General features: G+C 37.1%; 19 protein-coding genes, 1 long non-coding RNA gene and 1 pseudogene across 41 annotated transcripts in view; 9 read left to right on the top strand and 12 right to left on the bottom strand.

Annotated features, from left to right (window-relative positions):
- Nucleotides 1-151, top strand: part of vps54 (VPS54 subunit of GARP complex) — an 18,174-nt gene extending 18,023 nt beyond the window's left edge. For 3 of the 4 annotated variants that reach the window (XM_067404044.1, XM_067404043.1, XM_067404041.1), the window contains one exon: nt 1-150. This exon is cut by the window's left edge and continues 1,618 nt beyond it. The gene's annotated coding sequence lies outside the window, so the exon portion shown is untranslated. The other variant, XM_067404042.1, reaches the window with a different exon arrangement.
- Nucleotides 152-593: 442 nt separating this feature from the next.
- Nucleotides 594-1,305, top strand: c12h19orf53 (chromosome 12 C19orf53 homolog). Its single transcript, XM_067403570.1, has 3 exons — nt 594-723; nt 876-931; nt 1,009-1,305. Exons 1-3 carry the CDS (start codon nt 639-641, stop codon nt 1,156-1,158), a joined length of 291 nt encoding a protein of 96 aa, XP_067259671.1. The 5' UTR covers nt 594-638; the 3' UTR covers nt 1,159-1,305.
- A 130-nt stretch (nt 1,306-1,435) lies between these two features.
- On the bottom strand, nt 1,436-5,219 carry si:ch211-196h16.12 (regulator of G-protein signaling 5). Its single transcript, XM_067403569.1, has 5 exons — nt 5,087-5,219; nt 4,943-5,008; nt 3,355-3,407; nt 3,072-3,235; nt 1,436-2,774 (listed from the first exon to the last, which is right to left on the bottom strand). Exons 1-5 carry the CDS (start codon nt 5,128-5,130, stop codon nt 2,607-2,609), a joined length of 495 nt encoding a protein of 164 aa, XP_067259670.1. The 5' UTR covers nt 5,131-5,219; the 3' UTR covers nt 1,436-2,606.
- A 2,833-nt stretch (nt 5,220-8,052) lies between these two features.
- slc25a23a (solute carrier family 25 member 23a) lies at nt 8,053-24,765 on the top strand. 6 transcript variants are annotated; one of them, XM_067402682.1, is made up of 12 exons: nt 8,053-8,735; nt 14,379-14,505; nt 14,878-14,965; nt 15,052-15,163; nt 15,250-15,408; nt 19,017-19,169; nt 19,253-19,366; nt 19,822-19,989; nt 20,060-20,210; nt 21,767-21,924; nt 22,186-22,199; nt 22,815-24,765. In XM_067402682.1, the coding sequence occupies exons 1-12, from the start codon at nt 8,544-8,546 to the stop codon at nt 22,816-22,818; spliced, it is 1,440 nt and encodes a 479-aa protein (XP_067258783.1). In that variant the 5' UTR covers nt 8,053-8,543; the 3' UTR covers nt 22,819-24,765. The 6 variants fall into 6 exon arrangements, 5 of the variants coding, with proteins under 5 accessions (XP_067258783.1, XP_067258779.1, XP_067258780.1 ...); XM_067402678.1 differs by having other exon boundaries at nt 22,186-24,765; XM_067402679.1 differs by having other exon boundaries at nt 8,054-8,735; nt 14,382-14,505; nt 22,186-24,765.
- A 1,729-nt stretch (nt 24,766-26,494) lies between these two features.
- Nucleotides 26,495-39,025, top strand: khsrp (KH-type splicing regulatory protein). Of its 3 annotated transcripts, none has more exons than XM_067402468.1 (18): nt 26,495-26,720; nt 28,335-28,440; nt 28,524-28,577; nt 28,659-28,695; nt 29,099-29,157; nt 33,156-33,227; nt 33,370-33,427; nt 33,530-33,695; nt 35,066-35,164; nt 35,285-35,398; nt 35,473-35,575; nt 35,651-35,772; nt 36,693-36,992; nt 37,070-37,179; nt 37,284-37,357; nt 37,444-37,644; nt 37,768-37,946; nt 38,883-39,025. In XM_067402468.1, the coding sequence occupies exons 1-18, from the start codon at nt 26,616-26,618 to the stop codon at nt 38,889-38,891; spliced, it is 1,968 nt and encodes a 655-aa protein (XP_067258569.1). In that variant the 5' UTR covers nt 26,495-26,615; the 3' UTR covers nt 38,892-39,025. The 3 variants fall into 3 exon arrangements, with proteins under 3 accessions (XP_067258569.1, XP_067258568.1, XP_067258570.1); XM_067402467.1 differs by having other exon boundaries at nt 26,496-26,720; nt 35,651-35,793; XM_067402469.1 differs by lacking the exon at nt 33,156-33,227 and having other exon boundaries at nt 26,497-26,720; nt 35,651-35,793.
- Nucleotides 39,026-41,680: 2,655 nt separating this feature from the next.
- Nucleotides 41,681-47,719, bottom strand: r3hcc1l (R3H domain and coiled-coil containing 1-like). Its single transcript, XM_067402472.1, has 8 exons — nt 47,613-47,719; nt 46,655-47,098; nt 45,436-45,611; nt 44,341-44,411; nt 43,074-43,169; nt 42,825-42,965; nt 42,668-42,728; nt 41,681-42,570 (listed from the first exon to the last, which is right to left on the bottom strand). The coding sequence occupies exons 2-7, from the start codon at nt 47,090-47,092 to the stop codon at nt 42,676-42,678; spliced, it is 975 nt and encodes a 324-aa protein (XP_067258573.1). The 5' UTR covers nt 47,093-47,098; nt 47,613-47,719; the 3' UTR covers nt 41,681-42,570; nt 42,668-42,675.
- Nucleotides 47,720-48,161: 442 nt separating this feature from the next.
- crtac1a (cartilage acidic protein 1a) lies at nt 48,162-56,210 on the top strand. 2 transcript variants are annotated; one of them, XM_067402471.1, is made up of 14 exons: nt 48,162-48,284; nt 48,616-48,809; nt 50,425-50,621; nt 50,700-50,836; nt 50,919-51,075; nt 53,058-53,192; nt 53,270-53,406; nt 53,654-53,790; nt 53,875-53,957; nt 54,065-54,165; nt 54,421-54,589; nt 55,010-55,155; nt 55,340-55,382; nt 55,924-56,210. In XM_067402471.1, exons 2-14 carry the CDS (start codon nt 48,622-48,624, stop codon nt 55,932-55,934), a joined length of 1,641 nt encoding a protein of 546 aa, XP_067258572.1. In that variant the 5' UTR covers nt 48,162-48,284; nt 48,616-48,621; the 3' UTR covers nt 55,935-56,210. The 2 variants fall into 2 exon arrangements, with proteins under 2 accessions (XP_067258572.1, XP_067258571.1); XM_067402470.1 differs by having other exon boundaries at nt 55,010-55,209.
- A 301-nt stretch (nt 56,211-56,511) lies between these two features.
- golga7ba (golgin A7 family, member Ba) lies at nt 56,512-69,131 on the bottom strand. The gene is made up of 5 exons (XM_067404141.1): nt 69,030-69,131; nt 61,134-61,259; nt 60,522-60,674; nt 60,242-60,370; nt 56,512-56,712 (listed from the first exon to the last, which is right to left on the bottom strand). The coding sequence occupies exons 1-5, from the start codon at nt 69,087-69,089 to the stop codon at nt 56,512-56,514; spliced, it is 669 nt and encodes a 222-aa protein (XP_067260242.1). The 5' UTR covers nt 69,090-69,131.
- A 1,345-nt stretch (nt 69,132-70,476) lies between these two features.
- Nucleotides 70,477-80,572, bottom strand: zfyve27 (zinc finger, FYVE domain containing 27). Of its 4 annotated transcripts, XM_067403985.1 has the most exons (15): nt 80,406-80,572; nt 79,805-80,017; nt 79,563-79,633; nt 78,776-78,962; nt 78,597-78,692; nt 76,230-76,342; nt 75,968-76,089; nt 75,771-75,842; nt 75,446-75,466; nt 75,210-75,230; nt 74,509-74,562; nt 72,002-72,143; nt 71,867-71,913; nt 71,693-71,774; nt 70,477-71,605 (listed from the first exon to the last, which is right to left on the bottom strand). In XM_067403985.1, the coding sequence occupies exons 2-15, from the start codon at nt 80,014-80,016 to the stop codon at nt 71,538-71,540; spliced, it is 1,308 nt and encodes a 435-aa protein (XP_067260086.1). In that variant the 5' UTR covers nt 80,017; nt 80,406-80,572; the 3' UTR covers nt 70,477-71,537. The 4 variants fall into 4 exon arrangements, with proteins under 4 accessions (XP_067260086.1, XP_067260087.1, XP_067260088.1 ...); XM_067403986.1 differs by lacking the exon at nt 74,509-74,562; XM_067403987.1 differs by lacking the exons at nt 74,509-74,562; nt 75,210-75,230.
- A 2,731-nt stretch (nt 80,573-83,303) lies between these two features.
- Nucleotides 83,304-107,688, bottom strand: LOC137032104 (NACHT, LRR and PYD domains-containing protein 12-like). Of its 5 annotated transcripts, XR_010896657.1 has the most exons (18): nt 107,606-107,688; nt 107,455-107,519; nt 107,298-107,363; nt 105,312-105,416; nt 104,345-104,458; nt 104,027-104,122; nt 103,659-103,754; nt 97,071-97,166; nt 92,884-94,680; nt 91,641-91,811; nt 91,246-91,416; nt 90,836-91,006; nt 89,887-90,057; nt 89,486-89,656; nt 87,816-87,989; nt 83,676-83,846; nt 83,503-83,559; nt 83,304-83,395 (listed from the first exon to the last, which is right to left on the bottom strand). XR_010896657.1 is itself a non-coding variant. In XM_067403643.1 (17 exons), exons 3-17 carry the CDS (start codon nt 107,357-107,359, stop codon nt 83,553-83,555), a joined length of 3,573 nt encoding a protein of 1,190 aa, XP_067259744.1. In that variant the 5' UTR covers nt 107,360-107,363; nt 107,455-107,519; nt 107,606-107,688; the 3' UTR covers nt 83,464-83,552. The 5 variants fall into 5 exon arrangements, 4 of the variants coding, with proteins under 4 accessions (XP_067259744.1, XP_067259745.1, XP_067259748.1 ...); XM_067403643.1 differs by lacking the exon at nt 83,304-83,395 and having other exon boundaries at nt 83,464-83,559; XM_067403644.1 differs by lacking the exon at nt 83,304-83,395 and having other exon boundaries at nt 83,464-83,559; nt 107,473-107,519; nt 107,606-107,684.
- A 3,581-nt stretch (nt 107,689-111,269) lies between these two features.
- LOC137032384 (NACHT, LRR and PYD domains-containing protein 3-like) lies at nt 111,270-123,343 on the bottom strand (annotated as a pseudogene).
- A 4,834-nt stretch (nt 123,344-128,177) lies between these two features.
- Nucleotides 128,178-130,209, bottom strand: LOC137032160 (uncharacterized). Its single transcript, XR_010896661.1, has 3 exons — nt 129,373-130,209; nt 128,401-128,498; nt 128,178-128,271 (listed from the first exon to the last, which is right to left on the bottom strand). It is a non-coding gene; the product is annotated as an uncharacterized lncRNA (long non-coding RNA).
- Nucleotides 129,121-135,191, top strand: avpi1 (arginine vasopressin induced 1). The gene is made up of 3 exons (XM_067403768.1): nt 129,121-129,286; nt 131,907-132,304; nt 134,928-135,191. The coding sequence occupies exons 2-3, from the start codon at nt 131,907-131,909 to the stop codon at nt 135,187-135,189; spliced, it is 660 nt and encodes a 219-aa protein (XP_067259869.1). The 5' UTR covers nt 129,121-129,286; the 3' UTR covers nt 135,190-135,191.
- Nucleotides 135,192-138,459: 3,268 nt separating this feature from the next.
- On the bottom strand, nt 138,460-150,836 carry pi4k2a (phosphatidylinositol 4-kinase type 2 alpha). 2 transcript variants are annotated; one of them, XR_010896660.1, is made up of 10 exons: nt 150,013-150,836; nt 145,022-145,222; nt 144,614-144,745; nt 140,615-140,768; nt 140,445-140,506; nt 140,242-140,341; nt 139,931-140,064; nt 139,757-139,816; nt 139,057-139,154; nt 138,499-138,630 (listed from the first exon to the last, which is right to left on the bottom strand). XR_010896660.1 is itself a non-coding variant. In XM_067403767.1 (9 exons), exons 1-9 carry the CDS (start codon nt 150,349-150,351, stop codon nt 138,469-138,471), a joined length of 1,344 nt encoding a protein of 447 aa, XP_067259868.1. In that variant the 5' UTR covers nt 150,352-150,835; the 3' UTR covers nt 138,460-138,468. The 2 variants fall into 2 exon arrangements, 1 of the variants encoding a protein (XP_067259868.1); XM_067403767.1 differs by lacking the exon at nt 139,057-139,154 and having other exon boundaries at nt 138,460-138,630; nt 150,013-150,835.
- A 1,101-nt stretch (nt 150,837-151,937) lies between these two features.
- Nucleotides 151,938-159,523, top strand: cdc25d (cell division cycle 25 homolog d). 2 transcript variants are annotated; one of them, XM_067404736.1, is made up of 13 exons: nt 151,938-152,024; nt 152,182-152,500; nt 153,296-153,393; nt 153,791-153,818; nt 153,907-153,937; nt 154,022-154,084; nt 155,505-155,642; nt 155,819-155,923; nt 157,133-157,195; nt 157,415-157,513; nt 157,604-157,824; nt 157,898-158,015; nt 159,287-159,523. In XM_067404736.1, exons 2-13 carry the CDS (start codon nt 152,397-152,399, stop codon nt 159,422-159,424), a joined length of 1,206 nt encoding a protein of 401 aa, XP_067260837.1. In that variant the 5' UTR covers nt 151,938-152,024; nt 152,182-152,396; the 3' UTR covers nt 159,425-159,523. The 2 variants fall into 2 exon arrangements, with proteins under 2 accessions (XP_067260837.1, XP_067260838.1); XM_067404737.1 differs by lacking the exon at nt 151,938-152,024 and having other exon boundaries at nt 152,367-152,500; nt 153,301-153,393.
- Nucleotides 159,524-160,103: 580 nt separating this feature from the next.
- On the top strand, nt 160,104-170,859 carry pgam1b (phosphoglycerate mutase 1b). Of its 2 annotated transcripts, XM_067404305.1 has the most exons (5): nt 160,104-160,189; nt 165,478-165,725; nt 166,697-166,971; nt 167,103-167,283; nt 169,858-170,859. In XM_067404305.1, exons 2-5 carry the CDS (start codon nt 165,587-165,589, stop codon nt 170,025-170,027), a joined length of 765 nt encoding a protein of 254 aa, XP_067260406.1. In that variant the 5' UTR covers nt 160,104-160,189; nt 165,478-165,586; the 3' UTR covers nt 170,028-170,859. The 2 variants fall into 2 exon arrangements, with proteins under 2 accessions (XP_067260406.1, XP_067260405.1); XM_067404304.1 differs by lacking the exon at nt 160,104-160,189 and having other exon boundaries at nt 165,453-165,725.
- A 1,087-nt stretch (nt 170,860-171,946) lies between these two features.
- On the top strand, nt 171,947-176,339 carry exosc1 (exosome component 1). The gene is made up of 8 exons (XM_067403258.1): nt 171,947-171,998; nt 174,327-174,442; nt 174,553-174,627; nt 175,339-175,427; nt 175,572-175,605; nt 175,901-175,951; nt 176,028-176,112; nt 176,199-176,339. The coding sequence occupies exons 1-8, from the start codon at nt 171,971-171,973 to the stop codon at nt 176,303-176,305; spliced, it is 585 nt and encodes a 194-aa protein (XP_067259359.1). The 5' UTR covers nt 171,947-171,970; the 3' UTR covers nt 176,306-176,339.
- A 4,276-nt stretch (nt 176,340-180,615) lies between these two features.
- knop1 (lysine-rich nucleolar protein 1) lies at nt 180,616-184,504 on the bottom strand. The gene is made up of 5 exons (XM_067403257.1): nt 184,406-184,504; nt 182,985-184,028; nt 181,166-181,222; nt 181,033-181,086; nt 180,616-180,921 (listed from the first exon to the last, which is right to left on the bottom strand). Exons 2-5 carry the CDS (start codon nt 183,888-183,890, stop codon nt 180,616-180,618), a joined length of 1,323 nt encoding a protein of 440 aa, XP_067259358.1. The 5' UTR covers nt 183,891-184,028; nt 184,406-184,504.
- A 3,614-nt stretch (nt 184,505-188,118) lies between these two features.
- Nucleotides 188,119-190,225, bottom strand: gprc5bb (G protein-coupled receptor, class C, group 5, member Bb). Its single transcript, XM_067405070.1, has 3 exons — nt 189,157-190,225; nt 188,252-188,358; nt 188,119-188,163 (listed from the first exon to the last, which is right to left on the bottom strand). Exons 1-3 carry the CDS (start codon nt 190,223-190,225, stop codon nt 188,119-188,121), a joined length of 1,221 nt encoding a protein of 406 aa, XP_067261171.1.
- A 13,033-nt stretch (nt 190,226-203,258) lies between these two features.
- LOC137032383 (lipopolysaccharide-induced tumor necrosis factor-alpha factor homolog) lies at nt 203,259-212,827 on the bottom strand. The gene is made up of 6 exons (XM_067404140.1): nt 212,681-212,827; nt 212,435-212,496; nt 206,029-206,138; nt 205,857-205,943; nt 203,559-203,633; nt 203,259-203,437 (listed from the first exon to the last, which is right to left on the bottom strand). Exons 1-6 carry the CDS (start codon nt 212,825-212,827, stop codon nt 203,292-203,294), a joined length of 627 nt encoding a protein of 208 aa, XP_067260241.1. The 3' UTR covers nt 203,259-203,291.
- A 26,839-nt stretch (nt 212,828-239,666) lies between these two features.
- LOC137033046 (lipopolysaccharide-induced tumor necrosis factor-alpha factor homolog) overlaps nt 239,667-251,504 on the bottom strand; it is a 14,523-nt gene continuing 2,685 nt past the window's right edge. The window contains exons 2-6 of the mRNA XM_067405114.1: nt 245,832-245,944; nt 245,686-245,745; nt 242,985-243,032; nt 241,623-241,761; nt 239,667-240,195 (exon numbers count right to left, since the gene is read on the bottom strand). Of these exons, the coding sequence (XP_067261215.1) occupies nt 240,090-240,195; nt 241,623-241,761; nt 242,985-243,032; nt 245,686-245,745; nt 245,832-245,934 (456 nt within the window). The 5' untranslated portion in view covers nt 245,935-245,944 and the 3' untranslated portion in view covers nt 239,667-240,089. The remainder of the gene's footprint in view (nt 240,196-241,622; nt 241,762-242,984; nt 243,033-245,685; nt 245,746-245,831; nt 245,945-251,504) is intronic.

Raw genomic sequence — 251,504 nt, 5'->3', positions numbered from 1 at the left:
AAAAAGTTTTTGGGATCACAGACATGCTTGAATATGTCATATCATATGATCAAATGTTAAAGTCCTAACAATAGTTAGCAATTTTAATCAATTGGTACATTGTAAAGTATGCAAATTTTCTGTATTCATAGGAAAACTCCTATCTACTAGACTAAATGTGAATTATGCAATGTTCTCTTCCTTCCAATGTAAAGAATGAACTTAAAATATAAAACATGATTCCTATTTTGCCTTCATTTAATCATGTTGTCAAAACGTTTTTACTTAAAATATGATTATATACTTGATATTCAGAATTCATAATATCATAACTGATATTCTATGCATTTTTAGGCCGCATACGTCGTCGAAGATGTCTTATTTAAGAGCGTTAACTGTAATAAAATTGAATGTTTTTCCTTATGAGGCATAAAATACTAAATAATTTCTTCCTTTGCAATCTAACGTTTTTTTTTTTTTTAAATGAGAGCACGTCGATGACGTGCAGCCTTCAAATGCGACCTCCGGAGGACGCAGCCTTCGAAATGAGACGCCGCTTATGTTTGTTGTTCAGAAGAGACTTTTATTTTAAATTTCACCCTTTTATTCTACTTCGTGTCTTACGTCTTTCTGTTTCCGGTTGCGATCAGGCTGTAAAAATGGCTCAAGGCAAACAGAAATTTAAGGCGCAGCGACCCGGAGGAGCTAAAAAGCAACAAAAACCGAAAGGACTCAAGAAAGGAGGTAAAAATATTTTTTTCTTGAGGAGACCGTGTCCTTCTGAACGTAAAAGCGCTCAAACGAGACTTCTTATTAGCAGCATGCTAAGCGAACGCATTTGCTTATGTACAGTCGCGCATGCGCACTTGTGTTCAGTACCCTGTTTACTGTTTCAGGAAGGATCATCGCACCCAAAAAAGCACAAGTGGTCCAACAGCAGAAGCTGAAGAAGGTAAATACTTGGTTCAGTCCTCATTTAAACCCCGTCTGTGTCAAATGATAGTGGTTTAATTGATGTTTGTGATGCAGGGTTTGGAGGTGGCCATCAGGAACAGGATTGAACACGAAGTCACACAGAAGGCCAGCACGTCTCTTCATAAGAAACTGAGTGTGCTGAAAACTCCCGCAGGGAAAAGCGGGACAGCCGGACCCTCAAAACCAGCTGGTTCATCCAAATGACACAACTGATGCCATCTGCTGTACAGCCGCTAGGTGGCGCTCACCGCCATATAAAAACACAACTTTACATTGACTGATAGTGTACAGGCCATGATCATTGGGACTTGTGACTGTTATTTTTATAGAATAAAATGATAAATGATTGTGAGCTTTCATAATATATTCATTTGAACACATTTTGCCTGGTGATTTTATGGTCTTACTCAATTTTATGATCAGCCCTCTTTCCCTTCTTTGTGTGTTTATCTCATAAACCAGAGCCACATTTTCCACTGTTAAGCAACCGCACACACTTTATTAGTCTGTGAGTGTAAATCCCTGAAGGTTTTTCCGCTGTCGTCAAGGACGTGCCGCTCGTTGCCGGCTTCATTTTCTTTGTTCAGCCTCAGCTGTCTGGTGACCTTCTTCGGCTTCCTCTAATTGGCTCTCAATGTGATTGACAGCTTGCCTTCATTGCACAACACTCCCGTTTTGATCCAAGTTACTTTATTAAATCGTCAGGTTTAAATATATAAAGGCAGAGTGAGCAATTACACGTTTTGAAATAGCTAAAGAGTTCACGTCCTACTAAACTATGTCCTACCTGACCGTGACTCGTGTATCTCTACAGACAACTGATTAAAGGATTAGTTCACTTTCAAATGAAAATTAGCCCAAGTTTTACTCACCCTTGAGTCATCCTAGGTGTATATGACTTTCTTCTTTCTGATGAACACAATAGAAGATATATTAATAAATATCCCGATGCATCCGAGCTTTATAATGGCAGTGAACGGGACCAATGAGTATGAGCTGTAGAAAGTGTGTCCATCCACATCCATTATCATAAACATACTCCACATGGCTCCGGGGGGTAAATAAAGGACTTCAGAAGCGATACGTTTGTGTACAAAAAATATATTTAAAGTTATGAAGTAAAATATCTAGCTTCCGCCAGACCGCCTTCCGTATTCAACTTATGAAGAAAGTGTAAAACTCTCGCAGTTCAAAAAGCTTACGCTACATCCTACACCTTCCCCATTTAACTTGCGGAAAAAGGGAAGGCATAGCGTGAGCATTTTAAACTGTGAGAGGCGTTACACTTTCTTCATAAGTTGAATATAGAAGGCGGTCTGGTGGAAGCTCGATATTTTACTTCATAACTTGTTAAATATGGATATTGTTCTTACACAAATGCATCGCTTTGCTTCAGAAGGTCTTTATTATCCCCCCAGAGCCGTGTGGAGTGCGTTTATGATGGATGGATGCACTTTTTCAAGCTTGAAACATGTTCAATGCCGATATAAAGCTTGCGAGCATTAGGGTGATTCCAATGATGTTCATCAGAAAGATGAAAGTCATATACACCTAGGCTTGAGAGTGAGTAAATCATGGGGTAATTTTCATTTTAAAGTGAACTAATCCTTTAACTAAACGACTAAACAGTGGGTTTGATAGCATGATGCGTCTCACAGGACTCTGATAGGCTGTTGGCCGTAAGAGGAGCGCAGGAAGCGCGGGAATGAGTCTTTGGCCATCAGGGAGAAGATGCGGTGCTGAGCCTCATCAAACGTGTCCGTCGTGGGCTCCTGCATCAGCCCCATCAACGCCTCACGCGTCTCGCTGTCCAGATTCACCTGAGAAACATTTCATATGAGCTCAGTGAATATCATCAAACATGTCAAGAACATGCCTGGGTTATATTTTACTTCAAAATCAGAATAATGACATAATCACACTTTAGAAAAACCTATTTTTAGGTCAATTAATATTTTGCATATAACATTTTACAGTTACAGTAAGCACATTTCCCGCCAAAATCTTGTGCGATGCAAAAATAAACATCATTTGAAGTAAAACTATTTATATAAATATATCATACAGATTTTTTTTTTTTTTTAAATACATGAATTCGAGCTGCTTTGGTGTCTCACCTCATGAGGAGCGTCAGGGTTGATGAACTGGTGGTAGATGTTCTGGGCTTTTCCCGCCAGTTTGGATTCTGGCGAGTTCTTGTATTCTTCACACGCCAGCCAGAACTCCAGGTTCTCCTCGCTGAACTCCGAGCGCAGGAACCAGCGGAAAGCCTGAATGCCCACTGAGGAGAGAGCGATTAAAGGTTAATAGCACGTTGAGCTTCAGTTTTAAAAACAGAAGCGAAAGTCGCAAGCTGACGTTTAACAGTGTAAAGTTAAACCACTGGACGCGTCCTCTCACGTTTGCTGTTGAGCAGAGACTCCAAGTCCTGAGGCAGCTTTTCCTCATTCGCTCTGAAGAAAAAAATAGATGATTTGTTGAGCTTGTTTATGTCTTAAATTAATAATTAGGGTTCTGTACAAGTTAACTTCAATCGATAGTATTTCTAGCATAATGTTCATTACCACAAAAATGACCTCGACGCGCACCTTGTTTTCTTATTAGAAAAATAGAAATATGGTTATGGTTACGCACTTACAATATTTTAAAATGTTTTAAAAGTAGAAACGAGAAGCTTATATTAAAAACCACACATTTTACATTAAATCTGTTAATTTGTACTATTTCAGCTGTAAAGGTGCGGTATGATTAACGGTTGTTTAACCATGTGATCCTTGTGTGGCGGTCAAAAATTAACCACATTTTTTTTAAATGAAATGAATGTACTAGGCCTATATTTTAGTGCGATATATATAATATATAATATATATATTATGTATTTTTAGGGGATTTTATGGTACTAAATTATATGTATGCAGTAGCTAAAGGATTAGTTCACTTCAGAAAAAAATAATTTACTCACCCATGTCATCCAAGATGTTTATGTTTGTCTTTCTTCGGTCGAAAAGAAATTAAGAGCATTTGTGGTTAAAAAGTAGCCTACATTTTTTATTTTTTTGGAAAATGACCGGTCGTTTTGCTAAGACACTTATCCCTCGTCTGGGATCGTGTAGAGCTCTTTGAAGCTGAAGAAATTTGGACCTTCAACCTTTTGGTAACTGTTGAAGTCCACTATATGGAGAAAACGTATATAACGTTCCTGGAACGTTTTCCTCAAAAAACCTTAATTTCTTTTCGACTAAAGAAAGAAAGACATAAACATCTTGGATGACATGGGGGTGAGTAAATTATTAGGAAATTTTAAGTTAACTAATCCTTTAATACATTTAGGATTAATACATTCACAACTTTTTGAGCATAGACCTGAAAATGAAATTTATAACTTAAATTGTCATAAATCTTGAATGTTGTGGAGCACAGACTTAAGTTTGTTTTCTTTTTTAAGACACTTGGCAGATTATTGCTGGAGTGAAAAGCTGAAAATTGGACTGAAAACATGTTTTACTCTAAAACTGTGGGAAAGCCATAAATCAAGTTGTGTTCCAAATTTGAGGTTGATACCTCCAAAAATTAGCCTTCAGTAAAATTTTGTTTGGGGCGCAGTACCGAAAGCTTCCACTAATTTGAATCCCATTCATCTAATTTTTGACCACAAATAATACGTGACTATCATTTAAGCTTTTCGTATCATGTCCATGTTTTTTTTGTGTGTGTTCACATAGCAAGTGCCAAAACCTTTACCAAGTTTCGTTACCAAGTATAACTGCGATCACACGAGCTTATAATAAACAAAACGTTATCGTTCTAACGCTAATATTGTTATTGTTATATTTATCGTTCTTAGTGTGAACTTAGTGTTTCTTTTTAAAAAGGAGGGAAAAGTGGATACTTTTGTAGTAATCAACATTATGCCACAAATGTATATGACTGAGCTTAATATACTGAACCCAGAAAATGACTTGAAATGAGAGCAATGCAGTTGTGTTACCTGTGTTTGTAAACCCATTCCTGCTTTTCGGCCAGGTGGGATAGCTTGACCCTCATGCCCTTCGCCCTGAAACATCAAGACAGTTACACATCCATAAACAATTTTATACTGCAATACAATCTGTCCACAAACGCAGATACTCACTTCTCCAGGCATGAGGAGGGGATGGCAGACAACCCCTTACACATCACACAACCTGAGAATGGACCTCAAAGAAATGATCAGATGTCTCCAACGCGGTTTGTCTCTGTCTGTCTCTGTGTCCTGCTCTTATATAGTGACATTAATCTGATCCTGAGATCGTGAAACAACACCGACAGCTGCTGGGTGAGAACACAATGACTGTATCTCAGACTAATCACTCGAGTTCAGTGGTTAGTGTGCTTAGTGTTGACATTTGTACAGTTGGTGTGAACAGCAGCTGACAGCGGTTCTGTTCAGAGAGTGTATATCTGTGTGTGAATCACCTGTATTTGTGTCGGGAAAGGGGAGTGAAGGAACAGGTGTGCTGTAGGCTATCTGTGCTGATCTTAGCATGAATTAATGGAATAGCTTGTTTCCAGTCATTGACATTTCGTAGCATTTAAGAAGAAGTGATTGCGAATTCATTTAAAATGAACATTATTGTTCACATGTTGCATAATTTTCCCTGCTGGAAAACAGAGAACAAACAAAAGGGATGGTTTCAGCAAAAAACGACATGCTTCTCGCGTGACGGTCAAAAATTACCAATATTTTTATTTTTTATTATTTCATTGAAATGAATGAACTATATTTTAGATCTGTAATGTTTTTTATTTAATATTTTGTATTTTTAGGGGATTTGATAACTTGCAGGACAAGAAATACAAGGTGTGGCGTTTAAAACTGGTTGAAATGTGTCTCACGGTGAATGTGTGAGACTTGAGACCCCTGAATTATGTTGAAATAAAGAGTTATTATGTTGAAATAAGGACTTGTGTCAAAATAACGACTTAATAACTCAAAATATCAAGTTATTGTCGAAATGACGAGATATTATGTCAAAATAACTTAATATCTCGAAATAATGACTTTATCGAAATAAGATATTATGTTGAAATAACAAGATATTATGTTGAAAAACAAGTTGTCGAAAAAACGAGATATGTTGAAATAATGAGTTATGTTGAAATAAGGACTTATGTCAAAATAACGACTTAACTCAAAATAGCAAGTTATTGTCAAAATGATGAGATATTATGTTGAAATAACTTAATATCTCGAAATGACGAGTTATGTCTAAATAATGAGATATGTCGAAATAACGACTTAACTCAAAATAGCAAGTTATTGTCAAAATGATGAGATATTATGTTGAAATAACTTAATATCTCGAAATGACGAGTTATGTCTAAATAATGAGATATGTCGAAATAACGAGATATGTTGAAATAACCTGTTATGTTGAAATAATGAGATATGTCAAAATAACGAGATATCATGTTGAAATAACGTGTTATGTTGACATAAGTACTTATGTCAAAATAATGACTTAACTCAAAATAGCAAGTTATTGTCAAAATGATGAGATATTATGTTGAAATAACTTAATATCTCGAAATGACAAGTTATGTCTAAATAATGAGATATGTCGAAATAACGAGATATGTTGAAATAACGTGTTATGTTGACATAAGTACTTATGTCAAAATAATGACTTAACTCAAAATAGCAAGTTATTGTCAAAATTATGAGATATTATGTTGAAATAACTTAATATCTCGAAATAATGAGTTATGTCGAAATAATGAGATATGTCGAAATAACGAGATATCATGTTGAAATAACGTGTTATGTTGACATAAGTACTTGTCAAAATAATGATTTAACTCAAAATAGCAAGTTATTGTCAAAATGATGAGATATTATGTTAAAATAACAAAGTAATACCTCGAAATAACAAGTTATGTCAAAATAAGATATTATGTTGAAATAATGAGATATTATGTTGACATATCGAGATATTATGTCGAAATAACAAGTTATGTTGAAATAACGAGATATTATGTTGAAATAACGAGATATTATGTTGAAATAAAGAGTTGTTATGTCGAAATAACGATAAGTTTTCTTTTCCCCCACCCCACCATGCGGTTTAGGGCTTCTGTACAAAAATATTATTTTAAATTTTTATATTAAATATATATTTTCCAAAAAACATTTTACTCTAAAACTGTAAAACTGAGTAATTCAAAGCCATTAATTTAAACACGTTGTGTTCCAAATTTGAGGTTGATATCTCAAAAAGTTATCTTTCAGAAAGATTTTGTTTGTGCGCAGTACTTAATGCTTCCACTAGAAGATTTTCCCCCCATTTGGTTCTGCGAACAGTACAAGTGTGACTCATTTTTTTTCAGGACCATTTAACCTTTTCGAATCATGATGTCCATGATTTTTTTTTTTTTTTTTTAAATAGCATGTGTCAATACGTTTCATACCATTCCAAAGTGAAAAGAAAAAAAAAAACGTAAATTTTTTGGGTTATTAATGACCGAAGAGTACCAGAGGGTATTTGAGGATGTTCCTCACATAAATCTATCAAATGACTTCATTTTTTAAAGCTTGATATCATTCATCCTCATTCATTTATTGATTTTTTTTATATAATAATGACTTTTTTAAATAATAATTTCTTCTTTGTGTTTCATGAAAGACAGAAAGTAATATGCATTCAGAATGACATGAAGGCGAGTAAATATTGCCAGAATGTTTGGGTGAACTATCCACCCTTTGAGGTGGTCAAACTGGTTTTTGCCACATAGTAGCTGTTTTTTTGGATGTCTGCTAGGTCTAACAAACTTACCAAGATGGTCTACTTCTACCAGATCAAAAACTGGCTAGCCGTTTATCTGATCTAGACCGGCTTATGATCATAAACAAACAGTCTGGACCATCTAACCATGCAAAACCAGCTATTTTTTTCATATTAGATGTGTTTGTCTACTCTCAATCGTTTGACTAACTTAGCTTGACTATATGTTCTCCTTATCACACGCTGTGCTTTTACAGTGAGGTCTGATAAAGCTAGTGCATGTCATTTATCTGCAGAGTCATTGGTGATTGACTCAGAGAAGCTGCTGCATTTAATTAGACCTGATTTAACACTGTTTCTCTCTTAATACTTCAGGTTGGGATATTTGGGGCCATATCTGCTTAAATCACTCATGTGTTGGCAAAAGGAAGCCCCTCCTGAGGGTGTAATCTGAAGCCGCTGTTGTATCGGTGAGTTGCGGCGGCATTAAGTCACTGCAGTCCTCGACACGCGTTTCTTACGCGTTCATCATGTTTTGACGCATGAAAACAGCGCGGTACTTTCAGCTCGTTTTAAAATATCGCAGTGCTGCTTATGGATACAAACAGGTAGCGCGTGGATTTCTTGGACGTACTGTACTGTATTCATGATTGTGAAAGCTTCCTGGTTCTCGCGCAATAAACAGCTGTTTGACACCATCTGCAAAGCGCGAGCTTCGCGAGGGGGTTTAATTCGCTAACAGCTCCTTTTTTGGACGCACGCACAACGCGTCTTCCGTCTTTGACCGAGCCGATGTGTCTCCGCGGGTGACCGTGCGCGGATATCATCATGTGGCAGCGCGGATGCCGCTCGGGCTGGACGAGGGCGCGATGCCAGGACAGCGGGGTCGACCCCGAGCGCGAGCGGCTCTGGGCCGAGCTCTTCGAGCAGCTGGATCTGAACAAGGACGGGCGGATCGATGTGAACGAACTGCGGATCGGACTCGCCGCCCGCGGGATGTCGTGGAGCTCGGTGGAGGAGGTACGGAAGAAACCCAATAACGTTACGGAACGGAAGGGTATTTATAGAACAGGATAAGAATAGACAGGTTTATGATTTATTGTGATTCAAGTGATCCTTAGCGTAATTTTGTCTAAACACTGAAAGTGAAAATGCTGCAGTACGCGATACAATCGCAGCCAATCATATCATTGTTGATATTTAATATTCAATAATGCAGAGCGAGATTCGGACCAATGAGATTTAGTAGTGGGCGGGGCGAGTCTAAAGATAAAAGTTGCGTCCCAAATCATGTACTGCACATTGTGTGCTTGCTCTGTCCACCCTATTTTTAAACGTTAAATTAAGCTATTTCCTGTGAATGTGCGAGACTTCCGGTTAGCCGGTATAAGCAATTAGAAGAATACCAAAGTGTGCAGTAAATTGTATTTGTGCTACAAACTATTGTGTTTGTGATTACATACGTTAAAATACATTAAAATAAAATAATAAATACCAGTTTGCAACATTAAGCTGCATTACAGTTCTTGTGTGATGCCTTGAACATTCAAGTTAAAAATGAACACGCTCCCTCTCACATTAAAAATATGGTGGATTAGGCTACAATAAGCACATAACAAATCAATTTTATAAGGGTAGTTTCATCTAAAATGGAACAATTTCCAAACATTTTTCATTTGAAGGGAATTATGTTTCAAGTGCACTACTCGCACTATTACATTACAAACCGTAATCACTCTTACTTTAAAAATATGGTGGATTAGGCCACAATAAATACATAACAAATCAAATTTTTTTTTTTTTTTTTTGGCGTTTTTGCCTTTATTATGATAGGACAGTTACTAGACAGGAAGAGAAGTGGGAGAGAGAGGGGGGTATGGAATCGGGGAAAGGACCACGAGCCGGGACTCGAACTTGCGTCGCCTGAAGTGCACCGGCGCTACATGTCAGTTTTATAAGGGAAGTTTCATCTAAAATGGAAAAAATTCCAAACATTTTTCATTTGAAGGGAATTATGTTTCCAGTGCACTACTCGCACTTTTACATTACAAACCGGTGTAGAATAGTGCAGAAGTACACAAAATAGGACGCACCTGTAGAAACCATGATATTTAATATACGTTTACGCAGTGCCATGGGAGCAGAAAGCAAGCAACAAAAAGTCATTTGTTGCTGGTTGGGACACAGAAAGCGTCTGATGTTCAGCTCAGATTAGACAGATGTGCTGGAGCCATTAGTGAGAGTATAACCCGTTATTCAGCTGCTTACCAACATGCTTAGTTCTTCATATGATAAAAGAAAGACTACAAAGCAGGATTCTTGTTTCCAGTGCCTCCAGGTCAGGGTCACGAACGGGGCAGATAAGAGTACTGTGCTGCAGCACTAATGAACCAGTTTATGAGCTTAATAGTTAATGATCTCAAGGTCAGTGGCAGGAACAGAGGAAGGGCAACATCACCTGCTGGCGCTAAATCAGCATCACCTGCCATCCGAAATAATCCGGCAGACTTGTGTGAAGTGTCTACTCACATCACCAGCGGTGCATGATCTGAAGGATAAGAAATAATGGGGTTTAAAGTCAAGCATCACTCTTTTTTGTTCACACTTTGATCACTAAGTTCTATGTTTCTAGCTATGATATAATGCCAGAGGTCAAACCCAGTGCCGGCTTAGTTATGATCAAACAGACACACGCAGGAATTAAATCACTGGGTTATCTAATCTCTCCACGGCATGCTGAATGCTGTTTATATACCAACATACTGCACTTTAAACCTGTAGTTTATAGTTCAGCATCAGTGATTGGGTTATTGATCTGTTTGCCTGCGAGCATCTTGTGTCATATTGATTTTTTGACCTGTAGTTGATGATTTTGTAGTGTGATATTGTGCTTGTTAAAGCTGACACGTGTGCATGTGTTTATATATTTGCATTATGCATAACGATGAATGTATATTGAGACAAAAGTGTTAAACTTCACACACTTGCTCTCAGAAATACACACGTAGGCTGGAGAGTGTGCGAAAGGTCAGTGTCTTGGAGTCGATCCATGTGAGAGTAAATATCATGTGATGGCTGGCTCACATAAACACAATAACACACAAATGGGGATTGTGTAGATGTCTATAACCACTGAGGAGGCAAAGCTAGTTAAATGGGTGAAATTACTGGCATATTTTCTCTTACAGGGCGATTTGCTCTATAACATACCAGAGGTTGTGGGAATAATGGTCTGGAATGAGTTTGCCAGTGCCAGTTATCCTGAGTCATTTATTATTTTAGTCACCGTGGGTCAGTTTTGTTCACAATGTCCTCACCATAAAACAGCATAATTAATTCAGCTGATTTTAAAACCCAAGAGCCCAGAGACTAGCAGCAAAATGCCTCTAATCCTCCACGTTTGTGCAGCTCAGAGAAACACGTTCAGACATGCTGCACGGGGAACTGAATGTCATGAGGCGACACTCTGAAAAAAACATGCATTTGTAGTTTCTATTGTAACATTTTGTAATTTGTAATTCACAGCCAGATGCATGATTATTTCCACAACTCTTTCAAAGCACAGAAATTCTGGATAGAGTCACATCAGAAAGATTTATGCTGCCTTCACATGCTATCAGTCTTATCACAAGTTTCCTAGTTAAAAACTGAACACTGAAGTCGTATTTACTACTGGGAAACTCAGAGATAATTGTGATACCCAAATTCCTGAGTTGGGCGGGCCTTAAACTTTAAACACAGTTAAACACTTCCACAACAGCCACATCTTGTTGTTAAAGTAGTACATATTTACATATATGAATAACTATATTGTGTGTTTTATACACAGCGAAAATTGCTTGTATGACTGAAATTCCTGAATCGTCAGAATTAGGGCTGGGTATTGACACAATTTTCACGATTCGATTCAATTACTATTCACATGCTTTTGATTCAATTCCATTTCGATTATTTTACGTAGTATTTCAGTTACTGTACATGGCAGTACAGTAGGAGAAAATCTAACTAATGCTGTAAACTACACATGGGAGTCATTTGGTACTACTATAATAATACTGAAGGTTAAATTAACTTATTTATATACAAACACTTAAAGCTGCAGTCCGCAACTTTTTTTGTGTTAAAGAGTTACAAAGATTATATAATGAGAATATACAACAAGAATCCATTTTCCAAACCGTGTTTTTGTCTTATCCTGAATCATTTTGGTACACTTATAATAAGTGTTTATATTCAGACTATTTCAGACCGGACTGGTAGGACTCGCCGCAGAGTATCACAGTAACTCCATGACTCGCCATAGACATACACGGAGAAAAGTAGCTCCGGCTACAATGTTCCTCTGCAAGACGCGTGCAGTTCTGTTTATTAACCGCTAGAGGGCCAAAAATTGCGGACAGCAGCTTTAAATTACACTCCATGGGTCTCATTCATGAAACAAGAGCAGAACGAATTTTTGTGTAAATCGTGTGTAAAGTGGTTCTGGCGTAAATTTTCGGATTCATTAAAATGTTCGTATTTTCCAAATGTTAGTAGGTACGAAAGAAATCTACACCTGCTCCCAGCCACGCGTAAATAGTGCGTTTAACATCTGAACGTTTTGCTCATTAATAAGGCTGCATTTTAATTCACCTTAATAAGGTACATATTTACACAGCATTTTGAAAAAATATTATATATAGTAATTACGTAAGTTTTTTCTTTTTACTTTTATTGTGAGAGCCAGTAATAGCATCTGCAAACGGTAAATGATTTCAATAGGGCTGGGCAAACTAATGGCCCTAAATGGTCAAAATCCTTTGTTTAGTGTCATAATATGATGCCCATATATAGTTGTCAGTCGGATTTAATGGGCGGGATTTATGGTAATTGAGAATGAGTGTGCACGTGCGTCCCATTTACGACTGATTGGAATTCATTAACACACACACACATTTCACTATCACTTCTGACGTTTACGAAGTATTTGCGAATCAGGAGAAGAGTTTTCGGGAAGGTCTCTTTACGCGCAAATAACTCACATATTTACTCGTATATTTACAAATGTTTCATGAATGAGACCCATTGATGTTTTTATTATAAGTAAAGTTTAGAAAATCACATAATCATATTTCTACTCCAATTCGTTTTTTTTTAATATAAACATTTAAATCGCGCATTAAAATTATAATGAATATGTAACGGTGCATAGCTATATTTATCAGAATGCTGCTTTCTAGAGTTCACTTTTCTGACTAATGAGTTTATGGTCACTGAATATGTTTTTCTGAGGTAAATATGACATTACGTGTCATTGTTTACAAGCTGTTTTATTGACGATTACACGAGACATGATACGGATTTATGTAAGATGTACTGTATATTTTAACATACCTTCAGATGTTTATTCATGTTTATTTCATGCTGTAACTGGTATTATAGCGGTGGAGAGGATGATCACATGCTTTTCTTTAACTGAGGCGCTAAAGTGATCTGTCACGCCACATTAAACTGCGCCAAAACTTTATTTTTTGAATCTCATAATAAGATGGACGGCATTTGAAATCTGAGACTTTGCTTCATATCAAAAGTAACAAAGCACAAAGATTATTGTGATTTATTGGATGGGAGGCGCTACATATTCTGCTTATTCATCAACTGAAAACAGACTAGACTAATTGATTCTTGGGATTTCAGAATTGATAGTCCGTAAAAATGTGAATCGATCAAAATCGAGAAATCGATACTTTTTTACCCTAGTCAGAAAGCTGACTGTCTAGATGTGCAGTCATTGTTGATATTGTCAATGAATGGGATGCTACATTTTATTCAAAATTAAATATCTTCAATACACTTTGGCTTTAATAAGATTTCCCCAAGAAATAGGCAAGAATAAACCCAATGTCCTCCATGATTCTTGTTCTTTCCGACAACAAAGCTCTTGAATGTGTCAAGCTCATAATCATGACATGGGAAGTAGGAAATTTCTGATAGCATGTGAAGGCAGCATTAAACATCAATTATTTAGCCGGTTTTTCTATTGATCTTGGATTTAAACACTAATATAGTAATTAATAAATTGCTTAAAGGCTTATTTCACATATAAATGAGCATCTGTCATCATTATTCACCCTCAAGTTGTTCCAAACCTGTATGAATTTATTTATTCTCCTGAACACAAAAAGAATATGGTTAACCAAACAGTTTCGGGTCCCCATTGACTTCTATAGAATAGAGAACAGCAAAAATACTATGAAAGTCAATGGGGACCATCAGCTGTTTGGTTAAAACATTCTTCAAAATATCATCTTTTGTGTTTAACAGAAGAAAGAAACTCATACAGGTTTGGAACGACATGAGGGTGAGTAAATAATGACAGAATGCTCATTTTTGGGTGAACCATCCCTTCAAGCACATTGTCAGGCTACTGTTTTGTGCGCTTGGCTTTCTCTCATTTGATGACTATGTTTAGATTCAGTGATTAATGTCAGAAAACTAACCGTCTGAGCTCTGATTGCTCATGTTTCATGTTGCTGGTGTGGGCTGGTGGCTTTGCATACTTGTAATGTGCTTTTCTCCTTCATTTGTACCCCCATCCCACCTCTCTTAATGGTTCCCGGCATCCCTCTTTCCTCCATTTCTCTCTCTCCCCCCTCTATCTCTCTCTGTATGCCCTACATTCAGCAGGTTGTACGAGCAGGAGACATCAATCATGACGGTCAGCTGGATTTCGAAGAGTTCACAGAGTATCTGCGTTCACATGAGAAACGGCTCAAGCTCATGTTTCGCAGCTTGGACCGCAACAACGACGGTTTGTTTCTGTCGACTTCACATTACTGCCAGAATCTCTCTTATTTTAGTATTATTTATATTAGATTATAAATAGTATTTATTAATATTTTGAATTAGCTTTTATTTTTATATTTGTTTATTAATTTTATTTGTTTTTTTATATTTATATTTAGCTTCAATTGATTTTTATTTTAGTTCTAGCAATTTTAGTATTTATATTATATATAACTATTATAATTTAACTATTTTATTTCAGTGAGTTGCCAAGGCAACTTTTCTTATTTTTCCGTCAAGTAGTGTCTATAGCCTCATATCATTAGTGTCTATACTATTGTATTACTACATTGTAGAGCAATAACGCATTGTTTGTGCACATCTGTGTGTTTTGTAGGTGAAGTAGATGCGGAGGAGATCCAGCAGTCGTTACACAATCTCGGCGTGGACATCTCGTTGGAACTGGCTGCCAAAATACTGCAAAGGTGCGTGTGTTTGTGTTTAGCTTGTATGTAAAATGCTTTCAAGTGCCTTTATGTGATCCTGTGACTTGTGAAATGTGTTCATACAGTATGGACAAAGACCATTCCATGACTATCGACTGGTTCGAGTGGCGAGATCACTTCCTGTTTAACCCTTTGCACAACATGGAGGAAATCGCTCAGTACTGGAAACACTCGGTGGTATGTAGCAAAACGCACACAGCTGAGACGATGAGGTTTATGACTATAAAACAAGCCTCTTTAACTGTGGTTGTGCATTGGTGTAGATGTTGGACATCGGAGAGCATTTGACGGTTCCGGATGAGTTCTCGGAGAAGGAGAAGCAGTCAGGTTTCGTGTGGCGGCAGCTGATGGCAGGTGCCGTGGCGGGATCGGTGTCCAGAACAGGAACTGCGCCGCTCGACAGACTCAAGGTCTTCCTGCAGGTGAGACAATACATCAAGAAATTAAACTGATCTGTACAATTGTATCTTTGCAGTGCAAATATCATGCCAGTTTCCCATTTGGAGATTCAAGTTTGCTTTCAAAATGCTAGCAAAGTAGCTCCGTCAATACATGAGAACCACGCTTTGTTTTGTTTCAAACAGAGATCACAATTCTGAACTAAATAAAATAACGTAATTTACTCTGACAAATGTTAATTGCTGCAGACTATTTTAAATTTTTAATGAATCTGAATGAATTCTTAAAAAAACTTGGGTTGAATGAATGATTCAATGACAAATACATTTTTAATAGTCACTTGTCGCCACCTACTGGTGTGACAGTGTAACAAATTGTTATTTAAAGGTGCAATATATTTTTTGCAGTAAAATATAAAAAAGAAAACTAGGCTACAGTTATATATTTTGTTCACTTGAGTACTTACAATACCCCAAATGTTTGCAACTATGTGTAAATCATGAGAAAATTGCAATTTTATCCAAGGCTCCGGGACGTGTGAGGAGTCGCCTGTCAATTGCGTCATACCCGTGTTACCCTCGGTTTCCGGTTTTATTTTGTAGAAACCATGGAAACACCAAAGACGTTTTAATATTTACATGTTTTAATAGACAAGGAATAACTGTTTTGATATATTGTTTGGATATATTTATGGACAGAAAACTAATTATTGTTATATAGCTCAACACTTTTAGTCTTATTGTTTAAATCTAATTTTCTTGATTTTTTGTGAGTACCATGTTTTACCATGCCTCAGAGAAAAACAATATTTTGTGAAGTAGCTAACATAGCATAATCAGATGCAGCTTTATTTTTATTTTTAGTAACAGTAATACAGCATTTTCTCCATCATACAATACGTTCTAAAATTAATTGCATGCCATTTATCAACACAAGCCATGCAGCATTTATTCTTACTGCAGTGTGTAACAGTGTCTCACAGCAGCCGCCGAGCAAATGCACAGAGTAACATTATAATATAATTTTCAACACTCTCAAATGTATCTAATATGATAAACAGAGCTGCATTACCTCATACTCATGACCAGGAAAGCAGAAGCGGCGACTGTGTCATAATAAAAGTCCCGCTGCTCGTGAGGCGCGTGTTGATCAATCGCTCCAGCTCCTCGTTCAGCTCCAACAACACTCGGCTCTGCTCTGCTTCATACTACAGTAACGTTAATAATCGCATCCACGAACATGATTTCTTCTCGAGTCCTATCCCTGTTCTTTTCCACCGGCCGTTGAAGTGGAGACCACATGTCCCAATATTCCGCTCTCAAACTTGCCATCATCAAGCTACGCCTTCGTTTTGAATAGGCCTCTAGAGACCTCTAGCAGACTAAAAATATTACATATTGCACCTCTAAAGCAGCAAGTTACTATTAAATGGTTAGTTCACACAAAAATGAAATTTCTGTCATTCATTACTCACCCTCATGTCGTTCCAAACCTTTGTTCATCTTTAGAACACAAATTATTTTGATGAAATCCGAGAGGATTTTTATCCTCCATTGAAAGCAACGACATTATCATCATTCAAGGTTCAGACAAGTAGTAAAAATATTGTTAAAATAGTACATGTGACTACAGCGGTTCAACCTTAATATCATGAAGCGACGAGAATATTTTTGTGCACAAAAACAAAACGAAAATAACAACAAATTTATTCAACAAATTCGTCTCTCCCCTGTCATTCTGCTACGTTATACATAATATATGAATATTTGTAACACTGAAACAACCAGGGGCGTAGCAGCCATTTTAAAAGCTGGGGGGACAGATGTCAAGTGATGTGACCCTCAAAGGCAAACAAATTATGTACATAATGTACAAAGTAAGTACATTAATGTTCATAAAATAAATTCTAGATAGAATACCAATTGGCGTTTCAGAGCACCCTAGTGGCAATTTTGGGAACATGCCATGATAGCTTACAGGAACCTATTTTTGTGATATCATACTCAAATTTGAAAAGTAACTGCAGGACTTGGGACTTTGAGACCACTGTGGACATCTATACTTTATTTTTATGAAAAATATATTTTTTGCACAATATTTTAATTACACTACACTTGAACAATAACTTTTATCTTAATTCTTAAAAGTTGGAAAAGACAAAAAAGACATCAAATGTATTTAAAGCTTAAAGGGTACAGGAACTACAAACAATTTAGTGTGGGCATTTCAATTTTAATGGTTTGTGCTGAAAACAACTGCTTTATTGGGAAATGATAATTCTACTTTAAAGGGATAGTTCACCCAAAAATGAAAATTTGATGTTTATCTGCTTACCCCCAGGGCATCCAAGATGTAGGTGACATTTTTTCTTCAGTCGAACGCAAATTATGATTTTTAACTGCAACCGCTGCCGTCTGTCAGTCAAATAATAGCAGTGATTGGGAACTTGAACAATAAGAGTCAAAAAAACTTCCATAGACAAATCCAAATTAAACCCTGCGGCTCGTGACGGCACATTGATGTCCTAAGACACTAAACGATCGGTTTGTGCGAGAAACCGAACATTATTTATATAATTTTTCCCTTTAATACACCACTATGTCCAACTTCATTCAGCTTCCTGTTAGTGAGGTCAAAAAACGCATTGGAAGTGATCTCTCGCCCATATACTTCAATGAGCGCGAGACATCACTTCCGTTGTCAGAGCGCGATCTGACCTCACTAACAGGAAGCTGAACGAAGTTGGACATAGTGGTGTATTAGAGGTAAAAATTATATATATAAATAATGTTTGGTTTCTCGTACAAACCGATCGTTTCGTGTCTTAGGACATCAATGTGTCGTCACGAGCCGCAGGGTTTAATTTGGATTTGTCTATGGAAGTTTTTTTGACTCTTATTGTTCAAGTTCCCAATCACTGCTATTATTTGACTGACAGACGGCAGCGGTTGCAGTTAAAAATCATAATTTGCGTTCGACTGAAGAAAAAATGTCACCTACATCTTGGATGCACTGGGGGTAAGCAGATAAACATCAAATTTTCATTTTTGGGTGAACTATCCCTTTAAGACGCATTTAACACACTACATTAACACAATGTAGCATTTAACACACACTGGATCTGGCACGATTGTCTTTTGTCACATCACATGATCGCATCATTCGCATTCAGTGTAGAATTGGCTGAATGTTAGTTCACTCAAATCTAAGTAACAAATCAGAAAAAAGTGTTTCTAACAGTGCGGGGGATGCGTCTACGCCCCTGGAAACAACAATACTATGACTGTTTGTGAAGCTGTTTCATACCTACACACATGATTACTGCTCTCTGGAAGCAGCAACACAGATTTGAATGTTCGCTGTGATTTTGTCAAAGGTTTAATGGACACAGGAGAATTGTCATTTAGAAATAAGAAGGGTGTTTAAATCGAAATTGCAATCTTTTAACAATTAAACATGCAGCTCTACAATTTAGCAAAAGCCCAGGTTTATGTGAATATATTATATCCAGCACCACACTGACCCCTGGAGGTTATACATGACTGCAACAGTTTTTAGTTATTAAGTCCAGGTGTTTTTGGTTTATTCTAATCTAGTTGGACTGAAGCATATGTATTTTCTGAATGTGTAGGTGCACGGCCAGACCTCTGATAAGGGGAACGTGTGGCGTGGGCTCCGTGCGATGGTGAAGGAAGGCGGTCTCGCTGCGCTGTGGAGGGGGAACGGCATCAACGTGCTGAAGATCGCGCCCGAGACAGCCATCAAATTCCTGGCCTATGAACAGGTACAGCTCTGTCTTTCTACACTCAGCTGTGTGGACACGAGTCAAAGCTCACTTTCTCTGTGTGTGTGTGTGTGTGTCTGTAGATTAAGCGCTTGATGAGAGGCAGTAAAGAAGGAGTAACTCTGAAAGTTCAGGAGAGATTCGTCGCTGGATCACTGGCGGGAGCTACAGCTCAAACTATCATATACCCAATGGAGGTAAACACACACCTCACACACACATATATGGCAGCTGGTTCCTGCACACACTAAACATCAAGGTCACTCTGTATTTTGAGGCCTCAGTGTCAAAACAAACTCGGTCACATGTCTGCTCACATTACCAAAGGCCTCATGTACAGTTCAAGCACACTAAGCTCTGCATTCACTGGCCTATTTGCATGGTGACGTTTCTGAAGTTTCATTAAGTTATGTTTACCACAGACCTTATTTCACTCAGAAATTGAAAACCCCATAGGGAAATCTTGAGGGAACCAGCAGTGAATTAGACTTCTGGGTTTTGACGTCAACCCTTCAGCACTCTATATCAGATCACACCGCCCACTCCAGCCTCACGCAGTCATCTGACTTCACTAGACTGACCTATATTGTTTTTGTGTTGATTCTACATTGATTTACTCACTCTGTTCCTTTCTGTCTCTGTCGTTCTGCAGGTGCTAAAGACTCGTCTAACTCTTCGTAAAACAGGGCAGTATTCGAGCATGGCGGACTGCGCCAAGCAGATCCTGCAGAAGGAGGGTGTTCTGGCGTTTTATAAAGGATACCTGCCCAACATGCTGGGCATCATCCCGTATGCAGGCATAGACCTCGCCGTCTATGAGGTGTGTGTGTGTGTGTATTCAGAATAATTCCTTCATTAAGGCTCTTTCTCATGCTGTCTTCCTCTCTCAGACGCTAAAGAACGCCTGGCTGCAGCGGCACACGGAGGGCTCGCCCGACCCGGGCGTCATGGTGCTGGTGGGCTGCGGCACGGTGTCCAGCACCTGCGGACAGCTGGCGTCCTACCCGCTCGCCCTCATCCGAACACGCATGCAGGCTCAGGGTGAGACGCAGAACCAGACAAGCTGTGAATTTTACTTTTGCATAAAACATTTGCGAATAAACCACCATTTCTATCCATGTGTTCAATTGAGCACATACATTTTTTAATGTGCATTTTAAGATTTTATGCATTTCCATCCAGTATTTTTAACATAAAAATACTTTGGAAACATAGCTAATGATCAAGAGGGAAGGAAGGATTGTTTTTTAGTAATTCAAAACGGCGTTATTATGATTAACTAATACTGAAACTGACACAATGTTATTTGAAATAAAACAAACATTAATTAAAATAAAATATAAAAAACTTGATCTTATTTTTTTTTTCAGATTGCTGCCAAAGCAACATTTATCATTTTCATAGTTTAACTTGTAGTAGTAAAATTACTCAATTAAAATTAATAAAAACTATATAAACTAATAAAAATGACAAAGCACAACAAAATGACTAACAATGTAACTAAAATAAAAAAGAAAATACAAAACATAAAAATAAAAACTAATACAAAATACAAACTAGATAAAAAAAAGTTTGTCAAGACAAACTTTGATGTTGGCTTGAGAAAGCATGACCAGAAAGTGTGAAGTTTGAAGGTTTTGAAGGCAATACAGTCTATCAGAAAACAGATAGATAGACAGACAGACAGACAGATAGATAGATAGATAGATAGATAGATAGATAGATAGATAGATAGATAGATAGATAGATAGATAGATAGATAGATAGATAGATAGATATGGTGTTGTAACATAGTTTAACACGTTGCTAGCATGTTTTAACATATTGCTAGCATGTTTCTAACATCAGTTAGCACATACAAGGTTTTAGCATGTTGTTAGCATGAATTAACACATTGTTACCATGCTTTAGTATGTTGCTAGCATGATTTATGACATTACTACCATGTTTTAACATTTTGCTTACATGATTTAGCATTTTTCCAACATGAATTAGCACATTGCTAGCATGTTTTAGCAATTGCTAGCATGTTTTACATTGCTGTCCTAGGCTAGAAGTTAAATACTCTATAATAGTTAGTTATTGTATAAAAGTTTTGACCCCCTCAATGGGAATTTGGGGTTGTTCGGAAATCAGTCGGATCAGTGCGTCCCAATTCACGTACTTATTCACTATTCTATGTTTTTAAGTATAAATAGTGTGCAAAAAGAAAAAGTGCACTTTAAATACCCGGATGATGCAATAAATTAACGGAAAAAACAAAGTGTGGATTGTTGGACTCTTCACGCACTCAACTTTTGCAGCTTTAATTACATAGCGGAGGGGAATAGGCTGTCAGACTCCAATGTTAAATGACAAAATAACCTTATACAATTAACGCACTACACTGATGAGTACATAGTGCATAAGTACATAGTGTATAGTGCGTCATTTGGGACGCAGCTATAGTAATGTAAGTTAGAACAGTCTAAAGGTCTCACTCGAGTTTGGTAGTTGAAAGTTAATAGTATATTATTGATGCTAAAATAACCCTGATTCTGAAAATGATTTGGCATCAGCAGACGTTTGACACACTGTTTCCTCTGTTCGCTCCTCAGCGTCAGTGAAGGGGGCTCCTCAGCTGTCCATGTTGACCCTGTTCAGGAATATCGTGGCCCAGGAAGGTGTGGTGGGACTCTACCGAGGCATCGCTCCAAACTTCCTCAAGGTCATCCCTGCGGTCAGCATCTCCTACGTCGTCTACGAACACATGAGGAAAGTACTGGGAGTGGGAACCTGAGAGAGAGAGAGTCAGGTCATGAGAAAAAACAGACTCCAATTAAACCTGACAGAATGATAAGACTAGTTTATTTAAGCCTACAATATATAAGATCACTGGAGTGATGTTCACCAAAAACAGCACATGTGAGGATGAACGATGAACTGATTGAAAACACTGAAATATGCAGAATCTAAGTGCTGTCCTGATCCATTCCTGAATTACTGAGGTTCATGATGTGCTCTTCATGTCAACAGGGCCCTGATATTCAGGTATACAGGGTACACTCCTCTGGACGCGGTAAAATGAACGCTTGTGTGTATGTGTCTGTGTGAGCATGTGCTATACTGTGTGTGTGTGTGTGTGTTTAACCCAGTGCACACACTACTGAACACCAAATGGGAATGGACAATAAACTAACTTCCTTCTTTTGAACTCATAGTATGATTAAAAGTGCCTCTGTTTCGAGAAACATGTATGTTTAATCAGCTGTGCTCCAGTAGTTCGCCTCTTCTACTGTACTGAAACCCCCAGAATCATCATCCCAGTGAGGCGAGAGTTCTGGAATTCTCAACTGAAGATTCCGGAACTCAAGTTTAACGGATTCTAAAATCCTGCACTACATCCCAGTTTGCAAACTATCTACATCCATAGTGTCAAAACACAAGGTCTCACTCCTGAAACACACATTTAAATTATCTTCTGAACATCGATTTGCACGGAAATTCATTGTGCTTGTGTTTCATGAATAATGCCCTCAAAATGGCATACTTCTTTCAGTGGATTTTCTTCGAAGCATGAGTTCATGCATGTTTTTTTTCGGCTAATATTGCCCCCCAACCCTGTACAAGATAACTTTTGTGATTGATCTCTTTCAACTTTTTCAGATGAAGAAAAGTATCGAGGAATGCAAGGCTGAAACTGCAACAGCAGTTTTTGAATGCATATGATTTTAACAAAAGTAGATGTTAAAGGGTTAGTTCACCCAAAAATGAAAATAATGTAATTTATTACTCACCCTTATGTTGTTCTACCCCTGTAAGACCTTTGTTCATTTTTAGAACACAAATTAAGATATTTTTGATGAAATCCGATGTCTCAGTGAGGCCTCTATTGAGAGCAATGCCATTAAAACTCTCAAGATCCATAAAGGTACTAAAAACAAAAGTTGATGTGAGTTCAGTGGTTCTATCTTAATATTATAAAGAGACGAGAATACCTTTTGTGCACCAAAAAAAAAAACAAAATAACGACTTTTCAACAATATCTCATGATGGCCGATTTCAAAACACTGCTTGCGAATCGAATCAGGGATTCGGATCTCCTATCAAACGGCTAAACTGCTGAAATCATGTGACTTTGGTGCTCCGAACCACTGATTCGATTCATAAACCTCAGAAGCTTCATGAATCAGTGTTTTGAAATCGGCCATCACTAAATATTGTTGAAAAGTTGTTATTTTGCTTTTTTTTTTTTTTTTTTTTGGTGCACAAATGGTATTCTTATTGCTTTATAATATTAATACTGAACCACTGAACTCACATCAACTGTTTCAAATATGAAATATATCTGAAGATGAACGAAGGCCTTACGGGTGTAGAACAACATGAAGGCGAGTAATAAATTACATTATTTTCATTTTTGGGTGAACTAACCCTTTAATGCTAACAAACAAACAGTAATTCTGTGATATCAGAACACAGTTAATGGCATACTGTCTTACTACATACTCAGAAGTACATACTTTCCCATCACCAGTGAAGTATGTACTTCAGTTTGTAGTCTAATGCTGCGTCCCAATTCGCATACTATGCATCCTAAATAGTATTCGAAAAAAGAATTAGTATGTCCTAAATCGTAGTATGTTGAAATGAGTACTCCAAAGATACCCGGATGGTGTACTTTTTCCGGTTAGAATTCGAAGTGCAGATCCGTGCACACTTCTAACGGCTAATATTGCCCATAACACATTGCGCTGTGGACGAGGATTCGATTAGAACTACAAATACGAATAAAAAGTGTTTAAAAACTACAAACATGACGGACGTGCGAGGTACGACGGTTAAGATAAAGTGGCTTGAATGATTAATAAGCAGTGTCTAACCTGACAAAAAGATATTTATTAAATGTTATCCACATTATATTTCATCTGCAACAGCATTGTGAACTTTTATAACGATGTGTTTGGTCATTAACTTTTAAATGCATCATTATGCAAAGATGAGGAGAGTTCTCTGCATGAAAGACCCATGACTGGCAGATCAACGTGCGACTACATTTCTCTCCGAGACGGATGTGGAGGATTTTAACTGTGACATGATGATTGACACGGTAGTTTAAACAGTTACAGGTTGAGTAACTAAGCAACAGAACGTCCGTTAAAGACGCAGTTATGACGAGGTAGTATGTCCCAAAACTTGCATACTCTTCTACTACACACTCAAAAGTATGTACTTTTTCTTTACAAAAAGAGTACACACTTTTAGGACGTAGTATAAGTAGGCGAATTGGGACGCAGCATAAGTATATGAATTGGGATGCATCCTTGGAGTTGTGTTTAAATAACTGTTACCCTCAATGCATGAGGTACTGTTGCCTACAATTTGGAGCAGAAAGCCTTATGGACTCACGAATGGGAGAGAGTGAGTGTGTGTGTGTTCGTTTCTTGATTTTTGACCCTTCAGGAGAAATAGAAAAAAAGCAAAAAATACTTTTCTTGGATCACTTCTAGGTCAATGTGCGCTGTACTTTATCACCTCTTTCAGCAGATGTATTCTGATAGACTGTTTGGATGTATTAAGACGAAATCTGCACCCTCATGTTTACACAGAATTCAAACACCTTTCATTCACAAAATTCCACTCGCATTTCAAGTCTCGAATTGAATTTAGTTTCTTTTAGTCGGTCCATTAGCATATCCATATCCAACAGTTAAAGGGTTAGTTCACCCAAAAATGAAAATAATGTCATTTATTACTCACCCTTATGTCGTTCCACACCTGTAAGACCTTCATTCATCTTCAGAACACAAATAAAGATATTCTTGATGAAATCTGATGGCTCAATGAGGCCTCTAGAGCAAAGCCATTGAAACTCTCAAGACCCATCAAGGTACTAAAAACATATTTGAATCAATTCAAGTGATTTCAGTGGTTCTATCTTAATATAATAAAGCGGCGAGAATACTTTTTGTGTGCCAAAAAAACAAAATAATGACTTTTCAACAATATCTATATGGGCTGAGTTCAAAACGCTGCTTCAGAGCTTTACGAATCGAATTAGCCAAAGTCACGTGATTTCAGCAGTTTAGCCATTTGATAGGAGATCTGAATCACTGATTCGATACAGATTCATAACCTCAGAATCAGTGATTTGAAATCGGCCCATCACTAAATATTGTTGAAAGTCATTATTTCGGGGTTTTTTTTGGCACACAAAAAATATTCTCGTCGCTTTATAATATTAATATTGAACGACTGTACTCACATGAACTGATATAAATATGTTTTTAGTACCTTAATGGATCTTGAGGGAGTAAATGTCATTGCTGTCTATGCAGGCCTCACTAAGCCATCAGATTTTATAAAAATATCTTAATTTGTGTTCTGAAGATTAACAAAGGTCTTATGGGTGTGGAACGACATGAGGGTGAGTAATAAATGACAGAATTTTCATTTTCGGGTGAACTAACCCTTTAACTTCGCAGATATACACGTTTGAATTTTCTAGTCTTTCTCTCCTGAGAAAAACGGACCAACAGTATTGATGACATCATCCTGCACTCACAGGTGTGTCCAGTCTAGAATGAGAAAGCCCCGCCCCCTAATTAAGCTGTGACATAAATAAAACACTACTGGCTAGTTTAAAATAACAACAATAATTAGCTAAAATAATTCTGCTTCCAATAAAATCTAGTTTATTTCACCATACTTACACCCATTTCTCAAAAGTTTGTGTGGAAACAAACAAAGTTTGCAGATTTCGTTTGTCCCAAATGATTTTGTGTATTCAGACACTGATTACTGAACTTATTTCGATGTAAACAAAACCCTTGTATTGTGATTATGTATTTTTTTTAATGTTCTGCCGTGTATTTTTCTTTGAAAGTCTATAACTGAATGCATGCAAGAGAATGTATGTAAATTCAATTAAATTAAACTAAACTAAACAATCATTGACAGTTTTTATCATCATTTTATCTCTGCTTTATGGAAACTTCTCTACCGTATAATAAAAATACCAAGAAAAAGCACTGAGCAGAAAACTATAACCACCAAGGTTACACGGTCCTAAAGTCCCTATACGCTAATCTAAACGTCCATCATTGTCAATCAGCGTTTCCTTCAACTTCATTGGTCTATTTTAGAATCTCCAGGCCGCTGATTGGCTCCCTCTCACAGCGGCAGTCTCTATGCGTTGCGTTTGTCCAGCCCTCCTAACGTCTCCTTTCGACACAACTCATTGGGACAATGGCGCAATGCTCACGCTACTCCCGCCTCCAGCTGCTCTCTGATTGGCCATCGCAACCGCCACTCATTAAGAACGCCTATAGGAGCGCGCTTTCAGACCTGCAGGCCTTTTGTCCCTCCCATGCGTTTGTCTCGCTTGTCTTCCCGCGTCTGCGCACCTCCGCCCGGCCTAGACCTCCCCGCCGTATCCCGCACACTTCACCCCTCCGCACGGACAACATGTCTGAATACAGCGCGGTGCCGCCGCCCGGGCCCGGAGCGGCTCTAGGAGCCGGTGGACTCAAGAAAGACGCGTTCGCCGATGCGGTACAGCGCGCTCGACAGGTGAGTGATCCGCAGTGCGGGAGCGAGCGGGCCGCGTTTGTGGGTCAGCAGCGCGTAGGGCCGCACGCACATGAGCCGGTGTGCGCGACAATTATCTGTTAGCATGAGCTGTGATCGCGTTTAATTGAGCAATACGAATATCTAGGTCATATTTACCTTTACTAACGAGTGCTGTGAACCGTAATGGCAGCACATGGTAACGCTGAGATGCTTTAATGGACAGCGTGGTACTGAATGACTGCCATATTCACGTACCATCATGGTACGTACACGATAGTCTAAGCAGTAACGTGGAACTACCATGGTAAATGTCCAAAACATCGTTTTATCGTGTTTCATGTAGGTTTTATAAACGTACCATGGTATTACCATGGTTTTGGACTCAAACAATGCTAGTATCATGGTGTTGTTGTGTACATGTCCTGTAAAACATCCTAGCGTCATAGTAGCATTTACAAAAAACAAGTTTTGTTTACTCAAAATGTGAATTACTATAGTATGGCTGTAGTTTTAAATGAACATACTATGGTATTTTCATATACCTTTTCACTGATAGATTGCAGTATTTATTTACCATGTTTTTTTTTACCACCTTTTGTCACCCCACTTTTTTTTAGGCATGAAAATGCAATATCCAAACTTAAATGGTTGTAATTCAAGAATACTTTGGAATATACACATAAGGCTTGTCTTGTTTTAAAAATGACATTTGGTAGATTATTGTAGAAGTTAAATAACTTATGTAAGTGAAACAGAATAAAGTTGTAGAAGGTTAAGTTTATGAAAATGTAAAAAAATATAATATAAAATATGTATTTTACAAAACAAGTTTTAGCCTAAAACTGCAAGGAAATCAATGCCAAAAATGTGAACAAGTTGTTTGAAATTTCAAGTTGATATCTCAAAAAATGAGCTTTCAGTAAGATTTTGTTTGGGCGCAGTACCACACTTTTTCACTAGATTACAACCAAGCTCCATTACTGACCATATAAAGGCGCCTCCATTTCTACATATGGTTTGAGTGATCTGGACCATATATTTCCGTTATTTTCATGCTACTTATGAAGTAGACATCCTATATAGAAGTAGTATGGGAAGTTTGGCAGAATTTGATATGAATTCAGCCTCTAATAAACATAAAAACATATGTGGGTTACTGATCGCCGCCACAATCATAAATGTATTTTTTTTTTTTCTTTCTATTAAAATTTTCAGACCTTTTTTCCTTCTCAAAAAAAACTCTTGGCATGAAAACAAACCAATTTGATTTTTCATGTTCGAGATTTGTCTGAACATGCCTTATGAGTATGAAAATATGCTTGTTGCAAATTGATAAATTACTGCTCCTGTGTAATTTATTTTGAAAATCGGTCACCAAATATGTACACGAGAGATTGTAAGTTTTCAAATGATATATAGTTTGTCAAGATTAGTTTAGGTTTAGTATAGAATATTACTGTTTTAAATATGTAATGGCTGCAGTTAAAGAGTACAATGAGGAAACAATAGTGTATGTCCAGAAAACATAGTGTTTAATAATATAAGAAGCCCTAAGATCTATAGTACTCCTAGTACGTAATTTGAGCATGCTGATTTTTAACTTGTGTTTTCCAGATCGCAGCAAAGATCGGCGGAGACGTTACGGGTCCCCCTATGAGCAATAACGGAGGAGCAGAGAGTTATCCCTTCGCGGCACAGAAACGATCGCTGGAGGACGGAGGTACGGCGGCAGTGAGACGCGCTCTGAATCGGTCCCGCTCGCCTGAGTTTGTTTTTGAACTCTTCTTGTGTGTTTTCCCTCAGATCAGCCTGAAAGTAAGAAGATGGCATCCGACAGGGACAACGCTGCAGCCTTGTGTACGAGCTCCTTTACTTTCTTCTCAAAGCAAATGTGTGTGTATTTTTAGAGCAATGATTTTATCCCTGTCTCATCCACAGCTATCGGAGCCCAGCTGGCTGCCCTTTCCCAGCAGAGGTAAGAGTGCGCTCGGATCAGAGCGGTTACTAACGTTCGCTTCATCTGAGTCATAAATACTGATTGCAGATCTGACCCTTTGAGACGGCCAGAATAACTACTCAGACCTGTATATTTAGGCTGGTTTCGAGTTCCACTGACTCGATCAGATGTTGAGCAAAATACAGGCACTCTTTTGAAAGTTAAGACTATTTTTATCATAACATGGCATCTTTTATACATAACGGGCACTCAAAAAGCACTAAGATGTGGTGCAGCGACTAAAGATGTCTGTCTGAATGTGCATCATTTAAGAAACTTTTCTAAAAGGAGTTTTGTTCCCGACTATAAGTTACTGAGAACTTGCTGCATTTGTCTGCTGAGCTTTTCATGACTGTTGTGCTTGTTCTTTGTCTTTCTGTAGTGTACGTCCCTCGTCAATGACAGAAGAGTACAGAGTCCCTGACGGCATGGTTGGGCTCAGTAAGTTCACATTACCCATCATGCATTGCTCAATACTGAACGTTCTTTGGTGAATTGCAGTCAGGCTCATATTAAATTATATTTTTAGGTGTGTATATATACATATATATGTACATATACACACAAGGGGTTTGGACAATGAAACTGAAACCTGGTTTTAGACCACAATAATTTAGTAGTATGGTGTAGGGCGTCTTTTTGCGGCCAATACAGCATCAGTTCCTCTTGGAAGTGACATAAACGTCAGAGGCCACTTCCAGAACGGTGTCGAGGTCACTTTTTGATGTTGGGCAATGAACGTTTTCTTACTCGCTCCTCCAAAACACCCCAAAGTGGCTCAATAATATTCAGATCTGGTGACTGTGCTGATCATGAGAGATGATCGATGGAAAAACAGACTGCATCCGCTGTTAACACTGTGCAGCGCTGCCGACGACTTCCGTAACGCGAACGAAGCACTTTGATGTGTGGCACTTGCTCTCGCTCTGCTGGATGTTTGCGTGCGCTCTTCTGGGAGAAGTGACTATACAAAGAATTCCTTTGTCATACAGCGCCATACTCGAAAAAGACTTTCCAAAACTTATACGAACCCTGAAGGAGTGTATTTGGCAGAGAAATACTTCATACGTCTAACTTGTGTTTTGAAACTTTGGCCATGTTTAGCATGAGAATCCAACTCTTTTTAACAAAGTCAGAATGCATGAAATGGCATTTGACGTCCCCTTTAACATACTTTTAGTTGTCAAAATAAATGCAACAGTTGCATATCGAAGTTGAACTCGATACAAAGGAAATTGTGTTCTCTTTGAATCCTCATGCGCAAGAATGTCAATGTGGCGAGGGCAGAATCTGGCAACACGAACGTCAGGATGTAAAATTAGTTATATTATGCATTTTAAATGTCATTTGTATTTGTAATTTTGTATTGTACTTTACAGAATAACACAATTTGTGCCTATTTGCTTGTACAAATGCACAGCACATGCATTTATTTTTCACTAAATGAGGTATTTACTTTAAAATACAGAAGAAACATAAATTTGTGCTTTGTATTGTGGTCTCGCATAACAGTTTTTGCATACTTTTGAGATGTTGTTAAATGTGATTTTCTATAATGAGTGAGTACATGCATGCATGAACAGTTTTGATTCTGCTTTAATCGGCTCCATATTTTATAGGGGTGAATCTTTTGGAATCGCCATTTGATTAAAATTTGATTCTTATTTTGAATCATTTCGATTTGTCTATATGCACAGATTTGATTCTAAACTTAGTTTTGAATCATTTAATTTATTGTCCTTTAAGCCCCCCTCCTTTATATATGAGAGAAACTGTGCTGCCAAAATGTGCTCAAAGGTGTAATTAAGTTTTTGTAATTAAGTTTTGTTTAATTATATTTCAATGTCATGTTAGTTTTACTTAAATCAATTTATAATGGTTCAATATAAACTATTTGGATATCTTATTCATGATTTCCAGGCTTTTTAATGTATTAATATTGTTTATATTTGTTCTCCTGGTACAATTTTGCCACGTCTGTTTGTTATATTATGTTTGTAGGGGGCCTGTTTTGCTTTTTTGTGATTTCTGGCCACCCTTCACATGTAGCTTTAAAGAAGAGTAGAAGGGGAGCAGCTACTATTAGTGGAGTTATTTAATAAGGTAGTTATCAGGTTTGTGTAACACAATAATGTGGTTGCAAGGTGTGTATAGAGACACTGCCGCTGCTCAGCCTTTCATATTCGACTTTTACATCATGATTATCAGCTTGTTCTGATCAGTGGCCAGTTGTTTGCATTCTCAATATTTAGTGATTTAGCCTTGGATACCCGTTTGCTGTGGTCGTAAAGAGATAGTTCTCCATCTAGTTTTCCTTTTTGTCAAGGAAAAAAGAGAGACTGCATTTGTGAGCAGGGTGACCAAAGGGCTGGTCAAGCTTGTGCCAATGGTGGCCACACCTGTCCACCCCTAGCTCTGTGCCTGTTCAGGGTACAATGTGTGAACCATTAGCTGCACATGGTCCTCCAGAATAATCCTTGGCAGTGATGTGCCCATCAATCACAGCAGGGAATGCCATAATATTGCAGTCCAAACCATCACTGATCCAACGCTGTTAAGCCTCTGTAGGGCTTCTCCACTACACTGTAGCTCAAATGGATGAGGGAAAGACAGTGAAGGTGGATTCATCAGAGAACAATACATGTTTCATATTGTCCACAGCCCAAGATTTGCACTTTTGGCACCAATGAAAGCAACATTTGGCATTGGCATGAGTGATCAAAGGTTTGGCTATAGCAGCCTGACAGCCCAAGTTACTCCTGTTGGATGTGGTTTATCTCTTGTGGTGGTATGGCAACATTATACCGTAGCTCCTGATACACCACAAAGACTTGCTGTCCTGCGGTGTTTCCCGAAAGCATCGTTGGTCAACTATGGTCGTAAGTCCCATTGAACTCTATTGGTAAAGATGGAACTTGTGACCATAGTTTGCTTTGGGAAACACACCCCTGGTCAGAGATGAGCCAGTGAGACGCGCACCAACAGTTTGTCTCCCATTATGTTGTTGATTGCAGTATATTCTATGTACAGTTGTGCTATTGCTCTGCTAATTCATTCTTCACACTGAACTTACTGATGAAACGTAAATTCAGTGAAGATTGGCCAGCAGACTGCACATATAGCTGTGAAACCTCCAACGCTATATTGGCCAGTGTTTCAGATTTATTGTCCAACCCCCTGTGTGTATATATACATGTATGTGTGTATATGCATACAAATATAGAATTAAAGATATGCATGTATTACATGAAAATTGAATTATATACAATATACATTCATTATTATTTACAACATGCATAGTATTTTATATAAAATCATAGTACTTGTGTATATCTTTAAAATTCTATAAAGTATTTTAGGGCTGTCACGATTCCTCAATTAAATCCTCGATTGCATTTTGCTCGCGTTGAGTAACCGGTTAAATGGCACATTCCTTGAGAATCGACGAATCGCATTAAAACCATGTAAAAACTATAAATGTTATAGCATACTGGTTTTAACCATTTTACTATTTAATACTACAGCATAGTGGTATTGTGAATTCACAAAGGCAGCGATTCAGTTAAATATATGCCCGGCGGGTTTAATATACATACGTTTTAATGGTTTTCATGCGTTTAGATTACGTGCGTCTCAGAGCAGCTCCGTTCACTGTAAATTCTGCTCCACGTTAACTTTTTTTTTTATATGCATAGAGCATCTCAAACTCCATATCTGCATATGCTGAGAGTTTGGGTTGCTTATAATGTTCATCTGGGAATACATTGTGTGCCATTTCATCAGATTTGTAAGGTAAATCATTTATAAACCTACACCAACACAGGAGAATACATCCGTATGTTTCTGAATGTGCAAACTGTTCAACACAATTTCAAAATAAGTTTAAACCCTTGCTCTTAGTTTGCATGTTTTGATGTCCACATGTTCTAGATCAAGAAGTTGACAGTGGCTGTAGCATTTCTATCATAAAGGAATTTCCAAATTATTTCACCAATATTAAACAAGGATTTGATCTGCTGTAAAGTGTAACAACAATCACCAGGCTGATGGTGCCCTCTGCAGGCATTTATTATACATTATACATAGCTTATATTATGTACAATGTATTTTAACAGTTTTCATATGATTACTTGCTTTTGATGCTTTTGATACAAATATTGCTTAATTGTTATATGTATTTTAAATCATTTTAAAGGCTTAGGTCTTTGCTTAGATCTATTTTTATTACCACAGAAAATATCAGAATAATCGTCAAAATAGACCAAAATAATCGTTAGTGACAGTCCTAAAGTATTTACAATTAAGTTTTATTATATTGTGTATTATATATTATATAATGTGTATTTGAGGTCTGGATGTTTTTAAAGTTTATATTTTTGAATTTAAAATATTTTTTTTTTTTTACGCGGTCAGTAAATGATGTGTGTGTCTGTTTGTAGTCATTGGTCGCGGTGGAGAGCAGATCAATAAGATCCAGCAGGAGTCTGGCTGTAAAGTTCAGATTGCTCCAGGCGAGTCAAACACGGGTTCACAGGAGTCAAGCGGACACACCTGTTCAAACTCTGTTCACTTCTTTCCTCGGTTTGTTTTTCCTGATATTTGTTGCTTGAATGTACGAGACGTGACGGAGTCTGTTGGTGTTGTGTCTTTTAGACAGCGGTGGTCTTCCAGAGAGGAGCGTGTCTCTCACCGGAGGCCCTGAAGCCATCCAGTACGTTTGGGCTTATTCACATTTTTTTTTTTTTTTTTTTTTTTTTTTTAAATCTGCATTGTGAATCTGTATGGTGTTGACCTTTTAACCTGTCCAATGCAGGAAAGCCAAAATGTTACTGGATGACATTGTCTCTCGGGGGCGGGGCACTCCCCCCTCCTTCCACGAGTCGACCAATGGGAGCGGCAACATGCAAGAAATGATCATTCCAGCAGGGAAAGCTGGTCTCATCATCGGCAAAGGAGGAGAGACCATTAAACAGCTGCAGGTAGAGTTTGTGCTCGTCTGTCTGTACAGAGAGGCTTTAATCTAAGAGGTTTGGAGCGAGTTACTCTAATCTACACTTTTTAGTGAGTTAAAGGGTTGGTTCAACCGTAAATTTAAATTCTGACATTTACTCCCCGTCATGTCATTCCAAATCTATAAGGCCGTTCATCTTCAAAAGATGACGATATATTAATGAAATCTGAGAGATTTCGGTCCCTCCATTATATTTACCAAAAACACTGCTTCTAAACCTTCATAAAGAGATTATAAAATAAATCCATATAAACTGAGTGCTTTGATCCAAGTCTTATGAAGAGACATGATCACTTTAGAAGATTAATAGATTTAATCTAGGCTTTTATTCACACATCTCCACAAAATTTGAAGCAGCTCAACTGTTTTCAACATTGTTTCTTGATCATCAAATCATCAGATTAGAATGATTTCTGAAGGATCATGTGACACTGAAGACTGCCTTGATCACAGGAATAAATTATTTTAAAATAATAAAATAGAAAAGTTCTTTTAAATTGTAGTAATCCACAATATTACTGTTTTTACTGTATCAAATTAAGCTTGATGAGCAGAAGACTCTTTCAAAAACATTTAAAACAAATCTTAACAGCCCCAAACTTATTAATGGTAGTGTAACTAATATAGTAGCTATGTTTCCATCTATATTTTGGGATATCACATAAAGCGCTGGATGGAAACACCAAGATATGCATACATTTATAAAAAAATCATTTAAAAAAAAAAAAATGCATTTAATCAAGGCAGATAAATGTGTCCACCAAAAAAGGAATGTGCATAAACTGTGATGGATACGCAACAAACTCAGTGTGAATTTGCCTAAACACGGTCTGATTGGATAACTGGACTAACCAGTGGACCAGTCACATCACAGCATCTCAAATGTTGGTTTGATTTGAAAGGACAGAGCCAAAGTCTGTCATCAGAATGATTTGGTTTAATTTCCTCCCAGAAGTCTGTGCTCTGTGAGGCACAAGTCATTTATGATGGAGGAAAAATAGCCACAGTTTCTTCCCTGATTGCAGCAACTTCCATTTTTTTTTTTTTTTTTTTTTTTTTTTTTAGATATTTTGTGCCAATTTCTCAGGAACTGATGATTTTGTTCTCTTGTACACATGAAAACATTGCTTTATTTGCAAATGTTTAATACAGTATTCCATTGCAAGTGTCATTGTACATTTTCCAATACAATTATGCAATCAATATTTATGAGTTCATATTAAAGAGCCTCATATCTTGTTTTTACAGCTTCATGTCCATAAATTCTTTTTGGGCTATTTGTTCCCTTAAATGTATAAATTCCTCTTGAACTAGTATTAACATGTTTGTGTGTTTCAGGAGCGAGCTGGTGTGAAGATGATTTTGATTCAGGATGCTTCTCAGGGGCCAAACATGGACAAACCACTGCGCATCATTGGAGATCCTTACAAAGTCCAGGTGTGTCCGCTTTCTCCACTTCTTTCCTCTCACCTGTTTCCGTTCCACGTTTGGTACCTGTTGTACCTCTAACAAGCCTGTCAGGTTTTGATGCTCAGGTTTTGTCTGGTTTCTCTCTAGCAAGCACGTGAAATGGTGCAGGAGATCCTGCGAGAGCGGGATCATCCAGGCTTCGACAGAAATGAGTACGGCTCTCGAATGGGTGGAGGAGGCGGTGGTGGTGGAGGAATCGAGGTGCGTGTTCGATTCAGTAGTTTAAATTGCTTGCATTTAGATACCAGTGTGACAGTCTCATTCTGATTGGACAGGTGCCTGTTCCACGTCACTCTGTGGGCGTTGTGATTGGCCGAAGTGGTGAGATGATCAAGAAGATTCAAAATGATGCTGGTGTGAGGATACAGTTTAAACCAGGTTTGTTTTTGAGCTCTTGTCCAACTCAGTGTTTTATAGTAGGGTAGTGTGTAACGGTTTCTCCCATTTCTGTAGATGACGGTACCGGTCCAGATAAGATCGCTCATGTAATGGGTCCTCCTGACCGCTGCGAACACGCCGCCAGTATCATCAACGACCTCCTGCAGAGCATCAGAGTACGAGAGGAAGGAGGAGGGGTGAGTGATGAAGGAGAGATGGTGAGTGAGGAGGGGGGGTGAGCGAAATATCCAGAGGAATCTCTGCCAACAAGCTTTCAATTGGCAGGGCCTTATGAAATCAGCTTTATTTTTTCTCAAATTCCACTTTTTCTTTCCTTTCTTTATCTTTCTGGGTTCCATTTTTAATGAATAAATGACATTTTATTGATCAAAAGCTTGTCTAATGAATTAAAGTTAGACAGTGCAACAATTTATTAAAAGTTCAATTAAATTAAACTGATTTAATGGGGGCCTAAAAATGCAATTTGTTTTTATTTTTGATTAATTCAATTCATAACTAACAATTTGTATTAAATTTATATTTTTTTTTTAAATAGAGCCCTATGGATTTTTTTTTTTTTTTTTTTTTACATTTTAAAAAATTGTTTATTTCTGGATTTCGTTTAATACAAATGAAGGCATGAAACATTAACAATTGATTCATCTTTAAAAATGTCATCTTAAAAATGGAATGAAAGTGTTATTCCTAAAGGTTGTTGTTGTTGTTGTTGTTATTATTATTATTAACACATTAAACTGTATAATATAACGTTCTTCATTAAAGCAAACTTTTATTTTGTTGAGTTAAGACATTTGTTTATCTAAGTTTTTCTTTAATTGAATGTTGAAATGTTTGTGACTCTCAAAGCTCTAGAGATGTTCATGAACCATCTACAAAATATGTATAATAGACTTAAATATAAATGTTAATGAGTGGAGCAGTTTAGTCTCTTTGCTAATAATCAGATCATATGGACTAGCATTTGTGAATGTACAGCACTACTTTTGGTTTAATCATCCAAAATTTTGGATACAGTAAATTTCACTTATGACTGGATTCCACAAATCGGTCCATGTTTTCCTCATGTGTCTTACATTGGTTAATCTTTGTCTCTCAGGGTCCTCCCGGTCCTCCTGGCACAGGCATGCCACCGGGTGGGCGTGGCAGGGGGCGTGGCCCAGGAAACTGGGGCCCTCCTGGCGGCGAGATGACCTTTTCAATCCCCGCCCACAAATGCGGTCTCGTGATTGGCCGAGGCGGTGAGAACGTGAAAGCGATCAACCAGCAGACCGGCGCCTTCGTGGAGATCTCACGCCAGCCACCGCCCAACGGTGACCCCAACTTCAAACTGTTTACCATCAGAGGCTCACCTCAGCAGATCGACCACGCCAAACAGCTGATCGAGGACAAGATCGAGGTACGATTAAAAATCGCTTTTGTGCTTTTAACTTGACTGGTGTTTGCTGGTTTTAACTTGTTTGTGTCTCCTCATAGGGTCCCCTGTGCCCTGTTGGTCCCGGACCGGGTGGGCCAGGCCCTGCTGGACCCATGGGCCCCTACAACCCAAACCCGTACCAGCCAGGACCCCCTGGTGGACCGCCACAGTCAGTACTGCCTTAATGGCATATTAGCTTCAGTGAAATGGTTAAGATTTCATTTTGCAGGTCTTATTTGCACATTTTCAAGGCTGTTCTCTCTCTCTCTCCAGCGGTGGTCCTCCTGGAGGTCAGTATCCACAGGGTTGGGGAAACGCGTACCAGCAGTGGCAGCCGCATGATCCCAGTGAGTCCTTCTGCACTGATGCTTTTAATAAGTTGATTTGTAGGAATATCTATGTAATGATGTTTTTATTTATCTCTCTCTCTCAGGTAAAGCAGCAACAGATCCTAACGCAGCATGGGCGGCTTATTACGCACAGTACTACCAGCAGCCTGGAGGGGGCGCTATGCCGGGACAGACGCCTGCGGCCCAGCCAGCCGCCGCTGCTCCCGCTGACCAGAGCCAAGCTGCTCCAGGGACTGCCCAGCCCGACTATACCAAGGCCTGGGAGGAGTACTACAAAAAGATGGGTACGGGCTTCATGTTATTGAAAGCTTGTTTTGTAAATATCTGGTGGAAGTGACACTAACCCACCCTAGGCTGCCCATCATTCCAGCTCAGTGTTTTTGATCTCTCTCGTTTGTGTCCATCAGCCGCGGCAGGAGGAGGCGCTGCACCCGCTGCAGGAGGAGCTCAAGCCGCAGGAGCCGCAGCCGCGGGACAGACGGACTACAGCGCCGCGTGGGCTGAGTACTACAGACAGCAGGCTGCTTATTATGGACAGACGGGACAGGCCCCCGGACAGCCCGGTGCAACACCGCAGGGCCAGCAGGTACAATCAGTGATCCCTCTGTTTTTACTATGAGAATTTGCTTTTTCAGTCAGAAGAACCATTTGATCTAAACAGCCATTGTTGGCAAGTATTTTAAATTCAGGTTAAAAGAATACTTCACCCAAAAAAATGATCCCATGATTTGCTCGCTCTCAAGCCATCCTAGACACACATGACATCCTAGTCGTATATGACAATCTTTCAGAGGAACGCCATCGGAGTTAAATTTAAATAAGCTCTTCCCAGCTTTGCAATGGCATTGACTAGTTTTTAAGCACCAAAAAATGCATCAATCCATCATAAAAGTAATCCATACGACTCCAGTGGGTTAGTAAAGGCCTTCTGAAGCAAAGCCATGAGCTTTGTTAGAAAAATATGTTTTATATGAATAAACAATTATAAATGATAAAAATATACAGTACTGTGCTAAAAACAAAGCTGGTGGAGGCCTAAGACTTTTGCAATGTTTTAATGACCGTCCACATTTATTTTCAGTCTCTTTATTATGATACAAACAGAAAATACAGTAAATATGTACATAAAATCAAGCAAAAATCAGTAGAAAGAAACTCTGAGAAACTTCATCAGATTTTGAAAGATTTCTTGGTCTTCCAGAACCTGTTCCTGCTATTGCTCAAGTGTAAGGAGAGGTCACTAAATACTTGCCACTAGCCTATAGAAGCTATCTTATTCTTAAAACTGTTTTTTTAATATTGCATTCAAATGTACTGTTTATATTCTAGTAAGGAAACTGAGAAATGATTGTATATGGTAATTATACCATTGCTAAAACATGTAATTGTGGCCTGAGACTTTTGCGCAGTACTGTATATTAAGTATTGTTTGTTTGTGTGTGTTGAAGGCGTTGTTTAAAGCAGTGTTGCTCAGTTGTTTCTGTATCCAGTGATCTGACAGTGATGTTTCATCTCTCCTCAGGCGCAGTGAAGAGACTGATGCTGAGCTCTCCGTCCGGGTCCTTCCCTCCATCCTCTCGCTCTCCTCTCAGAAAAGGACTTCTGCTCTTCCTGTTTTTTTCCCCTCTTCCTGTGTCCAGCAGAAAAGCTGTGTGACTCTCCTCTGAAGCCAGACATCTGTCTTTATGACCACATAAAGGCTTCTGCAAATCTTTTTTTTTTTTGTCCTCCTCCTCCTGGTCTTTGCTGGATCCACAAACGCTGATGGACTAAAATCAAACTCTGCCTTCCCTTCCTCACGCTTCATCCTTCCTCTTCCTCGCGTCAGTGTGACTCATCGCCAGGGAAACACAAGGGAATGCTTCTTCTAACTTCCTCACATGAGCGTGCACTTCCTGTTTTGCATTAATTTTTTTTTTTCTTTAATTTTAAAAGTCTTTTGAGGAAACTGGTCCATTTAGAGGAAATCTTCAGGTGTTAATAACTACTGTGTTTTTGAACTCGATGAGTAACCATGTTTTTTTTTTTTTTTTTTTTTAAATGCAGTTTTGCTTTTAGTCCTTTTTAATTTGATTTTGAGCTGGAACATTCCCATTGTTTAACGTGTTCAATTTTCTTTATATTCATTCAGTGAGGTTTTTTTATGTGATTTAATTTTGTTTCCTGTGATATCAAATGACGTTTCAGTCTGTGAGTGTTTGTGTGGGTTTCATGTGCGTTTGCTCATGTCCCGTGTGTGTGCGAGTGTGTTCGGTACTGACACTCATGCCGTGTGTGTGTTGCTGCTCACTCTGTGAAGTGAGGGTTTCTTTTTCTTCTTTTTTTTTTTTTTTTTTTTTTTTCCCCCATCCCAAGTTATTGGAAGTCATGATGTTATAAATATATAAATTGTATGCTTTTTTTTTTACTGCTTGTTTTTAAAAACTACAAAATAAACATTACAAAATCCTCATCTGATCACATGACCGCTGTTCAGTCAAATGTTTTATTGTTGTGGTTGATGACCTGAATCTATAAAATGTTTGAGTGCCTCTGAGTTACAATGTACAAAGGGCCAAATTTGGCTTTGTCATTAAGTACTCATCCTCATGTTGACTTTCGTTCATCTTTGGAACACAAATGAAGATCTTTCTGATGAAATCTAGGAGCTTTCAGTCCCTCACTTGACAGTCTACGCAACTACCACTTTCAAGGTCCAGAAAGGTAGTAAATACATCATGATAGTAATCCAGGTGACTCCAGTGGTTTAACCTCAATTTTATGAAGCAATGTGAGTTCTTTGAGATATTTTGTAAAAGTGGTAAATTGTTTTTTGCTCAGATTCGCATTCACACAATTATGTCTGCTCTCGTGCCAACATGATGCGCATGTTGAAGATATTGTTAATAAAGTGGTAAATTGTTGTTTTTGTGATCCTTAAGATTTAATTTGTGCTCCGAAGATGAAAGCCTTACAGGTTTGGAATGACATGAGGGTGAGTAAATAATGAAATTACATTTTTTGGTGAACTAACCCTTTAAAAGTGCTAAATAGGATCTTTTCGTCGACTGAGAATCCAAAGACCGTTAGTGAGTTTTTGAAATGAGCGCATGCGTAAGAACAACCACCCCCCCCCCCCCCTCCTTCACAGCTCATTTCAAAGGAACGCCTCCCAAAACTCGTGCACGAGTGTTTACCACGGGCATTCTCTGTCGTGTTAGTGGATTCATTATGTCGGACTCACCGCAGGTAACTCATAATCTGCAGATGTTACTCCTGTCAAAAAAACATTGCATGTGGCGCCTGTGGAGTGTGGAAAGTTACTGGAGCGCGCACAGCCGCGCTCGTCTCACACGGAACGTCACGGCAGTGATTGACAAGCCAGAGGGCCAATCATTTACGCGATGATCGTGCACAGATGACGTATATTAATATTATTCCTTTCAGTGCACCTGATAAATAGGTTTAAATGTGCTAAAGAGGATGTTTGTTTTATACATTTTTGTAATATTACTTGAAACTGTCTTTACTAACTGATAAAAGACTATGATGGTGTTAAATCAAATCTACTGTACTGCAGAAGGGACATGATCAGACAATTTTTGTCTTGCAATTTTGACTGCATTTGTGTGTTTCTAACCGAAAACCGTTCGTGACAACATATCTTCTCAAGTATCACCAACAGTAGATGATTCATGATAATTTAGCATAAGCCTAAGGATGTTCCCCAAAAACTTAGTAAAGAAGAACACCAGTCAGTCAGTCAGGTTGGTTTTTCAGCACTTGTTCAGCTGTAATGTGTAACAGTTCTTTACAAGAACTTTATCATCCACACCAAATGATAACGTTTTGTTTATTGTAAGCGATTACTGGAGTTTTGTCATCTAACTTATTGCTTTAAATACTCGCGCGCTTTAAAGGCCAGTGGATTCTGATTGGCTGTCAATAGCGGCGTCGCATGCATCGTCAACCATAATAAAATTGTTATCCCTCACGAGATGCAAAATACTATAATTTCATTCTTACTTTGCAATCTAACGGTTATTTTTCTTAAATGAGACCGCGTCGATGAAATATGCAGTCTTTGAAATGAAACGCAGCAAATGTTTTTACCATCAGTTTGAAAAAAAATTTGTTCTCAAAACGATTCCAACTATATTGATTCTCTGTCGTTTTCGTTACCGTTGTGTGGAATTCCCTATTCTTACAGAATTAGAATTTGTATCATCACGTTGTCATCCTTGGTATGAACAGGCCTTAGCTTTTGTTGAAGAATTACGCAGACATACTATGAAAACCGCCAAAATATGAATGATATTCTAGATTAAGATTTGAACATTTTTATTAAGATCACACCTGGGAATTCCAGTGCACCATATCCAGAGAACAACAGACCTGTTAGTCAAAGACTTTGTCAATTTAGCACCTAAACAAAATCTTTTGGTGATAAATGCTAACTGCACAATATTTACACCAGTAATAATGAAATCTAAACAAAAATGTTCTGCGTTAAAAAGTGCTGAAGGTTTACAAGAGGCTTGACTGGCATTAAACAAAATATTCGCAATGGACTTTAGCTTCACATCACATTCTTACAAAAAAAAGAACTTTAAAAAAAAAAATGAAGTCTATTTTTTACAACCATCATGATTCCTTGAGGTCTTTGTAATTCCCAATTGGGATTTACAGTAAATCATTTTTATTTTTTGGCAGGAAAATGCTAAACATTTTAATGATCTTAAATGACTTCATTTTCTTTAAGCAAAACCTTTTTTTCCTTTTTATTTTGAGGTGTGACAGATTTTGTGAGATATAAAGTCCACAAAAAACAACCGACATGAAAGGCATTATCAGCTCTAAGTGTTAACAATATATCTCTACTGAAGCAAAGATTGAAAAGCGAAATAAGAAAACTTGATTCACATTGATGTGATCTAGTTTGTTTTAGTCAAAGAAAAAGAAAACGAAAAAACACATCAAAATGGCTTATTCTAAACTTGAAAACAATCATAAACATTTATGGGGAAAACTTCTCAGTTCAAGACAAATCTCAAGAGGAAAGATATAATGGTACAAAATCTCCCTGTTGAAGTGTCGGTCTCACACTTTGCATGGATGAACCGCGGTTCCCCTGTTCTTGTGGCTTTGGTTGAGTCCGCGCTGGTTTGGCAGTAGTCCTGATCCACTGAGAGGGGGAGGCTTCTCTCAAACCCGTGCGGGAGGTCCGACCCCTTCAGACCCCAAACCCAGAGATAAAAAACTTTAGATGAGACCTGAACCGATGCTTAAAATCCAAACGCTTCAAAGTTCATTCATTTAAACACAAACCTGTATCTTCAATTGCCCTCCCAGGCGTCTTCACGCTGCTTAGCTGCCAAACGCTTTTGCTCTGGTTACAAAACAGATCAAATAAATATTTTTTGAATCTTTCACATATGTATTCATCTCACTCAGCTATTTTTTATCGCTAGCCTGGTAATGTCACCTCTCGCTTGCTTTAGTTTGTTCCTCTCAGCCTCTCGCTCTTCCTTGCTCTGGTTACTCTTCACGCCCAGAGCGCCGATCACCAGCCGTCGCGCCAGAGCCGCACTCGTCTGAGGACGCTCTTTAGCCGGCAGCAGATAATCTACAAAGAGAAAATCAGGTTTGTGGATTCAAGAAACAACAAATTAAATTGTGATTAATGCCGAAAACAGTTTAAACACAAGTAAATGAGAGCGAGGAGGAGGAGTACCGGAGCAGCTGCGCGCTTTGGCTTTAGTGGCGTTTGATGATTTGGAGAGAGGCCTGACCTTCATCATGGGGTTCTTCATCCTCAGAGCATCACGAGCTACACATACACACACACATATGCAATTAAAGGGGAAGGTTTCTCATTTTGAAGGCTTTAAGGAATGTTTTGAACTGTTGTGAGATGCTACTTTTAAGCTCTAGGAAAATAAGCTGGTTAATTATTGAACTTAACACATTAGCTAGAAGTCAATTAAAGATGCAGTAAGCGATTTCTGAGAAACGCTATTGATATTTAAAATCGACACACAAACACACCCCTCCCTTCATTGCTCCACCCCTAAAGTAACAAGCAACAACTAACAGCGCATCAGAAAGCTCGCGCAAGTATGGATGAATCAGCTGTGCTTCAACAACAACAGCAGATCTTGTTCTGTGAAGCAGAAACAACACAAGCTCAGGCCTTCCTGCTTCATCTAACTCACGCTGGAAAGCTTTTCTAATATTACAGCGGGTCCTAAAGCTCTTGTCTGATTATAACCCTTCTTTTTTCAGTGATATTACTTGGACCTTTTTCTCTTTTGTAATGTCTCTCAGCCATCTCTCTTTCTATAGCCTTCTTCCTCTTGCTCTCTCTCTCCTCCATAATGAATGGACACACCCCCTACTGCTGATTGGCTTACTCTCTCTCCTCCCCCATCATGAGTGGACACACCCCCTACTGCTGATTGGCTTACTCTCTCTCCTCCTCCATCATGAGTGGACACACCCCCTACTGCTGATTGGCTTACTCTCTCTCCTCCCCCATCATGAGTGGACACACCCCCTACTGCTGATTGGCTACAAGTGTGTTGTTCCACCCGGGCTAACTGGTCTGAGTGCTTCTCAGAAATCATTTATACACTGATACAATTTCAAGTCCAGTGTTGCCAATTTAGTGATTTTGTCACTAGATTTAGTGACTTCGCCGCCCGTTTTTAGACTTTTTTTTAGCTAACTTCTTAGACAAACCTTATCTATATTCTTATTTTGCCCACTGATCTCTATTCATATAGATCAATGAATTTGCCATTATAATGTCATCTAGTGACATTTAGCTGCCAGTGTTAGCTACTTTCAATTGAAAGCAATTGGTAACACTGTTCAAGTCCCCAAACACATCAAAGAAGTGGAAACCATCATGCCATTTTCCTACAGGACCACCAGTGATTGACTGAGGAGACTTTACAAGCATCATAAAGTGATTTATACCATCAGGAAAACGCACTGACCTGCGATCGGACTGGAGAACAAGCCAAGTACATGTGTGTCGTCAATCCACTTGATGTCAAACCCCTTCTGCCTGAAAACACACACATGATTAATAACAGCAGCAGTTTCTGTAGACAGCAGCTGCATCTGAAATCACATACTTCCCTACTGACAAAAAAGTAGGTCCGAATTCACAGTACTCTTAAAAGAGTAGGTAAAGTTCCCGCATGACCTACTACTTCCTTCTACTTCTGAAGTGTGCATATGATGGACACTTTACTATCCCATAAGGCCATGGAAGAGGATTTGTGAATAACAGTGAAGTGACATAACTGACACTGGCAGGTCACATGATAATGACAGCATGGCAAATGTAGTACGTCTGGATTACATTCATACTACATAGAACATACTTGCAGTCATGCAGTTGTGAATTGATTACTTATTCAAAATGTGCCTACTCAAGAAAGTATGTGATTTAGGACACAGCCCAGGGCTTCCCAATCATTTCTGCCAGCCGAATCCCTTAGGCATAAAATATTTACTTGAAGTACCCCCTGAGATTATAAATTAATTTATCAATAATTTACCAACACATTGACAGTCTCATGTATTTATGTCTTAAAGTGATTCACTTTCAAATGTTAAAACCCTTTTATTTTGGTGGAAAATTGGTGAAACGATGTAAACATCTGTCCACAAAAATGTTGTAAATTATGCAAACGTGAATGTAAATGCAGTGAACCCTAGCGCACATTACGTTCCCAAATGCACGTTAAACTCACAGCTCTTGCAAGGATGGAGATCATGAGAAGCAGCGTTTACAGTGAAGCGAGCCGCTCTGAAAACACTGCTTTATTAGCTGCACTTGTGTAAATGAACACAGTGCCATCCTACACTCTGAAACACGGTCTTATACTCTTAACTAAAATCGCAGCTTCTAATTTGATAGTCATGATTTTATAAGATATAATCTCAATTTCAGTTTTATTTAGATTAATTGTGCTTTTCATCAACCACCAAATCCCCAGCAGTTCCCCCACTAACCCCCGTTTGGGAAACCCTGCTGTAGATGATCTGAAATCAGTGCAATTCATGATCAGAGATTCACGCACTGGAAAGAGCTGAAGGATCTGATCAAGTCCTCCGTCTTGAACTCGGACGGAAAATCGTAAATCTCAACAATGTGTGATAGTTCGTCGTCCCGAAGCTCCACCTCTTCATCATCCTCTGGCGACCAATTATAGTAGTCGAAACGCGCCTCCTGTATGGCTCCCTCCTTAAGAGACATCTGAAACAGGAAGAATCATGCATTAATTATGAAAGTGAAAGTGACATGTGAAGGATGGTATGGTAATCCATCCCAGACAGAAACAACAGTGGCCCAGATCCGACCCACATCTGATACATGTGGATTACACGCGGACCAGATGTGGGCCGGATCTGGGCCGACATTATGGGTGCTTCTCAATTCTTATTTGTGCATCCTCGTTTCCTTTCCTCGCGTCTTAGCTCCACCCCTTCAGGATGTGAGGGAAGGATGCAAGGAAAAGGCTCAAGGACGGTGGAATTGAATCAAGTGAAATGATATATCCTCACTCCCTTTAGCGTCACTAAAGCGTCATCAGCTGCGCTCGAGGGATCTACCCATGTTATTAAAGATTGGTTATTTAAAGAAATATAATATATTAATAAAGCATTCAAACTGTGGACACACACACCCGGAGCAGTGGGCAGCAATTTTGTTGTGGTGTCTGGGGAGAGACTTGGGATTAGGTGCCTTGCTCAAGGGCACCCCAGTCATTTCCTGCCGGTAGTGAGAATCAAACCCACAACCTCCAGGTTACTAGTCTGACTCTCTAACCATTAAGGCAGGAACACACCAAGTCGACGCCGCCGAACTAGTGGCAACGAAAGCAGACTGCGGGGTTGGCTCACATCGGCAGCGTCTGTGTCCAAAGTTGGCCTGACACACCAAACCGACGCTAGACAGTCGATAGCTAAGTTGCACGTCAGTTCTGCGCCTGCGTGAGATGTAATGCCTTTCAGTCCCAGCAGGTGGCAGTATCTGAACAGCCAATCAGAATGATCAGATGGCCCGACGCCGATTCAACATGTCAAATCGGCCGAAAAATGCAGACGAGGACCAACTTCAGCCGACGGTGCAAAACACACTGAGAAAACTTAGTCGGCCGACGAAGAAAAACTGCCCGATGGCTGACCGTCAGCTTGGTGTGTTCCTGCCTTTAGGCCACGACTGCCCCCAGTCATTATCATGTTACACTCAAAAATGTGTTCAGCACAGTGAGGTTGAATCATCTTTGTAACTCTTACCTCATCCATCAAATGCGGATCAAGACAGTCACCATCATCATTAAACAAAGAATCCCAGTTTTCCTCCTCCTCCTCCTCCTCCTCTTTTGGCATCCCTTCATGTTCCAGAGCACTACTGGTGTCCTCTGGTGCGTTCATAGTTCTGGACGTGCTGTCCGTCTCATCTCTGGACTCATCTTTTTCTTGATTTTCTTTATCTCCATCTCCCCGTCCCCCGTTATCCTGTCTTACCTCACCGTTTGGGGTATCTGTTGCTTTGGTTTTATCCTTCTTGTTCTTGCGGGCCTTGTCAGTGTACCGGGGCCTGGGTTTGGACTTGGGTTCCACTTTCTCAGCCTGACGTTTCTTGGGCACGTAGATTTCCATGGCAGGCTTCTTAGTTCGGGCAGGGGGAGCCGTTTTGGACCCCTCCTCTGTCTGGGCTGCTTCGGTCTCCATAGGGATCTGAAAGGAAAGTGAGTTTAGAATAGCTTCCTACTCAAAGTATGTAGAATGCATACTATACATAAATCATCTGCATTTATAGATTATCATACTATATTTGTCAAATCTTGACCTTTTTTATTTCCAGTGTGTTCCAGAAATCGTGATTTTCTATCATAACTTTTATGACTCATTTAAATCTGTCTAAAAGTACGACATTTTTTGGATGAAGTCGGATAAAAAATGCTAAATAACATTAATTTTCCAAGACAACACATAGACAGTATTTCCAATGTAAAATAAAAGATTAAGTGGCATACTAATGTTTAAAATGTTGCATACTGCTTAGTGTTTTACATATTTTAAAATATTAAGCAGTTCATATTCATAACATAAACACACATTTACTGTGCGTAACATCATTCAGAAAACAAATCAACTATTAAGTACTAATAGGAACATCAACATCGAGCAAAATCTTCCAGGATAGTATTTTACGCTTTAGTATTATTAATCGCACTATAATTCTACTTACATCTCAATATTGTTCAGCTCGCCGGAACGTTGAAACCATGACCGGATGTTTGGAAACGTACGGACGTCTTGACGTCAAGATCGGAAAACCTTTAATGGGAGTTGTAGTTTATTAGTGTAGTTTAGGAATGACGCGTGAGCGACGCTCATTTCATATTATACAGTTTATAATTTCGTTCGCAAATTGCGACAATAATCATTGCAATCATGATTAAAGAGTATTATATGTTATCAATACTTTTAATACGTGTTTCAATAGCAAACGCTACATTTTATTAATTCACAGCGAACATCAAAATGATTAATAAACATTATAATTTTTTTTTAGTCAAGTACATATATTTTATTTTGTGAATTTATTATTTTAGTAAAAAAGTGTTTGTTTTTGTTAGGGACGTGAAACATCTGCATGCTGATCGCGAACGCCCTATTTTCTCTTTCTGGTTTGTGATTGGTCAAACCTCCACAGCTATTTAAATACTCGACAGTGATTGGACAGTCGCTTACACAAGCGCTTGTGTAAGGCGGCTGCATTGAAGTTGTGTAAGGACCGAAACAAGACAGCATATAAAACAGAAATCAAACATCATTTCCAAGCGTTTGAGTCAAGCTACTTTTGGGAAACTCTGGGAGCGCAAGTATCCTCTATAATCCAGCACAATCAGCACGACAGGTGGATATGACACGTTATTATCATCATCTGTAAAGCGAATTTAACTCTCTCTCTTTTGGGGTGATGGTGAATGTCAAATGCATGAACAAAGTCTCGTAGATTTGCTTAATTCTGATCTGAAAGTTCATTTGTTTTAATGCAAAATCACATATTTGTGCTGCTGAGTTGCATCCTTTCCTTTATTCTTTCTTTTAGTTTAATTTAAATCAAATTGCAATATGTGGTATGTTTTCATTTTGCAATGTTATAAAGCTTTTAGATACATATTATATGTGATTCATATCGTAAGAATGATGAAATACTGTAAAATTGTCTGCTGTTTGATTGACAGGTGGGGATGAGGATGTTGTGGGCTTGTCTTCTGGGTGTGGGGCTGTCCGCTCTATCTCAAGCTCAGCCCATGTTTTCCGTCAACACGGATACAGTTCTGCCTCCTGATCCTCTTCACAACCCCACCCAGCTGAATTATGGGATGGCGGTGACAGATGTAGATGGAGATGGGGATCTGGAGGTGGTGGTGGCCGGGTAAAGAAACTCCAGCATAACATCAGTAGAAAATAAAACAGGCACACACAAACACACACACACACACACACACACACACACACACACACACACACACACACACACACACATTATTTATATATGTATATTTATACACCAATCAGGCATAACATTATGAGCACCTTCCTAATATTGTGTTGGTCCCCATTTTCTGCCAAACAGCCCTGACCCATCGAGGCATGGACTCCTCTAGACCACTTGTGATAGATACTGACCACTGCAGACCGGGAACACCCCACAAGAGCTGCAGTTTTGGAGATGCTCTGACATAATCCATCACAAATTGTCAAACTCGCTCAAATCCTTACACTTGGCCATTTTTCCTGCTTCTAACATCAACTTTGAGGACAAAATGTTCACTTGCTGCCTAATATATCAGGTGTCGTGATGAAGAGATGATCAGTGTTATTCACTTCACCTGTCAGTGCTCATAATGTTATGCCTGATCCGTGTATATCTATCTATGCAAACTGAAAAGTAGAGGAATGAAAAGGAATATTTACCTCAAAGATAATGACACTTAATTTTAAGATGGTTAAAGGTGCCCTCGAATGAAAAATGTAATTTATCTTGGCATAGTCAAATAACTAGAGTTCAGTACATGGAAATGACATACAGTGAGTCTCAAACTCCTTTGTTTCCTCCTTCTTATATAAATCTCATTTGTTTAAAAGACCTCCGAAGAACAGGCGAATCTCAACATAACACAGATTGTTACGTAACAGTCGGGGTGTACGCCCCTAATATTTGCATATGCCAGCCCATGTTCCCAACATTATAAAAGGCATTAGACAAGGGCAGCCAGTTAACGTCTGGATCTGCACAGCTGAATCATCAGACTAGGTAAGCAAGCAAGAACAACAGCAAAAAATGGCAGATGGAGCAATAATAACTGACATGATCCATGATATCATGATATTTTTAGTGATATTTGTGAATTCTTTTTCTAAATGTTTCGTTAGCATGTTGCTAATGTACTGTTAAATGCAGTTAAAGTTGGCATCATTTCTTACTGTATTCACGGAGACAAGAGACGTCGTTATTTTCATTTTTAAACACTTGCAGTCTGTATAATTCATAAACACAACTTCATTCTTTATAAATCTCTCCAACAGTGTAGCATTAGCCGTTAGCCACGGAGCACTATCCAACTCATTCAGAATCAAATGTAAACAATATAACAGTATACAATACTTACATAATCCGCCGCATGCATGACGAGCACTTTGTAAAGATCCATTTGAGGGTTGTATTAGCTGTGTAAACTTTGTTTATGCACTGTTTAAGGCAAGCGTGAGCTCCGTGGGCGTGGAGCACGAGAATTAAAGGGCCAGTAGCCCTGAATCAGCTCATTTATAATGATGCCCCAAAATAGGCAGTTAAAAAAATTTATTAAAAAAAATCTATGGGGTATTTTGAGCTGAAACATCACAGACACATTCAGGGGACACCTTAGACTTATATTACATCTTTTTTAATAAAGTTCTAGGGCACCTTTAATATTTTTTCTGGACATGGTCTTGATATGTTTCATGAGTGTCACTCATAAAGGCTGTTGTTCTTTGTCCATTATCAGGTATAACGGCCCAAACCTGGTTCTGAAGTATGACCGTACCCAGAACAAACTACTGAACATTGCGGTGGACGATGGCAGTTCTCCTTACTACGCCATGAGAGACCCGCAGGGAAATGCCATCGGAGTGACGGCCTGCGATGTGGACGGAGACGGCAGAGAGGAGATCTACTTCCTCAACACCAACAACGCCTTCTCAGGTATGCAGAAAACTGTGTGTCCCGTACAGACCCTCAAAACAAACACTGACTAATATAGTCAAACTGAACTCTTTGAAGGTCAGGCGACTTATGCAGACAAACTTTTCAAATTCCGTAACGGTCGTTTCGAGGATCTACTCAGCGATGACATCAACGTGCAGAGAGGAGTGGCCAATCGTATGGCAGGACGCTCCGTAGCTTGTGTTGACAGAAAGGTACTTAATTATTTATCTCCTTAATAATTATTGTGCAAATATTAACATTTGTTCTGCATTTAATGAATTCATTCTGCTGCAGGGAACAGGTCGATATTCAATTTACGTGGCGAACTACGCCAGCGGTAACGTTGGGCCGCACGCGCTCATAGAGATGGATGAAGCTGCCAGTGATGTCGAGAAAGGCGTCATCGCTCTGTCTGATGTTGCGCCACAAGCCAACGTCAATAAGTACACAGGTCAGACACACACTGTCATGTTTGTTTATATTATGTGCAAGACTTTATATGTCACATGTTTGACTCTATTTGTATGTTCTAGCCTTAGTCTCTACAGTCACTGTTGAACAAGTTAAAGGATTAGTTCACTTTCAAATAAAATTTCCTGATAATTTACTCACCCCCATGTCATCCAAGATGTTCATGCCTTTCTTTCTTCAGTTGAAAAGAAATGAAGGTTTTTGATGGCAAACATTCCAGGATTATTCTCCATATAGTGGACTTCAATGGAGCCCAAACAGTTGAAGGTCAAAATTACAGTTTCAGTGCAGCTTCAAAGGGCTTTAAATGATACCAGACGAGAAATAAGGGTCTTGTCTAGAGAAACGATCGATCATTTGTTTATATAAAGCATATACATTAGGGCTGTAACGATATGCGATATGAAACCGAAATCGCGATACGCAGGTCCACAAACCTGTATCGCGATGTGAGAAGGCAAAATCGCGACACACCCCTTCCAACTCCCAGAGTTATCCTTCCTGTCCAGATCCAATGCTACCACATTTTTAAATTACTATAAGTATTAGGGGTGTAACGATTTATCGTAGATGGTGTGTCTCAATCAGCTCTCTAGTTCAGTAAGTGTTTCGGGCACACATTGAATCTTGCAAGCAGGTTTAAACGTTTCTCATGTCAGTCTCTTGCATGGTATCGTGAGAAAAGTCGTGGCTTTCTTTCACCGCAGTGCACAGCAACAGCTGTGCTCACAGAAAAGCAAAAGACGCTTGCGATGCTTTGCTTTAAGTTCTGTGGGGCCGTTCACATATTGTGTCTTTTCCGCGTGCAAGTCAGTTATTATTTTCAAATGTAGCCGCGCGGCAGGCGCGCTCATAATGGGATCAACGCGGTCGCGACGCGCATGCAATTCTCAACTTCTCAGAATGCCGCCATCGCACCGCAGGTCGTGTGACAAGAATCAACCGATCAGCTATGGCCTTTCCGTAACAAAACATCAGAAGCTCAGCCGAACAGCTGATCATAGCTGTACATGGTGGTTTTTATCTCTTATCTCCATCAATATATCTCGTAGTAAAACTAATGCAAGGGCTAGAAATCATTTATCCTTTTCAGAAACATCCTGATCCTCTTGGAGAGTTCATGGTTGCATAGCAACGACCGACGCCAAGGGAGCGCAAGCGCTTTGGAAAGAAGGAGAAGCGGTGCGGCCGCGCCTTCCACGCGTTTTTAGACGCGATATGTGAACGGCCCCTATTCATAATTCTAAGTTCATGTTAAATTTAACATTTTTTTTCAGTGACAGACAGACAGCCTTATTCAACTGTTAATTTGAATACAGAAGGTTTTCATTAAAATGTTATATTTATTTATTTTATTGAAATGTGATCTTGTATGTACAACAAGGAAAATTATTGAAATTTGTTCATGTTTTTTTAATAAATCTTGTTTGAATTTCTGTTTTTATTTTGTTCAAAATATCGTGATACGTATCGTATCGTGAACTCCGTATCGAGATACGTATCGTATCGTGACCTGTGCGTATCGTTACACCCCTAATATACATTTAAATTTTTTTTGAAAATCGTTTCTCTAGATAAGACCCTTATTCCTCGTCTGGTATCGTTTAAAGCCCTTTGAAGCTGCACTGAAACAGTAATTTTGACCTTCAACTGTTTGGTGCCCATTGAAGTCCACTATAAGAAGAATAATCCTGGAATGTTTTCATCAAAAACCTTCATTTCTTTTCGACTGAAGAGAGAAAGACATGAACATTTTGGATGACATGGGGGTGAGTAAATTATCAGGAAATGTTTTTTGAAAGTGAACTAATCCTTTAATGCATCCTTGCTGAATGAAAGTAATTATTTATTTAAAAGAAAATCTTACTGACCCCAAACCTTTGGATGGTACAGTAACTTTTTATATCTTGTTATGGAATATTATCATTATAAATGTTAAAAATCAAAATGTTTTGTTATAAGGTGGCCGTGGTGTAGTTGTCGGCCCAATTCTCAGTGACACAAGATCTGACATTTTCTGTGACAATGAAAATGGACCCAACTTCCTGTTCCAGAACAAGGGTGATGGAACCTTCAAAGATGTGGCGGCCGTGGCAGGTGAGACACCTGACTTTGTGCTTACAGAAATGATTTTCAATCCTATGTCAGTCTAATGTCTTCTGTTGTGATGGCAGGGGTTGAAGACAGATATCAGCATGGCCGAGGTGTGGCGCTGGCCGACTTTAACGGCGACGGAAAGACGGATATAGTTTATGGCAACTGGAACGGTCCACACCGCCTGTACCTGCAGGACAGCCAGCAGAGATTCAAGGTGAGAGCAAAAAACCTTTCCTGAGCATTTTTGACTTGTTTTCCAGTTAAAATATCTAAGAAAACAGATATATTTACACAAGAAGCAACACTTTATATAGAATTTAATATATCTTTGATATAATTATATTTTGTCTTATTGTGCTAGCCATTTTTTTTCATTTGTTTAAACATGTTTAAAATCTTATTTACAGTGTGCTGTGTTCACATGATCTGTAAAAATGAATCAGTGTGTTGTGCTGTTGTAGGACGTCGCCACACAGGCCTTCGCCACTCCGTCACCCATTCGCACCGTCATCGCTGCCGACTTTGACAACGATCTTATGCTTGAAGTCTTCTTTAACAACATCGCTTACCGAGGAGACGCCCCCAACAGAATCTTCAGGTACATTAACTAAATCAAAATATTAATAAAAACTATAATAAAATATGAAAAATACTAAAACATCACTGCCTTGTGGTTGTTTAGGGTGTCGAGGAAGCAGGATTCTGACCCTGACATCACCGAGCTGGATGTGGGCGACGCCTCTGAGCCTCAGGGGCGGGGCACAGGTGAGACCACCTGACCAACATCACATGACCAAAGCCACTTCCTGTGTAAATAAACAGCCTCATTTCTATCTTTAACATTTTATAACTTAATAACGTGGTCTTCACAGGTGCCACAGTCACAGACTTTGATGGTGACGGTCTGCTGGATCTATTGGTGGCTCACGGTGAGAGCGCCTCACAGCCCATCTCTGTGTTCAAGGTCAACCAGGTATGCCAGAAAGCACATTTCCAATGTAAAAATCCCTCACTATTCAGAATTTTGGACCTCATTGTATATATATACCCAGACAACAACATAGGGTCAGCCCAGATCCGGCCCACATCTGGCCCGCATTGAATCCACAGGTACCAGATGTGGGCCGGATCTGGGCCGACACTATGTTGCTGTGTGGTTTAAATTGAAATCCTGTGTACATTTGAACATTTTTAGTCATTTCAGCTCTATTTATTGTTCACTCCACAGGGCTCCACCAATAAGTGGCTGCGTGTGGTGCCTCACACACGCTTTGGGGCGTTCGCTCGAGGAGCGAAGGTGGTGATGTTCACGAAACACAGCGGCGCACACACTCGCATCATTGATGGAGGGTCGGGGTATCTGTGCGAGATGGAGCCTGTGGCTCACTTTGGTTTAGGTACAAGCAGTTCATCTACATCTTACACAGTTTCCACAGAAATATGAAGCAGCATGACTGTTTTCAACATTGATAATAATCAGAAATGTTTCTTGAGTGTCAAATCATCATATCAGAATAATTTCTGAAGGATCATGTGGCAATAAAGACTGGAGTAATGATGCTGAAAATTCAGCTTTGATCACAGGAATAAATTCACATAGAAAACATTTTAAATCGTAATAATATTTCACAATATTATTTTACTATATTTTTAATCAAATAAATGCAGCTTTTTTGAGCGAAGAGACATTAAAACACCTTATTCACCCCAAAACTTTGAATGATAGTGAAAGGGTGTTTTATTATGCCTCATTTTATCTCTCTAACACTGTAGTCATTTGCATATGGGATTCATAGTCTCATTTCATTGGTTCTCAGGAACCGATGATGCCACCAGCATTGAAGTCTATTGGCCGGATGGTCGCTCTATCGCTCGGCCGCTCGGGTCTGCTGATATGAACACAGTCATTGAGATCGCATATCCTAATGTAGGGGAGGAGTCAGCCCTCACATCTGACGCACAGGTACGGATGCATGCAAATGAGGAGGAGGAGTCAATGCACAGCTTACACAGTCAGGTATGGTGATATGCAGATCAGGAATAGTGTAGAGATTTAAGAACAAAGCACAAATGTATTTTTCTGATGGTCAGTCCTTGAATAAAATGTTCAGAATCCTAAAGCACAGCTCTGTATTGATGCTTTGCAGTGTGGAGAGGGATTCACAGTGAACACAAACGGCCGCTGTGTTGGTAAGTTCACACTATCAGATGATAATTATCCGTGAATGACATGCTCAATGTCCAAAATTAACATGCATCAAATGGGAGTAAAAATGGCAGAAACAAGCATTTCTGTAAATTCTGTAAATCATACAATTGCTGATATGAGAAGTGCTTTTTGTAGTAATAATAATTATTTAAAAAAATGTTGTAATCATATTGCCATAAGAAAAAAAAATATATTTTTAGTACAATAGTGCAAAATACAATTCATGATTAGAAATAAACGTTTAGGCTCATGGCATTTTCTCAATCACAAAAACAGGAATTTAGTGACAACCTAATTTTAGCCTTTTTTTTGCATATTCATTAATATGTATATTTAACTGCTCTGATTGGCTGATGATAAGGATTTAGATTGACAGCTCAGATCTCTGAAGCAGATTTTCAGTAAAAGAGAAAAGATTTGAAATGTAATGCAAAGGTTATGGGAATTATTCTTAAATGATTTATGCTTGAATAATTGTGAAGCTATGAAATATTTCTGTTCTCTCTCTTGCCCCTCAAACAGTGACAGCCTGAGTATTTCAACCGGACATTACGTGTATCAACATCATCATTAAATCAGTGCCGTCAGATGTCTGATGTCACAGTTTCTGATACTGAACCCCTTCACTTATTCAACCACAGATGCACAGTCTTCTACTGATACTAAACACTGAAAAACTGAAAAACTAGATCTGAAAATAACATTTCTAAGCTAACTAAATCTGAAAATGTTTACATCCAATGGCAAACGTTCCTTTTGTTTTCAGTTTTTTGTTTACTTAATATTGGAATAGTGTGCAATAAATATAAAGCGATTGTGAGCACACCGTCTAAGTGTGATTCTGTCCTCTTACTATGTTTGTTCTCTTCCTGCAAATACACTTCACAAACATTATTAAAGACCAGATAACTTTGAACTAATAGTTTATTAACGTTACTGAAAGAACGTTTGTTCATAACTTTGAGAGAACCTTGCCAGAACGTTCTGAGAACATTCCCTGTTAGCTGGGAAGACATTACCTGAACCTCCACCGGCTCCTACCACACCCAATTCCTCTTTCTTTCCACATTAGAATCACCATCTCTTTTTTCTCATACCTTAACTGTATCGTCAGTCCTCCATCATCATTCTCTCTCTCTCTGTTTCTCCAGCGGTGGCCTTCAGGTACGAGAGCAGCGTCTCTTCCCCTCCTGCCTTTTCTAGTTTTCGTCTTCCTGTGCCTCTCCTGGTCTCTGTTGTCTCTGTGTTACTCAGATGGCAGCGTTGAGTCTTTGTGTTCTGGTCAGTCTCACAGGATCTGTTAGAGTCTCTCTGTCAGCATGATGAAGAGAGACCTCCGAGTGACCAGATGAGTGCCAGTCATTCTTTTGGACCTCAAGAGACAGACTAACTGTCCGAAAAACACAGCGGTGCTGTGAAGTGTTTCTGCATTAATGTTTGTTCACTGAGCATCTTCTCTTTATGGAGACAAACATTCAAGACTGAACTGACCTTACCTGTTGACTTTATACTCTATAAGTGACGCCCAAATCAATATAAACACTCTAAATCAATATAAACATTAAGCATTTTATCATTTTTCAGTTTTAGTCTTATATTTATCTTGAATGCAATGGAAGTTGCTTTGGGTAAAAACTTGTGCTAAATGTATTAATGTTAATTTAATGATGCTGTTACTGTTTTAATAAATGCACAAATCTGAGAAATTATTATTAGTGAGAAGAAATAGATATGAGATATTTTATATAAATTATTATCTAATATAACGTAAAAATAAATATTAAACATATTAAACCTAATATTTATGTTATTTGACATTTAACAAAATCTGTTAAACTGATACTTGTATCAAAAATCACATTATATTGATATCTTGCCAGAAAAAAAAAACAACAATCCTTTTTTTTTTTAACCTAAAAGCATTTCTTTGCCTAAATAAAACCCTGTTCAGAAAAAAACAAAAAACATTTAAATAAAATCTGGATTGAAAAGGAAATGCAGAACTGGCTTGTTTGACCATCATTGTTCATTTATTTTGCTACACAACAGAAAAAGCATTCTCAACTTCTCTTTATCTTTGCATAAATCGGGGCCAAAGGTTCTCAGTAGAAATGGAAGCTCACGATGAAGGATCAGTGAGGAAGCTCTGGCCCTTGGCAGTCACGTCATCAGGACTCGTTTCTGCTCTGACGGCGCATTATGAGTACAAAGCATGAACGATTAGCACACTATGAAATAAAGCATATCATAAATAAAGTCATAAATAGTACCCGTGGAATAAGATGGCAGTGTCTAGGGTCAGATATCTGCCCTGTCCTCTCATGAACAACTGCTGATCCTAGTCAAAAATCTGACTTCAGGTCAATAAATAGAGTAAAAGTGCTCATCTCCAAATACTCAAACAAAAAGTCAAAAATCATGAAAATGGAAGACTCGTGTGCCGATCGGCAGCTACATCACATGGCATTGTGAGTGAGATTGCATATTACAGTGACAGAAGCTTATGTGAGCTTTACCCAGAATGCTACAGCTAGTATGGAAGCTTGTATCTGCGACGGAATAAAAAGGTAAAGAAGGTAATTGTGACTTTTTATCTCACAATTCTGACCTTTTTTAATTCTTAGTTTATCTCGCAATTTTAAACTATTTCATTGGAATTTTGAGTTTACATCTTGTAACTCTGACATTTTCCACTATAAATTCTGAGTTTTCATCTCGCAATTCTAAAACATTTTCTCTTGAATTCTGAATTTATATCTCACAATTCTGACTTTTTTTTTATTGGAATTCTGAGTTTACATCTCGAAATTCTAAAATAATTTCTCTGAATTTTGAGTGTTCATTTTGAAATTCTGACTTTTTCCCTCCAGTTTACATCTCACAAATCTAAAAAAAAATCTGAATTTTGAGATTATATCTTGCAATTCAAAATTTTTTTCTCTGAATTCTGAATTTATATCTCGCAATTCTGACTTTTTTATTGGAATTCTGAGTTTACATCTTGAAATTCTAAAAAAAAATTAGTTGGAATTCTGAGTTTACATTTCGCAATTCTGACATTTTTTATTGGAATTCTGAGTTTACATCTCGCAATTCTAAAAAATTTCTCTGAATTTTGAGTGTTCTTTTTGCAATTCTGATGTTTTTTTTACTTGTAATTTTGACTTTTTCCACTCCAAATTTTGAGTTTACGTCACAATTCTGACTTTTTTTTTTTTTTTTTACATCTTGCAATTCTAAAAAAAAAATTATTGGAATTTTAAGTTTACATTTCGCAATTCAGAATTTTTTTCCTGGAATTTTCATTTTACATCTCGCAATTCTGACTTTTTTTTTTTTTTTTTTTTTACTGCAATTCTGAGTTCTCGCAATTCTAAAAAAATAAATATTCTCTGTATTTTGAGTTTACATCTCGCAATTCTGACTTTCCCCCCTCAGAATTCTTTTTACATCACACAATTCTGACTTTTTTCCCCTCAGAATTTTCAGTTTACATCTCACTATTCTTACTTTTTTCCCTTTAATCTAAGTTTACATTTCGCAATCTCACAATTCAAATTTTTTCCCTCAGAATTGCAAAAAAAAAAAAAAGTCATGATTACCTTTTCTATTTTTTATTCTGTGGGGAAACAAGCTTCCATAGCTAGGGACTCGTATGTGCAACAACTGCAGGTGTGTGAATGTGCTGGAGGGTCGCGGTAACATCTATTCAGATGACTGAGGTAATGACGCGCTGCTTACAGCTGATGTGTCTTGTGGAGGCAGTTCATGTCAGGTGTGTTTCTGTTTGGCAATGCTGAACAGTCTGCGTGTGTGTTCAGTGGGCGACAGAATGAAGGCGTCACACGTGGGCGAGTGAGTGCGTGTGGATGGGTGAATGTTACAGCGTCTGGTGTGTGTGTGTGTGAATCATCGTCCGCTGCTGCTGGTTGTGCTGCTTCCTGAGCTTGAGCCGCTGGAGCCGCGATCCTCATACACACTGATCTCAATCTAACACACACTCGGGTTAAGAGAATAACTCACACAGCATTAAACAACCTTACATGCACAAACTACTAGTGAAAGAAATAACTTTACACATATTCTCATACTAAACTACCTGCCATGTGTATGGACAAAATAGTTTTTTGATTTTAGATTTATTTTTTTGTTTTCTTTTAATTTTAGTAAAAGTTGTATCAATTTTGCTGTGTGTTTTATCATTTTTATTAGTTTTAGTTATTAGGTTTTGTCAATATAATTTTTTATTAAATTTTTAGTCTTAGTTTATTTAGTTTTAGTTATTTTAGTATTTGAACTTAAACTAAATGAAAATGAGAAATGCCTTGACCTTTTTTATATATATATATATATATTAATTTATTTCAAGTAATGAAAGTGTTTTTTTAATTGTTTTAGTTGTAGTGGATGATTATAACCCTTGTCCAATTACAATAAAAGGCACAAAAAATATATTTAATGTACAATAAAAAATATAAATTTAAATATTAAATTAAAATCTTAATTAAAAATGTAATTTGATGAAAAATAACATTTGATATTTATTTGAAAATCAACAATTTGTTGAACTGATATTCAATTTATTGCAAAAAAATATATAAAAATAAATCTTAAATATATGAATATCTTTATTAATAAATTAATTTAATAACAAAGAGCAATATTTATCTTGTCTGACTTGCAACATCTGTTGTATTGATATTCAATTTGTTCTTAATATATAAACTAAAAACATCATTTGACTGCATTCCATATTTTGTTCACTGTATTCCACGAGTGGACTAACATGAGTTTCTGAAGAATAAGCACCTTCTGATCATTTGTTCTCACACAGACACACAGTAGTTTGTAGACTGTGTAAGGATACGACCCTCATGCCTCTCTCTATAGGGTCTGTGATGAGGAGACCTCGCGGAGCATAGATCTTCTCATTCTGCTCCTGAATGTACCGCGAGATCTTCTTCAGCACCTGCACAAACACACATACCCATGCTTTTGACTATCAGCATCATTTTTATTCTGCATATTCTGCAAAAACCATCATGTAAAGTAACCAATGAAAGTTAGCTTTCTTTTGACGTGTCATTTCGGGGTGTGTTTATCTGGAACTGATAATATACCTTCTCATAGCGTGTCTCGATGCACAGGAATATAAGGTAAACCGTGAGGCAGGCCAGACAGCCCTCGAGATAGGACTGGCCTCCTATCTTCTCCGCCTCTGCATAGTAATTATTCAGCGTCTTCACTGTGTCCTCAAACAGAGTCCTCTCAATCTGACCAATGGGATACAAGGACAAGATAAGCAAGCTAATTAGAGAGCACCAGGGAGTTCATTATATGGCAGAAACTAGTGGGTTTGATTCAAAATCTGACTCAGATCAGGTGACGGAAGTTATAAAAACACTTGATTCCATCATAATAAACAGATTGTGAGAATGGCACAGAATGCTTTACATGTTAAACTCTCTCACCCTGCCTTTACTCAGCAAGTCTTTAGTGGCCGTCTGTAACATGATCTTACACCTTTAAACGGCTCTATTATCAGCTCTATTAGCAGCTCATTATGTGTGTGTTGTGTGGAGTTTGCAGGCTCAGCAGTGCTTTTGCTGAAGAGCAGAGTTTCTCTGAGTGAAGAGCCTTGTCGTCTTTTTCTCATCCTCCCCTTTTTACTTGCGTTGTCTTTCTTTTGTTCTGCCACACAAACACACACTCACTCACTCACTCACACTTACCCTGCTGTCTAACTCGGATGGGAACTTGGTCTGGAACTTGCAGATGGTGCCATCAGTGTAGTCTCTCTGAATGAAGACCTTATTGGCTAGAGATGCGCTGTGTCTCAACTCCTGAAGGTTATGGAACTACAGCAGAGAGAGAGAGAGAGAGAGAGAGAGAGTCCGTCTGATCTGATCATAAATTCCATTACCTTGGGCTGCTAGATGTTAAACAATCCATGAAAAATGGCTTCATGAATGTAGTTTTCTGTCCTCTGTTGTAGCAGTTTCCACTGAAAACGGAAGTTTGGGCATGAAAATTAGCCACTAGTATTTAGTTACATCTGCCATGAACTTATTTGCTAGTCAGTGACATTAGATGGTGGTATTAGTCATTTTTGCAGCGTAGTGCAGTGATGTCATCATTAGCTCATCACTGCATTATTTAGAGCTTATGATGACATCACTGCATTACTTTGAACTCACAGAGTAATGGAGTGATGTCATCATCAGCTGAGAGTAATGCAGTGGTGTCACCATCATTAAGTCATAGAGTAATACAGTGATGTTGTCATTATCTCAGTGTAATGCAGTGATGTTGTCATTATCTCAGAGTAATACAGTGATGTCGTCATTATCTCAGAGTAATGCAGTGATGTTGTCATTATCTCAGTGTAATGCAGTGATGTTGTCATTATCTCAGTGTAATGCAGTGATGTTGTCATTATCTCAGAGTAATGCAGTGATGTTGTCATTATCTCTGAGTAATGCAGTGATGTTGTCATTATCTCAGTGTAATGCAGTGATGTTGTCATTATCTCAGAGTAATGCAGTGATGTTGTCATTATCTCAGAGTAATGCAGTGATGTCGTCATTATCTCAGAGTAATGCAGTGATGTCGTCATTATCTCAGAGTAATGCAGTGATGTCGTCATTATCTCAGAGTAATGCAGTGATGTTGTCATTATCTCAGAGTAATACAGTGATGTCGTCATTATCTCAGAGTAATGCAGTGATGTTGTCATTATCTCAGAGTAATGCAGTGATGTTGTCATTATCTCAGAGTAATGCAGTGATGTCGTCATTATCTCAGAGTAATGCAGTGATGTTGTCATTATCTCAGAGTAATACAGTGATGTCGTCATTATCTCAGTAATGCAGTGACGTTGTCATTATCTCAGAGTAATGCAGTGATGTCGTCATTATCTCAGAGTATTGCAGTGATGTCGTCATTATCTCAGTGTAATGCAGTGATGTCGTCATTATCTCAGAGTAATGCAGTGATGTCGTCATTATCTCAGAGTATTGCAGTGATGTCGTCATTATCTCAGTGTAATGCAGTGATGTCGTCATTATCTCAGTAATGCAGTGATGTTGTCATTATCTCAGAGTAATGCAGTGATGTCGTCATTATCTCAGAGTAATGCAGTGATGTCGTCATTATCTCAGAGTATTGCAGTGATGTCGTCATTATCTCAGTGTAATGCAGTGATGTTGTCATTATCTCAGTAATGCAGTGACGTTGTCATTATCTCAGAGTAATGCAGTGATGTCGTCATTATCTCAGAGTATTGCAGTGATGTCGTCATTATCTCTGAGATAATGACAACATCACTGTATTACTCTGAGATAATGACAACATCACTGCATTACACTGAGTAATACAGTGATGTCGTCATTATCTCAGAGTAATGCACTGATGTTGTCATTATCTCAGTAATGCAGTGATGTCGTAATTCTCAGAGTAATGCAGTGATGTCGTCATTATCTCAGTAATGAAGTGATTTCGTCATTATCTCAGTAATGCAGTGATGTCGTCATTATCTCAGTAATGCAGTGATGTCGTCATTATCTCAGTAATGCAGTGATGTCGTCATTATCTCAGTAATGCAGTGATTTCGTCATTATCTCAGTAATGCAGTGATGTTGTCATTATCTCAGTAATGCAGTGATGTTGTCATTATCTCAGTGTAATGCAGTGATATCAGTGATGATGTCATTATCTCAGTGTAATGCAGTGATGTTGTCATTATCTCAGTAATGCAGTGATGTTGTCATTATCTCAGTAATGCAGTGATGTTGTCATTATCTCAGTAATGCAGTGATGTCGTCATTATCTCAGAGTAATGCAGTGATGTCGTCATTATCTCAGTAATGCAGTGATGTTGTCATTATCTCAGTAATGCAGTGATGTTGTCATTATCTCAGAGTAATGCAGTGATGTCGTCATTATCTCAGTAATGCAGTGATGTTGTCATTATCTCAGTAATGCAGTGATGTTGTCATTATCTCAGTAATGCAGTGATGTTGTCATTATCTCAGTGTAATGCAGTGATATCAGTGATGATGTCATTATCTCAGTGTAATGCAGTGATGTTGTCATTATCTCAGTAATGCAGTGATGTTGTCATTATCTCAGTAATGCAGTGATGTTGTCATTATCTCAGAGTAATGCAGTGATGTCGTCATTATCTCAGTAATGCAGTGATGTTGTCATTATCTCAGTAATGCAGTGATGTCGTCATTATCTCAGAGTAATGCAGTGATGTCGTCATTATCTCAGTAATGCAGTGATGTCGTCATTATCTCAGAGTAATGCAGTCATGTTGTCATTATCTCAGAGTAATGCAGTGATGTCGTCATTATCTCAGTAATGCAGTGATGTCGTCATTATCTCAGTAATGCAGTGATGTCGTCATTATCTCAGTAATGCAGTGATGTCGTCATTATCTCAGTAATGCAGTGATTTCGTCATTATCTCAGTAATGCAGTGATGTTGTCATTATCTCAGTAATGCAGTGATGTCGTCATTATCTCAGAGTAATGCAGTGATGTTGTCATTATCTCAGTAATGCAGTGATGTCGTCATTATCTCAGAGTAATGCAGTGATGTCGTCATTATCTCAGAGTAATGCAGTGATGTCATCATTATCTCAGGTGTAATGCAGTGATTTCGTCATTATCTCAGTAATGCAGTGATGTTGTCATTATCTCAGAGTAATGCAGTGATGTTGTCATTATCTCAGAGTAATGCAGTGATGTTGTCATTATCTCAGTAATGCAGTGATGTCGTCATTATCTCAGAGTAATGCAGTGATGTCGTCATTATCTCAGAGTAATGCAGTGATGTCGTCATTATCTCAGTAATGCAGTGATGTCGTCATTATCTCAGTAATGCAGTGATGTCGTCATTATCTCAGTAATGCAGTGATGTCGTCATTATCTCAGTAATGCAGTGATTTCGTCATTATCTCAGTAATGCAGTGATGTTGTCATTATCTCAGTAATGCAGTGATTTCGTCATTATCTCAGTAATGCAGTGATGTTGTCATTATCTCAGTAATGCAGTGATGTCGTCATTATCTCAGTAATGCAGTGATGTCGTCATTATCTCAGTAATGCAGTGATGTCGTCATTATCTCAGTAATGCAGTGATGTCGTCATTATCTCAGTAATGCAGTGATGTCGTCATTATCTCAGTAATGCAGTGATTTCGTCATTATCTCAGTAATGCAGTGATGTTGTCATTATCTCAGTAATGCAGTGATGTCGTCATTATCTCAGAGTAATGCAGTCATGTTGTCATTATCTCAGAGTAATGCAGTGATGTCGTCATTATCTCAGTAATGCAGTGATGTCGTCATTATCTCAGAGTAATGCAGTGATGTTGTCATTATCTCAGAGTAATACAGTGATGTTGTCATTATCTCAGTGTAATGCAGTGATGTCGTCATTATCTCAGTAATGCAGTCATGTTGTCATTATCTCAGAGTAATGCGGTGATGTCGTCATTATCTCAGTAATGCAGTGATGTTGTCATTATCTCAGAGTAATGCGGTGATGTCGTCATTATCTCAGTAATGCAGTGATGTTGTCATTATCTCAGAGTAATGCAGTGATGTTGTCATTATCTCAGAGTAATGCAGTGATGTTGTCATTATCTCAGTAATGCAGTGATGTCGTCATTATCTCAGAGTAATGCAGTGATGTCGTCATTATCTCAGTAATGCAGTGATGTCGTCATTATCTCAGAGTAATGCAGTCATGTTGTCATTATCTCAGTAATGCAGTCATGTTGTCATTATCTCAGTAATGCAGTGATGTTGTCATTATCTCAGAGTAATGCAGTGATGTTGTCATTATCTCAGAGTAATACAGTAATGTTGTCATTATCTCAGTGTAATGCAGTGATGTTGTCATTATCTCAGTAATGCAGTGATGTTGTCATTATATCAGTAATGCAGTGATGTTGTCATTATCTCAGAGTAATGCAGTGATGTTGTCATTATCTCAGAGTAATACAGTGATGTTGTCATTATCTCAGTGTAATGCAGTGATGTTGTCATTATCTCAGTGTAATGCAGTGATGTTGTCATTATCTCAGAGTAATGCAGTGATGTTGTCATTATCTCAGAGTAATGCAGTGATGTTGTCATTATCTCAGTAATGCAGTGATGTCGTCATTATCTCAGTAATGCAGTGATTTCGTCATTATCTCAGAGTAATGCAGTGATGTTGTCATTATCTCAGAGTAATGCAGTGATGTCGTCATTATCTCAGAGTAATGCAGTGATGTTGTCATTATCTCAGTGTAATGCAGTGATATCAGTGATGATGTCATTATCTCAGTGTAATGCAGTGATGTTGTCATTATCTCAGAGTAATGCGGTGATGTCGTCATTATCTCAGTAATGCAGTGATGTTGTCATTATCTCAGAGTAATGCGGTGATGTTGTCATTATCTCAGTAATGCAGTGATGTCGTCATTATCTCAGAGTAATGCAGTGATGTCGTCATTATCTCAGTAATGCAGTGATGTCGTCATTATCTCAGAGTAATGCAGTCATGTTGTCATTATCTCAGTAATGCAGTCATGTTGTCATTATCTCAGTAATGCAGTGATGTTGTCATTATCTCAGAGTAATGCAGTGATGTTGTCATTATCTCAGAGTAATACAGTGATGTTGTCATTATCTCAGTGTAATGCAGTGATGTTGTCATTATCTCAGTAATGCAGTGATGTTGTCATTATCTCAGTAATGCAGTGATGTTGTCATTATCTCAGAGTAATGCAGTGATGTTGTCATTATCTCAGAGTAATACAGTGATGTTGTCATTATCTCAGAGTAATACAGTGATGTTGTCATTATCTCAGTGTAATGCAGTGATGTTGTCATTATCTCAGTGTAATGCAGTGATGTTGTCATTATCTCAGAGTAATGCAGTGATGTTGTCATTATCTCAGAGTAATTCAGTGATGTTGTCATTATCTCAGTAATGCAGTGATGTCGTCATTATCTCAGTAATGCAGTGATTTCGTCATTATCTCAGAGTAATGCAGTGATGTTGTCATTATCTCAGTGTAATGCAGTGATATCAGTGATGATGTCATTATCTCAGTGTAATGCAGTGATGATGTCATTATCTCAGAGTAATGCGGTGATTTCGTCATTATCTCAGAGTAATGCAGTGATGTCGTCATTATCTCAGTAATGCAGTGATGTCGTCATTATCTCAGTAATGCAGTGATGTTGTAATTATCTCAGAGTAATGCAGTGATGTCGTCATTATCTCAGTAATGCAGTGACGTTGTCATTATCTCAGTGTAATGCAGTGATGTTGTCATTATCTCAGAGTAATGCAGTGATGTTGTCATTATCTCAGAGTAATGCAGTGATGTTGTCATTATCTCAGAGTAATGCAGTGATGTTGTCATTATCTCAGTAATGCAGTGATGTCGTCATTATCTCAGTAATGCAGTGATGTCGTCATTATCTCAGTAATGCAGTGATGTCGTCATTATCTCAGTAATGTCGTCATTATCTCAGAGTAATGCAATGATGTCGTCATTATCTCAGTAATGCAGTGATGTTGTCATTATCTCAGTAATGCAGTGATGTCGTCATTATCTCAGTAATGCAGTGATGTTGTCATTATCTCAGTAATGCAGTGATGTCGTCATTATCTCAGTAATGCAGTGATGTTGTCATTATCTCAGTAATGCAGTGATGTCGTCATTATCTCAGTAATGTCGTCATTATCTCAGAGTAATGCAATGATGTCGTCATTATCTCAGTAATGCAGTGATGTTGTCATTATCTCAGTAATGCAGTGATGTCGTCATTATCTCAGAGTAATGCAGTGATTTCGTCATTATCTCAGAGTAATGCAGTGATGTCGTCATTATCTCAGAGTAATACAGTGATGTTGTCATTATCTCAGAGTAATGCAGTGATGTTGTCATTATCTCAGTGTAATGCAGTGATATTTGTCATTATCTTAATGCAATGTTTTTTAACATTAGCTCAGAGTAATGTCATGATCATTAGCTCAGAGTAGTGCAGTGGTGTCATTGTTAGCTCATCACTGCATTTTGTGAGCTAATGATCTTGAAAATAATAATGCAGTCAGTGATGTCATCATTAGTTCAAACAGTAATGCAGTGATGTTGTCATCATCTTATAGATTAATCCAGTGATGACCTTATAATTTAATGGACACTTCATTGCCAGTGTGCATGGACACACACAAACATCAGAGAGACTGGCCATCTGTCACTGCCGACACACACTAACATCAGCATGAGCCATGGGTCCTTCCATCCCCCACACTTTCCCTGCCTTTTCACCTCTTTCTCTTGCAGTACCGATTTGCTGTTTTCACAAACCAGAATGATCAAACCTATAATGATACACTGGAAGACTATAATAAGAAAGCCCATTCAATGACAAACAACAGCACCAAACCACACTAACATTTTGAAGCTCACCGGTCAGTGGGTTCCTGCTATCACACCGACACTTAAAACACAACATATAAAAGGCCATTACAATGTGTTATTCTTTATCTTTGGACATCAAAAGGTCAGATAAAGATTATTCAGACTGCAAGGGACAGTATAATTACATGGGCAGTCCTGACAACCTGTTTATTTAAAAACTGGCTCTGTTTCAGTAGCAGGGCCTGCCAGTTCATGGCTCCTTCTGATATAGTAACAGGCTGAGACAGCACGCACTGATTCAAACACACACACAGAGAAAGAGAGAGAGAGTCTTCTTGACACAATGCTGTGGACGGGGTCAATCTTTGGCACTGAACATTTGCACAGAGCTCAAGAATTTCTGCACTGCTCAGATAAAAGGCATCTCTGGTGTCAAATAAATGCACAACATCACATTTACCTGTTGAACTCCCCGAATTACACTCAGAAGGATCCAGAACTAAAAGATGTTGTGAAAAGACCTAATGAAAGCATGCATGGTGGTCAAGGACCATGTACAACTGGTAAAATTTTGTTGGTAATACTTTTTTATTTTTATGACATATACCATGCATGTTTTGTATGTTATTTGAAGTATTTATAGTTATAAGTAAATAACATGGTACATGAATATGCTAATCATTCAGGCGTTTTACTATATACAACCGATGTACTGTACGACACTTTTGTACGGGTAAACCGAGACTAAATGCTCTGGGCTGTTGTTACTAAATGCTCCATTAATTATGCATGCAAGCCGCTCTCGGTAACTGTCTCAGAAAGAAGAGAGACACTGTTACTGACTCCCGCGAGCACAACCGATCGATCGCGAGGAGACGATCATTTAACACACAAACACCAATGATACCAAAACCATCAAAACACAATCAAACCAACCGGTGTAACCTGTACAGAATGATTATTGATCGGTGCCGTGAGGAGTACGTTTGTTTTCTGCACGCACGAGATTAAACAAAGAGATCTCGCGCTCGAAACACACTATCACGCGCGCGTTCAAGGTTACTCGCCGGGACGGCGGACACACATTTGACTCAGAATAACTTGTGAAATCACATTTAAATCCCAACCACAGGAAATCACCGCATATTGCCAGTTAAATCACTTTTAAAAAAGCGAAATAAAAATAAAACCCTTACAGACTCGTGACAGTACGGGAGTTTTGTTCGGTCCGTCGCTGTCCGCGGTGCTGAAATCATTCCTGAACTGGTCACCGACGACAGAAACTCACAAACACTGTATCTCCTTTCGTCAAAAGAGCTTAACGACCCCGCGGACAGTCGCTTTTATCCTCTTTGATGTCCAGCTGCGCGCTCGGCCACGTCACAACACGCGGTGCTCGCGCTGATTTAAATACGGCACCGGACCCTCCTGACGGTACAGGGTACACACGAGCCTTTGGCATCATGAGTGAACACAATGCTTTAAGAGCACTTTCTTTTACAGGCCTAATCAACAGCATTTCAGACACCCTCTGTCAAGTTATAAACAGGTCTAAATATTTGAGAGCAATTCTGTTTTGCAATCTTGAATGTAACACACCATTACAAAACTGCTTGAATTTCAAAATGTTTGATAACATGAACAAAACCTGATGATCAATGTCAACAATACTTAACTAGTCGCATAGAACAATCTGGGAAATCTGATCGCACCATTTAAAATATTGTAACCCAGTATAGACATTTGACTGGAATATAAACAGTTCATTTACATTATTACTACATAATGATTCTTATCTATCTATCTATCTATCGCCATGCGCGCGTCACTTGTGGCTGCCCATGTCTAGCGTTTAGTTTACACCGTGTATTGTATGTTTAGTTTTAATCATGTGCATTAGGTGTTGAGCAGTAATCATAATCGACCAAGGTTTTAAACAGCGATGCGTGAAAACAGAGGACGCTGTTCGCGTGTGCCTGTAACGTCACGTGATCTCCAACCCAGATTTAAACCATCAAAATGACGCCGATTCAGAAGGTACCTTACAAAAACGGCTCTAATGAACACAGCTGGTGCAGAAATGAGGTTGTGTGAGGGGGTTTCTCACCTCTGTGGCCATGTTGCCATGCGAGGGCGCGATGCCTGTCCCCGGTGCTGAAACGGGTTCACGGGAATAAACGTTTGTGCTCGGGGATAAAGAGGGGGCGGAGCCGGAAACAATCATGCAATGTGGTGACGAGCGGGGGGAGGGGCTGATGCCGCTCAGATTCTATGATTATGGTTCAGTCAAATAATGTTTTAGGGGTATATATTTTAACTGCATCTTCAGAAATCACAAAGATTACTATATAAACTTGTCTCAGTTCACCAACAGAAGATCATGAAGAGAAGTTGCTTTCCCTGAGGAGGTAACCATAGAAACAGTGCTAGAAAGCGCGCTTTTTTTTAGTCGAGGACGGTTAGGAGAACGACAAAAATGACAGTTTAAGTTTATTATAGACTTGCACATTACATTACTTAGTTTTTAATGCCTTTAAATGTCTTTGATAAAAGCAAAACACTGTATTGATTGAGTGAGAAAAACCTCAACGACTTTTAGGAACGGCGCAAAAAATCTTCAACACAGCAAAACTTATATTCAGATTATTTATTACTGTAACAGTAGATTCAAACAAGAAAACAGATGGTGTTATACTATGGATAACTTACCCAACAGATTTGAACTGGTTTAAATAGCAGTAAAAGGACATTCATAGATCTATAACCGTTAACACTCTGGTTTTACATTCAACCATGGCTTAAAGAAAAACACACAAATAAAACAGACACAAACATAGCCCATTCTTTCAATAACCATGTGAACAGGAGAACTCATGAGTTATTTGCTGATAGACTAATATGGGAGCATTATTTTGATTATTATAAATGGTTACTGAGGAGGATGTGCCAAAAACAAACATACATATATAAATTAACATTTTCCAGATAAAAACTACACAAATAAATTACATAATCAACAATCATGGGTTAAAGCAGATAAGCAGCATGCAGAAGGTTTTTGAATTGTAACGGTTGAGTTTAGTCAACAGGATGAGAGGAATAAATCAACTTATTTAATTTATAAACAACTGAGGTCAACTCAACTAATCAGATTTGACAGTACGTGAAGCAATATAAACCTTCTGAAATGCTCAGATCCATTGCATTTGGCATCCAAAGCAATGGTGAAAATGACCAACATCACTTACATGGTCTGGTTCTCCTCTATAGGATGATGTGATGTTATAAATAAACACATAATCAGGGCACTGGACATTAACATGATTCTAGAAAGTGATGAAAGGGTTGATGAAACTACAGCATTTGATATCGCAGCAAGGTGAGGTCCAAGTAAACCAACCAATCTTTATGTATTCAGGTTGACTGGGGTAAGCAGCATATTCCAAGCAAAAGGTCATCATTTAACATAGGAGCTCACGTAATGGGTCACAAATTTTGAACAGACAAAATAAAACTCTGAGGAAGCTCAGGAAGAGTGCTGAAGAAACCGAAAAGGCAACATAAGCTGCAGGATTTTGGTCCTCCATGTGAAATGCTCCACATAGAAACCTCAAAACTCACTGAAGCAGCCATCTTGTGGCCCTAGTTTATTCTACAGGATTGCAATGGTGGAAGGTTTTTTTTTTTTGGGATGATGGCCAATCCTACTTGGTGGTGAGGAAGGTATTGCACATAGAACAAACAAACACGGTCTCTCTTTGGGCTTCGGGAGCTAAAGATTCAGAGAAAGAAAGAGAACAGTGTGTAAAACCATCTTCAATAAAACATTCTTTGCTAAATTCACTCGTACCACTCATACCTGTGGCTCCCATACTGGATTTGAACACTTTATACGAGCAACAGCGGGAACAACAACTGGCGCCACAGTTACTGCAGTTTCTCTAGAAAAATAAAATGATTATCGGTGAAACAACATCATCACACAGTTGAAATGGAGAAGCATGTTCAACAGAACGAGGATCAGAAGCCATACCCTCTTCTTTAAAACAGAAAATGCTGAATTGCACTGGAAACAGTTTCCTGTGGACGGACAAAAAGACAGTATGGTTATGAGGAGATATAATATAGAAGATGGTGAAAAACAAAGTGAAAAGAGATCTGTAGTGACCAGTGGCGTTGGTAGGGACCCGCTTGCGAAGTTTTTCAGTAAGTTTGGACACTTTACTGCGGATGGGTTCGTTTCTGCTCAACAGCCCGTTATCGGAGATGGTGTCAAACTCAGGAACACCAGAAGACACGTCCTCGTCATCCTACGGGAAATAAACACATACACAGAGATAAATAAATCATATTCAACTTCTGTAGAGATGAGAAGTGACAGATCTGAAACCATTAGCTCTTATGTTCTGCTTGACACCAAAAGATCTTCCACTTCACCTTCACATGACAAAACCTGCACACAACCTTTGAAAATCCCACTGACATTTTTTTCCACAAATATATATTTGGGTCAATGACATTCACTTTAACAGACTGATTAGTTCATTAAATGATTAAACAATCACCTGAATGCACATCTTTTACAATGAGCATATTTAAAATTATAATTTTTTTTTGTCATCCTGGAATATGGCCATGATGCATCTTCCTACATGTTTAAGAAATTAAACGCTACACACTTCATCAATTAAGATAAGAAGAACTGTTGCCAAACATATAACATGCTAGAAACATAATAATTATGGCAATAATCATCCAATCATAGACTCTTAAAAGGCCCGTTCACACCAAGAACGATAACTACAAAGATAACGATAAAGGTATATGTCTAAAATTGTTCTAAAAATAAAAGAATAGCACTGTTGAATGATAAAACACTGACAGCCAATCAGAATCCATTCTAATTTTAAACATTTAAAATGGCAGAAGACATTGCGGAGAAGTTAATCGCCGAGGTTCCAGAAAAAGCCACCACTGTGTGACAAAGTATCCATTTTCAAGGATACTTTAAAGAAAATTAATATATGGAAAACAGTCATACCCTCTGAATAAATGGTGAGAAGTTTTAGAGATATATGCCAGGCTAGCAAACAGTGTGAAATAAAATTACCTCAGATATCCAGCTCTAGTTTTGATAACATTGTCTTGCTTCCTTTGAATTTGCAGTGAAAAAGACTAGGTGTTGTTTTTATTCCACTATATTGAGTTTGTCAGCTAAATTCACTGTTCGATTAGATCGATTACACTAGCTATTCACTTAAAACATAGCATGCTGAGGACATCTGCTGGTTAAAGTCGGCATGAAATCAAAATTGACCCTATTTACTTTGTTAGTGCATATTACTAGTCTTGTGGTAAACAATTAATCTGTAAGTTAATACACAGAAAAAAAAATTGCTTGTTGTGGTAATCTTTAATAGAAATCTGAAAAGTTACTTCCGGTCTGGAATGGCGTTCCTTCAGATGATGTCAATTTGACGGCTTGGGTTGAAAACGCTTAAACCACTCCCCTCCAAATCGTTAGTCTGCTATGAGTGAGAGATGAAGAGGAGCGCAAAACTAAAACCCTGCCCTCTATTCATTATTCTGTTTCACTTAGAAATACGTCACAACACTGGAGAAAAGTAGTTTTCAACTTCCGTTTCACGGGGACTTTAAAGCTGTGTAAATGCAACAAGAAAAGCAAAAACATGTACACACTTTGAAACTGCAGCGCATGAGCTTATAATAAACAGACCATTATCTTTTTTTGGTGTGGACACAAATATAGTTATTGTTCTTGGTGTGAACGGGCCTTAGCATTTGTCTGTTTAAATCCAAACTGTGACCTTTTTTTGGCTGGACAGTGTATGTCAGTTAATTTTTATTATTTGCACATCAAATAGCATACCTCAAGAAAACGTGGATTCATGATTCAAATATTCACAATATATTCAAAACAATAATTGAAAATTGTTTTAAAGTTGCGCTTTAAACTAGATTTTCAACTAAACTAGATTTTTAAACCAGATGCGTCATTGACCCACATACATAAATCAGTGCATTTTACTTTTGACGGCTCATTGTCCTCGTGTGAAGATTTTCTCTCGGTGTTAGTTCGGTTCTGTATGTAGAGGGCTCTGGGTTTAGAGATCACATTTACTGAAGTCATTAGAAATAGATGAATCCCTCCGCCTGTAGCGGCACATGTGACGACTTCTGTAAACCTGACCCCATGTTTGTTGCTGCTGAGCTTCACATCCTGCAATCATCCGATGACTGTGAGAAGTCTCAGATTTCTGTGCCGTACAGCACTTAACACCATTATAACACCACAAGCCCTCGAAATACAGCATCCAGTGAAGGTTGGGCACATTTCAGGTCAATTATTCAATTCAGATGCCAAATTGGACATATTTGTAAATGTACATCATAATATGGAGTGCCTCTGAAATGGACAATAAATCAGCCCAACTCATCACTATGATTGTTAGTGGACATTCCCAAACCTTTTCATCATGAGTTTGAACCTCACAAAAGAAAGAGTGTAATTATTAACCATGACCTGAAGAAAGTGTCACCGAGTAGCCATTTCCTGTGACATCACTGTTAATAGAAGCCACCGAAATTAATGCAAGCATTAGGGGGTGTGGTTAGAACACCTAGAGATCATGATTGACAGGTTTGTGTGGGCACCTTACGGGCTGTCCATCTCCGAATCTTTGGTAGCAAATAAGCTACAGGCCCCACCTACATTCAAAACACGGGCCGGACACTTTTACAACAGTCATGCCCCCTTATAACAAAATACACTGCATTATTATTCTTTAAAAAGAATTAGGTCTGGATTTGTCTTGATCCACTGCATGTTTTGACTGAGTTCATGAGTTAAATGAGCATCTGAATTTAAATTCACACCTGAACACATAGACAAGACATACAGGTGAATCTCACAAACACATTTCACCCCATAATCAAAATTAAATAAATTATATTCTGCTTAAAGAAAATTAAGCATACATAAAAAAGATCACATTACAATAAGGAGTAAATGTGCATGATTACCATGATAATAATGTCAAATAAAGTATTGGTCCTATTTTAGTTAAGCAAAATATATTTTTTATTGTTTGATTGTAATTTTAGGTTGAACTATGACATTTCTTGACAGGTTTTGTGAGATGCACCCTACATTGGCAAACTAAAATCTAATAACCGTACACTAATTTCCACATATTACATACATAAACATATGCACATGCATTCAGAGCATTTACATTGATGCAAAAACAAGCACAAACACAAAGACAGTTCAGTCCATGATGTTTTTCTCACTCGGTTAGAGCTACTGAAGATTTAATGAAATATGAAATGCTCTCAGTAACTCTATTACTCACCACTAAAGCCAGAGGAGTTTCCTTGGAGATCAGAGTAGAGGTCAGAGGTCAGACATGTACACATACACACTACACAACTAAATCTGCTTGGATAATGAGAAGGCTGATGATATCTTCACTCATGTTCACACACACACACACACACACACACACACACACACACACACACACACACACACACACACACACGCATGTTAATGCTACAAGTCTCCACACCACTAGATGGAGCTACTTACCGGCAACACAAGCTGAGATTCCTTGAGCAGGGAAACAGCAGAAATGAAAGAGCATGTCAGAATCAGAAAAAAGAGATGTTTTCCTGACCACTATGGCATCTTTAAACTCGTCGTCAGAGAGAGTCAGACAAATGGATAGAACAATAGATAGACAGACAGACAGACAGACAGACAGACAGACAGACAGATAGATAGATAGATAGATAGATAGATAGATAGATAGATAGATAGATAGATAGATAGATAGATAGATAGATAGATAGATAGATAGATAGATAGATAGATAGATAGGTAGAAAGGTAGAAAGGTAGGTTGTTTTACTGACCTCTATGGCGTCTTTAAACTCATCATCAGGCTCCGCCTCCTCTGCCTCTTCAATGTTGCCAGGTGAAAGATCCTGAACACGAAGTATACTCACAGAATAAGCCAATCAGGACATAGCAGCACAGACAGAAAATCATCTGTCCTCTGGATGTGTTTTATAGTTGTAGCAAGTGTGTATGTTTGTTTTAATCCTCTCACCTCCACACTGGTTGGAGTGGGTGTGCGCTCCAGCAGGTTTGCCTGATCTGGGTCACATGGTTCGGTTTCCTCCAGGGGCTGGACCTGACTCGGGTGAACAAACTCCTTCAGCTCCAACAGAACTAGAGGGAGAGAAAGGAAATAAGGTGAAAATGTCTATCTTAATGAAACTGAATAAAAATACTAATGTGTAACGTGTATATATTCATTTATGTTTGACTAAATGTAAAGTTTTGTGTTGACATGCCATGCCTTTACTGACCTCTGCAGAATTCTCTGTTCCACAGAAAGAGGGCACTGTTGAGCACAGACAGACTCAAACCCACAGGGACCGTATACAGCAGGAAAAGCGCAGTCAGGAGAGAACCATAAAACCTACACACACACACACACACACGTGCGCACAACAACATTTATCTTCTCTATCAAATCACAGAAAACACTATAAAAATACTGTATGAAGAACATTACACTTGTATGTAAACTGAAGGTGTCCATCAGGTGTGAAAGTTAGTATTGCTGCGTTCGTCCCTTACAAACGTGTATCATGGTAACCATAATTTCTGACAAGATACCATACAGTGACTCTGTATCAAATCAACCAAATTTAGAATTTCTGTGATTTAATTCATATTTTCCTAAAGAAAGAAAGACATAAATAGGGATTGAAGTCAAAATATTAAATGCCACTGTTTTGTAGAGGGAGGATTTGATTAAAGAATTATTAAAGATATCATCATTTTATTTTATATTCTGGTTCTTAAGGAGTTTTCTTTTGATCTCTTCGTTTTAAAGGCCCAATATGGTTCAATTCCAGAGATGTGAGGATCTCAATGTTGCTCCATCAGTAAATTGTTAAATTATACAAATTTTCAGTGCTCAAAAACAAAATGTAGGCCGTTTTGCATACAGCTGATACATTTTGCATTTTAAAGAGGCATGTCTGAAGAACAAATAATATTTCTTGCACCAGGAAAAAAATAATACATTTTTAACAGGGGACCTTTGTTTGCAAATTGAAACAGTTACATTATTTATTTCTGACTAGAGTTGCTAAATCTTTTCTAACTGACTTACGATTTCTGTTAAATGGATGATCAAAACTACAAAACGTCCCAAAGACTTTCATTAAGGGGGTCAAAACATTTAAGTATTTAAGCTGTCTTTCACTAGCAATGCTTGACGACTATCCCAGGACAACATGATAGTAACATGGTAATTCATTCTAGCAATGTACTAAATCATGATAGCAATCTGATAAATCATGCTAGAAACATGCTAACAATGTGGTAATTCATATTAGCAACATGTTAAATCATGTCAGCAACATGCTAATTCATGTTATCTTTGTGCTAAATCATGATAACAACATGTTAGCATCATGCTAAATATTGTGGGATTACAAATGTAAGAATCTTTTTAAGATCTGCTGATCCTGATCCTGACTTGACATGAAAAACTAAGGTGAACTACACTGAACTGGGCATTCAGTGTGAACATGATGGCATCAGTTTACTGATTAGATACAACAGTTTGGAGGGGGTTTGGCAGTCTTTAATCTTCCTACAGAGAGTCAAAGTGTGTAAATCTTTTAGTTCTAGTGATCAGGTGGTACTTCTACAGAATCTAGGCATGTTGGTGTTCACAAGGCTTTAGGCCATTTGATGAAAATAAGTCTGTTTGATCTCTCTTTTCTCACCTCTGTTTCACTTCTGACTATAAGGCCAATAGAGACTAGGACTGCCCACTGAATGCCTACAAAATACAATGTTTGCCTGCCTGAGTTGGACTGCAGCATTCAACAGCATGTTCTCAATAAAGAATCCTGCTGAAGAAGCATCCAAGTCTCCTGAAATTCCCAACATTATTCAAGCAACATGTTCTTTCTTTCTCTGAGCAAAACCATCAAACTTCAAGCTTTTCAAAGTTATTTTACACTTTCAGACCTGGCTTTGTCAAGCCAACATCAAAGATTGTCATCAAACTTTACGCATCGAAAAAGTCCTTCAAATAGAACTTTTCGAATATTTCATATCATATAATTATCATAATATTATTTAATGTTTTGTGGACAGTGGTAGTTATGCTGCCTTCACGTGTTCTCTGAATTATCGTAAATACGAGTTTCCTTGGCAAAAAATGCCCTCTCATTTCAAAACAAGCATTAATACCAAGTTAGCATCATTTCACTGAAGTAACAAAGTAACCCACATGAAAAAATACTATAAGTAAACTATAGTAAATTGTAGTATACTGTATATATTATAGAATTTACAACACTTTGTTAATGAATGCTACAGCATACTGTAGTATTAACTATAGTGAACTGATAAACTGTAATAAATACTGTAGTATACTTTAGTTTTTACTACAGTAAACTGCAGTGTATTGTAGTATATTATTCCCTCCTATAGTTGTAAAAATCTTAGTACAGTATTGGATAAAGTAATTTGTTTATATTACTACAGTTGTTATATTACCATAGCAACTATATAAATACCACAACAAATTAATTCATGGTTCAAGAACGCTATAGTAAATTACTATAATATTTTGTACAGAAACTCTGATTACCATGGTAAATGTTCACAAAGGAAGATCTATACAGTGTCATTTGTGTGATACTCACATGGAGGACATGGTGTGACTCTCCCAGTGTAACACTTTATACACAGACTCTGCATACACACACGCTCGGGTCAAAAGATCGTCTATTCGCTTCAGCCTGTAACACACACAACCCTTTATCTCTCAGTGTTGATGTCATCACTCAAACTTCTCTCAAACGTCACAGTCCCGTTCACTCACATGCCCTTGACCTCCAGCATGGCCTCCTGTTTGCTCATGTGGACCGTCTGCAGGTCTCGCCGCTGGACCGCATGGTGTTTCTTCTTCTGAACCGCCATCTCGCTGGTCGCGCCCTGGCAACGGTTGCCAAGGTAACCCAGCACAGCGGGAGCAGAGACCGTCAGCAGCAGCAGAGAGACCCACGCGCCTGCAGACAGAGGGACATTTGAGTTTATCTTCTCTTTAGTGAGCATCTCTCTGGATGAATCGATTCTGAATTTAACAAGTGCTAAACTATATAATTGACTTGTCAGCTAATTTCCTACATAGCTCTACTAGTTTCACTTGTCACTCTATGCTCTTGATCTTCTAAGCCAATACAATTTAAACTTAAAACTGTATTTAATGGCCATTTATTTATTGTTTAGGAAAGCAGACGTGCAATAAGCTGGATAACATGCAGTCATATAACCAGTCACAAAAAAACCTTTTCAGATTTGTGTTCTGATCATATACTTTGTTTTTTATGTTTATATTTAATGTATTGTAATGTTATGGAATGAATCAACAGTACATGCACAAATTAACATGTAGGTAAGCAACCAAAGATTAAATGAAATATAAAAGAACCTATAAAAAAGTTTGCATGTTTGTTTTTTGTTGAGTATAATATTTGGCACATCAGGCTTTTATGGGTCATCTAGCCGGATATAGTGAGAGAATATAGAGCAAAAATATGCAGGTGCAAATACTGATATTTATATGGCCAAAAAGACATATAATTTATGCTTATCTACTCGTGTCTCACCTTCACTCAGCGTGAGGAAGAGGATGTTGAGCAGAACGCAGCTTAACAAAGAGCACAGCGGCATCCTCCACCTAAAAACACACAGAGCTGAATCCTGGGACACACAGCAGCATAAATAATGCAGAGATGCTTTTAGTAACTGACTGGAACAAAAACTAAAGCCTTCTCATGAGAGTCACATGATACAGTCACCTGAAATACAGGTGCAGTTGTCAGTGTGATTTTTCAGGGCCGTCTCTCACCCGAGCAGGTACCGCAGCACCTCCAGCGTGTCTGTGACGGGCTCCAGGAAGATGGCCATCCGCTTGAAGCAGATCACCATGTTCAGCAGGTCAAAGGTCAGAGCTCTGGGGCTGCCCAGCTCAGAGGTGCTGTCTATGGAGGACGAGTCCTTGGCGGGGGTCAGTTCGCCCATCTGTGAGTACTCGTGAGGAGAGGAGGCTGTGCACTGCATGCTGGGAGATCAGAGGTCATAGATCAAGACTGTTTATCTCTATACACACGTGAGAGTCAAGAGACTCACATCTGTGAATGACATTAAAAATGATGCCTGACAAAAAAGCTTAATTAAAAAACTTTATTAAAAAAACAGTAACTTATTTATTACTGCGAAGCTGCTTTGAAACTATTTAATATCACAACCAGAATAAACACATCTGATGCTTTCAAACATATGAACAAAAGTAAGAGTCATTTCAATGGATGTTTAACTGATTTTAAAACACCTGAAGACCATGGTTAAAACAATTAACTTCTTAAGATATGACAGTAATAAAATGTGAATATTAATCAACACGTCATATAAACATCAACCAGAAGTAAACACAAGAGACGATGACATACCTTTAAATCCTTCAAACAGTGTCTCCTGCCCGTTACAGAGTCATTAAACAGTCTTTAATGTTAATAAAGACTGATAAATATGAAATGAATCCACTTGCAAATCTATAAAAGCGCCTTTTTTACAGCTTGTCCACTGACTTCTGCTTCCGCGTCTCGCAGGCAGAAGTGTAGATGTTAGAGCGCGATGATTCAATGTCAGGAAGAGGAGGAGAGTGCCGATCACATCGATCGGATTTATTCCCTTTATTTTCTTGTATAGTTATCAAAGAAAATCCAGAATATACTGTCAATAGAGGACACTTTTGCCAGCATCTGCATTTTATCTGGTTATTAAATTCTATTATTTGTGTGTTCTGTGAAACAGGACAATCTCAAATACTAACTCAGAAACTGTCAGTAATGGTGTTCAGTTCGAACCGGAGTTAAACAACGATGTCTACGGAGCCCGTGAATATATGCTGCATGGATATAGTTAGTTTGGTATAGTTTAGTTTAATTACTGTTATAAATTAGATTGTCATCTTGCTTTTATCCACTATTAGTACAAGCCTGTTGTAGCAGACTCTGTCTGATGGCCAAAACTTTGATGAGTTTTATGAAATTTATTGTACTTCACAAGATAAAGCGTCGGTTTTCACTCCAGAAAATCACCATAAGAGCTGAATAAAACACAGCAGAAGTGCACATTAAAGTTTTAGCCATAAACGCGATCTGTCCCTTGTATTAACATACACAGCTATGTGCACAAGAACACTCTGTACCACTAACAGTAAACAAATATATACAGACCTTATGTTTTTTCCCCCCCATGGGGTGCTTAATAAACTGATAAACTTTTTATCTGTAAAACAACTCTGATGAACTGTAAAACTGAAAGTGTGTTATTCATTACTGCAGTGTATCACTCCAGAGACATTATAAGCTGAATCACAGTTAGTACTGATCCATACTCGAGTAACAACTATTTAGCAAAACCTGGGTTTCGTATGCAGGCAGTGTTGCCAAACCCCACCCTCGGAAAATATCTAGGACCACTCTCAAAAGTCTCCATTTCACACAAAAAGTCACCAAATATGAAAATAAAGAATAAACATGTCTGTATATGTGTGTTTACAGTGCTCAGCTTAAATGAGTACACCCCCTTTGAAAAGTAACATTTTAAACAATATCTCAATGAACACAAAAACAATTCCCAAATTATTGACAAGACTGAGTTTAATAAAACTTATAAGTTAATAATATAACTTAGAGAACAAAGTTTTCAGTTTTACTCAAATTTGGGTAATGCAAAAATGAGTACACCCCACTGAAATTCTCTGGAGCAAAGCTAAATTTTAGATTACGAATATCTAATTTAACAAGAATTCAACCACAGGTGAGTCTAATTATTCATTACACAGGTGTCCAGCATAAACTCCTTCCCATTTCATGCTGTCAGCAATGGCACCACATGGAAGAGAAATGTCACAAGACCTGAGAAAGAAAACAATTTCTTTACAGAAAGGTAAAGGCTACGAGAAGATCAGCAAAGCTTTACTTATCAGTCAGAATACTGTAGCAAAAGTGGCACAACATTTTTAAATAGATGGAACTGCAACCATCTCACAGAGACGTCCAGGTCCTCCACGGAAGTTAACACCTCGACAGGAGCGTGTTTTGATGAGAAGGGTTAAAGAAAATCAGCATGCAAGTTCACTGCAGTTATCTAAAGAAGTATAAAGCTAAACTGGGGTGACTATTTCCCGTGACACAATATGACGTACACTGCAGAAGAATGGCATGCATGGGTGCCGTCCACAAAAGAAGCCTTTCCTAAAGCCCAGGCACAAAGCCCACCTAGAGTAATACATTTAAGATCATCATGTTTGCAGCGAACAATATATTTCAGACCTGGCAGAGTTATAGTAATAATATTAATACTCCACTAGGTCTGTATTGAAATAGGCTATATTGTACGTTTTAATGGATCACGCTACAAACATAACAATCTTATAATACATTGGACAACACTGCAAAATCAAGCTGTTATATTCATGTATTTATTGTTAGTGTATATTCTTTGGTTCGCAGCAGGACTGAGCATGGATGTGAGATTTTCGGCAGGGTGTGGCCAACCAATGCCAGATTAATTGCCCAAAATCTCCCCCAAAAAATTAAAATTTTATTTAAAAATAGCTCTTTGTCGCAAAACATTAATAAAAGTTGGGCAGGGCCTAAGCAGTGTGATGGTATGGCAATAATCAAAACGGCATGTCTAATGAGAGATTTTTTATCATTATAGCTGTGCTCATACATAGTCAACACACATTTATGTCCAAACACCATGTAAAAGTTAATTTTACATAATAGGTGCCCTTTAACTTTCTTAGATATCTAAATTTATTATTGCTCTGGTTATTTTTGTGGCTATAATCTTTTTAAAAATTAGTTTAACTGTTTGTTGTGATTGTGTAGATTATAGTTTGCTGCTCTTTCCTGCCATTTGATTAATTACTATTCAATTGCAAATATACAAAAACATCTACAATTATGTGAGTCCATTCTGTTATGGCGAGCAAACATCGCTGAATTTTGTGTATAAGATATGATCTAATTAGCCTAATTTACATAAAAAAAGTCATGTGCTGAAAGGAATTCAATGTAAATACTAATGGTGTAGCAATAGCCTTTTCTGAAGAGATATAGGCCAACTCCTGGTGATATGATCATATGATGACAAATTTGCATCTTAATCATAACCATTTGCCTTTCACACACACCAACACAAAGACAAAAAAAAAAATAATAATAATAATAATGTGACAATGGCAAATATCCTCTTCAGATGAGCTTCAATCAAATCTTAGGAAGACGTTTGATTAAGACATTAAAAGCCTCATCATTAAACCCTATAAAACATCAAGGTCCTTGAAACACAGGTTAACCACAGCTGAAGTTCACGGTACTGTTGATGTAGTGATTGTGTTGAGCTGTTCACTTCCCTGAAATGGCTGATAAGAGAAAAACAATTCACTAATACATGAATGCAATGAAGACTTTATTAGATCTTATCTTATGCCAAAAATAATGTACATTTATATACAGTAAATTCCAGTACTTCAGTGTTGATGATGATGTCTCTATTGATGTCTCCAGATTCACCATCATTTAATAACTGTCAGTAAAATAAAACACAGAGACTAACATATGTATTACTGCTGACACATCTGTTCAGATTATTGATGAGTTCAAATGACATTATTAAATTATCTTAAATGAAATAATACTTACAATAGTGTCTCCAGTTTATAATGTGGATCATCTTTTAAAGCAGAGAGACTCTTCACACTTGATTGTCGTAGTTTATTCCCAGACAGATTCAGTTCTCTGAGGTGTGAGTTTGATCTCAGAGCTGAAGTCAGAGCAGCACAACCTTCTCTTGTGATATTACAATCACTCAACCTGCAGAACAACGACACACTCTTTACCCTCTTCAGCAGGAACTACACAACCACAGAGAGACTGTGATATTAAATACTAAATCTTTGTGAGTTTATTGTTTTTATTACTTTTTGATTAATTGTGTGTTTTCTATAACATATATATGGAACTGTATTTGATCTTGCAGATGTCAGTGTGAAATTTTCGCTCCAGTTGGGGTAAGGACAGCTTGCTCGTTGCACCTCTCCCGGAGAACATTTGCTAGCACAGAGATCTTCACAAATCGTATCCATCTCACAGCTATACCGCATCACGCCATTAACAAGGTGTTAACGCGGTAACGAGCTGTAGTACCATATTGCATTTAGTAATCTAGATTGCTAACGTTGGTGACTTCAGGTAAGTTTGAAGCTATCAATAGAGTGCAACAGTGTTAAAGAGCACTGGAAGCACAATACTGTATTGTTCAGTGCTAACACGGTTAAGCACACATCCTGAGAAACAGCAAAAGATACACTGTGTTGTATATGTTGGGTGTAGCATGACTGCTGCCCCTTCCACTATAGCATGCATTACAGCAATGTCTCTCTGCGCAGCAGTGGCAGCATTGAGTAAAGTAACAACAAACAAATTTTCTATTTGTTTAGAACATGTCTAAAGTAACTGGGCATGCCTGTGTTCAATACCAGGCACCTATGCTGCCACAAGATGGCCATGATGTGCTAGAGGTTAATGCTTCTCAAGACTTTTCTCTCTTTTCAGAGACCATGTCTGAACAAAGTGTTGATCAGCTTGAAGATTCAGAAGATGATTCTAACCCCTCAGAACCACACTCCTCAGTCACAGGACTTTAATCCATTGAGGGCTCTGATTGAGAGGGCAGCTTAGGCTTTAAATATTCCTTCAGTCTCTAAAGTGTCCACTGCTCCATCTCTATTTGATGTGGCTGATGTCTCTTCTCAATCCAGGCCCTTTTTCTCTCCCCTCCTACCTGATTTTGAAAAGGAGGATGTGGTCCAGTGGGACCATCCTTGCTGTCCATAATGCAGAAAAAAAGGGATGTGGTCCCCTTCCTTCAATTGACCAACAGATTGCAGCAGCAATTTCACCACCTAAGTAACTTCTCAGCCATTCAGAAGAAATAAAAAAGCTATGCAAATGAACCTCATGCAAGAGGGGGGCCATTCAGTGGCCACCTCTGACAGCATCAGCCAATAATATCACTGGATCTGAAAGGTGTCAATTTGCATTTCCCTCCTTCTCGGGACAGGTTAAAAGACTTGTTTCTGAGACAGAGAATTGTTCCATTTTGTCGGGTTGCTGCAGTTTCCCGTTCTGGTTTCAGGCTCCAGTTCCAGATGTGGTGAAGACCATTTGGGATCATTTTGGAATGGCAGATGATGATCTTTTCACCTCTTAGGAGTCAACTCATTGCCCTTTTTTTCATTTGAGAAGAGGCAGGCACTCCTGGGATATGACGCCCAGTTGCGGAGATCTAGCCACTATCCACAGAGAGATTTGATGTGCAGGTTACCTGTCACAAGGAGACTTCTGAGATCCCTCTGCTGGTGGAGGGAACCAAACAATGCCATGAAAGGTTCTTGGCTGGGACCTGTTCTGCGGAGGCAACAGATCTTAACAGATGCTGCTTGACAGGTTGGGGAGCAGTACTCAATGGTGCATGGGCTTTGGAAACCTTCCTGGGCATCCCAGGACATCAATGTGCTATTCAGGCCATTCACTTAGCCCTTGACATTCCTACTCTGCAATGTGGCATATCTTCCAGGATTGCAGAATGAAGCAGCCGATATGCGATCATGGGGTCCTAGGCCAGGAGAGTTGTGTCTTCACCCAGATGTGGTGAAGACCATTTGGGATCATTTTGGAATGGCAGGTTGGGGAGCAATACTCAATGGTGCATGGGCTTTGGAAACCTTCCTGGGCATCCCAGCACATCAATGTGCTGGAGCTGAAGGCCATTCACTTAGGGCCGTTACATAGTCAACGCGAGAAATGCAAGCAAGCAACGTGAGCGACGCGCTCCCTTTCATAGTCTAAACAGTGGACGCAAGCGTCACGGGCAATGCGTGTGTGCAATACACCGCTCACGCAACAGGGGGTAGTAGAGTCGGGTGATATTAGTAGAGTCGGGTCACGTGATATTCAGATCAAAATGGCAGCTGAAGAGGAGCGTATTCTGTTGCTGAATTTACATCGGCGGCAACAAAGGCAACGCAGAGATAGACGGTGGTATGTTTGCCCTTTAAATCAAAAAAGAGATCAGGATGGGGAGTTTGTGTCTCTGGTGGATGAATACGTATAAGTTTGCATAATTTTTCCTCTTCGCCCGCCATTGTATTCAAACCTTCTTCTTCTGTAAACACAATATACTTGAATTAATGTACAGTACTTGCAATGTCGCCTCCACCGACAACGCATAGTATTGCGTGCATTGGCGCGTCGCGTATCAAAAACTAGGACGACACATTTGGCTACGCACCGATGCATAATGGTTGCCGAAGCGTAACGATGCGTAGCCTCGGGGACGCGTATGCGTACAGATGCGTTGACTATGCCCTTAGCCCTTGACATTCCTACTCTGCAATGTGGCATATCTTCCAGGATTGCACAATGAAGCAGCCGATATGCTGTCATGGGGTCCTAGGCCAGGAGAGTGGCGTCTTCACCCAGATGTGGTGAAGACCATTTGGGATCATTTTGGAATAGCAGATGATGATCTTTTCACCTCTTAGGAGTCAACTCATTGCCTTATTTTTCTCTTGAGAAGAGGCAGGCACTCCTGGGATATGATGCCCTATCAGTGGCCTCAGGTTCTCCTGTATGCATTTCCCCCCTTCGGGCTACTTCCTCCTCCAGAGGACACAGAATCAGTGAAAGTAATTCTTATGGCTCCATAGTGGCCCCACATGCCCTGGTTCTCAGACATACAACCTTTCCTGGTAGGTCTTCCCCCTGGAGCTCCCACACAGGCAAGATGTTCTGTATTCAAAGGTTTCTGCAAGAATATTTGGATTTAGGGAAGTCACCAAATCATCCTTGCTATGCCCTGTGAGAGCGTTGTGGACCTACATTAGGCACACAAATAAAATCAGAAGCACAGATGAATTGTTTGTCTGTTTTAAGATGAGGAAGCTTGGCCAACCTCTGTCAAAGGCCAGGCGTTTTAATTGGAGAGTTGATTCCATACAGCAGGCTTATTACCTACTCCTTCCCACCTTCACACACACTCTACACGCAGTGTCTCCACCTCATGGGCCCTGTAGGGCATCCTTGGGTGAGATCTGTGCAGCAGCATCATGGGCTGTTCAATTTTCCTTTACACTGAACTACAGGGTAAATGTGTCAGCTGGCACATCCTTTTCCAAGTCTGTGCTGGGACTAGCTAGGGAATGAGGCTTAGACCATTTCTATGGTATACCTTCCAGTTGTCTGTACAACTGGAGAAAATGGTTACCCTGGTAGCATCTGGCACATGGTTAATTTAAATGATGAATATGTATATAGTTTTATTTTATTAATTTATAAGCTTGCCCGCTGGCTTGTAAATATTTTATGCTCAGAAATGTGTTGGTGTGCAATCTAATTTATTTAATTGATGCACCTTCTCTTCTTGATGTGTTAAGGCTTCCCATACATATGTATTCTGGTGGAGAGATAGTCTTGATACGATAGAGAACGTAGGGTTACATTGTAACTTTGGTTCTCTGGGTGAGAGACTACCTCTCTCCACCTCACCGTCACTCAGAGACACATTTATTTACAAGAAGTAATGCGCTTTAATCATCCCTTTTATAGTGCATGATGAGTTACATATGTATTCTGGTGGAGAGATAGTCTCTCACTCAAGAGAACCAAGGTTGCAGTATAACCTCAAGTTAATGTAAATCACTATGATTTGAAAAACATAAGGAGAATAATCCTTTAAAATAATTTGATTGTTTCAATTAAGATTATTGTATGATGTCTTACATCAATTTCTCCAGTTTACAGTCAGGATCCTTCAGTCCAGAAGAGAGCAGATTCACTCCTGAGTCTTGCAGTTTATTCCCAGTCAGATCTAGTTCTCTAAGTTGTGAGGAGTTTGATCTCAGAGCTGAAGTCAGAGCAGCAAAACCTTCATCTGTGATATCACAATGTCTCAACCTGCAGAACAAAGACACACTCTTTAATGTCTCAGTTCATTTTACAAAATGTGCAGAGCGGTGGGTCTCCAGGATTGGAGTTGAGAACCACTGATATAAAATGCATATAAACATCAGTCGTTACTCTATATCTCCCAATAACATGTCTTAGAAAAATGATATATGATATCTAAATGCTTACTTTTATGATCAATGCTCTGTAATTTAAAAACATGCAATGCAGTACAATTATGATTAAGAGATGAACAAATAAACTTCAAAAGCCTAATGGATCATATTTGATACATTTGAACATGATTTTTCAAAAAAAGAGTGCATAGATAATCCCAATTAAACCCAAATTGCTTCAGTTCAGAAAATGATCATCTTTAAATAAATAACATTTATATTCTTATTAATATTTCAAGACTGTATATAAAAAGATGTGACTGCACGGTCAACTTGCAAATAGTTTATTAACCAATGTGTCAACAAAAAGCCTTTGTCAAGGCCTTGTCAAGCCCTTGACAAAGGCTTTTTGCCGAAACGTTGGTAAATAAACTATTTGCAAGTTGAGTGTGCGGTCACATCTTTTTATATACATCTGAATTCATCTCTTCTGACTGGCACCTCAGACGGCAGTGCATTTGTTTCTTCCTCTAAAATTTATTTAAAGACTCCCTGTCATGAAAATCAAGTTTTTAATGTTGTTTGTATGTCCATGTGGTATTTTTAATATGCTTTAAGACAAACGCTGGTGTTTCTTACATCACAAACTACCTTGTAATCAATCACGTCAATGTGTGGACGGGCTTTAGCATATCATTAACTATGCTCTGAAGCAGGGGAGTCAAGAGAAGCCAGGTATAAAAACGTACGTTTGTTATTGTGAATAACAGTTAAATGAATAATTTAGGTAATACTTTGAGTGCTTAATTAGACAGTTTAAAAGTATAAATCAGTTTTAATATTTCAAAACACTATTAATAACTAGCTGAAAGAACTATTGCTAAAAATAGAACAAAGACTTGAAACTTGACTTGAACCCAAAGACTAGAGACTTGACTTGGACTTGGCCTTTATGGACTTGTGAACATGTCTGGTGTTTACTTCAGTAATTTGCTAATTTGCATATTCATGGTTTCATGTATACTAAATAAAGCCAGGGTGTAGTTACATTCAAGGTATTTTAAGGTTCTGAGAAATTTTTGGTAATAAAAGATGAGTTTTAAGCGATAAAATTATCGACTACAGGAGGACTTTAATAAAAATGAATAAAGATTTCACAGCAAAAAGACACATGAAAAGACAAGCTGAAGTGGGAAGTTTTTACATTTATACTAAAAGGCACTTAACTTGCTAAAAAGCCTATACACTATCAAACAGACAACAGAAGGCAAGTAGATTGTGTACAACAAATTTTTGATTATGTTGATAATTTAGATCAAATGTGATAGGGAACTGAAGGGTTAAAATAACATTATTCTTGTTTGAGATCAGATTAATGTTTGATCTTACATCAGTATATCCAGTTTACATTGAGGATCTTTCAGCCCATCAGAGAGCAGTGTCAGACCTCCACCTCCTATTTTATTCCATGTCAGATTCAGTTCTCTGAGGTGTGAGTTTGATCTCAGAACTGAAGTAAGAGCAGCACAACATTCAGCTGTGATATCACAACTCCGCAACCTGCAAAACAACGACACAATCTCTCAGTTCAGCAGGAACTACACAAACACAGAGGGGACTATGATATTAAGTACTTAATCAGTGTTTTTTTTTGTTTGTTTTTTTACTTTCTGTTCACTTTTGCTTAATTCGTAAATCACTATGATTTGAACAACATAAGGAGAATAATCCCTTAAAACATGATTATCTTCGTTTTACTATGTATGATCTCTGTTAATGTATGATCTTACGTGAGTTTCTCCAGTTTACAGTGAGGATCCTTAAGTCCATCAGAGAGCAGCGTCAGACCTTTATCTCCTATTTTATTCTGAGACAGGTCCATTTCTCTGAGGTGTGAGTTTGATCTCAGAGCTGAAGTTAGAGCCACACAACCTTCATCTGTGACCTCACAATCTCTCAACCTGTAAAACAATGTTACATACTTTCATGTCTTAGTTCAGCAGGAACTACACAAGCACAGAAAGTATGGCCGGGTTTCCACAGAAATTACCCAGAACAATTTGTCCCAGGAACTTTATTTTCCCCCAGACCTGTTGATGTCTGCGTTTTCATCGCGGTGTTAAGTACTGTGAAGTATAGGCAAATTAGTCCGGTGATGTCGGACTGTGCACAAATTTCCAGTTCCCACTGGATTTTGTCCTCCATATACAAGGATAATAAAGCCTGAACCTCATCGTCGGTCCATCTGTCATATTTATAATATAAATTTTTGATTCAAATAGCAAAAAACTCTTACTGCACGTACCGCAACAGACTTTTAAAAATGTTGAAATAAAATCCTGCGTGGAGTCAATCAATCAAAATGCTATGTGAACTCAACCAATAAGCAGCAGTGCCCAAGTCCCACCCCCAAAAGTTCCTGAACTTTGAAAAAATATGACCTCACAAGCAGGGACTTTTTTGAGGGGGAAATATGTACCCCGAACTTAATTTAGACCCTGGTTCCAGCAGTCAAAACACAATGAGTACCACCCCAAAGTTCCTAGTTCCTGGGAAAAGTTCCAGCTTATGATATTAAGTACTAAATCTATGTGGGTTTAATGTTTTTTTTTTTTTATTTAATATTTGTTTACTTTTGCTTTATTGTGTGTTAATGTAAATCATTTGAACAACATAAGGAGAATAATCCCTTAAAATAATTTCATTAGTGTTTCAATAAAGATTATTGTATGATCTTACATCAGTTTCTCCAATTTACAGTTAGAATCCTTCAGTCCATCAGAAAGCAGCATCAGACCTCCATTTCCTATACTATTCAAAGTCAGATCCAGTTCTCTGAGGTGTGAGTTTGATCTCAGAGCTGAAGCCAGAGCAGCACAACCTTCATCTGTGATATCACAACTATACAACCTGCAGAACAACGACACAATCTCTCAGTTCAGCAAGAACTACACAACCACAGAGACTGAGATATTAAATATTAAATCTGTGTGAGTTTAATGTTTTTTGTTACTTTTTATTTACTTTAGCTTTATTGTATGTTATCATAACTCACTATGATCCAAAAACATAAGAACAATAATCTCTTAAAACAATTAGTTTTTTTTTCAGTTAAAATTAATTAAAGTATAATTAAAGTATAATTTCACCTCAGTATCTCAAGTTTACAGTGAGGATCCTTCAGTCCAGCAGAGAGCAGCGTCAGACATTCATTTCCTATTTTATTATCAGTCAGATCCAGTTCTCTGAGGTGTGAGTTTGATCTCAGAGCTGAAGTCAGAGCAGCACAACCTTCATCTGTGACACCACAACATCTCAACCTGCAGAACAATGACACTCACTTCAATCTCTCATTTCAGCAAAAAGTACACAACCACAGAGAGACTGAAATATTAAATACAAAATCACTGTGGGTTTAATTTTTGTATTACTTTTTGTTAACTTTTGCTTTATTGTGTGTAATTGTAAATCACTACAATCCAAAAATGTATAAACAAAAATTAATTTGATTCTTTTTCCACTTAAGATTAATGTATGATCTTACATCAGTTTCTCCAGTTTACAGTGAGGATCCTTCAGTCCACCAGAGAGCAGCGTCAGACCTTGACCTCCTATTTTGTTCACAGTTAGATCCAGTTCTCTGAGGTGTGAGTTTGAGCTCAGAGCTGAAGTCAGAGCAGCACAACCTACATCTGTGATATTACAATCACTCAACCTGCAGAACAATGACACACACTTTAATCTCATAGTTCAGCAGGAACTAAACAACCACCGAGAAACATTAGATATAGATATTAAATACTAAGTCAGTGTGAGTTTAATGTTTTTATTACATTTTGTTTGCTTTTGATTTATTGTGTGTTAATTGTAAATTACGATCAGAAAAAAATATATGGATAATCTCTTAAAATAGTATTATTCTAACTCATTGGTCCAGAACTAAACTTAATAAAATATTCCCTGATCTTGATCCAACATGCCTTCGATGTTCAAGTGAACCAGCCACCCTACTGCACTCCTTTTGGTTATGCCCTAAACTGTTTGACTTCTGGGAGAGAGTGTTTAGGTGTTTTTCAATTGTTCTCTCTGTACCAATAGACCCTAACCCTCTAATGGCAGTGTTTGGGGTTGTACCAGACACCATCAAACAACTTTATTACAGCAACTTTATTGGCCAGACGATTGATTCTCATGAATTGGAAGTCTGCAGTTCCACCTACTTATCGCCAATGGGTTTTTGATTTGCTACATGCACTTAAAATGGAAAAGATCTGGTTTATAATGGGACAGAAACAAACTATTTTTTAAAGTTTGGAACCCTTTTTTGGACTACTTTAAGGAGGAACACATGTCTTAATTCTATCCCTATCTCAACCCCCCCCCCTCTTTTTTATTTTTATTTTTTTTAATATATATAGTTTTTTATTATTATTGTTGCAATTACTCTGTGTGCCCAGTGTGTACTATTGTGCCTACTTGTCTTTTTTTCTATTTGTGGTACTCCATTACGTGTATGTATGTATATATATGTGTTTTTTTTAATCTTTTTTTTTCAATCTTTCTGTATACTTTGCCATTATTATTACTGTTCCCTCACCCAGTGAAGACACCTTGTTTTGTGTGTGTGTGTGTATATATATATATATATATATATATATATTTACAAAAATATATATTTATATATATTTTTTTTAATTAAACATTTGAAAAATAGTATTATTCTAAATGTTCAAATTAAGACTAAGTTCAAGACAAAGATCAGTTCTGTTGATTGTCTTCAGACTTACTGAGCTGATCTGGAGACTTCAACTACAGGCAGGAGCTTCTGAAGTACTTCATCTGCGGACATTTGGTTTTGGCTTTTTCTTCTGTTTATGTATTTACTCAAATGAAACTCATCCAAACACTCAGAAGTTAATAAAACAAAGACAACTGCTGACCACTGTGAAGAGGACAATCTGGTGCTTGAAAGACCTCCAGATCTGAGATATTCCTGGATTTCATTTACTAGAGAATGATCACCCAGTTCATTTAAAGAGTGGAACAGACTGATGGATTTCTCTGGTGAGGGATTCAGTCTTATCCTCGTTTTAATGTATTCAACAGTTTTCTCTTTACTGTAGGAGATACTTCTAACATGTGTCAGAAGGGTTTTCAGGAGTGTCTGATTGGACTCCAGCGAGAGACCCAGAAGGAACCGCAGGAAAAGGTCCAGATGTCCATTCTTACTCTGCAGAGCCTTGTCTACGGCTCTCTGATGCAGGTCAGATATTGTGTGACATGTGAACTCATGTGAATGTTTTGAGCTTAGGTTTTCATTTAGCACATCCCTCTTGTACAGCAGGAATGAAAGCAGCACATAAAGAGCTGCCAGATGCTCCTGAATGCTCAGATGAACAAAGCAGAAGACTTTCCCCTGATACAAGCCCAACTCCTGTCTGAAGATCTGAGTGCACAGTCCTGAGTACACTGATGCTTCTGTCTCATCAATGCCACACTCTCTCAGGTCTTCCTCATAGAAGATCAGGTTTCTTTTCACAAGCTGCTGAAACGCCAGTTTCCCCAGTTTGAGGATCATGTCTTCATCTTTCACTTTCTTCTCATAGTCCTTCTCAAGTTTGATGTTGGACTGGATGATCAGGAAGTGTGTGTACATTTGAGTGAGAGTCTTGGGGATCTCTCCATTCTCAGCTTCACTCAACATCTTCTCTAGAACAGTGGTTGAGATCCAGCAGAACACTGGGATATGACACATGATGAAGAGGCTCCTTGAAGACTTTAGGTGTGTGATGATTTTATCAGCCAGACTCTGATCACCGATTCTCTTCCTGAAGTATTCCTCCTTCTGTGGCTCATTGAAGCCTCGTACCTCTGTCACTCGATGGACACACTCAGACGGGATGAGATCAGCTGCTGCGGGTCTGGAGGTGATCCAGATGAGAGCAGAGGGAAGCAGATTCCCTGCAATGAGGTTTGTCAGCAGCACGTCCACTGAGGTTGATTCAGAAATATTACACAGTTTCACACTGAAGTCCAGAGACAGGCGACACTCATCCAGACCATCAAAAACAAAGACAACTTTATATTCACTACTGAATGGTTTCATTTCTTTTGCTTCAGGGAAAAGGACATTAAGAAGTTCTGAAAGTCTGAGTTTTTCATCCTTCATTATGTTTAGCTCTCTGAAAGGAAGTGGAAATATGAGCTGGATGTCCTGATTCTCTTTCCCTTCAGCCCAGTCCAGGATGAACTTCTGTACAGAGACTGTTTTTCCAATGCCAGCAACTCCCTTTGTCAGCACAGTTCTGATGGGTTTGTCTTGTCCAGGTAAAGGTCTAAAGATGTCAGTGCATTTGATCGGTGTGTCCTCTTTTGCTGCTCTGCTGGATTGAGTCTCAATCTGTCTCACCTCATGCTCATTATTGATCTCTCCACAATCACTCTCTGTGATGTAGAGCTCTGTGTAGATCTCATTCAGCAGTGTTGGGTTTCCATGTTTTGCTGTTCCCTCATACAGACACCGAAACTTCTTCCTCAAATTCGATCTAAATGTCTTTAGGGCTTCAGCATGTTGATGGTCACTGCTGTAAGTTTAAAATAAATAAAAAAATTGTTAGATGGCAATCTGCATTTGCAATATAGTTGTTAGATAACTAAAATGTATATAATATGCATAATTATATATTGTGTCATAATATTAGTATGTCTTTATCATTCACATTTAAAGTTTAACACAATATTGTAGTAATAGAGAAAAAAACACACCAGAAGGTGAGTCGGAAAATGGTGAAATGCAGTGGTGGAATGTATTCCTATAGTTCAGAAGAGCATCACGCTAACAACGCCAAAGTCTTGAGTTTGATTACCAGCAAATGAAATATCTCTCCGATATAGAAATATACACTGAATTCAAATTGTCAGGCACAGAACCCAACTGCAGAGCAGACATGAAATTTGGGATCCTGACACTACCTCCTAGATGGAAGCATCCCAACTTCACTAACAGAACAGCAACAGATTAAATGGAGAAAAATATTATCCAACTCAAACTAGTACCTATATAAAGTCCAAGGGGGAGCCAATTGAACAAACCATGGAGGTTCAAGCAGACCCAGCCAGGGTTCCACCAAAGTATCCCATGGAGCTGCCACAAAGGTCTCCTCCACCCACCCTTCCTTTTCTGAAGCTGCCTGAAATTATTGGCATAGGCAGGGAGCAGGGGTTGACATTAACATCCGCCAATGCAATGAAGAGATAAAGAAGTCAGGGACCAAAGATGGTCAACTCCCAAAAATGTAGGGTTCAAAACAAACGGGCTGTAACCATAAGGACTAGGAGGCAGGATTAATAGAGAAAGTGGGCCATTCCCCCTGCAAGAGCTCCATCTACTTGATGAGGCAAACATAGTCAAACATCTCACAGTCAGTTCATGACTTCAAGTGACCCAACTGTTCATCGAGTCCAGCAAGGAAAAAAGGTAATTCAATGGAACTCACCAAAATCTAGCTTCAAGGAGAGGTTGTGCATATTCATTGACTGCAAACTGCTTTGGCCACCCCGTCATTGAGGGTAGTGAGCAGGGCTTGACATTAACACCCGCCAACCCACCAAATGCGGGTAAGACAGCCACTCCCACTAGCCACTTTAGCGGGTTGAATATAATTTCAATTTACATCCAAATGATCATTGAAGATCGTCGTAGCACAAAATTACAATTCAATCACACAATTCGTTATTTACGTGCAGTTAGTGAAGGAGGGATAGGCGGAATTGCGCTGAATGACATGCAACAGAAGCGCTCTCTCGTGTGCACTCTCTCTGTCGCGTGCGTGATCAGTTCTCCTCGCGCCTGAATAGTCAAATACACGTGCACACAGATGTCTAAATGTCCATCGTGTGGAGTATTTCACATGAATACAGTCGGTTATGGCTTAAGTGGACATAAACAGGTGGGTAATAACTGAATATGCGTCAGTTACGTCCATGCATTCAGCAGCCTAATTAAATACCCGTCTGTCATTAATGTTAATCAAACAACAAAAGATGTAAAATAAATGTAGGCTATATGTTAAATAAACCTACTGTATCTGAAAAAAGATTATTTTTAATTTACTATTGTTTTTGTAATTTGCTTTGTTGTTCTATTATATAGCCTAACATAAATAACTTATAAAATTTCTCATATTAGCCCGTGCTCGTATTGTCCACCTCTTGCCCACTGTACCAGCTGATATACAATGTAGTCTTGATTTGGGTGATCAATCTGCATTTAAAAGTTTCAAAGGGTTTTAAATCTTCCAAATCAAGTAAAATGACTCAAAATAAAGTAATCTAAGCATAACAAAGTCAACTTTAATCATATAAAATGTAATTTCCCAACATCAAAATTGTGGCCAGTGAAAATGCTGAGTGGCTAGTAACTGTGGAAAACCACTAGTCACAGTGGCTGGTGAGCAAAAAAGTTAATGTCAAGCCCTGGTAGTGAGAGGAGAGGAGGGAACAAAGCATTTTCTGACAGAAAAAGGTGCCTTCCAAGACATTGTGATCTGGAGTGCAACCCTCCACCATGTCCTGAGTGCTTGCAGCAGCCTGGGAAAGCATGGCAGTCAGCTCCGGGTCAAACTCAAACAATGCTACTCTCCCTGAAGGGGGCAACAGATCTTCATCCCCAGAGGACTCAAGCCGACCCTCCGACGTCCTCCGTGGGAGCCCTGAATGAAATGCTGGGTCCCCCATGGGAAGGATCAGCAACTGCAATGGACAGACTCTCCGGCGGGATCCCAATTCATCAGTTCAGTTCTGACGTAACATTGAACGTGGCTGACTGATTAAATCAGAGCTGTTAATTAATCAATTCATCTTCATTCTAAAATGCATTGCATACAGGCATTGAAGACACTACATTTTAACAACTCTATTAAAATAATTTTAAAACAGATACAATAAGATAAAGATACTTTAGTTCATTGTTTACCTAAACCCATGATCTGTGTTTCCACTAAGCTTGGGTGGAGGATCCATTGACCGATCACTCTTCATGGACACACAGCTGAATCCTGGAGGGTCCAGTCTGTGCATTGAAGTTAAACACAAGTGAATGTAATTCACACTCTCTTATGATTATGGCAATGTTTGATTATTTCTGTTCTGAGACTTTTTTTTCTGGTGTATGTGAATTCCTGTTTCCTGTCTTTACTTCCTGTTTCCCTGGTTTCCATGGGTTCTAGTGTGTTCTTAGTTGCTTCCATAGTTACTGATTTGGTTCTTCACCTGTGTCTTGTTTAGTTGAATGTCACCCTTATACTCCTCACTTTAATCAGATCATTGTTGTTTATTGTCTTTGTGTAAATGCAAAGCGGTTTAAGTTACATTTGTGTGCTCCCTTGACTGTTCGATTATCTTGTTTATTTGAATAAATACTGCTGCAAACATCCCTGTCTCTACACACTAAATACTTTAATATTTCCATCATGTTGGAAAACACTCTTCTGAGAATAATTTCTGTTAAGCTTGTGTATATTTTTAGTTAAAGCTGTTAAGTTATTAAAAAAAAGTGTCATGTATGTTTTTTTTCTTTGCACTTTATATAAAGACCACTAGGTGGTGCTTGAGGCATATGTTTTCCTTGATTGGCTTTTCTTCAAGAGATATACATTGTTGTTGTTGAAAACGAAAGCAAAAGAGTTACGCATGTTCGTTTTACCGTGAAATGAGAGTTCAGTGTCTTCAGTGATTTTTCGATTTCAGCTTCAAACAATTATGAAAACAAGATAATCAAGGTAAAATGATTATTGTGCCGCTGCCGCATTCTGACCCACACACTTTCCTTTTCTTTACAGCGGTGCACTTTCGTTCCTCCCTAAACCAAACTTAACATCCAAATAAGTGAGTGTTGTAAAATGCAGTATACTGTACAGTATACAGTAAACTGCGGGACATGCTTGATATAAAACAGTGTTATTAAAATCGTATTAAGCCATAAAAGAGATGCTGTTCACTAGGCGGTCTCCTGTGCATGGGACGGGGCGGAACTCACACAAGCAAAGTATACTGTGGGCTTAAGATACATACTTAAACAGTCAAATAGCCTACACACAAATATGTTGAAATGCTGTTTTGGTAAGTATCCTCGTAACACAGTTGGTTATGTCATGTCTTAAGTGAATGTCAACTCTGAGGGTGCTTTCACACCTGAGCGTTTGTTTCGGAACCTGGTATGTTTTCTCCCTTGGCTCAGCTCGTTTGGCATGTTTAACATGTTTTTCATTGCATGTTTAACAGTATATTGGGCCCATGTGTTAGCTCTTAAAGTGACAGCTGCCTAATAAATCTGCTGCAGTCATTATTGTTAATCAAACAACCAAAGGCAACAATAAAATCACTCACTGCTCTTGAATGAATAAACTGTAGTTTTAATAAGGATTAGTCTATATTTATTGTTTACAGCAGTGTTATTTTACATTACTTTATTCAACTTCTGTTGTAGGATATTACTTATCTGAATACTACTGTTAGTACGTCTTCCTGAAAACCCTAAAGAACTATTTATTAGGGCCCGAGCACCGATGGTGTGAGGACCCTATTGAAATTGCTCTGTTTATTATTCTTCTCCGAAATGAATAATTTTTTTGAGGGCCTAAACATGCTTGAAAAATTAAGTCTGATATGTGTTTCAGAATTAGGTGTGGCAAAAGGGCTCGATAGCGCCATCTACAAAATTTAAATTAAGTGCCCTTCGCTCTACATTTCATATACAAGTATGAAATTCGGTAGACACATGTAACAGCCCAATACCTACAAAAAAGTCCCCGGGAGCAAAATCGAAAACCAACAGGAAGATCAAGATTTTGAAATTTGTGCAGTTTTTGCCATTTCCAGACATTGTACTTTAACAAACTCCTCCTAGAGCTTTAATCAGATTAACATCATATTTAGTCAGTCTAATCTTTGCGACATTAAATTGTGAAGATCTTAAGTTTTCACTGAAGGGCATGTCTGTGGCGGCCTGACAAATTTTGATCTTTAGAAGATACAATGGTAACACTTTACATTAAGGTTCCCTTTGTAAAGGGTTTATAAAGGTGTTAGGTAATGAGTAATAGGTCATTTACAAATGCATTATAAATCATTAATAATGCAGTTATAACTGCATGAATAAAAAGGCGACTTTAATGCAATACCTGCCAAATAGTGAGCCGTTTTTAACTCACATGTTATAAATGCTTAATAAATGTATTTATTAACATATTTAACTCAAAACCAGATTTCTGGTTTATTTTATGATGCAGCAAAAATTGACTATCATAATTAGACTGAAGGTTGTTGTATTTGTGCTTTCTTATTAATATCTCATGACTGCCACTTGTCTTACTATGTTGCTTACCAGAAGTTTTTGTCTTACCCATGATACTCTCCAAAAAGGTCATGATGCCTCTCCACAGCAGTGTATAAAAACAAAATTATTGTTTTTTAAAGACAAAATTCCAACTTTATCTTGAAAATAAAACAAAAGATAATAACCATAACTTGATTAGACATTAAAGTCTGCGTGAACCGGAAGTTGCAAACAACTCTTCTCCAGTGTTGTGACGTATTTCCAAGTGAAACAGAATATTGAATAGAGGGCAGAGTTTTACTTTAGTGCTCCTCCTTTCCATCTCTCGCACTCCTCCTCTCCATATCTCACTCATAGCAGACGAACGGTTGCAGAAGAGTGGTTTACACGTTTTCAACCCAAGCCGTCAAACTGACGTTATCAGAGAAGGAACGCCATTCCAGACCAGAAGTAACTTTTCAGATTTTGATTAAAGATTACTGCGGCAAACAAGTTTTTTCTGTGTTTTAACTTGCACGGATTCATTGTTCACCACAAGACCAGTAATATGACCAGTAATAATAATAATGTAAAGTGAAAACCTGTGAACCATTTATTAATGAGTTATGAACATTAACAACCTATGAAAAGGAACCTTAATGTAAAGTGAAAACCTGTTAACCATTTATTAATGAGTTATGAACATTAACAACCTATGAAAAGGAACCTTAATGTAAAGTGGAAACCTGTTAACCATTTATTAATGAGTTATGAACATTAACAACCTATGAAAGTGAACCTTAATGTAAAGTGGAAACCTGTTAACCATTTATTAATGAGTTATAAACATTAACAACCTATGAAAAGGAACCTTAATGTAAAGTGGAAACCTGTTAACCATTTATTAATGAGTTATAAACATTAACAACCTATGAAAAGGAACCTTAATGTAAAGTGGAAACCTGTTAACCATTTATTAATGAGTTATGAACATTAACAACCTATGAAAAGGAACCTTAATGTAAAGTGAAAACCTGTGAACCATTTATTAATGAGTTATGAACATTAACAACCTATGAAAAGGAATCTTAATGTAAAGTGAAAACCTGTGAACCATTTATTAATGAGTTACGAAAATTAATAACCTGTGAAAGTGAACCTTAATGTAGAGTGCATCGTGTTTATTAAAGCAGACGCAGATCTCTTTTGTTTTTTTCCTGGTGACATATTTTATTGTTGAAATATTAATAAGCAATTAATAATTATTCTTGATATCATGATAAAGGATACTGTAACTTTGTGGGAGTGCCAGAGCAGTTATTTATTTAATATAAAAAGCTAACACCGCGAATAAACATATAATATACAAACTAACACAGCGATTATAATATAAACACTTGAAAAACATAGTTTGCAATGTCACTTCAGTTAGCTTACCCATCAAATCAGTAACTTTAAACACAAATTTTACTTTAGAGCATGCCCTGGTAACTGCATGACTTCTTCTCATGATAGTGGCAAGGCTTTATTGGATGCTCACTAGCGCCAACTCCTGTCACACGCCAGAACACGCATGCTTAGTGATGTAACCCTGAAAGAGTATATAAGTATACAGAGTATATAAGTATATAAAGAGTATATATAAAGAGAATATATTAGTATAGCCTAATATATTATTGTCATGTCTAGTTTTCTATAACTTTCTTCATAATAAAAAAAAAATGCTTCATCTGAATCCTGCTCCCTGACTGCTCTTTACACCAAATGTGACAATAATGTATAATGAGCAATGCATTCTTCTTCTATTTATAATTATTATTATTATTATTATTATTATTATTATACGCAGTAGTAGTAGGCTGTATACTTTATTATTCTCTTTCGGGTTCTCATCACTATGCGTGTTGATTCTGGCGTGTGACAGGAGTTGGCGCTAGTGAGCATTCAATAAAGCCTTGCCACTTTTGAGAAGAAGTTACACAGTACTGTTCCAACATGCGTTGAAGTGAATTTGTGTTTACTGATTTGATGGGTAAGCTAACTGAGGTGAAATCGCAGACTTTGTTTTTCTAGTGTTTATATTATATTAGTAATCGCTGTGTTAGTTTGTAGTTATCTTAAACAAATAACCGCTCCGGCGCACCCGCGCATGATGACCAAAGCCAAATAACGTACTCAAGTTACAGTGGCCTTTATCATATCAGAAATATCTATTAAATGCATATTAATATGCTGCTAATGTTCTGTAATGGTGCATTAGGTCATTGATTTAATCATTTACACAACTGTTAATTAAAAAAAATACATATTTAGGTGCCTTTATTCAGCTTGTATCAAATATGTTTGGCTTATAGGTGTGATGTTTATTATCTTTTCTGAATACTTGATTGTTTCTCTGAATGTTTTAATTTAAGTTTACCTGCATAAGCCACTTTTCATGAGAAGTCATGCTCTGTAACTTTGTGCTGTAAAAGACTATTTTTTTCAAGTTTAAAGTTGTGTTTACTGAGACATTCATCAAAAATAAAATATTTCATCTGAAAAAGATATTATCTTCTGTGTACATTAATAATTAATAAATACATGATTAACGTGTGTTCACACTACATTAAGGTTCACTTTAATAGGTAATTAATGTTTATAACTCATTAAATGAGTTCCACTTTACATTAAGGTTCCTTTTCATAGGTTGTTAATGTTCATAACTCATTAATAAATGGTTCACAGTTTTCCACTTTACATTAAGGTTCCTTTTCATAGGTTGTTAATGTTCATAACTCATTAATAAATGGTTCACAGGTTTTCACTTTACATTAATAAATGGTTAACAGGTTTTCACTTTACATTAAGGTTCCTTTTCATAGGTTGTTAATGTTCATAACTCATTAATAAATGGTTAACAGGTTTTCACTTTACATTAAGGTTCCTTTTCATAGGTTGTTAATGGTCATACCTCATTAATAAATGGTTAACAGGTTTCCACTTTACATTAAGGTTCACTTTCATAGGTTGTTAATGTTTATAACTCATTAATAAATGGTTAACAGGTTTTCACTTTACATTAAGGTTCACTTTCATAGGTTGTTAATGTTCATAACTCATTAATAAATGGTTAACAGGTTTTCACTTTACATTAAGGTTCCTTTTCATAGGTTGTTAATGGTCATACCTCATTAATAAATGGTTAACAGGTTTCCACTTTACATTAAGGTTCACTTTCATAGGTTGTTAATGTTCATAACTCATTAATAAATGGTTAACAGGTTTTCACTTTACATTAAGGTTCCTTTTCATAGGTTGTTAATGTTCATAACTCATTAATAAATGGTTAACAGGTTTTCACTTTACATTAATATTATTACTGGTCATATTACTGGTCTTGTGGTGAACAATGAATCCATGCAAGTTAAAACACAGAAAGAACTTGTTTGCCGCAGTAATCTTTAATCAAAATCTGAAAAGTTACTTCTGGTCTGGAATGGCGTTCCTTCTCTGATAACGTCAGTTTGACGGCTTGGGTTGAAAACGTGTAAACCACTCTTCTGCAACCGTTCGTCTGCTATGAGTGAGATATGGAGAGGAGGAGTGCGAGAGATGGAAAGGAGGAGCACTAAAGTAAAACTCTGCCCTCTATTCAATATTCTGTTTCACTTGGAAATACGTCACAACACTGGAGAAGAGTCGTTTGCAACTTCCGGTTCACGCAGACTTTAATATCTAATCAAGTTATGGTTATTATCTTTTGTTTTATTTTCAAAATAAAGTTGGTATTTTTTGGTTTAAAAACAAAAATTTTTTTTTTATACACTGCTGTGGAGAGGCATCATGACCTTTTTGGAGAGTATCATGGGTAAGACAAAAACTTCTGGTAAGCAACATAGTAAGACAAGTGGCAGTCATGAGATATTAATAAGAAAGCACAAATACAACAACCTTCAGTCTAATTATGATAGTCAATTTTTGCTGCATCATAAAATAAACCAGAAATCTGGTTTTGAGTTAAATATGTTAATAAATACATTTATTAAGCATTTATAACATGTGAGTTAAAAACGGCTCACTATTTGGCAGGTATTGCATTAAAGTCGCCTTTTTATTCATGCAGTTATAACTGCATTATTAATGATTTATAATGCATTTGTAAATGACCTATTACTCATTACCTAACACCTTTATAAACCCTTTACAAAGGGAACCTTAATGTAAAGTGTTACCGATACAATAAAACAAACGGTTTAAAGAGTTTACCTAAAACCATGATTAGTGTTTCCACTAAGCTTAGGGGGAGGATCCATTGACCGGTCACTCTTCATGGACACACAGCTGAATCCTGGAGGGTCCAGTCTGTGCATTTAGTTAAACAGGTGAACGTAATTAACACAGTCTTAAATTCATGACTTTTGTATTTAACAGATTCAGGTGAATATATTATTAATATTATATATTAATATGTATTATGCTACTGGGAATTTTATAGCAAGTGCACATCCACATATCGGAGCTGTTGATTAAGATATTTTAATATCTTCTATAATGCATTGTTTACGGACACTGAACAATTCTTACTTTGTTTCAACAGAGATATAATAAGATAAATGGTTTAGTTCAGTGTTTACCTAATCCCAGAATGAGTGTGTCCACTAAGCTTAGGTGGAGGATCCATTGACCAGTCACTCTTCATGGACACACAACTGGGTTCTGGCAGGTCAGGTCTGTACAGTGAAGTTGAACACAACAAGTGAATGTAATCCACACTCTGTTCATAATTTTTGGAATTAACTGATTTGGGTGACTGAATTATTCCATTAATATGTGATCTATTGTTGGAAACATTAAAGCAACTATGACTGTTATTGTACACATCCATATATCAGGCACTGAATGATTATTTTCAACACAGAAGATTTATAAAGACAGACCAATACAGTGTTTACCTAAAACCAGGATCAGTGTGTCCACTAAGCTTAGGTGGAGGATCCATTGACCAGTCACTCTTCATGGACACACAGCTGGGTTCAGATGACTTCAGTCTTTGCACCTGGACTGAACTGAAACAAAACAGGAAGGGAAATTAGAATGAGACACTGATGATGATTTATTGTTGATTAACTAAATATTTATGCTATATTAATATTTACAAACAACCATGAAATGGTGCCATTTGTGCCTGAAAACCACACTTTACCAACTTTTAATTAAGCTAAATGCACAAATTTTAAATATTTGGATACACAAGGTTGTGGTAATATTATCCAGCTTCAATAAGGTGTTGACTTGGCCCCCAAATTCCCCAGGTCTCAATCCAATCGAGCATCTGTGGGATGTACTGAACAAACAAGTCCAATCCATGGAGGCCCATTACAGGACGTAAAGGATCTGCTGCTAACATCTTGGTGCAGATACCACAGCACACCTTCAGGGGTCTAGTGGAGTCCACGTCTCGACGGGTCAGGGCTGTTTTGGCAGCAAAAGGGGGACCAACACAATATTAATAAGGTGGCCATAATGCTATGCTTGATCGTGTATACTGTGGGCTTCAGATACGTGCTTAAACGGTCAAATACAGCTGGTTATGTCATGTCTTAAGTGAATTTCAACACTGAGAAAGAGTGCATGTGTAACAGTATATTGGGTCCATTTGTTAGCTCTTAAAGTGATAGCTGCCTAATAAATCTGCTGCAGTCATTATTGTTAATCAAACAACAAAAGGCAATGATAAATCACTCACTGCTCTTGAATGAATAAACTGTAGTTTTAATAAGCAAGTGCACATCCACATATCAGAGCTGTTGATGAAGACATTTTAATATCTTCTGTAATGCATTGCTTACGGACACTGAACAGTTCTTTCTTTGTTTCAACAGAGATGTAATAAGATAAATGGTTTAGTTCAGTGTTTACCTAAACCCAGAATCACTAAGCTTAGGTGGAGGATCCATTGACCAGTCACTCTTCATGGACACACAGCTTGGTTCAGATGACTTTGGTCTTTGCATCTGGACTGAACTGAAACAAAATATGAAGGGAAATTAGAATGAGACACTGATGATGATTTATTGCTGAATAACAATATTAATATTAATTAATTAATATAATACAATAACAGCCAAGGATCCTATTTTAACGATCTTAGTGCATGGTCTAAGGGACATGGCGCAGGTGCACTAGTGCGTGTCCAAATAAACTTTTGCTAGTTTAACGATGGGAAAAATGGTTGGCGTGCCCGGTGCATGGTCTAAAAGGGTTGTACCTAGTCTCTTAATGAGTAATGGGTGTGTTTTAGGTGTAATGTGCAATAAACCAATCAGAGTGTCATCTCCCATTGCCTTTAAAAGTCAGTTGTGCTCACGCCATGGCAGATTCGCTATTTACATGGTGGAAATTGCAAGTGGAAAGACTGAATGCTTCTCCCGAGAGGAAATCTTTTATTTTTAATATTTGGCATTTGTGTGCTGCTGCACATCCCTGTGTGTGTAACAAGCAGAGTGTACGCACGTTGTGCACCCGCCTATAGGCACATATTAGTAATGCGCTCTTTAAATAACAAAATAAATATTGCGCCATTGACTTTTTAGACCAGGTTTCAGTTGGTCAATAGCACAGTCTATTTCAGTTAGCTCACAATAGCAATACGCTAACAATGCACCTGAACACACCTCGTTTTCCGGCCAGCATGCCCATGGGTGCACAAATGGGTGCAAATGCATTTGCTATTTAAACAACGTGGCACAGAACGTTAAAATGATAACTGAGTCGGACTAAAACTAGCAAAAAACACTTGCATCGTGCCTGGTCCCTGCATGATAGAGCCCTAAGACTTTAATTTAAGATTCACATTTTACTGTAGTAGTACACTAAACTGTGTAAGAGGGAAGTACAAAGTCCAAAACATGAAATCATAAAGAGCAAAGCTTACATTTTGTAAACCAAAAACACAACCCTACCAAGTTGGAAAAATAAACTCAAACATACTGAAGTCCTGATTGTTTAGTGTAATGCATTAGGTTCAATCCCAGCTTACAAGGAACATTCCCATAACTTTCACTTATGTTCTTTAAAAATTATGTATCTTAAGACAAAAAGTTCTTCCAACATTTAAAAAAACTGGATGTTTTGAACATTCAGAAAACATTTGGAAATTAGGTTTTCATAACATTTTCAAAAATGATAGGATGGAATGTTCCTCTAACAATCACATAAACCAAGAACATTCTTAATACATTAAATAACTGGATGTTTTGAATGTTTAAACTTAATGGGAGTGTTAGAAAAACATTCTAAGAATATACTTTTAGCTGAGATGAAGTCAGTGTATTATTCCTGCTTGCCTGTATATTTTATACTTGCATTCATTATTTGATCTTTATGCATGTGTCTTGTGCCTTCATGTTTTTTTAACCTCTTCAAGGATCAAACAAATAGTAACGTTTAAAAAATATTAGATGAACGTCCAACTGAACCACTCCAAAAAAATGTTGCATGAATTATCTCGACCTAGCTGCATGGCGCTGATGATCCACTAGTGTCCCAGGCAACCTGTAGGCCTACTTTGTGCCATTTAAATATTGTGCTGGTAAATCTGGAGAAAAGCAACTTTTTGAACCATATAATCTCCAGTAAATATGATGTCAGAGCCAATTATCCGAATACAAAAACAGAACTTGCTGTTCATAACATTGTTAAACGCCTTTATCTGTTACACGATAACTTGGCATTCTGAATGCAAATTCAAACAAAACATGTCTACTTTAGTGTACATCAAACCATAAAATAGATGTAGTCTATATATTATAATTCGCAAAACACGTGATCCTATGAAATGGGACATAGCGCCAGGTAGAAAATCACAAAAAAATAAGCGTTACGCCCTATCTGTAAAAGACTCACCTGTGTGGAATCGTATCTGTGGACAGGTCTTCTTCATAATGCTGACCTACATGATGTTCCATCAATCTAAAATGTAAATGAAGGGAACGCAACACTTTGATTAGTGTCAAGACGTTTCCGTTTTCATAAAATGTCAATATAGGCCGATGGATTGTACTTTCACTTTGAAATCCACCTCAGAGGAGCAGATTCGGTGTCCGCCGATTTGCGCGTCGAACTTCTCTAAAAGAGGAAGATGAAATTGTCAACAAAACAACATATGAACATTGAAACAACAATAATAGATGTATGAGGCTTTCAGAAAGTACCGCGTTTGTACTACTGAGGTTTGAAAGAGTTAAAGATGCCACGACTACGTGGAGGTCAGGACAAGAATCACAGTGAGCATGCGTTCATCAAACAACGATTATCCTCCTGAGACCCAACATTTTTTTATTTTTTTATTTAGCATTTTTTTCACGTCATTATATTTTTTAGAGCATAAGAAACAAATGAAAAATTAACATTTTTTAAAAATTATATTTTATTCATATGTTATGATATGTCCTCTGTAGTGGACACCAGGACTAAGTTGTTTAAAAAATAAAATGACATGAAATGACATTTATAGGCAAAAACAATGGGATTTTTTTTTTTTATCACCAATCAATTTTTAGGCTTCAATATTGTTTTTAACCAAACTATGTATAAAGATGATTCTCAACTATGTTATGAAACATATAATGGAATTAATTGATATACCATTTTACTTTATGCAATATGAGGGTAAAATGGCAATACATCGGTTTTCCCATTCAATACAATGTATCTATACACTGTATCTAATTTGCATATTAATCTGTTCTTGGAGCAACATGCAATGAAAAAAGAAGTGTAATAATGGGAGCAATAATTGGCAACATTTTCATAATAATATCTAATAATTAATAGGAATATTGACATATAATTTCTTTCCCTATTCACTTGTTGTATCTCCTAAAATGCCTGATAAACATGATTTAAGTCCTGGTGTCCTCTACAGTGGACATGTATGAAATCAATGTTCTGTTTCATAACAGAAAGTCATATTTTGATTTGAAACCCCATAACATTTTCCTGAGATGTTGATTTATAATAAACAATTTGAAAATTAATCCGTTTTAAATAAATTTTAAATTTAATCACAAAATATTATCATATTTCCATTAGCACTCTTATTTTCATTTTCAGTCATAATTAAAGACCAAGAAGTTGTTGTTGTAATGGCGAAACCTCTAAAAATCTGGTATCTCTGAAAAGCCCTGAATGTGCTCTTTACAGGACATCCAGACTTAAAACTGTGACATGTATGATGTCAGAGAAAATCACTAAAATATAATGTCCACTACAGAGGACAGAAGTCTATTCCTGGGTCCAACGATTATAGAGCAAATAATAGTAAATTATATATATGTATATATATATATATAAACATCCACGGTTTTTATGAATATACTTTCAATTTTAAATGATTTATATATATGTATATATATAAACATCCACGGATTTTATGAATATCCTTTCAATTTAAATGATTGTTGGATAGTTTGTCATTGGTCCTTTCCTCTCCCTTCTTAATGTGAAACATTGATGTTGAAACGGTCTATCTGTCCCAGTAGCTCGCGAAAATAACAGAAATATGAGTACAAAAATACATTACATTTATCCAGTCTTTGTACTGTATTTTTGTGTTTATTTTAATGTTATATTCGGGAGCTACCGGGACAGTGATAAATAGCCCACGTCATGTCTGAGTCTGTAAACGGCCGTTAACAAGAGGCCAGAGACGCTGAACAAAACGCAAAATGGGCAAAAAAGTACGTTTAAGATCATGTTTGCTCATGTTGTATATTTATTGTCCAACATTCCTAATTTTTCTGATGCATGTCCTTAATTTAATTTCATATGTTGGTATTAATTCAGTTTTTATAATGCTAATACTTGAACTTCAAAGAATTTTAACCCAAACTGACTGGGTTTCTAGAGAGCAAAGGGTTTGTGAAAATAAACTGTTAAAAGGATTTGATGATCACTAGTGATAGTATTTTATTCTGTGTTGTCATCATTCACGTTGTATTTCAGCTTTAATGTACTTTTTTTATTAAACAAAGCAGCTGATATTGCCATAGTAGACCAACGAGTCTTCTTCTTCTCCATTTGAATTCCGGCAGTGTAGACACTGCTAAGTGTATTACTGCCCTCCACAGGTCAAAGTTTGAACTAATTGTTATATACTTGCACTAGCATATTGTATATGACAATTTAGTTCAAACTTTGACCTGTGGAGGGCAGTAATACACTAAGCAGCATCTACACTGCCGGAATTCTAATAGAGAAGAAGAAGAGAGCTAGTTCAAGATGAGCATTTATGGTTAAAATGTATAAAATCTTTAATTTTTTTTAGAAAATGAGTGATGGTTTCTCTAGATAACACCCTTATTTCTCGTCTGGGATCACGTAGAATGCTTTAATGCTGCACTGAAACTGTAATTTTGACCTTCAACCGTTTGGAGGCCATTGAAGTCCACTATATGGAGAAAAATACTGGAATGTTTTCATCAAAAACCTTCATTTCTTTTCAACTGAAGAAAGAAAGACATGAACACCTTGGATGACATGGGAGTGAGTAAATTATCAGGAAATTTTAATTTGAAATTGAACTAATCCTTTAACTTAAAAGAGTTCATTTGCAAAAAGAAGTTGAGTACATGTTGGAAAATAACATCGCTGAGCCCAGCTCCAGTCCATGCAGTTCGCCATATTTGCTGGTGAATACTGAACGTGCTAAGGAGATCTTGGCATTTCTCACTCCTGATGCTTTTCGGTTAGGGCTTTCAGGATGAAAAATGCACCAAGTACTTATCACTGGCTCGTTAACACTGTTTTGGCTGGTGTATATGGTTGTGAAGCTTACTTAAAACAATTTGGTTCTGTACAGACTGTTTGTTGAGACTGTGTAGCATATATCTGAGAATATGTGTGATTAACACTCTGTTACATGTAATATGTATGTGTATTTATTTAATTATTTGCCTGCCCTCTAGGGGCAGGAAAAGCAATTACTTTTCTTTTGTGTTTAGCAGATTCCTTACAGCTGTGGACCATTATCATGTGCTTAAAAGAAGCCAAGTTGCCACATTTCAGCGGCGGAACTTGAGCAGCCGTCCAGACATGTAGTTGTTTTACTCTTTATTTTTTTGACTAATTTCTCCAACTCTTTGTTTATATTTTGTGTTATTTCAACAAATTCCCCTATTTGAAAGAGTCTTTGTGTTATCCCTCTTTTGTGTTATGGCAGTGGCTGTAACACGCTCTTTCCTGCCATTTGTTTAATTACTATTCAATTGTAAATTTATAAACATGTACAATTCCATTAATCCATTCTGTTATGGCGAGCAAACATCACACAGTAGCACTGTTTCTGAAGGGATATACTGTAGTGTAGGCTAACTCGTTCACACACCAACACAAAGACAGAGAAACAATGTGACAATGGCAAATATCTGTTCAGATGAGCTTCAATCAAATCTCATAAAGACTTTTGACAAAGACATAAAAAGCCAATCATTAAACCCTATAAAACATAAACGTCCCTGAAACAGATGAAATCAGCTCTGAAGATCATTGTACTGTTGATGTAGTGATTGTGTTGAGCTGCTCACTTCACTGAGATGGCTGATAAAAAACAATTTGCTAATACATGAACCAGGAGAAAGACTTTATTAAATCTTATAGGCTACAAAAAAATCATGTACATTTATATACAGTAAAGTCCAGTAAAGGTCATGTGACTTCAGTGTTGATGATGATGTCTTTATAGTGGCTCCATATTCACCATAACTCATAGCTGTCAGTAAAATAAAACACAGACAGTAACATGTGCATTACTGCTGATACATCTGTTCAGAGGATTGACTAGTTCAAAAGACATTATTATATGATATGAATCAATACTTACAACAGTGTCTCCAGTTTATAATGTGGATCATCTTTTAAAGCAGAGAGACCCTCCACAGATGCCTCTCTTAGACTATTCCCAGTCAGATACAGTTCTCTGAGGTGTGAGTTTGATCTCAGAGCTGAAGCCAAAGCAGCACAACCTTCAGCTGTGATCTCACAACAACCCAACCTGCAGAACAACAACACAACGACACAGTGAGTTTGTTTTTATTACTTTTTGTTGATTTTTTACTTATTGCTTGTTGATGTAAATCATTTGAACAACACAAGGAGAATAATCCCTTAAAATATCATTATTTTTGTTTCAGTTAAGATAAATGAATGATCTTACTCCAGTTTCTCCAGTTTACAGTGAAGATCCTCCAGTCCATCAGAGAGCAGCATCAGACCTTCATCTCCAATTTTATTCATAGACAGATCCAGTTCTCTGAGGTTTGAGTTTGATCTCAGAGCTGAAGCCAGAGCAGCACAACCTTCACCTGTGATATTACACTGACTCAACCTGCAGAACAACAACACAATCTCTCAGTTCAGCAGGAACTTCTCAATCACAGATAGACTGAGATATTAAATGCTAAATCTGTGTGAGTTTGTTTTTATTACTTTTTGCTTTATTGTGTGTTATCGTAAATCACTGATTTGAACAGCATAAAGAGAATAATCCCTTAAAATAACATTGTTCTTGTTTCAGTTAAGATTAATGTATGATCTTACCTCAGGTTCTCCAGTTTACAGTTAGGATCCTTCAGTCCATCAGAGAGCAGTATCAGACCTTCATCTCCTATTTTATTATGAGACAGATCCAGTTCTCTGAGGTGTGAGTTTGATCTGAGAGCTGAAGTCAGAGCAGCACAACCTTTATCTGTGATATTACAGTCACTCAACCTACAGAACAACCACACAATCTCTCAGTTCAACAAACATGATGTGCAGAGCGGTGGGTCCAAAGGACCGGAGTTAAGAACCACTGGCATAACTGTCAATAACACACTATATCCAGTGTTGGGCACATTACTTTAAAAAAAGTAATTAATTATAGTTACTAGTTACTTCTCACAAATAGTAACTGAGTTAGTAACTGAGTTACATCATTATAAAAGTAACTAATTACCAGGGAAAGTAACTATTGTGTTACTTTTAAAAAATTATTATTTGTAAAAGTTATGTTTTAAATTCATCTATTTGATTATGAAAAGTGAACAACATGAGTAAGATAGGATACATCATAAGATGCACAATATATCAGGAGACGTGGAGTGGGCCAGACATGATTTTTACCACTTCATTAAGTTTTGTTTTGTAGAAAGCCTTTCTTTAAAGTGAATTTTGTTTTGTAAAAATTGTATCTTAATTTTAATCAATGTTTCATCAACCAATTGCCTGGATTTAATAAATAAAAAGCAAATACAGCAGAAAATATAATCATGACAATATAATCATGGCACCTGCACGTGAACTGGAGCGCATCTTATAGGCTAAATGAACCGAAACTCAGCGGTTGCTTGCCTCACAGACATGAGAAATATGTCTATAGAAAGCTTGAAATGTCTACTTTTAAACTAAATAAAATGAAAAGAAATAGGCTACTCTCTGACTATGTAATCCTAATGAAATGTGCATTTTCTCTCTAAGCGTGTCCACGAAGATGATGAGAGTCAGCAGTGTCAACTTCATCTTTGCAGCCGACATGGATTCAGAAAACATTTGTTTATTAATGAACAATTAAAATGTCTCCTTACTGTTTTTGTCACTTTCATAATCATTACTTATGCCGGTTCTTTATGGCAAGCTTTATGCGTGCGCTTCAGTGCTATATAGCCTATACAGCCTATATTACGTAAACGCTCATTATTATTGTTTATTCTCTCCAGTATATAAGAAATCAAATTAATATAAATGTGATTTTGTCAACTAATGGTTTAAATGAACTACTACTAGTCCAACACACACCAGAGAAAAACTTTGCAGGTCCTATGGCTGAGATAAAGCCTCCTCAGATGAAAACCACTTCAGTGAGCTCAATTGACCCTTCGCCAAGACCCTCCCCCCTTAGTTACTGTTGCTTTGTCCGACAAGCCGTGGCGCTGTCACGCCACACGCAGTGAAAAATACATTGCGGAGCAAAGAGGACACTGACAACACATCGTCAAATAAGACAAAGCAGGTTACTTATGATATTAAACAAAGTCCCAGCTTTCAAACTGTGTAGTTTTTTAAGAAATTCAAACAATAAAAAACGTTTTGTGGCTCTTTAATGTGTCATGACCATGGTCGTGATGGATTGCTAGCTCAAGTGGCTCGTAAACCGATCATCTCTTCCTACTAGTCCATTTATAGCATCAAATAAACATTAATGAACATGAGAATCAATGTTGTTTCAAATGCGGAAAGACGTCAGTACACACCATTTTTCAAGTTTAACTCCACCGAGGTTAATCTTCTAACTCCTGCCTGCTTGTCGGACAAAATGGCGGATTCTGCATTCTGATTGGTTAGATCACTTGTCAATCAAACTCCCGGCGAAGGGTCAATTATAGTAACGCTGCATTTTTTTGTGTGTGTGTCCGTAACGGCATTGTAACAGGGAAAAAGTAATTAGTTTGATTACTCGTTACTGAAAAAAGTAACGCCGTTTATTATAATGCCGTTATTCCCATCACTGACTATATCTGTCAATAACATGTCTTGGTAAGATGATATCTAAATGCTTAGTTTTATGATCAAAGCTCTTTAATTTTACTACATATAATGCAATACAATACAATGATGATTGTGACAAATAAACCTTCCTCAAAAGCCTGATGATCATATTTGACACATTTGAACATGATTTTTCAAAAAAGAAAAAAATATGTATGGATATCCAAATAAATGTAAGTTGCTTTAGTCCAAAAAAATGATCATTTTGAAATAGTACTAAAAATATAAAGGTTATTCTTATGTTTACTTCATAAAAATTAGTAAAGATTTCAGAGCAAAAAGACACACGTGAACCACAAGCTGAAGGGACACGTTTTACAACTGTATTAAAAGTCCTTTTATTTGCTGAAAAACCTATAAACTATCAACCAGACAACAGAAGGCAAGTAGTAGATTTTGTGCAAAAGGTTTTTGATCATGTTGATAATTTAGACCAAATATGATACAGTAGTAATTTACAGGTTAAAATGACATTCTTGTTTCACTTAAAATCTTACTCCAGTTTCTCAAGTTTACAGTGAGGATCCTTCAGTCCAGCAGAGAGCAGCGTCAGACATTCATTTCCTATTTTATTATCAGTCAGATCCAGTTCTCTGAGGTGTGAGTTTGATCTCAGAGCTGAAGTCAGAGCAGCACAACCTGCAGCTGTGATCTTACACCAACTCAACCTGCAGAAAACAATAACACAATCTCTCAGTTCAGCAGGAACTACACAACCAAAGAGAGACTGAGATATTAACCCTTTCGAGCGTGAGTTTGAAATATTTTAACTGACCCCGAGAGTGAGTTTTTTTAAGGCAACCATTATTTTAGAATGTTTGCCCTTATTGTTTCCATGGCGACGTCTTGCGTGTCACGAGTGCTGAATGCAGCAACAATAACACTGTATGACAGATGGATCGCTATTATTTTGTTTTTCCTTTTTTATTTAAAATATTCACAAACTTGCTTACCATGTCATCAACTTTCTGATATTCCAATTCTCAAATATTTGTGAGTGAGTGTGTTTTATCATTTAAAAACCTTTATAAATGATCTTTATCTTGATCTATGCGAGAAGGACGCCGTCATCTTAGTTTGCACTGCAGTTCACAGAGTCCTGTCAGTTGGATTTAAGCAAAAAAACAGTTTGAATCTGGCAGTTATGTGACGTTGATGAACGTTCGAAATCCTATATGTGGGACCGTATGCCCAGGGACACAGAAATAAAAATCCCATATGTGGGACCCTCATGTCGTTCCACACCCGTAAGACCTTTGTTAATCTTCAGAACACAAATTAAGATATTTTTGATGAAATCCAATGGCTCAGTGAGGCCTGCATAGGGAGCAATGACATTTCCTCTCTCAAGATCCATAAAGGTACTAAAAACATATTTAAATCAGTTCATGTGAGTACAGTGGTTCAATATTAATATTATAAAGCGACGAGAATATTTTTGGTGTGCCAAAAAAAATAAAATAATAACAAATTATATAGTGATGGCCTATTTCAAAGCACTGCTTCAGGAAGCATCAGAGCATAATGAATCAGCGTGTCGAATCTGCTGTTCGGAGCGCCAAAGTTACGTGATTTCAGCAGTTTGGCTGTTGAATCATGATTCAATACGCTGATTCATAATGCTCCGAAGCTTCCTGGAGTACCTAGTACCTTTATTGGTCCTGAGAGAGGAAATGTCATTGCTCCCTATGCAGGCCTACACTGAGCCATCGGATTTCAACTAAAATATCTTAATTTGTGTTCCGAAGATTAACGAAGGTCTTAAGGGTGTGGAACGGCATGAGGATGAGTAATAAATGACAGAATTTAAATTTTTGGGTGAACTAACCCTTTAATGTCACAAGGCATGCTGGGTGCCAGCATAGTACAAAACTCCCAGCATGCACTGCAGCATGAATAAATTATGCAGCTGGATGTTCCTTTTTTATTGCCACCATTGTTGAGATTGATGTGCTGATTTTTGATATCTGTGTGTCTAAATGATGCTCCAACTTTTTTTTTTTTTTTTGTGCATGTTTAAAAAATATCTTCTTTGTATTTGATTGTTGTTAGAACTCTTGCTCTAGTTTCACAGTGGCGATTATGTAAAATTTTAGTCAGTTTTTAGTGTAACACAAGGGATTAAACACACAAGTTTTAATTTAGTGTGTGGTATCTTTACATGAACATACTGTAGATTACAGTATATAAATGTACAATCAACAATAATTTACTGTAAAAAAGCCTGGTAAGGTCTAACAGTGCACACATCTGATGATTGATCTCAGACTTACTCTGCTGATCTGGAGGCTTCAACTACAGGCAAGAGCTTCAGAAGTACCTCATCTGGTGACATCTGGTTTTGGTCTTGATTGATGCTTATGTATACATTTAACTTAAACTCATCCAAATACTTGGACGTTAATAAAACAAAGACAACAGCCGACCACTGTGATGAGGACAAACTGGTGGCTGAAAGACTTCCATATCTGAGACACTCCTGGATTTCATTTACAAGAGACTGATCACCCAGTTCATTTAAAGAGTGGAACAGATTGATGGATTTCTCTGGTGAGGGATTCATTCTTATTCTAATTTTAATGTATTCAATCGTTTTCTCTTTACTGTACGAGATGTTGCTAACATGTGTCAGAAGGGTTTTCAGGAGCGCCTGATTGGACTCCAGGGAGACACCCAGAAGGAACTGCAGGAAAAGGTCCAGATGTCCATTATTACTCTGCAGAGCCTTGTCTACGGCTCTCTGATGCAGGTCAGATATTGTGACACGTGAACTCATGTGAATGTTCAGAGCTGAGGCTTTCATTGAGCACATCCCTCTTGTCCAGCAGAAATGAAAGCAGCACATAAAGAGCTGCCAGATGCTCCTGAATGCTCAGATGAACAAAACAGAAGACTTTCCCCTGATACAAGACCAACTCCTCTCTGAAGATCTGAGTGCACAATCCTGAGTACACTGATGCTTCTGTCTTATCAATGCCACACTCTCTCAGGTCTTCCTCGTAGAAGATCAGGTTTCTTTTCACAAGCTGCTGGAACGCCAGTTTCCCCAGTTTGAGGATCATGTCTTCATCCTTCACTTTATTCTCATAGTCCTTCTCAAGTTTGATGTTGGTCTGAATGATCAGGAAGTGTGTGTACATTTGAGTGAGAGTCTTGGGGATCTCTCCATTCTCAGCTTTACTCAACATCTTTTACATTTACATTTAGTCATTTAGCAGACGCTTTTATCCAAAGCGACTTACAAATGAGAGTAGTAGAATCAATTAAATCAACATGAGAACAACAGTATGTAAGTGCTGAGTGAAGTCACAGTTATGTCAGTAAAGTGCTCATAGCGAATTTTTTTTTTTTTTTTTTTTTTTTTTTTAAATAAATAAACATCTTCTCTAGGACAGTGGCTGAGATCCAGCAGAACACTGGGATATGACACATGATGAAGAGGCTCCTTGAAGACTTTAGGTGTGTGATGATTTTATCAGCCAGACTCTGATCACTGATTCTCTTCCTGAAGTATTCCTCCTTCTGAGGCTCATTGAAGCCTCGTACCTCTGTCACTCGATGGACACACTCAGACGGGACGAGATCAGCTGCTGCGGGTCTGGAGGTGATCCAGATGAGAGCAGAGGGGAGCAGATTCCCTGCAATGAGGTTCGCCAGCAGAACGTCCACTGAGGTTGATTCAGAAATATTACACAGTTTCACACTGAAGTCCAGAGAAATACGACACTCATCCAGACCATCAAAAACAAAGACAACTTTATATTCACCACTGAATTGATTCATTTCTTTTGTTTCAAGGAAAAAGACATGAAGAAGCTCTGAAAGACTAATTGTTTTGTCCTTCATCAAGTTGAGCTCTCTGAAAGGAAGTGGAAATATGAGCTGGACGTCCTGATTTTCTTTCCCTTCAGCCCAGTCCAGGATGAATTTCTGTACAGAGACTGTTTTTCCAGTGCCAGCGAATCCCTTTGTCAGCACAGTTCTGATGGGTTTGTCTTGTCCAGGTAAAGGTCTGAAGATGTCATTACATTTGATCGGTGTGTCTTCTGTTGCTGCTCTGCTGGATTGAGTCTCAATCTGTCTCACCTCATGCTCATTATTGATCTCTCCACAATCACTCTCTGTGATGTAGAGCTCTGTGTAGATCTCATTCAACAGTGTTGGGTTTCCCTGCTTTGCGATTCCCTCATACAGACACTGAAACTTCTTCCTCAGATTTGATCTGAATGTCTTGAGGGCTTCAGCATGTTGACGGTCACTAAATAAGGTAAAGAAATTGTTAAATAAATAATATACTTGTATTGCATCAGCAGCAGGATCCTTCTGTGTAAGTGTCTCTGGATAAAGGTGTGTCAAATGAATAAATGTAAATATAAATCAATAAATATAATCCATAAATGTTTACCACTTACTTACCTTAACCCATGATGTTCAGTGTGTCCAAGGTTAAGTGGAGGGTTCTGGCAGCTGGATTCTGGCAGGTCTGGTCTGTGCATTGAAGTTGAACACAAGTAAATGTAAATTACACTCATTTACTCTTACAGAACGAAAATATATTTCCATATATTTATGATCAATATGTTATATGGTGTAAACATATACTAAGTAATATATGAAATAATATATTGTGTTAATATGTTGTGTTACATATTACAATATATTGAATACATATGGAATTGACATATATTGAAAATTATATTTACAATATATTTACATTAAAATGTAATTAGTTGAGTATACTTTGAGTATACTACGTTCATGTCGCATCTAAAATCATGTGGAAAACGTGGCCTCGTTGCTTTCTCTCTCTTTCCAAAGCGCTCGCATACCATGGTGTCTGTCGGTGCTAAGCAATCAGGAATCGTGTCCATGAAGAAGAGGAAGTTTCAACAAAGGCTAAATGCATTTCCAGCCATTGTATTAGCCGAATAACTGTGATCATCTGATCATCTTTCTTGCACAGCAAAATCCCCAGTGTTAAATTAACACCCCAAAGTGTACATGTTTGTCCACACTACAACGTGTTAAAAGTAAAAAAGTAACACTGAAGCAGTGTTAAAGATAATGAGATAATGACACCTGATGCTAATAAGCAGAATCATTGAAGGAAAGAGAAACAACAACAAGAGAAAAAGAGAGAGACACGACAACTATAACAGACTTCTTTTCGTATCAGTTGACACCAGATCCAGTGACACGTGAACCTGACTCTGTCTCTGCCACATCAGATAGGGGAACCATGAAACTAGTGATTCAGGCAATTAGGGCTCATATATTTGTTTCCTGTTCATTCTATATTTATATGTAAAGCACTCTGAATTGCCATTGTGTATGAAATGTGCTATATAAATAAACTTGCCTTGCCTTCCAACCATTATATATTATTACACTTGTTATTAACCAGTTTTGTCATACATCTTCAAAAGTTCTTATTGAGAATTAACAGATGTTTAGATGCTTAGGTGTTAATTTAACACTGGGGATTTTGCTGTGTGGCTGAGCTTTCGTGTTGTTGCTGAAAGACTGAAGATTATCAGTTGGTTATTGTCACATGACCTGCAATGCGCTTACGGCATTATGAAAATTTGAGAATTTTTCATCTTGCTGCACCTGGAAAAAGGTGATCTTATTGAGGATTAACAGAGGTTTAAATATTGATGATTTTTTAAAAATAATATAATTTTATATTAGAATCAGTGTTTGGCCCATGACTTTTAACATTACTTTCTCTCTGGCTGCTGTAACTAGTTTATAAGACACAATTGTTATGGATAAAAGGAGCCAAGAGAAATTCTGAGGACAATCTGTTGGGTATATATATATTGATGATGTCTTAATCATCTTTATTTATACTGACTCACAGATCTCATCCCAAGATTTATCATTGATCAAAAATGTATTAGGTCATTAAATGCATTTAAATATTGCATTATAAACACATTAAAATCCACTATTTCCATAGTTTATACATACAGATGTAACAAGATAAATGGCTAAAGATGTTTACCTAATCCCATTAAGCAGAGGCGGATGATCCATTGACCAGTCACTCTTCATGGACACACAGCTGGATTCTGGAGGATCCGATCTGTGCATTCAGACGAACACAACAAGTGAATGTAAATCACACACTCTTATATTAATCACTTTTGTAATGGTTGATTGTTCTTGATGACTGAATAATTTCATTAAAATGCATTATGCTGTTGGAGATATAACAGCAAGTGCAACTGTTATAGAGTTCATATTCATATTCACATCAGAGTTGTTAAAGGGTTAGTTCACCCAAAAATGAAAATAATGTAATTTATTACTCACCCTCATGTCGTTCCACACCCATAAGACATTCGTTCATCTTCATAACACAAATTAAGATATTTTTGTTGAAATTTCAGCCGTTAGGGTGTTTTGACCCACGATCCGAATCATGATTCGATACACTGATTCATTTATGATCCGATGCTTTCTGAAGCAGTGTTTTGAAATCGGCCATCACTAAATAAGTCCTTATTTTGTTTGTTTTTTGGCGCACCAAAAATATTCTCATCGCTTTATAATATTAATATTGAACCACTGTACCCACATGAACTGATTTAAATATGTTTTTAGTATATTAATGGATCTTGAGAGAGGAAATGTCATTGCTCCCTATGGAGGCCTCACGGAGCCATCGGATTTCAACTAAAATATCTTAATTTGTGTTCTGAAGATGAATGAAGGACTTATGGTTGTGGAACAACATGAGGGTGAGTAATAAATGACAGAATTTTCATTTTTGGGTGAACCCTTTAATTAATCACTTCATTCTGAAATGAATTGCATACAGCAATGGTTTCCAAACTTGAATTTCCTTTATTAAAACCACATTAATATTAATAATCCAAGACAATTCTTTCATGTATTATGCCAAACCTGTTACTTTCCAAAACTTTTGAATTGTCAGAGCAAAAAACTTAACTAGCAAATATTTAAACACCACAGCCCATTTTTTTACAGTTTGGTATTCCTGTATACATGATGATCATATCTTTATAAATGTCAAATAGCCAACATCATCAAACTGTCAAAACAGAGTTTAGTTTGAGGCACTTAATATCAAGTAAACATTATTCTTGAGCACCCTTGTTAATGCTGCTTTGTTCAAGTTATTTCAGATTTACACAGCCCTAAACATCACATCTAAAACTTAACTGTTTAGTTGTTTATTTCCTGTCCAAGTTGGTTGCACATGGTCAGAATAAGATGCAAACTGGACCGGACTACTTGGACTACTTGTAATCTAAAAATTTGAGATTATGAAAGACCAGACCGGACTGGGAGTCTATGCAGTTTAACATCATGAACCTCAGTGTGTGACTGATTATAGTTGAGGGTTTTTAGTGCTCAACTTAAAACTAGTTTGGGAGTCAAAGAAGACATGCGTGATATGCATTAGGGATGAAAAAGTACTGCATATATTATTCCCTTCACCCCAATGACTGCATTCCCAGCAAGCACAGTCCATCGATGTGACGTCAGGAAGACATTGGACTCCAACTAATCCAATGTCAGTCAGACGTCATGTTGAAAATGAGTATTTGGTTGATGTCTAAACCCAACATTTGTTTGAAGTCAAGGTCCAACATCAGACAGATGTTGAATTTTGGTTGGAATAAACACCACACTGCAAAAAAGGGTGCAACGCATGGCAAAATATTAAATCTCACAAGATCTCAGCAGATGTTAATGTTTGGTTGAAAATGTTTAAGTTCTCATTATGGTGATCAGTGTTTATTTTAGTTGGGCTCTTGACCCTTGCCTTTTTAACATTAGTTTCTCTGGTTCTTGTAACTGTGTTTGTTATGGCAAGAAAAGCAAGAGAAAATGTGATCAGATGATATTATGTACGTGACGTTATAATCATCATATAGTGGTTTGTTTCACTTATGCCATCCAGAATCTAATCTTTTGTGATCATTTCATATTATTAATTATAGCAAGCCTGTAATTCATTGTCCACTAAACATTTTAAACTCCATCTCTAAGACTCACTCAGACATCAATAATGAGCATATGATTGCAGAATGCACTGCAGCACGAAGCATGTCACTGTTTTTAGATTCATACGCTGATTTTCTTTTGTGTGTATCTTTACATTTTTTGCTGCACAATCCTTCAGATTAAACACTGCTGGTCAATCACAGGACTATTACAATCCATAATGTGAAATTAATAACATGATTCCTTAAACAACGGATTGACTCTGAATATGATCAATGAATCAAACACTACATGATGATCATAGCATCATAACGTAGCCAACATCATCTGAACAATTTCACTTGCTGTTCTTACGTCCATAACAAACACAGTTACGGCAGCCAAAGAGAAACTAATGCTAATCAGTCAACAGTCAAACTGCACACCTAAAGCAAACACTGATCTCCATTATGGTGACATCAAAAGAAACATTTTCATTAAGACATCAACATCTAAACTTCTGTTAATTCTCATTAAGAGCTTCTGTAGACGTGTGACAGAAATAAAGTCAGTCTGATTAGTAATAAGTGAAGCTGGTAATGCTGTTTGTGGAGTTGTTTAATCAGATCTTCAGAGATTTAATGTCTTTTATCTTCAGTTGATTTCATCTAAGGCTGTGACTGAAGTCAGTTGTAATGGTCTTCAACTGTACTGCCATGAATTTCACAATTTTTTACATTCCTTTTTTCTTTTCTTTTTTGTGTTTATTCCAACCAAAATTCGACATCTGTCTGACAGAGTCTACATCCTGTGCCTGCTGGGTTTGCTTACGATTTTACATTCCTGGCATTTAACAATGTCCAAGATAAAATAATCACTTTTAATTTCATCACAGACCTCATGAAGAATCAACAAATGTTTAGTGAAGTGTTTACCTAGACTTAAGGTCGGTGTGTCCATTAAGCAGAGGCGGATGATCCATTGACCAGTCACTCTTCATGGACACACAGCTGGATTCTGGAGGATCCGGTCTGTGCATTCAGATGAACACAACAAGTGAATGTAATTCACACACTCAATTTCATGACTTTTGTAATAAACTGATTCAGGTGACTGAATTATTCCATTAATATTTACAATATTTGCAAGTGCTCATTCACAAATCTGAGCAGTCAATTAAGGTATTTTAATTATTAACATCTGAAAAGCGATGCATTCAGGCACATTATTCCCTTTACAGCACTAATAATGCATAATTTTCATAGTTTCAAGTTCAACACAGATGTAACAAGATAAATGGCTAAAAGTGTTTACCTAATCCCAGGATCACTAAGCAGAGGCGGATGATCCATTGACCAGTCACTCTTCATGGACACACAGCTGGATTCTGGAGGATCCGGTCTGTGCATTCAGATGAACACAACAAGTTAATGTAATTCACACACTCTTATATTAATCACTTTTGTAATGGTTGATTGTTCTTGATGACTGAATAATTTCATTAAAATGCATTATGCTGTTGGAGATATAACAGCAAGTGCAAATGTTATAGTCTTCATAGTGAATATGAACATCAGAGTTGTTAATTAATCTCTTCATTCTGAAATTAATTGCATACAGCAGTGGTTTCCAAACTGAGAGGCGCTTGGACTAAAACACATAATTTGTTGCGATTTGTCACTCTTTATGGACACACAGCTGGGTTCTGATGACTTTGGTCTTTGCATCTGGACTGAACTGAAACAAAACATGAGGGGAATTTAAATATCATTGATCTATATTTTAAGACCAAGCATTTTGTGAATCCTGTGTTAAACCTGGGTTTGAGAAGCAGTCGTCAATAAAATGATGGGAATGCAAACAAAAGATTGAACTGCTGTGGTATTGTTGAAAAAATTAATTTTCCCTGGCATCAGCGTGCGAAATAAGTGGGAGGGCAATATGCTAATGTTTTATTGTGACGTCACAATGAAACGGCTTGGGATTCGATTTACAAAAGACTTGTTTAATTGACTCTGAGTCGTCTCTTACTTTTGAGAGACAATAACTTTATATACGGTGCACTTTCAGATTTAAAACTTTGCAGGATATTTTCATTCACTTAGAGCTATGTTACACACTACATGAAAGGTCATTTTCAAAAATCCATAATAGGGGCACTTTAATAAATATCCTGACACATCTAAGCTTTATAATGGGAGTGATAGGGATCAATGAGTGTGAAGCTGAAGAAACTGTCTCCATCCATCATACTCCACATGGCTCTGGAGTGTTAATAAAGGCCTTCTGAAGCAAAGTGATATTTGACTTCATAACTTTGACTTCATAACAGGATATCTGACTTCATATCTTGTTAAATATGAATATTTATTTTACACAAACACATCGTTTCACTTCAGAAGGCCTTTATTAACACTCTGGAGCCATGTGGAGCACATATTTATGATGAATGGATGCGGATGGAAACACTTTGTTCAGCTCATACTCATTGAACCATATCACTGCATTATAAAGCTTGGATGTATCAGGACATTTATTAATATTTCTGCAATAATGCTCATCAGAAAGAAGAAAGTCATATACACCTGGATGGCTTGAGGGTAAGTAAAGTTTGGGCTAATTTTCATTTGAAAGTGAACTAGTCCTTTAAGAGTTCCTTTAACTGGAACTAAGGGTTCAAGCCAAACCCCTGAAAAACAACCCCACACCATAATCCCCCCTCCCCCCCTTACACTTGGCACAAGGCAGTCCGGCAAATACCGTTCTCCTGGCAAACTCCAAACCCAGACTCATCCATCGGATTGCCAGACGGAGAAGCATGATTCGTCACTCCAGAGAACATGTCTTCACTGCTCTAGAGTCCAGTGGCGGCGTGCTTTACATCACTGCATCCGACGCTTTGCATTGCACTAGGTGATGTAAGGCTCGGATGCAGCTGCTCGGCCATAGAAACCCATTCCATGAAGCTCTTTACACACTGTTCTTGAACTAATCTGAAGACTAATCTTTGGAGGTCTGTAGCTATTGACTCTGCAGAAAGTTGGCGACTTCTGCGCACTGCATGCACTGACCCCGCTCTGTGATTTTCCGTGGCCTACCACTTCATGGCTGAGTTGCTGTTGTTCCCAATTTCTTCCACTTTGTTCTGATACCACTAACAGTTGACCATGGAATATTTAGTAGTGAGTAAACTACGATTGGACTTATTGCACAGGGGGAAACCTATCACAGTACCACGCTTGAATTCACTGAGCTCCTGAGAGCGACCCATTCTTTCACAAATGTTTGTAGAAGCAGTCTGCATGCCTAGGTGCTTGATTTTATACACCTGTGGCCATGGAAGTGATTGGAACACCTGAATTCAATGATTCGGAGGGGTGTCCCAATACCTTTGGCAATATAGTGCATGATGTCAGGAGCTAAATATTCGAATACAAAAAGCAAACTTTTGTTTTTAAAGGTTTTAAAATATTTCAGTTACACTACATTTGAACAATAACTTTTCTTACTTCTTAATAGTTGTGTTAAATGAGTATACAGATTACATCTACAGTAATTTTATACAGCATACATTTTATGAAAATATATCAATAAAACCTAAAAAAAATATATTTACAAGTTTTTAATATTTTCAAGATCGAAGTGAGATTTTTAATCAAAACTTCCAAACTGAATTATACATTAATATACATTAATTAATATAATTATAATTATACATTAATTAATACAGTAGTTAACACTATTGGAACACACAGCCTTTATACATAAAACTAATTTTATTTAACAGTTTGAACATAAAATAGAAAATGTTATCTTTTTTTTCTAGCGATTATCGTTGATTTGATTACACAGATCCTATTTAAACTGAGCTGACCTAGACAATGACGTCTCTGCATTCAATAATAAAATGCCTTAAACTGGAAATTCAGTGTTTAATCGTGTCATTATAAATTACTCTATTCTCCTATTTGATACTGTTCAGTGCTTTGGCACAATCTGTATTATTAAAAGCACTATATAAATAAAGGTGATTGATGGTTGATCTTTTGTTTTAAGGAATTAAATTGATGTGTAATTCCTTAAAATGTTGGCAAGCAGTTCCAATTAAGAAAACACTGCCTTAAAATAGTCAATCTGCTTTTTTATACAAATGTCACCTGTACACATTCTGGAGAGGTTGAGCAACTGTCCCCTCTCTCTGTCAGTGACGTCACAGTCTGCCTTTCCTACAGACCAGTTAGGACATAAAGTAGAATATTTACATAAAGTATAAAAATATATATATTTTAAATTTGATAAAGTATTTTAAGATATTCGGTGCAAAACAATTTTGATTTATTGTGAAAGGATAATTTTACTACGCGAGCAGCACGTAGGCAACAAAAGACAGAAGAAACCAATAATTTGTTACGTCTCATTTAGCAGACGCTTTTATACAAAGAGACAAGTAGGAGAGCATTTAACACACTGAATCCGGCGCGACGTGACGAGGTCCATACGGGTTCTGTTGTCTTTTGACGTTACAGTAACAGTTAGTTTAAATCATAACATGAAAACTTTATCGCGTGATTCGTGTCATTGCGACATACTGTAACATACTTACAGTGTGTGTTTGAAAAAAGGATGTAATCGTCCTTTGCTTTTTTCTGGGGTGCATTTTATCCCAGACGGCCTAATAGCAAAGTGAATGAACTAACGAAAACTCACAACAGCAACAAGAGATTTGAAGCTCATAGCAGACGCGCCCAAGAGATGATTAGCTCTGTGATTGGCTGAATGTTAGTTCACTCAAATCTAAGTAACAAATCAGAGAACACTGCCGGTGCCGGAAATATTCACGCTGGATCCCAAAAAATAAAAAATAGCAGAAAAAATACTTTCACTTTGATAGACAACGCGATGAAAAAAACGCCTCAGAAAACAGGAAAGGGGAGGCAACGTTAGCCTACTGCACTAGTGTCTCCTTCCCGTTATCTGAGGCGTTGTCCATCAAAGTGGAGACCCTTCACACTTTTGCATGTCCAAGATTATTCCCAATCAGGGGCGGAGCCATGGGGTGGCCAGGGGTGGCCGTGGCCACCCTTGGCCTAAGCTTGGCCACCCCTTTGGCCACCCCGCTCACAACCGCTGTTTCAGAATCAATTTTTTTTGTTGACAAGAATTGCGTTTATTTAAACGCAGAACCGTCTCTTTAAGACCACAAAAAACGGGAGACTTTTCAGACGCGCACTCCAACTTCGCCTCAGCGCCAGGCTCAAGTCAAATGCGCGCGGAAATGATACAGGTGCCGAATGAGCTTCAGCAGAACAACAGTGAACGGCGAACATTATATAGCTTACGTAAATGTTTCTCAACTGGTGGGTTGCAAGACGCGCAGTTTTCAATCACGCGCAAATATTGCGCGCTGTATATTAGCCTACTCACAATAAATAAAGCGTAAAAGAAACTACGAGCATGCAAAGTCGTAGTTCTGTCGTCTGTTAAGTTATGAAATGACAAAAAAAGCGATTAAAGCTGCATCAAAACTGTGCATGCATGTATGTAGGCCTATTTGAGATTTATGCGTCACATGTCAGATCACAATATAGGCCTAAGGCACAAACTGATATGTAATTTTTTTTAAATGCATAAATAAATGTAAGAACTGTACCTTTGTATTAGAAGATGCTAATTTTGCAATAATTTATAAAGTACAAACAAAAGTTATAACATTTAAATGCTTAAAATAATTAATTTTACATTCTGGCATTTATGTGCTGTTGACTTCTGCATCAGCAAATGGGAATTCAAAAGAGAACACTTTTTTTCTTTGTATGAGATTAATTTAGGTATGATAGAACTGTTCCAATTATTTATTTTGACTATATAGAAAGTTTAAAATTTAGTGTTTACTTTTTTGGTTAATTTTTGAAACAGAATAATCTTTGAACTACAGTATGTAGTTATCTGCATGTCTCGATATGCAACAAAGTTATTGGGGGTTTTGAGAACTAGAACAAGCTGACTGGACAAGTTGAAATTTAGCTATAGTGTGAGCCACTTTACTAATATGCCTGCAAGTGAGGAACGCAAAAATAAATAAATAATTAAAATAAAAAGGTCACATTCACTCATCTCAATTAATTAAGTACAAATGAACTGTATTAGTTGTGTTGTAGGCACAGTTCAGTACTTTATTGTCAGACTCGTTTTTATGTTGAAATAATGAAGATTTCTGTGCCACCCCAGACTGGTTGCTGGCCCCTGCCTGGCCACCCCTATGAAAAAATCCTGGCTCCGCCACTGCTCCCAATGAGATCCAGTTGTCAGGCGTGAGGAGTTTGATCTCAGACTCATCCTGCAGAGAACAAGTTCAGGACGTCTAGCTGTGAAATTAAATATTTTTCTCATGTTTTCATTTTAATAAAAATGTTTGTGGCCTTTAAGGAAAATAGGAGATAAGCTACATTGATGTAATTAGTTTTACCTGCTTCCATGAAAGAGAAGATCCATAAATCTATGAAATCCACCTCTATTTCTGCTTTATGAATCTCTGACTAAATCAACACTGGTCTGTGTCTCCCTCTGTTGGCGGAAATGCAAAAGACATAGCAAATTTATTTATGCTTAAAGCAAATTTATGTTAATCTTTTATGTTTTGTTTCAGGAAGCTAATGTTACGAAATGTAGCAAATACTTGGTCTTCTGCTGGGAAATTATTAAAACATTGAGAACTATAAGAAAAACCCTGCTCGAAACTTTTAATAATTTGAATCGCTTAATTCTTAAAGCCATTATGCCTAAATATTTTTATAGCCTATATTTGAACACTAAAATGAAAGTAACCGAGTTTTCTCTTTTTTCTCGAGACAGTTTCACATGTTGGCACGTGTGTGGCAGCACTGACGTCAATGAGGGATTGCACCTTTCTCAGTGTCTCTCTCTCTCTCTCTCTCTCTCTCTCTCACACACACACACACACACACACACACACACACACACACACACACACACACACACACACACACACACACACACACACACACACACACACACACACACACACACACACACACACACACACACACACACACACACACACTCTACACTACTTCACGGGACGCACACACGGGAGTATTGTGATTGGCTGTAAGAGGCTTGGAGGCGGGATCAATCCTCTATTCCAGGCTTCTCATTGGTCAGAGCGGTACAGTAGATGACGCGTCAGAGCGTTAAACTTTCTGCCCGTCGCGCTCGCCACAGACAGACACACACAGCCGGGCTGTTTACTACAGCCTTCTGCTGCTCAACACGCTGCAATTCCAAAGACACAACATGCAAATGACACGAAGACACTAGTTCAGAGAGAAACGGTGAGTAGATTTCTGCATAATTGTGTCGTTAATATTTCTTTCATTTGTTTTTCCTAGAGAGCAGCAAAGCGGAACAGAATTCACACCTAAAAATACGGTTAACGCGATTGTGCGCTTCGTGATCCTTCATGTTGTCGCTCATTTATTCTTGAACAGATGCTTTGTTGAATGCTATCATGTGTTTTCATTTGCGCCTTTGTTGTCTGTCCTCGCGCAGCTGTCACTGCGGATGTTCGTGCGCTCGTGCGTCACTGTAATGTCGTCACGTGACTCATCGTACTGCAAACTTCAGTGGGCTTTGTGGCAAATTACAGCAAATTAACCAAACTAGTTGTCTAACCGTGCGTTTATTTAGTATTTACCGAGACATTTGAGAAACGAATCTATAAGGTGCATCCAAACAATATTTACCTTTAAAATTCTACATTGTTTAACGTATCGTTTATGTTTTAGATGACGTCTTGTGACGTAACATCATCGTTTGTTACGCGTCAGCAAACGTGAATCATTCCTTTTCTGCCAAGACCAAATGATTACAAGCTAACTTAGACATTCATGTTTATCTTTTATGCCTTAAGTGGTTTATGTGAATAATAGCATACTCATATTTTGATTATTTTCTATAAGTACATACTATCCAGATGACCTGCTCCAGCATCTGAGCAAGTGTGCTGTATACAAAAGCATGCAATGTGAAATACAAATGCAATGTGCTCAAATTAACCTTGCATTTCCAGTGTGATGACTGACACCTTTTTGCCATTTTGCATGTTAGCACTGCATTATGCACACTGTTTAACAATAATTTGTAAAAGTAGTATACAGTGCACACTGTACAGTACAAAACACAAGTATTCAGTTCTGAACATAGACACTGTATACTATTGTTCAGACCAGCGGAGCATAAGTTTGGCAGGTTAGCTTTCCAAGTTATTCGCTACTAGTAAATGCCTCATAATGTGACTAAAACCTCTTTCCACACTGAAGACATTTCAAATGATCCTCGTATTGTGTATTCATTCATTGGCCAGAGGAGAACTGAGCCTGGTTTCTCCCAAGGTTTTTTCTCCATTCTGTCTCCTGATGGAGTTTGGGTTCCTCGCCACTGTCACTTCTGGCCTGCTTAGTTGGGGACACTTGATATTCAACAGTATTATTGATCTGCCTGTACTGAGGCTATCAGATGAGAACTGAACTGAACTGAGCTGGACGTTCACATCAACTGCTTTTAATAACTGATGATCTGAATCGACACTTAACAATGACACTTTTCTTTTAGAGCTGCTGTACTGTTTGCATCACTGATTGAATCATTATCCTGTTTTCACTGTAAAGCTGCTTTGAAACAATTTGTATTGTGTAAAGCGCTATATACAAATAAAGGTGACTTCTGACTTGATTCAATTTAGCCTTTGTTTTACCACTGAACAAGGTTTTTTAGGGTCATTAAAAGTGACACAGACTTGTTTTTCCCTGCAGTAATAATAGCCAGTGCTGCTGACTAAATGGCAGCTAATAGCCTTTGTCAATGGAGGTCAGTAGGTTAATTTCTGAATCTGCAGTGAGGTTTAAATACTCTTTTTCCATTGACGTACCAACTTAAGGCAAGACATTACAGCTGAATAGGGTTAAAAATAAAAAAAACTAATAGATTTCACCATATTTTCCCAATTAAATAATCACAGTACATTAAGACAGTTATTTTTATTACAAGGTTTTTTTAATGTAATGTAAAAAAATATGCAAATTTAATTAAATATGCACTAATTTGCATACATTTCCAGAACATAAATCTAAACACTTGGGCCATGTTCAAAATTGTTTCATTTTGTTGATATAAATGTTTTTACAGATGGGATTTTGTATTTCTCTTCATCACTTCATACATCAGAAAATACTTTTTTAGCCATAAAAGTACATTCTTACAATGTTTTTAGGAATAAAATGTTATATGGAGAAACCCTTCTGTAAAAACCATCAAAATATAGATAGGAATATGTTAGATTTGGTGTAAGTGCTGCTGAAGAAAAAATGCTAAAAATACACATTTTAGTAGAAATCTACAGATGCAAATAGATAAAATAAACACTTAAATGTGTATTTTAGATGTTTTAATTCTACTAGTCTGAAAGAAGACGCTATAAAAGCAATATAGTACGGATCCCCGCACATGACATCGAACAAAAATATATATTTTTATCCCACGAATTAAGAATTTGTTCCCTCATTTTACTAAAACATGACCAAGTTATACTAATTTGTTCCCTCATTTTAAGTAAAACAAGCAAGAGAACAAATTATTACAACGTAGTCACATTTTAGTAAAACGAAGAAACAAATGAATAAAATTAGGGAGTTAATTCTTAATTTGTGGCCATGATACACATTTTAATCCATAAAATAGCCCAGAATCTCAAAATAACAATCTTTTACCTGAAGTGTCTTGCCATAAGCTCTTTTAGTAATAAATAAATAAATAAAAGACAACACAGGAAAAGTGTTTGCTTAAAAACATCTTTGTAGCTATATACAAAATTATTTCATACAGAAAGTTGCTTGTCTGCTTCTCGGTAGTGCTATATACCGCCTGACCCTTTGACCTTCACCTCTTGCTCCACAGATGGAGGACGTGGCCTCAGCCCCTGTTCTCGCAGGCCCGTCCCAGCCCACGTTTTCCCGCCCACCGGCCTCAGAGCGTCGCACCCGCAAGTCCGGCACGGCCAACATCTTTCAGGGGGTGAACCTGCGGCAGCTCAAGCGGCTCTTCCAGGCGGCGGGCGACCCGGATGCCGAGCAGAGAGCCCGCATGGTGTGGGGGAACCGGAGAGCTGCGGCCGGTGAGGACGGGGCGGAGGGGGAGGAAGAGGACGAGGATAGAGGGATGGCGGAGGTGGAGACGGGTTTGGCGCAGGCGCTGGTGGGACTCAGAGTCCGAGCGCGGAACAGAAGCGGCCTCAGGGTGGAGTCTCATAAAGACACGACGGGAACGAGATGGGTCCGAGCGTTTGGACACCTGAGGTGAGAGAGACTGAAACTAGTTATTTCTGGATATGAAAAAAAACATGAGAACATAGTATTCATTAAAGCATTTATGTGTTTATTCTAACCTCTAAATGTAAGTATTAAAGTGTTAGTTCACCCAAAAATTAAAATTCTGTCATTTATTACTCACGCTCATGTTGTTCCACACCCGTAAGACATTTGTTCATCTTCGGAACACAAATTAAGATATTTTTGTTGAAATCCGATGGCTCAGCGATCCAACAATGACACTTCCTCTCTCAAGATCCATTAATGTACTAAAAATATATTTAAATCAGTTCATGTGAGTACAGTGGTTCAATATTAATATTATAAAGCCACAAGAATATTTTTGGTCCACCAAAAAAACAAAATAACGACTTATATAGTGATGGCCGATTTCAAAACACTGCTTCATGAAGCTTCGGAGCATAATGAATCAGTGTGTCAAATCAGCGGTTCGGAGTGCCAAAGTCACGTGATTTCAGCAGTTTGGCGGTTTGACACGCGATCCAAATCATGATTCGATACACTGATTAATTTGTGCTCTGAAGCTTCCTGAAGCAGTGTTTTGAAATCGGCCATCACTATATAAGTCGTTATTTTGTTTTTTTGGTGCACCAAAAATATTCTTGTGGCTTTATAATATTAATTTTGAACCACTGTACTCACATGAACTGATTTAAATATGTTTTTAGTACCTTTATGGATCTTGACAGAGGAAATGTCATTGCTGGCAATGGAGGCCTCACTGAGCCATCGGATTTCAACTAAAATATCTTAATTTGTGTTCTGAAGATGAACGAAGGTCTTACGGGTGTGGAACGACATGAGGGTGAGTAATAAATGACATTATTTTCATTTTTGGGTGAACTAACCCTTTAAAGTTCTGCAGTTAATTCAGGCCTCAGTCATACAGACTCAAACTGAAATTATCTAAAAATAAAGGCTATTTATGGTTTTGTAAACTGTCACTTAGAATGTAACCAACATCATTGTAATACTCATATACTGAAATATAATTCCTTCAGGTAGCCATTTAGCTATTTACTGAAATGCAACCATGTGTTCAACTAAAACTGTCAATGAAAGCATCTTTTTTGGGCGAATCTCACAAAAACTGTCAAGAACATGTTCAGGTCACATTATACCTCAAAATCAAAAGATAAACAATGAGATAACATTTTCTGCATAAAGCACATTAAAGGATTAGTTCACTTTCAAATGAAAATTATCCCATGATTTACTCACCCTCAAGCCATCCTAGGTGTATATGACTTTCTTCTTTCTGATTAACACAATCATAGAAATATTAATAAATATCCTGATGCATCCAAGCTTTATAATGGCAGTGAACAGAGATCAACGAGTATGAAGCTAAAGAAAGTGCATCTATCCATCATAAACGTACTCCACACGGCTCCAGGGGGTTAATAAAGTCCCTCTGAAGCGAAGCGATGCGCTTGTGTAAAAGAATATACATATTTATGTTATGAAGTGAAAATATCTAGCTTCCACAAGAACACCTTCCGTATTCAACGTATGAAGAAAATGTAAAACTCTTGCAGTTAAAAATACTTACGCTACATCCTACGCCTTCCCTATTCAACTTATTGAAAAAGGTTAACTGACGCAACGCCAGTTTAAACTTTCTTTGTACGTTGAATACAGAAGATGGTCTGGCGGAAGCTAGATATTTTTTACTTCATAAAATTCTCAGTACTTCCAATGCAAAAATAATATTGATACATATTTTTGTGTTTAATAATATATATATATATATATATATATATATATATATATATATATATATATATATATATATATATATATATATATATATATATATATTATTTATAAAACAAAAACAATACTCATTTTCATTACTTGGAATGGAAAATTTTTTTTGAAAAACCTCATTCGATGCAAAAATAATAATTAATTATTTATATTGGTATTTTTTTTACCAAAAAACAAAACAAAAACAAAAGCCTCATACTTGTTACTTGTAATGTAAATATAATAATAATACATAATTTATATTGATAAACTTTTTTTAAGATAAAAAAAAACACTGGAGAAAACCTCATTCTAATTACTTGAGATGCAAAAATAATAATGGTACATTATTTATACCTGTAATGTATTTATACATCATATTGGTATTTGTTTACTGCCTTTATGCTGATTGCAATAACAAAATCATTGTAATGCAGTTTTTTAGTTTACAGTACAAACATATTTCAGAACAATGAGAATTACACTCACACAAAAGGTGCTTAAGTGTCATAAAAAAGTTTTTTCTTTTGTTCCTGGAGTAATATGTGACTTGGACATGATTTTGTAGGGTTCATCCTCGTAGATTTACTTAAGTGTCTATATAAAGCTTCACTGTCACTGTGTGTGTGTGTGTGTGTGTGTGTTGATGGAAACATGCTAATCTGAACAAATGTAGGTCATGTGATCAGCCACAAACCTGCCACACTAAACACCCTGTAAATAGACAAAAATATCCAGGCACGGGTCACACACCTGTGAACATTAGACATGATGATCATACATATACATAAAATGATCTGCATCTAATAAGTTGATGCATTATTATTTCATCATCCATAAGGATCAACGAGTGCTCTCTGGGACAGACGTCTGAAGTCATAACTGGAGAAGATAATGACGACAATGATGATGCTAATGATGATTCATCTGCTTTGGGAGCCTGTGGAGGGCAGAGCTCTTCTGAAGCTGGATCATGTGACCAAGATGAATTCCTGTCCCCAGAGGAGGAGGAGACTCAGGGGCCCTCGGGCGGCCCCCGATGGAGCTGGAACGCCGTTCAGGAGAAGGACCCCGAACGCTACCTGCATCGGATCCGACACTGATGCCGGCAGAAGGAAGTGGAGCAGTGTGGGATTACCGCCGCCTGAACGCATTCAATCAGATTACAGCCTGAGAGACTCTCCGTCACCGCAGATTTACTTGAAGCTGCCGCCTCAATCAAACGCTAGTCTTAATCGAGCAATGATCAACACTACAGCACCTGCAACAGCCCGGAACTGACATTAACAATAATCCCGCAGGATCCGAGTCCTGCTGTACCTTAATGAACTGTTTACGGGTTTGTGCCATTCTCACTAAAGCAGTCAGACACTATTAGAGGGTTCGTTTACTCAAAAATGATCATTTATACTCATGCTCATGTTGTTTCAAACCCCACAAAAGATACTCATGCTGCTCTTTTTTACAAAATATAAACAGTGTTGACTTCCAAAAAAAGACAAAATCACCACAAAACTGTTTAGGAATACAGCTCATGCACTACATTCAAAGTCAGATGCATATGTAATATACTACATGAGTCATTTTAACTATGTTTTTGGTCATTTTTCTAGGGATGCACCAATATGAACATTTTGGCTGATACTGATAATTCTTTATATTTGAAAGCAGATAACCAATATGTTGGCCGATAAATCCAAATTTTTATATAATTTCTGGGAGCCTCACATTAAAAGCCATGTCTCAGGCACACATATAATGTTATGTGCTGTTATAATGTTCTCATAATTTATGTATTTATGTAGCCTATATTACAGCACATCTTGCACTTAAGGGAGACACTACAGGCAAAAACACTTTTTTCATACACCTGTCAATTTTGAGATTTTGAGCTTTTATAGTGTTTTTTCAGACTGGTGGAAAGAAAACATCCAAAATACACTTTTAAGTGTATATTTTATAGCACTTTATTTATTTCAATTACAGTAAATGTCTTTAAAGGCCATCTTCTCAAAATGAGTTTTTTCTCATGCTCTGAGTCAGAAATCTCCACTTCAGCAGAACTTATATAAACCAAACTATACAGTTTTATAACTATTTTCTAAAGGTTTTTACATAGAGGGTTGTTGATGTATAATTTGCCTGATTTACTATTTTTTTTAAGGAATAAAATATATAAAAATTTTTTTTTTTTTTTTTTTCAGGCTGTTGACCATATTTTCTGATTTATGGAGTGATAATAATAATAGATATCCAAAACCCCCTCTGTAAAAACTAGAGATGCACCGATATATCGGCCAATAAAAGCAAATTTTCACATGGTAGGCTATCGATCGATAGTTTAAAAAGAGCCATTAGTCAGGGCCGATATATCCCGTCAATCAAAAGAGGGCAGGGAAATGCTTTGTGTAAAGAAAACGCTAGTAATTATATGAATTAATAACATTCAGAAAGTTAAATATTAATCTTCAGAATTTAGTTAATGTGTTAATATTGAGTGTGTTTGTTTATAACTGATATACCAGTTACTCTGAAACAAGTTGATGAAATGGAGAGAATAAAGTTTTTATTTGCATTGCTTTCAAAATACAATGATTATTATTATGAAATTATCATTAACTTAAAAGAAGGTATCGGTATGGGCAGGTATCACTCTGCTGAATAATCGGCTGTTGGTATCGGTGCATCTCTAGTAAAAACCTTTTTACTCTAATGTCAAAATAATGAAACAAGAATTTTTAAACCTGATTTCATCCAATATTCAGTTGAAATGTATGCAAATTAGGGCTTATTTAATTAGATAAGGCATAATTTGCATATTTAAACAATTCAGTCAACTTGTGATTCCAATCAGATTTCAAACCATTCAGAACCATCATGGTGAACAGCATGCATTTAAATCGTCTCAGCTGAAGGAAACAATTATTTATCGGCTTTAATATATCGGCCAAATAATGCTAACATTATAAATTAACATATTTGCCGATACCAATATGGTGGCCGATATATCACGGATGCTGAATTTGTGTCCATGCTCACTCACTGTCATTGTGCTCATTGTGATTATACTGAAATCGGATCAACATGTTTGGAACAACATGAGCGAGTAAATGACAAAAGCTGAATTTTTGGTGAACTATCTCTTTAAATGCAGCGATTTAAGTCTCATTGAAGCTTCCAGAGCCCCTGTCAGATATTATTTTCCGCTTATATGAATGTATGGGGCTAAAAAGTGTTGGGTTTCTATTATTTAATGATATGTGCTAGTATTTTTTTCTTTTCAAAACACTAGTTTCTCAGTAGTCCTCCTTTTCAGGGAGTGTTCTGCCTTCCGGTGGTGTTTAATGTTCAATATCTTAAAATATAAAAGAATGTATTTGCATTTTGCTGCAACAGCGCAGTTCTCTTCAAATCATTAGTGTTGTTTTAGATGTGTTAGGCTGTGGTAATATGTAAATGATGCATTAGTACAGTATTATCACCTGTAGAGCTATGCTGGACACTAATCAATAGTGCTGATTATTCATTGTCTTCTTCTGTCACTTCGACAGACATTTACAAGCAATACGGATGACAACATGTAGCCGAAATCGATTTCTCTGAACACTACTACATGCACAAGAACAAGAGTTATTTTTCTCATTGTCACTAAGCTGGAACTTCCAATTAAATAGTTTTTGAAATAAAACTCAATTCTGTTCTTTTATTGAGTGCCGCACTGTTATAGTTTTAGCATCTTTCATTAAATACATTACATACAAATTATACAGTCCATTGTCACGTTTTAAGGTCAGTTTTGTTGACACCTGTGAATACATTAAAAAAAATTACAATATCTTCTGATTTTCAAATGAAATCAAACAATGAGCAAAAAAAAGAATGATGTCACCGTGAGAATGGAACGTTCCAGTGTTTTTCTGCACATGCTCAGTTGAGCTCCGAGGAGACTCCGCCTCCAGGTTATGAACACCAGACACATGCACGTAAAAAAAAAAAAAAGGTAGAAAAATATAATGCTAATGGAAAAAGCAGAGGATAAAGTGTGACTTTTCAATGATTGTGAGAAGAACGAAACAGAAAAGGCCTATGAAGGACAGCTGAGCAGTAGTTCCAGTGCCGGGAGGGGGGAGTCAAGCATTGAGGTTTTACTACAGCAGAAAGTTTCTCCTTCACTGTCTTACTGACATGCAGGTCATTCTGAGCGCAGCTTTGAGTGTTTATACGGTGTAACAGTCAACGAGGCAATGCTCTCCTTCAGAATTATGTGTGGAAAGGGTTTCTCGTCAATTACTGGACTTTTTCCTACTCTCATTTGTTCCCAAAAAAAAAAAAAAAAAAAAAGGCAACTAAAATCAGGTTGCACACACACATAAAAGCCCCCATCACCACCAGGTGAAGAAGGGTCTTCTGCTTTGGAAGCTCTGCGTGTAGGATTCGCTGTTGGCCCGCTGCGGCGCCCGCGCCGTCTCCACGGTAACGGGCGGCATCTGCACCAGCTGCAGCGGCGTCTTGCCTTCACTCAGAGCCTGTCTGAGGTTCAGGATCTAGAGGAACGCAGGACAGGGAATGAGCTGAAACGTCTCAGAAAGAGTAATGCATGTTTCTTCACATGCATTGAAAGAGATGTCAAGATTAAGAGCTGCTGGGCAAATATATTCAGAGACAAGCTGAAAAATGGGCATCGATTTTTTTAAAATGAAGCCGAATAGTTTTTTATTTGTTAACCTTATTAGAGTTCACATGAATCCTGTCCCTTCTTGCAAACCTCTGTTTAAGGACATTTTCAACACTTAAATTATGCATTATGGCTGTATAATAGGGCCAAGCGAATTGGCCAAAAATATTAATATTTTTTCCCAAATCAATCACTATCGAAAATTAACACAATATTAATTTCATACCATTAATAGTGAAGGAAATGCATTAGACCTCAAGGTTTAATGTAAACATAACTTGTTTGAGAAAGCTACCTTTTTATTTAGGAACCCATGAAGTCTGTTCTATAATCTGTTTTATTTTTTTATTTATTTTTCTGGATTCTGTGTTCATCATCATCAAAATGGTGTGTCTAAAGAAATGAATTCATAAAACATTAACAATTTAATCAATCTTTTAAAGGAAAATATAATCAACAAAAACAAAAAATTAAACAATTTATATTAAATGGATTCTGTGTTTTATGATTTAATACAAATTCATCACCATCAAAATGGTGTCTAATAAAATTATTTCATCAAATGTTAATTAACCTTTTAAAATGTTATAAAAAGAAAATGTAACAATTAATTTACATCAAAACATTGCATTTTTATTTTTGTCAAATAATGTGCTGCACAACATAAATACTATGTAAATCAAAACATGGAAGAAAAAATATATGATTTTCCTTGAAATTATTATTATTATTATTATTATTATTATTATTATTATTATTATATACAATAGTAATAAAATAATATTCAAGATAATTTCAAGATAAACCAAACTTTTATTTTGGCTTATTTGACATCAGCTAGCTGAAATGCTTGTGACAATATTTGTTTTTCTCAATAAATATCAATACTGATTTATTGCCCAGCCCTACTGTATATTATCATAAAACTATAAAGCAGATTAATGCTTTCAGTTTCTTTTAACAACCACTAGATTTTAGTTGTGTTAAAGACTCACCTGCCCCCTCATTACTGAGACCTGCTTCTTGAACTGTCCTCTGTCAAAACCCGGATCTTTCTGTCAATGTTAATGTAAATATAATGTCAAAACTAAGCATTAATTTAGTAAAATAGTACTAATGACAGACCAACATATCAGCAAGTCCCTAGCTGAATTTCAAAGTGATCTCACCTTAAAAAGCTCATATAGATCTTCTTCAAGGTCTTTGGTGAAGTTTGGGTCAGAAAATTTGGGAAGAACTAAATCTCGGATCTCTTGTGAAAAGGCAACTTTAGCCTGTGGCAGCCACGCCCAGTAAAACGGGTCTACAGGAAACACATTCAACAATAACACTGAACTTACTGTGGACAAACTACAACAAATGAATGAAAACACATCAAGTTACAGTGATGAAGTTTGTATTTAACACTTATCAAGAATATTACAATGTGATTGGCCAGTAGATGGTTATGTGTTTGTGAGGTGGATGATGATTGGCTTACAGGCTCTCCATGAATCCGGGTGTTTGAGAGGGAAGGCTAGACCATTGTCAATGGCTGCCAGCTTAATGATGGGTTCCTTCACTACCACCCAATCGCTGTCCTGGATGAGAAAACCATTTTATAAGCACAAACATGTACATAAAAACACAAGAACAGGATTGAAAATCACCCATAAAAATCTAAAATAGCAGCTGGTCACTTACTCTGTTGCTCGATGTATCCATTGGATAGTCATATTTTATGAGCCAGTTGTCATTTCCTCTGTCTACAGGTCCACGTAACCACACACACACAGACAATATATAGTTAAAATGGGTTTTTGTCCATTTGTTTGACCTTTATTTATCATTTTTACCTCCATTTCTATGGTTACCTGTGTTTCTAATTATGTAATCCAGCACCACCAGTCTCTCAAACTGTAGCTGGAGTTGGCGATTAGTGTTTTCAGGTAAAGGCTCCGCCTCGAACCGCCGCAGCCAGAAATCTGCATCTTTATACCCCTCTACGAAGATCTGGAATGAGCCCACCTACAACAGCCAATAGAAATGAGTTCACAAACCTACAACAGCCAATAGAAACGAGTTCGGAAACCTACAACAGCCAATAGAAACGAGTTCACAAACCTACATCAGTCAATAGAAACGAGTTCGCAAACCTACAACAGTTAATAGAAACAAGTTCGCAAACCTACATCAGCCAATAGAAACGAGTTCGGAAACCTACATCAGCCAATACGAACGAGTTCAGTAACCTACAACAGTTAATAGAAATGGGTTTGCAAACCTACAACAGCCAATAGAAACGAGTTCGGAAACCTACAACAGCCAATAGAAACGAGTTCGGAAACCTACAACAGCCAATAGAAACGAGTTCGGAAACCTACAACAGCCAATAGAAACGAGTTCGGAAACCTACAACAGTCAATAGAAACGAGTTCGGAAACCTACAACAGCCAATAGAAACGAGTTCGGAAACCTACAACAGCCAATAGAAACGAGTTCGGAAACCTACAACAGCCAATAGAAACGAGTTCACAAACCTACATCAGCCAATACGAACGAGTTCAGTAACCTACAACAGCCAATAGAAACGAGTTCGGAAACCTACAACAGTTAATAGAAACAAGTTCGCAAACCTACATCAGCCAATAGAAACGAGTTCGGAAACCTACATCAGCCAATACGAACGAGTTCAGTAACCTACAACAGTTAATAGAAATGGGTTTGCAAACCTACAACAGCCAATAGAAACGAGTTCGGAAACCTACAACAGCCAATAGAAACGAGTTCGGAAACCTACATCAGCCAATAGAAACGAGTTCACAAACCTACATCAGCCAATACGAACGAGTTCAGTAACCTACAACAGCCAATAGAAACGAGTTCGGAAACCTACAACAGTTAATAGAAACAAGTTTGCAAACCTACATCAGCCAATAGAAACGAGTTCGGAAACCTACATCAGCCAATACGAACGAGTTCAGTAACCTACAACAGTTAATAGAAATGGGTTTGCAAACCTACAACAGCCAGTAGAAACAAGTTTGCAAACCTACATCAGCCAGTAGAAACAAGTTTGCAAACCTACAACAGCCAATAGAAACGAGTTCGGAAACCTACAACAGCCAATAGAAACGAGTTCACAAACCTACATCAGCCAATACGAACGAGTTCAGTAACCTACAACAGCCAATAGAAACGAGTTCGGAAACCTACAACAGTTAATAGAAACAAGTTCGCAAACCTACATCAGCCAATAGAAACGAGTTCGGAAACCTACATCAGCCAATACGAACGAGTTCAGTAACCTACAACAGTTAATAGAAATGGGTTTGCAAACCTACAACAGCCAGTAGAAACGAGTTTGGAAACCTACAACAGTCAATAGAAACGAGTTCGGAAACCTACAACAGTCAATAGAAACGAGTTCGGAAACCTACAACAGCCAATAGAAACGAGTTCGGAAACCTACAACAGCCAATAGAAAAGAGTTCGGAAACCTACAACAGCCAATAGAAACGAGTTCACAAACCTACATCAGTCAATAGAAACGAGTTCGCAAACCTACAACAGTTAATAGAAACAAGTTCGCAAACCTACATCAGCCAATAGAAACGAGTTCGGAAACCTACATCAGCCAATACGAACGAGTTCAGTAACCTACAACAGTTAATAGAAATGGGTTTGCAAACCTACAACAGCCAGTAGAAACGAGTTCGGAAACCTACAACAGTTAATAGAAACAAGTTCGCAAACCTACATCAGCCAATAGAAACGAGTTCGGAAACCTACATCAGCCAATACGAACGAGTTCAGTAACCTACAACAGTTAATAGAAATGGGTTTGCAAACCTACAACAGCCAGTAGAAACGAGTTCGGAAACCTACAACAGCCAGTAGAAACGAGTTTGGAAACCTACAACAGCCAGTAGAAACGAGTTTGGAAACCTACAACAGCCAGTAGAAACGAGTTTGGAAACCTACAACAGTCAATAGAAACGAGTTCGCAAACCTACAACAGTCAATAGAAACGAGTTCGCAAACCTACAACAGTTAATAGAAACAAGTTCGCAAACCTACATCAGCCAATAGAAACGAGTTCGGAAACCTACATCAGTCAATAGAAACGAGTTCGCAAACCTACAACAGTTAATAGAAACGAGTTCGGAAACCTACAACAGCCAATAGAAACGAGTTTGCAAGCGTACAACAGCCAGTAGAAACAAGTTTGCAAACCTACAACAGCCAATAGAAACAAGTTTGCAAGCCTACAACAGCCAATAGAAACGAGTTTGCAAGCCTACAACAGCCAGTAGAAACAAGTTTGCAAATCTACATCAGCCAGTAGAAACGAGTTCGCAAACCTACATCAGCCAGTAGAAACGAGTTCGGAAACCTACAACAGCCAGTAGAAACGAGTTTGCAAACCTACATCAGCCAGTAGAAACAAGTTTGCAAGCCTACAGCAGCCAATAGAAACGAGTTCGCAAACCTACAACAGCCAGTAGAAACGAGTTCGGAAACCTACAACAGCCAATAGAAACGAGTTCACAAACCTACATCAGTCAATAGAAACGAGTTCGCAAACCTACAACAGTTAATAGAAACAAGTTCGCAAACCTACATCAGCCAATAGAAACGAGTTCGGAAACCTACATCAGCCAATACGAACGAGTTCAGTAACCTACAACAGTTAATAGAAATGGGTTTGCAAACCTACAACAGCCAGTAGAAACAAGTTTGCAAACCTACAACAGCCAGTAGAAACGAGTTTGGAAACCTACAACAGCCAGTAGAAACGAGTTCGGAAACCTACAACAGCCAGTAGAAACGAGTTCGGAAACCTACAACAGCCAGTAGAAACGAGTTCGGAAACCTACAACAGTTAATAGAAACGAGTTCGGAAACCTACAACAGTTAATAGAAACGAGTTCGGAAACCTACATCAGTCAATAGAAACGAGTTCGCAAACCTACAACAGTTAATAGAAACAAGTTCGCAAACCTACATCAGCCAATAGAAACGAGTTCGGAAACCTACAACAGCCAATAGAAACGAGTTTGCAAGCGTACAACAGCCAGTAGAAACGAGTTTGCAAACCTACAACAGCCAATAGAAACGAGTTCGGAAACCTACAACAGCCAGTAGAAACGAGTTTGCAAACCTACATCAGCCAGTAGAAACAAGTTTGCAAGCCTACAGCAGCCAATAGAAACGAGTTCGCAAACCTACAACAGCCAGTAGAAACGAGTTCGGAAACCTACAACAGCCAGTAGAAACGAGTTCGGAAACCTACAACAGTTAATAGAAACGAGTTCGGAAACCTACAACAGTTAATAGAAACGAGTTCGGAAACCTACATCAGTCAATAGAAACGAGTTCGCAAACCTACAACAGTTAATAGAAACAAGTTCGCAAACCTACATCAGCCAATAGAAACGAGTTCGGAAACCTACAACAGCCAATAGAAACGAGTTTGCAAGCGTACAACAGCCAGTAGAAACGAGTTTGCAAACCTACAACAGCCAATAGAAACGAGTTCTCAAACCTACATCAGCCAGTAGAAACAAGTTTGCAAGCCTACAACAGCCAATAGAAACGAGTTCGCAAACCTACAACAGCCAATAGAAACGAGTTCGCAAACCTACAACAGCCAATAGAAACAAGTTTGCAAGCCTACAACAGCCAATAGAAACGAGTTCGCAAACCTACAACTAGATTTAAGAACAACTATTTTAAGAACTAAAATAGTATCACAATGATGTTAGAAAAACATTGTATAAATATACAACAACCAAAAATAGTGAGTTAAGAAACATCTAAAATCCCTCATCTTCCTCCAGGCAGAAAGGTGGCGCTGTCACAATCCTTACCTTAGGTGGCAGGCCAATCCGGTGGAAGCGTTGGCCCACCTTGGGCACTTTTTCTAGAGCTAACCTCTTTCCTCGAGACTTTACTCGATCGATGGCACTGTAATTAAATGTCTCACTTGCTAAATACACCACCTAAGAGAAAGAAAGCACAAAGAAGGCTTTGTACAGGACACATGTCTGTCTTATCTGAACACAGTCAGCAACAGCGATGTGTGGGAGTTTGAGGTAAAGGTTATGTTTAGCCGTGCGGTTGACAAGTTTGTTTTCAAGCGTGCCAACAACAGGAAATGAAAGTGGTTGACTAACAAGCACTAAACCATCATGACTATCATATTACTTTCTCACGTCCTCATTCACCTTGGTTTTGGTTTCAGTGAAGGTGCAGAAGTGTGGGTGTTGTTCTCATACCTTGGTGCGCGGCACAATGTTGAGTTCTAGTTTCTGGTCCACTAAACTGGCTCCGGCCTCTGACAGGTAGCCCTGATTCAGAACCAGACAGTCTCGGCCGAAACAGCAAGGACAGCACAGTTTCTGCAGCCATTTGGTCCACTTGGGGTTCAGCTGGCCGTACGGTTCCTCGTTCTTTGGTTTGAAGACTCCGATGACCTTCTGTTGGAGCGAAAAAGGGGTCATGTCAGGTCAGGTTTCCTGAAGCGGCACGCGCGGTCGTATCGTAAAGTGCAACACGGCTCTTTAGCTTGTTGGTAAAATAACATTCATCTTTTGAGCAAATCAAGTGAAAAATCCCTTCAGCGCTACTGAACACTTTACATCTAACATCTCAGTCCAAATTTACATTTACAACTTCATGCTAAACCAATTAAGCTACATTTTCAGCAAACACAGATGCTTTTCACTATCACTAGACACTTAATTTTGGCTAGAATTTAATGTAGTAGCATATTTTATGAACAAAGCAATCCCAGAATGCAGTAAAAACCATCTAATATAGGAAATGTCCATTTTGAAGGAGAAATGTGTAATTGGAGGTAAAAACACTGCAACAACTAGAAGGCAACCATTTGCACACTAACGTTCAAATGTTTGGCATCATGAAGATTTTTTTTCAAAGAAATTAATACTTTTAAAAACTTTTCACTTCACGCAAGGATCATGAAGTGTGATAGTAAAGACATTTATAATGTTACAAAATATTTATATTTCAAATAAATGCTGTTCTTTTTAACTTTCTATTAATCAAAGAATTCTGAGATAAAAATGCATCACAGTTTTCACAAAAATATGAAGCAGCACAACCGGTTTTAACATTGATAATAATCAGAAATGTTTCTTGAGCAGCAAATCATCATATCAGAATGATTTCTGAAGGATCATGTGACACTGAAGACTGGAGTAATGATGCTGAAAATTCAGCTTTGATCACAGGAATAAATTACATTTTACTATATACTCACATAGAAAACAGTTATTTTTTCATCAAATAAATGCAGCTTAGACTTAGCTTAAACATGAAAAAAATCTTAACATCCCCAAACTTTTAAACCCCAACAAAGTTAACTCAATAGTTACTACCTTATTTTCAGACACATTTACTAAACGTGACCTTACAAAGACATCATCTTGTCTCCATGACTCATCTCTTGATTTAATTTGATTTGAAGTGAATGAGAAACCGGCCATGCACACCACCTGACCATACATACGGTCATGTGCTTAATGACTCATGTGAGTTGCCTCACTAGTGAGCAGATGAAGCTTCCAGCGTGTTCACCGCTGAGAGGTCGAACACCAGCCCTGAAGAAAACAAAACGCCAAACTGACATCAGACCAACTCACTTCTGCCCCCTACAGGCTGCAGTGTGAAGCAAAATTCAGTCTGACTAACTAGACTGAATGTGATGCTTATTAATCATCATGACTAATCATCATGTCAAGGCCAGATTCAAACTCTACCAAATAACTTCATAAATGAAAAACGAGTTGTTTGCAGCTTGTGCGCAGATAGAAGGTTTTTGGTCACCTCTGACAGAAAGCTCACAACCTTTTCAAATTAAGCATTTGACCCTTTAAACTATACAAAAATGAAACTAGTACATAGTGACAATGGGCCAGAGCAGGAGTAACACTGGGAATCCCACAGAAAATATGTAGAAAATCTCAATTCCTCTTTATCTTGATGGAGTGAAACTGGAAGAGTCTGTTTGTTCAACTCCCTCTTTTTTATAAGGATTAACATTTGCTCAGTTCTGCTGAACAGGCACAACAGAACAATCAGTCGGTTTGTGATAAATATAATCAATATAATCTTTGAATAATCACTGAACTCGATTCTCTACTAACCGAGTCAAAAGTGCGAGCCGAGAGTTGACGCTTTGTGATTCTGTGGCTCAATGAAAGAAGGCCAAACATACTCGTCTAACACACTGCGCTGCCATGATCACAGAAGTCATATGGCAGAAATTAGGCGGGTTAACGCATGTGACAGGTCTTAAACCATGTCATACTGTGACTCTCTTGGTTATTCCACAGTTTCATTTAAAGTGAGGAACAGTACTGATGAAATTACCACCATTACAAAATCACTCTTCATTAGTTCTGTTTTTTTTAACAAAGGAAAAGTATTAGTAAGTTATTTGTTTAATGATCGATGATGATGGCATCTGTCTCACAATCGAGGGAGCTGCCTATCTAGGTGAACAAACATTCCTCGAGTGATTAAAAATGGGATTTGAGACGTTCACATTTGCAGTTTATCAGCCATCAACCCCATAGTGGTCGAACACTACTTAAAACACACAAAAGTGCCGTGTCAAATCCAACTGAAGCTTATTAGATTAGACATTCAGACGCCAAAGGAGGGTGTTTATAGCCACTTGAATGAACACACTTCTCTCTGCTGTAATAATGGACATAAGTGTTGTTATTAACTAAACCTAAAACTATTAAAAAAATCCTTTTTGATCATTGAAATCTCAAATAAAATAAAATATAAATTCTAGATAAACTTAAATTCTAAAATGTTGCTTTATAAAACAGGTTTAGTCCTTTATAAGTACTAAATTTAATAAAAATTAATCTGAAATAAAAAATACAGCTGAATAGATACATTAAAAAAACTAATAAAAATGAAAAAGCACATATCAAAATACATAAAAGTAAAATGAAAATTAAAAATATAAAAATTATAAAAATTAAGTTAATTAAAAATAAGAATAAATACTATAAGTTCTAACAGTGTACACAGAGAAATCTATTACTTCTGATCACTCTTTGTTATCAGTCAGGCTGTAACTGTCTAAATGCAGTGACCAATAAAAATATTCAGTTCATGTAATATTTAACTTGATTGTCTTAGTTTTATTGACACACGACATCTCATACTTCAGCTCAGTCTTCACTGACACTGCTGCCTTTCCTGTAAACCAATAAACAATGGAAACTACAATAAGGATCTGATAATTCATGCATTTAATAACATTAAAAATGAGCAGAATTTATTCATCTTTGTTCACGCAAGTTAATAAAACTAAAAAAACTAAAAAACTATTCATTGTTAGTTCACGTTAGCTCAGGTCCATTAAATAATATTAACAGATACAACTTTTGATTTTAATAATGTATTAGTAAAACATTAACTGATATTAAAACTGTGGTTGTAATTCAGTAATGCTTTGCAATACAGATGTAAGGTTGATCTCTTTTTAAAGAACACACTCAGCAGATTATTGCCGAACTGAAAGCACTTAAAAAAAATGAAAGTGTAAAAACGTTACAGAAGTTTAAATTTACTGTACTGTACTGTGCTAAACATTTTAGAAAATAAATATAAAATAATTTTTACTGTTAAAATTCTATAAATCTATTTAATTAAAGCCATATGTCTAACCAAGTTGTGTTATCAAGTTGAATATCACAAAAATGGAAGTTCCTATGAGATTTTGTTTAGATGTAGTACCAAAAACAGCCACCGGTAACAAATAAATACATTTCTGTTACAATATTAGTTCTATCTGAAAACAGTCGCCAAATATGGAACCTTGAGTCTCAGGCCTTTCCAACGATATATGACTCGTCAAGATTAGAAAAAGTTTTTATAATGAAATAGTTAAAGTAATTTTGTAATATGAAACATGACGCCGTCCACTAGGGGGAGGAGCTCGCTTAAAGGATTTAAAGTACGGTTTCCATTGTAAAGCATTAGGGACTTTAAGCAGCAGCTGCTGATACAACGGCATTCTGTTGCAAATTTAACTGCTACTTCTTGATGTTCTACTGTAACCGTCTACTACAGGAGAGTAGCGATTTGCCGTAGTCGATAATGCGTGACAGACTAGATAATTAAATGTTACGTTCTATGGTTATGTGGTATTTTAGATGTATCTGTATGTCATTTAATGCCAAAAGCAACCATTCGCTTGCTTTTATTTGCATGTAATGTATTGTTTACTATGTCAAATAATTAAATGGTCCACGCCGTCCTCTTTGTTGTTGCTTAGCGATTTTTGCGTTTACTTCCGGTCGCCATTGCCGTTCCATCAACAGCTGTTGCTTAAAGTCCTAATGTCTGATTTCAAAACGGTTTTCACAGGATACATTTTGGGTGTTTAATCTTTCAAATGATACCTAATTTATGATGATTACTAAAATATGTATTAAGGGGGAAAAAAGGCAATAAATAAAGAGCACCAAGCAGTTAAAGGGTTAATAAAGTATATTTCATTGTTAGTTCATTTTAACTTATGTAGTTAACTTATGTTAACAAATGGAATCTTATAGTATTACCAACATAATAGTTAATCTTCCTGATCAATTATGAGCTGTTAACCTTGTATTCATGTTTCATATAAAAGTAGTAGTGCGTATCTTATAAGAGCACAATCACTGCATGATGAAAACGCACTGCCGTTTCTCTGAAGAGAGAGAGAGAGCTTCAAAGAGAAAGTGCCAGTAAGCATTTTTTTTATCGATCAAAGACCTAGTGAGCTGCCTACGAAGGCATCATGCCCAGAAATGCTGTCTAGATAGGCAGCTGACTAGATGTTGACCCACAGCCCTGATAAAGCTGCTATCCTGTAGTCCTGTGCAATGACACAGCAATGAGTCCATCGACCCTTACCTCGATTTTACCTGTTTTTCCTTCACGCATCACATCAATTTTTATAATTAAGGATTGCACATCTGGGGCTGAAACAGGAGTGAAGGTGTGAAAAACTTTCAATGTCACATTAATGTGATAAAAATCCATAAAAGTGCCTTCAGTTGAAGAACAACATCAATATTTGTCCAGTAAAAGCTCAAACTTCAGATCAGTGGTTTGCATCACTCGAGGCCTGACCTGATGACACAGCTGTTACTGAGATCTCTCACACACCACATGCTCAGATGCACATAAAACTGATCAGACGGGCTTATGTAATCGAGATATGATGAACTCTCACCCCTGTTGAATCTTTGACGAAGTAGCTGCCGCTGGAGCCCTGATAGATGCGCTCCGGGTAGATGCCCTCCTCGATGGCCCGCTCTGCCTTCCGGATGATCTCTCTAAACTCCGGATCCTCCGGGAACTCGTTCCTATGCGGGTCCCGGGGCGACGCGCCTCGATCTCGGTCCAGGAGCGGCTGTCGCTCGCGGCTGCGTCCGGGACTCCCAGCCGGCAGACGCACGACGGAGCCCGGCGTCCCTCCAAATCCGCCCCGGGGACTGGTCGGCTCGGTGGGACCGTAGCTGAAATCGTTGGAATCACGAAGCGGAGAAACTAGCGGGCTCGTTTCGTCCATTGCGGAGCAGGGAGAGAGGAGGAGATAGGGGGAATAGGGGAATTACCCGCGACAAACGTTTGTTTGTTGCTGTAATGAAATGATGCGGCTCCGTACAGCAAATCGCCAACAAACAAGTCACATGACAGCCAGCTTCCGGATAGAGGCGGGGACGATAAGTGAGCGCAATGCCACTGGCCAATCAGCGCTTAAGAACTCGCTTGTTTTTCCATATGAACACGGTGATTGGTTAGAACTAGACCACCCACATCGAACATGTGACAAAGCACAACATCCCCGGAGTTACACTGCAGTAATTAATGTTTTACATATTAAATTATGATGACGGAGACATTAAATAAATAAAACTTGGAAATAAAAAGCTTATATTATATATAAACAATGGATAATTTAAAGGGATAGTTACGGATAAAGAAATTTTGTCGTCATTTAGAAACAATCAAGTGGTTCCAAACCTGTATGAGTTTCTTTCTTCTGTTGAACACAAAATAAGATATTATAAAGAATGTGGGTAGCCATCAGGCTTGGGAGGGTTACTTTAAAAATGTATTCCATTACAGTTACATAAAAAAAGTATTCAGTAATGTAAACCAAGTACCACAATATGAAAGTAATGTAATCTGATTACTTTTGGATTACTTTTGGATTACTTCAAGGTCGTATGTATAAAGAAAGAAAGAAAGAAAGAAAGAAAGAAAGAAAGAAAGAAAAAGAAAGAAAGAAAAATTGGGGTGGGGGGGACTTTACTGTAAATAAATTGCATTTTTAAATTTAATTGTAATTATCTCTTCTCAATTTCTGCAAGTTTTTACTTTTGCAATTCCATACTTTTGAATGGGTCTCAACAATAAAAATTATTTACAAATCTGATAAATTGTCTATTGCAAAATTATTATTGTTGTTGTTGTTGTTGGTTAGAGCTTAAAAATATAAAAGTCACATCAGATCATAACCAAACTGAACAAACTCAGATCAAACAATTCTGTTTATGTTTGTTCTGCTTTTCCACAACTTGGGAATACACAGCCCTGAATATAATATATATATATATATATATATATGCGTGTGTGTGTGTGTGTGTGTGTGTGTGTGTGTGTGTGTGTGTGTGTGTGTGTGTGTGAAGGGCTATTCAGACATCTAGTGGCTACAGTATGGTATTACAGATTATTGTTTAGTATTGTTTTCGTAGCTGGAAGGCAGTGTTTTGCACTGTACAACTATGTCGTTTGCATTTTCTTCTTTGAAAACAAAATAGTATGTATTCCGTTACTCCCCAACCCTGGTAGCCATACAGTTGATGGACCCCATTGACTTATATAGTAGGAAAAAAATACAATGGAAGTCAATGGGGTCCATCAACTGCCTGGTTACTAACATTATAATATCTTCTTTTGTGTTCAAAGAAGAAAGAAACTCATACAGGTTTGGAACAACATGAAGGTGACTACATGATGACAAAATGTAAATTTTTGGGGGAACTAGCCCTTTAAGCTCGCTCTTATGTTGCTAACGAATAATCAGAATGTGAATCTGAACACAGAGGCTGCACTCTATAATGGAAGTGGATGGAGACTACTGTTAAATAGTCTATTTTTTATGGTAGTCCATCTATTCGGCTAAATATTTTGTGTTTCATGAAAGAAGGTGTTACAGAGGATTTAAATGTCATGAGGGTGAGTAGATGACGGAATTTAATTTTTTGTTGGGTGTACTGTTCCTTTAAAAACTGTCTTCTGTTCCACTAATGAAATCTGTAAATCAGTAAAGTGAATTACCCCGTACATGTACAACTTTATGAGGCATTCATCTAAACGGCTCTCTTTGGGGAAGTGTCTGCTGTGTTCCTGTGCTGGAGGATGATTACTGCGATGACAGAGCAGCGACGCGCGGATCATATGAGCTTGTTGTAGCAACACGAGTTTCCACGGGGAGGAGAGCCGAGACCTCCTCGGTGGAGACAGGATGAGCCGTTCACTTATGGTGCACAGTTGACTTTTAGTCTAGCAGTGGAGTCTGTCGGTTAGTTTGCAGCGCTGATCAGATCAATGGCTGGTGACGCGCTGGAGGCAGTTTGGGATCCGACAGCAGAAGACTCTTCCCCGGTCAGCGAGCTCTCCTTCAGCCTGCAGAACCTCCAGTGCCAGGATGGGTGAGAGAACACCCTCTCTTCTTTAAAATAGATTAAAAATGTGCACTTGTTCTTAATTGAAGATGTTTGGCAATATTAGGGCTAATTTATTCAGCAATTTATTTTTTTTCTATTTTTCTATATATGGTTATTATATAGGTTCTATATATGGTATTATATTATATAGGTTGGTTGGCTATTTTTAATTGTTAATCATATTGTTTATATTAATCAATTATAACAATACCAATAATATAATTAATTATTATAATATGAATTAATATAAAATTATTTATTATTAATATAATTCATATAACAATATAATAATAATATGCAACTGCCATATTTGGTGCATTTATTGTATATTTAAATAATATTTAAAGTAATTAATCATAATTAAGATTGCTTTGTCTCATAATAGTGGTTACATGTGTAATTTTAAATAAGAAACTGATTGATTCATGTAAAATTATAGATTTCAAAGTATTGTTACATGTTAAATGAAACAAATAAAAAAAGGAAAAACGATTTTCCTCCTCATATTTCCCCTTTCCACCATAATAAAGTGATATATGTGTTACTTTATTGTAATTTTTCAGAACTTTTGACTATATTTATTTTCTATATTTATACTATTTTCCACCGGTTGCAATTGTGACAAGCAATAAAACACACATGCTTCCATTAACTTTGTTTTTTAAAAAATATTGCAATTTGTTTTATATTCAAACTCGATTCAAATTCAGCTGCTCACTTATCTATTTTTTTTTAAACTGTTAGTTGTATGTTATAACTTATATTTGCGTCCCATTTGAGTCCAGAGATCTCGCCCGCCTGGAGAAAGCTTGTTTTGACGCCTGAATGCATCAGTCCGCCGCTCAACACTCTCTCCAGGGACAGAGAGACGCCGACAGGTCTGGACAAGAGCTTCTCACACACACATACACACACACACACACACACACACACACACACACACACGCTGCTTAATTAACTCTCCTCTGAGGACAGTTTTAACTCATGCTGTTCCAGCTCCTTCTGTCTGACAGATCCAATAGTATTAACTTCTATTTGAAGTTGTGCCAATTCACCTCTCTTCAAATGTTTCTGCTTAAGATCCAGGGTTGAAAGTGTTGAAAAGCATGAAGGTATAAGGGATTTTTATAGTTTTAATGGAAAAGTCATTAAAACACACATTTGCATGCTGTTTATATTCATTCCAAGAATTATTAGATCAAAGTGTTCATTAACTCTTAAACTTAAATCCTCGATTATGATTTCCAGTTTAATTTACTGTGAATTTTCTCTCAGTCTCTGCAGTGAGGAGAAGACGAGCGAGGTAAACTAAGCATGACCTCATATTAATAATGCAGCTCATGAATAATCGGTGATAATCAGAGTAAACAGTCGTGTGTTTGTTTTGGCAGAAGCCTGTCACCTGACTCCTCTTCAAACACGGTAATCAAACACAGTAAATGAATAGGAATAATTAGTTTTATTTTGATATATTTTTATGACACTTTTCCTCTTCTCCTGATTCAGTCCGGGTGTCTGTGGAGGGGCCGTCACGATTCTCCAGCCAATAAAGAGACTGAGCGAGCCTTTGTCAGTAACGCTTATTTACCCTCTCATTCACATTATCCCACATATTATTCATGCAACCAAAATGTCATTTGAATTATGCATGTAAATGTAATATGCACCTAATTATCCACCTTATTTTTAACTTGAATAATTGTAGACTACCGGTGTCACTCGCTTCCAGTTATTTCAACTGAACAGAAACATATTGCAAAACTGGTATTTGTCATCATATTAATTTAATTTATTATCGTAATCATAAACACACAGAAGCCCATTTCCGACACATAAAAATCATAAATCGTAATCGGTAATGGTAATTATGACATACTAAGTCGAAATTATGACATTCAAAGTCAAAATTATAATATTCAAAGTCATAATTATGTAATTCTAAATCATAATTGACACTCGAAATTATGACAAAAAAAGTCTAAATTATGACATACCATCATAATAATGACATAAAAGTCAAATGATGACATTCAAGGCAATATTTATGACATACTAAGTCAAAATTATGACATACTAAATCATAATTATGACAAAAAGTAAAAACTTCTAAATTCTAAATTGAAATTATGACAAAAAAGTCAAAATTATGACATACTAAGTCATAATTATGACAGTCAAAATTCTGAAATTCTAAATCAAAATTGACAAACTGTCAAATTTATGAATAAAAAAATGGCAAAATGATGCCACCGTCATGACATAAAAAGTCGAAATTATGACATTCAGTTATATTTATGACATACTAAGTCAGAATTATGAAAAAAGTCGAAACTGCAAATTTCTAAATCAAAACTGACAAAAAAGTCGAAATTATGAAATTCTAATTCAAAATGATGACATAAAAAGTCAAAATTATAACATTCAAAGTCATGATTAATACATACCAAGTCATAATTGACATACCAAGTCAAAATTATGACAAAAAAGTCAAAATTGTGACAGTCATAATTACAAAAAAAGTAGAAATTATGACAAAAACCCATAATTATTAGTGTCAAATTTTTGGTTTAATATGTCAAGATTTCGACTTTATGATAATTTTGACTTTAACCTCATAATTATGACATTAAAAGTAAAAAACAAAATATGACAGTAGACAATGTCATAATTTTGACTTTTTTAATGTCATAATATCAACTTAGTATGTAATAATAGTTTTGAAATTATGAAATTGGCTTCCCTACACATTGTTTTGTTATAGTTTCCTGCACTTTGTTATTCCTCTAGTTATTTCCCTGTAGCGGTAAATGAATCAGAAGTGTCGCACATTTACAGAAAAATTACTTCCGCGTTGCAAAATAAGGTTGACAGCTCATTTTTGAAGTGTTTATATGTACATAGTGTGTACTTTGCACTGTATTACTGTGCTAAACTGGGTCATACTCATTAAGGGCGTGTTTTATCGCAATCTTGAACACTTGTCCCGCAGAAGCGGTTGCGCGTGCGTCTGTGCAGCAGATTCTCCGCTGATGAGGCAGAAGCAGCGGGCAGAAGCAGGAGACAGTGCCGCAGTGATCCGGAAGAGGACGCCAGTCACCCGCGACAGGTGGACGCGCTCGACCCAACGGTGAGGAGAAAATAAGAGTCTGATGTGAACGACAGGTGCTTTTAGTGTTATTGTGTTTTCAGAAACACTCTCTGCCTGTCAATCATGTTGGCTGGAATGCTATATATGGTATCATATTCTGCAATATAATATTATTCTAGCAGACAAACAGTTCATCTTTCCATGTTCGTCGTCAGGCCGTTGCGAGGTTCAGTCAGATGAGGTCACGGCACGAAGCCCCGCCCACACACGTCACTCAAGATGCCGTCGCTGACCTGTCACTCATAGGGGACTTTACTAAGGTTGGTTCTGCTAAATCCAATTGAAACGAAGTGATGAGAGGGGTCAGTAAGATTGTTTTTTTTCTGTTTTTGCCAGGGGCGTAGGAACCACTTTGACATTGGGGGGGACATTTTGGCCATTATGAATCAACGTCCATCTCGCCACCATAATAGTAACATACATTATGGTGACGTCACGTGGTACGACATATGAAATAACAGCAAAATAAATAAACAAAATCATCTGTTTATCATCTGTTCATCTGTTTAATTTATCTATTTATTATTACACAAATATTGAAGTTGGGAAACATAAAAGTGTACAAGCCCCCCTGCAATTGCGGGCAGAAAGGAAAGGGGCACTTTACAAGGCAAATATTTGATTTGTAACCCCAAAAAAATACAAAAACACAACAGTCACATACGGCTTTGGATATAGGCACTTGGAACTAGAACTATCATTATTATCTATATCAATAACATTTTACTTTTCTATTAAAAAGTTTATAATGTCATGCCTCGTATCCATAATTCAGTTTTAAAAAGCTTGTTAATTTAAACCGCTTGACTGAGACTAATTTACCTCATACAAAGTCGAGTCGTTCAAAGCTGGTGCGCACCAATAACGTATTTGAATGTTCGTAGTGTAATGTTGACTTCTCTCTACCAATCAGATGCTCCGAGTCCGACTATAGGTGAAAAGTGAAGAATATGAAGCTGGTGATTGGCGAATGGTGATTATTCAAACATGAATGAAATCACTCTGGGTTTGACTGACAAAACCGAATATCTTCTTCGTCGCGTATTCAAAATAAAAGTTCAAAATGTACAGTTTTTGTTCCTGCGGTGTATAGGCTAATTTTTGGGTGGGACACATGCAGCATTTTCCAATATTGAGGGGGACACGTCCCCCCCGGTTCCTACGCCAGTGGTTTTTGCCCTCTGGGAGCAGCAGCTAATTTGCATTTAAAGGGACACACACAAAAACTATGTGTTTTTGCTCACACCCAAATAGATACAAATTTGACAAGCTATAATAAATGATCTGTGGGGGATTTTGTGCTGAAACTTCACAGACACATTCTGGGGACACCCGAGACTTGTACACTATAAGGACAAACAATGTACATTATTGATTGCTAACTTTCATGTCTTCAAAGGGTGAATTTGTAGAAAGCAGAATGCTGAGTTCATTCCAAGTCTTGTCTCTTGATACAATTATTTCCATAGCAACACCTGCTTCCTGTGGAGAGAGCCGGCCATCCGGAGCTTCACTGTGTCAGCGCACAAACTGTAAGAAATCATTACTGTTTTCTAAGCTAGGGTGGATAAAAAGCTCTGATAATAAAGTGAATTTCTTTGCAATGGTAAAATATTCCAATTTTAATGCAGTTTCATATTAAGCATCTTTCAGAGACTGAAACACAAGTTTATTTTATGGATTTTTTTTAATGTCGTGTGTCTCATTTTCGAGATGTTGAGGTAAACGTATCATCTGCTCCTGACCTGAAGGTGGCGTCTCTGATCAGAGGTCAGTTTGGCCCTGCAGTGGAGGACTTCCTCATCGTCGACTGTCGTTACCCGTACGAGTACCAAGGAGGACACATTAAGGTGCCTTAAAATATTGAGTGTTTTATCAAGCCAGTGTTTGTGCGACGGATCCACCTGTCGTGACCTTCAGGATGTATTGCACTCATTCAGGGCGCAGTGAACCTGTACACCGAGTCTCAGATCCAGCAGGCGGTTCATCAGGCCTCAGCCGGAGCTCTTCCCCCCTGCGCCGCAGGTCACGGCTCCTCCCGGAGGCTGCGGGGCCGGTGGGCGGCTCGTCCGTCTGACTCACTCCCAGAGGAGGAGGTGTCATCGCCACGGAAACTGATAGTGTTCCACTGCGAGTTCTCATCGGAACGAGGACCACATCTGTGAGAAACACACTCTACACACACACACACTGAGTGTGTTTATGATTACTCAAGCTTCTTATCCGTTCAACAGGTGTCGGTATCTGAGGAGGCTGGACAGGTGTGTCAATGCTCAGGTGTATCCGAACCTGCACTATCCTGAGCTCTACCTGCTGCTGGGGGGATACAAACACTTCCATGCCTCTTATCCGGTACAGTACAACACAATGTCTCGCTGTCTTAAAGGAGTAGTTCACTTCAGAGTGACATTTTCCTGATAATTTACTCACCCCCATGTCAGCCAAGATGTCTTTCTTTCTTCAGTCAAAAAGAAATGAAGGTTTTTGAGGAAAACATTCCAGGATTATTCTCCATATAGTGGACTTCAACAGTTACCAACGGGTTGAAGGTCCAAATTACAGTTTCAGTGCAGCTTCAAAGAGCTCTACATGATCCCAGACGAGGAATAAGAGTCTTATCTAGTGAAACCATCTGTTGTTTTCTAAAACAAATAAAAATGTATATACTTTTTAACCACAAAGCTCTGTGATGCGCCACACATTAAGTAATCACGTTGGAAAGGTCACGTGTGACATAGGCGGAAGTAACGTGCAAAGACTAAGTCAAACGGCCTTTACAAAAAAGGTAAAACAGCGATGTCGGACGATTTTGTAGTTGGAGGAGAAAATGAGATGGAGTTTTTCGCCCTACCGCGGTGTACAAAATAAGAGTCTGCGTTTACCTGATATATGTGTGTTTGTTTTGTGTATAATTATTATGTATATATAAATACACAAACATGTATATATTTAAGAAATATATATATATATATATATACACACACACATACACACACATACACACACATTTATATTTTTATGTATTTATATTATATATAAATGTAAATATTTTTAATAGAAATATAAGATATTTTTCTTAAATATATACATGAATGTATGTTTATTTATATATACATAATTATACACAAAACACACTTATATTACGTAAACACAGACTCTTATTTTGTACACGATAATCATGATTATCGTTGACCAGCCCTAGTCACGTCATGCGTGACCTTTCCAACGTGATTACGCAATGCGTTGCGCATCGCAGAGCAGTGCAAGATAAGCATTTGTGGTTAAAAAGTGTATGCATTTTTATTTTTTTTTAGAAAATGATAATTTCTCTAGATAAGACTCTTATTCCTCGTCTGGGATCATGTAGAGCTCTTTGAAGCTGCGCTGAAACTGACATTTTGACCTTCAACCCGTTGGTAACTGTTAAAGTCCACTATATGCAGAAAAATCCTGGAATGTTTTCATCAAAAACCTTAATTTCTTTTGGACTGAAGAAAGATAGACATGAACATCTTGGATGACATGGGGGTGAGTAAATTATCAGGAAATTTTAATTCTGAATTGAACTAATCTTTGAACCACAGTATTTGCAGCATCACAGTCACGGTGTCTCTCTGTCTCAGGATCTGTGTGATCCCTGCGGATACGTGCCCATGCGCCAGCGGGAGTACCGGGAGCAGCTTCACGGGTTCCGCAGGAAAAGACCCACACGGCAGAGAAGACGACGGCCAATCAGAATACATCAGAGAACGACACGTTAAATTATATATACCGGTATATATTTATTTGTATGATCTTTCTTGTACATCAGTCAAGTCAACTAAACTGTAGGACACTGAATAAAGTATTTCAAACACTGACTGCGGTTTACTGATGTTTTTTTAATGATGAAACAAAAAAGAGTGTTGAATCACTTATCTTTCAGGATCATATTTAATAATATGACAAATTTTCTTTTCTTATACAGTAACACTAAATCAGGGGGCCCTGCAAGGAAGTGTTAGATCCATGGAAAAAACAGAGAAAGACAGTGTAAAAATAAATAAATAATAATAATAATAATAATTTGTTTAAACTAATGTAGATGATAAATGAATTAAATAATAAATAATTAAATAATATATAATTGACTTAAATAAATAAATCTAACAGTACAGTATTGTAGTTAGTAGAAAATGTAATAATTTAACATAAATGATTTTATATTTTACACATAATGTTAATTTTTGTTAATCTCGTTTAATTTTATGGAACTTCCATAATCATCATAATTTATCATAATAAATGTATCCCGTTGAAATAATAAATTATTTCACTTCCACCCAGATGTAAAACTATATTTTATCCTTAATTTTTAAAAACTATTTGTCAGTAGCACAAAGATGTTTATATCAACATAGATTTATGATGACAGACAGTCAAGGTCGCGTGGTGACGTGCGTGGACGCGCCTTATAGGTCGCGCGCAGCAGGAAGTGTTCTCTCCTCACTTTCATAAGCGACGACCTCCAAAAGAAACGCTGCGAAGGGGGGGCGGAAGGAGAGGAGGCTGGGATGAGAGGGACGTCATCCGTGTGCGCCAGCAGTCTGTGAGCCGGTCGAAAGGAGCGACGCGTGACAAACAAACTTTAAACAGTGAATATATCATCTAACAGTGATTGTGATACTGAAGGAAAAGAATAGGATTTGTGAGTATTGTGAAGAACTTGTGGGAATATCGACCGACGGCCTGTATAGGTCCGGAACGATATTGTCAGAAGGTTCTTGGCAATCTCATATAATATGGCAGGAAGAGGGATGGAAGTTGATAGTGATAGTATAGAAGAAAGTGAGGAAGATGGTCGAAGGGAAAGTGAGTGGATTGAAATGATGAAAGATAGAAAGGAAAAAGGCCGGAAAAGAAGAAAAGAAGATACTTCCAGCATAGGAGAGTCAGAGAATGAGGGAAGAGAACCTAGGAAAGTAGGAGAGGAGTCATTGAATATAGTAGTTAGATTTGAGAATGAAGGGGGTGTTAAAAAGATGGATCCGATTAAGCTGACAAATATCATAAGAGGACAGGTTGGGGAAGTAAAATATGCAAGAGTATTAGGAGATGGGAATCTGCTAATAGGATGTAATACTGAAGTGCAAATAGACAAAGCAAAGAAAATGGCAAACATTGGGAAAGTCAAAATTGTTAAGGTAGTGAGAGTTGGGGAGAAAAGAAGCAGTGGTAGTAAAGGAGTGATTTATGGGGTTCCTCTAAATGTTAAGATGAAGGATTTAGAAGAGCATGTGATAGCAACAAATAACAGGGTGAGGAGCGCAAAAAGAATGGTTAGAGGTGTAGAGAAAAAAGAAACTGAGAATATCCTTATTGAATTTGAGGAAAAAGTGCTTCCAAAAGAGGTGTATTTTGGTTTTCTAAAATACAGTGTAAGGGAATACTATCTAAAGCCCACAAGATGCTATAATTGCCAAGAATTTGGACATGTAGCAAAAGTATGTAAGGGAAAAAGGAAGTGTGCTAGATGCGGGGGGGACCATGATTATGGAAAGTGTGGAGAGGGAGTAAGACCAAAATGTTGCAGTTGTGGAGGAAGCCATAGTGTTGCATACTGGGGATGTGAAGTATATAAAAAAGAAGTGGAGGTGCATCAAATTAAAGTAAGAGAAAAAGTATCATATGCTGATGCTGTAAAGCTGGCAGGACAGGAAAAGCAAAGAACAGGGGGAAGTATCAGAGAGCAAGCAGTGATGAAAGAAAATCAAGATAAGAAGACATGGATGGAAAAGAAGAAATTAGTGACGTTCATAGCAGGGGTGATAAATGCAACATTTGAAATCAAATCAAAAACAGAGAGGATTCAGATTATTGTTAAAGCAGCTGAGCATCATTTGAATATGATAGGGTTAAAATGGGAGGAGGTAAATGAGGAATTGAGAATGCAGGCCAGTCAAGAGACGATATGTGGTGGCTGTTAATTGTGTTAATACTACAGTGGAATGCGAGAAGCTTGATTGCAAATGGACAGGATTTTAAAAAGTTTGTACTAAGTAGAAAGGAAAGACCAGATATAATATGTGTTCAGGAGACCTGGCTAAAGCCAAGATTAGATTTTATATTGTATGGTTATGTTGCAGTGAGGCGGGATAGGGGAGAGGGTGGTGGAGGAGGATGTGTTACCTTTATAAAACAGGGAATATCATATAGAATAATAGAGGTTGGAGGAGAACAGGAGTATGTTGTAGTGAAAGTGTGGATAAAGGAAAAAGTAGTAGTAATTGTTAATTTTTATAATCCATGCGAGAGGTTAGACCTTAAAAATCTAGAGGAAATAGTAAGTCAGAATAAGGGTAATGTTGTATGGTGTGGTGATTTTAATGGGCACAATACGTTATGGGGTAGTGAAAGAACAGATAATAATGGTCAGATTATAGAGGAGTTATTAGATGAGATGAATCTAGTATGTCTAAATGATGGCAGAGGTACAAGAGTGGATGTTCGGACGGGGAAAGAATCAGTCCTTGACCTCACATTAGTGTCAAGTAATATGGCAATAAAATGTAATTGGACAGTACATCAAGAAGGAACTGTTGGAAGTGATCATTATCCAATCTGGTGCAAGATAAATATGGAAGTTCAACTGGAAAAAGTCAAAATGAGTGCAAAATGGAAGTTTGAAAAGGCAGATTGGAAGAAATTTCAGGAAATAAGTAGTGTATACTTTAGTCAGATAGATAGTGAAGATGATATAATAAAATTAGATGAGAAAATTAAACAGGGGATAAAATTGGCTGCAATTGAATCTATCCCTAGGAGTAGTGAAAATGGAAAGAGGAAAGTAATGCCTTGGTGGGATGATAGATGCAAGGAAGCAGTAAGGAACAGGAATAGGGCATTTAAATTATTAAAAAGATTTCATAATTTTGAGTATCTAATTAGGTATAAGAAAGCGCAAGCAGTTGTGAGGCGGATAATAAGAAGGGCAAAAAGAGAATATTGGGAGGAGTATTGCAATACAATTGGCAATGAAACGCAGATAGGAGAAGTATGGAAGATGATAAAAAGAATGGGAGGAGATAGGAAAGAATGGAATTATCCAGTGTTGATTGAGGGAAATGAGACAGCGGTAACAAATAAAGAGAAAGTGGAGTTATTGGCAAGAGTTTTTGCAAAGATAAATAGCTCTAATAATTTGTCTGAAGAAGGAAGGAAAGGTAGGGAAAAAACAAAATTGGAAAATACGAGTGTGTTATGTAGGAAAAATAATTATGATGAAGTGATGGATGCTCCGTTTAGCATGGGAGAGTTAAAGAGAGCTCTGGAGAAAGCTAGAAACACAGCTCCTGGTAAAGATGAAGTATGCTATTGCATGATAAATCACTTAAGTGAAGAAAGTCTTGAGAAATTATTAATACTATATAATAAAGTATGGGAAGAAGGCAGTATACCAGGAAGCTGGAAAGAGGCAACAATTATACCAATAAAAAAGCCAGGAAAGGATGATAGTAGACCAGGAAATTATAGACCTATAGCTTTGACATCACATGTTTGTAAAATAATGGAGCGTATGATAAATGAGAGATTAATGCACTTCTGGAAAGTAGAAATATTATAACTGCAAATCAAAGTGGATTTAGAAAAGGAAGAGGTACGATGGACCCAATAATATGTCTAGAGGATGAAGTGAGGAAAGCCCAAATAAATAAAGAAACAGTGGTAGCAGTATTCTTTGATGTTGAAAAGGCATATGACATGCTGTGGAAAGAGGGGCTTTTAATTAAAATGCATCTAATGGGTATTGGAGGGAAAACGTTTAACTGGATTATGGATTTCCTTGATAGAAGAATGATTCAAGTGAAGATGGGTGTAGAGGTATCTAAACAGTATGTAGTAGAGAATGGAACACCTCAAGGAAGTGTTCTAAGTCCTACGCTGTTTTCCATTATGATTAATGACATTTTTTCAAATATACCAACAGATATGGGTAGGTCATTGTTTGCCGATGATGGTGCATTATGGAAAAGAGGAAGAAATATTGAGTATTTAGTGAGGAAAGTGCAAGAGGGAATAAATCAAGTGGAAAGTTGGGGTGTAAAATGGGGTTTTAAATTTTCAATCGATAAGACTAAAGTTATGTTTTTTACAAAGAAAAAGGTTGGAGGGAATCAGCTGAAGTTGTATGGAAATTGTTTAGAAAATGTTGAGTGCTTTCGGTTCCTAGGAGTTTATTTTGACAAAAAATTAACGTGGAAACAACATGTATTGTATACAGTTGATATGTGCAGGAAAGTAATAAATGTTATGAGATGTCTTTCAGGTTTAAAATGGGGAGCTAATTTCACAGCTTTGAAATATATTTATATAGCAATGATAAGATCAAGGATGGATTATGGCTGTGCTGTATATAGATCAGCATCAAAGTCTATGTTAGCAAAATTAGATGTAGTGCAAGCTAGAGCTTTAAGAATTTGTTTAGGGGCAGTAAAAACAACACCAATATGTGCAATGCAGGTGGAAGCTGGGGAAATGCCCTTGGGGCTACGCAGACTACAGTTAGCAGCCAATTATTGGATTAATATTAGAGGGCATGGGGAATATCATCCAGTGAAAAAGGTCTTGCAGTTAAGTTGGGAGAAGGAGAAAGTGTATACAGAAAGCTTTGGTTGGACAGGACACCAAATAGCAAAAGATGTAGGAATATACAATAGAGAATTTGAGGAAACTGTAATATGGCCAATTAAACCAGTATGGGTTTTAGAGTGTACAGAGGTAGATTTAGAGCTATTAAAGGCTAAGCAATGTGATAGGACATCGGATATAGTAGAAGAATACCATAGATATGTAGAGTATAAATATAAGAACTGTATTCAGATCTTTACAGATGGATCTAAAGAAGCAAATACCACTGGTTTAGGAATTAGTGTACCAAAGTGTAAAGTGGATTTTAGTAAAAGAACGTCTGATTTTTTAAGTGTATATGCTGTAGAATTAGTTGCTATTTTAGTAGCAATAGAATGGATTGTAGAAAGTGGCGCCAACAAGTTTTTAGTGTGTAGTGACTCTGTATCCGCTCTTTCGAGCATTAAATCAGGTGCAGCTAGAAACCATAAAGGATTGATCTATGATATTTTATTTATTTTTACAACAGCAGTTAGGCAGGGGAAGAGTATTGTTTTTATGTGGGTTCCGGCTCATTCAGGTATTGTGGGTAATGAAAGGGCAGATAAGTTGGCAAAAATGGCAACTAAAAAGGAAAATATTGAAATCAATATTAGGTTATCTAAGTCAGAGGGAAAGAGCATAGTGTGGAAAGAAATAATGAACAAGTGGCAGCAACAGTGGCAGAATGAAACAAAAGGGAGACATTTATATTCAATACAAAATAGAGTTGGTGTGTCAAAAGATAATGGTATGAGTAGGAAAGAGCAAGTCATTTTAAGTAGAATAAGAATGGGGCATAGCAATCTTAATGGTACTTTACATATTATGGGAAAACACCCAACAGGAATGTGCACACATTGTCAGGAGTATGAGACAATTGAGCATGTTTTAATATCTTGTGGAAGGTTTAATCAAGAGAGGCAAGAAATGATGACTCAGCTACAGAATTTAGGAGGTATAGGAGCAAGTGTTAAAGGTATTTTAGAGTGTGCAGAGAAACAAAAAGGCAGGAAATATTTATTAGATTTTTTAAAAGAAACTGGATTGGAGAAGAGAATATAGTATAAAGAGAATTTAATACAGTAGGTGGCAGTAATGCAACAAACTGGATGCCAGCTGCCGTAAAAACCCAAAGAAGAAGAAGAAGAAGAAGAAACGCTGCGAATTTACCGCTCACCGTGTCAGCATCCCTCATCCGTGTCCCGGGGCCGTGTCTCCGTTATTTACGAACATTCCCGCTGCGTTTGAGGGCGTTTACGTGCAGACCGCGCGATATGGCCGCGTATAAGCTGGTGCTGATCCGCCACGGCGAGAGCTGCTGGAACCAGGAGAACCGATTCTGCGGCTGGTTCGACGCCGATCTGAGCGAAACCGGAGAGGAGGAGGCCCGGAGGGGCGGACAGGCCCTGAAAGGTGATCTGGTGTCCGGTTATTAAACTGATCTTCTTATGTTTGTACGTGCAGGGCCTGCAGAGATACTGTTAAATCATGATTAGTCAAGCTTGTGCTGCTCTTCCTCATTTCTTCTCTGTGGTGTATTTGCAGAAAGAATCATTTAAAGGATTAGTTCACTTCCTGATAATTTACTCACCCCCATGTCATCCAAGATGTTCATGTCCTTCTTTCATCAGTCAAAAAGAAATTAAGATTTTTGATGAAAACTTTCCAGAATTATTCTCCATATAGTGGACTTCAATGGACTCCAAACGGTTGAAGCAACGGTTGTGCAACAGATTCAGATGAGGAAATAATGGCTTTTTTAATGAGATGGAGGAAAAAACATGATTTTAAAAATGAATCTCTTCCATATTGATAATTTAGTTAATATTATTTCCGCAAATCAGTTGCTGAACTCTTCAACTAAAATAACCAATATCATATTGTCATATCTTTATTCATACCGACTTGTGGGAGAAATCTTAAGCCAATATGCAAGCACTTACAACGTCCTCGCAACCACCAAACAACGCTTAAAGGATTAGTTCACTTTCAAATAAAATTTTCCTTATAATTTACTCACCCCCATGTCATCCAAGATGTTCATGTCTTTCTTCAGTCGAAAAGAAATTTGTAAATTATCAGGAAAATTTCATTTGAAAGTGAACTAATCCTTTAAGCGTTGTTTGGTTGCGAGGATGTTGTAAGTGCTTGCTTATTGGCTTAAGTCAAAAGATTTCACCCACAAGTCGTTATGATTAAAGATATGACAATATGATATTGGTTATTTTAGTTTGATAGTTCAGTTAGTTACTGAACTAAATTAGAAATATGGAGGAGATTCATTTTTAAAATCATGTTTTTCCTCCCTCATCTCATTAAAAAAGTCATTATTTCCTCATCTGAATCTGTTGCACAGCCTGAATAATATAAGTGTCATCTTGCAGATGCGGGTTATGAGTTTGACATCTGCTACACGTCGGTGCTGAAGCGAGCGATCCGGACGCTGTGGCTGGTGCTGGACGGCATCGATCAGATGTGGCTGCCTGTGCACCGCACCTGGCGTCTGAACGAGCGCCACTACGGCGGCCTCACGGGGCTCAATAAGGCCGAGACGGCGGCCAAACACGGCGAGGCGCAGGTGAAGATCTGGAGGCGCTCCTATGACATCCCACCGCCACCCATGGACCCTGACCACGACTTCTACACTGCCATCAGCAAGGTGAGAAACAGGGATTATGAGTTGCACATTGCATATACAGTACTGTCACTCCCAAACTTTTGAACACTTGTAGTGTCGAGTTGGATAGTCTCTTCTCTCATATTGAGCCTCTGAATGTCATGTCGCTGCAGGACCGTCGTTACGGCGACCTGACGGAGGACCAGCTGCCCTCGTGTGAGAGCCTGAAGGACACTATCGCTCGAGCTCTGCCCTTCTGGAACGAGGAAATCGTTCCTCAAATCAAGGAGGGGAAGAGGGTTCTCATCGCTGCCCACGGCAACAGCCTGAGAGGAATCGTCAAACACCTGGAGGGTGAGAGACCATCTCAGACACCCTGATATTTCACCATACAGCATATACACCCTAAAAACACCCCCACGAGGAGTCTGTTAGAGGTTCATGCATAGGGCTCTTTGAAATATTTTTAGTTTTTTTTCCAAAATTCTGTTTTATTTTTTTCCCCCAATTTCCGTTTACACTTTTTTTTTTTTTTTTTTTTTTTTCTGTGTACATTTTTTCTGGATTCTGTTTAAATTCTTATTTTAAATTTTAGTTATTAAAATCCTGCATAATTAATTGAAATGATAAATGTTCACATATAATTAAACAACAATTGATTTAAACTTTAACAAAGATTGCATTTTAGCGCCCTGTTCCTAAATTCCATTTTATTTGTCTCAATTTCTGTTTTTATTTTTCTGTTTTAATGGTTTAATTAAATTTTAATAATAAAAAAAAAATGTCTAATCAATTAATTTAAAAAAACTTAAACAATTATCACTTACCTTTTCAATTAAAATGATCAATTAAAATGTAATAATAATTATTAATTTAATTAACATTTTGACAATTCTAGAGTCCTATGATTTTTTTCAAGAACGTCTATTTTGTTTGTTTTTAATTTTTCTCAATTTATTATTTAATACAAATTTATTAGGAAAAACTGGTAATCAAATGAAGGCATAAAACATTAAAGGATTAGTTCAGTTCAGAATTAAAATTTCCTGATAATTTACTCACCCCCATGTCATCCAAGATGTTCATGTCTTTCTTCAGTCGAAAAGAAATTAAGGTTTTTAATGAAAACATTCCAGGATTATTCTCCTTATAGTGGACCTCAATGGAGCCCAAACGGTTGAAGGTCAAAATTACAGTGCAGCTTTAAAAGGCTTTAAACGATACCAGATGAGGAATAAGGGTCTTATCTAGAGAAATGATCAGTCATTTTATTTAAAAAAAAAAAACTATACCTTTTTAGCCACAAATGCTTGTCTTGCACTCTGTGATGCTCCAAATGGTCACGCGTGACATAGGCAGGAGTTCCGCAGTAGGGCAAAAAACTCTTAATTTTCTCCAACTTCAAAATCGTCTGACATCTTTTTTTTCTTTTTTTTTTGTAAAGGCCATTTGACTTAGTCTAGGCACGTTTGCTTTGTAAACCACACTGGATCTGTTCTTCCACCCACGTCACGTGTGACCTTTCCAACATTCCAACAATGCGTGGCGCATCGCATCGCAGTGCAAGATGAGCATTTGTTGTTAAAAAGTATATAATTTTTAGTTTTGTTAGAAAATGACTGATCATTTCTCTAGATTAGACCCTTATTCGTTGTCTAGGATCGTGTAGAGCTCTTTGAAGCTGCACTGAAACTGACATTTTGACCTTCAACCCGTTGAACCCCATTGAAGTCCACTATATGGAGAAAAATACTGTAATGTTTTCCTCAAAAACCTTCATTTCTTTTCTACTGAAGAAAGAAAGATATAAACATCTTGGATGACATGAGGGTGAGTAAATTATCAAAAATTTTTATTCAGAAGTGAACTAATCCTTTAACAATTTAATTAATCTTTTAAAATGTAATCAAATGAATTTAACAATTCCTTTTTTTTTTTTTTTTTTTTTGCATGCAAAGCACTGCACAAGTGAGGTGTAGTGCAAAAATTAGAGTATGGTAAAAACTTTTATTTTGGCAGGTTGAGTTTTTTTGAGTTTTCTTTGTGTATCTTTTTCTCAAATGAAATGGTGAAATGCTGGTGTAGAGGCTCTCAGAGCAGCTCTGAAGATGAAGTTCATGTCCTCAAAGAGTTAGACGGTAGACACTAAAGTATGTGTGATAGACCAAACTGAGACTTCAGATTTAAATAACAATTTTGTGCATTAATATTCACTGACACTAATCCATTTTGCCTTTTGATTAAGTGTACAGCCCTAATTTTGATTTGATTAATCATCCAAAATTCCGTGACTTTGTGCATTATACTGTAAATTCCATTTTTACGACTGGATTCCGCAATTCTGTTTGCATCACAGAAATCATGATGCGTCATTCACCAAAAAGCGGTTATAGTCAGCTGAAATGCCAGCACTCTTCTGAAAACACCTAGCTGTGGGCACTTGAGAGCACTTCGGCGCCACAGCGGTTGAGATGCTATGTGTGCTAATATAAGGAATATATCTGCAGAACTGTTACTAGTATCTGTAAATATAAAAATATTGACACAATGTAACGTACTTGCTCTGGCACTAGTTTTGGATGAAGAGATGTGCTTCTTGTTGTCATTTGTTATCATTGTCCAAGCAGAATGTGGCGGTTGGTGTTGTATTTGTCCTGCCCCTCCTCCACTTTGATTGGACGGCTGGGTAAAAAGTGACCGTGATGAGCGCTGCTTGAAATTTCTTCTACTTGGAGACCGGTAGAAAACGGCCAGCACCTTGTCACGCTGCTGCCGTTTTAAAAACACGTCGATCCCATTGACAACAATTGAAAAAAATATGCTAGCCTCTGGAAAACACCTTATCAACTGCATAGCAACACCCTGGCAAGCACCAGTGTTTTATATATGCCTGTATTTGATTGGATGCTTCTGATGTGTCTCTTCCAGGTATGTCAGAGGAGGCGATTATGGAGCTGAACCTTCCCACAGGAATTCCCATCCTTTATGAGCTGGACAAGAACCTGAAGCCCGTGAAGCCCATGCAGTTCCTGGGAGATGAAGAGACTGTCCGCAAAGCCATGGAGGCCGTCGCTGCTCAGGGCAAAGCCAAGAAGTAGGCTGAGACGTCCTGCATTCGGTCTCTTATTTTCCACAATCCTCCTCAAAAATGCAATCAGTGTTTTACCGTGAGCCTAGAACCAAACCAGTGACCAGTCATTTCTTTCCTAAAGCTCGGGACCACGCTAAAAAAACCCAAACGTTACCGCTTGAATATGTGTGTATATGCCGTCAAGCTGAGCCACAGTTTGTTTAGGAGGGAGTTTAGCTTTATATAGTCTCGGCACTGAAAATACACAACTGCACATTTCAAAAGATGGCACATATGTTTGTCTGTGATGGCATCGCTTTGACAACTGTTGCCTGGCAACAGCATATATTAATAATGATCGGGTGGGCTGCAGAAGTGGTGCGTTTTCCCATCTTCCTGTGATTCATGCTTTGTACCGCTGCTCTATATCTCTGCTCTCCCACACAGACATGCTCCGGAAATATCCCACAGGAGAAGATCTGTGTAACGTGGCTCGGTTTTAGGATTCTCTTACATCAAGAGTAAATATGTTTTTGGTGGTGATTTAAAAGCAGATTATATTCCTGTGGGCATTTTTGGAGATGTTTATGGTCATTTTTTTTGACACTTTTTATGTGGTAAATGTCACTGAATGTAAAATCCTGCTGATGTCCATGTCAAGTACAATGCATTTTGACCCTGCAAACATTCACCATGACGGATATATTGAACGTTTTGCCCTAGAAAATAAATGCTCATTGTCTGTTCCTTTATATTTTGCTTGTGCAACAGATGTTGAAATTATTTTGCTTGACTGAAAGAGAGTTCTATGTACACTTGTGTGAGTTAATGTGCAATCCCTAATAAATGTCGGCTTACTGAGCAGAAAGTGCTGTGATCTTTTTTTCCCTAATCTGATTCCTTAAAGGGTTGGTTCACTCAAAAATGAAAATATCGTCATTAATTACTCACCCTCATGCCATTCATCGGCCTTAGTTAATCTTGGGAACACAAATTAAGATATTTTTGATGAAATCCGATGGCTCAGTGAGGCCTGCATAGCCAGCAATGACATTTCCTCTCTCAAGATCCATTAATGTACTAAAAAAATCTTTAAATCAGTTCATGTGAGTACAGTGGTTCAGTATTAATATTATAAAGAGACGAGTATTTTTGTGCGGCAAAAAAACAAAATAACTTGTCAACAATATAGTGATGGGTCGATTTCAAAACACTGCTTCGGAGCTTTACGAATCGAATCAGTGATTCGGATCTCCTATTGAACGGCTAAACTGCTGAAATCACGTGACTTTGGTGCTCTGAACCACTGATTCAATTCATAAAGCTCTGAAGAAGTGTTTTAAAATCACTATATTGTTGAAAAGTCGTTATTTTGTGTTTTTTGGCGCACAAAAAGTATTCTTGTCGCTTTATAATATTAATATTGAACCACTGTACTCGCATGAACTGATTTAAATATTTTTTTTTTTAGTACATTTATGGATCTTGAGAGAGGAAATGTCATTGCTGGCTATGCAGGCCTCATGGAGCCATCGGATTTCATCAAAAATATCTTAATTTGTGTTCTGAAGATGAATGAAGGTCTTACTGGTGTAGAACGACATGAAGGTGAGTAATTAATGACATTATTGTCAATTTTGGGTGAACTAAACCTTTAAGCATAAAGTGAAGCGATATAGAGAGAATTTTAAATCACTGTTCTGGTTTGATTAAATGTTACCATTTTTGACATGGCATGTCGAATTAGGCTATTAGGAAATATAGTTTTTCCAAATATAATTTTATATTTTAAATTTTGCTTATACTTAATACTGTTTAGGTAAAGTTCAAACCTTTTCCAAATTCTCCCAGAGTACAGCCACAACAAATATGGCGGATTACTTGAGCCGTACATGTTGAAGCGGCCAATCAGAGCACGAGTTGCCCTCTTACTACTATCCAATCAAAACGCGACTGTCGCTTCTTGAAAACATGTCGCCCATGAAGCTGTGTGTTCCAGGTGGGTCGCTGTTATTAACATGCTATTTGCGCTTCCTTTTGGGTTTATCGATATAATCTTTGCATGGCTTGGCAATTTGTGCTCGGCTTATAAACTTTTATGTGGTTGGTAAAAGTTCAGAACAGTTTGAGCTCTCTAACGTAGAGCGTTCACGTGCAGTACAGACAGCGTGCGTCGCTTTAGGGCTGAATCATCCGCACGCGCAGCATTATTATGACGCTAAAAACGCAGAAATGTGTGAAAAACAGCTTATGTTGATTTAACTGTTTGCGACCACGCTGTATAGTTCATATGCAGTAAATAAGTGTAGTTCTGGAGGTGTTTGTAGGGTTTAAAGACTCGTTTGGCGAGCCCTGCCCACCGCCCGGGGCGCGAGCGCTGCTGTCATGCATACCTGAAACACACATATGTGCCTCTGCACGAACTCGCAGCTAGTGAATGACTCGGGTTGTTTTGATCACCTGGTTTGCCCTATAATGCTAATTTGCTCTGAAGTCCAAAAGATAAAGATTTAAATTCAGTTTCTATGCATCTGTGATAGAAAATTATTTAGGCTCCTCCTTCAGTTTGGAAAAAAATTACTTTCAATAAAACCAAATGGGGCAAAAGTGTAAAGTAGAAACGAGAAGCTTGCTAATGACTTCATTTTTCTGTACAAAACTATGTTTTGTGCAGTTTTGTAAACAGAAATGATTATATTCCAGTATACAAAAAGTGGTATTCCTTTCTGGTATCCTTGTGCGTTATGTGTGAAGTGACTTTATTATGATGGTGGGTGAAGTAGTACACAGATTAACAGATTTTATCACACTAGACCCATTATAAGATGTAAAATGTTAAAAGTCGGAATGAGACTGAGGTTGCGATTGTCTTTTCTTCCCTGTTGTGAAGTATATCTGAGCTCAGCGGCTTCGCGGACAAGAACAAATGTAGGGCGGGGCTTGATTTTGATCATGAGGAATTGATTGGATGGTTGTGGTTTGCTATTGGTGGATCTCATGTGAGTGACAGGTTGCCCCGCCCTCACGCCAGTAAACGCATCATCAGAGAAGAGATATGCTGCAAGAGGGATATTTTGACTGAAGAATATGAGCACATGAATTTTAAAAAATAATGATGTGATTTTTCACGTTTGTCCTTGCTAGGGTTGCAAAGGGGCAGAAACTTTCCATGGGAACATAACCTGAGGAATTTTGGAAATATTCCAATTTGGCAACTTAACTGGAATTCATGGGAATTAATTGGAAATTTTGGGAAATTTTATATATATTTATAATATTTATATAAAATATATCATATAAAAACAAATATAAACATTTTGTTGAAATAAGTTATTTTTTGCATTCAATTAATTGTAATTGAGTAAATATGTAAATTTTTAAATATTTTTACTGCAGCAATTGTGATGTTATTTATTTCAGTGTCACATGATCCTTCAGAAATCATTCTAATATGCTGATTTGATACTCTTATTTATAAATAATTATTCAAAATAAAAATATTTTCTAACGATATAACTTTAATATCACTTTTTATCAATTTCACACATCCTTGCTGAATAAAAGTATTAATTTATTTCAAAAAAGAAAGAAAAAAAAATTACTGACCCCAACATTTTGAACGGTAGTGTATGTTGTTACAAAATAAATTTTCAAAAATTTTAAATAAATGCTGTTCTTTAGCTTTTTATTCAACAAAAAATCCTGATAAAAGTATCACAGGTTATAAAATAATATTAAGCAGCACAACTGTTTCCAACATTGATAATTGAGTATCAAATCAGCATATTAGAATGATTTCTGAAGGATCATGTGACACTGAAGACTGGATTAATGATGCTGAAAATTCAGCTTTGATCACAGGAATAAATTACATTTTTATGCATATCAAAATAGAAAACCGTTATTTTAAATTTTAAAAATATTTCATAATATTACTGCTTTTTCTGTATTTTTGATCAAATGTGCATGTTATGGACTGGGGGAATGCACAGTGCACGCAGGGGGTGTGGCCTCAATAGCCCTGCAGGAAGTAGTGTGACTGTGAGGAATGTGCAGGTAAAGATTCAAGTAAAATTGCATTAAATATAATTGTTTTAACCAAAATTATGCTGCAAGATGTTTTTTCAACTACATTTAACTACCCTGTTATAGGCTAACCTGCAATTTTGTTAATTCCCATATATTTCCATTAATTCCCATGGAAAGCTTCCAGCTTTGAAAATTCTTGGAATTTTGCAACCCTAGTCCTTGCCCCATAGACCTCCATTGTAAGTGCATTACTGTTCATGATCTGAATTATCATGGTTGTTTTCTGCCGCTCACGCAGGTGAAAGGCTCTGCAGCACGGAGGACTGTATCCCCGGTACCGGCACGTATCTGCGGCACGGCTACATCTTCGCTTCACTCGCGGGATACGTGCTGAGAAAGAACGAGGGAGAGGAGGTCAGCTCAACTGTCGCACATGGATATTTCGCTTCGAACGGAACCATTTTACTCGTTTACTTAAATATCCATGCTTCTTGATAATGTAATCATGAAATTTTCCTTTATAGCTCCCAGTGATTTCAGTCGTCAGGGAGACAGAAGCACAACTTTTGCCTGACGTCGGTGCCATCGTCACCTGTAAGGTGCGTGTTCTGTACAAAACATGACAGCATTGGTGTTTAAAAAAATGAAAATGCTGTCAACATTTACTTCTCATGTTGTTCCAAACCTGTATGACTTTCTTTCTTGTGCTGAACACAAAATATATTTTGATGATAGCTGATAACTACACACTTTTGGTCCTCATTGACTTCCATTGTATGGATAAAAAAAACACAATGCAAGTCAATGGGATCTGAAACTCTTTAGTTTTTAACATTCTTCAAAATATCTTCTTTTGTGTTCAGCAGAAGAAAGAAATGCATTTAGGTTTGAAATAACTGGGTTTGGTGCTTTTATGCAAAACAATGTGGTTGAATTTTTGTGCAATATTTAATTTTTTTTTTTTTTTTTTAATTAGATTTTAGGCAAGTTTTATGTACAAATGTAGATTTATTAAAGTTGCTCCAAGTTTTGTGGCATTTTAAAATGAAATGAAAATGTTATTTATTTTAAATGAAATAATTGCATTTAATTTATAGTTTGCTGATATATAAGTTAAGTATTTCTCTTTCAATGTATTCTCTTGAATTTGGGTGTGTTTAACAATGAAAATTTCTGTTTATTTTTTTAGGTTTAATAAAGGATTAAAAAAAATACTCAAATTACGAGCGCACCATTCAGAAATTCATTTTCTGTGTCATTTACTGCATGAAGTAATTTCTGTTGGATCTGTGATTGTCGCTCTTTTGCAGGTGACGAGTATCAACCCACGGTTTGCTAAAGTCCACATCTTATATGTGGGGTCAACACCACTAAAAGACCGGTTCAGAGGCACCATCAGGTATGGACCTTTCATATGTCAATCAAGCCTTAATATTTACATTTATACCTCTATTAAGAGCTTAAAGTGTCATTCATGTAATTACCAATAAAAGAAGTAAATAAAATCCATCTGCTAAAAACTATTGGTCTTTGATTTCACCAGAAAAGAAGACGTGAGAGCGACAGAGAAAGATAAGGTGAGTTCATGAGAAATTAACTATTTCATTAAAATGTCATGCATTGAATTGCTGTTGTTCATGTTTTAAGGTAGAAACCTAGTTAAGATTGAAATGTCCTAAAATCCCCAAAGAAATGCACATTTTTATTGTTACTACTTAAGGGAAATTAGTTTTATTTCATTTAAAAAAAAGACAAATTTTCTGTTCTTGGTAAAAAATGACCATGAACTGCCAATGTGTTTTCTTTTTCAAAAAGCTTAGAAGTGTCAAAATGTCATGTATCGAGTTGCTGAAAAAGTGTACTTCTTTTCAGGTGGAGACGTACAAAAGCTTCAGGCCAGGCGACATTGTACTTGCGAAAGTGGTATCCTTTATGCTAAATGAAGAGTTCAACTCTAGTATCCTGAATGTTGCTCATGACCCTTGACCTGGGCTGTCAGATCTCTTTAGGGGATGTGCAGTCCAACTACCTGCTGACCACGGCGGAGAACGAGCTGGGCGTGGTCGTGGCCCACAGCGAGGCGGGTGAGGGAGCGTTCAAACTGTAGTGCGCTTTAATAAAGTGGCGCTTTCGCTCGTGTCACTCACGCTGTGTGAAATCTCTCCCGCAGGGGCTCAGATGGTGCCCATCAGCTGGTGTGAGATGCAGTGTCCTCGGACGCACGCCAAAGAGTTTCGCAAGGTCGCGCGGGTACAGCCGGAGTACCTGCAGGCCTGAGCCACTCCCACCTTTGACCACACCCACTGGAACACACAGCTTCAAAGACACGCCCTCCTCATGCGGAACTCTCAGTATATGTTTGGAATTCTAGGTGTTTAAATCTCCCGTCACATTCCACACTGCCTGTGAATGCGAAGTACCTGGTAAACCGTCGACAGCCGTGGCTCGTACAGTCATGAATAGCACATGATCTGATTGTAGTCGCATTACTAAGCAGTATTCATGATGCTCCGGGTGTTCTGACACACCTGTGATTTGTAATTTCACACATTCAGATGTCTTTTGGAAGCTCTGAGCGGGAATGTCGTATATAAATGAAGTTCCATTTTAAATGACGCTGAATAATGTTCAGAGTTTCTAAACTATGGGGGCGAATCTTAAAACAGAATGTTTCTGGGTCACATTTCATTGCAAAATCTAAAGAAAATAAGAAGTTATATTTTGTTTAAACCAACAGAGGCCTGTTTTTAGGGCAGTTGATATTTTGTGTTGTATTTTCTTTACAATAAAGCACGTTTAGCTTCAATTTCTCATTACTGTAATGCATCTGAAATTTTTGAATTTTTTTTTTTTCAAAAATATTCTCATTACAGCAATGAAAGTACTTTTTACATCAACATTGATTAAGGATACAAATATTACATGATGTAAACATATATGTATATATAGTAAGAGAGAGAGACATGAGAATGAAATTATGGTAATGAGAATTGGGTTGCAAAATGTGCATCAAGAAAATGTCACAATGCAAATATTTTAATGCATATAAAACAGGCAAAATATATTTTCCTTTTTAATTGTAGGTGAAATATGACTTAAGTTTTTGTGAGATTCACTCCTATAGCTTCATATCTATATTAAAGGATTAGTTCACTTTCAAATGAAAATTAGCCCAAGCTTTACTCACCCTCAATCCATCCTAGGTGTATATGACTTTCTTCTTTCTGATGCACAATCTGAGATATATTGATAAATATCTTGACATATCCGAGCTTTATAATGGCAGTGAACATCATGTCAGTTAAGCTTTTTTCGTAATTTGAATACTGTAGGTTGTAGTACAAGCTTTTTGAAATGTGAGTTTTTTTTCTGTAAAATGAAGGCGGTCTAGTGAAAGCTAGATATTTTACTTTATAACTTGTTAAATATGGATATTTTTCTTACACAAATGCATTGCTTCGCTTCAGAAGGCCTTTATTAACCCCCGGAGCCATGTGGAGTCTGTTTATGATGAATGGAGGCACTTTTTTTTGGTCCCATTCACTGCCATTATAAAGTAGGGGTTGAACGACTTCAGATTTCTTAAAGTCGACATTTATTCAAATCGAGTCGATGTCGAACAGATGAGCTGTTCGCACAGAACGTGCTTTTCCATTCCAATGCGCTACTTTTCCATTGTTTTTCTATGTAAACAAGCACTAGACAAGACACAAGCACAACGTTCATACGTGTCTGAGTCTTTTGCAGCGTCTCGCGCATGACACGGCATTCTTAAAACGCGGCACTCAAGTTCAAATCAATTCAACTTTTTAACAAAACACATCTCAAGACCATGCGTTTTTTTTTTTTGAAAGCAAAAATGCATTCTGTGTGAACGAGTCCCAAGTCTGAACCACGAGCTGAGACTCAAACTCAGGCTGCCTCGTGCACAGCTATGGCATATATGACGCTGCCCACAAATACTGCTCCTACATAACAGCTTATTTTTATTCTTTTGTCTTCGGGTCGTTATATTTCTCACCGATTTCTGCTCGTTCTAGATCAGATACAGATAAAGTAGCACAGTAAAGATTACATTTATATGAATGCATTAGTGAAGTGGTTCCCAACCACATTCACCTGGAGGCCCACCAACACTGCACCTCAAACACACCTGATTCAGATCATCAGCTCATTAGTAGCAACTCAGAAATCTAAAATGGGTGCGTCAGACAAAGGAGACAAATGCAAAATATGTAGTGTTGATGGGCCTCCAGGAATGTGGTTGGGAACCACTGCGATTGCATGTGAATAAATGTACCTGGCAGCTTCTCTTTACAAATAGTGAAGCACTGGGTTTTAGTTACTAAGAAATATATGCTATTACTTTTCAGTTTCTAAGCTATTTTATTGATAAATCACAGAACAGTGTTGACAGTACATTTCTGCGCTACTGAACGATTCTGTGAGTGCACACTGTCTGTAGCAGCGCAGTTTAAAACGGTGATTAACTTGCGTGTACAGTAGGCTGTTTAAAATGTGCGTTTATCTGATCAATACTGAGCAGACAGATGGTACGTATCTTTTGGAGTGCTCTTGGAATACGAATTTATTGGTCATTTACTGTTGGACATGGAGTGTAAATGAAGATTCTTATCCTGCTGCGCCCTCTTTCATGACCAGCGACAAGTCTACGACTTGATTAAAGCGTCATGGCAGAGCATTAAAGTCAACTAGTCGATTAGTCGGTGCAACCCCTGTTCTAAAGCTTGGATACATCAGGATATTTATTAATATAACTCCGATTGTGTTCATCAGAAAGAAGAAAGTCATATACACCTAGGATGGCTTGAGGGTGATTTTCATTTTAAAATGAACTAATCGTTTAAACAAAATTGCCTAGGATTAAAGATCAGTGTTGAGTTTGTCATCAGCCAAATCGGTCTCATTCTGATGTGAATGCTAACAGAAACCAATAACACAAACTATGAAAGTATTTCTCTGTTTGATCCAGGCCATTAAAAGTTGGATAAATGAAACTCCAAAACCAACAGCTGTTTTCCAAAGTAGAGAACTGGAACTACTGTTGTCACAGTCACATTTTTACACTCTTTCACAACAGGATTTGAAGTTTATAGAGCAATATCATTCGGCGGCACTGTTTTCTAACTCTTAAAAGCACATGAACCACACAGATAGTCACCCAGAGATGAATTTACTTTTACCTCTTGCTGCTTTTATTCAGAATATCTGGAAATGTCTTGTCTGATACCTTTTCCTTATTCTGTCCTTTTGTCTGTAACTGTTTTGAGAGGTCATGTGTTTACAAGAGAAAAATAAAGTGTTTAACAACACAAGTTCAGCTCCATTTTGCCTCAATGTTGCATCGTAGTTTGCTATAAAGACAGACAATTTCAACATAGAGCACTGAAGGATTTAGCTGCAAGTCAAATAATATACAGTAGTTTATTAATATAGTAGTCAACATTTGAAGTGGATCAAAAAAGGTTAATCAAAGTTGTCCTAAGAAGAAGGTTTTAGGACAACTTTGATGAAAGGTTTTGATCCACTTCAGATGTTAACTACTATATTCCTGTAGCTCAGTGATGCTCATGGGTTTACATCCCAGGAATGCAAGAACTGATAGAAATACACCACTGTTCAAAAGTTTGGGGTCAGTGAGATTTAAAAAAAAAAAAAAATTAACTTATATTCAGCAAGGATGCATTAAATTGATCAAAAGTGACAGTAAATACATTTATTATTTCTATATCAAATAAATGCTGTTCTTTTGAACTTTATATTCATCTAATAACCCTGAAAAAATGTATCACATTTCCACAAAAATATGCAGCAGCACAACTGTTTTCTTGAGCAGCAAATCTTCAAATCAGAATGATTTCTGAAGGATCATGTGACACTGAAGACTGGAGTAATGATGCTGAAAATTCAGCTTTGATCACAGGAATAAATTACATTTACAAATATATTCAAGCAGAAAACAATTATTTTAAATTGCAGTAATATTTCATGATATAACTGTTTTTACTGTGTATTTGATCAAATAAATGCAGACTTGGTGAACAGAAAATCCTAAAGACCCCAAACTTTAAGATCTTGACTATAAAAGTGTCTGTGAAATGACAGAAGAATTATAAACACTCCTTATAAATCCAAAAAAAAAAAAAAACCCATCAATAATGATAACTATCATATAACCACCATGACAGCTCTAATCCAGTGTCTTTATTCAGTCTTTTCTGATGTCCGTTTCTTTTAGGATCTTTTCTTGAGCAAATCCATGATGAACTCAAATCCATCTCCTGATATTTCACCCGAGTACAACACACCTCTTAGGGAAAAAAATATTTAAAAAATCAATTAAATCTATCAAATACTTTTTTTGGGGCAGTGTTCTTCTGTTCCAAAAATGCACCAGTAAAACATAAACCCATTCTGATTCATACATTAAACATACATAAACATGTATCGTATAGACAGTTTTTCCTGTTGTTTTTTTTTCTTTCTGGAGGACATACGAGCACATGGGTTAGTAACGACGTGAGGGTGAGTAAATGATGACGCAGCGTTCACTTTCAGGTAAACTCTCAATCATCGAATCGAATCGAGTTCCGTGCATTAGTATCGATCGTAAACTTCTTATTGGACGGCGCTGTGAACCCCAATCCGGCTCCTTTAATTCTGAAGTCCATATGGCGGCTCTGAGCGCGCTCAAACTGTCCCAGAAGGCCTTGCTGCAAAGTCTGTTGGCCTTCTTTCCCCAGCGCCATGTTGGCCGAGCCGGAGGATCCAGCGACCGGCTGGCTGCTCTTTTTAAAGCCGCCCATCAAGCGCAGGAACTTTTCTTGTCTGTCGGAGCTGTCGAACCGCACCGTGCCCCACTGGCCCAGATTCTACAAACACATCAATGCAATTCAGATTCAAATCCATTCACATTATCACTGAGTGCAATGCTGCTAGGACCAAAATGTACTTAATGCAAGTTTGTGGATGTGGAAACTGACCGGCTTCGGCTGCGATTCCTTATCAACGTCCCTCTGTAGGGCGAGACGGCGCTCCTGGGGAATAAAACAGTCCTTTTATCGCATTTCAACATGAGTTGTATGTGGTATATGTAAAACATAATTGATGCTTTACCTGATCTATTGAAACTTCATCCTGATTCCCAGGCTTTGCCGACAGGAACACGATAGCCTGAGAAAGAAGTGTGATGTACTTTTAACGTCAAATAAAACTACTCGGCAGACACAGAAATCTTCACACATCAAAATTAGGAAACTAGGGGCAACATACATGGCTGGGTGAATCTCACAAAACCTCTGAAGAAAATGTCCAGATCATGTGACACAGAATAAGATATTGCATATTATACTTTGTATAAAAAAAAATAACTTTGTTTATAGGACCGATTTTTTTGTAAAAGTGAATCTCACTTTCATTATTATAATATGCAAAAAAAAAAATATTGAGTTATAGCCCATTATTAAAATATTTACCATGGTAAATACCTTTAATATGTGCAAATTATAAAAAATACATTATGTTAATGTATATAAAAGGAAAATTTTACTTACTGTATTACAGACATGAGAATCACTTAAAACAATAGAAATTACATATATAATAAATATTAATTTTATAAATTGCCATAGAAAAATATAAAAGTGCAAATTAATGTTTTTCTTTTGATTTTGATCTGAATATTGACCCTAATATGAAGCAGTATTGTTATTGTTGAATTTAAAAAAAAAATAAAAAAATTATATATTATATATATATATATATATATAAAGAATATATTAAAGTAAAAACTTTAAAAAATAAAATATAACTGAAATAAGTTTAAGATGAAGTACTAAAATAAAGATAAATGTTTAAAAAAAACTTAGAAAAATGACAAAACCACTTAATGTAAACTTAAAAATGTAACTAAAAATATGAAATTAAAAGCCAATTCAAAATTACTATATTAGTATATGAATAATACTAAAATAACACTGATATGAAGCAGGATTATAGTTAATTAAAGCACACAAATCATTTTTGTTACTTGAAATATAGTACATTTTAGTTTAATTAAAATGAAATAATCTATTAAAAGAACTTAAAATATTTTATTTCAGCTACTTGCCAAGGCAACATTTATTTCATTTAGTTTTTAATTTTATTTAGTTGATCTTGATGTACTAAAATCAAATTGAGTAACTCAAATTGAAATAAATAAAAAACTACATAGATGTATTTAAATTATAGACATATTTAATGACAAAAACAAAACAAAATTACTGAAATTAACTAAAATTAAAATGAAAACAGAAAATATAAAAATTCAAAATATTAATAAATACACTGTAAAAAAAACAATAAGTAAAATTTACTTAATTGTTCTTTCGCAAGTTTTGCACGCATAGTTTTTTTAAGTAAATTTCTAAAATGGAATTAAGTAACTATACTTAACTAAGATAAGCAAAATTAACAAAGAAAATAATGGATGATTCAATGGATCGTTTTGAGTGTGAATGTGGCATTTTGAGTAGAAAATGAACTCCAAATATCACAAAATTGTGATTTACTAAACATAACCACAAAAGCAATGATAAAACAGTGTAAAAACAGCTGGAAAACAGTGAAAAATTGACCTCATTAATTATTCAAGGCCCAATCAGAAAAGTTGAGTAGTTTTACTTAAATTGATTACTAATATAGAATTTACTTTGTTTTTTTAATTCTTGCCTGAACTAACTTTTCCTGTTTTTTTTACTTCACCATAAAATCATTTTTAACAGTGTACTATATTAGTATATAAATAATTCTAAAATAACATTGATTTAATTGTAAAAAGTCAAATATCAACATTAACAGTAAACCTAACTATCATGACAGTGATGTCACATTGTCAACAGCCAATCACAAGCCTCAGTTTTGCAGCATCAGAATAAAACTCGATGAGACTCACCGCTCTACTCGCCCTCTGCTTCTTAACTTCCTCCAGCACCTTGTTTCTGTCTTCTTCCCCGCCCTTCTTTCCCGCCTCCACCTTCTCGCTGACATCATCAGCCTTTTCTTTCCGTTTTGTCTTCTTGTCCGGCGAGCTGACGCGTCCTCCGTTCGCCTGAGGATGACTCTCACCTTCATCTACAGCTTTAAAGTTCTTCTTCTGCTTCTTGCTCTTCTTCTCCGGCTTTTCATTTGAGCTGACGTCATCCGCAGAAGGTTTCTTCTTCTTCTTCACCTTTCCCTCTTTGCATTCGTCTGCTCCTTTCTTTTTTCTTTTCTTCTTCGTCTCTCCATCCTCCAATTCTGCGTTTAGCTCTTGTTCATTTTTTCTCTTTTTCTTCTTTTTCTTTTCCACCGTCTCCACTACGTGTCCTAAATCAACCTCTTCTTCTTCTTCTTCTTTGACCTCCACTTTCTTTTTCGTCTTTTTATTTTTCATACCTTCCACCTGATCTGTACATCCTTTTATCTTGGCTTTCTTCTTCTTGGACACTAAACACTTTCCATCCTCACTGATGATCTCCAGCAGCGGTTCTGGCTCTTCCTTCATCTTCCTCTTTTTCTTCTTTATTGTCTTTTCAGGAGCATCACCGATGTTGGTTTCTGAGAGTTCAGCTTTGACGGTAGTCTGGACGGACGCGTCGTAACACACCGTCACGGGGATTGCTTCCACCTCCTCCTTTACTTTCTTTTTCTTCTTCTTCTTCTTCTCCTCCTCATCTCTAGTGTTTACTTCTAACGCTTCTTTTTTCACACCAGTCTGGACGGACACGTCATGACACTGCACCACATTTGTGTTTCCTGCATCTTCCTCCACCTTTATTTTCTTCTTCTTCTTCTCTTTAGTTGCACCATCAACTGCCATGTTCTCCTGAATTAGGTAAAACTGTCAACTTTTGTCAGCTAACTTCTCATAAACTTTTGTTCATGCTTTTTGCATCCTTGAGTTGCTTTTCATTGGTTCTGTTTGTTGATTTTTATCTGATTCTGGATCAGCCTTCACCTGCAAACGCAGGAAAACAACATTAGATGAAAAACATTCATTTTTATAAGTCACATTCAAATGTGCATTCATAAGTTATAAGAAACAAACATTTGATATGAATAGCTCTAGGCTGATTGTGTCGAGAAGTAAAAACCTAAAAAATGACATTAGATTGATGTGTGTGTGTGCAATTACATCTGGTTTAATTATTTTAATATCTTTTAATTTGTAAAATGCACATAACAACATTGTTCAAACAACATGTATGGTTAAAACGCACTTAAATGACATGCATTAAGTTTGTGCAGCGCGCGCGCTTCACTGAAAGCAGTTAATCTTATTACTCGTTTGACGCACTGTTTTATTTGAGTTGTATGTATGTTTTTATTACTTACACATTCGCCACACGTGGGAAAGCTTTCCTTTCGACTCTTAATCCGGAAGAAATCGCTCGTCTACTTCCTTGGTAACAGTGGTCGCCTAGAAGGCAGCTGGATTTCCAGCCTCCATTTTAAACAACAGAAGAAGAACGCGCCCGATAGCGCCGCCACGACGCGGTTTGAAAACAGTGACAAGACAAGAGGCGCTTTGTAGGAATGTTTCATTATAATTTATTTCAAATATAGAAACATCAAATATATAGGGAAAATACATCACGAGCAAAATAAAGAGCGACTTCAGCCTTTTCCAATGACCCTGTTGAAAGTGTCTCAATCTGAGAGACTGCAGCACCGTCACAAAGAACACAGTATTGCCTTACAAGATCAAACACGGCGTATAATGTATAGATGTTTAGCATCAACTGCATCATGAAGACTGACAATCAAGCGTGCAAAGTTTGGAAAAAAACACCAAACGCTGATGTGATATCAAAACAAACAAATAGATCGAATTTCAAAAAGGTTTAAAAAGAAGATAACAATTGAACAATTTATACAAAACGGTTTAAATAAATTAAATACATTTGAATAAGTTATAGATTTTGATTATTTAAAGTGGAATGCAGGCAGAAAATTTGCTAAGGCTAGAAGTTAATGACATTATCAGTTTTTCATTCTCTCACACAATCCTTCTGTAAAGTCAACATGAAATCAAAAGCCTGTTTACTTCCTTATTACACCGTGTCCTAACCAGACACGACATGATGCCACAAGTTAGTGATAAAAGATACTTTTCCGTGTTAATCAGAGTTTTTGTCACAGCCACAGCGGCGACACGCAAATTTTCTATTTTGGAAATATTTTCTATTTCTCTGACGTCCGGCTGGAACAGCAACACAAAGTATGGAATGATAATATCAAATGCTGTTTATGTGCTTTATTTAATGTTTAAAGTGTCTAATGTGAGTTTGAATATCATTCTGTGTTCCTGGCTTTTTAGCTGTAATGAAAACAACATTGGCTAATTCACCTCAGATCTTGAAAGTAAATAAATGGGCACAAGAACGTTCAAACTGTCAACTCAATGCGGACAAACAAGTGTATTCTATGACAAAGATTGCTTCAGTCACTCCATGCTTTAAATAATGTTTAAATTGTGTAATATTTATGAATTTTACCAAAGACTATAGACCATATGTAGCTCCGCCCCTTTTCAGCGCTGCGCTCGTTGTCTTTTGACTTCCGGTTTGTGATTCAATGGATCGTTTTGAGTGTGAATGTGGCATTTTGAGTAGAAAATGAACTCCAAATATCACAAAATTGTGATTTACTAAACATAACCACAAAAGCAATGATAAAACAGTGTAAAAACAGCTGGAAAACAGTGAAAAATTGACCTCATTAATTATTCAAGGCCCAATCAGAAAAGTTGAGTAGTTTTACTTAAATTGATTACTAATATAGAATTTACTTTGTTTTTTTAATTCTTGCCTGAACTAACTTTTCCTGTTTTTTTTACTTCACCATAAAATCATTTTTAACAGTGTACTATATTAGTATATAAATAATTCTAAAATAACATTGATTTAATTGTAAAAAGTCAAATATCAACATTAACAGTAAACCTAACTATCATGACAGTGATGTCACATTGTCAACAGCCAATCACAAGCCTCAGTTTTGCAGCATCAGAATAAAACTCGATGAGACTCACCGCTCTACTCGCCCTCTGCTTCTTAACTATAAGACTATAGACCATATGTAGCTCCGCCCCTTTTCAGCGCTGCGCTCGTTGTCTTTTGACTTCCGGTTTGTATTTCCACAGCAATCTTACGTGTTTATGAATGAACTGCTCATTTTAAAATCTTCCCGGTCTACTGACATTTGTTAAGACATCTGCTTTAAACATAACAACACTCATGATAACTTTAATAACACAGGGCTGCCGCAAAAACGGAAGTTCAAAGATGATTTTATAAAGATGGCGGCGCACTTGTTTCTCTGGCGCATAAGGTCTATAGAATAACACAAGACACATGTTACTCGTATTATTATGAATGGGAGAGAGTGCAACGCGCAATATGGCGGAATAATTTCCGCCTTCTGAATAAGAGCCAATCGCCGATTGGTAAAGTCATCGCGTCACTGCAGCGGCCGTTAGAAGCTCCGGTTCCTATAGAAACAGTCAGACACGCGCCTCCGAAATGAGGCACAAGAGACTAAATGTCTCTTGTCTAAATGGCATTTAGGATTGCGCATGCGCATTAGGTTGATCCAGCCTGAAAAATAAATTTTTTTGTCATGATTCGAGCATTTAGAAACAAAATTTATGAGACAGTTGTTGTCAGATTTCATCGGTGATTACAAATATGAAATTTAATCGAAAGCTTGGCAAACAGCTTTCGAGAATTTGATGTTTCCCCATTCAAAGAGATTGGAGCTGCACTTGGATGCCCGAGAGGCGTTTCAAAGATGGCTGCCGAGTGAAATGACTTGTCTTAAAGGGACTTTGATTTTACTAAGCACTTGCCCATTTCATTGTGTCCGCTGTGCTCTTGCTGAGAAAGCCCGCCCACACTCTCTTCTGATTGGCTGTGATTGATTTTATTGCTTCTCACTGTCGCGTCGTGTCGCATCTAGTGTGGACAGTCAAATTGCTTGTTGCTGGAATCTTATCGCATCGCATCTGGTTAGGACACGGTGTTACACATTTCTGGTTACATTTTGAATAATTCATCTGTGCATGTTATTCTTTGTAAACTGGTCTCTGAAAAATAGTGTTCCTTTTTGGCTGACATCACAAATCCTTCTTATTTTTAAACCCCCCCTCCCAGCTAACACAGGGAATGTTCTCAGAACGTTCTGGCAAGGTTCTCTCAAAGTTATAAACAAACGTTCTTCCAGTGATGTTAATAGAACGTTTGTGCAAAGTTATCTGGTCTTTAATAATGTTCTCAAAATATTAGCACAAAAACATTATTTATACATTGTTATTTAGCTAACGTTATTTAAACGTTTTTTTTCGGAAGCGGTTTAGTTTGCCTAATGTTTTTTAAATATTACTACTTGTTTCAGAATGTATTCAAAAGTTACATTCCCATAATGTTTGCAAAATTATGAAATGGAATGTTAAATTGTTACAAAGTAACATTTGTATAACCGAGAAAAAGTGTTTTTAAAACATTTAAAAACTGGATGCTTTGAACGTTCAGTGAACATTCAGAAATAACATTTTCATAACGTAATGGGAACATTAGGAAAACGTTCTTAGAACATTTTTTAAAAAAAAAATCATTTATTCATATACACAGTTATTCCCTTTCACTCTGAAATATGTCACATTATGTTAGTAAAATGGGCTTGTCAACAGCGTTGCGTGTAGACGCTCCCTCTCTTTTCTCATTCACACATCCCTGTTTATGTAAATTCTGACAGGTCCTCATCAGCACATCATTTGTCTGATTCATTTAATCTAAACAGACATCATCAGAGTGATATCAAATATGTAACGCTTCCCGTATTTTGAATTTAGCACTTAAAAGAGATCATGTGCAAAATTAGCCTGTTCCCATGTTGAAAATGCCCGTTAAATTAAATCAGCTTTAACTTATGTCATTTTATTAGAGGAGCATTTCCCAAATTATTAACATGGAACTTTAATAAAGTGCCTTTTGACCATGTGAAGCCACCCGAAGTAGAAGAGGACATTATTGCCATGGTAACCGCTCTCACCACAGATGCCTCCCTGTGAAGTTTGGAGGGGCGGTTGGGATCTGGAACACAGAGCATGAGGTGAATCGTGAGAGACTGAGACTCATTCAGTATCTAAGCGTATTGTTAATGTATAGTACTGTTACTCACCGGTCCTGCATTCATGAGCAGTGCCATCTCAGTGGGCTGGTAAACATGACTCCGGAATGGCAGAGCAGGCCGGATTAATCCGTTATGATAACCTCCAGCCTGCAGAACTGCAAAAACCACAACAGTGTATATATATATATATATATATATATATATATATATATATATATATATATATATATATATATATATATATATATATATATATATATATATATAAAACAAAGAGAAATAAAAAATAATAGGAAATCTGTACATAATAACACTAATCTGGATACAGAATAAAGCTGAAAGAAAAAAATGAATAATTATTTAAACATATGGTCAATTAAATGATGTTGAACGGCTTTAAAATTGTTGCATATTTCTCCCCAGAAAACACAAACATTCCCCTAATGTTCCCATATGGTTGCCAAACTTGCCTCTTTTTTTGAGAACCAAATAACAATATTCTTGAAATATTCTCTATATCTTTTGTAACCAAAACTAACCTTCCCAGAATGTTGCAGGAAGGTTTTTGCACCAACCTAAATAGAACCTATACAGAACGTTCTCTAATGGTTATTTTTAGTATTTTTATAACCATAAACTAACCTTCCCAGAACGTTGCAGGAAGGTTTTTGCACCAACCTAAATAGAACCTATACAGAACGTTCTCTAATGGTTATTGTTAGTTTTTTTTATAACCATAACCTTCTCAAAACGTAGCAGGAAGGTTTTTGCACCAACATTTTCTGATGGTTATTTTTAGGTTTTTTTATAACCATAAACTAACCTTCCCAGAACGTTACAGGGAGGTTTTTGTACCAACCTAAAGAAAACCTATACAGAACGTTCTCTAATCATTATTTATTACCATAAACTAACCTTACCAAAAAGTTACACATTTTTCTTAATCAACCCACCTGCACTGTGCTCCTCTACAGTGTACGCCTGACTCTCTGTGAACGGAGCTCTGGGATTGGTTGGCCGCTCGTCGTCATGGTAACTTTGTGCCGCAGGGGGCTGAGGGGTGTCGTAGTAGTTCTGCCCAGTGTCTGCGTTCCTCTGACTGGACGGACGCAAACACAGGTGTGTTTCTGGGATAGCGTGAAATAACAACAATACCCAACCCTCAGTCACCAAGGCAACCGCTAATGCCGGCTCATCCCAATCCTTCGCCGCGGTCATGATGCCAGCGTTTCCGTAGAGATAGAGACCGAGCCAGGCGACCCAAAGGAGAAGCGAAGAGAGACATGAGAGGAAAAGCCAGACGGCGTTACACCTCCACTTCATCCTCTTCCTGCTCGACTCCTCTCTGTTGCTCCCTCCGCACAACACGACGGCCAACGACAACACAGTGGCAGCCAGCAACAACACTACAGCATAGCTACACACCAACACAAAGTCTAAAGGTAAGTAATCGCAGGCTGCATGTCCCTCACGGACCACCGTAAGCAGCAGCCACTCTCCAGCGATGATGCCTTGAACCACGGTGAGCGCGAAAGCCAATCCGGCGAGAGAACTCCCCGCTGGGCTCCGCCTCCCTCCGGCCAGCTTCTTCAGTCGCACTCCCTGCACCAGCAGACACGAGAAACACATCGCGAACAGCGCCCCCCACAGCCCACGGCGCACCATGCAGAGCACCTCGCCACGCCCCACCAAGAACACCAGCGATAGGATGAAGAGACCTGCCGTTCCGGCCAGCAGGAGGAGGAGGGGACCAACGCCACATCGCTTCTCCGGTTCTGTTACCGTTTTCAGCTTGGCTAAAAGAATCACGGCCAGAATCAAAGCAGATATGGTCCCACCGCACGCTATGGCCTCCAGCACCACGCCCCATACGGACTCCAGGTCGCACAGAACTCTGTAGGGCAGGTCCACTGTAGCGCCACACCCATGAGGAGGGGGCGGGGCTGTGTGCTTGGGCGGGTCCTCAAGAGCGCAGCAGCCAATCAGAGAGAGAATGAAGATGAGGGTGGGCCTTACAGCCATGGCTGTAAGAAAAAGAACACAGCTGAATGTATATTTCAATTCATTTTGAATCAGGCCACTGAATGAATATGAAGCAATATTGACTTGCAAATTATTAGGCTACAATATTAAAGAAGGGCTGCAATGTTATTTCATGCATTCTGACTTATTTACACTGTTAAAGAGTTGCATTCTCATGCTAAACATGGCCAAAGTTTCAAACACGAGTTGGACGTATGACGGAGTATTTCTATGCCAAATCCACTACGTCCGGTTTCGGTACAGCATTCAGAGAGTTTTTTTCGAGTGTGTCCTGTATGACGTCAAAAGAGAGCGGAATTCCTTGTATAGGCACTTCTCCCTGATAAGCTGCACACACACATCACCCAGAGCGAGAGCAAGATCAAGCACATCAACACGCTTCGTTCGGGATACGGAAGCTGAGAGATTTTTCAACTACGGCTGTGTCCCAATTCAGGGTCTGCACCCTTTGAAGGCTGCATACATCATCGAGGCAGTCTCATTTAAGAAAAATAACCGTTAGATTGCAATGTAAGAAATAAATTACAGTATTTTACACCTCACAATGAATATCAGTCAATTTTATTACGGTTACTTTCTTAAATATGACATCCTTGATGAAGTATTCAGCCTTCAAATGCGACCTCCGGAGTACGCAGCCTCTGAAATGAGACTCAGCTCCTGTAAACAAAGGAGTGTTTTTGGTTGTGAGGGAAAGATTACCCCTTTCAGCCCAAAGATCCAAGTGTCAAGGGAACAGTGGATGAAATTTGTTTTTCCGAGGCAACAACGGAGTTGTGCGTGTATGTTTGTTTGTTCCCAGGATTTCGGTGATGAATACTTTGTAAACAAGTCCTAGTTCGGCGCTGGATTTGCAGATCGCGGGTGGTGAGTAAAGTTGCATCAGATCGGCGCACAAGTGCATATAATGTAAACAACACAAAGGTTTTTGTTTTTAATGGTGTCGTAACTAGCATGCGATCTCTACACAGAAGCTGTGCGCGCTTGTGACTCTTTAGCTCCGCCCACGGCACTGACGGCAGACACGCCTCCAGGATCTCAGGTTTTTTTCGGAAAGACTCAGTTTAGCGCATCTAACTTTTATAAATATGAAAAAACTAAAGACTTTTCGGAGATATGAAGGATGCATTGTTACTCTATATGTTCTCAAGATTAACATGATATTGGCAGAAACTGTGTATTAAACCCTGCCCCCCCTTTAAAGTCTGTAAAAGAAGACAGACTCTTTGCTGTAATTCCATTAGTTATTGGATTGGATTATAGCTAGTGTAATTCTTCACTATAGAATTTGGCTATTAAATAAAATTAAATGAAAATGATGGAGAAAATTAATGGAATTTTACTAAAATAACTCACATTGGTTATTTAGAAATCCATCTTAGGTTCTGTCTACTAATTAACCTTCCATCTCTAAACAGTCATTCAGAAAACAGTGTTAATTTGGAATCAGCAGTCTACCCGAGCTCCCTAGCAACCACATAGCAACGCCACACTAAAAAAAAAACACTCTCATAATACCTTGGCAACAACCTAACAATGCCCTGGCAACCGCTCAGAATGCCTTTTAATTGTGATGGTTTGTTTTGCAAGGTAATCTGTGTGACACTGCATCATCCTGTTTTCTTATTACCATATTAGTTCATTTACCTCGGGCTACTAAATTTTGCAGATGCATTTGCTCATCTTCTGCTTCTGAGTTGTAAAAGCCGAGTGTAAAGATGAGCTTTCACTTGGTCTCGCATCCTCTACCCCTTTTAAACCCCCGACAGTTGCTATGGCAACCAGAGGCGCGCGTGGGCTGGCCTAGATGGAGCTGCACGCAATTTATATAGCCAGAAACACTCGCACGCGCGCGCGCGCACACACAAACAAACACACACTCATGTTCAAACACATACAACTTTAGGGTCATATGTATAGGAGTTACTTAAACACAGCAAAATCACGAGAAACGAAGAATAAATCTGCAGACAAAACAGTTATATAAACACTGACAGATAGGTGTTACTCACCTTACCAGTTCAGGTTGTATTTTAGATAAAGTCTTGAAGCACTAGTCGATGTTTAGCCTGTTTATTAACGCCCTACACACATTCCCACTATCTAAATCTCTCCTTATGGTGTTGTGGGAATAATCCTGAAAAACGCACACTCGCGCGCAGACATTGCAACCGAGCGCCGCGCTTTTTCTTCGTGATCAATAGTTGGAAATCAGTGACAGAATAACCGGAAATTGTGCAGCAGACGGTTTCCCACCTACACACTACATCTGTAAGAGAGCATCCTTCTTTCTTTATTTCTCTTCTTCTTTCTTTCAGCCTCTTTCTGACAGTGTAAAGTCTCCTGTTGCTGCCTCGTCCACAGATCCGCGCGCAGTAGAGGGTGAAATTCACGTCTGACTGAATCTAGAGCGCGCTGGACCGCTGTAGTCCATCCTCACTTGTCACATGCGTCGCTCTCTGAAGGGCTTCATTCGCAGCATTGTGACTGATGCTGATGCAGAGACTATAAATAAACCACAGCAAAACTCTTCAATCATGCTGCTCACACTCTCATGATGAGCCAAAAGCTCAAACTTCTGGCCCAAAGATCTCTGATTAGAGACTGTCACTTACACGGCCAGGTGTGTGTCCACGTGCAATGTCTTGAGGGAGTCTTATGTAATAAAGATCCCTGCGCTTCAGGTCATACGTGTACAGTACTGTAGTGTGTGTGTGATCATCGTGTCTCTTTAAGTAGCCTTCAGATAATCCCGAGCAGTGGTGCAGTGAGCCATCAGAGTATTGGACACATCTCCTCTCCTTTCATTATGTGTAGGTGTTAATTTAGCTAGAATGTTTAGTAACCATCATATTATTTGGGATCTTAGAGGAGACATTTGATCATATTCCTAATATCTAGGAAACCCGAGAGCTTGTAATACCTATGTCATTATACAAATTTGTGTCCTGATATGTCACACACACACACACACACACACACACACACACACACACACACACACACACACACATGCGTCAGCACACTGTAATGCAGGACTCCAGATTAGTACTCGTTGAAGATTAGGTTAAGCTGCATTCAGATGACTTGCTAAACTGCAAGTCAGGAGAACTTGAGAGTTAGTGTTTTAAATAGGGTGGCCATAAAGGATTAGTTCACTTTAAAATGAAAATTACGCCATGATTTACTCACTCTTAAAGGGTTAGTTCACCCAAAAATGAAAATTCTGTCATTTATTACTCACAATCATATTGTTCCACACTCATAAGACCATCGTTCATCTTCAGAACACAAATTAAGATATTTTAGTTGAAATCCGATGGCTCCGTGAGGCCTCCATAGGGAGCAGTGACATTTCCTCTCTCAAGATCCATAAAGGTACTAAAAACATATTTAAATCAGTTCATGTGAGTACAGTGGTTCGATATTAATATTATAAAGCGACGAAAATATTTTTGGTGTGCCAAAAAAAAAACAAAATAGCGACTTATTTAGTGATGGCCGATTTCAAAACAATGCTTCAGGAAGCATCGGAGCATAATGAATCAGCGTATCGAATCATGATTCAGGTCGCGTGTAAAAAACTGCTGAAATCACGTGACTTTGGCGCTCCGAACAGCAGATTCGATACCCTGATTCATTATGCTCCGATGCTTCCTGAAGCAGTGTTTTGAAATCGGCCTATATAATCACTATAAAATTCGTTATTTACCTACTCAACTCAAACTGTTCAACTAAAATATCTTAATTTGTGTTCCGAAGATTAACAAAGGACTTACGGGTGTGAAACAACATTAGCGTGAGTAATAAATGACAGAATTTTCATTTTTGGGTGAACTAATCCTTTAAGCCATCCTAGGTGTATATGACTTTCTTCTTTCTGATGAACACAATCGGAGTTATAATAAATATCCTGGCACGTCCAAGCTTTATTATGGCAGTGAACTGGACCAACAAGTTTGAAGCTGAAGAAAGTGCCTCCATCCATATCCATCATAAACATACTCCACATGGCTCCGGGGGTTAATAAAGGCCTTCTAAAGCAAAGAGATGTGTTTGTGTAAGAAAAATATCCATATTAGAAAAGTTATAAAGTAAAACATCTACCTTCCGCCAGCATATCCCCTCCTTTTCGAACCGCCCCTTCTAAGTGGGATTCGAACCCAGGTCTACGCCATAGGAGTCAGACACTCTAACAAAGAGGCTAACGACCGCGGTCTCTAGTGTCATTCCCTAGAACGTCTCTTGAGATCAGAGGAGTGAGGTTTACGTGCACAGCTCTTTCTATCTGGCCTCCATTACACCAGACTGCCTTCAACTTACAAAAAAAGCTTTCGTAAGTTGAATAATGAAGGCGTAGGACGTAGTGTAAGCATTTTGAACTGCAAGAGGTGTTACACTTTTTCCATAAGTTGAATACGGAAGGTTTTTCTGGCGGAAGCTAGATATTTTACCTTATAACTTGTTAAATATGGATATTTTTCTTATACAAATATATCATCTCTTGCAAGTTCACTATTTCTCTCGAAATGTTTAACAAACGTTCTTTCAGTAACATTAATAGAATCTTCAGTGTTATCTCTTCTCAGAACGTAAGCACAACACATTTACACATCATGTTTTTTAAATGTTCAGAGAACATTCCTGTCAGCATACAGAAGGAGGCAACACAGGGAACTTAATCGAACAGATATTTATTTGCAGGATGCAGACAGCAGGAGAAATGGGTGAGTGTTCATTCAATGGCAAGTTAAGCAGACTTAGCTCCAATAGTAATTGTCTCTCTGTCGTTGCAGGTGCAGGAATGGCTTGAGGCTTTACAGAAGATGGCAGATGATGAAGGCTGAATGGAGACGACAACAGGAGTCCAAACAGGTAAGGAGCTAAGGTGAGTATGAAGGGTCTGGTGTTATTAATGGCGCTGATTCTGTGACTATTCTAAAGTAACATCCCCATAATGTTTGCAAAAACTATTATTTCATACCGTCTCAGTTACTCAAATGAAACTCTCATGTCAGGTCAAGTCAAGCTTTAGTGCTGTCATTCTCCTGCACAGTGGAAAATGGAGTCTAGAATCACAGTAAGAGGACGAAGCCCTGAGGCGCTGAATGTACACTGTTGAATCAGAGCAGTCCTCTGCACACATGCTAGTCATTTTTGATAACTAACTATAATGTTATGAGACTAAAGGTAAAAAATAAATGTTATTGGTTTTCCATTGTAACAGTGCTGTGGCTGTGGTAAAGCGCACTGCAAATGGAATAGAAAACAAAACAGTTTTTAATAAATACAAAGTTCTGGCATGAAACTCTCTAATAGGTCCTTTAACACACCTGCTAATTATCACATCAATATCTATAGGTCACAGATGATTGGTTCCTGCTGTATTAGTAGCCAATGAGCTGCGTGCTTAATAAAGTTAGCATTGTTTAGTAGCGCAGCGTGCTTCAGAAACCCTCCACCTTCCCCAGTTCCACCTGTATAGATCTGCTACAGTTATTTATGTACGCTATATTGTGCAGCAGCAGCATGTCTTACTTGCTCGCAGCAGTGGGTTGTGTATGTATTGGCAGTAGCAAGTCCTGTACTTGCTCTGCAGCAGCAGCAGCAGCAATAATCAACAGCAGCAGCGTAGCAGATCTATTCCGAGACTAAAAAATATCTACATTGTCATATCCATTACCATACCAAACACTACGAGAGTTGTCATGACAGAAATCCAAAACAGAAAGCTCAGGAGATCGTTGGAGACATTGAATAAACAACCACATTTAACAAAGACGTTTACAATACCAGACAATGAACTAAGGAAAACTCAAGGCTTAAATACATGTTGAGTAATCAGGGAGAACAGAAACTAAAAACAGTAACTAAGGAAAACGGGAACACAGAAACTAAACAGAAACAAAGCATACATGTTACAACCATTTTATTAATGGGTTAGTTCGCCCAAAAATGAAAATGCTGCCATCATTTACTCACCCTCATGTCATTCCAAACCCATAAGACTTTCCTTCATCTTCAGAACAATGAAGATATTTTTATTGAAATTTAAGACATTTCATTGCTTCACGTGTGAGAACATGTGAGGGCCATTCTCTTGTGTTAAAGCAGAATGTTTGATCTTCTGCAAGAACCAATGAGGTTCATTCTCGTGTTACGCAGTACATTTGAGCTTCTGCAAGAACCAATGAGGTTCATTCTCGTGTTACGCAGTACATTTGAGCTTCTGCAAGAACCAATGAGGTTTGTTCTTGCGCATCAAGCAAGTTCAGCTGACCTTTTGTTTATGATCGCTGATAGATGTTAATGTTTTTATATGTGAATAAAGGCCTAAATTCATCATAAAAAGCAATCATGTTTCTTCAGAAAATTTGGACTTTACAACTCGATTCATATGGATTACAATCTCTGTTTGATCTTTTTGAAGCGTCAAAATGGTAGTTGCGTAGACTGTCAATGGAGGGACATTAGTTAGAGTAGTCACCCAGTCTATAGCCTTGCAATACACCCAGTAGTCACCCAGTCTATTGGGTGAACTAACCCTTTAATTTCCCCATGAATATTTTTCTCTGGGTGCATTGCAAGGCTGTACCCACCAGATGGACACCAATTTATGAATAGTCTTTATATTTGTCTTTGGTCCACCCAGTATTAAATATTTATATAAAAATAGATATACAAATGAACTTTTTTAAATTGAGGTTGTGTATAGGGAAGTTTCATTTCTTGTTGTTTCACTTATTAGCCACTAGATAGCATCCTAGTGCCTCATTTTTGTTATTAAGTTATCATGTATCTTCAGGCTTCACTTGTGTGTTGTACACCGATCAGGCATAACATTATGAGCACTGAAAGGTGAAGTGAATAACACTGATTATCTCTTCATCACGACACCTGTTAGTGGGTGCAAACACTTTGTCCTCAAAGTTGATGTTACACATCAAGCATATAGTCAGAGATTTAGACTCTGAATGACATCAGTGAATCAGGTCATTACATGATGATAATGTCATCATCAAAACATATTGTGACCAGGTCGTAGTTTCTCTGTCCATAACAAATGTGTTTTACAAACACAAAGTTTGAGCAGCCAAAGAAAAACTTATATTAAAAAAAGTAAAAGGTGAAGAGCCCAACTAAGGCACACAATGATCACCATCATGGTGACTTCAAACTAAACTTTCATTCAAACATTAACATCTAAACATCTGTTCATTCTCAATAAGAACTTTTGTTGATGTGAGACAGAAATCAAATCAAACTGGTTAATAATAAATGTAATAATGTCTAATGGCTGGAAGTCAGTTGTACTTGTTATGTCTCTCTTTATTCTGTTCTTCTTTTTTCTCTTTCCTTCAATGATTCTACTTATTATCATAAGGAATCTTAAATAATGGCCAATCATCACTTAATTAATCACTTAATAATCTCATTACCTTCAACACTGCTTCATTGTTACTTTAAACACCCTGTAGTGTGGACACTGAGGGGTGTTTATTTAACACTCAGGATTTTGCTGTGTATGCTTATAACTTTCAGCTTATCCATTTTTGCTCTGTCTTGGGCTGTTGACCTTTATGTTCTCTTAAATAATTGGCATACACACATTAACAAGAGAAGTGTGAGCACACATAATACAGATTAACCCCATGTTTGTGTTAAATCCAGAAATGAAACAGGTTCAGTTTCAGCCCTATAATGAGCATGATGTTTGTTTAGAGGTTTGTGTGTTCTTATAGTAAAAAATAAACACTCTTGTAATTGGACAGGAAGGCTTGAGAATGAAACTTGATATTTTATTAATAGATGCAGGGACAACAACGTATGTGTCTTTGTGGGTTTGGTGTTTTATTCTGCTGTTCTACAGGAACATCGTGTGACCTGATCTGGGATAATGACATTTCTTTAAAATAGAGTATAAAATTTTTTTTGTAAGTGAAGTACAATAATAGCGAGGGTTGAGCAACCACTGATATATTCGTCCAGGCAGTGAGGACAGGTAATGTTTAGGTAAGGAAACACACTAATGCTTTAAAAAAGAGCTTTTATTACAATTCATTCAGCTTCTTTCTACTTCTAGTGATTGCCTTAAATTTCTCAAGCATGTTTAACTCAAAGTTGTGAGTTGTTAATACAAAAGAGTGTTGGGACACTGATGGACTGTCCGAAATTTAACTGAATTAATTTGAAAAAATTAAACTAAAAAAAATCTACTTAATGAAGTAGTTAAAGGGTTAGTTCACCCAAAAAACATCCCATAATTTAGCATTCCTAAGGTCTCTTTTCAATGGTATTTGTGGTACAATTGAATGCTTAAGCCATCCTAGGTGTATATGACACTATCTTCTTTCAGATGAACACAATCAGAGATATATTTAAAAGTATCCTGGCTCTTCCAGGCTTTATAATGGTAGTGAAGCCCCAAAAAATGCATCAATCCATTATAAATGTAATCCATACAGCTCAGAGGATGGAACAAAACAAAACACTGGTCATGAATTAGACGTTTTAAAAAGAAACATAAATTCAAAGTATTTCTGTGATAGAAGAAAATAAAAATAAAACTCTTTTCATTTAGACACACAGACATCAAGAATCATCCTGTGAATCTCAACAGTTGTGAGAATAATAAAGCATGTTGCAGTGCATTCTGGGAGCCACCAATCAAAATTCATCCATGCCTCCCATCATGCACTGCTGCATGAATAAATGATGAGCTTAATTGTCTTAGTAATTTCCTTTATTCTCACTATTTTACTTTGTTCTGTTCATGTGACCTTTTAGTAGCTTGTTTTCTGATGTTCAGAGTTGATCTGTTGATATGTTGCGTGTCAATTGTTGAGATTCACAGGCTGATTCTTGATGTCTGTGTGTCCCTAAAATATATTATTATTATTATTATTATTATTATTTATTTTTTATTTTTTTTTAATCACAGTGCTGTTATAATCAATAATGTAAATCTAACTCAGAGATTGGGCTCTAAATGAGTTCAGTGATTCAGGTCAAATAATGATTATGTGAAAACATAACTAACACCACCTGATCATCTTTTCTCTTTGTTTATCTGGCTGATATAACTCAGTTACAACAGCCCAAACAAAATCTAATATTAAAAATGATGGTGGCTTAAAAATGGTCTCCTTTGGTTCTGCTTGTTAACATCAGATCACTTTCCTGATACATTTACTGTGTTAAAATCATTGACACAGTGAATGTATCAAAATTAACACAAGTGTTGTCCCAAAACACAAGCACTGATGTGTAAGTGATGTTTTTTGACTGGATTTGACAAAGAGACCATTGCAATTTTGATCTTCATGTTCAGAAGTATCACAGGTGTTTTATTTTGTTGTTGTTTTCCTCTTTCCTTCAATGATTCTGCTTGTTAACAGCAGGTGTTCATAACTACTACTTGATTAATAACTTAATTATCTCATTAACTTCCCTCTTGAATGGTCTTGGTCTCGGTCTTGGAGGGTCTCGGTCTTGACTACACCTCTGGTTAACCTTCCTGAAACATTCACTGTGTTAAAATCATTGACTAAATGAATGTGTCAGAATTAACACAACAAGTGTTGTCCCTAAACTGACACACTGATGTGTAGCGGTTTGTACAGTTATTAATCAATTTATTGGTTATATATATATATATGAATTATAATAAATCATAAAGCTTTATGATCAATTATGACGGATATATCAACCCAAGGGGGGATTAAACATATATTGTGAATTAATTACAACGAATTATAATCAATCACATATATGATTAGTTCTTGTTTAATAATTATTTAGGGAAACTATGTTTGTCCAGCAAACCCTAGCTCCTCCTAGAATATTATAGACAGATTTATTCTTTGGCCACGAGAATAAATTCCTATTGTAGCTTTAAAGCATAAAGTGATCAAAAAACGTTAAAGTGACTTGGTTTTTGGTTGAATGAACAAACAGAACAATCGAGCGTGAATAATGTGTTTAATATATGCAAACTACGACTACAGAGGTTATAAGGCTATACACAGGCTATACACATATATACAAAAGTGAAAGTAGAGGAAAGGAAAGGGAGAAGACAAGCAGCAAAACTTACAAACAGTCCTTGAGGCCAGCACGGAAATCAGTTTCATTAAACGGTCGTACTTGCATTAGTTTGCTTGCCGAGTTTCGGTTTAGCGCTGATGCAGTTCGTTGGTTTCTTCCGTTCCGCGGGAAGGTTTGAACTGAGGACTTGAATGTTAGTTTCGCTGGAAGATGGAGGTCCCGAGAGATGAGCGCGATGGCAGCGCGGTCATCGTAACGTCCGGGAGAGACGCGCGTGAGTGGGCGATGGATGATTCAGGGCAATTGGGAGAACACACAGAAAAATCCTGGTGCTCATATTTTATGACAGACAAGCCGACACACCTTCTTGAGGTGGAATAGCCAATGACATAGGTGCAAAGTTGGCGGGCAAACTTTGTCCTTTGTCTTGTCTTGTAACTTAATTTGCATAATTTATGACTATCAGATCGGATTTCGAGATGGAGTACTTTCTTCACAGTATCATTAAACAAATAGAACAATGCATTTGACAACCATGTAATATACATAGATGAATGAGATTAATCTAAACTTGTCATATAAGAAAAGCATGTAGAAGAAGTTATGGTTTACAGACAAAATTCCATCATTAAAATGAACACTAGCACAAATACAGTCATTTAAACTAAGTCTAAACACTAGGAAGCATATATGCACTGGATATACCTGATGGGTACACTTTGGCACAGTCATATTCTAAGAGTAGCTGTACATACAGTCTCTAAGCATGTTTGTGTGTCTGTGTGTGTGGTGTGTGTGTGTGGAATTTGTCTGGTCAGTCTCTGGGCCCACAAAAGATCCTTTTGAAGTCTCCAAAGTTAGGAAGTTGGAGTTTTCTGTTTAACCTCACGGGTCCACAAACATGGTAAAAGTCGCAGTCAGCCGGAGCCGATTTAGTGATTTAAAAACACAGTTTATCAGGTTAAAAACGTTTTGAAAATTCCAAAGTTTATTGACTACGAACGGATCCATCCAGACGTTACAGATGTGTACGAATTTAACACATCCTTTCTAAGAGTGTAGTGGACATCTTTTCAACATATGACTTTTGTGACAAAGACATTAAAAAGGACGTCTTCTGGACATAACATTGCTTAGTGGGATGGTGGAAACAGGGCCTCAGGGAACCAAGGTTACGTTAGTAAACGAGTACATTTATTTGTTCATTATTCATTATTTAACAACATGTTTGCATGTTCACAGTTCTGTGATGTCAGATAATGGTCACATTTACATGCAGGTAAACAAATAAAATATTAAGTTTTAGTGTTCAATAGTTTTATTTTTATATTTTTTTCAGTAATTATTTCAGTTTAAGTGTACATTTCTATGATTTAATTAGCCTAATCATTAACTCACAATTCCCCTGCAGTTTTTTTTCATTAATCCTAGTTTGGGAAACCCTGGCATAATTTAATGCTTAATGCATTTCATGTTGTTGATAACAAAGAATTGAAAATATTGTCTGTCTATCTATCTATCTATCTATCTATCTATCTATCTATCTATCTATCTATCTATCTATCTATCTATCTATCTATCTATCTATCTATCTATCTATCTATCTATCTATCTATCTATCTATCTATCTATCTATCTATCTATCTATCTATCTATCTATCTATCTATCTATCTGCATCACTATCTATATATATTTGCATAAAGAAGGAAAGAGAAACCCAGATCATGGTGTTATTTTTCTTTGAATTAGGAAGTCCAATAATGTGTGGAAGATGCTGACAGTAAAGTTTTTTCTTTTGGTCATACAGATTTTCTTCGCTTAAGAACAAGCTACATGCGTCTGTACACATAGACGAGGTTTTTGCAGCTTGGACAGGAATGCTCTACGTCCTTGCAGGCATTTACACAGAACGGAATCAAACAACAAGGCCAGATCCTGAACAGGAAAAACAAAAAAATTATATTACATGGTTTCATTGTTAGTGGTTCATCAATACAGTCAGCAACTAATTATCCACAAAAATAAACCAAAGTGCAAAATTAATATGACAGCAGTACAGAGCTTCTGTGTTTACGCCCGAACTCTGGCTCAGTATTGGCCGACGCTGTTCATGTGAGCAGCACGACGCACGTGTGTGATGCTGATGCAGGAGCTGGCCAATAATGAGTAAGTGTTTGGACGTCGAACCTGGAAGATCTGCTCTGCGTTCACTGCATCAACTGTGTAGGAGACTGACAGGGAAGAGGAAAAATTGTTGAATAAAATCTAGGGCTGTGACAATAAATTGTTGAATCGCGAATCGAGAAATGATTCTCAAGTTCAGGATATTTATTGTCATATGTACCAGGTACAAATGAAATTCTTATTTTGTTCCTCCTCACGAGAAGACGGGGTAAAAGGGGAACAAACAATAAAACTACACGCTATCCCAGCATCCAGTCTCTTTTTGAACTTTGTACATTGAAAGAGGCTAAAAGGATCCTAAGTGATCTGTCCCATGTACTTTATTCCAGTTACGAACTTTTACCCTCTGGGAGAAGATGCAGGATCCCACGATGCAAATTGAACCATTTTAAAAACCTGTTTGTGCCTGTATCTATCAAGTTGCTAAATCTAGAGCAGTAACTTTTTTCTTTTCTCTCTTATGAGCGTGTGTTTTTGGATGGATATCTATTGTATGTATTGTGTGTGTACCAGGTGATGTTGGAGCGTTGGAGTCTACTCCAAATTTCCCTACTAGGGACAATAAAGTATATTTCATTTCATTTAATCATAATTTTAGTATAACTTACTGTTATTTTAGATTTTATTTAAATTTAAAATGAATTTAATATTAATTTAATATTTTAAATGCACTAAATTTCAACTTCATTATAAATGTGTAAATACAAATATATTTAAATACATGATATACAAGTTTCAATATATGTCTGAATAAGATTTTTTTTAAAGATAAAATCAAAAGTCTATATGTAAGAATTCGGTGAATGCGTTTCCTTACCCTAAAATGCCAAGACTTCCACAGATGACCCACACCATCAGCCCACTGATGTATGTCGTCTCTGTGACGATCTGCTGCTGGCAGTAAGGACATTTCATCTGCCCAGGAACTTCAGTCAGACGTGGTGGAATAACTACTGTGACTACATATGCAGAAATTGATGAAAGTACATATAATATGATCATAAACCTCCATTATAGTATTCTATACAGGTGCATCATGTGAATGCTGAAACCTTCTAAAGCTGAAGCTTTTCTGCTCACCCTGGGCAGGCGCTGGCTGGAATGTCTGAGTGACGGTGGGCATGACGGGCTGCTGGTTGTAAACTACCGTTGAAGCTGAAAGAGAAAACATACAGACCCAGAAAGCTGTAAATTTCCTTCAAACTTGAGATAAGGGAAATCTTATACTGTAACTTTTGAACTTTTGCTTTTCATTTTATAGTCTTATACTGAAACAGAGAGTCTCATAAAACAAGACATTGACACACACCAACAGCAGGCATATTTGAAGACTGAACTGTTTGAGTTACTGTGGATGAAGTCATAGCAGCTGGTGCTGTAAAACAAGACATGAGGTCAGAATTGATAAGTTCCAAACTGCATTTGGATATTTAGGGCCAAACCCACTAAGGCGCAGGGCCCTATTGTTTTTCTAAGGATTTTTTTTTCAACCATCCAGGGATTTTGGGGGGCCTTAACATGCTCAAAAACTCTTGAAAATTGGCACACACATTGGAATCTGCATCCATTAGGCCTACTGCCCACCGTGCACAGTTGCCCTGAAGCCACCGGGTTGGCAGTGCTACACGACTTGGGCCCGTCATCGCTGCTTGCAGCTATATTCTTCATTGTTTTTTGAGGTCATATCTATGGAAGCCCATTTCCACCACATAAGAAAAAAATCATAGTTTTCTAAATCATAATTATGAGATTTTTACTTTTTTAATGTCATAATTATGCCTTTTTTATATCATAATTTGGACTTTTTTCTCATAATTATGACTTAGTATGACATGGAGCTCAGTGTTGTTCTTTTAAAATGTATTGAAAGTCTAAAACATCCTGGGTGGAGTAACTTTCCATTGACGTTCGAAGTGATGTCAAACAAAACAGGCCACAAGCATTTTTGGAGTTTGTGGCGACTACAGAGACCTTGTTTTTTTACAGTGTGTTCAGGGGACAGGCAGGTAGTGGATAGTGAGGAGATGTTTGCTGTATGTGACAAAAAATGTTTTGGCCAAAAAACGCGTGACATCGCTTAGAGCACCTTTAAAGGAACACCCCACTTTTTTTGAAAATAGGCTCATTTTCCAACTCCCCTAGAGTTAAACAGTTGAGTTTTACCATTTTCGAATCCATTCAGCCGATCTCCGGTTCTGGCGGTACCACTTTTAGCATAGCTTAGCATAATTCATTGAATCTGATTAGACCGTTAGCATCGCGCTTAAAAATGACCAAAGAGTTTTGATATTTTTCCTATTTAAAACTTGACTCTTCTGTAGACCGACAGAAAATGAAAAGTTGCGATTTTCTACTATGGCTAGGAACTATACTCTCATTCAGGCGTAATAATCAGGGAACTTTGCTGCCGTTCCATGGCTGCAGCAGTGCAATGATATTACGCAGCGCCCGTGAGCCCCTGCTTGCACAGGGAACGTGCCTTGCAACCATGGAGACGTTTGTGAGAGACGCTGCGTAATATCATTGCGCCTCGATTGGCTAAATGGATTCGATCGGCTGAATGGATTCGAAAAAGGTAAAACTCAACTGTTTAACTCTAGGGGAGTTGGAAAATGAGTCTATTTTCAAAAAAAGTGGAGTGTTCCTTTAAGGAGCCAAGCACAAAAAAGGCATGATGAGGTATGCAAGCATGGCTGGGAGCAATTAAAGGTATTTTTAGAATATTTTATTCAAAATGGCTGAAAAAATCATAAATGCAATAACTTTTAATATGATTTAATTGCTTATCACTTTTGACCAATAGGTGGCGGTGTTACTAAATTAATATGGTGTGGTCAGTGTGACATGACAATGAGACATACAAAGTTTGGTGTTAACATACCAAAGCATTTCAGAGTTACAGCCTCAGCTTGGCATCATGCCAACTATTTAATTGATGCTGTATTCGAGAATGGTTTGGTCTATCAAAAAGCTTTTAATAAATTTTTGCCAGTATGGTCTGAAGATGATGTGAGCCAATTTTGAGCCAATTAAAGTTCCTCTATCTGTGTGCCAAATTTCACAACGTTACAACATATGGTTCTATGGGCTGCCAATGCATAGACTTCATGAGCAGAAGAAGAAGAAGAACATTAATGGATACAATAGGTTCTCAGCCCCCAATTATAAGTGCATATTTATATCTTAATGCAAACAACATAGTTGGACAGAACAATATGTTATGTTATCATGACTTAGCAGAAGTTATTTTTTTTCCCCCTTCTCTATATTTAGAAAATGGATGCAGTGTTTTGGAATTTCTGTGTTTTTTATACTCATTGTGACATGCAGAAACATTCCAGTTTCCCTCTAAACTACACAGTAAACATCAACTCTTACCCATGCCAGATGGCTGGATCGTTTGTGTTACGCTGGATGCCATGACAGTCATCTGTTGGGGTGGTGGATTGTATGTGGCCACTGGAACTGCAAAAAAAATGATTATTGAAGCACTGTAGTTACCAATGACAAACAGTCTCTGAAATGAATATCAGAGTGAGGGTCTGCTGACTTTGTTGGCTTTGATAGGAAACCTGCGGCATCTGGTAGGGAATGTTGGTCTGGACCAATGGCGGTCCAGGATATGGAGGGGGTAACTGTTCTTTATCCATTATCAACAATCTGTGAATGAGAAAAGCATAAGTGCTTCAAGCTCGTGTTCTAGAGTTCTATATACAACACTGGCAAAGCAACAATAAAATAACAAATAGATAGACTGCTGCCTTTGACATTACAAATCAGGAAATAATGAATAGGTTGGACTGTACAGATTCTTGTGGTGGCATCTTGAGGCGACTGGATCAAAAATACTTTCGAAATCAAACAGGATGGTGTACTTCTGGAGTTCACATCAGTCGTACTGAGATGAACAGGAATGCCAACAGATAGCTTTTGCCACATACTTATTCATAAATGTAATAATCAAAGCAAAGTGATTGATATGTATTTTACCTTACAACAGCAGCACATACGTCTGTTTTTTCCAGATAATTTTAGTTTTTAGTGGACATTAAGTATCAACTTGATCTGCTAATGTGTCACAAGACTTTTTGTATTCATTTTGTACAGTATATCTATTAATCTATATATATATATAGATTATATATCTATAGATCAGTATATCTATAAGTCTCTTTAGCTGGAAAAAGTTAGCCCTGACCCCTGAATCAAAAATGACCCCCAGATTTTTAACACAAGAGTGATTGTTTGACTGAAGATGCCCCCAAAAAGAACTTTATTTGTCAATCTGCGGCTTTGAGCCAAATAGGATAACCTCGGTCTTGTTTTCATTCAACTGAAGAAAATTTCCGTCCATCCATTCTTTAATATCTTTTAAACATGCTAGCAGGGAAGAAACAGACTCACTGTCAGAGTCTAATGGTAAATAGAGCTAGGTATCATCTGCATAGATGTGATAGGAGATCTTATGATGCTCAAAGATTGAGCGCAGTGGAAGCATGTAAAGAGAAAATAAAACTGGTCCCAGAATCGAACCCTGTGGCACTCCACAGGTGATTGGCACTGGGGATGATGAAAATTCTCCAATTTCTACAGATATACTCCTATTTGAAAGATAAGACTCAAACCAATCTAAGGCAGCATCACAGATGCCAATCTCATGATTTAATCTTTTAACAGAATACAGTGGCCCACGGTGGCAAGGCTGCGCTTAAATCCAATCGAACTAGGACTGCACAGTTTCCAGAGTCGACTGATAACAAAATGTAATTTGTCACTCTTAATAGGGCTGACTCAGTAGTGTGTTTAGCCTTAAAAGCAGACTGAAAAGGATCAAAGATGTTGTATGAGATCAAATACAGAGTAAGTTGATTTAAAGGGGACCTATTATGCCCCATTTTACAAGATGTAAAATAAGTCTCTATTGTCTCCAGAGTGTGGATGTGAAGTTTTAGCTCAAAATACACAACAGATTATTTTTTATAGCATGTTAAAATGGCCACTTTTTGTGACTGACCAAAAATGCGCCGTTTCAGTGTGGTCCCTTTAAATGCAAATGAGCTGCTGCGCTGTGCCTAAGAGGGTGGAGCTTTACGAGCTAATTCTCAGGTGACAGGATTCAGTCAGGACGCACTATAATGACAGAAACTGCGAATATTTGCTGCATGGAGATAGGACAGGTATAGTTTAGTTTAATTACAGTTATAAATTATATTGTCTTCTTGTTTTTATCCACTATATTAATACATGCCTGTTGTACCATCTGAATGATGGCCAAAACTATACAGATGAGTTTTATGATGTTTATTGTACTTCAACTTAATAAAACACAGTGCAAGTGTGCATTAAAATGTTATCCATAAACTCTCTCTCTTTCCCTTGCATTTTCATCAACATACATAGTGAAGTACACAGAAACACTGGTTAAAACTAACAGTAAACAAATATATAAAGACCTTACCTTATGCTTTTTCTGGTGTTGCTTAATGGGTCAATATCACTATAGGGTGCCTTTTGGTGTCCTGTATTATGTTATTACTCATTTGCCGTGATAAAAATGACTATAACATGGGTGTTTAATATAAGGCTAAGTTTTTATATTCATAACAAAAGCATTACTTGGCTCTTTAGATACATTTTAGTTTTGTTTAAGAGGATGTTTGTTATTTTGTTACATCCCATGCACTGCTTTTTAAATTTGACAGAGTAAAATTTTTGTTTTCCTATTAATATTTTTTTAAATAAGACATTACTCAATTTGAGTCTAATGATAATTTGGTAATAAAAACAATATTTTATTTAATAAAAAAGAAGAGTTTTTACATGTCCCTTGAAAGGTTGTCCACCCTGTCATTGGGGATTCCATCCTTTTAAGAAAAAGCCATCCCCTTTAGTGACATCAGGACAACAGATTTTTTGTCTCTTCAGTGGCGGGAATTTCAACGGCTGAAGTGAGTAAGTTGGTGACTCTCCAATTGACAAATTTTCTTAGTTTGAGTTTGCATACTTGCTTTGCCAAAGCTTAACATGTCCACCCTGTCGACATAAAATGTACAGGAAGTGATTAGAATACAATGTTTTCAAAATATGGAAATTTAAATATACCAAATGTTATTCAACAACCAGACAAGCTATTTAGCTAATCACAGTTTGATTTTGTAAGCTAATATTTTAATTGAAGCTCAAAATGTCCACCCTGTCGGCCATTTAAGACTCGATAGGGTGGACATAGCATTCATATATTGCAATTTATAGAAATGTAATATTGTAATTTATAGAACCATCTGCTGTAGATAATATTTTGTAATTTATAGATGATTTATTGTTTGTGTTTTTGTTACTGTTTGTGAATGTATATCTAAATTTATTTTCAGAAGTGTTTCTCTCTGTTCATTATAAGGTGTTTACATGAGGTTTTTAGTTAAAGCTGCAGTCCGTAAGTTTTGCCTCATTGTCGCCATCTCTGTTTGAACCCTGAAATTGCTGTTATTTGTGGAATTATCATCTTTACATGGGTTGTGCAAAAAATTGTTAACATCATCTCAGGTAAGTTATGATAACATATTAACCACTCAAAAAAAATTTATGAAATTAGTTTTTGGTAAATAGATAAAATGTCTGTGTTGCAATATGGCAACACTGCGCAATAATGGAATTGCATTATTATAATAGGTTAGATAGCTAGCAAAGGCCAGCTGCAGTCTGTTAAGCTGCAATAATCACAACATTAATGCTAGTGGCATAATGTTGATTAATCGTATGACAAGGACTGCCATGGCATTGTTTGTATTATGGATTAAATCAACATCAGAGATCTGCCATCACAGCCAGTGCTACTGACCCAGACCATCCACTGGCCTACCATTGTGTCTCAAAAAGGCTGGTGCAAGTGGATGTAAGTGTATTGTCAGGGTGAAGTGCACCAAATGTGATGTGTGTCTCACCTCTGAAAAAAAAATGCTTTTTGAACTTTCATACAGAAAAAAGGTGAAGTTTCAAGGATTATGGGGGGTTCATGTTCATAACCTTCCTCTCATAAGATTGCGTAATGTTGAATTTTCATGAACTGCAATGTTGTATGATACATGATGAACAGTATCAGATTTGTTTTTAACTGTCTACATTTGCAATTTAAATAATATTCACGAAAAACGTAATGAAATTCAAAGAATATAAAGCATTATTCAGCAAAATAATAAATTCCATAAATAAAAGCACAAGATGTTGAAAAATAAGTATAAGGTGTTGTTTATATTTACTGCTAAAGCTTATAATAGCACCAATTGATTCAATACAAACAACATTTCTGAGGAAAAATATTAACTATATACACTTACACTTATTTTAAGTTATTTCCACTATTGTACGTTGTTGCCATATGGCAACATATCATAAAGTACCTTAAAATAATATTTTTTTCCAAAAATTTTTTACAGCACTTCAAGTTAAGCCATTCTAAGAAAAGAAAAAGAGTCAAATATTTGTTTTAATAAATTTATCATAATGCGTGCGGTAGAGGGTTAACCAAAAAAAGTTACGGACTGCAGCTTTAAGATGTATTGAATCAATATGAATTAAAGTAAACTAAAATGAATAAATAGAAGTTGAATAAATGTTTCATTGTTATATTTTGTCATGCTTTGTGTGTTATGCTTTATGTGTCCACCCCGTCATGTGCTGGTCCAACCTGTCATCTTGATATTTTAAAATAATATTTTAAATAATAATTCAAACATACCTATATAATCCAGTATGTTCAATAGATAGGTGTGGGGGCAATAACATGCAAACAAAAAACTCAAAATAAGAAAAAATACATGTACAACTTGTTTTTTTTAAAAACACACAATTTGCACAAAATCTTGAGTGTATTTAAAATTTGAAAGCAAACAAATAACCCTGTTTAGGAAAGGGATGTCATACCTTTCAGAAAATATAATTACAGCTTAAGCTGGATCACAAACAGTGGTTGGATTTTTATCATTATAGGGTGGTTGTGTACACACACTGCCAACACAAATTTATGTCCAAACAACATGCAAAAGTGAATTTTGCACAATGGGTCCCCTTCAAAGCCACTTTTTCCAGAACTTCCAGCAAAAAGGTGTCCAGTGTTCATCTCTGTCTAACCATGTTCTCATGAGCCATGACCAGCCAGTTTGATAACATTTTATCTGTCAGGAGTCCATGTTCTGAGCAACAGATGAGTCAGCAGGATATGTGTTTGGAAAAGGCGATAGAATCTAGGTTTGTTCATGCCATGTCAGAAGTACTGTGATTGTAATAATGCTCCAGAACTTGAGCTTTCACTTGTACCACATGACCTCTGTACCATCTGACTGCTACAGATTATTTTTGGCATTGATGGTGTTGACATAGAAATGTTTCCCATGCCCAACCCTGCATTCCAATTCACCTACGTTACTGTGTGAAGAAAAGTACATACTTCTGAGTGTGTAGCAGAAGAGTAGGAAAGCGGGACATACTACATTGCCATAATTGTGTCTTTAATGAACCACTCTGTCACTTAGTTATGTGTGTAATGGATGTAGGCCGGTAAGAGCTGTGCACGTAAACCTGACTCCCCTGATCTCAAGAGGTGCTCTAGCAACTGACGGACTGTGGTCTTTAGCCAGAGCGCCGACTGCCAGTGGACTCAGGTTTGAATCCCGCTTAGAGCCGACTGTTCGAACAGGAGGGGTTACATTCCCATTTTACCCAATAACTGTCACCAGGATGCTTGGCACTCTTGTTTTGTTGTCTTTTTTTTCCTATCACATAGTAATCATAAATTAGATATCATTCGAAAGTTTAAAAACTCAAAATTCATCCTGTGAAAACTGTGATGCAATCGCATATTGCGTTATCATGGAAACTTTTTTGAAAATATTTTTTTGCAGGCTCCTCCCCTAGTGGGCAGGGTTGTGTTTCATATTACAAAAATATTTTAACTATCTTTTTTTCTAATCTTGAAAAGTCAGAAAGCTCTTAAACTCACATATTTGGTGACTGTTTTGTGATAGGTGATATTGTGACAGAAATGTATTAATTTTTTACAGGACAATGCATCAAAAAACTTGTGGGTAAACAAAATCTCATAATAAACTTACATTTTTTTTTGTGATATCAACTCAAAATTTTGAGCACAACTAAGGCTTTAATTTAATGGCAATTTTAGAGTAAAAAATTATTTTGTAAAATATATATTTTGCATAAAATATAAATATTCAGTACAGTACATTTGTTTTACAGTAAACTTATATATGCTTATACTTTTTAGTTTAATTTGTATTTGGTCTATATTCCAAAGCATTGACAAATTACAACCATTTAAGTTTGGATAGTGCATTTTCATGTCTATGCTCAAAATAGAGAGTGCCAGTTTGCGCTGTCAATCATCTTGTGACAGTTAAAACCCTTCACATTTAATTTAATTCTCTCCCATATTGGAGAGAAATGTAGTAGATTTATCTAAGAGACTTAAAACCTTCACGCTTGTTTGAGCTTTTAAAACTGATTCAAACTTAACATGTTAAAAGCTCTTTAAACTCTATCTTTCAACTATTTCACACTTCAAGCTTTTACAATTACTTTAAACTTTCAAGCTTTCTCAAGCCAACATCAGAATTTGTTTTCAAACAGTTACTGACATGCATTAATCACTGCAACAAACTAGTAGACAGATGGCAATGAATAGAAAGTATGGTGACCATTTTAGGCCACTTTTGACATTAACCTGATCTGTTAATAAGTTCAGCCTTCTTAATATTGAACTTAAAACATGGGTCAGAATTTGAAAATCAGGTTTTTATATTGCTATTATATTTATCCTAGAATTTCATATAACAACCTTTATCTTTATCCAAACATCACAAAGTGGCTGTGGAAGAACATAATCAAAAGTAAAGAATATGATCTATTTCAAATTAAAACACCCAAACTTATAATTTGACACATACCTGTGTGTTTGTGCAGTCGATGGAGAGCTGTGGAAATTCTGATGCTCTTCTCTATAAAGACACTTGGACAGATAGAGAGATTATCAGAATAGGCACTGATATGGCAGAAATAAGGGGTGGAGTTGAACACTGATGTTATAACACAATCAGAAGTTTCTCAAGATATCATGCAAAATAAACTGCATTTTTATTTCCTGATTGAATGATCAGAAGGAACATGTTGACAAAAACCTGCATATCCAGTACCAGCACCTCCTCCACCCAGAGGGCAACATTGTGTCGGCTCAGACCCGGCCCACATCTGGCACAAGTGGCATGATGATCTGGCCCACATGTGGGTCGATCTTCTGTTTGCCAGATCTGGGCCACAAGCAGGCCACAGCAATGCCACATGTCAGCCAAGAGCAAAGAAATAAACCTAAACTGGACCTTAACTGAGCTACAAAATCTGTGTACATTAAATATAGAATAATCTCAGCCTTAATAAGCCAGTTAACAAGCAGAATCACAGAAAGAAAGAAGAGAACAGAAAAAGAGACGAGCAGAAACACAAGAACTACATTAAATTAATGTAGATGTAATGTCTTTTATCGTATCTACATTACGATAAAAGACATTAAATCTCTCAAGATCTCAACAGAGGAGGATTAAACAACTCCACAAACAGCATTACCAGCTTCACTTATTACTAACCACATTGACTTTATTTATGTTAGACATCTACAGAAGTTGTTATTGAGAATTAACAGAGGTTTAACTCTAATGTGTTTCATTTGCAGTGATTAGTGTTTCCATTAGCTGGGCTCCTAACTCTTATTATACATTTGTCTTTTCTGCTGTGACAGTGTGTTTGTTAAGCACATTTACAGTAGCAAAGAAAGCTAAAGCAAAATGACATCAGGTGGTGATGATTGTCTGTTGATTGTTTTGTGATCATCATGAAATGGCCTGATGTCATTTGAATCTATCAATTGTGTTGTGCTATTAATATTTACATTTTAAACCCTGTAGTGTTGCTCTTATCCCCAGTTCTAACATTCTGCTAAATAAAAGTTATTAGCCATTAATATTTCAAGTCCATCGTCCTTATTGAAATCAACCCGTGGACAGCTAAACCCCACACCTTACACTAGTATGCCATCTAATGTTGAAGCACACTAAATGTGCAGTCACATTTTCACTCTCCACATTTCTCAGGAAGCTGCTTGGTTTTGAAAGTGACTTGTGTAAGCTGTGTTTCATACACAGCTGCAATACTGACAATGGAAAATGCCCTTGAAATTTCACCTACATTTTGCTAATGTGATTGCACCTTAATGCTTTCAAAATGTGTTTTATGAGAACTCATTCAGCATCTTTCTCCCTCTAGTGGTGGAGCTGCATATAAGCTTTGAGAAAATGTAAAGCCATACATTTCAGAGACATTCAGCTATGTATATAGAGTCCTTTTAGATATTTCACACACATCACAATGACGGTGACCTGCAAACTCTGTTTAATTTAAACTTGAAAACAAACAAACCTGTAGGTTTTTACAACTTTAAAGCAAATATTATGGAAAATTGCTTCAGAAATATTTAAAGTTCTGCACTAACTGTTACTAATTAAATAAGCTTTTGATCAAATATAGCCTTATATATATTTTTTATGATATTTTCATTTTTAATGTATCTGTTGTTATTATCTTTATTATTTTAATTCCTTTTGATGTAAAGCACTTTGAATTACCATTGTGTATGAAATGTGCTTTATAAATAAAATTGCCTTGCAAATAATGTTTGATCATTAGTTTCAATCGTAAAGTGTGTTAATCTTTCAATTAAACCTTTATGAACTTTTTTAAAAAGTTGTGTATTTGTTGTGTATTTATAGTTTGGGTGGGGGTATGGCACAGGGATTATAGGGCCCCAGCCAGCAGAGCCATGTGGGGCCCAAATGGGTTTGACCTGGGCTATCTAACTGGGACCCAGCCAGTTTTGCACCCAGTTTCCATGTAGGCCCCACATGGATTTGCCCAGATGAAATGAACACTGCTTAGTGTGCACACTACAGGCTGTTTAATGTAACACTTAATCAGTGTTGGAGATAATGAGATAATTAAGTGATTGAATAATGATTTTGTATTAGTGAAGAACACCTGCTATTAACAAGCAGAATCACTGAAGGAAAGAGAAACACAAGAACTACTTCCAGCCACAGCCTTGGATGAGATCAACTGAAGATAAAATACATTACATCTCTCAAGATCTGATTAAACAACTCCACAAACAACATTAGCTTCACTTATTACTAACCAGACTGACTTTATTTCTGTCAGACATCTGCAGAAGTTTGTATTAAGAATTAAGAAGAGGCTTAGATGTTGATTACTTATTTGAAAGTATAGTTTGATTTGATGTTGTTGGGGAAATTAGGTTTTGGAGAACAATTTAATCAAATAAACAAACAGTGAAATAAACATACATGTTGTGCAAAAACGGCACAACAAGTTGTAAGGTGTATATTTTGTTACATGATCCTGCAGAGTTCATTATAAATTTTCATATTCAGTATCAATATATATTTGCATAAAGAAGGAAAAAGAAACCCATGTTATGGTGTTATTTTTCTTTGAATTAGGAAGTCCACAGTGCTGGGTAGTAACTAATTAAATGTAATCTGGATTATGTAATCAGATTCCAAAAATTAAGTACTTGTAATTAAGATTATATTACATTTTAAAATACTCCTGATCAGACTACAGGTACTGCGATTACATGTTTTTCTCACAATAACAATAAATTATTCTTAATTCATTGATTCTCCCTACTTCTTCTTCTTCTTCTTTTTTTTGATTCCTTTCTAAAAAAAAGCATATCTTACATTTTTATGATTTAATTACTTAGTAGCATTTCATTAAACTCAAAACCCCTCTGCAATTCCTTCACAAACCCCAGTCTGAGAAACCCTGACTTGACGTAATACTTAATGCACTTCATGTTGTTGATAACAAAGAAATTTTCTTTCTTTTTGTATCTTTATATCAATGGGGTACAAGATTATCCTAATCAAGTCAATGTGATAAATTAGTAAGGTCAAAAGTAATCTAAAAGTAATCAAAAAGTCGTCAGATTATATTACATTAAATGTGTAATGTAATGGATTACGTTACAAATTAAGATTTTTGTTATGTAACTTGGAATCAGTAACTGACTACAATGTCCAAAAGATGCTGACAGTAAAGTTTTTTCTTTTGGTTGTTCAGATTTTCTTCACTTAAGAACAAGCTACATGCGTCTGTACACATAGACGAGGCTTTTGCAGCTTGGACAGTGATGCTCTACGTCCTTGCAGGCATTCACACAGAACGGAATCAAACAACACGGCCAGATCCTGGACAGAAAAAAAGAAGAGTGTTTTCTTTCCTCATCAATTAGTGTCTAGTTCATCAATTCAGTCAGCAACTGCATATCCACCAAAATAACTCTATTCGCTTTGAGATGTGTCTGGTACTTCTGGACAGATTAGTCTGACCCTAAGTGGCAAAATGAAAAGAAAACAATCTGTGATTGGTCAATTTATTTGTCACGCAAATGGTAAATGAGTTCTCAAAAGTATATTTAAAAAAAGAATTTTGCCAGTTATATAATTTTAATGACATGAAACAACATTTAAAGGGATAGTTCACCCAAAAATGAAATTCTGTCACCATTTAGTCCCCCTCACGTTGTTCCAAACCTGTATGAATTTCTTTGTCCTGTGGAACACAAAAGAAGATATTTGGAAGAATGTCAGTAACTAAACAGATCTTGCCCCCCCATTGACTACCATAGTATTTATTTTTCCTACTGACATTCCTCCAAATATCTTCCCTTGTGTTCAGCAGAACAAAGAAACTCATACAGCTTTGGAACAACTTGAGGGTGAATAAATGATGACAGAATTTTCATTTTTGGTGAGCTATCATTTTACTTAAAGAGAGTACACTGCTTCACACTTAAATGCACTTTTAAAAATTGTTTTAATATTTTGTCATGCTTTAAAGAAGTACACTTGATGTGTCGACTAACATACAGCACATATAAAGTTAATATATTTTAAATGTACTAAATTGCAACATCCTTAAAAATGTGTAAATACAAATATATTTAAATGAGTCAAAATCTGCTAAGGGTTAATTAAATGTAGCAAATCATGTAAAAATGTACAATCTTTTATTGTGAAATAAAACAACATTTTATCAGACTTTGATAATTGCCTTAGTCCTTTAAACAATCAAAAAGCTAGTTATCAAACTACATTTTATAAAAGTCACCTGCCAAGTTCACAAATCTATACTTATGAGAGTCAATTATGTATAATGCATTATGCACATAATGCATAACAAAAATCTTTTATTTAATGCAGATGCTGTAAATAATAATGAAAAATCATACCGTAGAATTGTTGTTCTATTATTATCCTTTAGCAGATTTTGACTCATACATATGATATACAAGATTTTAAGATGTCTGAAATGTGTCCAATAGTCAAAAGTCTTTATGTGAGAATTATGTGAATGTGGTTCCTTTACCCTAAAATGCCAAGACTTCCACAGATGACCCACACCATTGTTCCACTGATGTATGTCGTCTCTGTGACGATCTGCTGCTGGCAGTAAGGACATTTCATCTGCCCAGGAACTTCAGTGAGACGTGGTGGAATAACTACTGTGACTACATATGCAGAAAAATAAGTAATATAAATAAAAATAATATGATCATAAATCTCCAATATAGTATTCTATAATCATGCTGAACCTTATAGTGTTTGATCGCATAAGTCTCGTGAATCTAGGGCTTTTCTGCTCACCCTGGGCAGGCGCAGACTGGAATGTCTGAGTGACGGTGGGCATGACGGGCTGCTGGTTGTAAACTACCATTGGAGCTGAAAGAGAAAACATACAGACCCAGAAAGCTATAAAATTCCTTCAGACTTTTGCTTTTCATTTTATAGTTTTATAGGGGATAATTGCATTACATGTTAATTTAAACAAAATTCCCAAAGAAATCACTTTAAACCCCTTCAGAAGTATCACAACATTTCTCAAACTGTATCTTTAGGATGAATTTCTTACGCTGTAGAATCTTTTAGGTAACACTTTACTTGAAGGGGTGTGGATAAGACTGACATGACACCTTCATAATCATGACATGACACGTGTCATGAATATGAAGGAGGGTTTATGAATGTTTATGACAACTGTCATTAAGTGTCATTCGCTCAATTATGTCATTTTTAATGCAAAGATGACATTGTTTGAGATGTCCGAGTTATGACAACTTGACATAAACCAATACATCATAACCTGTCAGTGTCTTTGTCATGACAACTTGACATTATTTAGCTTTATGGGTTAACATTGCATTAAACTGTCATGTGGTTGGTTTTGACATTGGCTGTCATGAGGCCATTATAATAGTGTCATGAATATGTATCTTGAGCTCAAGTACAGTGGTACAAATTGAACTTGTCATTAAAATGTCATTAAGTGACAATACTCTGACAAATAATTTTATAACAGCGTCATGACTATTTTTCATTTCATGTTTTTTTTTTTTTTTTTTAAGTTTCCTCCAACAGAAGGTCAGATAAAAGACAATTTCAAATTTCGTAAAAAAGATGACACTGTTATAAAATAATGGTAACACTTTATTTTAGGGTCTTTTAACTAGTTGCTTATTACTATTAGCATTCATATGGCTAAAATATTGGCTATTTATTAGTACTTATAAAGCGCATATTAATGCCTTATTCTGCATGATCTTATTCTACATTCTTAATCCTACCCAATACATAAACCTAACAATTAACTATAATAAGCATCAAATTAAGAGTTTTTTTAGGGAAAAGTCACAGTTAATCGTTTATATATGTGTTCCCTATACTGAAGTGTTACCAAAATAATGTAATGTTAACCCATAAAGCTAAGTAGTTTTTTAAGTTTGATAATTAATCTGCTATGTCATGTTTATGACAGGTTATGATATTTTGCTAATGTCAAGTTGTCATGACAAAGACACTGACAGGTTATGATGTATTGGTTTATGTCAAGTTGTCGTAACAAAGACATCTCAAACAATGTCATCTTTGCATTAAAAATGACATAATTGAGCGAATGACACTTAATGACAGTTGTCATAAACATTCATAAACCCTCCTTCATATTCATGACACGTGTCATGTCAAGATTATGAAGGTGTCATGTCAATCTTATGCACACCCCTTCAAGTAAAGTGTTAACATCTTTTAAATTGCTTTGATACTCATTGTGGCATGCAGAAACATTCTAGTTTCCCTTCTACTCAGTAAACATCAGCTCTCACCTATGCCAGGTGACTGGACCGTTGCCATGACTGTTGCCTGTGGGAGTGGTGGACTGTATAGAGTGTACACTGTATACACTGAAACTGCAAAAAAAAAAAAAAACTGAAGCATTATTGTATTATTGAAGCACTGTAGTTACCAACAGTGTTGGTGTAACGCATTACAATTAATGTGATTTACGTACTTCAAGTAACTACACTCTAAAAAATGCTGGGTTAAAAACAACCCAAGTTGGGTTGAAAATGGACAAACCCAGCGATTGGGTTGTTTTAACCCAGCGGTTGGGTTAAATGTTTGCCCAACCTGCTGGGTAGTTTTATTTAAACCAACTATTGTTTAATGATTGTATGTTATGATTGAGTGATGATTGGAGACACCTGATGATAATAAGCAGAATCACTGAAGGAAAGAGAGAAAAAAGGTGTTAATTAATATTTTATGAATGTTTCAAGTCACCATGAAAGAGGTCAGCGTTTGCTTTAGTTGGGCTCTTGACTCTTTAACTTTTATTATTAATTTTTATCTGGCTGCTCCAACTTTGTGTCTGTAAAGCACATTTGTTGTGGTCAGAGAAAATAGGATCTGGTCACAATATAATTTGATGATGATCTAATCATCATGTGATGGACTGATGTCTTTTAGAGTCTAAATCTCTGACTGTGTGCTTGATGTGTAGCTTTAGTATTAATGATTGTAGTCCTGTGATTTTACAGCTTGAGATCCAACAATAATATGGCTTTATTTTGTTTAAGAATAATACATTATGCACTGAAGCGTTAGTGTTTAAACACACACAGACATCAAGAATCAGCATCTGATTCTCAAGAACGGTGACGATAAATAAATACAAAATACTGACAAACAGATCAACTCTGAACATCACAAAACAAGCTACTGTCACAACAAAACAACAGAAAAATAAAAGCAAACATGAACAATCTACGAAAATTACAGGACAGTTCAGCTGCATAATGTATTCATGCAGCAATGCATGATGGGAGCCATGGCTGAGTTTTGATTGGTGGCTCCCATCATGCACTGCAACATGAAGCACTTTGATTGTCACCATTGTTGAGGGTCATATGCTGATTCTTGATATCTGTGTGTGTTTAAAAAAAAAACCTTCAGATCATAAAAGCTCTGCTGGATCTATAAAGAAATAATATAACATCTGTATCACCAGTTAATACTGGATGTCACCAATGAATCTGGCCATTTCACAATGAGAAAACAACCATTATGACTGTGCTTCCCATAGCATCGTAAACCTAAATTGATCAACTTTGGCTCACAGCACTTTTGGGAAACACAGCCGAGATTATAGTTTCTCTGGCTATAACAAATGTGCTCTACAAACACAAAGTTGGAGCAGCCAGAGTTAAATTAATGTTAAAAAAATAGAGTCAAGAGCCCAACTAAAGGAAATGCTTTTCACCATCATGGTGACTTCAAACTAAACTTTCATTCAAACATTAACATCTAAACATCTCATTAACTTTAACACTGCTTCAGTGTTACTTTTTAACACCCGGCAAGATGGACTCATATGGAATGTTTAAAAATGTGTTAAAAATGAAATGTTGTAAAATGTGAAAATGAAAAGGATTTAATAAATTCTGATTTTAATTCAGCGTGTGTGTGTGTGTAAAACATATATATCTCATTATAGTCAACGATTGTACGCTGTCAAATCCAATTTTGTCCCCTTTTTGAAGGGTCAATTTTTGTACTGTTAAATAAAGGTACAAAACTGATCTCTTAAGGTACAAATAACAAGGTGACAAATTTGTACCTTTGTACCCCTAAAGGTATAATTATGTACTTTGTTTTCTGAGAGTGAAAGGCAATCCAGTTTACTTGTTAAAACCATACAAACCGATTGGCTTAAAAAATAACAAGTAAGTGTTACTCATTTGAGTAATGCTTACTTGGTTTTTTTAAGGCAATCGGTTTGCATGGTTTTAACAAGTAAACTGGATTGCCTTTGAAGTAAAGTAAACTCGGTAATTCCAAGTTGTAAGCAGAAAACATCACCTTAGCACAACTTGCATAAATGATTTAGGAATACTCACAAAGGGTATTTTACTTGAAATGATTTAGTTGTTTAAAATAGTAATTCTGAGTAGTCTATACTAAGACAAGTCTCTGATTAAGTATACGATACAAATTTGTTTTAAGTTACTGGAACTCTCTTGTAAGTGTACAATACTAGACAGGCACTTGTTAGTTCTACATACTATTCCTATTTCACCTTACTTGTTTTTTTCAAGGCAATCGGTTTGCATGCTTTTTTTAAGTAAGGTTTACTTATTGGATTTTACAGTGTGCTTTTTTTCAAGTAAGGTTTACTTATTGGATTTTACAGTGTGGCACAAAAACAGATTCAGTATTCCTTGAAAAGGAATAAAAACAGTAAAATGCAAACTCGGAGTATTACTGTTACGGGTGGTCTGGTATGTGTTTCTGTTTTGGGCGTGTTTGAAATGTATTTTAGTTCAGTTTACTAAAGCCCTATTCAGATGGGACTAGTTTTCTAAACGACGTTTGAGTTACAATTCTTATCACTCATGTGATTTCATGTACCGATTCGGACAGGACTAATATTTCTGTGTTTATTACAGAGGTGGGAGAGTGTTTTCTATGTGGGCATTACAGAAAGTGCTATGTTTGCTTGCATTACGTATGACATATATGTCTTTTGTGTGTGTGTCATTGTCCCTGATCCCACCCAGCCATCCTGTCCCACCTCCTCTTCATGATTCAGCCAGTCTGTTATCCCCACCTCTGCTGGTTACCTTCAGCCCCTGGACTTCTCATCAAAAGTCATTAGGCGTGTTTGAGATGCACCTCGCCTCGCCTGAAATGTAGGCGAGAGTACTGGGCTGCAGTGAGAGGAGGAGTGAAAAAAGTGCAGGGAAGAGGGACAGGTCTCTCAAGTCGTTTCCCATCGTGTTTTTGATCAGCGCAGTCGGTGGAGAGCAACTGTGCCTCGCTGTCGTAAGAGTTTTTTGACATATGTCAGCATGAGATCAGAGCAAGGTGAACCACACTAACCAACATGCATCTTACTGTCTTAGGTCTTCTTTGTCACATCTTCCTCTTTATGATGCGCCAAATGTTTTCTATGGGTGAAAGATCTGGTCTGCAGGCTGGCCATTTCAGTACCCGGATCCTTCTTCTATGTAGCCATGATGTTGTAATTGATGCAGTATGTGGTCTGGCATTGTCATGTTGGAAAATACAAGGTCTTCCCTGAAAGAGACGACATCTGGATGGGAGCATATGTTGTTCTAGAACTTGGATATACCTTTCAGCATTGATGGTGCCTTTCCAGATGTGTAAGCTGCCCATGCCACACGTACTCATGTAACCCCATACCATCAGAGATGCAGGCTTCTGAACTGAGCGCTGATAAAAACTTGGGTTGTCCTTGTCCTCTTTAGTCCGGATGACATGGCGTCCCAGTTTTCCAAAAAGAACTTCAAATTTTGATTCGTCTGACCACAGAACAGTTTTCCACTTTGCCAAAGTCCATTTTAAATGAGCCTTGGCCCAGAGAAAACGCCTGTGCTTCTGGATCATGTTTAGATATGGCTTCTTTTTTGACCAATAGAGTTTTAGCCGGCAACGGCGAATGGCACGGTGGATTGTGTACACCGACAATGTTTTCTGGAAGTATTCCTGAGCCCATGTTGTGATTTCCATTACAGTAGCATTCCTGTATGTGATGCAGTGCCGTCTAAGGGCCCGAAGATCACGGGCATCCAGTATGGTTTTCCGGCCTTGACCCTTACGCACAGAGATTGTTCCAGATTCTCTGAATCTTTGGATGATATTATGCACTGTAGATGATGATAACTTCAAACTCTTTGCAATTTTTCTCTGAGAAACTCCTTTCTGATATTGCTCCACTATTTTTCGCCGCAGCATTGGGGGAATTGGTGATCCTCTGCCCATCTTGACTTCTGTGTAGGGTGACCATATGTGCCATTTTCCCAGGACGCATCCTGTCCAGGATTTGTAAATTGCCTAAAATGGCTTGAGCCCTTGCCTCTTTAATTGTGAAAGTGGTCATATTGATGTGCCCCCTGAACGCGATTTCTAAACGGAGGTCTGTGCAAGCCACTGTTCTTATTGACAGTCTTCATGCAATGCATTAAAATGTTGTCGTATATGCAATGCTTTGACCGTTCTCTGTAGATCCAGCCTTCTCACAAGCCACGATTGGTCGATTATGTATAATGCACGCTATTGGTAAAAACTTTTTAATCATTACTTTCCGCAAATATGAAAACAAAACCAAAACTACATTTTATGCAACTGTCCTGGGAAAATGGCACATATGGTCACCCTACTTCTGAGAGACACTGCCACTCTGAGAGGCTCTTTTTATAACCAATCATGTTGCCAATTGACCTAATAAGTTGCAAATCGGTCCTCTTAACTTTTCCGGCCTTTTATTGCTACCTTTTTTGGAATGTGTAGCTCTCATGAAATCCAAAATTAGCCAATATTTGGCATGACATTTCAAAATGTCTCACTTTCAACAGTTGATATGTTATCTATATTCTATTGTGAATAAAATATAAGTTTATGAGATCTGTAAATTATTGCATTCCTTTTTTATTCACAATTTGTACAGTGTCCCAACTTTTTTGGAATCAGGTTTGTAGATCACACCTGATTACACCTGCGTTCTGTTCCTCTTCAGTTCCTTCAGTTCATCATCTGGTGTTGCTTGTGTGTAAATACACTGTTTTGTTATGTTTTACCTGTGAGGATTACCTAAGTTATCTCTGTTTAAAATTATTTTAACCTTCTTCATCAACCTTCTTCATCATTGGACCCATAACGTGTTATATTATCTTGGCAGTATTATTTATAAACAAATGAACAATGCTGCGAGTGTGTTTCTAATACAGTGGCTGATGAGGTTTCAGAAAATTTTACATCTTTCTCTCTTCTCTATTATTTTTTTTTTCTCTTGGAAAATTGTGGAAATGCTTTATGGATTTTTTTTTATTTTTTTATTTGCTATTGGGGCAAATGAGAATACAATTATATTAAATTATATTTGCTGTCATCTCATGTTCACCACTACAGAAATTTACCCAACCATGAGGACTTCCACTTCTGAGATCCTCGGAAATGTGTAGGGTTCATGAACAGAAAGTACTGTGACCACTTTAGACCACTTTTTACATTGACATTTACCTGGTCTGATAATAATCCTTCTTAATATTGAACTTTAAAAAGAATTATCAGAATTTGAAAATCAGGTTTTAATATTACTATTATATTTATCTCTGGATTTCATATAACAACACCTGCCTGTATCCAAACATCACAATGTGGCTGTGGAAGCACATAATCCAAAGTAAAGAATATATTTTTCAATTTAAAACACCAAAACTTATATAACACATACCTGTGTGTTTCTGCAGTTGATGGAGAGCTGTGGAAATTCTGATGCTCTTCTCTATAAAGACACTTGGACAGATAGAGAGATTATCAGAATAGGCACTGATATGGCAGAAATAAGGGGTGGAGTTGAAAGCTGATGCTAACGCAGTCAGAAGTTCCTCAAGATATCATGCAAAATAAACTGCATGTTTATTTTGTTCACAAAACACCTGCATTTCCAGTACTAACCAGTATTAACACCCCCTCCAGTGTCCCATATACTTCCTACCCATGTTTATATCAGTCTCAGACTGTTTACCTTTATATTCTTTTAAATGCTTAACATAAACACACTAAAAAGAAGATTGTGAACTTTAGACTTTAGATAAAAGCATCTGCAAAATTAATAAATGAAAATGTATGTACTTTAAAAAAAGCATGCAAACTGATTGCCTTTAAAAATAATAAGTAAAGTGAAATTGGAATAGTATGTTGTACTGACAAATGTTTAGTATAGTTCCCTTACACAAGACTTCTAGTAGCTAAAAAAGAACTGTTCTTGATCATTTATTTTAGATTTAAGGCCTTTGCACACTGAGTCCGAAATTTTCGCATGCGTTTTTTCGTATTCGCAATCCTAAAAATTTGTCACGCACAGAGATCTTGCACACTGAGTCCGATGCGTATTAATGAATGTATTGCGAAAAAAATCGCAAAACAAATCGTAAAACATATATAAAATAAAGTCTTCAAGCAGCAGTGAGCACGATTAGTTGTCTCCTCTCTTCTTAAAAAGAGAAAAAGAAAGAGGAAATATTGGGTCCATTCAATCCCGAGATTGCATAGAGAGAAAGGAGAATTCACCTCATCAAGGCAATAGTATGTTCCTGCACAACCGGAGGCTGCAGTTTCAGGACCGCAGATCTAGGACCGCAGTTCTAGGACCCTAGTTTTTCGTGACAGCGCCACCTACCGTACTGGATGATATAGCGATGGCTGCAGTTTCAGAGAGGTTAATTACTAGTGTGCTTTGAGTCACAATTTTAAATTTAAACATGAATTTACACAAAATATAAATGAAAATTTTATATCAATTTTAAAACAATTGTAAAAAATGGAGAACTTTAAGTCTTAGTCTCTTGAATTATACAGTATATTGATTAACCTCCTTAAAGGGAATTAGCTCATTATCAAGTAAGCAGAGGTGGAGATTCCAGGGGTCAGAAAGTAAAAGTCCTGCCATATTTTCATTCCACCCACTGAAGCATTAATGAGATAATTAAGTGATAAATTGAGAGATGATTGAGCATTATTGAAGACACCTGATGATAACAAGCAGAATCACCAAAGGAGAAAATCACAATTTTTAAGCTACCATCATCGAGGTCAGGGTTTGTTTTAGTTGAGCTCTTGATCCTTGACTTTTTAATACTAGATTTTGTTTGGGCGGTTTTAACTGCATTAAACCCAAACAGACAAGCAAAATTAAAAGATGATCAGGTGTTGGTTATGTTTATACATAAACATTATTTGATCTGAATCGCTGAACTCATTTAGAGCTCAATCTCTGAGTTAGATTTACATTATTGATTACAGCAGAACTGTGATTCTGCAGCACAAGATCAGCTTTTACAATCCTTTTTTTTAAGAGTTCTGATTTAAAAAAAAAAAAAAAAAAGGAGAGCTCATTTAAACACACAGACATCAAGAATCATCCTGTGAATCTCAACAGTGGTGGCCATCATAAAGCATGTTGCAGTGCATTCTGGGAGCCACCAATCAAAATTCATCCATGGCTCCCATCATGCATTGCTGCATGAATAAATTATGAGCTTAATTGTCTTAGTAATTTCATTTATTCTCACTATTAAAATGTTGCTGTTTTTCTGTGACTTTTTAGTAGCTTTTTTTCTAATGTTCAGAGTTGATCTGTTGATCAGAATATGTTGCTTGTCACCGTTGTTGAGATTCACAGGCTGATACTTGATGTCTGTGTGTGCCTAAAAGAATTTTTTGTTTTTTTTTGTGATAAGGACAACTTTTTTAAAAAAAAAATTCCGTATTGTATAAGCTGATCTTCTGCAGAATCACAGTGCTGCTGTAATCAATAATGTAAAACTAACTCAGAGATTGAGCTCTAAATGAGTTCAGTGACTCAGGTCAAATAATGTTTATGTAAAAACATAACCAACACCTGATCATCTTTTAATTTTGCTTGTCTGTTTGGTTTTAATGCAGTTAAAACTGCCCAAAAAAAATCTAATATTAAAAAGTCAAGGATCAAGAGCTAAACTAAAACAAACCCTGACCTCGATGATGGTAACTTAAAAATTGTGATTTTCTCCTTTGGTGATTCTGCTTGTTATCATCAGGTGTCTTCAATAATGCTCAATCATCACTCAATTTATCACTTAATTATCTCATTAATGCTTCAGTGGGTGGAATAAAAATATGGCAGGACTTTTACTTTCTGACCCCTGGAATCTCCACCTCTGCAAGTAAGTTAAAGTTGGAATCAGCGTATGCAGTCACTAAATTACAGCCGATATTTTAAAGGTTGTTGAGAGGCAAGACAAGACACAAGAATGATTCAAGAATGTTTGTTTGTTTGTTTATTTATATGTATGTCATTTTTGCGACAACAGCACCAAAGCGAACCCCTTTTCCATCAGTTGCTGCATGGATAGAATGGCTGTAGGCTTCAACTCTAGAGAAAGATAGAGCGAGAGACAGAGAGAGAGAGAGACAGAGACAGAGAGAGATAAATAAGAAACATTTGTTTAACATATTCAACTGGAATATATATTATATATATTTTATACTTAAATATGGTAAAACAACGAATATTAAGCCACTGTTCACACTAATACATTAAGCTGCAGGTAAATCTTACAAACCTTACATCAACCATGCTCTTGTCATCTGATAAGTTTAATTAATGTGCTGGCTAGATTCACTTATAATACTTCGTCATTAAAACTCAACAAGGATTTATGAAATCATGGCCATGAATTAACATCGTAGTAATTAATAAAACTAGCTCACAAATTCTTAATTTGGTGGGAATTAATTATTAATTAATAGTTAGCAGTTCTCAATATGTAAACTTCGCACCGTTTAAACGTTATCAAATAAAACTTAATTAAATATCGGTACTCACCGTCTGATTGCTGTCCACATTGTTCATCTTTAATTAGTGTTGATCCAGTACGGTAGGTGGCGCTGTCACGAAAAACTAGGGTCCTAGAACCGCGGTCCTAGAAATGCGGTCCTGAAACTGCAGCCTCCGGTTGTGCAGGAATACCCTTCTCCATCAAGGAGCTGCGTGATTAGCCCGAGTGTTTCAAAGTTTAAGTCAAGTCAAGTCAAATTTATTTATATAGCGCTTTTACAATTGGTAGTTGTTTCAAAGCAGCTTTACATATTAGAAGCACAGAAAAAAGGGAAGTGGTTAAAAATGCCATCACATAGGGGCACAAAATCACTCTCACGGACCTTCTCCGGGACTGTTCCTGGCTGGTGGAATGACCTACCACGCTCTATCCGAGCAGCCGAGTCTCTAGCCATTTTTAAAAAAATGCTAAAGACGTATCTTTTTCGTCAGCACTTGACCCAGTAGTAGTAGCACTTACCTTGACTAATATTCTTCTCCTATCTATTTGTGTATTTATTTGAAAAAAATAATAATAATAAAAAAATAAAAAAATAAATAAAAACGCTATGAGCACTTTACTGACATAACTGTGACTTCACTCAGCACTTACATACTGCACTGTAAAAAAAATCCCGTTGTTTCTACGGAAAAATACCGGCAGCTGTGGTTACCAGAACAATACTGTAAAAATGACATCTAACCGTAAACATACTTACGGAGTTACATGTGAATTTTACATTTTAAATCTGTTAAATTTACAGTAAAATAACGTATTTCATTAACTGATATAATGTTAATTTACCAACCTAATGAAGTACTAATATCTGTTTTGTACCTTTATAATACACTGACAGTCACCAAACACAGTGGTGATGAGAGTCACATGATGAATCAAAGTTCATCACATGCAGCTTTTCCACAAGCTGAGGAAGACAATACTAATACATAGAAGGTGCACACAGTGTCATTCACACACACACTAAACACCATCATGGTAACATGCATGAAATTTTAAAAATGCAATAAACATTAATTTAACAACATTAGATGTAACATAAAACCCTAATGTACATAACTGATTAGAAAAAAATGAGAAAAACTAAGAAGAAACAGAGTTATTTCAATGAAAATATATCAAATGTGAAGTGTCACGCAGGGAATTGTGGGAATGTCAATTTACGGTTTTTCACTGTAAATTTTACAATGAATTGTTATTTTTCACGTCCAAAAACTGTGAATTTAACGGTATTTTACCGTAAAATTACATTAAATGTACCGTTAGATCTATTACAGTTATTCACCGTATATAGTACGGAAACTTTCTGTAAACCAATCAACAGTTTTTCACCGCAGCATTTTTACAGTCTTTTACTGTTAAAATCACGGTCATTTTTTACAGTGTGTTGTTCTCATGTTGATTTGATTGATTCTACTACTCTCATTTGTAAGTCGCTTTGGATAAAAGCGTCTGCTAAATGACTAAATGTAAATGTAAATGTAAAATAAGCCGACAAACAAGCGTGGTAATATTTAACATGTACAAGATGGTGCTACATTAAGCCAATGTCGGCTGACTCCCATGGGTGGAAAAAAAACCCTAGGAGAAAAACCCAGCATGCTAGCACTGGGAAAAAAGTCTTAGGAGGGAAAAAACCCCTTGGAAGATATATATAATATATGTAAATGGATATGGAGATCAAAATTTGAATTATACATTTTTATTATAGAGATTAAAAATAGATTATGTATAAATATATGTAAGCGGATACGGGGATTAAAAATCTGAATTATAGATGCAGCCAGAACTGGATCTGTAGGCCCATTGTCTCCTGGGTCGTTGTAGTCAGGTCCAGACACAGGTTCTCCATCTGATCTGGATACGGCCTGGATCCAGCACCCGGCAAACCTCAGGATAAGCAGAGAGACAGATATTAGCGTAGATGCCATTCTTATTCTGATGTACAGGTATATCTAGTGTTATAGGAAATGTTCTCGGTTCCGGCCGACCTAATTATTGCAGCGTAACAATCCTTTAACGGATTTGAAAAATGTTAATGTATTGATAGTTGTTACGGTTGCTGCAAAACCAGACATGACAGAGACGAAGGTGACGATAATAGCGATACTTTAATAAGACACAGGAGATTACTACAAAGGGAACAGCATTTACACATCAACAAGAACGGACAAGGAGAAGGAGAACACTAGGTATATATACAAGAGACTAACAAAGGGAACTAAACAAGGTGATGAGATAATTAACTAGACACAGGTGGAAGTGAACTAATCAGACTGGGGAAAACTGGGTCACATGGGAAACAGAAACAGATGATATGTGACAATAATGTGTTATGTGTATGCAAGAGCAAAGAGATGTGTTTTTAGTCTAGATTTAAACTGACAGAGTGTGTCTGCTTCCCGAACAATGCTAGGAAGATTGTTCCAGAGTTTAGGTGCTAAATAGGAAAAGGATCTGCCGCCTTCAGTTGATTTTGATATTCTGGGTATTATCAACTGGCCTAAATTCTGAGATCACAATAAACGTGAAGGACTATAATGCATTAAGAGCTCACTTAGGTACTGGGGAGCTAAACCATTTAGAGCTTTATAAGTAAGTAGCAAGATTTTAAAATCTATACGATGTTTAATAGGGAGCCAATGTAATGTTGACAGAACTGGGCTAATATGGTCATACTTTCTGGTTCTAGTAAGAACTCTAGCTGCCGCATTTTGGACCAACTGTAGTTTGTTTAAAAGCCGAGCAGAACAACCACCCAGTAGAGCGTTACAATAATCTAGTCTTGAGGTCATGAATGCATGAACCAACTGTTCCGCATTTGTCATTGAGAGCATATGTCGTAATTTAGATATATTTTTTAGATGGAAGAAGGCGGTTTTACAGATACTAGAAACATGACTTTCAAATGAAAGATTGGTATCAAAGAGCACACCCAGGTTCCTAACTGAGGACGAAGGTTTAATGGAGCACCCGTCAAGTGTTAGAGAGTATTCAAGGTTTTTTCGTGAGGAAGTTTTTGGTCCAAAGATTAGGATATCAGTTTTTTCTGAATTTAATAAGAAGAAATTTCTTGTCATCCAGTTTTTAATGTCAGCTATGCATTCTGTTAGTTTTGTGAATTTGTAGGTTTCGTCAGGGCGCGAGGAAATATAGAGCTGAGTATCGTCAGCGTAGCAGTGAAAACTAACACCATGCTTCCTAATTATCTCTCCTAAGGGCAGCATGTACAGAGTGAAAAGCAACGGTCCTAATACTGAGCCTTGTGGTACCCCATATTTAACCTGTGATCGATACGACATCTCTTCATTAACTACCACAGACTGATAACGGTCAGATAAGTACGATTTGAACCATGCCAAAGCAATTCCACTAATGCCAATATAGTTTTCAAGTCTTTTTAAAAGAATGTTATGATCGATAGTGTCAAAAGCAGCACTGAGATCTAATAACACTAATAGAGAAATACAGCCACGATCGGATGATAGGAGTAGATCGTTTGTAACTCTAACGAGAGCAGTCTCAGTACTATGGTATGGTCTAAATCCTGACTGGAAATCCTCACAGATTCCATTTCTTTCTAAAAAGGAGCACATTTGTGTTGAAACTGCCTTTTCTAGTATCTTAAAAGGTAGATTCGAGATTGGCCTGTAATTTACTAAATCTCTCGGATCTAGTTGAGGTTTTTTAATAAGAGGTTTAATAATAGCCTGCTAAAACACAGAGCTGAACAAACACTCCCCTCCCTCCATCCACATGTCTCACAGAACACAAGATAAATAGAGGAGGACGAGTACAAATGCTGTAAATTTCTTGAAATAATGTTTTCTAAATGTTCAGGTTCTTCCTGTTAGTCTTTATTCACCTTTTTTTTCCTCCATGGTAGGGCTGCACAACGATTAATCATTTGCAAAATAAAAGTCTGTGTGTTCTGTGTATAATAATTATGTATATAAATACACACACATACATATGTATATTTAAGAAAAATTTTATATTTATATATAAAATATTTATATTTATATATAATATAAAATATATTTAAATATATATAGTTATTTATTTATACATGCATACACTCTTAAAACAGATGTGTTAAAAACAACACAACCTGTGTGTCTAGTTAAGGACAACACATGTGTTACTTTTTTTTAACTCAACCAGTGTTTTATTCTTCTTAACACAGGCAGTGTTAAAATATTAAACACACTAATGTGTCATAAATCACACAATTTGTGTCATAGATGTGCTATTTTTGACCAGTTAAAATGAATGCAATACACACTCTTAGAAAGGATGTGTTAAAACTGACTCAAAAAGTGTTAAATTCTTACACATCAGTGTGAGTTTAAGGACAACACTTGTGTGTTAATTCTGACACATTCACTGAGTCAATGATTTTAACACAGTAAATGTGTCAGGAAGGTGATCTGATGTTAACAAGCAGAATCAAAGGAGAAATTCACAAATTTTAAGCCACCATCATGGAGATGAGTGTTTGCTTTAGTTGGGCATTTGACCCTTGACTTTTTTAAGTTAGATTTTGTTTGGGTTGTTGTATCAGCTAGTAGTGATGGGCAGATCAAGGCTTCGTGAAACACTGAAACAGTTTAATCAAATGTGCCGTAATGATTCGAGGCTTCAAAACAATCTGACACCTGTCTCCATGGTGACCCCTAGTGGTCAGAACAGTGTAAGTGCAACAAAACTCAGGCCAAACATGCATTAAAAATACTATTTAACAAATGTATTGCAAAAGTTTTATTGAAAGTAAAATCAATCATATTGAATTAACTAGTCATCTAATTAGACTTAATATAGAGTGTCTGTATAATATGTGTTCTTTTATCAATTTTAAAGGCTTGTTTCTCTGTTCCATGGCTCAAGCTAAACAGGCCAATAAGAGATTAATAACTACCATTATTAATTTTAATTATTCTAATGTATAATTAAAACATCTACAAATGTATAAAACTGATCGGAGATCAGGTAAAACCATAGGGTAAAGCACACTTGTTCAAAAGTTCTCATGATCTGCATGATTCATGGGCTCACTTTATCATCGCCCTCTATCGGTGAACCACTGAAATTTCAAACTGTTTCGAAACAGTGATGACATAACAAAGCCTCGTTTACTAAAATCACGTGACTTTAGCAGTTTGATACACGCTCCGAATCATTGATTCGAAACAAAAGATTCATGAAGCTTCGGAGCTTCATGAAGCAGTGTTTCGAAATCGGCCATTACTATCAGCTAGTCAAGCAAAGAAAAAAGATGACCAGGTGGTGTTGGTTATGTTTTCACATAATCATTATTTGATCTGAATCATTGATCTCATTTAGAGCCCAATCTCTGAGTTAATTTACATTATTGATTACAGCAGCACTGTGATTCTACAGCAGAAGATCAACTTTTTCAATATAACCTGAAGGATTTCTCAAAAGTTGTTCTGTTTTAAAAAACTATTTTAGGCACACACAGACATCAAGAATCAGCCTGTGAATCTCAACAGTGGTGAGAATAATAAAGCATGTTGCAGTGCATTCTGGGAGCCACCAATCAAAATTCATCCATGGCTCCCATCATGCATTGCTGCATGAATAAATTATGAGCTGAATTGTCTTAGTAATTTCCTTTATTCTCATATTTTATTTTGTTCTGTTTATGCAACTTTTTAGTAGCTTGTTTTCTGATGTTCAGAGTTGATCTGTTGATCAGAATATGTTGCTTGTCACCGTTGTTGAGATTCACAGGCTGATTCTTGATGTCTGTGTGTGCCTAAAAGAAATAATTTATTTTAAAATCAGAACAGCTTTTGAGAAATCTTCAGATTATATTGTAAAAGCTGATCTTCTGCTGTAGAATCACAGTGCTGCTGTAATCAATAATGTAAATTAACTCAGAGATTGGGCTCTAAATGAGTTCAATAATGATTATGTAAAAACTTAACTAACACCACCTGATCATCTTTTCTCTTTGTTTAGCTGGCTTTTATGATTTAGTTACAGCAACCAAACAAAATCTAATATAAAAAAGTCAAGGGTCAAGAGCTCAACTAAAGCAAACACTCATCTCCATGATGGTGTATTAAAATTTGTGATTTTCTCCTTTGGTGATTCTGCTTGTTATCATCAGGTGCTCATCATTAAAGGGTTAGTTCAGCCAAAAATCAAAATTCTGTCATTTATTACTCACCCTCATGCTGTTCCACACCCGTAAGACCTTCGTTAATCTTTGGAACACAAATTAAGATATTTTAGTTCAAATCCAATGGCTCCGTGAGGCCTGCATAGGGCGTAATGTCACTTTCTCTGTCAAGATCCATAAAGGTACTAAAAACATATTTAAATCGGTTCATGTGATTAAAATGGTTCAATATTAATATTATAAAGCGACGAGAATATTTTTGGTGCGCCAAAAAAAACAACAAAATAACAACTTATTTAGTGATGACTGATTACAAAACACTGCTTCAGGAAGATTCAGAGCATTATGAATCAGTGAATCAAATCTGCAGTTCGGAGCGCTAAAGTCACGTGATTTCAACAGTTTGGCGGGTTTGAACCGCGATCTGATTCATGAATCGATACACTGATTCATTGTGCTCCGATGCTTCCTGAAGCAGTGTTTTGAAATCGGTCATCACTAAATAAGTCATTATTTTGTTGTTTTGCCACACCAAAAATATTCTCGTTGGTTTATAATATTAATATTGAACCACTGTACTCACATGAACCAATTTAAATATGTTTTTAGTACATTAATGGATCGTGAGAGAGGAAATGTCATTGCTCCCTATGAAGGCCTCACTGAGCCATCGGATTTCAACTAAAATATCTTAATTTGTGTTCCGAAGATTAACGAAGGTCTTACGGGTGTGAAACAGCATGAGGGTGAGTAATAAATGACAGAATTTTCATTTTTGGCTGAACTAACCTTTAATGTTCAATAGTCACATGATTAATGAATTATCTTGATTGAATGGTCTGGTTTTGGTCTTGGAAGGTCTTTTCTCGATCACACCTCTGGTCTTGAATGGTCCTGGTTTTGGAGGTCTGGTCTTCACCTCTGAAATGAACACAAAGTTGTGTAAATGTGTAATATTAACACATTACAGGTGTTCTTGGCTGCACAGATTGTGTTGATGCTGTGAACAAATATACATATTATGTGTAGTTTTAAAATTAACACAACCTGTGTAAAACAATTTAATTCTGCCAACACATTTACACATTGAAACAAAATGTGTAAACTAGAGTGCTACACATAATGTGTGTTATTTTTTGACACATTTCTTTTTAGAGTGTGATTCTGCTTATCATAACGATAAATCCAGGTGACTTGAGCTAAATACTGAGGAGGACTTTTACTCTCTGAACCTGGACTTTACACCTCTGATATTTTATACTTTTTGGAGTAAAAAATGTATTAAACCCTTATTTTCTGTGTGAATGACTATTCTAAAGTAACATCCCCGTAATGTATATATATATATATATATATATATATATATATATATATATATACACACACACACAGCATTCCAAATTATTATGCAAGTGACATATCAGTAAGATTTCAGTACAGTAAACATTCAGATTTTAGTTTTTCTAAGAAAATGTTTTTGTTTATTTATCCATGTCTTTTTAGATAACTGTATCAATCTCAGACAAAAAGATTTTTGTCAGGTCTATGGAAACCCTAATAGAGGTTGTTCCACATTATTAATCAAGTCATAGTTCTCATGCAATATGGGGAGGAAGAAAGATCTTTCTGAAGATGAAAAGCATGAAATGGTGCAATGTTGTGCAAAAGGCATGAAAACAACTAATACTGTGTGAAACTGAATGGAGATTATCAAATTATCATAAGATTTGTGAGTGATTTACAGCACAGCAGAACTCGGTCAGATAAAGGCTTATTGAGGAAAGTTCCTATCAAAAAAATGTATTGTATTAAAAGGGCAGCTATAAAAAAGCAAGTGTTGAGCAGCAAACAGGTATTAGAAGCTGCTGGAGTCTCTGGAGTCTCAAGAAGCTCTCCATGCAGGCTGGCAGTTGTGTGTAAAGATGCATTTCAGCCACTCCAAACCAAAACTCACAAAGATAAACATTAACAGTGGGTTTAGAAGTACATGAAGACTCATTTTTAAATAGTTTTATTCACTGACTAATGCCGTACTACAGTGGATGGTCTAAACGGAATGATTTCTGGATGGTTGGTGAATGGCCACCACGTTCCAACAAGACTGCGATGTCAGCAAGGAGCTGGTGGGTGAAGATTTGGGCTGGAATATTGGGAAGTGAGATGGAAGGTGCCTTTAGGGTCTCTGAGGGTATTAAAATGACTTTTGCAAGATATGTGGAGTTCATAACTGGCCATTTTCAGCTATGGTATAAAAAGGAGGATAGTGCCTTCTGAAATACAATGCACTGTGCACTATCCCATGCTGCAAAAAAACACCACAGCAATAAAACTGTTTGAAAATGTATTTCTACACCCACTGTAAATGTTTCTCTTTGTGAGTTTTGGTTTGGAGTGGCTGAATTGCATCTTTACGCACAACTGCCAGCCTGCATGGAGAGCTTCTTGAGACTCCAGAGACTCCAGCAGCTTCAAATACCTGTTTGCTGCCAAATAATTTTTTCTTAGATTGATACCAGTTATCTAAAAAGACATGGATAAATAAGAAAAACTAAAATCTAAATCTTAATGTCAGTACAATAATGTAATGTAATGTCACTTGCATAATAATTTGGAACAAACTCGGTGTATATATATATATATATATATATATATATATATATATATATATATATATATATATATATATATATATATATATATATATATATATACATACATACACACACACACAAAATAATATTAATAATAGTAATATTAATAATATGAAGATACTAATATACTAATATCAATGAAAATACACTATAATTAAAAAGGTTATTTATAACACCATTAAGTCATTAAGGTCCTATATAGCACTTTCAAATAATGGTTCTTTATGGAACCTTATAAAAGGGTTCTATTTAGCACCAAAAAGGTTCTAAACAAGCAAAAGAACCCTAATTTGGTACCATTTTTCCTAAGAGTGTGTGTGTATATATGATATATTTTTCTAAAACAATTGTTTTGTACTGTCTCAGTAACTCAAACGAAACTGTCATGTCAGGCCAAGCTGTAGTGCCGTCATTCTCCTGCACAGTGGAAAATGGAGTGATGCAGAATCACAGTAAGATGACGAAGCCCTGAGGTGCTGAATGAACACTGTTGAATCAGAGAGCTTTTCTACACTGTACAAACACACTCATGCCAGTTATTTGTGATAAATAAGGATAATGTAGAAATAATCTAATGGTAAAAAAAAAAAATGGTTTTCAATTTTACTTATATCCCCATGATCATCTTTTCTCTGCCTGCATTGCAAGGCTGTATCCACCAAATGGAGACCAATTTATGAATAGTAGTCACACAAAATCTTTCTTTAAAGTTATCTTTGGTCCAGAACTGAATATTTAAATAAAACAGACTTTGTTTTCATTTGTTACTGTTTCATTTATTAGCCACTAGATGGTGTCCTAGTATCTGATTTTTGTTTCTGAATTGTCATCCTCACAGGATCATCTTTGCAAATGCATTGCAAGGCAGCATTCAACTTAAAGGGTTAGTTCACCCAAAAATGAAATTTCAGTCATTAATTACTCACCCTCATGTTGTTCCACACCCATAAGACCTTCGTTCATCTTCAGAACACAAATTAAGATATTTTTGATAAAATCTCAGAGCTTTCTGTCCCTCCATAGACAGCTACGCAATTACCGCTTTGACACTTAAAAAGGTACATAAAGAAATCGTACAACTACTCCATATGAATTGAGCGGTTTAGTCCAAATTTTCTGAAGAGACTCAGTTGCTTTATATGATGAACAGATTGAATTTATGTTTTTATTCACATATAATCATTCATCAACACTCATCAGTTCTAGTAAACAGAAGCTCAAGCATGTTTGCTTGATGTTCAAGAACCATGAGGTTCATTCTCGTGTGAAAACAATTTGGTTTATTTGGGTCAGTTTTCACCTGTTTGGAGCAGTGTGAATTTTTGGGGTCATTTTTATTTTTAATTAAAATGCAATTAACATTAAATTATTAAATAAGGTATACCCCATTTAATATACTGACCCAACTAAACCAAATAGTTATGTAATGTTTATTTGTTCAACAGAGTTGCCAGTAAATTACTGTTTTTCGGTTTGTTGCTTTAAAATTAATTTACAGTTTATTGCTGTAGAAAAGTGTAACCCTTTAAACCCTACAACAAAATCCCCAGTGTTTAATGAACACATATGAGTCCACAACACTGAAGCATTGTCGAAGTTAATCAGATAATTAATTGATTAATTAAGTGGTAATTGAGAATTGGTGATAAACACCTGCTGTTAACAAGCAGAATCACTGAAAGAAAAGAAACAACAAGAAAAGAAAAAAGACGAGCAGAAACACAAGAACTACAGCTGACTTCAGCCACAGCCTTAGATGAAATCAACTCAAGATAAAAGACATTAAATGACTCAACATCTCAGCAGAGGAGGGTTAAACAACAAAAATAATATTACCAGCTTCACTTTTTACTAACCAGATTAACTTTATTTCTGTCAGACGTCTACAGAAGCTCTTTCTGAGAATTAACAGAGCTTCAGATGTTTTATTGTTTAATTTGACAATTATACAATTATATAGCCTACTGGCAACACCAGTGGTGTAGTCTACATGATACGCAGGTATACGCCATATACCCACTAGGAAAGGTCAAGGATTTCCTTATACCCACTTAAAAAAGCGCGAGGATAGGCCTACGTAACCATCCAGTAAAAATCACAATATGATTTGTCGTTTGTTGCTTTTGACATGAAACGTAGATTCTGGCCATTTTAGTTTTGGCGCTCTTTAATGTGTCATGACCGCTGTAGGCTCATCAGTTCAAGAGAAATGGCTGCGTGAAGCGCACGTAAACTCCTCTGTTTTAATACCAGTTACAGCGTGAAATGAACATGAATGAACTTTTGAAGGTATGTTAAAATATACAATACATCTTAACTAAATGTCTTGTGTATTCGCGTAATCAGTGTTTTAACCGCAAAAAGATGTTATAACAGCTTGTAAACAATGTCACGTAACGTCACATTTACCTCAGAAAAACATTCAGTGACCATAAACTCATTAGTCAGCTAGAAAAGTGAACTCTAGAGAGGAGCATTTAGCTAAACATATGCACATTACATATTAGGCCTAATTATATTTTTTAATGTTCTTCAGTAGCCTATGAATGTTTGAATAAATCCATCAAGTTGACAGCCACCATTTATATTTCAAAAAACGATAATTTTAAAGTTAGTAGGCCTACTTTATTATTACAAAAAATTCCTTAAGTGTAGTTTCAATTTGTACACAAATCAGTTCATTTTAACCTTCAATATTAATGTAGTACCAAATGATTCCCATTTATATAAAGCATTAGTTGAGCTTTTTTTTTTTTTCTTGAGAAAATTTGCCATATGATATACAGTATATCCAAAATAACTGGCACTGAAAACAACCCAAGTTGGGTTGAAAATGGATTGGGTTGTTTTAACCCAGCAGTTGGGTTAAATGTTTGCCCAACCTGCTGGGTAGTTTTATTTAACTCAACTATTGTTTAAAAATTACTATATGGCTAGCTTAAAATGAACCCAAAATAGATTGGATATTAAAAATCTGATACATAATTACTAGAGGCAACAATAATAATCAAAAGGTGATCATTTATTAATAAACAATTTAAATGTTTATTGTTTAATTATTATATTTAATATTAATAAATGTTCATTTCCAACATATTTGAGGATCATTTTAAGCAAGCAATACAGCAATTTTTACACAATAGTTGGGTTAAAACAACCCAGTTGTTTTTAACCCAGCATTTTATAATAATAGTTGGCTACTACTCCTCAGCACGATGGTAACCCACAAAACTCAATTTTACAGTAAACTACTGGCAACAGTGTTGCCATTATATAACTGTTTTTTTAAATTACAGTTTGTTACTATTAAAATACATTTTGTGGGTGTGTCTTTTTATGTTGCACCTTTAACCCTTTCAACCCCACAGGAACATCATCTAGTGTCCACACTACAAAGAGTAAAATCAAAGGATTGTGTTATGTATGTGTGGTTTAGTTTCGGAGTCAAGTACCAGTTACACATAGTTGCAATAAGTTGAAAATAAGGCAAATGACCCATTTGTGGTGTGGTATTATCTAGATTAGATCTGAAAAAACATGATATATTATCAGATAAACATAATCTGATACAACAAATCAATCAACCAATCAACCAATCAATCATTTATTTAAAGCACTTTAAAAACCGCAAAGTATACCAAAGTGCTAAAATCTTGTTTATTTTAGGGGTTTTGAGGGAAAAAAAAAGTTTTGCTGACCTTTCAATTAAGAATATTTTAATCAAATAAAAAACAAACAAAAATAAACATACATGTTGTGCATAAATGGCAACAAATAGTACGTAGATATTTTGCTTAATTACACTATCCTGCAGAGTTAATTATACATTTTATAATAAGAAACGTGTGATTCTATCTAATCTATCTATCATCTATCTATCTGCATAAAGAAGGAAAGAGAAGTAAGTTTTTCTTCTGGTCATTCAGATTTCTGACAAGCTACATGCGTTTGTACACATGGATGAGGCTTTTGCAGCTTGGACAGTAATGCTCTATGTCCTTGCAGGAATTCACACATAATGGAATCAAACAAAACGGCCAGATCCTGGAGAGAAAACAACAGAAAAAAATAGTGTGTTGAAAAATTAGTTTTCTTTTCTCGTGCTATTGGTTAGTGGTTCTTCAATTCAATCAGAAACTAAATATCCACAAAAAATGACCCTAAGTGCAAAATTAAAATAAAACTATTTGTGATTCCTCTCTCAGAAAAATAAAGGTTTAAAATTGTACCTTTAGGGGTACAACAGCTTGTTGCTGGGGCAGTACCTTTAAAGGAACAATTTTGTACCTTTTTTACTCCAAAAAGGTACTAATATTGTAAAGGTGTAAAGTCCAGGGGCCTCATGTATAAAACTTTCCATACAAATGTGTAGAAAAATGACACATATTATGTGTAACACTCTAGTTTACACATTTTGTGTTAATATTGCATAAAAATGTGTTGGAAGGATTCAGTTGTTTTACACATATTATGTGTCATTTTAAAATTAACACATTTACACAACTTTGTGGTGAAGACCAGACCTCTAAAACCAAAACAAGACCATTAAAATCAAGATAATTCATTAATCGTGTGACTTTTGAGCATTAATGATGAACACCTGCTGTTAACAAGCAGAATCACCAAAGTAGAAAATCACAGTTTTATGTCACCATCACAGATAAGCCATTGCATGATGGGAGCCATTGATGAATTTTGATTGGTGGCTCCCAGAATGCACTGCAACATGCTTTATTATCCTCACCACTGTTGAGATTCATACGCTGATTCTTGATGTCTGTGTGTGCCTAAAAAAATATTTTTTTCCTTTTTTTTTTTTTTTTTTTTTAAATCAGAACAACTTTTGAGAAATCTTTTGGATTATATTGAAAACACTGATCTTCTGCTGTAGAATCACAGTGCTGCTGTAATCAATAATTTAAATCTAACTCAGATCAGATCAAAATTCAGATCACCTTCCTGAAACATTTACTGTGTTAAAATTATCACACAATGAATGTTTATTAAATTAATAAATAAATGTTAGAGAGATTTGTGATTTTCTCCTTCTGTCAACAAGCACCAATCATCATTCAATTAACCAACACTAATAATTATCTCATTAACTTTAACACTGTTTCAGTGGGTGGAATAAACATATGGCAGGACTTCTACTTTCTGACCCCTGGACTTTCCACCTCTGGTCTCACTACTCCCAGGAGAGTTCTTTTAACACTGGAGTTTTTGCTGTGTTCCTCCTGGTTGAAAAGCTGTGCTAATTAGCAAATCCAGGTGACTGGAACAAAATACTGGAGGACTTTTACTTTCTGAACCTGGACTTTACCTCGAATATTAATACCTTTTTGGAGTAAAAAAGGTACAAAATGTCCCTTTAAAGGTACTGCCTCAGCAACAACTTGTTGTACACCTAAGGTAAAATTTTAAACCATTTTTTTCAGTGTATGTAGGAATTGGTGAATGCGGTTCCTTACAGTAAAATGCCAAGACTTCCACAGATGGCCCACACCAACGTCCCATTGATGAAGTTCATCTCTGTGACGATCTGCTTCTTGCAGTAAGGACATTTTATCTGCCCAGGAAGTTCAGTCAGACGTGGTGCAATAACTATTTCTGGGGATACATATGCAGAAAAAGAGGTAATTTTGATGAAAATACATATAATATGATCATAAATCTCCAGTATAGTATACTATACATGTGCATCATGTGCATGCTGAAACCTTCAGTAGTGCTTGATTGTATTAAGGCCCCGATATACAAGCGAAAATGAATAACAAACTGATGTGACGTAATTTAGAGCAAAACAATGCCAAATCGAAGTTTGTTTTGTGTTCTTTTTGGAAGTTCGAAACGGCTTGCCAAAGCTAACTTTCAGGAAAAGTTCGCTCCAGCTGCAAAACATCTACCATTGGTCCTTGACGATAGCGTAATAGGAGGTGTGCGTTGAGGCTCAGCCTTCATTTGCGTGGAACTTTTCTCTGGCGCATTTCGCGTGTTGAATTCGTTGAGGTAAGATCTCAGTGGGTGAAAACATGAACACACTGGATAGCCGCTTTATATTGCATTATATGAAATGAGGCACTGACATTGTTTTTTTAAGCTTGATACTGTAAAGCTGATAGTTTTTAAGCATTCTATTGAATAAAGAGCTATATAAATAAACCAGAGGTGGAAAGTCCAGGGGTCAGAGAGTAAAAGTCCTGCCATATTTTTATTCCACCCACTGAAGCAGGGTTAAAGTTAATTAGATAATTAAGTGATTAATTGAGTGATAATTGATGACAGTTAGAATCACCCAAATAAAAACCTAATATTAAAAAGTCAAGGATCAAGAGCCCAACCAAGGCTGATCTCTATGATGGTGACTTAAATTGTGATTTTGCTTGTTATCATCAGGTGTCTTCAATAATGGTCAATCATAATTCAATTAATCACTTAAAACATCCCATTAACTTTAACACTGCTTCAGTGGGTGGAATAAAAATATGGCAGGACTTTTACTTTCTGACTCCTGGACTTTACACCTCTGAAATAAATGTGACTACAGTGCTAATTTGCAGAGCTCGTGCTAACATACAAATGTTGTTATCAGACACTTTTCTTATGCTTTCTATAAAAATACTAATATAATGTTTTCTATAAAAATGTTTATTTTGTTAAGAAATGCACAGCACATATTTACATATTCATCTAGCGGCGTCAGATGTTGATTACAGTATATCATTGCTCACCTATTTCGAGCTTTGTTTGACCCCTAAACAAAGAACAAAAGGAACTTTGTATGAAGTATATCGGGGCCTTTAGTCTCATGAATATAAATCTTTTCTGCTCACCCTGGTCAAACGCAGGAGCAGTGGGCTGTTGGGTGTAAACCATTGGAGCTGAAAGAGAAAACAAACAGAACTGTGTGGAAACACTGTTTGTGCAGCTGTTAATACTGTGATAACTGACTGTTCTTTAGTAGAGCATGGGGATAACCAGAGCCATTAGCCATTACTAACATGAACGCTCTTGTCTTATACACTATTCAATCATGAATATCTCTATAGATAGAACAAAACAGCAGGAGATACTACTGTCTTTTTCTACCTTTTATTCAGAACACAGCTAAAAAAAAAACTACACAGCCAAGGCCAGATTGTCAAGTCCCTCCTGTACACATCTCTCTCCATGATGGTGAGAGGCACACTTTTTATATAACCAGGTGGTAAATTAACCAAATTAACTTGAACATAAACACACATTACTTTGCTAAAGCAAAAACCCAACTGTCTTGCTTAAATAATGCATAAATCAACTCAAACAAATACCCATAATGCAACCGGCTGCTGGTGTTGAATGCTGGGTCATTACAATATCTACATGACAACTGCTCTTTCAAGACAAACCTTGAAGTAAATCAACTGAAAGACGTAAGAAAACCATGAAACTGCCACACTCACAAGCTTATAAGTCCTTTTTTATTCACAATCTCCTCGTCACCGGCAGGTACAGCACTCGTTTTCATGTGTTTGTGTGTTCTGATCTCATTGCGATTGTGCAACTGAACTCCACAGCATCTTGTTTGCTTGTCACTTTGTCTGTTTGTGATCCAGGGACGGAGCGAGCTTTAGAGTTCTTCATGCAACCGAACTTCATGTCTGTTTACATTTTAATGCATTTAAGTGAAACTATATTGAGAGTTGTATCGAACATTTTTTCTATCGTTATCGAATAAGGTGTACTGTCGATAAATATCGATACCGTTTTATCGCCCAGGCCTAACTCAGAGTCAGACACACAAGCATCTGAATCAACTACACACATTTAGCATTGCTAATAAATATTGCTCTTAAAAAAGAATGTGTCATTGAGTACTACCATTACTAAATATGGTGATAAAGCGCAATGCTTATTCCAGATAGCAAGCAATGATAAAATCAATGTTAATGTGTCAACGTTAACCTCAATGAATCAACATCACTTTTGCGCCCACAATTAATGTCGATATTTGCACTCTCATAAAATGAAACACAACTACAACTGACTTAAAGCTACACAGCCTGAAATGTGAAGATAAAAGAAGACATTAATTCTCTCAAGATCTCAGCAGAAGTTCTTTTTGAGAATTAACAGGTTTAGATGTTGATGTTTTATTGAAAATGTTTGGTCACCATGTTGGTGGTCAGTGTTTGACTGTTGCCTTTGTGATTGTCGTCTGAAATATTTGAATGTTTGAACGCAACAGAAACCAACCAACCAGCTGTGCTGTGTAGATAATTATGTGATCACTACCAAATTAGTTAACCCCCAGGGGTCTGAGAATTGTTGGGGTCCTGGAGAAGTTTTGACATGCCCTGACATTTGTGCTTTTTTCTGTTGTTCATAAACATATAAATGACAAAAGTGTCATTACACTGTATTCAGCACAAACTAGGCTACAATAATATGTGAGGAACATGTATGTACATGTTTGTATTTTTGAAGGAATAATGTTTATGTGTGGTTATTGAAAAAACAAAAAACTTAAGTCACTGAAATAAGGCCAAAAAAAGTATATTAAATCTGTGTTCACAAGACTTCTGGGTATTTGAGGTTGTAGACTAGAGTTTTTGCTTCAGAATTATGTAAAAATTATGCTGCCTACTCCTTCATATAAAACAATATATTAATTTAGTTTTTGTACACAAATTCATATAAAGAAGAAGAGGACATTTCAGGAATGGTGTTTTCAATTCATACTTGCAGCCGGAGGGCGCTTTCTGTACACCTTTAGGCCACAAATTCATATAAAGAAGAAAAGGAACTAGGAACTAACGGCATGTCTTCTAGAGATCGCTAACCATGGCTTTAACATCCAAAAAAACACTTTTCAAGACAATAAATACAGGATTGAGATACATGTATTGCCTCTGAATTTGCGTCTGAATAGCGCTGGCTCCGTGGTCGTGGCCGCATTAGCAGATCATGAGCTGAATCACTGACTTCTGACATGGCTCTCTTTTCATACAGATTACATAAACACAGAATGTTTCTTTTCAATTTGACTTGCACGATTTAAAACCTGACATTTCAACATTTCTTTAGACATATGTGTCATTTTTTTGTGATTAGTATTCATAAGTTACAGATCATTTTCTGAGAACTATCAGATTGGAGTTTGTTCAGAGGGAGAAATCACGCATCACGACAGCGTATTTTAAGTCTGTTTTGCTGCGATATGAAAAAAAAATCCTGCAAAACGCGCCGGCGCGTTTTCAGACCTCAGGGAGTTAAATGCAATCAGCCTGCATCATCACAGTTTCTTGCCAGAACTATGTAATTAATTTTTCCCTTCTCAATGTTTAGAAAATGCAGAGGTGTAAAGTCCAGGGGTCAGAAAGTAAAAGCCCTGCCATATTTTTCATTCCACTCACTGAAGCAGTGTTAAAGTTAATGAGATAATTAAGTGATTAATTGAATGATGACTGACCATTATTGAAGACACCTGATGATAACTTTCTGACTCCTGGACTTTACCCCTCTGTAAACTACATGGTAAACATCAACTCTTACCCATGCCAGAAGTCTGGATCATCTGTGGGACTGGTTGATTGTATACAGTAGTTGTTTGAACTGGAAAAAAAGATCATTATTAAAGTACTGTTGTTACCAATGACAAATAGTTTCTGAACTGAATACAAGAGTAAGAGTCTGCTGACTTTGTTGGTTTTGATAAACCTGCGGTGCTGGCATCTGGGGAGGAATGTGGGTCTGGACCATTGCCGGTCCATTAAATGGAGGAGGGAACTGTCCATAATTCATAATCGAGAATCTGTGAATGAGAAAAACATATGTTCTTCAATGGCATGTTTTAGAGTTCTACATACAACACTGGAAAAGCAACAATAAAAATAACAATTAGACGGATTGCTGCCTTTGACATCACAAATCAGGAAATAATGAATGGGTTGTGGTGACATCAGTTGCTCTCAGTGATAAATCACATGACATTTATAGGTGACTGGTTCAAAAATACATTTGAAATAGTGGAATTACAAATTTAAGAATCCGTTTAAGATCTGCGAATCTTACATCCTGACCATTTGGCAGGACAAGCTCAAGATACAGCAGTGCTTTTGTCTCTATGATGATGTAAAGGTATAGGTGATACTGCCAGACTGATTGGATTAGCACCTATGCATTTGAATGACACAGTTATGCTGATTATATCATGGCTAGGAAATGTAAGCAATGATCTGATTCCTGTACTGCATTTGCATCCTTTGTTTAGATTGTCCACACCTCTACTCTATGTATCCCTCCCCCTTGAATGTATATGAACTACCAAGTCACTGCTTTAGTTAGATTTTGGATGACCATAGCGACGCACAGCGTGATTCTCAATAAAGAGTAACTTCTGCTTCAAGAGATCCCAAAGTCTCCTGGTCTATGCTTCTGAGATTTCCAACAGTTTTGGTGCCGTGACCCGGATAGAGCTTCTCACCTCAATCCAGATTGGAACTTCAAGCACAACAGAGATCTGATCCAAAAGAAGATCCAGGCTGAATTTTCCTGTACACCCAAGGGTTGGTGAGTGATACTCTATCCAAAAGAACCATTAAGACCAGTTGTTATCCTCTGCGCCGTCAGAGAAGAGTTAACAGACAGCTGTAGGGTTTGGTTAACTAAGTTATTCTCTAAAAATGTTCTTTTAGAGATGAAGTTTATCCTCTGTTTAGGCAGGGAAGTTTAGCATCACATGCTAATAATTAGGTATCCTCTGTTCAGGCAGGGAAGAATTAGTGTAAAGTGCTAATAATTTGTGTTGTCCTCTGTTTTATCAGGGAAGGTGGTGTGTTAACAGAATAGCCATCCTCTACTTTGCTAGAGAAGAAGGTTCATCCTCTGTTAATTCAAGGAAGGTTACAACTGTTAAAGTGTGTTAGCAAGTTGGTTCTACTCTGCTCACCAGAGAAGGTTGAATACATTACGATGTGTATTAACTAGGTTAACCTCTTTTCTGTCAGGGAAGTGTTGAAGTGTATTGTTGTACCAGAAAGACATTACACAATGTTGAGAAAGAACGCTAGACTTATTCCAACAACTGAGAAAGGTGGACTAGCTACTCCTTTATGGACAGATAGTGAGTTCAAATCAGTGTTAGGAAAACACATGGACTCAATAGTGACTGAGTCAGTCAGATTGCATTTGACAAAGAAATTTGGGATTCATCCAGAAAAAGTTTGGTCCATTGAAGAATGCAAAAAGGTACTTGGTGCTTGTATTCAGAAGAAAAATATGAAGGGCATTATCTGCTGCCACAAAGAATTTACTCTATCCATTGCACAAGAACAAATCCAACATATTGCTAAGTTAGAAGAGCAGAACAAACAGTTGCACACTAGAGTGTCTTGTCTCACTCAGAAGTTGGGCCTTAACAAAGCCTCAACTAAATGTGACTCAAAAGACCAACAGTCAGTTGAAAGCTATCCTGACTTACAGTCTTTCTGTAGACTAGAGGGCAATAGCAATACTGGATTCATGGATAAAGATGTAAATGCAGTTGAAGTGTGTGGAGCGAGACAAAAGGCTCAGAGTAGGGCAAAAGGGGTTGACACAGTTCCATCTGTAACCCCCATACTGCAGTTACAAGCAGTCAGTACCTCTATAGGTCCTGAAGACATAGAAAAATTTCTATGCACTGATGGCAAATTCTCAGCAATTCTTTCTGAGTTTAGGACAGAGTTGTCCACAAAAATGAAGCTCTATGATATGTCCCTAGCTGAAGTCACACAGCTAATGTCACAAATCCTGAAAGAGTCAGAATTCAATGATTTTGAAAGTGCTGTAAATAATTCTGAGTTTCAGCATTCCAGCAAAGGCGAATTGAGAGAAGGAGTTCTGAGAGTGTTACAGAACCTTGTTGGACCAAAGGTAGACTGGTCAAAGATCACTAGTTGTGTACAGAAGAAGGATGAAACTGTAAGTGAGTACACTGAAAGATTTTGTCAGTCAGCGGCAGCATACAGTGGAATAGTTGACACTCCAGAGAAGGTGTTAGAGGATAATGGACCACTGGTCCGCATGTGGTTTGATGGGCTTTCATCAGAATACAGAAATGCATTGCCTTTCTTAGACCTCACATGGTCCAATGGAACCCTGCAAAACAACTTGGATAGGTTAGCTATTTGGGAAAGAGACTCAGATGTCAAGACAAGAGTAAAGATTGCAGCAGCATCCTTTAAGGTCAACACAGAGAATCGACAGAAACGTAAATGTCCTAAGAGAGAAGGCAGATGTCATTACTGTGGTAAACCTGGACATTGGATGAAAGAGTGTAGGAAAAACAAAAAGACATTAAAAGAAATGAACAGCTTTACTCAGCTCCTACTCAGTCTACTTGCTACACTGAAACTGCCCCTCCCCTCTTCTCCAAACTCTTGGAGCAGCAGCTTGCTGACATGCTAACCATTTGGGCTGTGAGTGCTTAATTTCCCCAGTCATTTACAAGAAAGCTTAAAGACTCATTCTGAACAAAAGAAAGTTGACTATCACTTCCACCATTTGGGGACACAGGTTAAGTACACTCACAGCCTTAAATGTTATGCTACAGCACACTCCATTCACTTTTCCATCCTCAATGGGTTATGATGTCTGCTATGACTGATGTTTCAATGGAAGATGGAGATGTAGCACATTAAATTTGGAAACTAACTACAGGGAGAGAATAGGACACACAGACCAGTGAGGAGCCCAGGGAAGAACCGAAGTGCATAAGGCCTCGGGGGCTAAACCCTGTGGTGAAGTCTTCCTCATAGGTTTCCCCCTCTCTCAGTTTATCCCCACCTTACTGGTCTATAGGTGTCAAATTGATTAAGACTAGGTTAAGAAAAAGAAGAACAAAACCACTATACGATCACTAGAAGTTTATGATGATCAGAGTTAGACAGAAAAACTATAGGATCATCAGAGGTGTAACGTACTAAAGTCTATGCATGAATACTGCTAGTCTGCTTTTTCTTTGTTTTCTTGTGTGCAGGTATGTGTATATGCCATGACGTCTCAAGCAGCACCTGGTGTAAAGCATCACCTCAGATAACCATGAACAACCTTCATGATGACGGAGTCATCTGAGCAACTCGGAGTTGCACAACGACAAAGAATCATCTTGGGACAAACATGGAAATGGACTCTACAGGGAACAGACTCCACAGCTATTCAGGCACCATGGACTTTTAGGACTTCCACGCTTATGCTACATGGTTTTTCTGTGTCATCATGTAGTTAATACAACATGTTACCACCCTGCGTTGTATATGTGTGTCAACAGTATACTCAAGTTAAAGAACAACACTTATGTAAATGTTGGACACGACACAGAATAAGATGTATGTGCCTGTAACTGTTACAAGTTGCATGACTGGAAGATGGAACTTATGTTAACAAACATATGTTATAGAAGGGATTTAAGAATGTTTAAATTTGTATTATGTGAGAGTTATTAGAACTCTCAAAGGGGGAACAGTGGAATTACAAATTTAAGAATCCGTTTAAGATCTGCGGATCTTACATCCTGACCATTTGGCAGGACAAGCTCAAGATACAGCAGTGCTTTTGTCTCTATGATAATGTAAAGGTATAGGTGATACTGCCAGACTGATTGGATTAGCACCTATGCATTTGAATGACACAGTTATGCTGATTATATCATGGCTAGGAAATGTAAGCAATGATCTGATTCCTGTACTGCATTTGCATCCTTTGTTTAGATTGTCCACACCTCTACTCTATGTATCCCTCCCCCTTGAATGTATATGAACTACCAAGTCACTGCTTTAGTTAGATTTTGGATGACCACAGCGACGCACAGCGTGATTCTCAATAAAGAGTAACTTCTGCTTCAAGAGATCCCAAAGTCTCCTGGTCTATGCTTCTGAGATTTCCAACAAAATCAAACAGTTGGTGTACTTCTGGGGTTCATGTCAGTCGTGCTACTGAGATGAACACGAATGCCAATGGACAGGTTTTGCCACATATCGCTTTCATAAATGTGATGATCAAAGCAGTGATTGGTCAGGTTTTCAGATATGTATTTTGCTGCACCTTCTAACAGCAGCACATACATTAGTTTTTTTCCAGAAATTTTATTTCTTTAGTGGAAATTAAGTATCAACTTGATCTGCTGACTTGTCACAATACTTTTTGTATTCATTTTGAGCAGTATATCTAAAGTCTCTGATGTCCCTAGAGTGTGAATGTGAACTTTAAATCAAAATACCCAACAGATAATTTTATAGCATGTTAAATTTGTCACTTTTTGAGGGTGAGCAAAAAAAAAAAAAAAAAAAACACTCTGTTTCTGAGTGTCCCTTTAAGTGCAAATGAGCTGCTGCTCTCAAAAGGGGGGCGGAGTTTCAGGAGCTCATGTTAGCACTTAGCAGCTCTGATTAATGTTACCTCACACAGACTCACTGAAAATCAGAGGCTGAAAGTCCAGGAGTCAGAAAGTAAAAGTCCTGCCATATTTTTTATTCCACCCACTGAAGCAGTGTTAATGTCAATGAAATAATTAAATGATAAATTGAGTGATGATTGACCATTATTGAAGACATCTGATGATAACAAGCAGAATCACTGAAGGAAAGAAGAGAACAGAAAAAGAGAGTCACAGCCTTAGATGAAATCAACTGAAGATAAAAGACATTAAATCTCTCAAGATCTGATCTAACAACTCCACAAACAGCATTACCGGCTTCCCTTATTACTAACCAGACTGACATTATTTATGTTAGACATCTACAAAAGTTGTTATTGAGAATTAACAGGGGGTTAACTCTAATGTGTTTAAGTCACCATAATAGTGATTAGTGTTTCCATTAGTTGGGCTCCTAACTCTTATTATACATTTGTCTGACTGTTGTGAAACACATTTCCAATAGCAAAGGAAGCTGAAACAAAATAACATCAGATGGTAATGGTTGTCTGCTGATTGCTTTGTGTTCATCATGAAATGGCCTGATGATTTGAATTCAACAATTGTGTTATGTTGTTGTTGATACATACATAATAAACCTTATGATACTACAGTTCCTGCAGCAACCAGATAGCCTTTTTTAACAGACATGAGCACCAAAAGTTAATTAATGATGACACACACAGACATCAAGTATCACCGTATGAATCTCAACAATGGTGACAATCAAAAGTGCAATGCATGCTGGGTGTTTTGTACTTTTGATTGTCACCATTGTTGAGATTCATACGTTGATTCTTGAATTCTGTATGTTATCATAGGTTAATGTTTAGTGCTCATGTGTGTTAAAATCTGATTGTTGCAGAAACTCATTCTGTAGTATATTTAATGTATTTAAATACATATTCTTTGCTTTTGG

This window comes from Chanodichthys erythropterus, chromosome 12, assembly GCF_024489055.1.
Source record: "Chanodichthys erythropterus isolate Z2021 chromosome 12, ASM2448905v1, whole genome shotgun sequence".
Taxonomy (NCBI): Eukaryota; Metazoa; Chordata; class Actinopteri; order Cypriniformes; family Xenocyprididae; genus Chanodichthys; species Chanodichthys erythropterus.
This window is presented reverse-complemented; position numbering and strand designations above follow the sequence as displayed.

Bases quoted from the DNA above. Each gene is read 5' to 3' on its own strand.
- c12h19orf53 (XM_067403570.1), top strand. From the start codon at position 639: ATGGCTCAAGGCAAACAGAAATTTAAGGCGCAGCGACCCGGAGGAGCT. The intron at 724-875 runs GTAAAAATATTT...TTACTGTTTCAG, and splicing joins GAAAGGACTCAAGAAAGGAG to GAAGGATCATCGCACCCAAA. The intron at 932-1,008 runs GTAAATACTTGG...TTTGTGATGCAG, and splicing joins AACAGCAGAAGCTGAAGAAG to GGTTTGGAGGTGGCCATCAG.
- si:ch211-196h16.12 (XM_067403569.1), bottom strand. From the start codon at position 5,130: ATGTGTAAGGGGTTGTCTGCCATCCCCTCCTCATGCCTGGAGAA. The intron at 3,408-4,942 runs GTAACACAACTG...TTTTTTCTTCAG, and splicing joins GAATGGGTTTACAAACACAG to AGCGAATGAGGAAAAGCTGC. The intron at 3,236-3,354 runs GTGAGAGGACGC...CTCTCTCCTCAG, and splicing joins GTCTCTGCTCAACAGCAAAC to TGGGCATTCAGGCTTTCCGC.
- slc25a23a (XM_067402678.1), top strand. From the start codon at position 8,544: ATGTGGCAGCGCGGATGCCGCTCGGGCTGGACGAGGGCGCGATGCCAG. The intron at 8,736-14,378 runs GTACGGAAGAAA...CCCTACATTCAG, and splicing joins CGTGGAGCTCGGTGGAGGAG to CAGGTTGTACGAGCAGGAGA. The intron at 19,367-19,821 runs GTAAACACACAC...GTCGTTCTGCAG, and splicing joins CTATCATATACCCAATGGAG to GTGCTAAAGACTCGTCTAAC.
- khsrp (XM_067402467.1), top strand. From the start codon at position 26,616: ATGTCTGAATACAGCGCGGTGCCGCCGCCCGGGCCCGGAGCGGCTCTA. The intron at 28,578-28,658 runs GTACGAGCTCCT...TCTCATCCACAG, and splicing joins GGACAACGCTGCAGCCTTGT to CTATCGGAGCCCAGCTGGCT. The intron at 37,645-37,767 runs GTACGGGCTTCA...TGTGTCCATCAG, and splicing joins GGAGTACTACAAAAAGATGG to CCGCGGCAGGAGGAGGCGCT.
- r3hcc1l (XM_067402472.1), bottom strand. From the start codon at position 47,092: ATGGAGACCGAAGCAGCCCAGACAGAGGAGGGGTCCAAAACGGCTCCC. The intron at 45,612-46,654 runs GTAAGAGTTACA...TTCCTGTTTCAG, and splicing joins ATCCGCATTTGATGGATGAG to ATGTCTCTTAAGGAGGGAGC. The intron at 42,729-42,824 runs GTGACATTACCA...TTTTGTAACCAG, and splicing joins CAAACTAAAGCAAGCGAGAG to AGCAAAAGCGTTTGGCAGCT.
- crtac1a (XM_067402470.1), top strand. From the start codon at position 48,622: ATGAGGATGTTGTGGGCTTGTCTTCTGGGTGTGGGGCTGTCCGCTCTA. The intron at 48,810-50,424 runs GTAAAGAAACTC...GTCCATTATCAG, and splicing joins CTGGAGGTGGTGGTGGCCGG to GTATAACGGCCCAAACCTGG. The intron at 50,837-50,918 runs GTACTTAATTAT...ATTCTGCTGCAG, and splicing joins TAGCTTGTGTTGACAGAAAG to GGAACAGGTCGATATTCAAT.
- golga7ba (XM_067404141.1), bottom strand. From the start codon at position 69,089: ATGATTTCAGCACCGCGGACAGCGACGGACCGAACAAAACTCCCGTAC. The intron at 61,260-69,029 runs GTAAGGGTTTTA...TCTCTGCTGTAG, and splicing joins TCCCGTACTGTCACGAGTCT to TTCCATAACCTTCAGGAGTT. The intron at 60,675-61,133 runs GTAAGTGTGAGT...CCCATTGGTCAG, and splicing joins CATCCGAGTTAGACAGCAGG to ATTGAGAGGACTCTGTTTGA.
- zfyve27 (XM_067403985.1), bottom strand. From the start codon at position 80,016: ATGCAGTGCACAGCCTCCTCTCCTCACGAGTACTCACAGATGGGCGAA. The intron at 79,634-79,804 runs GTGAGAGACGGC...GTGTGTTTTTAG, and splicing joins GTGCTGCGGTACCTGCTCGG to GTGGAGGATGCCGCTGTGCT. The intron at 72,144-74,508 runs GTGCCCACACAA...TATTTCCCGTAG, and splicing joins GGAGATGGACAGCCCGTAAG to GATGACGAGGACGTGTCTTC.
- LOC137032104 (XM_067403643.1), bottom strand. From the start codon at position 107,359: ATGGAACATCATGTAGGTCAGCATTATGAAGAAGACCTGTCCACAGAT. The intron at 91,812-92,883 runs GTAAGTCTGAAG...ATTGTTCTGCAG, and splicing joins GAAGTCTCCAGATCAGCTCA to GTTGAGTGATTGTAATATCA. The intron at 91,417-91,640 runs GTAAGATCATAC...ATTGTTCTGCAG, and splicing joins TGTAAACTGGAGAAACTGAT to GTTGAGATGTTGTGGTGTCA.
- avpi1 (XM_067403768.1), top strand. From the start codon at position 131,907: ATGGAGGACGTGGCCTCAGCCCCTGTTCTCGCAGGCCCGTCCCAGCCC. The intron at 132,305-134,927 runs GTGAGAGAGACT...ATCATCCATAAG, and splicing joins CGAGCGTTTGGACACCTGAG to GATCAACGAGTGCTCTCTGG.
- pi4k2a (XM_067403767.1), bottom strand. From the start codon at position 150,351: ATGGACGAAACGAGCCCGCTAGTTTCTCCGCTTCGTGATTCCAACGAT. The intron at 145,223-150,012 runs GTGAGAGTTCAT...TCGCTCCAACAG, and splicing joins TCGTCAAAGATTCAACAGGG to AAGGTCATCGGAGTCTTCAA. The intron at 140,342-140,444 runs GTAAGTGACCAG...TTTCTCATCCAG, and splicing joins TGGATACATCGAGCAACAGA to GACAGCGATTGGGTGGTAGT.
- cdc25d (XM_067404736.1), top strand. From the start codon at position 152,397: ATGGCTGGTGACGCGCTGGAGGCAGTTTGGGATCCGACAGCAGAAGAC. The intron at 155,643-155,818 runs GTGAGGAGAAAA...GTTCGTCGTCAG, and splicing joins TGGACGCGCTCGACCCAACG to GCCGTTGCGAGGTTCAGTCA. The intron at 157,825-157,897 runs GTGAGAAACACA...TCCGTTCAACAG, and splicing joins TCGGAACGAGGACCACATCT to GTGTCGGTATCTGAGGAGGC.
- pgam1b (XM_067404305.1), top strand. From the start codon at position 165,587: ATGGCCGCGTATAAGCTGGTGCTGATCCGCCACGGCGAGAGCTGCTGG. The intron at 166,972-167,102 runs GTGAGAAACAGG...ATGTCGCTGCAG, and splicing joins TCTACACTGCCATCAGCAAG to GACCGTCGTTACGGCGACCT. The intron at 167,284-169,857 runs GTGAGAGACCAT...TGTCTCTTCCAG, and splicing joins AATCGTCAAACACCTGGAGG to GTATGTCAGAGGAGGCGATT.
- exosc1 (XM_067403258.1), top strand. From the start codon at position 171,971: ATGTCGCCCATGAAGCTGTGTGTTCCAG. The intron at 171,999-174,326 runs GTGGGTCGCTGT...CCGCTCACGCAG, and splicing joins CATGAAGCTGTGTGTTCCAG to GTGAAAGGCTCTGCAGCACG. The intron at 175,952-176,027 runs GTATCCTTTATG...CTGGGCTGTCAG, and splicing joins ACATTGTACTTGCGAAAGTG to ATCTCTTTAGGGGATGTGCA.
- knop1 (XM_067403257.1), bottom strand. From the start codon at position 183,890: ATGGCAGTTGATGGTGCAACTAAAGAGAAGAAGAAGAAGAAAATAAAG. The intron at 181,087-181,165 runs GTAAAGCATCAA...TTTATTCCCCAG, and splicing joins ATGAAGTTTCAATAGATCAG to GAGCGCCGTCTCGCCCTACA. The intron at 180,922-181,032 runs GTCAGTTTCCAC...ATGTGTTTGTAG, and splicing joins AGGAATCGCAGCCGAAGCCG to AATCTGGGCCAGTGGGGCAC.
- gprc5bb (XM_067405070.1), bottom strand. From the start codon at position 190,225: ATGGCTGTAAGGCCCACCCTCATCTTCATTCTCTCTCTGATTGGCTGC. The intron at 188,359-189,156 runs GTGGGTTGATTA...TGGTTTTTGCAG, and splicing joins TGTAGAGGAGCACAGTGCAG to TTCTGCAGGCTGGAGGTTAT. The intron at 188,164-188,251 runs GTGAGTAACAGT...TCTGTGTTCCAG, and splicing joins TGCTCATGAATGCAGGACCG to ATCCCAACCGCCCCTCCAAA.
- LOC137032383 (XM_067404140.1), bottom strand. From the start codon at position 212,827: ATGTGGCATTGCTGTGGCCTGCTTGTGGCCCAGATCTGGCAAACAGAA. The intron at 206,139-212,434 runs GTATGTGTCAAA...TCTCATTCACAG, and splicing joins TCGACTGCACAAACACACAG to ATTGTTGATAATGGATAAAG. The intron at 205,944-206,028 runs GTCAGCAGACCC...TTTTTTTTGCAG, and splicing joins TTCCTATCAAAGCCAACAAA to TTCCAGTGGCCACATACAAT.